The 288,358-nt window shown below is 43.5% G+C and overlaps 9 protein-coding genes, 1 long non-coding RNA gene and 2 pseudogenes across 12 annotated transcripts; 4 read left to right on the top strand and 8 right to left on the bottom strand.

The window, feature by feature from the left end:
* Nucleotides 1-12,202: 12,202 nt before the first annotated feature.
* On the bottom strand, nt 12,203-23,832 carry LOC120064155. Its single transcript, XM_039014529.1, has 7 exons — nt 22,175-23,832; nt 21,324-21,397; nt 20,867-21,101; nt 17,723-19,845; nt 16,045-16,254; nt 14,092-14,212; nt 12,203-13,715 (listed from the first exon to the last, which is right to left on the bottom strand). Exons 1-6 carry the CDS (start codon nt 22,512-22,514, stop codon nt 14,111-14,113), a joined length of 3,084 nt encoding a protein of 1,027 aa, XP_038870457.1. The 5' UTR covers nt 22,515-23,832; the 3' UTR covers nt 12,203-13,715; nt 14,092-14,110.
* Nucleotides 23,833-32,563: 8,731 nt separating this feature from the next.
* LOC120063743 lies at nt 32,564-39,303 on the bottom strand (annotated as a pseudogene).
* Nucleotides 39,304-48,809: 9,506 nt separating this feature from the next.
* On the bottom strand, nt 48,810-51,623 carry LOC120063742. Its single transcript, XR_005478542.1, has 2 exons — nt 50,910-51,623; nt 48,810-48,975 (listed from the first exon to the last, which is right to left on the bottom strand). It is a non-coding gene; the product is annotated as an uncharacterized LOC120063742 (long non-coding RNA).
* Nucleotides 51,624-59,089: 7,466 nt separating this feature from the next.
* Nucleotides 59,090-85,428, bottom strand: LOC120064154 (MORC family CW-type zinc finger protein 3-like). Of its 3 annotated transcripts, none has more exons than XM_039014527.1 (18): nt 85,326-85,428; nt 75,805-75,877; nt 73,983-74,115; nt 73,336-73,574; nt 72,992-73,139; nt 72,588-72,729; nt 68,029-68,157; nt 67,553-67,672; nt 66,364-66,461; nt 66,074-66,181; nt 65,861-65,989; nt 63,601-63,675; nt 62,838-62,880; nt 61,466-61,562; nt 61,022-61,064; nt 60,049-60,856; nt 59,626-59,822; nt 59,090-59,480 (listed from the first exon to the last, which is right to left on the bottom strand). In XM_039014527.1, the coding sequence occupies exons 1-18, from the start codon at nt 85,356-85,358 to the stop codon at nt 59,333-59,335; spliced, it is 2,763 nt and encodes a 920-aa protein (XP_038870455.1). In that variant the 5' UTR covers nt 85,359-85,428; the 3' UTR covers nt 59,090-59,332. The 3 variants fall into 3 exon arrangements, 2 of the variants coding, with proteins under 2 accessions (XP_038870455.1, XP_038870456.1); XR_005478572.1 differs by having other exon boundaries at nt 59,368-59,480; nt 59,569-59,822; XM_039014528.1 differs by lacking the exon at nt 63,601-63,675.
* Nucleotides 85,429-87,993: 2,565 nt separating this feature from the next.
* On the bottom strand, nt 87,994-138,774 carry LOC120064153 (protein dopey-2-like). Its single transcript, XM_039014526.1, is given in 36 exon segments — nt 87,994-88,602; nt 89,623-89,755; nt 89,878-90,018; nt 90,176-90,231; nt 90,381-90,517; nt 98,387-98,515; nt 98,600-98,661; nt 98,798-99,057; nt 99,137-99,219; nt 100,054-100,210; nt 100,442-100,508; nt 102,850-102,954; nt 103,081-103,136; nt 103,255-103,389; nt 104,752-104,877; nt 105,007-105,198; nt 105,646-107,336; nt 107,509-107,699; nt 107,921-108,021; nt 112,139-112,291; nt 112,595-112,866; nt 114,689-115,104; nt 115,840-116,183; nt 116,771-116,974; nt 117,087-117,158; nt 117,268-117,445; nt 121,328-121,448; nt 128,218-128,329; nt 128,542-128,645; nt 130,019-130,142; nt 130,351-130,449; nt 130,809-130,998; nt 131,136-131,306; nt 131,491-131,672; nt 132,786-132,960; nt 138,639-138,774. Coding segments are annotated over 35 exon segments (6,954 nt in total). The 5' UTR covers nt 132,924-132,960; nt 138,639-138,774; the 3' UTR covers nt 87,994-88,350.
* A 5,451-nt stretch (nt 138,775-144,225) lies between these two features.
* Nucleotides 144,226-149,597, bottom strand: LOC120063741 (ATP synthase subunit O, mitochondrial-like). The gene is made up of 7 exons (XM_039014038.1): nt 149,523-149,597; nt 149,010-149,054; nt 148,717-148,827; nt 148,408-148,537; nt 147,630-147,742; nt 145,815-145,901; nt 144,226-144,456 (listed from the first exon to the last, which is right to left on the bottom strand). Exons 1-7 carry the CDS (start codon nt 149,547-149,549, stop codon nt 144,346-144,348), a joined length of 624 nt encoding a protein of 207 aa, XP_038869966.1. The 5' UTR covers nt 149,550-149,597; the 3' UTR covers nt 144,226-144,345.
* Nucleotides 149,598-153,031: 3,434 nt separating this feature from the next.
* LOC120064152 (sodium/myo-inositol cotransporter-like) lies at nt 153,032-159,343 on the top strand. The gene is made up of 2 exons (XM_039014525.1): nt 153,032-153,272; nt 156,045-159,343. Exon 2 carries the CDS (start codon nt 156,100-156,102, stop codon nt 158,254-158,256), a length of 2,157 nt encoding a protein of 718 aa, XP_038870453.1. The 5' UTR covers nt 153,032-153,272; nt 156,045-156,099; the 3' UTR covers nt 158,257-159,343.
* An 8,543-nt stretch (nt 159,344-167,886) lies between these two features.
* Nucleotides 167,887-169,009, top strand: LOC120063740 (potassium voltage-gated channel subfamily E member 2). The gene is made up of 2 exons (XM_039014037.1): nt 167,887-168,071; nt 168,525-169,009. Exon 2 carries the CDS (start codon nt 168,531-168,533, stop codon nt 168,861-168,863), a length of 333 nt encoding a protein of 110 aa, XP_038869965.1. The 5' UTR covers nt 167,887-168,071; nt 168,525-168,530; the 3' UTR covers nt 168,864-169,009.
* Nucleotides 169,010-176,634: 7,625 nt separating this feature from the next.
* On the top strand, nt 176,635-182,082 carry LOC120063739 (calsequestrin-2-like). Its single transcript, XM_039014036.1, has 11 exons — nt 176,635-177,077; nt 179,143-179,227; nt 179,397-179,497; nt 179,584-179,695; nt 180,346-180,419; nt 180,529-180,659; nt 180,983-181,028; nt 181,157-181,211; nt 181,410-181,510; nt 181,623-181,697; nt 181,835-182,082. The coding sequence occupies exons 1-11, from the start codon at nt 176,841-176,843 to the stop codon at nt 182,036-182,038; spliced, it is 1,221 nt and encodes a 406-aa protein (XP_038869964.1). The 5' UTR covers nt 176,635-176,840; the 3' UTR covers nt 182,039-182,082.
* A 5,299-nt stretch (nt 182,083-187,381) lies between these two features.
* On the bottom strand, nt 187,382-221,950 carry LOC120063696 (vang-like protein 1). The gene is made up of 9 exons (XM_039013989.1): nt 221,898-221,950; nt 221,204-221,378; nt 205,167-205,598; nt 201,658-201,833; nt 190,164-190,297; nt 188,437-188,450; nt 188,285-188,403; nt 187,771-188,005; nt 187,382-187,642 (listed from the first exon to the last, which is right to left on the bottom strand). The coding sequence occupies exons 1-9, from the start codon at nt 221,948-221,950 to the stop codon at nt 187,382-187,384; spliced, it is 1,599 nt and encodes a 532-aa protein (XP_038869917.1).
* Nucleotides 221,951-254,840: 32,890 nt separating this feature from the next.
* On the bottom strand, nt 254,841-255,215 carry LOC120063695 (helix-loop-helix protein 2-like). The gene has a single exon (XM_039013988.1). The coding sequence runs from the start codon at nt 255,213-255,215 to the stop codon at nt 254,841-254,843; it is 375 nt and encodes a 124-aa protein (XP_038869916.1).
* Nucleotides 255,216-285,128: 29,913 nt separating this feature from the next.
* Nucleotides 285,129-286,648, top strand: LOC120063694 (annotated as a pseudogene).
* Nucleotides 286,649-288,358: the final 1,710 nt, after the last annotated feature.

Here is a 288,358-nt window from a genome sequence, read left to right as displayed (position 1 = left end):
ATATTGTGATAAATTGCAGGCCACACTACTTGCATAGAGAGTTTTCAGCTATACTTTTCGTGGCTGTTTATTTACCACCACAAACAGATGCTGGCACTAAGTCCGCACTCAGTCAGCTGTATAAGGAAATAAGCAAACAGGAAACCACTCACCCAGAGGCGGCGCTCCTAGTGGCCAGAGACTTAAATGCAGGGAAACTTAAATCAGTTCGACCAAATTTCCATCAACATGTTTAATGTGCAACCAGAGGGAAAAGAATTCTAGATCACCTGTACTCCACACACAGAGACGCGTACAAAGCTCTCCCTCGCCCTCCATTTGGTAAGTTCGACCAAAACTCTATCCTCCTGATTCCTGCTTACAAGCAAAAATTAAAGCAGGAAGCACCAGTGACACGGTCTATAAAAAAGTGGTCAGATGAAGCAGATGCTAAACTACAGGACTGTTTTGCTATCACAGACTGGAACATGTTCCGGGATTCTTCCGATGGCATTGAGGAGTACACCACATCAGTCACCGGCATAATCAATAAGTGCATTGAGGACGTCGTCCCCACAGTGACTACGTACATACCCCAAACAGAAGCCATGGATTACAGGCAACATTCACACTGAGCTTTAGGGTAGAGCTGCCGCTTTCAAGGAGCGGGACTCTAACCCGGAAGTTTACAAGAAATCCTGCTAAGCCCTGCAACAAACCATCAAACAGGCAAAGCCTCAATACAGAGCTAAGATTGAATCATACTACACCGGCTCCGATGCTCGTCTTATGTGGCAGGGCTTGCAAACTATTACAGACTACAAAGGGAAGCACAGCCGCGAGCTGCCCAGTGACACGAGCCTACCAGACGTGCTAAATCACTTCTATGCTCGCTTCGAGGCAAGCAACACTGAGGCATGCATGAGAGCATCAGCTGTCCCGGACGACTGTGTGATCACGCTCTCCATAGTCGACGTGAGTAAGACCTTTAAACAGGTCAACATACACAAGGCTGCGGGGCCAGACGGATAACCAAGACGTGTGTTCCGGGCATGTGCTGACCAACTGGCAGGTGTCTTCACTGACATTTTCAACATGTCCCTGATTGAGTTTGTAATACCAACATGTTTCAAGCAGATCATAATAGTCCCTGTGCCCAAGAACACAAAGGCAACCTGCCTAAATGACTACAGACCTGTAGCACTCACGTCTGTAGCCATGAAGTGCTTTGAAAGGTTGGTAATGGTTCACATCAACACCATTATCCCAGAAACCCTAGACCCACTCCAATTTGCATACCGGCCAAACAGATCCACAGATGATGCAATCTCTATTGCACTCCACACTGCCCTTTCCCACCTGGACAAAATGAACACTTATGTGAGAATGCTATTCATTGACTACAGCTCAGCATTCAACACCATAGTACCCTCAAAGCTCATCACTAAGCTAAGGATCCTGGGACTAAACACCTCCCTCTGCAACTGGATCCCGGACTTCCTGACGGGCCGCCCCCAGGTGGTGAGGGTAGGTAGCAACACATCTGCCATGCTGATCCTCAACCCTGGAGCCCCCCAGGGGTGCGTGCTCAGTCCCCTCCTGTACTCCCTGTTCACCCACGACTGCATGGCCAGGCACGACTCCAACACCATCATTAAGTTTGCAGACGACACAACAGTGGTAGGCCTGATCACCGACAACGACGAGACAGCCTATAGGGAGGAGGTCAGAGACCTGGCCGGGTGGTGCCAGAATAACAACCTATCCCTCAAAGTAACCAAGACTAAAGAGATGATTGTGAACTACAGGAAAAGGAGGACGAGCACGCCCCCATTCTCATCAACGGGGCTGTAGTGGAGCAGGTTGAGAGCTTCAAGTTCCTTGGTGTCCACATCAACAACAAACTAGAATGGTCCAAACACACCAAGACAGTCGTGAAGAGGGCACGACAAAGCCTATTACCCCTAAGGAAACTAAAAAGATTTGGCATGGGTCCTCAGATCCTCAAAAGTTTCTACAGCTGCAACATCGAGAGCATCCTGACTGGTTGCATCACTGCCTGGTACGGCAATTGCTCGGCCTCTGACCGCAAGGCACTACAGAGGGTAGTGTGTACGGCCCAGTACACATCACTGGGGCTAAGCTGCCTGCCATCCAAGACTTCTACACCAGGCGGTGTTAGAGGAAGGCCCTAAAAATTGTCAAAGATCCCAGCCAAAGACTGTTCTCTCTACTACCGCATGGCAAGCGGTACCGGAGTGCCAGGTCTAGGACAAAAAGGCTTCTCAACTGTTTTTACCCCCAATCCATAAGACTCCTGAACAGGTAATCAAATGGCTACCTGGACTATTTGGATTGTGTCCCCCCCCCCAACCAACCCCTCTTTTTACGCTGCTGCTACTCTCTGTTTATCATATATGCATAGTAACTTTAACTATACATTCATGTACATACTACCTCAATTGGGCTGACCAACCAGTGCTCCCGTACATTGGCTAACCGGGCTATCTGCATTGTGTCCCACCGACCACCCGCCAACCCCCTCTTTTACGCTACTGCTACTCTCTGTTCATCATATATGCATAGTCACTTTAACCATATCTACATGTACATACTACCTCAATCAGCCTGACGAACCAGTGTCTGTATGTACAATCTGTACAATCCCTCCATCAGTGCTCAAACTTTCCGCAATAGGCTGAGAGAGGCTGGACTGAGGACTTATAGGCCTGTTGTAAGGCAGATCCTCACCAGACATCACCGGCAACAATGTCGCCTATGGGCACAAACCCACGGTCGCTGGACCAGACAGGACTGGTAAAAAGTGCTCTTCACTAACAAGTCGCGGTTTTGTCTCACCAGGAGTGATGGTCGAATTTGCGTTTATCGTCGAAGGAATGAGTGTTACACAGAGGCCTGTACTCTGGAGCGGTATCGATTTGAGGGGTGGAGGGTCCGTCATGGTCTGGGGCGGTGTGTCACAGCATCATCGGACTGAGCTTGTTGTCATTGCAGGCAATCTCAACTCTGTGCGTTACAGGGAAGACATCCTCCTCCCTCATGTGGTACCCTTCCTGCAGGCTCATCCTGACATGACCCTCCAGCATGACAATGCCACCAGCCATACTGCTCGTTCTGTGCGTGATTTCCTGCAAGACAGGAATGTCAGTGTTCTGCCATGGCCAGCGAAGAGCCCGGATCTCAATTCCAATTGAGCATATATATATATACACACACACACACACACACACACTGGGGTCCAAAATGATTGACACCCTTGATAAAGATGAGCAATATTGACTGTATAAAATGTATTATTCCAATACTGAGCTATATTGTATGCTCCAAAAAAATGGGAAATGATATTCTTTATACAAATACAGTTGCCCAGAGAAAGAGATTTTGTTGTAGTTGTGTGCTAGGAATATGGGACCAAATACTAAACTTTTGACTACTTTATTTTTAAGAATCTTTAGGGGTGTCAATCATTTTGACCCCTACATTTTTGTGAAATAAAATATGACTTGAAAACAAAGTATTTTTCTCGAAGCAATTGTATTAGTCTAAAATAATATACAGTGGGGCAAAAAAGTATTTAGTCAGCCACCAATTGTGCAAGTTCTCCCACTTAAAAAGATGAGAGAGGCCTGTAATTTTCATCATAGGTACACTTCAACTATGACAGACAAAATGAGAAAAAAAAATCCAGAAAATCACATTGTAGGATTTTTAATGAATTTATTTGCAAATTATGGTGGAAAATAAGTATTTGGTCAATAACAAAAGTTTATCTCAATACTTTGTTATATACCCTTTGTTGGCAATGACAGAGGTCAAACGTTTTCTGTAAGTCTTCACAAGGTTTTCACACACTGTTGCTGGTATTTTGGCCCATTCCTCCATGCAGATCTCCTCTAGAGCAGTGATGTTTTGGGGCTGTTGCTGGGCAACACGGACTTTCAACTCCCTCCAAAGATTTTCTATGGGGTTGAGATCTGGAGACTGGCTAGGCCACTCCAGGACCTTGAAATGCTTCTTACGAAGCCACTGCTTCGTTGCCCGGGCGGTGTGTTTGGGATCATTGTCATGCTGAAAGACCCAGCCACGTTTCATCTTCAATGCCCTTGCTGATGGTAGGCTTTGTTACTTTGGTCCCAGCTCTCTGCAGGTCATTCACTAGGTCCCCCCGTGTGGTTCTGGGATTTTTGCTCACCGTTCGTGTGATCATTTTGACCCCACGGGGTGAGATCTTGCGTGGAGCCCCAGATCGAGGGAGATTATCAGTGGTCTTGTATGTCTTCCATTTCCTAATAATTGCTCCCACAGTTGATTTCTTCAAACCAAGCTGCTTACCTATTGCAGATCCAGTCTTCCCAGCCTGGTGCAGGTCTACAATTTTGTTTCTGGTGTCCTTTGACAGCTCTTTGGTCTTGGCCATAGTGGAGTTTGGAGTGTGACTGTTTGAGGTTGTGGACAGGTGTCTTTTATACTGATAACAAGTTCAAACAGGTGCCATTAATACAGGTAACGAGTGGAGGACAGAGGAGCCTCTTAACGTAGAAGTTACAGGTCTGTGAGAGCCAGAAATCTTGCTTGTTTGTAGGTGACCAAATACTTATTTTCCACCATAATTTGCAAATAAATTCATTAAAAATCCTACAATGTGATTTTCTGGATTTTTTTCTCTCATTTTGTCTGTCATAGTTGAAGTGTACCTATGATGGAAATTACAGGCCTCTCTCATCTTTTTAAGTGGGAGAACTTGCACAATTGGTGGCTGACTAAATACTTTTTTGCCCCACTGTATATCTCCCCATTTTTTTAGCATACAATACAGCTCAGGATTTGAATTGTTTATTTTATGCAGTCATTATTGTCAATAATTTCAGACCCAACTGTATATATACCAAATATGTATTTTATTTTTTATTTTATTTAACCAGGCAAGTCAGGTAAGAATTTTTTTTTTTTTACAATGAAGGCCTGGCAAGAGGCAAACGGTATTCTGTGGGGACGGGGCTGAGATCAAAAAATAACTAGACAATATGAATAGACAGCACCGTAGAGATGGTGAGTAATAGACAGCACCGTAGAGATGGTGAGTAATAGACAGCACCGTAGAGATGGTGAGTAATAGACAGCACCGTAGAGATGGTGAGTAATAGACAGCACCGTAGAGATGGTGAGTAATAGACAGCACCGTAGAGATGGTGAGTAATAGACAGCACCGTAGAGATGGTGAGTAATAGACAGCACCGTAGAGATGGTGAGTAATAGACAGCACCGTAGAGATGGTGAGTAATAGACAGCACCGTAGAGATGGTGAGTAGTAGACATCACCGTAGAGATGGTGAGTAGTAGACAGCACCGTAGAGATGGTGAGTAGTAGACAGCACCGTAGAGATGGTGAGTAGTAGACATCACCGTAGAGATGGTGAGTAGTAGACATCACCGTAGAGATGGTGAGTAGTAGACATCACCGTAGAGATGGTGAGTAGTAGACATCACCGTAGAGATGGTGAGTAGTAGACATCACCGTAGAGATGGTGAGGAGTAGACATCACCGTAGAGATGGTGAGTAATAGACAGCACCGTAGAGATGGTGAGTAATAGACAGCACCGTAGAGATGGTGAGTAATAGACAGCACTGTAGAGATGGTGAGTAATAGACAGCACTGTAGAGATGGTGAGTAATAGATAGCACTCTAGAGATGGTGAGTAGTAGACAGCACTGTAGAGATGGTGAGTAGTAGACATCACCGTAGAGATGGTGAGTAGTAGACATCACCGTAGAGATGGTGAGTAATAGACAGAACTGTAGAGATGGTGAGTAATAGACAGCACTGTAGAGATGGTGAGTAATAGATAGCACTCTAGAGATGGTGAGTAGTAGACATCACCGTAGAGATGGTGAGTAATAGACAGCACCGTAGAGATGGTGAGTAATAGACAGCACCGTAGAGATGGTGAGTAATAGACAGCACTGTAGAGATGGTGAGTAATAGACAGCACTGTAGAGATGGTGAGTAATAGATAGCACTCTAGAGATGGTGAGTAGTAGACAGCACCATAGAGATGGTGAGTAGTAGACATCACCGTAGAGATGGTGAGTAATAGACAGCACTGTAGAGATGGTGAGTAATAGACAGCACTGTAGAGATGGTGAGTAATAGACAGCACTGTAGAGATGGTGAGTAATATATAGCACTCTAGAGATGGTGAGTAATAGACAGCACTGTAGAGATGGTGAGTAATAGATGTATCTGATTGGTGACAAAACCAAAGGCTGCAAGATACAGAATCAAGATCCTTCAGTGTAGAGCTTGAGGCTTGCACATAAACCAGGGATGCAAACTGGTAGGGGCCCAAAAAGGTGACACTTTTTTTGCACTGAAACATGCAAAAGAATCCCTTCTTGGGGGAAATGCAGGTTAACTAATAAAACAACAAGGAATATGATCTACATGATCAGTCTGTGTGTAAAATAAAAAGTGGTTCATGTGAACCTAACTCACGGCTAAAACAATGTAAAATAAACAAAGTTATTTGTTGCCTAGACTTTACTGCAAATGACACTCAAGTCTTGAGAAAAAACAATACACTAATATTGTTGTTAGCCATGACAGCCTTTATAATAGAATGCTTGTGACCACACACACACACACATCTAAATATTGCACTTGAGAGAAAAACATCTTAAGTAGAAATAGAACGAAAACAGGCATTCTATTTTTGCTCTATTATAGTGGTCACTATAGTCGACATCGATCAAGCGCGCAAGGCTACAGGTGTGCAAAAATAACGTTCACTGAGTAAAAAAATGCAACAATCCCCCCTCTCACACAAGTGTTACTGTCAAGTTCAACACAACAAAAGCAATATCTTTGGGCTACACTGCACATTATTACATTGTACACTTTCTGCCTGTGGACATCTGTTCTACAATGTGCCAGCAGAGCATGATACCCTTTGTTGGCATAATTGATCTCTTTCAGGCAGAGATCCACTGTATTGAAAAAGTGAGAGAGGGAAAGTGTGTGGTGTTCCTTTCACCTCTACACTTGATTAACAAGCAAAGCCTCATTTTCACCTTATTCTCTCATTCTGAAAATTAACCACATACTGTAGAGGGAAAACATTAGTTCACAGTAGTTAGTTTGTTAGCTAGTTAACATTTCACACAGATTTGCAGGGTTCTTTAAGCAACTAACGCCTTATAACTTGAACGGCAAGGAGTCGTATACCAGTTAATACTATAGCGAATTGGTTAGGTTACTAACGTGAAGGTTAGCTCATCTGATGTTGTAACGTTAGCTAGCTAATGTTAGCAGTCTGACTTTATTAGCCAGCTAATTGTCACGCCATAAACTCAATTATTTGATCAGTTAAGTTGGCTAATGTTGCTCAACATTTCTCTGGCTAGCTAACGGAGAATTCGATCCAGCTAGCAAGATACTTAACAATGCTAACAATACTTGTTCCATCACACTTTCTCCCTCACCTCAAACTTTCCAAATTACAGTTATTTTTCAGTTACAGCTCATGAAGTACGCTTAATCACCTTATCACCCCCGTCTTTGTGGTCAGGCTTCTCACCTACCCCTTCTTGATCGTCCAGGGGACGCGCTGCTGTAACTGACAAACTGCCTTTGCACTCTTTCGCCGAAAGGTGACTAGTTTGCATCCCTGATAAACAGTATCACCATAGTCCAATACAGACAGAAAAGTACAATGAATCAACTCCTTTCTGGCGGCAAAGGAAAAACAAGCTTTGTGCCGGTAATAAAACCCAATAAGCAGCTTGAATTTCCTGATAAGTTCCTCTACATGGGTGGTGATGCTCAACTTCTCATCCACCCAAACTCACAGATATTTCTACACTTTGACTTGCTCTATAGTGCCATACCATGCATTTTGTTTTAGGGGAATTCAGAACAAGCTTAAAATCATACAGATTCTGTTGAAGATGTTAAAATCTGTTTGAGTTTTTTCAAAAACCAAAGTCAAACTGCTGCCACTTGAATACAGAACAGTGTCATCCACATAAAACTGTACATCAGCTGTCGCAATATGTCTCCCAATGTTGTTGATCTAGATCAGGGTTTCCCAAACTAGGTCCTAGGGCCCTCCTGGGTGCACATTTTGGTTTTTGCTCTAGCACTACACAGCTGATTCAAATCACCAACTCATCACCAAGCTTGGAGTATTTGAATCAGCTGTGTAAGTGCTAGAGAAAATACCAAAACCAAGTTTGGGAAACCCTGATATAGATAATAAACAACAGGGTGTCCGACTTACTGCACAATCATATGCCTTAACACACTGGGTTCGATTTCACAGGTAGTTCACAATTAATCACTTGCACTTCTAGAGGCCTTAAAAGCTTCAAAACTTGCAGTGACTACAGGGCAAAACAGATCAAGGACATGGCAAATACTAAACCATTAAAGGTTTGAGGCTTGCTGCCACTCCAATCTGTCCCCTATACACATTTAATTGTTGGGGAACTACTACAGTAACACATATCAGTTAAACTGGTACAGCAATCTCACTCACAAGTGCAACAAATGTAACCTCTTACAAGGCACGCCTCAAAATATGTTTATGAGACAGAAACAACAATACCATGCACCCACTAGTGGTCCAAAACTTTTTTTGCACTCAAAATACAGTAGGGTACTATATTCTGTGGGGTGAAATTACATTACCATTTGAAATACAGTACTTCTTTAAAGTAAGGTACTGTTAGACTAACCATTGGAATGTATGGTATCATTTACCAGTTATGCCTAAAAATCACCCGGAGTGCATTGCGATTGATGGCAATTTATTGTAAATAATATGGTACATTGCTGTTGTTTTTACAGTATAATACAATAAAACTAACACAGGTAATATATATATATATTTTTTTTAACTAGGCAAGTCAGTTAAGAACAAATTCTTATTTACAATGATGGCCTACCCTGGACGACGCTGGGCCAATTGTGTGCCGCCCTATTGGACTCCCAATCACAGCCGGATGTGATACAGCCTGGATTCGAACCAGGGACTGTAGTGACACCTCTTGCACTGAGATGCAGTGCCTTAGACCGCTTAGACTTTTGAACTGTTTGGCCTAGAAACAAGCCGTTTTCTCTGTGAAAACAAGCCATTGCAAACGTAAACAGTCACAAATCTGCATTCCGTTTCTTTACTATGGCACCCAGAGGCTGGGGTACAGCGAAGCCTAATCATTATAACACTTACTATTTGGGTGATTTTTAAAAATTATTTTAAAAAAAACTGAAATATTCTGCATCTCACCCGACAGCATGAGATTGGCGTTTGAAACTGAACATTTTAATCTGCTATTACTGTGAAGAAATATAGCATGTTAGAGTAATTTTTATTGGAGGCTTCCAAGTACAGTTAATAACAGTAATTTCTGCATTTTACCGATAATGCAGTGTAATCTACATCATTCATTCTGTAAAATACATTTAAGGTATTTTACTGTGCATTCTAAGGTGTTTTACTGAAGTCTTACAGTGTACAACAACTAAGATGAATGAATGTATGAGGAATACGTGTGAGGTGGAGTCTCTTCTACATGCCTCGCCCAGAGCAAATGCAGCACTGAGGACAGAAGGATGGTCAACATCCCCATGGTGATATTCCCCTAAAACAAAGAGTAAAACCACTTTTTACCATACTGTAAAGATGATATGTACAGTAGAAATCAGATAGTATAAAATGTCGGTACCATTTCCACAGACAGTAGAAATCAGACAAAGAACAAGTAACAGAAATACTGCCATAATCACCTCAGTGAGTAATTCAGTGTAGATGAGTAGAGGACCTAACTGTTAAAGAATAAATCCCAGTAGATTCTGTAGGTTCTGTTCAGATGGAGAAAGGTAATAGTCATGTAGTTTGAACAGCCCTCCAGACCCAGTATTCCTCACACACATCAGATATTAATCACCAAACTAGAAAGAAACCACAATCAGTCTCTTACCATCAGTAACAAGATGCTGTCTATGCAATGAAGATTTGAGTCCTTGTCTCCAACACCATTTTTTTACTAGATTTAAAGGCCCAGTGCAGTCAAAAACAGGATTTTCCTGTGTGTTATATACATTTCTATACTATGAGGTCGGAATAATACGCTGAAATTGTGAAAACGATGATAAAGCCCTTTTAGTGTAAGAGCTCCTTGAAAAGACCGCCTGAAATGTTAGCCTGTTTTGGTGGGATGGAGTTTTGGCCTGCCTGGTGAAAGAACGAGAGTTCCAAACCTCTCTGCCAATAACAGCTTGTTTTCTCCTACCCACTCAGACCACTCCCAGACAGTCCTATCAAAATTCTACCACTTTAATTGAAAACAATCACAGTAAGGTACTTAATTTTTACCCAGAAGTGATAGACAATGGTAAAGTATGATATGGTATAATGTCGTGCTGTTATCAGGAGGAAATTAATGAATAGTTTTATAAACAGTTTTGCACACTATGCTGTCCATTCTCTGGTACAGTTGCAACATGATGGTGAATGTTTTTCATAAACATGCCATATTTACATAACACCTATACACTACACTACACATGCAATGAGTAAGGGCTGACTATATTACTGATACCCAGTCTGAAATAATCCCCTTGCCTTAGACACTTCATGATGGACCATTGACAAGGGGCATTTTTAGATCTGAAAGAACTGGGTTGGTGCGAGTCTGTTTATTAGGTATGACAATATTATTGACACATACACCTATCCAACGTTCAGATCTACATGGGGCCATTTAGAAGAGTAAAGATGGAAGAAGATTTCATTATTTTGCAGAGGAACCCACAGCCAATTCTCACTACCTAGTATTGGCTGCCATCTTGTGGTAGTATCGGGTACTGCATGGTAATGTCCTTGGGATTACGCGAGTCATGGTTACATATCTGTATCTGAATACACCTGTGACATCACATCATTATGTTTGAATGAGAAGCAGATGCTTTTTATGTGCTGTTTGGGCACAGTAAATGGATTAGTGACCATCGCTGGTAGATTCCTGCCTTCTATCGTTCCTCCTAGCCGTCTGGATGAGCACAGACTGTGGTTTGTAGGACCATGAAGATGTGCCTGAAATATGTAGAATACTACATAGTAATACTACTTTTATGTAACTGGGTGAATCCCTACGGTTTTGAATATATGTCCAAGCTGATGCATTTATCAAACATGCATTTCTCAAGAATGAGAAGAAGTGTTATACACCGTGTACAAAACATTAAGAACACCTTCCTAATATTTAGTTCCAAACCCCCACCACCTCCCCCTCACAAGGATGCTGGCCAATGTTGACACACGGAAACTGTTGTGTGGAAAAACCCAGCAGCTGTGCAGTTCAAAGGCACTTAAATATTTTGTTTTTCCCATTCACAATCCATGTCTCAAGGCTTAAAAATCCTTCTTTAACCTGTCTCCTCTCCATCTAGTGACATCAATAAGGGATCATAGTTCACCTGGTCAATTTATGTCATGGAAAGAGATGGTGTCCTTAATGTTTTGTACACACAGTGTATATAGCTACTCTGTCTATATTCTGCTGAAACTGTACAGTAGACAAGAAACAAATGTGAACAACTATTCTAATTTCAAACAGGAAAGGCAAAAATGTAAAAGGCAAACATTTATTCCATATCATTCTTTTTACAGAACCAAAAGGAGAGTGTCTGAATCGTCAATGTCTCCATAGTATGTGCACGCGTTGCATTCAGTACGAGAGAGGTTCTTAAATATGAGAAAAAAAAGGCCAAACATCCTAGTTTAATTAAAAAAGGAGAAACATATACAGTGCCCTCCATTATTGGGATATTGCAGTATTTTTCTTATTTTGGATCTATACTCCAGAAGTTTGGATTTGAAATCAAACAATGGCTATGAGGTTAAAGTGCAGACTGGAAGCTTAATTTGAGGGTATATCCATCCATATCAGGTGAACTGTTGAGAAATTACAGTACTTTTTGTAAATAGTCCTCCCATTTTAGGGCACCAAAAGTTTAGTATTTGGTCCCATATTCCTAGCACGTAATGATTACACCAAGCTTATGACTCTACAGCAGGGCTGCCAAACCCTCTTCCTGGAGATCTACCATCCTGTGGGTTTTCAGTCCATCCCTAATTTAACACACCTGATTCTACTAATTAGCTGCTCAACAACACCTTAACTAGCTGAATCAGATATGCTAAATTAGGGTTGGACTGAAGATGCATTTGCTGTTTTGGTTGTTTCAAATTATTTTGTGCCCAATAGAAATGAATTGTGTCATTTTGGAGTCACTTCTTTTGTAAATTAAAATGTGTTCCTACCATGATTACGAATAGTCCTGAATGAATCGTGAATAATAATTAGTGAACGTGAGACGCACAAATATCAAGTTTTTAGAGTCACAAACTTGGTGTAATCATTGCATGCTAGGAATACAGGACCAAATACTAAACTTTTCAATACACAAGTGAATTTGTCCCAATATTTTTGGTGCCCTAAAATGGGGGAGACTATGTACAAAAAGTGCTGTAATTTATAAACTGTTCACCTGATATGGATGAAAATACCCTCAAATGAAAGCTGGCCGTATGCACTTTAACCCCATAGTTGTATCATTTTTTTAAAAAACGTTCTGGACTACCGAGACCAAATAAAACTGTATATAATCCAGAAAAAAACTTCAGTATTGAGAAAGTAATTTTAAAGATTCACATTTAGACATGACAGTTTTCCCTTTCATAGACATATAGTAACATTCGAAAAGACAAGGGGAGGAAACAGACCTGCAGTCAAACATGCAGGGATGTCATAGAACCCCCTTACCCCAAACTAGCTAACTCATGGGCCCAATCCCAAATGGACCCCTAGACTATGCACCTATGGAGATCTGAGAGGATATGACATGTGTAAGAAATATGATAATACATCTACCTTTCCATTTGATCTACTATGGGGAAGTTTCTCCATATTGCTTCAATCAATCAAATCTGCTACGATCTCCACAAGTGCATAGGGCATAGTGTTTAGGGGTCATTTTGTGATTGGGCCTATTCCCCCCTCCTAACCCCCTTTCCCAAACCCTAACCCTGGACAAAGGTGAGACTAGAGAACTGATACATGAGGCAATACTAGCCAACTCATACCATCTCTAAAAACCCAACAACCCCCCTCGTCTACAGACTTTAAGAAACACTCTCTAACTCCATCTCCAAATCGACCCGTGAACCTTCAAGTATTTCCACCTGGGACTGCCCTCCGGCTACCCCTCTGTTTTACATCAACTTATTTTAGGTTTACAACAAAGCTATGGTATAGGTGCACTCAGATTCAGTCTATACATACAAAAATATTGATAGCAATAGTAGTAATCATTATCATAATAATTCTCCGTAATTTCCATTCTAATTTACATACTGTGACGTCGTCGACCATTTAAATACAGTGACCTCACAGTTTCCCCACCCCCTGAGTGTAATGTTCAAGTTTAAACCCCTGTAGCTCCCTAAAATGCAAACAAGAAATTAAGTTTGGTTTTTTAAATAACATTACCAATCAAGAATTACCACAATAATCATAATCATCATCGTAATAGTAATTACATTTCTCCTGGTAGCCTTGTGTTTGGATGTGGACTGATGCTTTGTATTTACAAGCTTGCAGTTTAACAATGTGCCTCTCCTCATCCCGTCAGTCAATGTAGACAGCTTCAACCCTAAAACACAAATAGGACAATTAGGGGACTGAAGAGCTAGACTGACAATGCACGACGGACAGGAAATCTGTGATAAAGGCAAACTGTAGAATGATTTACCAAATACTATCATCTTCACTGGCAGGAACAGTGCTGACATATAGACTTGCTTAAAGGACAAAACAGACCGTGCCGTCAAACAGTTTTAAAGCAGCGGGTGGCCGTCCTGTCGCCTCCGACTACAGAACATCAGCCCTATTTTTCTGTTCATTTCCCGACTATTTTACATGTTGAAGCGCCACAGCTAGTCGACACCAGCAGGTGATCTACTGCACACATCCGACATTGGTTATTGCGTCTTGCCCTTAAGTGGGACAGAGGGACAGGGGACACTCACCTCCTTCCCCAGTCAGGTCTCAGGATGCAGCCAAACAGCTGCGACACTTATACAGCCTCTGGTCGTGGGTACGAATGTGGTTCTTCACATTCCTCATCCTGAAGAATGTCTTATTGCACAGCTACAACACAGAGCCACAATATATATATATATCAGTACACAGCTACAACACAGAGCCACAATATATATATATATCAGTACACAGCTACAACACAAAGCCACAGTATATATACACATACAGTTGAAGTCTGAAGTTTACATACACTTAGGTTGGAGTCATTAAAACTAGTTTTTCAACCACTCCACAAATATCTTTTTAACAAACTATAGTTTTGGCAAGTCGGTTAGGACATCTACCTTGTGCATGACACAAGTCATTTTCCCAACAATTGTTAACAGACAGATTATTTCACTGTATCACAATTCCCGTGGGTCAGAAGTTTACATACACTAAGTTGACTGTGCCATTAAACAGCTTGGAAAATTCCAGAAAATGATGTCACGGCTTTAGAAGCTTCTGATAGGCTAATTGACATAATTCGAGTCAATTGGAGGTGGACCTGTGGATGTATTTCAAGGCCTACCTTCAAACTCAGTGCCTCTTTGCTTGACATCATGGGAAAATCAAAAGAAATAACCCAGAAAAAAAATTGTAGACCTCCACAAGTCTGGTTCATCCTTGGGAGCAATTTACAAATGCCTGAAGGTACCACGTTCATCTGTACAAACAATAGTACGCAAGTCTAAACACCATGGGACCACACAGCCGTCATAATGCTCAGGAAGGAGACTCGTTCTGTCTCCTAGAGATGAACGTACGTTGGTGCGAAAAGTACAAATCAATCCCAGAACAACAGCAAAGGACCTTGTGAAGATGCTGGAGGAAACAAGTACAAAAGTATCTGTATCCACAGTAAAATGAGTCCTATATCGACATAACCTGAAAGGTCGCTCAGCAAGGAAGAAGCCACTGCTCCAAAACCGCCATAAAAAAGCCAGACTACAATTTGCAACTGCACATGGGGACAAAGACCGTACTTTTTAGAGAAATGTCCTCTGGTCTGATGAAACAAAAATAGAACTGTTTGGCATAATGACCATCGTTATGTTTGGAGGAAAAAGGGGGAGGCTTGCAAGCCGAAGAACACCATCCCAACCGTGAAGCACGGGGGTGGCAGCATCATGTTGTGGGGTCACAAACTTGGTTTGCTGCAGGAGGGACTGGTGCACTTCACAAAACAGATGGCATCATGAGGGAGAAAAATTATGTGGATATATTGAAGCAACATCTCAAGACATCAGTCAAGAAGTTAAAGCTTGGTCACAAATGGGTCTTCCAAAATGGACAATGACCCCTAGCATACTTCCAAAGGTGTGTCAAAATGGCTTAAGGACAACAGGGTCAAGGTATTGGAGTGGCCATCACAAAGCCCTGACCTCAATCCTATCGAAAATTTGTGGGCAGAACTGAAAAAGCGTGTGCGAGCAAGGTGGCCTACAAACCTGACTCAGTTCCACCAGCTCTGTCAGGAGGAATGGGCCAAAATTCACCCAACTTATTGTGGGAAGCTTGTGGAAGGCTACCTGAAACGTTTGACCCAAGTTAAACAATTTAAAGGCAATGCTACCAAATACTAATTGAGTGTATGTAAACTTCTGACCCACTGGGAATGTGATGAAAGAAATAAAAGCTGAAATAAATCACTCTACTATTATTCTGACATTTCACATTCTTAAAATAAAGTGGTGATCCTAACTGACCTAAGACAGGGAATTTTTACTAGGATTAAATGTCACGAATTGTGAAAAACTGATTTTAAATGTACTTGGCTAAGGTGTATGTAAACTTCCAACTTCAACTGTATATACACACACACATCAGTAAAACACTGAACAAACACACACACACAGAGGGAGGGGGGATGTTCAAAGACTAACAGTTTCAGTACGTACAGGGCAGGGCCAGTGCTTGCCCTCGATGTGCCTGATGCGGTGCATGATGAGGGCGTTACAGTCCTTACAGGATGCCCGGCACTGCAGGCAGACGTGGGATGACTTGGCCTTGGGGGCCTGACTGCGAGGACCTCGCAGCTGCTTTAACCTCGCCCGGCGGAACGAGTCCAAAAGGGCAGGGCCTCGGCTAGGCAGGGGCTTAGCTGGCTTCTGCAGACAAAGAGGGAGAAACAGAATCAAATCGATTCCATTTTGTTAGATGTCTTTCAGGAACACGTATTTCTTAAGATGCTCTAATGCTCTCTTTTTTTCTGGACAAGTACCCAGTTCCATGTTCATGACACCAGTTCCATGTTCATGACACCAGTTCATGACACCAGTTCCATGTTCATGACACCAGTTCATGACACCAGTTCCATGTTCATGACACCAGTTCATGACACCAGTTCCATGTTCATGACACCAGTTCCATGTTCATGACACCAGTTCCATGTTCATGACACCAGTTACATGGTCATGACACCAGCTCCACGTTCATGACACCAGTTACATGGTCATGACACCAGTTACATGGTCATGACACCAGTTCATGACACCAGTTACATGGTCATTACACCAGTTACATGGTCATTACACCAGTTCATGACACCAGTAACATGGTCATTACACCAGTTCCATGGTCATGACACCAGTTCATGACACCAGTTCCATGGTCATGACACCAGTTCATGACACCAGTTACATGGTCATGACACCAGTTCATGACACCAGTTACATGGTCATGACACCAGTTCATGACACCAGTTACATGGTCATGACACCAGTTCATGACACCAGTTACATGGTCATGACACCAGTTCATGACACCAGTAACATGGTCATTACACCAGTTACATGGTCATTACACCAGTAACATGGTCATTACACCAGTTCATGACACCAGTTACATGGTCATTACACCAGTTCATGACAGCAGTTCATGACACCAGTTACATGGTCATTACACCAGTTCATGACACCAGTTCATGACACCAGTTACATGGTCATTACACCAGTTCATGACACCAGTTCCATGGTCATTACATATTTTAGCTTAATGATCTATGCATGTCAACGGAGAGCAATGAACATGGAATGTTATCAAACTCAATTTACAATCTCCAAAAGAAGAACGTAATCTTATCTCAGATCAGACTTTTCTAACGTAATATAAGAGAGTATTAAAGTGTCAACATTTTGCTCCAGTTAGTTCCCAAAGAAAAAGAATGGCTGATGAGTAGAACACCCTCCCCCTCAGACAGGGTTGACATTGGTTCAGCCTGTTTAACCCCTAACGGAATCCTCAGTCTGATGAATGGTGTTATGGAGAGATAACAGTTAACTTCACCCACCCCAGACCTCCCCTCTACTCTACTCTACTCTCCACTGTGGAGGAAAGCAAGGCTGCATCTCAAAAGTTTCATCCTGGCTTCCTTTCCTTAATCTGTACTGGACATGTGAAAAGTCCTTCAGTACACCTATACCATTTCTTTCATCCATCTTGTGTTTTCATGTCAGTACATGTGACAGAGATAAGGTGAGGACTGAGGAGAGCAGCAACCCACTTTTTAAAATATTAAAAGTTGCCCAAATCATAGGAGAACGTGCAAGAAAAACTACACTATTGCCCAGTGTTTACCTTTGGTATGTCCCGAGCAACGCAAGCATCCTTTGACCCTGTGGCTCTATCCAGGTGGGGGGATTTGTGTTGGTGAGAGTTGACAGCCCTTGGTGGCCCCTGCCTCTGGGTTGGACTTTGGCTTACACTCCTTTCTTCCCTCTCCTTCTTCACCCTGTGGAGGGTGGGGAGGCCTCCTCTGGCCCTCAGGACCCTGGCTGGGGCCCCCCCGGAACCAAATCTCTCTACCCTTGAGACCGACCGTGTTAGGCAGATATCCACACTCTCCTCCTCCCTCTTCACCCCCAACATGGGCCCTCCTGCCGGCCGGCAGAAGCTGAAGAGGAAGCCTGGGTCTAGGAGCTTGACAGGGGGCTTGATCTGCCTTTTGCCCAGCTCTGGGGAGGAGGACACGGAGGGTGGCTCGGGGAAGGACCCCGCCACAGGTAGAGGGTCTGCTGGTTCCTCCTTGATGACCCTGTACAGAGGATGGCTGTGGAGGGGAGGAGGAACAGGATCAGGGCTGAGGATGCTGCTCATCTTCCTGCTGCTCATAGCTCCAGGCCCTCTCTCCATGATCCTCCTCACTCCGTGGCTGCTCCCGGTCCTCATGCTCTCCTCTCTGGGCTTACGCTGGGCTCTCCCAGACTTCATGCCACTCCGCTTCAGCTTATCTTTGGCCATCGGACGCCCGCTGTTGTAGCGGAGTGCTCTGACAGTTTCTGTGGTAACCTTGTGCCTGGGGTGGGCCCTGGGAGGGGAGAGGTGTGGGTTTGGGTGTCGGCCATGTGAGGGGAGGGGCGGTGCTGAGATGGCATAGTCGGCAGGTTCGGGTTTGATCCGGACAGTAGAGACGTTCCTCTTGGGATTTGGAACTCTGGTGTTCCCAGAACGGGGTGGGAAAGGTGGAGGGGGGTGGCTGGCCTCAACACCCCTGACAGAGCGCCTGAGATCCCTCCCTCCGTAGACCAGCCTGGACACGGGCTGCAGCAGGTCTGGTAACACTACTTTACTGCGCATGCTCCTGTCACTGGGCGGAAACCGCCGGGGCTGCCTGGGTTTCTTCAGTCTCATGTCCTCCATGCTGATTGGATACTCAGGCTCCGTCTTTATGATCCTGCTCAGGAAGTGAGCTTTGGCAGGGGTACATAGGGGGAGTGACAGGGGCGGCCCCCCAAACGTAAGCCCTCCTGACGCCTGGGGGCGAGGTTTCCTCCTCTTGGTCAACGAATAGTTATTGACCTTCAACTTTCGGAGGCGTTTTTTCTGCCTCCAGCCAATCAGATCCTCTGGTCTGGGGAGGAGGGACGTCCTCTGTAACCCGAGCACGCTCATCAGGCGGTACTTCTCCAGTGCTCGGAAATGATCTTTCTCATCCTCGTCCCCCTCTTCCTCCTGCTTCACCCTCACTATGGGGGCCTCAGAGCCAGCCCTCTGTGTGGAGGAGGTGGAGGCAGGATGGGGGACAGGGTGAGGTTTTCGGCCCCGAGGGCTCTCTGTCCTGGGAAGCAGTCTCTGGACTTCCTGGGCGGCCCCGGGAGTAGAGCGGAGAAGACGCGTGTGGGGCGAGGAGGAGGAAGATTGGGTGTTTCGGGAGCGAGGGATGGAGGATATGTTTTTTGGAGGGGAAGAATATATTTTACAAGACGGAGATTTGAAGTCCATGAGCTTCATCCTGCGGGTGGGGCTGAGGGGGAGACCGTTCTGCCCTAGGGGGAGGGGACTGGGTCCGGGGGGGCGACGGGGTGACCGCCTGGTCGGGCTCTCCTCCCTCGACTCATTGGACTGATCCAGAATCTGTCTGAAGCCATCATCCACCCCCTTTACCCTTCCACCCCCAGCCACCCTCTCCCTGCCCTCTCCAGCCAACCCCCTATTCCTCTTCCTGTCCCTCTGGTGGTGGTGGAGCTCCAGGGGAGATCCAGGGATCTGCGATGAGAAGCCTAGGGCAGGGTGCTCCATGGTGGGGTATTGGGCGGCGTGGTATCCCTGCTCCCTCTGGAGGGCAGAACAGGCCTCCACGGCAGGCCACATGCCCAGGTGACGGGCCATAGTGCTGACCTCTGGAAGGTCCTCCTCAGACACACACAGAATAGAGGAGTAGGAGAAGTCCAGCAGAGACATCAGGCTAGACTCACTGAAACCTACAGGACAGGGAGAGAGAAGGTGGTTAGACAGGCAGACAGAGAGGAACAGCTAGAAAGAGAAAGTCATTGAGTGAGTGGGATAGAAAGTTTGTCTGGATGAGAGAGAGAGAGAGAAAAGGAGAAAGATAAAAGTGACAGTAAATCTCAGCACAACCATCAGTCCTAACCCACAGACAGTTCAATCTAGTACAGGATTAACTGAATGGACAACATAGGAATGCAATATGACATTTTATTAAATAGTTTGGGGAATGGCCTTGTCTGCGAGGTAAAATCCTCGGAGCAAGATCATATGATGGCAGGTCGCCCTATGTGGGACTTCTGGCATCGAAACCCCCCCCCCTGCTGGGAGAAAGGAGTTCCAATGACGGGCCTTAAGGTTATTATAGCTGGTGGGGGGGTGGATGGTTGTCAAACTGTTGCTTAAAAACAGCAAGTGAGAGAACATCGGTAAGTTGACATAAATACATCCCAAGACTTACATCCATTGGTTGAGAGAGAGGAAGGTATTAATTGCCAGAGTGAGCCCATAGGTTAAACAGCAAGCATGAGGAATGAGCATTATTGTGTTGTGCTAATAGGCCACAAGGTAAATAGGTAAATAGCATTCTGCACATGGGAGAAGAGGAGAAGAAACAAGATGCTTGCTGATGATGATACGTTTGTCGTCATTCCCACTATGCCTGTAGAATAGGAAACAAAGTGAATTATGTTATGCTGACTGGATGAAGTTAAACGAGCATTCAGACCAGCCATCCTGATTGAACTTTCGTAAATGACATATGTTGAGAAGACCAGAGGGGGGAAACAGTAGGAGGAGACCAAACATGAGGAAGTGAAAAAGTGGAAAAGAGAGTGAGGTAGAAAGTGCTGTTTAAGTTCCTTTTCAGAGCAGTAGCGGTCATGTCCATGCCAAAACATGGGCATCCACAAAAGGAGAGAGCAGAGTAGATGGAGGAAAAGAGACAGATGGATAAAGAAACAACCCCATTCAGAAGTGTGTGTGTCAATCTCGTACCTGTGAGGTCGATGTCAGACCTGGAGCTAGGGGCGGAGTCCATCTCAGTGAATAATTCCTGAAAGTACTCGCTCACCGCTGCCAGCACCGCCTTGTGGGCGGAGTAAGAGCATCCGTCAGTCCTCAGAGTGATGTCACAGAACAGCCCCGCCTCCCGCTGGCTCCTCAGTTTACTCAGCATGTCACGGCTGTGTGACATCATCGTCTGAGAGAGACGCCTCTCACCCACACGCTTCTGTAGGAGAGAGAGCGAATTAACACGAGCGAGTAGAACAGAGTCACCAATAACGTGAGAACGAGGGTGAGAAAGGGATTGAAGGAAAGAGAATGTGAGAGAAGGAAGTGTGAAAGAGAGCAAACGTGAGTGGCAGAGAGATGGGGGAGAGAACGACATGGTGAAAACATCATTCAGTATCAGTGCCTTCACATCAGGATGCTCTATGGTGCCATCTCTTACCTTGGGTCTCTTGTTCCTCTGCTCCAGGCACGCTGGACATCCCCGGACAAAGTCTCGGATCTGGAAGTACATCCCTGAGGAAGGGTCAATCATGTACGTTATTGCAATGATCATCATAACGGATTTTATATTAACGAAACAAACCATATTACACAGGCAATGTTTTTGACCACCAAAAGGGTCATTGGTTTTTTTAACCGCAAAACAAGACCAGTATTTATTCAACGTAGTTCGACATTATACAGCATCAATCTGACTTATGTTGCAATATAATAACACCTCTGTCGAACGCCTGCAGTTCACTTTCTTTTTTAGGTCTCTCTGGTTGTAAAGAGGGACATCCCTCTTTACAGAATGGATGAATACATCATCTCACCAGAGGATAGGAGGATAGAGAAGTTTGGAAACACTGGCCTATACTAAGCCTCGCAAGAACATTACAATAACAGTCTACAATGTGATGAGATGAGGTGTAATTATTTTGTCTGAAAAGCCACTTTCGGGAACATCCTAAGTGGTTTTAATCATTGTCCTGTGTAAAAAGGGTAGAGGAGTAGGAGAAGTCCAGCAGAGACATCAGGCTAGACTCACTGAAACCTACAGGACAGGGAGAGAGAAGGTGGTTAGACAGGCAGACAGAGAGGAACAGCTAGAAAGAGAAAGTCATTGAGTGAGTGGGATAGAAAGTTTGTCTGAAAGAGAAAGGCAGACAGTGAGAGAAAAGGAGAAAGAGATGAAAGAAAGTGACAGTAAATATCAGCACAACCATCAGTCCGAACCCACAGAGAGCTCAATCGAGTACAGACTTAACTGGATGAGGATCCCACTGGATCCCACCCGACCAGACTCACCCTCCCACCAGTAGTTCTCGGCCACTGATCTGTACGTATCCTCCAGGGAGTGGTGGCACATGCCTGGCCGCCGCCGGTGGAAAGTGGCAATCGCCCCGAGCCGTCGGTCCTCGTCTAGCACCTCCCGGTAGTGGATGAAGCCTCTCTCCAACTTCTTACGGTACAGCAGCCCATCAATCATGTCAAAGTTTGGCGAGCAATAAACAGACCCACGCCCCTGTAGAACACTGGGGGCGTTGGGCTCCCCCGCGGGCACCCGCACTTGGTCCAGTAGAGGTTTGGATGGAGAAAATGTGTCATCATTCACATAATGCATCTTATAGTTGCAGTCGCCGTCCATTTTAGACAGATGTTTTTAATCTGCTGTAGCCTACTTTTTCCTTATTGAGTCAATACCTCTTCCTCTCTGCTGTGTGACAGCAAAAACTAAAAAGCTGTCACCTTTTTGCAGCAGGACTACAGCAGAGGGAGCAGTCTGTGCGTCACGGCTGGAAGTTTCCTCAACCCAAAGTTTTCAAGTATACCTACATGAACTCCACGTGGATGCAGTGACAGGAGTGGATTGTGACCAATGATTACTCACGCGTCAGGAACACATAGGATGCAACGAAACTTTGAAATGAACCCATTTGCAACCTATTTAGATAGGCTATTTATGTTGTATTCCATTGTGTGGTTAAAACAGACCAAGTACTGAGACAGTGGCACAATTACCCACTAAAATCAATACCTAGCCTATCCAATAAGAGTCAGCAGCACAAGACTATGTAAACTATTTGTTAGTTTAGGAGAAATGTCACCAGCATAGTTCAATGAAGTCAGCATCTCTTTGGCGATTATACATACATTCCAGGGTCATGATCATATCCTGAGCAGAGTCGTGTCTGAGTCGATAGGCTATCCTACACAATTTGTGTAATCCAACAGACACTAAACATGTGCACTCCCTTGACAAGTCCAAGAGGTCATTTGATGATGATGGAGTCAATAACAGTACACATGAACTGCCTATATTCCAGATGATTACGATGTAGGCTAGGTCTGGATAGATTAGCCTGTTTCAGTGGCAAATTGTGTTTGAAAAATAATGCCCTTTGGTTTTTCTTTATCCCAAATTCAGCCACTGTGCCCATAATCAAAATATTGGCTAATTACGATCGCACCCACCCAACAAATTAGGAGGAATATCGAGCCAATCCCAGGCATAAACACAAGTGATAGGCTACAATCACTTACTGATCTTCTTAGGTCACATCACCGGGCGCGACAATGTATCACTGAAGTGCCAACAAGCCAAATCAACAGATGTAGCTAATGCATCCCTCTTTTTCTGCTTGCAATTGTCGGGTAGCCTCTGTAGCTAAATGACGACGACTCACTGCCCCCCTGGTGTAACTTGTGATTTCTTTCGCTAACTCGGAAGCAACATGATGATGCAGCGATCTGTCCAGCATCGCGAGTTGAACGACCGCGTGAAGCGAGGTATCTCGTCGATCACCACGAATATAAAAAATGTCAAAATAATGTCTCCAAAAACAACACAAGACTCGCATCTGTGGTATCCGACTCATTCCATATCTCTTCCCTTTACGCAAAACCAGTCAGACGATCAAATAATCATTTTTTTTTTTTTACTCGTAACCTTCTGTTGGTTACTACATGACAACCTAACTCGTTCTAACACTCGCAGCATCTCTGCCTCAATGCCTATTAGTAGACCCTTTAAAGAGCCCCGACCATAGACAATGCGATTGGCCATTGGAACTGCCAGTCAGATGGTGTTTTTTCATGCATCAAGATAGGTTGTTGACGGCAGTTTTGCCTCGCTTGGTGTGATTTTTACAAGTATCAATTCCGCTACTTCTCATATATCAACCAATACCTCTCTAGGGAATTCATATATTCTTAGATAATTCTCCTCATGCATTCAGACCAATAAATGTGATCAGATACCAAGATGTTCAGGTATTCATCTCCTATGGGCTATAAATAACATTTTTTATAAATGCACTTCACCCACAAAGTTTATTCATGTGAATGCATTATATGCAGTAGTTTAGATACTGTATGTGCCCCAAAACTGGAAGGCAGGACTAGCAGTATTTTATTAAATTTTGCATCACCGAATTTAGAACCTTTATTATACAGATTATGGGCTTTACAGTCACATTAATATGCTTCCAGTTGCACATAGCCATGATAAGGCATTTTCCATACTGACTGTGTGACGTAAGACCAGAGTGGACCATACATGAACAAATACACACACCAAGCGCTATGCACCTGACTATATAACAGACTCTGTAGTCCTTAACCTAATCATCATCATTATTATCATCATCATCATCATCATCCTCTTCTTCTTCTAAAGCATGACATGCAGCAAGCAAAAAAAGTGATTGAGGCTAAATATACACCACTACTCTAATGACAGATTCTGCCCTAAATTACTCTTGTGTACGTTCACCTGTGGTTGGAAAGACTAGTGATCAGTTCCAATGGTCAGATGAAGCAGATGCTAAACTACAGGACTGTTTTGCTCGCACAGATTGAAATATCTTCTGGGATTCTTCCGATGGCATTGAGGAGTACACTAGAGGGTAGTGCGTACGGCCCAGTACGTCACTGGGGCCAAGCTTCCTGCCATCCAGGACCTCTATACCAGGCGGTGTCAAAGACTCCAGCCACCCTAGTCATAGACTGTTCTCTCTGCTACCGCACGGCTGGCGGGACCAGAGCGCCAAGTCTAGCTCCAAGAGGCTTCTTAACAGCTTCTACCCCAAAGCCATAAGACTCCTGTACAGCTAATCAAATGGCTACCCAGACTATTTGCATTGCACCCCCCCCCCCCCCCCCCCCCCCCCCCAAGCTGCTGATACTCTCTGTTATTATCTATGCATTGCCACTTAAATAACTCTACCTACATGTACATAATTACCTTAATTACCTCGACACCGGTACCCCCTGTATATAGCCCCGCTATTGTTATTTACTGCTGCTCTTTAATTATTTGTCATTCTTATCTCTTACTTTTTTTTGTATTTTCTTAATTGCATTATTGGTTAAGGGCTTGTAAGTAAGCATTTCACTGTAAGGTCTACACCTTTTGTATTCGGCGCATGCGACAAGTACAATTTGATTTGAGGCTCTAAATGCTCACCTTTAAGGCGTTATGGATCTGCAATTGGGCAAGAGGAGGCGCCTTACTACCTTGCTGCCTTATTATTGCTAATCAGATTCGTAAATTGTTCCCTCACACATATGGTTGTTGCAGGATATACTGACCATGTTGGCTTTCTCAGTGGAGGAGGGTGTGGTGAAGATTTGAGTGGCAGTAGAAGATCAGGCTACGACAGGGGTCAGAGTTATCTGCCTGAAAACAAAAGGTAGAGAGTGGTTTTAAGTTGATCCTGGGTATTTGTCAAAGGGCAACCTCTACCAAGAAACATCCAAGACCAAGTAACCACCCAGTTACAGAAAAACAAGCAAATTGAAAGATGAGGTGTTTAATTGATTCTGTGAACTTCCTATGTGTGAAATGAAACCAATGTCTACAGAAGATGTCTGCTTCTCATACGATTGTCCGTGAGGGTTTGTGAACATTTAAACTATTACTATAAACACATAAACAAGCAGTGTGACTTTCACAAGGACACATCGACCCCTCCTCCTCTCTCAGGCATTATAATCTCACCTCAGTGTCAGACAATGGGTGGGTTTCAAAGGTATATCGGGCTTCCTCTCATTTTCCTTCCTTCATACACTGTTCTGGATAGGCCAATAGGAGACTTGTTTTCACACGTCCAATTGTTTAACATAAATGTCTGCCAGGTGTCAGGTATCCCCAGTACTTTGTTTGATGGATACATTTAGTTAAAAACCTGATGCAACTACCATTTTTAAAGATGTTCATAAATTGTCTTACTTGACATATTTACTTGGCTTCTATAAGGAGCATAGGCCATTGACGAATGTCCTTCATCCCCCTTGGTTTGGGCCGGGGAAAGTTTTTTCAGGTCGCACCAGTTGAGGCCACTCTCGGTCATGAGAGATGGAAAAGGAAGCGAGACATCCCACTCCCTCATTTTTTCTGTTTCAATGGAAGTCAATTAACTAATTAGACCAGACCCAGCTGCTATCACATTGGTGTCTATGGGAGAGACACCCCCTTAAGTAGACAGGAACTGACCATTTCTTTCAATGGTAAACGGCCTGAGTGAACTGTCTTAATTTATCCACCATTTTTGCCGTAATCTCTGCCTGGAAGTCTCTCCTCCAAGTGTTTTGGGTCAACCCCTCTTTCTTTTGCACTGGGGGTTCCATTTCATGGAAGGCAAGTGGTTGGTGGCCAGTTTTCGTATGGTGTGTCCAATCCAACTCCACTTTCTTCTTATTTGTAGTTCAACATACACTATATATACAAAAGTATGTGGACACCCTTTCAAATTTGTGGATTTGGCTATTTCAGCCACATCCGTTGCTGACAGGAGTATAAAATCGAGCACACCGCAATGCAATCTCCATAGACAAACACTGTCAGTAGCACGGCCTTACTGAAGAGCTCATTGACTTTCAACGTGGCACCATCATAGGATGCCACCTTTCCAACAAGTCAGTTCATGTCTGCCCTGCTAGAGCTGTCCCGGTCAACTGTAAGTGTTGTTATTGTGAAATGGAAATGTCTAGGAGCAACGGCTCAGTCGTGAAGTGGTAGGCCACACAAGCTCACAGGACGGGACCGCCAAGTGCTGAAGCACATAGTACGTACATTCTTTTGCCTGTCCTCGGTTGCAATTCACACTACCGAGTTCCAAACTACCTCTGGAAGCAACGTCAGCACAATAGCCGTTTGTTGGGAGTTTCATGAAATGGGTTTCCATGGCCGAGCAGCCATACAACAAGCCTAAGATCAGCATCCGCAATGCCAAGCATCGGCTGGAGTGGTGTAAAGCTCGCCGCCGTTGGACTCTGGAGCAGTGGAAATACATTCTCTGGAGTGATGAATCATGCTTCACCACGGACGAATCTGGGCTTGGCGGATAACCAGGAGAACGCTACCTGCCCCAACACATAGTGCCAACTGTAAAGTTTGGTGGAGGAATAATGGTTCGGGCTAGGCCCCTTAGTTCCAATTAAATGAAATATTAACGCTACAGCGTACAATGACATTCTAGACAATTCTGTGCACGGGGAAGGCCCTTTCCTGTTTCAGCATGACAATGCCCCCATGCACAAAGCGAGGTCCATACAGAAATGGTTTGTCGAGATCGGTGTGGAAGAACTTGACTGGCCTGCAGAGCCCTGACCTCAACCCCATCAAACACCTTTGGGATGAATTGGTACGCCGCCTGCAAGCGAGGCCTATTCACCCAACATCAATACCCAGCCTCACTAATGCTCTTGTGGCTGAATGGAAGCAAGTCCCTGCAGCAATGTTCCAACATCTAGTGCAAAGCCTACCCAGACGAATGAAGGCGGTTATTGCAGCAAAGGGGGGGACCAACTACATATTAATGCCCATGATTTTGGAATGAGATGTTCGACAAGTAGGTGTCCACATACTTTTGACCATGTAGTGTATTTTACATTAGTTATCTTTTTTGTTTGTTTTCAGTCCCACCCTACAGCTACCCTAAACCCCTTCCATCGATCTCCAAAGACCATCATCCAGTTTTAATTTCTAATTGCCATATTGTTTCCCACTGTGCTGTGATGTTTCACAAAAGTTCTGAACCTTTCTATTCTCATTGTTTCTTTAGTGGCTAAATTGTTCAATATAATTGTCCTAATACAATTTCCATTCTAATCCTTCAACAACAATGGAGAGTGGCAAAATGTTAGTCTTGACACATACGAATCCAATGTGCAGTTTGATTCATTTATTTGTCATTCTTCTGGATACAAAAATGTAAAGAAAATTCTCACAAAACGAATTCTGATCATTAAAACTAAAGAAACAAACAGTATGGTAACCATGGTCTGGTATGGTCAAAAGAACGTGTGCTGCCATTACGGTCACTTCCAGTAGGCCTTGGAGCATGTATGCCTTTAACTGTTTTCTCCATTGGCCTGTAACATACTTAACAGGAGATTAGTAGCAAACACACATACAACCGTAATTCATCATGAATTGGAAACATACAAATATACAATATAACCTATTTAGCTCAGATGCTAAATTAATTATAAATATTTCTGCTAAGAGTATTATTATATTATTGATCGATTGACTATAACTTTTCAAATCACCCAGTAGGGCTATTTGCCGAGTTCACTCCGGATAAATTTTGCAATTCATCAGCCATTCCTTAACCTGCGACCATAAACAGGCTACATATGGTCAGTACCAAAACATGCGATCTAATGTTTCTGTCTCTTCGCAGCAAAATCTGCAGAACTGCGATGGAGGTATCCTCCATATACAGTACCAGTCAAAAGTTTGGACACACCTACTCATTCAAGGGTTTTTCTTTATTTTTACTATTTTCTACATTGTAGAATAATAGAAGACATAACAACTATGAAATAACACATATGGAATAATTTTGTAACCAAAAAAAGTGTTAAACAAATCAAAATATATTTTATATTTGAGATTCTTCAAAGTAGCCACCCTTTGCCTTGACAGCTTTGCACACTCTTGGCATTCTCTCAACCAGCTTCATGAGGTAGTCACCTGGAACTGGAATGCATTTCAATTAACAGGTGTGCCTTGTTAAAAGTTCATTTGTGGAATTTCTTTCCTTCTTAATGCGTTTGAGCCAATCAGTTGTGTTATGACAAGGTAGGAGTGGTATACAGAATATAGCCCTATTTGGTAAAAGACCAAGTCCATATTTAGGCAAGAACAGCTCAAATAAGCAAAGAGAAATGACAGTCCACCATTACTTTAAGACATGAAGGTCAGTCAATCTAGAAAATGTCAAGAATTTAGAAAGTTTCTTAAAGCGCAGTCGAAAAAAACATAAAGCGATATGAAACCGGTTCTCATGAGGACAGCCACAGGAAAGGAAGACCCAGAGTTAACTCTGATGCAGAGGATAAGTCCATTAGAGCTACCAGCCTCAGAAATTGCAACCGAAATAAATGCTTCACAGAGTTCAAGTAACAGACACATCTGAACATCAACTGTTCAGAGGTTGGTTTGGGATGAGTTGTACCTCAGAGTGAAGGAAAAGCAGCCAACAAGTGCTCAGCATATGTGGCAACTCCTTCAAGACTGTTGGAAAAGCATTCCAGGTGAAGCTGGTGGAGAGAATGCCAAGAGTGTGCAAAGCTGTCATCAAGGCAAAGGGTGGCTACTTTGAATAATCTCAAATTTAAAATATATTTTGATGTTTAACACTTTTTTAGTTACAACATGATTTCATATGTGTTTTTTCATAGTTTTTATGTCTTCTATTATTCATTGATGTCTTTACTATTACTTTACAATGTAGAAAATAGTAAAAATAAAGAAAAACCCTTTCATGAGTAGGTGTGTCAACTTTTGACTGGTACTATATATATAAATATTCTGTTGGTTGCAAGAATTTTGGATTATAATTTAAATTGAAAACCAAAGTTTTCCTTATCAGTTCATAAACCACGTGCCATGGAATCGTTACATCGAAAACCTCTTCCCAACTATTTTTCAACCTGTATGACTCAACTGCCATTTTTATGGTCCTTTAATTTTACTGGTATACTTTTTTTATTTATCACAATTTCCTTTAACCAATTTTGGTCTTTAATGCAGGGCCAACAGACAAGTTCCTTCTCCTTCCACTTGCCTCCTCCATTTTTGTAGTAATGCTGCAATCATTTGGTTGTAATCTTGGATAGAGCAGACATTTCCATATATTTTTGTTAACTGCATGTGTGACATAACTCCACCAGTCCTATTTATGATATAATTTACAAAGATTATACTGTTTTTAAACATAGTTTTTCCATGAAATTTTTATTTTTATCAATTAGTATATTTGAGTTTAACCATACTATTTGTTGTAATATTTGTTCTTTTCTGGTGGATTAAACAGAAATTGCAACCAGCTTTCTATGGCATGTTTTTTTTTTTTTACAATATTTTGGAGATTATTTTACTTTCAAATAACCAAAAGTGAGAGTTTGTGATCTGAATAAAGGGGGAAAAAGGCCATTATTGAACACGGGGTGAGCCATTCTTACTAATCAGCTAGAGAACCAGTTTGAATTTAAATTTCAGTTTTGTATGACTGAAGCCTGTAGTGAGAGGTCCAATCCTTTAATATTTTCTGCCCTCCAAATTCATATTTACTATATAAATAAGCCCGTTTAATTTTGTCTGGCTTGCGCTTCCAAATAAAGTTGAATATCATTTGCTCATATAATTTAAAAAACAAGTCGTTAGGTGTAGGCATAAGTAAATAGGTAAACTGGGATATGGCTAAAGGGTTATAAGGGTGATTTTTTCACAAATAGATAGGTATTGTCCTTTCCATGGTAGTAAGATTATCTTTTTTGACTAATTTTTAAAAATGTATTGTAGTAAGATAATTTCATTTTTTCAGGATATGAAGAGAGTATGTCCACTTCTCCATCAGACCATTTTATTGGTCAACTACACAGTAATGTAAAATTTGTATTTTTTAGCAATCCAATACATAATATGGTGCATTTATCAATTTGGTTGTAATCCAGCGAGATTAGAAAAATGATCTAGATCCTTTGAGGCTGTGCAGGGATCCACATTACACATTTAAAAGAAAACATGAATTGTCAGCGTACATTGACACCTTTGTTTTTAATCCCTGGATTTCTAGCCCCTTGATATTAATGGTTGGATCTGATTTCAAAGCTAACATTTTGATAGTCATAATAAATAGATATGCCAATAGTGGACAACCTTGTTTTACTCCTCTTGACATTTTAATACTTTATGAGAAGTAGCCATTATTTACTATTTTACACCTGGGGTTACTATACATAACTTTAACCCATTGTATAAGAGATTCTCCAAAATAAAATAGTCCAGGCATTTATAAATTCCAGTCGTACTTTATCAAAGGCCTTTTCAAAGTCAGCTATGAATACCAGACCTGGTTTCCCTGATTTTTCATAGTGTTTTTAGATTTACCACCTAGGTCCTGGGAACATTCATGGGAATGTTTAGAGAGACGTAACAAATACATTTTTTTTTTTTAGACAAGCATTATTGTATTGAAGTGTTACCAAAATCCAAAAAGTACAATATACAAACATTCATATAAAAAGGAGAAACGACCCCAATGTAACATCACTACAGACAACCATTCAGACTAAAGTCAATGACCATTGTACAGTTTCATACATGAGCTAAGCATCATTTGGACTGAGGTAGTTTTATATTATATGAAACTTAATGTTTCTTATCCTATATTTTTAGCCAGGTACATTTATATTTAAGAATTAAGTCATGAGGGGGTGTGGCATATGGCCAATATACTACAGCTGAGGGCTGTTCTTACGCACGACGCATCGCGGAGTGCCTGGACACAGCCCTTAGCCGTGGTATATTGGCCATATACCACAAACCCCAGAGCTGCCTTATTGCTATTATAAACTGGTTAACAGCATAATTAGAGGAGTAAAAATAAATGTTTTGTCATACCCGTGGTATACGGTCTGATATGCCATGGCTGTCAGCCAATCAGGGCTGGAACCACACAGTTTTTAATTTACATTATACAACGGGTGGGTCTAATCCTGAAAGCTGATTGGTTAAAAGCGCATTCTAGCCGGTGTCTATTCCACAAATTACCACTGGCAAAATCTATCTAATCTATGTTAAAATGTACATTTACTCTGTTCCATCTGAATACGCAATCCACTGTCTCATCAGACCAGGCAGGGAAGTTCTAAACTTTAAAAAGCATCTAGACATTCTCACATTTCTTTTAGACTAACATTTAGTTTTCAACAATGGAGATTTGTATGAACATTGCTGTCTGTCTCTCTCCAGCTGTCCCATAGTTATGAACTTGTAGGGGTCGGGACGAGAAAGACAGGCAGCGTTTCTCAGCCAGTCGAAATTATGAATCAACTGGCATCATTTTTATGAATATAAACAAAGAAATGTCAATTGAAAAAAGGTCAAATGAAACAAAGCTAGTTTGCAGTCTTTCCAGTTTCCGTTTGAAGTTATTGTAGCTGTGTTGTTAGCTAGCTCCTCTGAACAACAGTGCCCTGATGAGAGAGCACATTTTCAAAGCCAGGCTAAATTGCGTCTCATTAGCTCATTGTTATGGATGTTTCCAAATAAATGTCACTAGAAAGCAGCTTAAACAAATGCAGCTACTGTTGTTATTCTGTCTGCACTGTTTGACGTGACTGTAAGGTAGCCGTAGTTGGCTAGCTAGCAAGCAGGGGATAAGAACGTTGCCTGCCAGTATGGCATAGATACAGAACAAAAAGACTGAACGAACGACCAGCCGGCTTGGGTAGCAACCCTAGATTTGTGTCTGGACTATATCTTGAGGAATGATGAAATAGTATGAATAAATTCATGAAAATAACCTTATTTGAATATGTTGGTAACCCGCTGTATAAAATTGATACTGCCCTCGAAGACGGTGTTTGGAGGATATATTGGCACGGCTAACAATGCTTCTTGGGCATTATCACTTAAATAACTACCTGGTTATCCAATAAATTAAGCTACAGAAGAATTCAGGATGTGAAATTACAAAAACATACAGAAAGTTGCATTAGGAGGAAACACCAGTCTATGCTCTGTGAACTCTTGTGAGCGTGTAAATTAGGTCACAACACCAGTCTCTAAGCAGTTCTATAGGCTAGACTGTGTGTGACTGTGTGTGTGTGTGTGTGTGACTGTGTGTGTGTGTGTGTGCGTGATGATAATATGCGAGTTGCATGTTGACACCACTCTGTCCTGCAGAGGGTTCTTGGCAATGAGGGGTCCTCAAGGGGCCCTTGAGGCTGGAGCCACCCCTGTCTTGCCTGCCAGGGTGCTGGTCTTGGGCCGCTTGGACTCTGGGGGCTGGCACACAGGGTCGGTGGGGGGAGAGGGTTGTTCTGGGGGGAAAAGGTGAACCAAAATACATGCATCAATCGTAGACAGAACATTGGACTGAATAAATCTTTCTTAGGAATAGGATTTTACATCATTTAGTATACTCAGATGTTAATTTTGTTTCATTGGTTGGGCGCTCAGAGGCAGACCCCATTACAGAGACAGGTAACTATAACACTGTCCATAGCCAATCCCTGGCCTTGTTGTAAAAGTGCTTGGCAAATCCCTGTGTTGGTTGTTGCATGATATGCTGACCATGTTTGGCTTTCTCCGTGGAGGAGGGTGTGGTAAAGGCAGCTGGAGATCTAGAGAGACGACGGGAGTCAGAGATATCAGTCTAAAAACAGAAGGTAGCGAGAGAACAGTGACTTAGAGAGGGATTCTACCCGGCTCTTGAGTAGGTGGCTTAGGAATAAGTTCCAAAATGCGGCTTTTATGTAGGCCTACATAAGAAAAACTTGCACCTAATTTAGGATTCATAAGGAAAAACTAAACCGGCAAATAATAACAATCTAACTGTACTTCTTCCCATCTATGCTCTTTCTCTCCTCATTCAATCTCCTCACAGACTGATAATGACCGGACACACACACACACACACACACACTGCCCATCTTGTCTGCCGGCAGCCTCTCAGGATAATCGGTACTTGATTAACAGTGGGTGGGGTCCAAAGAACCCTGAATACCAGACAGGGTTTTGTTCTGACAGACAGTAGCTAACGACCAATACACGCCGCAAGCTCTGCCATTATTTTGTCTCACACTCAATGTCAACAAATTACTTATCATCCACAATGTGGATTCAGAACCTGCATAGAGATTCTTAGATACTGCACATTTCTAATAAATGGAAACAGTAGGGGAGAAATGGTTCAATGTCCTTCCCTAGACTAGGCATGCTGCCCTGGCTGGTGCTCCCATCAGCCTATCCGTCTAACTGTTCCCTTCCATCCAGTGATCATGTGGCAGTGACGTAGTAGCTGTGTGTAGGTAGGTACCAGGCAGTCACCACCAGCCATTTGAATGGGAGTTCAGGGATTTAGCGTGCAAACGCTACTCACACATGCAGAAACACATTCTCACTAATATACGCACCAATGCACAAACTCTGACTCACAGGTAAGCATTACATTGATTAGACAAACACAGGCATACAAAAATACAGACCAGACACACAATGGTCTATAGATAAAAAAATCCATGACATCTTGTGTCTGTGCTCTTACCTGGGGACAGGTTCTTTAGGGGTGGTGCTAGCTTTAGGGGTGCTGGGGCCAAGAGTGTTTCTTTGGGCCTTTGGGGTGAGGCAGGGCTGGGCTGTAGAGGGGGTGTTGGGGGTGGAGGGGGCGCTGATGCTGGTTGTGGTAGGGATCTTGGGGGCATTAGCAGCAGTGGCTTTGGGGGTGCTGGGCTTGCCCCATCCCTCCAGGGTGTTGAGGGTGATCCTATGGGGCTGTGGCTTGGCCTTGCCAGGGTTGTTCTTCTCCTCACCCCCAGGGACCAGGGGGGTGGCATGGGAGGTGAGGGAGGAGAGGGGGGTGCTGGGGGTCTCTTTAGGAATGGCGTGGACAGTGGCGGTGCTCTCTGTGGTTTTAGGGACGGGGGACACCATGCGAGCCATGGCAGCCTTCTTGCCCTTCTTCTCTGGGCCGTTGCCGGGGGTGACGACCTCCAGGACTGGGGGCTCCTTCAGGGGGGTGCCCAGCTCGCCAGGAGAGAAGGAAAGGAAGGAGCAGTAGCCGTCTGTAGAAGACACCGCCAGGAAAGAATCGTCCCGAGACCTACAACAGCACATCATCACTAAATAGACTGGATGGAACACAGACTGGAATAATACTACAACAACTTATTATCACAAGGAGTAGTTAGAAGTTACCCCAAACACTGATACAGGGTCAGACATTTTTCAGTGCAGTTTGGGATTGGGGGATATGGTCATCAGATCCTAGATCAAGGGCATCTTCTACCTCAAGCTAATCAAAAACAGAGCAATACAAGACATCTGAAGAGCGTGTGTGTACCAGGTGAGGTCGCTGAGTGTGTGATAGTGGATGTTGGACACGTAGCCGAAGGGTAGGGTCTGCTGAGTGTCATAGAGGAAGATGGAGTCCTCTGATGCCACAGCAAACACCAGTTTGTAGGGCAAGCCAAACATGTTGGGCAGGGGCTGGGCACTGCCATCTGTAGGGAAGGGAGAGTGGAGTGGTGAGGAGAGAGGAAGGCATAGAGAGGAGAGGAAGGGAGTTAGCTATACTTTTTTTGCTATTGTGTGTGTCCTTACCATCTCCCTTCTTGGTCCTCAGCTCGAAGTAGACAGGGCAACAGCGTACAGCCAGGGTGGCTTTACCAGGGCAGGGCAGCTGAGCTATGGGCCTAAGATACAGAAAGGCAGATACAGATTATACCCATACTCTGATACAGAAGCAAACTGCAGGCTGTGACAGTCTCAGTTCATTTCACTAAATCTTCATTGTCCCCAGAGGGTTATTGGTTGGCAGCAATGACCTCTTGAGGCTCTTCCTGGAGAAGACGTATGTAGTGCTGGTGACGTTCTCCCCTGCCTCCACACACCCCGCTACACATAGAGAGAGAACGCAGAGGAAGGACAGAGAGAGAGAGAGAAAGGGGGACAGAGAGAGAGGGAGAGACAGAGAGAAAGGAGATGGGCTAAACAGGATGTCACCTATGACCTCCACATCAAAGGATATGACAGCAGCACAGGACACAATTTCTTCCTGTTTCAAGTCACCAGACAAATGCAGAGTAATTGTTTTCGTTTGTGTTTGTGTACCTGGGGCAAGCAGAAAGGATCCGTCCGGTGTGAAGGTGAGTCGCCTGAAGAAAGACTTCATGCTGTCATCATGGAACATTCGGTACTGTTTCACCTGTACAGAAGCAAATAAACACCATTACATCATTGAGTGTTCAGTGTGTGTATGATTGTTTCATGTGTGTATGGGAGATTGTCCATTCAGCTCATACTGACCTCTCCCCCCACAGCTGATCCAGAGCTCATCTTACTGACACTGTAGGCCTTCCTCCTGCTCTGAGTACTGTACACGCATCACCCTGAAAGAGAGAGAGTTGACAGTCAGATTGGCAATCAATCATATTACATTGTTTACCAGTTGATGCTGGTTCATTGTTTATATGTTAGTTCCACTAATCACTGATTAAGGGAGAGACAAAATGGCTTCTCACGCAGAACCAGTGGCTGTGTGCGGTGTGTTCCTACCGGTCACAGCTGAGTGTGGCCACATACTGGCCCAGCGGGTCCCAGGTCACTCCCTGCACATAGCTCTTATGGTCATTAAAGATGCACAGCTTCTGTCCTGAGAAATACAACACAGTTACTACCTGTGTGATAACTAATGAACAGCATGCATTCACCGAGAGTAAACATAATAGAGGTACAACTCAACAGACACATTTAGACACACTTTGTGTACACACATCTTACCCTTTGTGACATCCCACATAATGGCAGTGTTGTCCACAGAACCAGAGACCATGAAGTTCCCATCCCGGGTCCAGCTGATATCATACACATCCTCTATGTGTCCCCTACCAAACAATTTAAACAACAATCACAGCTGTGGTTATGAAGTAAGACATATCAAAATATTACAGGGAGCGGACCATGCATTGTAGATATGGGCATTTATTAGAGGGTCTCACCTCAGGGTCTTGACCACACTCCAGCTCTCCTTGTTGAGCTGACTATCCTCCTCCTCCTCCTGGAACGATTGGGCCTGTTCAGGCTCCTTACTGTCGTTTAGCTTCCACAGCAAGATGGTTGCATCTGTTACACAGTCATTACACTCACATGGAAAAATATACTCTGTGGACTGAATATCTCTTATCATAGCAATTTACAAGTACTTGGGTTTCTTGAAAGATCCCACATCGAAGGTCTTGTGAAAAAGCTCAGGCACAAGCTGGATTTTTTTTTGTCCGTAATAAGTCATGTTTTTATTTTGAAGCGATAAAAGAGGCTTGTTTGCACTATTTTTATGCTTATACTTGATTATGGTGATATCTTGTACATGTACGCCCCTGTGAGGTCATTATTTATGATGACCACTGTACCATGGGGTGCTGAGGTTTGTTACCAACTCCAAAGCTCTCACATCCCTGTACCCTCTATGTGCGAGTGGGCTGGCCTTCCTTAACTCTTCAGGGGATTAAATCATTTGTACATTTTTATTTATAAAGCCATACTGAGACAGTTCCCTTTTTTTACTAGTCTAACTACATTATCAAGCAGTCACATGAAAAACTATTGCCTGACTCAACTGTGTTTTGTTGATTGTGCCTAAAGCCAGTACAGAACTAGGGGGAAAAAGCTTTCCAGTTCTCTGCACCTTCCGCTTCGAACGAGTTTCAAACGGTCCTGAAATTACAGGACCTCGTCCCTTTAAATGAGTTTAAAGCTAGGTTAAACACTATGATGGAAAATTAAGGGGGGGGGGGGGGGGGGGCGTCAATGTTGACCCCTAGTTTCACAACACTCTCAAACCATCTTACTGTTCAATGTGTACATTCATGTTTTTTAAACTGTAGTGCTTCATGCTGTAAATGTGTCTGCAACTTTGTGTGCTGCTATTTAGGCCAGGTCTCTCTTGTAAAGAGATAGTTAATCTCAACGAGATTGGTAAAACACAAAAATAAAAAATAAATAGTATATTATTGTTGTTTTGGCATCAACTGATTACAATACCAGAGGTGCAAAAAGATGGCGGCCTCCATGCACTTACCACAAATGACTTTTGCCAAGTTTTCCGTATTGTACATTGCTCTCTGTTACTCTTTTTTTGTATCATAACCACAGTAAACATGATCCCATTTTTAGCTTCAAGTTTGGAAAATTGAACCATGTCACACCATAGTTTTAAAACGCCATGGATAGTGGTAAAACCATGATGTCATTTTTGAATTCCGACATCTTTATGCACCTTCAGCATTGGAGAAGCTGATCACCCTTGTTCGATTCTATTTGCTATATAAAAGTTTGCTACATAGTGACCCACCATCTCCTCCAGAAGCGAGCATTTCGCTGTTGGGGCAGAAGCGCACCACGTTGACGGCCTTGGTGTGCCACGCCAGGTTTGACAGGAAGTCCACCACTGCCTTCCCATCAGGCCCCATCTCCACACGCCACAGCTGACCACAGCAAGTGACACCACACGTTACAGCATCACACAGAGCCACTACACGCGTTGGGTCATTGTCTCTGAAAGCATAACTACATTGTTCCCTTACCAAGCAGTGTGAGTGAGAGAAAAAGGCCCTCTGCTAATGCATACAAGTGTTCAGTTTGTGTGTAACTATGTAAGTGTGTGTGAGAGAGAGTAAGAGAGACATGGCGCTGCACCTGCCATAACATCTGAAAATCTGTGTACACGACCACTAAACTTCGATTTGGACAATGTGGTTGTTTTAAACAGCTAGCTAGTACTCACCCTGACAGTGGTGTCCACTCCTGCTGTGGCCAGCCTGTGTATGCGGCCCTCTGAGTTGTGCTGGAAGTCCAGACTGTAGACAGGCTCTTTGTTGTGCCACGCAATCTCACATGTTATCACCTTCATCCTGCTACTAAATACAGGGAAAGGAAGAAAGAGTAAGGAGAATGTCAGCTAGAGATACTAGCTATAACTAGCAACTGAACAAACAACAATTGTTGTGTTGTTGACACCAACAGTCACTTGTAAATGAGAAGGCAGTGAAGAAAGTTGGGACATTAGCAACTTTCAAGTGCTCTACTCTCATATATTCATTGTAGCTCAGTACCTACGAGAAATGTTGCTTAGTAAAGCCAACATGTTCGTTAGCTTAGCCAGAGCTAAGTTAGCTCAATCGCTAGCTAGCTTACGTTAGCTAGTTCAGATAGCTAGCTGTGTGATGAAGTAAACCACTTGCGATGACCTAATGAACAGTGTTAAAGTTATTTTACCTATTGAATTACTCAGATATGCATCCAGAACATATGCATAAATAAACATTTATCTCTATCTACCTGTTTTTCCGCTGTTTCGCTTTTCTGCTGAGTCCAGTCTACAAGCAGACTGCACAGACAAAACAACATTGGTTTCCCGCGTAGAGTGCGTCCACAACTTCCGGTAGAGAAGTCAACAGTGATAGGAGGAGAGGGAAAGGGGGCGGGTATGAGAACCTGCAACATCAGAGATGGTTCCGGGTGCTGTAATACCAGAGTAATCCAAATGGCGGCAAAATACACAGACTCTCTTGAGTCTGGGTAATTTCAAGGGGTCAGCAAATTGACATTCAAAATAGATTTCAGATGACATTATAGTAGAATAACAACATACACTGCTCAAAAAAATAAAGGGAACACTTAAACAACACAATGTAACTCCAAGTCAATCACACTTCTGTGAAATCAAACTGTCCACTTAGGAAGCAACACTGATTGACAATAAATTTCACATGCTGTTGTGCAAATGGAATAGACAAAAGGTAGAAATTATAGGCAATTAGCAAGACACCCCCAATAAAGGAGTGGTTCTGCAGGTGGTGACCACAGACCACTTCTCAGTTCCTATGCTTCCTGGCTGATGTTTTGGTCACTTTTGAATGCTGGCGGTGCTTTCACTCTAGTGGTAGCATGAGACGGAGTCTACAACCCACACAAGTGGCTCAGGTAGTGCAGCTCATCCAGGATGGCACATCAATGCGAGCTGTGGCAAGAAGGTTTGCTGTGTCTGTCAGCGTAGTGTCCAGAGCATGGAGGCGCTACCAGGAGACAGGCCAGTACATCAGGAGACGTGGAGGAGGCCGTAGGAGGGCAACAACCCAGCAGCAGGACCACTACCTCCGCCTTTGTGCAAGGAGGAGCAGGAGGAGCACTGCCAGAGCCCTGCAAAATGACCTCCAGCAGGCCACAAATGTGCATGTGTCAGCATATGGTCTCACAAGGGGTCTGAGGATCTCATCTCGGTACCTAATGGCAGTCAGGCTACCTCTGGCGAGCACATGGAGGGCTGTGCGGCCCCACAAAGAAATGCCACCCCACACCATGACGGACCCACTGCCAAACCGGTCATGCTGGAGGATATTGCAGGCAGCAGAACGTTCTCCACAGCGTCTCCAGACTCTGTCACGTCTGTCACATGTGCTCATGTGCTCAGTGTGAACCTGCTTTCATCTGTGAAGAGCACAGGGCGCCAGTGGCGAATTTGCCAATCTTGGTGTTCTCTGGCAAATGCCAAACGTCCTGCACGGTGTTGGGCTATAAGCACAACCCCCACCTGTGGACGTCGGGCCCTCATACCACCCTCATGGAGTCAGACACATGCACATTTGTGGCCTGCTGGAGGTCATTTTGCAGGGCTCTGGCAGTGCTCCTCCTGCTCCTCCTTGCACAAAGGCGGAGGTAGTGGTCCTGCTGCTGGGTTGTTGCCCTCCTACGGCCTCCTCCACGTCTCCTGATGTACTGGCCTGTCTCCTGGTAGCGCCTCCATGCTCTGGACACTACGCTGACAGACACAGCAAACCTTCTTGCCACAGCTCGCATTGATGTGCCATCCTGGATGAGCTGCACTACCTGAGCCACTTGTGTGGGTTGTAGACTCCGTCTCATGCTACCACTAGAGTGAAAGCACCGCCAGCATTCAAAAGTGACCAAAACATCAGCCAGGAAGCATAGGAACTGAGAAGTGGTCTGTGGTCACCACCTGCAGAACCACTCCTTTATTGGGGGTGTCTTGCTAATTGCCTATAATTTCCACCTGTTGTCTATTCCATTTGCACAACAGCATGTGAAATGTATTGTCAATCAGTGTTGCTTCCTAAGTGGACAGTTTGATTTCACAGAAGTGTGATTGACTTGGAGTTACATTGTGTTGTTTAAGTGTTCCCTTTATTTTTTTGAGCAGTGTATATGCTGACATTCAAGGCGTTGTAAGTGCATGAAGTGCATGATGTAATTTAGTTTGAGACTTGGGGTAAATTGGGAATTAGGAGGTGGGGAAGCCCTATTTAAAGTGCTTTCAGAACGTCTTCACACTCTTATTCCACATTGTGTTACCGCCTAAATACACCATAATGACAAAGTGAAAAGATGTTTTTAGAAATTTTAGCTAATTAAAAAAAAAGAAATACAGAAATATCCAATTTACATAAGTATTCACACCCCTGAGTCATTACTTTGTAGAAGCCCCTTTGGCAGCGATTACAGCTGTAAATGTTTCTGGGCAAATCTCTAAGAACTTTCAAAACCTGGATTGGGCAACATTTGCCCATTATTCTTTTCAAAATTCTTCAAGCTCTAACAAATTGGTTGTGAATCATTGCTAGACAACCATTTTCAGGTCTGCCATAGATTTTCAAGTAGATTTAAGTTAAAACTGTAATTTGGCCACTCAGGAACATTCACTGTCTTCTTGGTGAGCAACTCCAGTGTAGATTTGCTTTGTGTTTTAGGTTATTATCCTGCTAAAAGGTGAATTAATTGCCCAGTCTCTAGTGGAAAGCAGAATGAATCATGTTTTCCTCTATGACTTTGCCTGTGCTTAGCTCCATTCCGTTTCTTTTTGTATCCTGAAAAACACCCCAGTCTTTAACAGTTACAAGCATACCCATAACATGATACAGTCACACTATGCTTGAAAATATGGACATTAGCACTCAGTAATGTGTTGTATTGGATTTGCCCTAAACATAACACTTTGTGTTCATGACAACAAGTGGATTGCTTTGCTAAATGTTTTGCAATATTACTTTAGTGCAGGGGTGTCAAACTCAATCAGCGCATGGGCCGTATTGAAAAAACACAACATATTGAACAAACACAACGAATTCACAGGCCAAACATAGCCTATTATGTTTGTTTTTACAAAAATAACATGCATATAACTGCGACCAAAACTGGCCATTGTTTTAATAGAAAAAATATGTCCCTTTATAATGTCCACTTATGTACATAGGATGCTGCATATAGTATTTAACATATTAAAACAAAAGAAGAGATAAATAATATTTGTCCAGCCTTTGCTGCTATGCTTGCAGATGTGCATAATATGCTGCGACCCTAATCAAAAAGTATATAGTAACTCCAAATAACTAAAAAGTAGCTAGGTTGTTGTAACATTGAAACTTAAAACATGTTTTTAGTTTTGTGGCACCGCATGGATCACCAGTGCGGTTGAATGCAGCATTGCTGTATGCTGCACTCAACATGTGTTGTAGTTGAGTAGCCAGCCTGGCTATTGCTCAAATGTTGCTGTAATATACCTTGTTTCTTCTTTGCATGTCGTTTTGTTGCAGGTTTTGTTTTATGGTTATTCATTGTTGTCAAGCTTTAAAAACCGAAGCCATACTGCAACCTTTTAGTAGCCTAGCTAGCAGCGGTGGAAAAAGTACCCAATTGTCATACTTGAGTAAAAGCAGATACCTTAATAGAAAATGACTCAAGTAAAAGTGAAAGTCACCCAGTAAAATCCTACTTGAGTAAAAGTAAAAAAGTATTTGGTTTTAAATATAATTAAGTATCAAAAGTAAATGTAATTGCTAAAATATACAAAAGTATCAAAAGTAAAAGTATAAATCATTGTGTGCAAAGCTGTCATCAAGGCAAAGTGTGGCTACTTAGAAGAATATAAAATTGAAAATATATTTTGATTTGTTTAACACTTTTTTTACTACATGATTCCATATGTGTTATTTCATAGTTTTGATGTCTTCACAATTATTCTACAATGTAGAAAATAGTACAAATAAAGAAAAACCCTTGAATTAGTAGGTGTTCTTAAACTTTTCAGAGGCAGTGTAAATATATATATACATACATATATATATATATATATATACACACACATCTTTAAAAAAATATTTTTTCCTTTATTACTGTCAGAATGTGTGCGTACTTGTCACGTTCTGACCATAGTTCTTTTGGTTATGTCTTTGTTTTAGTGTGGTCAGGGCGTGAGTTGGGTGGGTTATCTATATGTTGTGTTTCTATGTTGGGTTTGTTGTTTGGCCTAATATGGTTCTCAATCAGAGGCAGGTGTTTGTCATTGTCTCTGATTGGGAACCATATTTAGGTAGCTTGTTTTGTGTTGGGGTTTGTGGGTGGTTGTCTTCTGTCTTTGTGTTCATTTGCACCAGATAGGACTGTTTCGGTTTTGCCACATTTGTTATTTTGTATTGTGTTCATGTTCAGTTGTTTTTATTAAAACATGGACACTAACTACGCTGCGTATTGGTCCGATCCCTGCTACACCTCCTCTTCAGACGAAGAGGAGGAAGGCTGTCGTTACAGTACTGGTAGCGAAGTCAGGTGCAGGAGAGCAGAGGTTTGTGAACAGGCCCACACTTTATTTAGGAAAAAGTGCAAAACGCGCAAAACAGTCACAAGAATTATGTTTAACAATAAACATCTTTGTGAAAAAATAACATGGAAAAAACAAGCCAGTCTGGCGCGTCAACAATACACACGTAACACAAACAATCTTACACAAAGACATGAAAGGGAACAGAGGAATAAATACATGTAGATTGATTGGGAAATGAAAACCAGGTGTGCAGGAAACAAGACAACACAAATGGATACATGAAAAATGGAGCGGCGATGGCTAGAAAGCCGGCGGCGTCGACCGCAGAACGCCGCACGAACAAGGAGAGGAGCCGACTTCGGCGGAAGTCGTGACAATTACTTTGTAACCCTACCACCCCTCCCTAATTGGAGTAAACTAGTGAACAACAACGCTTAGGCTTCTACTTCCAGCTTATACATACTATATACTTTTTATGGCACAGTCTATTTTACAATAGTTATATATATATATATTTTTACTCCTGTCCTTCGTCTAACCTCAACCTCAACCTAAACCTCTCCCATCTATTTATTTCACAAAAGTGATGAACCTATATACGTTTTATGGACACAGTATGTTTTACATTAGTTATCTTGTTGTTATTAGTTATTATTATTACCAACCTTCAGCTCCATTCAACCCCTCCCATCTATCTCTTAACACCATCCACATTGGATTTATAATTGCCATATATTTTTCAACTGTGCTGTGATGTTCACAAAAGTTCTGAACCTTTCTATTCTCATAAATTGTACAGATTGTACATTAAAAATAGTTTTTTTTGCTAAAGTATTATTATATTATTGATCGATTGACTATGACTTTTCAGATCACCCAGTAGTGCTATCTGCAGAGTGAGCTTCAGGTAAATGTTGCAATTCTTCAGCCATTCCTGGACCTGTGACCAAAAACAAGCTCCATATGGACAGTGCCAAAACAAATGATCTAATGATTCTGTCTCTGGGAAGGTTGTATCCCCCCATATATATAACAATCTATTGGTTGCAAGAATTTTGTATAATAATTTTAATGAAAAATTCAAAGTTTTGAATCCGTTTTGCGTATCAGTTCATAAACCATGTGCCATGGAATCGGTACTTCGAAAATCTCTTCCCTACTATTTTGCAATCTATATGGCACAGCTGTCACATTTTTTGGTCCTTAAATGAAACTGGTATACTTTTTTATTTGTCAATTTTTTTAACCAATTATGGCATTTAATGCAGGGCTGACAGACAAGTTCCCTACTTTTCCCCCTTCCACTGTCACACCCTGATCTGTTTCATCTGTCCTTGTGCTTGTCTCCACCCCTCCAGGTGTCACCCATCTTCCCCATTATCCCCTGGGTATTTATACCTGTGTTTTTTGTCTCTGTGCCAGTTCGTCTTGTTTTGTCAAGTCAACCAGAGTGTTACTCCGTGCTCCAGCTTGTTCATTTTCAAAAAAAATTGATAGTCATCCCAGTTTTGACCCTTGCCTGGCTTGACTCTGAACCCGCCTGCCTGACCATACTGCCTGCCTGCCACTCTGTACCTTGGAAAAACCTCTCTAGTCTTCGTGGTTGAATTTGTTTGAAATTCACTGCTCAACTGAAGGACCTTACAGATAATTGTATGTGTGGGGTACAGAGATTTTTGTGGGGTGCAGTCATTTTAAAATCATATTAAACACTATTATTGCACAGAGTCCATGCAACTTATGTGACTTAAGCACATTTGTACTCCTGAACTTAGGCTTGCCATAAAAAAGTGGTTGAATACTTATTAACTCAAGACATTTCAGCTTTTCATTTTTTATTAATTTGTAAAAATGACAAAAAACATAATTCCACTTTGACATTATTGGGTATTGTGTGTAGGCCAGTCAAAAAAACTAAATGTAATCCATTTTAAATTCAGTCTAACACAAAACAAATGTGGAAAAAGTCAAAAGTTGTGAATACTTTCTGATGGCACTATATATTGCAGGAGTCAGGGATGAGCATGTGGTTGTGGTTTGATTCTACCCCCCCCCCCCCTAAAGTGCATCAGGCAAAGAGTAGGTATTTTCTATTGCCCTGCCAATCATCAAATATGCACTTGCTTTGATACTATGTGCCCTTCTAATACACTGAATGACATTTCTGCTTCCGTTTTGATTTTGATGCCTTCCCAAACAAAGAAATTATTACTAATTGTGTATGAAATTGTGATAGTGATATATTGAGGATTCCTTAGTCAGTAAATGTTATTGGGTTTTCTACGTCTATTGTATTTTCTGCAGGTTGACATTTATTGTTATGAGTCTTGCCCTGCTGGCAGAACTGAGCAGTTTCCAAAAGATTGGCTATAAAGTCGAAATTGTCCACAGTATATCGCAAAAATTCATGGAAACAACATTTCGCTTTTTGGTCTTAATTTAAGGTTAGGTGTCACGCCATGACCATAGTAAGCTGTTTTTCTCTGTGTTGGTTGGGGCGTGATAGTGACTAGGGTGGGTCATCTAGGTGTTTGTATGTCTATGTTGGCCTGATATGGTTCCCAATCAGAGACAGCTGTTTATCGTTGTCTCTGATTGGGGATCATATTTAGGTAGCCATTTTCCCCATTGCATGTTGTGGGATCTTGTCTACATTAAGTTGCCTTTGTGCACTCCAGTAGCTTCACGTTTTGCTTGTGCTTTTGTTGTTTTGTTTAGTGAGTTTCTCTTTATTAAAATTATGTGGAACTCTATGCATGCTGCGCCTTGGTCTCATCATTAAAACGATCGTGACAGAAGATCCCACCAACAAAGGACCAAGCAGCGTGCCCAGGAGGAGGAAGTATCCTGGACTTGGGAAGAGATCCTGGATGGGAAGGGATCCTGAACTTGGGAGGAAATCCTGGCAGGACAGGATCACCTTCCTTGGCAGGAGTCGAGGGGCACATGGAGCAGTCGGCGAAGTTGAGGGGTGAGTCAGAGACTGTCGAGGAGTTATTGGACAAATTGGAGGAAAGTGAAGAGAGAGAGCTGTTGGTTTGGCGTAGTATGGACGGCATTCGCCCTGAGGAGCGTGTTAGCTGTCCGATGCCACCTGTGCCAGTTCCTCGTACTCATCCTGAAACGTGTGTTAAAGGTCCGGAACAATTGATGCCGGCTATACACACCAGGTCTCCAGTGTACCTTCATAGTCCAGTACGTCCTGTGCCTCCTCTCCGCACTCGCCCTGAGGTGTGTGTCATCAGCCCGGTGCCACCTATACCGATCCCACGCATCAGGTCTCCAGTGCGCATCCACAGTCCAGTACGTCCTGTGCCTCCTCTCCGCACTCGCCCTGAGGTGCGTGTCATCAGCCCGGTGCCACCTGTACCGGTCCCACACATCAGGCCGCCAGTGCACCTCCACAGTCCAGTACGTCCTGTGCCTCCTCTCCGCACTCGCCCTGAGGTGCGTGTCATCAGCCCGGTGCCACCTATACCGGTCCCACGCATCAGATCTCCAGTGCGCATCCACAGTCCAGTACGTCCTGTGCCTCTTCTTCGTACTCGCCCTGAGATGCGTGTCATCAGCCCGGTGGCACCGGTACCGGTCCCACGCATCAGATCTCCAGTGCGCCTCCACAGTCCAGTACATCCTGTGCCTCCTCTCCGCACTCGCCCTGAGGTGCGTGTCATCAGCCCGGTGCCACCTGTACCGGTCCCACGCATCAGATCTCCAGTGCGCATCCACAGTCCAGTACATCCTGTGCCTCTTCCCCGCACTCGCCCTGAGGTGCGTGTCATCAGCCCGGTGCCACCTGTACCGGTCCCATGCATCAGGTCTCCAGTGCGCATCCACAGTCCAGTACATCCTGTGCCTCTTCCCCGCACTCGCCCTGAGATGCGTATCATCAGCCCGGTGCCACCGGTACCGGTCCCACGCATCAGGCCTCCAGTGCGCCTCCACAGTCCAGAGCTTTCGGCGACAGTTCCCAGTCCAGAGCTTTCGGCGACAGTTCCCAGTCCAGAGCTTCCGGCGACAGTTCCCAGTCCAGAGCTTCCGGCGACAGTTCCCAGTCCAGAGCTTCCGGCGACGTTTCACAGTCCGGAACCTCCTGAGACGGGCCACTGTCCGGGAACCTCCTGAGACGGGCCACGGTCCGGGAACCTCCTGAGACGGGCCACGGTCCGGGAACCTCCTGAGACGGGCCACGGTCCGGGAACCTCCTGAGACGGGCCACGGTCCGGGAACCTCCTGAGACGGGCCACGGTCCGGGAACCTCCTGAGACGGGCCACGGTCCGGGAACCTCCTGAGACGGTCTACGGTCCGGAACCTCCTGAGACGGTCTGCGGTCCGGAACCTCCTGAGACGGTCTGCGGTCCGGAGCATCCAGCGACGGTCGGCGGTACGGAGCCTCAAGCGACGGTAGGCGGTAGTCCGGAGCCTCCAGCGACGGTAGGCGGTCCGGAGCCTCCAGCGATGGTCGGCGGTCCGGAGCCTCCAGCGACGGTCGGCGGTCCGGAGTCTTCAGCAGGGGTTCTCAGTCCGGAGCCTCCTGCGACGATCCACGGTCCGGAGCCTCCGGCGACGACCCACGGTCTGGAGCTTCCAGCGACGCGCCCCGCACCGGAGCCGCCCCCGACGCCCTACGTCATCCATCATAGATGCCCACCCGGACCCTTCCCTATTGAGTCAGGTTTTGCGGTTGGAGTCCGCACCTTTGGGGGGGTCTGTCACGCCCTGACCATAGTAAGCTGTTTTTCTCTGTGTTGGTTGGGGCGTGATAGTGACTAGGGTGGGTCATCTAGGTGTTTGTATGTCTATGTTGGCCTGATATGGTTCCCAATCAGAGACAGCTGTTTATCGTTGTCTATAATTGGGGATCATATTTAGGTAGCCATTTCCCCATTGCATGTTGTGGGATCTTGTCTACAGTAAGTTGCCTTTGTGCACTCCAGTAGCTTCGCGTTTCGTTTGTGCTTTTGTTGTTTTGTTTAGTGAGTTTCTCTTTATTAAAATTATGTGGAACTCTATGCATGCTGCGCCTTGGTCTCATCATTACAACGATCGTGACATTGGGCATTAAGGATAGGTTTAAAATCTGATTTTATGACTTTGTGGTTGTGCCAGCTAGTGATCACTATGCAGAGCTGCCTCCAGTACACGAGTCATCTCAATAAAGGACAACCTGCATATTTTCTTCTCATATACTTTAAGAAGCTGTTGGTAATGTATTACAGCATTAATATGTGTATCTTTTGTTGCCAGTGATATATGAAGCAAGGGGTTATTTCTATTAATTGAGAGAGGAAAAAATCACAACACAGAACAGTGATACATTTTTATTTTGAACAAACATACAAAATTCCCAAATAAATAATACGTTCAAAACAGTTGCATTGTAAACAGAGCTGTTAATTGCAGAGATTACATCCCTACACTAATCTGAGAACTCCTGATCCTGACGTCATTCCAGGAAAGTTCACTGTGGTCCCCTGTAATCAAAGAGAAAATCATCATCCCGGGAAAAAAACGAACACGATTCCAGAGCCTCCATCCACATTGGAGTAGTAAGTCTGTGTGAGAACGAGGTGTTGATCTCAGTAGAGAATACAGTAGACGGCACAGGTCAAAAAGTGATTGATGACCTATTTTATGTGTCACGTGGTTATGCCCATATATGTACATCCCGTCCTTCCGTTCTCACGCTATCGAGTGAGTGCTTATGTAACCTGATAGTGCATCTGTTTATGGTAAAACATGTGTTTGCATTAAAGCTGTCAATATGATTGATGTGTACTGACCTTGTTGAACTGTGGAATGTGTTTGAACATTTTAAAGAGTAGAGTAGTGAGTCTCTGCTGTTCAGCAATAATATTTATGAAACAGTCATTTCCGGGGGGGGGGGGGGGGGTAGGGTATTTGTCAGTATAAATAAAGAGCTGTGAACACTACGAGCAACAAGAAACCTCGAGATAAACCACAGAAGACTCTAAATAAATAAAACATGGATTTTTTTGATAACTGACACGCCATGACGACCTTAACATCCGAAGCAGGACCCCGGTTAAACCATAAAGAAAGGGGAGAGTATAAAGCATCAATATACGATGCGCCAAAAAAGCTTTTTCTAAAAATGTATAGAACCCAAATATTGCCCGCAAATGTGTTGATGTCTAATGGGCAACTATGGTGGTATACTGTATGTTTGATTACCCGGCCTGTAGAATGAAACTCTATACCATAGCCGAAGAATATACAGACCAGACCTTAGGAGTGGACTACAGAATTGAAGACTGGAATGTGTTTCACAAGGTGGTGTGTCCCGATCTGAGAGTTATCACAAAGAGGTATAGCTTGTTCACGGGCTACGAGGCCCATTGAGAAGGTGCCCCTAACTCCTCATGAAGAATATTTCATAGGGTGAAAATACAAAGATAGAATGTGTAACGATTTGGACCAATACGCAGCGTGGTAAGTATTCATAATACTTTTAATAAATACGAACACTTGAACAAAAACAACAACGCGACACACGAACAGTTCTGCAAGGTGCAATACACAAAACAGAAAACAACTACCCACCAAGCACAGGTGGGAAAGAGGCTACCTAAGTATGGTTCTCAATCAGAGATGATAGACAGCTGCCTCTGATTGAGAACCACACCAGGCCAAACACCTAGAAATACAAAACATAGAACAAAACATAGAATGCCCACCCCAACTCACGCTCTGACCAAACCAAAATAGAGACATAAACAAGGAACTAAGGTCAGGGCGTGACAGAATGGACTTCCATGTGGGTGCGTGAAGTTCTATATCAGCAACGAGAAAATCCGCAACGGTAACATCCGTGATGGTGGACTGACCGGGGATTTTAGGTTGCGTATGCTTATTCCTTTTAAAAGTTGGGATATAATGGAATTGAAAATGTTAGAGTTAGTGGTTCCTCGGTTCCTCCAGTGAAGGTCCATGCACCAGGGCCGCCACCAAAGCGGAGGGATCTGCGGGCGGAGGGGGGTCTACGTCCCGCACCAGAGCTGCCGCCGTAAAGGGATGCCCACCCGGACCCTCCCCTTTAGAGTCAGGTTTTGCGGCCGGAGTCCGCACCTTTGAGGGGGGGGGGGGGGGGAATACTGTCACGCCCTGGCCATAGAGAGCGTTTTATTCTCTATTTTGGTTAGGCCAGGGTGATACTAGGGTGAGCATTCTAGTTTCTTTATTTCTATGTTGGTGTGGTTCCCAATCAGAGGCAGCTGTCTATCGTTGTCTCTGATTGGGGATCATATATAAGTTGTCCTTTTTCGTTTGGGTTTTGTGGGTAGTTGTTTTCTGTTTAGTGTCTGCACCTGACAAGACTGTTTCCGTTTTCCGTCTTTGTTATTTTGTTAGAGTGTTTTTGATTAATACATTTATCATGAACACTTACCTGGCTGCGCTTTGGTCCACTCATTCCGACAAGAGCTGTGACACTTATAGAGGGTTCCTTTTATAAGAAGGAACTCCAGAAGGTAAAGATGGGTAAAGACAAAGTCTTTCACGTGGCGCAGATTCTGGATCAAAACAGAGAAAGGATAAAAAATGGTTGCTGGTCCGTTGGAAAAACTGGCCACAAAAGTTCAACAGTTGGGTATTAGTGGAGGAGGTGGTGGAGACAGTGGGGGTTAATTTAAACCCTCATGCATGGTAAAAACACCATCATTCGAGTATACACAAGAGTGCATCATGGAGCACAGTGGATTTGATCTGACTCTCCCCAGAAATGCATCTGCAGATATATAGGAATAACAAAAGTTTGAATTATACAACCAATTTTCCAAAGCCTATAGAGTTATCAGAGGCCTGAGAAGTAGGTCTCAGCGAGATTACATACCCCCATAGTTGGTATAATATCAAGGATAAGGACCACGATTTTTATTGTAAAAGGACATCTGAACCCCCAAAGCGTATAAAGGTTAAAAAACAATTCTATTGAACTGTAGAGAGGATCATCTTTGAGTTGAATGGCCTCCTAACCCTGAACAATATGGAAATACTATTGAACTACAATCCTATTCACAAACGTACACAAATCTCAGGGGATGATGAGGGTGGTATAAAGACCGGTGGTAATTTAGCCTACATGTTGGGGATGCATTCCAATAAATGGACGTATGTGAGTGATAAATTATTCCCATTCCCTGCGGATATACATGCAGGGTTTTACAACATGTTTGTGTATACCGACATCATATCCTGTTACGGATACAAGTATTCTGTGTGTATCCTATGTGTATTTCTTTTCTCTCCTTCTCCCCTACTCACAGGTGACAATCATCATTCCCCAATCAGTCATCAATCAGTCGCTAATCGGAAGACACCTGCTCCTTTTCCCTTACCCAATCACAGTCCCTTTCCCTTGGTTTAAAAACCCTATCAGTTGTTTTCTCTGGAGCTCGATCTCTTTGTGTAGCAATCTCTCTGTAAATGCCATATGTTTGTAGATCTCTTGTGTGGTTTAGGATACATGTCACGTTGTCCCCACCTGTGAGTATTGTTTTTGGTTATGGTGTTTGAGTGTTTGTTTGATGGTGGGAAAAGGGGGTAACCAGACAGGTCGCCCATGGGCATACACTACCCGTAGGTAAACTTTGTTAAATACACTAGTTAGAACTGGGCGGACCACCCCCTGTATTTTTGGTTAGTTAGTTGTTGTTGAAATAGGCTAGTCTAGCTTAGGGGTGTTTTTGGATTATTATTCGTTCTTTCCTTGGGTCCAGCTTAGCCCCTTTTCCTGCCCCCCCCCCCCTACCGTGTGTTTAGAAAAAAAACCTGAGTGTGACGGTAATTAAGTTGTCTGTGTTATTTCGTTCTCATCGTTACTTTGTCACTGTTACAATTTGCATGAGTTATGTTACGGGTCTCGTTACCATCCCTGTCGGGCCATCCCTGTCGGGCCAAAGAGATTCGTAACATATCCTATCAAAGGGTAGGAGACAGTTATGTGCCCCTCCTGAGAACAGTTCATATAGATGGAAAGGATGGTGATGTAGTCACTGTTAACTATGACAAGTCACACTATGTACCTGTAAGCAAGAAATATATTGAAAACATTCTGGTTGAGCTTAAAATGGATCAGAACGAAAATATATATATTTTTTTTAGTTCACCTTTATTTAACCAGCTAGGCTAGTTGAGAACAAGTTCTCATTTGCAACTGCGACCTGGCCAAGATAAAGCAAAGCAGTTCGACACATACATAGTTACACATGGAATAAACAAACATACAATCAATAATACAGTAGGAAAGTCTATATGCAGCATGTGCAAATGAGTTAGGATAAGAGAGGTAAGGCAATAAATAGGCTATGGTGGCAAATTAATTACAATATAGCAATTAAACACTGGAATGGTAGGATGTGCAGGTTGAGATACTGGGGTGCAAAGGAGCAAGATAAATAAATACAGTATGGGGATGAGTTAGATTGGATGGACTATTTACAGATGAGCTATGTACAGGTGCAGTGATCTGTGAGCTGCTCTGACAGCTGGTGCTTAAAGCTAGTGAGGGAGGTAAGAGTCTCCAGCTTCAGAGATTTTTGCAGTTCGTTCCATTCATTGGCAGCAGAGAACTGGAAGCAGAGGCGGCCAAAGGAAGAATTGGCTTTGGGGGTGACCAGTGAGCTATACCTGCTGGAGCGTGCACTACGGGTGGGTGCTGCTATGGTGACCAGTGAGCTGAGATAAGGCGGGGCTTTACCTAGCAGAGACTTGTAGATGACCTGGAGCCAGTGGGTTTGGCGACGAGTATGAAACGAGAGCATACAGGTCGCAGTGGTGGGTAGTATATGGGGCTTTGGTGACAAAACGGATGGCACTGTGATAGACTGCATCCAATTTGTTGAGTAGAGTGTTGGAGGCTATCCAATTTGTTGAGTAGAGTGTTGGAGGCTATTTTGTAAATGACATCGCCGAAGTCGAGGATCGGTAGGATGGCCAGTTTTACGAGGGTATGTTTGGCAGCATGAGTGAAGGATGCTTTGTTGCGAAATAGGAAGCCGATTCTAGATTTAATTTTGGATTGGAGATGTTTAATGTGAGTCTGGAAGGAGAGTTTACAGTCTAACCAGACACCTAGGTATTTGTAGTTGTCCACATATTCTAAGTCAGAACCGTCCAGAGTAGTGATGCTGGACGGGCGGGCAGGTGCGGGCAGCGATCGGTTGAAGAGCATGCATTTAGTTTCACTTACATTTAAGAGCAGTTGGAGGCCACGGAAGGAGAGTTGTATGGCATTGAAGCTCATCTGGAGGTTAGTTAACAGTGTCCAAAGAAGGGCCAGAAGTTTACAGAATGGTGTCGTCTGTGTGGAGGTGGATCAAAGAATCCCCAGCAGCGAGAGCGACATCATTGATGTATACAGAGAAGAGTCAGCCCGAGAATTGAACCCTGTGGCACCCCCATAGAAACTGCCAGAGGTCCGGACAACAGGCCCTCCGATTTGACATACTGAACTCTATCGGAGAAGTAGTTGGTGAACCAGGCGAGGCAATCATTTGAGAAACCGAGGCTGTTTAGTCTGCCAATTAGAATGTGGTGATTGACAGAGTCGAAAGCCTTGGCCAGGACGATTAATACGGCTGCACAGTAATGTCTCTTATCGACGGCGGTTATGATATCGTTTAGGACCTTGAGCGTGGCTGAGGTGCACCCATGACCAGCTCTGAAACCAGCTTGCATAGCGGAGAAGGTACGGTGAGATTTGAAATGGTCGGTAATTTGTTAGTTAAATTGGCTTTCAAAGACCTTAGAACGGCAGGGTAGAATAGATATAGGTCTGTAGTAGTTTGGGTCTAGCGGGTCTCCCCCTTTTGAAGAGGGGGATGACCGCAGCAGCTTTCCAATCTATGGGAATCTCAGACAATACGAAAGAGAGGTTGAACAGGCTAGTAATTGGGGTTGCAATAATTCCGGCAAATAATTTTAGAGATGGTCCAGATTGTCTAGCCCGGCTGATTTGTAGGGGTCCAGATTTTGCAACTCTTTCAGAACATCAGCTATCTGGATTTGGGTGAAGGAGAAGTAGGGGAGGTTTGGGCGAGTTGCTGTGGGGAGCGCAGGGCTGTTGACCGAGGTAGGGGTAGCCAGGTGGAAAGCATGGCCAGCCGTAGAAAAATGCTTATAGAAATTCTCAATTATTGTGGATTTATCGGTAGTGACAGTGTTTCCTAGCCTCAGTGCAGTGGGCGGCTGGGAGGTGCTCTTATTCTCCATGGACTTTACAGTGTGTCATGGTAATTTCCTGTATTACTAAATGGAAAGAGTTTACAAACCACACACAAGTCAGAGTTATATTTTAAACTCCATCTTTAATTATATGAGCTTCACCATAGCCCTTTTGACTCTCAGATCAATTCAGTGTCTATAAATGAGTCCTTACAAAAACAATTCTTAGTATCTTTTATAGCCAAGATACACCCCTCTCAACTCACATGACGAACCACAGATCGTAGGAACAGTTCACAAAGAACCTTTTACTTGAAAGAGGAGTATCCCATAGCTAGATAGCATTAGCTATAAATTATCGTTCAGTTTGGTCTCCTAAGACGAGGTTCTAATCTTGTGCTTGGTACTTCTTTAGTACGAAACACCTCATTCAATGGCATATATCAATTGTCAATTCTAGATACTCCCATCTCAAATATACCCCCTCCTGGACAAGCTCAGAAAGGGGAGTGATTCTCTAGGTCAAATATCAGGTCAAGATTCATACAACATCAGAGGGGTAATACAATGATTCCAGACATTGCCATACTCCTCCCCCCAATGGGAAAAGAAGGGAGTGACTAGCGTACAGACATAGTGGAGCCCTTCTCCCTTTCTGATATTCTGCATATTATGAAAATAAATAAAACATCTTATTTATCTATGTTACCTAACTAATTCTGGTTCAGCTACGACAAGTGTCCCAGAACTTTTTTGAGTTTGTACTACAGGATGCAAATTTCTGTTTGAAAAAGATAGCCTTAGCTTTCCTAACTGCCTGTGTATATTTGTTCCTAACTTCCCTGAAAAGGTGCATATCACGGGGGCTATTTGATGCTAATGCAGAATGCCACAGGATGTTTTTGTGCTGGTCAAGGGCAGACAGGTCTGGAGTGAACTAAGGGCTATATCTATTCCTAGTTCTATATTTTTTGAATGGAGCATGCTTATTTAAGATGGTGAGGAAGGCACTTTTAAAGAATAACCATTAAAGAATAACCAGGCATCCTCTACTGACGGGATGAGGTCAATGTCATTCAAGGATACACTGGCCAGGTCAATTAGAAAGGCCTGTTCGCTGAAGTGTTTTAGGGAGCGTTTGACAGTGATGAGGGGTGGTCGTTTGACCGCAGACCCATTACGGATGCAGGCAATGAGGCAGTGATTGCTGAGATCTTGGTTGAAAACAGCAGAGTTGTATTTGGAGGGCCAGTTAGTTAGGATGTTATGAGGGTGCCCGTATTTACGGATTTGGGGTTGTACCTGGTAGGTTCATTGATAATTTGTGTGAGATTGAGGGCATCAAGCTTAGATTGAAGGATGGCCGGGGTGTTAAGCATGTCCCAGTTCACCTAGCAACACGAGCTCAGAAGATAAATGGGGGGGCAATCAATTCACATATGGTGTCCAGGGCACAGCTGTGGGCAGAGGGTGGTCTATAGCAAGCGGCAACAGTGAGAGACTTGTTTCTGGAAAGGTGAATTTTTAGAAGTAGAAGCTCGAATTGTTTCGGTACAGACCTGGATAGTAAGACAGAACTCTGCAGGCTCTCTCTGCAGTAGATTGCAACACCGCCCCCTTTGACAGTTCTATCTTGGTGGAAAATGTTAGGGAAAGGCATGCGTAGCCAAGTGATCGTATGGGTCCAGTGAGTGATTGGGCTGGCTGGGGACACGGCGATTCAGACAGTTAGCAGGCCGGGGCTAGCAAGCTAGCATAAGGGCCTTAGAGGGACGTCGCAATGGGGAAAGTCTGTTTTTGCCTCCTCGTGCGGTGACGTCGATAGAACAGTCGTGGAATTAGTAGGGTTCCAAGTCCAATTGACAAAATGGGTATAGTGGTCCAACAAACTGGCCGATGGATCAGCTAAACAGCTGATAGATAGCTAGCCGGACGAATTTACTTATGGTTAAAAGATTGTAAAACTCCACTTTAGACCCGACAAAGCTTCTCTACATATCTAATTTTTTATTAGTATTATATATATTTTTATAAACATAATACAAATAAATTAAAATGGTTGTTACACAACCACCATCTCGACCCTAACCGATATGTATCACACTATGTTGATCAAGTGGGTAATGGATCCCCTACTATGTATGGTTCGGGGATAGGCGGTATATTTCGTAACCTCTTTAGGATGGTTTTACCGTTTATGAAGAGAGGATAGCCAAACCTCAAACCTTAGCATAGCCAAACCTCATTTAAAATCAGCGGACAAAAATATAGTAAGTGAGGTGGTGGCTAATACTATGACTAGACGGGCGTCATTAGATCCTGAGCATCAAGAAGGCTCGAGTCTTATGCTGTTGTCTCGAAGACCAAAAAAGAGACCTCCGTGTATAAGGTGTATGCTAGCCCTTAGAAAGTGGAGGTTAACCGTTAAAAGAAACTCAGTAAGACAACGTAAAGTGAGGAGGTCTGGACCAAAAACGACAAAAAGAATACTCAGAAGTATTTTCTAAAAGAACAAGCAACATGGCTCTTTTACACCGCATGTCCTCTGAAGCTATAAAGACAGAGCTCGATCTTTTCACGGCCCCCTTAACCCAACATTCAATAGAGAGGTCCAGTTATGTGGAGATAGCCCCACTCTCTGCCATTACAGACAATGGACCTATAGAGTTTTTCATCCCAGGCCATGGTGGCAACTACCTGGACCTCAACAACACATTACATTTACGTCCCAAAGTGACCAAAAGAGATGGTACTAATATTGCAAATGATGCCAGTGAGTCTCATTAATTACCCCTTGGCGACCATCTTCTCCTAAGTGGATGTGACTTTGGGTGAACGACTTATCAGTCAAAGCAGTGCCACCTATCCTTATAGGGCTATCCTGTACTGTTTACTAAACTACTCTGAAGACACAATTCACCACCGGGCTGTTTAGCAAGGATACTGCAGGAACATCTATGGAAGACATTGAACCCAGCACAGGTGAAGACAAAGAACTGGAGGCACGTGCTCGCTACTGTGCTGAATCTTGAGAGTTTCATCTGCTAGGGCCTATACACTCAGACATTTTCTTTCAAGAATGTTTACTCTTAGACAAAAGTATACACCTCATACACATGGTTATGGCCTTATAAAAAGAGAACACCTGTACCGTGTCAGAGTTGAAATGCATTTTACTTTAAGTTTGCATCCCAATATTACACATTAAATACATCACAGAAGACTGAAAAATAACAAAACCTTTTGACAAGAAACACCGGATATCCGGCGGGGTGTTTTAAATAATGTTTATTAATTATGAAAAATATTAATAACATTCCACCCATAAGTCAACCTAAGTCATTTGACTGCAGGCTACGTGCAAAATAGCTTACAGTTTGTTGCATCATTAAGTACCACTGATGGAAATTTTATACATGTGCTGTTCTAATAACCAATTTCTGAAGACCCGCCCAGACCCTTACTTTGCGCTGCCCAGGAGGAGACATCATTCACAAACAATTGAGGGACGGCAACTGTTAAGTCAATTTAAATAAATCAGTATAAAAATAAATGATGAAGAATAAAATCAAAGCGAGTAACACATAAAAAAGGTACCCATAGTCTTATAGAGAGGAGGCTATTTACTAGTCTTATGAGAACTAGGACGAGGGCGTAACGGTACCATGGAAAGCCCCGCTGACAGCTGACTGTAGGCATTTAAAAGAAATGTCTGTGGTCTGCTGCCAATAAAAAATAACAAGGTATTTTTGAATATGGGGTGTTATTTATATGTATAGCAAGTAGTGGCAAGAGAATCGTTGAAGATGCACATGGGTAATAGTACTAAGTGAATGTGGATGTGAAAGTTGTGTGATTGTGAGAAAATACATATTAAACTGAAATTTGGATAATAAGTTTGAAATTTGATATCAAGCTGATAGAAATGTGGTTAAGAAATGGATTGAAATGATTAGTATTAAGATTGAAATCTGGATAATAAGCTGATTGAAATTTGGACAATAAGAGGATTGAAATTGAGCTATTAAGTATTTAGTGAAAGAGCTGTCAGAGGACTAGTAAGTGTGAATATGGAGTGAATGTGAGCTGAGTTTCTGAGCTGAGCTGAGTCACAATGTGAGCTGAGTCACTGACCAAGGCCCTTCTCCCCCGATTGTTCAGTTTGAACGGGCAGGCAGCTCTAGGAAGAGTTTTGGTGGTTCCAAACTTCTTCCATTTAAGAATGATGGAGGCCACTGTGTTCTTGGGGACCTTCAAAGTTGTGTGCCTTTCCAAATCATGTCCAATCAATTTAATTTACTACAGGTGGACTCTAATCAAGGATGATCAATCTCAAGGATGATCAACGGAAACAGGATGCACCTGAGCTCAATTTCGAGTCTCATAACAAAGGGTCTGAATACTTATGTAAATAAGGTATGTTTATTTTTAATAGATTTGCAAAAATTTCAACAAACCTGTTGTTACTTTGTCATTATGGGGTATTATGTGTTCATTTCCTTTTTTTTGTAAAAGAAATCCCTATAAAACAAGTTTAAATAGTGTAAAAAGGGATAGGCAGGAATCATGTGACTATCCCCAAGTTTGCCTCACCTTACAGAGTAAGATGGATGACAACCCCTCCATCCATATCCCGCCCACAGGCCCCTACACAGGCCCCATGGACTCCACGTCAGTAAGAACCTGGTCGAGGATCTCGTCAATGACTGAACAGTCATAGTTTACTTGTTCGAGGTCCAGCGCTGGGACAAATGTGACCAGGAGACGACCAATGCTCCTCCGAAGCTCCCTCAGTCTGAGAGACAGAGACAGAGACAGAGAAACAGATTGTCAACATGTACACTGTCAGAAATGAATACTGAAGGAAACAATCTTATCCTCACGTCTGGGGCGTCTCCGAGGTCGAGCCATTAGCAGCACTAGTGGCCTCTCCGTCTCACCTCTCTGCCTGGTCAGCTGATGTCTGAGCTCCCTCACTCTCCTGTTTCTCTCTCAGCTGTTTCTCTTTCTCTTGTTTATCTCTCTCCTGTTTCTCTCGCTCCCACTCTTGTTTCTCCCTCCTCAGCTCCACCACGTCCTGCTGCAGCGTCTCACAAAGAGACCAGAGGTTGCCCCTCTCCTCCTCTATAATCTCAACCTGTAAATTGGGGAGCAGGCAGGGTCACAGAGGGGATGGATGACAAAAGATTATGGGGAGAGGAAGAAGTTATCAGATAGACACCCTGGCAATGTTCTTTCGCACACTGCATTGTCCATTTAACAAATACTAACTGTACCGACAGCTGCTGGGCAAATCTTACTCATTAAATATTAACAGCATACAAATATATATGAGGCTACAAGATGGCCAGCTGGTGACTGACCTTAATCCTCTCCGACTGCTCTCCTTCTTCCCCTCCTTCTCCAGTCTGACAGGCCTGGTGGCAGTGCTCTCCCTTCACAGTGGCCTGGGAGAGCTCCTGCATGCTGCCCTCCAGGTTATGGAGCTGGGAGGTCAACTTGATGACTTGCTCCTTGAACTGGTCCCTCTCGTGGGCTGCAGCCTGCATGAGCTCCAGCAGCTGGTCCTGCTGCTCCTGGGCCTCTGACAGGTTACGGAAGTCAATCATAGGATGGTCTGATGGGTCTGGGGCGGATGGACCAGAAGAGGATGGGCCTAGTGTGGATGGGCCAGCAGAGGGTGGGTTTGGTGTGGAAGGGCCTGGTTCGGTTCTGTCCCTCCCTTTTTCCTCCTTGTGCTCCTCATCTTCGTCCTTCACTGTGCTCCATATCTTTGTCTGGGTGGTGATGCTCACCTGCTCTGAGGAAGGTGGTGGAGGGGAGTAGCTGGTCGCCGCAGTTCCCGTCTCCACAGAGCTTGTTCCTGTGCAGCTAGTTTTAACGTTGCCAGTGCCAGAAGGTGTCTCCATGGCCCTGCGCTCTGATTTTACCATGGCAAGGTCAAAGGTTGCCTTCTTTTGAATAGGGGTGCTGTTGATCTCCAAGATCATAATGTCCTCATCATCCATGATGTTATCGTCGTCATCGTCAACAGGGATGACGACTAACGTGGATGACATGGTTGTTTCTGCAGCTGGTGATACAGTCTCCATGGGGGTGTTGTTGTGGAAACCATTCAACCTGGGTCTTTTTGTCTCCCTTGCAGGGGTCATGGCCAGGGTTCTCTTCATTCTGTAGAGAGGGTATGGGGGCTTATCACTTGATGCACTATTGAATGAATAATGATGATTATTGACAGAAATTCTCTGTCCCCTGTGGCAATGATATGAACTACAAACACTACGAGAGAGAGCATTCAAGGGAGGAGAGACACTACCACTCAGACAGTGGGCCTACCTTGGGTTTGAAGGGGTTGACGGGGCCGGAGGGGTTGACGGGGCTGGAGGGGTTGACAGAGAGCACACGGTAGCGATTTGGGAAATGTTTTTGGAGGAAGGGCTGGTCAGTCCCTACATCTTGGCCATGTTCTGTTATAATCTCCACCCGGCACAGCCAGAAGAGGACTGGCCACCCCTCATAGCCTGGTTCCTCTCTAGGTTTCTTCCTAGGTTCTGGCCTTTCTAGAGTTTTTCCTAGCCACTTGGCTTCTACACCTGCATTGCTTGCTTGAGGTTTTAGGCTGGGTTTCTGTACAGCACTTTGAGATATCAGCTGATGTAAGAAGGGCTTTATAAATAAATTTGATATGAAGAGAGACCCACATGTATATCAATACCGACATTATTAAAAACATCCCCATCAACACAACACATGCACACACATCTCGTACAGGAGACTTACATGCTTTGGTGAGGCAAGAGATCCTCTGGTGCTTCAGAGTCTTGTTCTGAGCCAGCGCCTTAATCTGCATCTGCTCTGGCTTCTGCTCATCTTCATTCTGACACACACACACACACACACAAGGGTAGTTTGGGTAGGGCACACAACATATTAGGGAGAACAAAACATTTGTGGGAATAACATAATCATGAACCAGGGTGTGACACACCACATGACTAAAAGCATGTGGACACCTGCTCGTCGAACATCTCATTCCAAAGTCATGGGCATTCATATGGAGTTGGTCCCCCCCTTTGCTGCTACAACAGCCTCCGCTCTTCTGGGAAGGCTTTCCACTAGATGTTGGAACATTCCTGCTGGGACTTGCTTCCATTCTAGCCACAAGAGCATTAGTGATGTTGGGCGATTAGGCCTGGTTCGCAGTCAGCTTTCCAATTTATCCCAAAGGTGTTTGATGGGGTTGAGGTCAGGGCTCTGGACCTCACTTTGTGCACAGGGCATTGTCATGTTGAAACAGGAAAGGACCTTCCCCAAACTGTTGCCACAAAGATCGACTAGAATGTCATTGTATGCTGTAGCGTTAAGATTTTCCTTCACTCGAACTAAGGGGCCTAGCCCGAACCATAAAAAAACAGCCCCAGACCATTATTCCTCCTCCACCAAATTTTACAGTTGGCACTATGCATTTAGGAAGGTTGCATTCTCCTGGCATCTGCCGAACCCAGATTCGTCCGTCGGACTACCAGATGGTGAAGCGTGATTCGTCACTCCAGAGAACGTGTTTCCACTGCTCTAGAGTCCAATGGCGGTGAGCTTTACAACACTCCAGACGACGCTTGGCATTGTGCATGGTGATCTTAGGCTTGTATGCCGCTGCTCGGCCATGGAAACCAATTTCATGAAGCTCCCGTAGAACAATTCTTGTGCTGACGTTGCTTCCAGAGACAGTTTGGAACTCGGTAGGGAGTGTTGCAACCGAGGACAGACTTCAGCACTCGACGGTCCCGTTCTGTGAGCTTGTGTGGCCTACCACTTCGCTGCTGAGCCATTGTTGCCCCTAGACATTTCCACTTCACAATAAGAGCAATACAGTTGACCGGGGCAGCTCTAGCAAGGCAGAAATTTGACAAACTTACTTTTTTTGTAAAGGTGGCATCCTATGACAGTGCCACGTTGAAAGTCACTGAGCTCTTCCGTACGAGCAGTTCTACCAATTTTTGTCTATGGAGATTGCATGGCTGTGTGCTCAATTTTATACACCTGTCAACAATGGATGTGGCTGAACACGCCGAATCCACTAACTTGAAGGGGTTTCCACATACTTTTGCATATTTAGTGTATACACTGATGGACAGACACACAGACAGCTAACCTGTTGTCGTTTCTTATCCGGCTTCATTTTGGTGTTCCTTTCACTGTGAAACAGAACACAGATTGACTGACATATTAAAAAACACTGGCACCATCTAGATTTGATTGAACATAAATCAGTAATTGCATTCATCTCACCTGCTGACATCCTATACATTCTATAGAATAGCCTATATACAATGTTAATGCCTTGCCTACTGTGCTGCTAAATGAAGGCAAAATCTCACTTGCATATGAATCTGTCAAGTCAACAGTTTTCTTTGGGTTTTACACTTTTCTAGTCTGAACATCAGCTCATTCGTCCTTATAAATATACAAATGCCATTTGACATGTGACTGCAAGCATGCAGTTGACTATGCCAGCTAGCTATTTTGCGTTTGATAGTAAGCCGGTTATTTGTCTAACATGTCGCACAAAAAAATGTTTCACCTGCGTCTAGTAAAACGTAAACTGTCCAGCTTCTACCAAATGCAAGTATTGTGGTGGGAAAACTCTCAGCATCATGAAAACTTGTGCCACGAGCCAGCATGGTAAACATGTTACGATTACTTTGCCTCCATCAATAAATCATATAAAGCACTTTATTGTCAATCTTAACACATTTTGTGCCTAACGTTGTTTTTTCACTCCATGCATAGACAAAATAACGATGCATGTTTCAGCCTCAAGGATCATTATCTGCAAACAACCTACATGTTCAGTTATGCATTACAAATATATTTAGATGCAGCATCATTGATACAGTATATGGTTGGGTTCTCACTGCTGCTTGTGGGTTTTCTGGTATGAAGGTTGGTCATCATCAGAGTCTTCAGGCTCTTCCTCTACCGTGCAGCTCCTGGAATAGGGGATACTGAATGCCTATATACTGTAGTTGCAACGTCAACACACACACATGCACACCGGTTGGCAAGTAGGCATGCACAGACAATATACACTGAGTATACAAAACATTAAGAACACTTGCTCTTTCCTTGACATAGCTTTCACCCGGTCAGTCTATGACCCCTTACTGTTGTTACTTGTTAAATCCACTTCATCAGTGTAGATGAAGGGGAGAAGACAGGTTAAAGAAGGATTTTTAAGCCTTGAGACATGGATTGTGTATGTGTGCCATTCAGCGGGTGAATGGTCAAGACATACGATTTAGGTGCCTTTGCACAGGGTATGGTAGTAGTTGCCAGGCTCGCCGGTTTGTGTCAAGAACTGTAAAGCTGCTGTTTTTTTTTTACACTCAACAGTTGTCATGACTGTCCTGTGAGGATCCAAATAGGTCAGATCAGCTTTGCAATAAATAACTTCAACCAGACTACCTCTCACCCACAGAGGGGGGAGACTGGTGGGGGTTAACACCTCACACCCTGTTGTAAATCAAGGACAGAACACTCAGACCTTCCCTATCCAAATTCACCCAAGGAATGGGCTTTGTTTAAAGAAGACTTTTCCCACCGAAACTCTAACTCGTTCAAAAGTAACTACTGGAACAATATTTCTAACATAGAACGTTGGGAATGGTCAGAGGCAACCTAACACTAATGTCGTTTTGGGTAGTACTTTTTGTGATGTCATTAAATGTTATAAAGGAAATACTGTAACTTAAAGTATACACACTATGAGGTTTCCATCCTCTGTTGTGCATGCTATATGAAAAATGATGTGTTTTTGTTAAGGGATGTGATTTGAGAAACTATAGGAGGAAATTGTTTCTATAACTGTCCACAGTAAGTAGTCACCGCCCGCTTGAGTGAGGTCAGAGAGCATGTCAAGCTGATGGAATCACCCATTTTGAACAAACTGTATAAAATTAGGGGATAAGAATTAACATACCAGACCAGAGAGATGTAGAGCTGCAGCTTTACGTTTAAAGTGGTTTGAACTCTAAATCTCAACACGAGGTAGAGACAAAGTCACCTCCCGGACAATCACGGGTACGGCTGATTAGCCGTCCTAAGTAAAGTATCTAGAAACGCGAATTGAAGTGGAACCATTCTACTACTCTGCTCAAACCACTGTAGTACACTAGTCTCATCACCCCACTGGGAACCATCGACACAGCTGACTAGCCTATCTTCAAAGAAGCATCTTCCAGAGCGAATGGAAGAAGAATAAACTTGTAGTTCTGTTCAGGACTACACAACAAGTCACCGGAAACCGGACGACTGCAGAGGAGAACAACAGAGAAACCCCTTTTGGACAATCAGAGACTTACAAATGTGCCACGAAAAAGGCCCTGTCCACTGAGAGAAACCAAGGATTTTCACGTAACAAAAATATCTCTCTCTCTCTCAGCAGCCATATTGTTGTCAGTTAATTTATTAAATGTGTATGTTCATCCTGTTACCATTTAGTTAGCTAGTAAATAATTAAACCAATTTGTGCAGTACTGTATCATAAGTAAGGCTCGTGTTTTTGCAGAAGCAAGGAGGTTACAACTGTTCAGAATGATAAGAGGTTATGATTAATGAGTTGACTGTTTATGGATGTGATAGGCAATTCGGGAGATGGTAACTCTAAAGAACCGCTCTCGTGGTGCCTCAGATCCTAATGAGTTAATTGTTACATGATTAATAAAAAATAAACATTTAAAATAAATGTAAAAAAAAAAATTGGGGTAACAATTAAACATAGTTGCTTGATTAGATAAATAACAGTCTTCAGATTAATGAAAGTAAAGTCACAACCGTTTCACGTGTGTATCAAGAATGGTCCACCACCCAAAGAACATCCAGCCAACTTAACACAAATGTGGGAAGCATTGGAGTCAACATGGGTCAGCATCCCTGTGGAATGCTTTCGACACGTAGTCCATACCATGACGAATTGAGGATGTTCTGAGGGCAAAATGGGCGGGTGCAACTCTTAAATCAAATCAAATTGTATTTGTCACATGTGCCAAATACAACAGGTAGACCTTACCGTGAAATGGTAACTTACAAGCCTGTGGTGTTCTTAATGTTTGGCATACTCAGTGTATTTTATAACACCTGTTATAAGTATTATTATTTGATCTAGGTGGGACTCACCTGAACTGGGGGTCAGGGTTCATGTGGCAGAACCACTCCTTTGGGAGCCGTTTGCAATCAATTCCATCTGGCAGCTTCCTCCAGCGCAGGCAGGTGTCACACTGCACCCAGTTCTGGTCTGGACGTTTCCTATGGATGTAGAGATACACAGAAGAACCAGTTAGAGGAGGGATGGAGAGAGGAGAAAGGAAAACAGAGGAGTGTTTTACTTACATGGTGTCTTCCACTGGTGTGGTGCTGCTAGGATCTTCTTTGTTTCTCTTAAAGCGTATCTCTTTCCAGTAGTCCTCCAGCTTTAACCCCAAGTTGTTGATGGTTTTCCTGCACATAGGAAATAAGAAATAAACAGACAGTTCACCTCGTGCTGATTTATTCAACTAGGTTATTGAAAGTACACCATCTTTAAAGTGAGTGTGGGCAGATTGACGATAAATAGTTTTGTTTTATTGAGTGGAAAACAGTTCCTCGGGACATGTTCTTGAATGGAGCACTCTCCTCATTACCTGTATTTGTCAGTATTGTCAAAATCCTGCTTGTTGTGGGTGGGCTCCAGAAAGTTACACTCGATGACCCCAATGACCCCGAGACCTTGGATGTTGGCCTGAGGGGGGGGGGGTAAGAGTGGTTATGGGGTCAGTGATAGGATATACAGTGCATTCGGAAAGTATTCAGACCGCTTCCCTTTTTCCACATTTTGTTACGTTACTGCCTTATTCTGAAATTGATTAAATTGTTCCCCTTAACAATCTACACACAATACCCCATAATGACACAGCGAAAACAGGGTTGTATAATTTTTTGCACGTTTATTAAAATAAAAATATACCTTATTTACATAACTATTCAGACCCTTCGCTATGAGACTCGAAATTGAGCTCAGGTGCATCATGTTTCCATTGATCATCCTTGAGATGTTTCTACAACTTGATTGGACTCCACCTGTGGTAAATTCAATTGATTGGACATGATTTGGTAAGGCACAAAACCAAGCCATGAGGCTGAAGGAATTGTCAGTTGAGGATCGAGGGAAAGATGAACGGAGGAAAGTACAGAGAGATCCTTGATAACTTGCTGCGGAGCCCTCAGGACGTCAGACTGGGGCACCTTCCAACAGGACAACGACTCTAAGCACAAAGCCAAGACAACGCAGGAGTGGCTTCGGGACAAGTCTCTAAATGTCCGTGAGTGGCCCAGCCAGAGCCCGGACTTGAACCCGATCGAACATCTCTGGAGAGACCTGAAAATAGCTGTGCAGTGACGCTCCCCATCCAACCTGACAGAGCTTGAGAGGATCTGCAGAGAAGAATGGGAGAAACTCCCCAAATACAGGGGTGCCAAGCTTGTAGCGTCATACCCAAGAAGACTCAAGAATGTAATCGCTGCCAAAGGTGCTTCAACAAAGTACTAGGTAAAGGGTCTGAATACTTATGTAAATGTGATATTTCAGTATTTCTTTGGAAAAAATAAAAACCTGTGTTTGCTTTGTCATTATGGGGTATTGTGTGTAGATTTATGAGGGGGAAAAACAATTTAATCCATTTTAGAATAAGGCTGTAACATATTTTGGGGGGAAAAAGTCAAGTGGATCTGAATACTTTCCGAATACAAGTCCCACAATAGAAGCATCGGAGTACCACAATGGATGGCAGTCATTTTTCTTATACACATGCACAAGCACATACACTATTCTACCTTGAGTTGAACGCCCACTCGCTCATAGGCTTTGATAAGGCGGTTTTTGTGGTACATCATGATGCCGTATTGGTCCTTGCTCTTGGTGTTGTACCCAAAGGTCACGGGGATGCGTCTGTTCTGGTAGAGGACTTAAGGACAACTCAAACAGAAAGGAGAACAGTGGCATATATATATCATTTTCCCCTTTATGAAAAATACCATATTGTATCACTGTGTTGAACATGAACATCCAACTATGGAATACATTTAACTTATAATTAGCTAAAGATAGGTAACTGATTATTGCAAGCTTATAAAGTATTGCGTCTATAGCAGTGACTGATGGTATGTCTTGTATATAGAGCATACTACCCATATTTTCCTATTTCTAATTTCCCTCCAAATGCAAACAAAAAGTAGTGTCTCGAGGATATGACAACATGCGCACGCACACAGACTAAAGCCATCCAGAGAGGATCCGGGGTGAAGGATACCACAAAGTTGGGCTTGTAATGGTCCTTAGCAATGTAAGCCAGGCTCTTGGAGATGAGCTCAGTCTTCACTTTCTGACCTCGAATTATGATCTGCATCCGGGGCTTCAGGTACAGAATACTGCAGTATGCCTGAGCACACAACAACACTTTGATAAACAATCAAAATATGAAATATTTCACACATACAAAATGAATAAACTAGTCAAAGGACGAGGTTCACACATCATGCATAGTCTTCACATTTTGCTGCCTTAGAATTAAATAAAAAGGGATTAAATTAGATATTTTTTGCTATATCTACACTACATTTTCAAAGTGAAAGAAAAATTATAAAACATTTTCCAAATGAATAATTGATTGCGTATATCTTCACATCCCAGAGTTAATACTTGGTGGAAGCACCTTTAGCAGCCATTACAAGCTGTGAACAATTTTAGATAAGATTCTAAAATTCTTGCGCAACTCTTTGGGCAACATATACAGTGCATTCGAAAGTATTCAGACCCCTTGACTTTTTCCACATTTTGTTACGTTACAGCCTTATTTTAAAATGGAATAAATATATTTTTTCCTCAATCTACACACAATACACCATAATGACAAAGCAAAAACAGGTTGACATTTTAGCAAATAAAAAGCTGAAATATCACATTTACATAGGTATTCAGACCCTTTACTAAGTACTTTGTTAAATCACCTTTGGCCACGATTACAGCCTTGAGTATTCTTGGGTATGACGCTACATGCTTGGCACACCTGTATTTGGGGAGTTTCTCCCATTCTTCTCTGCAGATCCTCTCAAGCTCTGTCAGGTTGGATGGGGAGCGTCGCTGCACAACTATTTTCAGGTCTCTCCAGAGATGTTCGATCGGGTTCAAGTCCTGGCTCTGGCTGGGATACTCAAGGACATTTAGAGACTTGTCCCGAAGCCACTCCTGCGTTGTTTTGGCTGTGTGCTTAGAGTTATTGTCCTGTTGGAAGGAGAACCTTTGCCCCAGTCTAAGAACCTGCTCCAGAGCCCTCAGGACTTCATCAAGGATCTCTCTGTACTTTGCTCCGTTCATCTTTCCTTCGATCCTGATTAGTCTCCAAGTCCCTGCCACTGAAAAACATCACCTCAGAAAGATGCTGCCACCACAATGCTTCACCGTAGGGATGGTGCCAGGTCTCCTCCAGACGTCATGCTTGGCATTCAGGCCAAATAATTCAATCTGGGTTTCATCAGACCAGAGAATCTTGTTTCTCATGGTCTGAGAGTCCTTTGGGTGGCTTTTGGAAAACTCCAAGCAGGCTGTCATGTGCATTTTACTGAGGAGTGGCTTCCGTCTGGCCACTCTACCATAAAGGCCTGATTGGTGGAGTGCTGCAGAGATGGTTGTCCTTCTGGAAGGTTCTCCCATCTCCACAGAGCAACTCTGGAGGTCTGTCGGAGTGACCATCGGGTTCTTGGTCACCTCCCTGACCAAGGCCCCTCTTCCCTGGTTGCAGTTTGGCCGGGTGGCCAGCCCTAAAAAGTCTTGGTGGTTCCAAACTTCATACATTCAAGAATGATGGAGGCCACTGTGTTCTTGGGGACCTTCAATGCTGCCAACATTTTTTGCTACCCTTCCCCAGATCTGTGCCTCGACACAATTCTGTCTCGGAGCTCTACGGACAATTCCTTTGATCTCATGGCTTGGTTTTTGCTCTGACATGCACTGTCAATTATGGGACCTTATTTAAACAGGAGTGTGCCTTTCCAAATCATGTCCAATCAATTGAATTACCACAGGTGGACTCCAATCAAGTTGTAGAAACATCTCAAGGATGCTCAATGAAAACAGGATGCACCTGAACTCAATTTCAAGTCTCATAGCAAAGGGTCTGAATACGTATGTTAATAAGTTATTTCTGGTTTTGACTTGTAATACATTTGCAAAAAAAATCTAAACTTGTTTTCGCTTTGTAATTATGGGATATTGTTTGTAGATTGATAAGGGAAAACATTTATTTAATCAATTTTAGAATAAGGCGGTAACGTAACAAATTGTGGAAAAAATCAAGGTCTGCACTGTATAAGTACATACTGTTGAAATCGGAAGTTTACATACACTTCGGTTGGAGTCATTAAAACTCGTTTTTCAACCACTCCACACATTTCTTGTTAAGACATCTACTTTGTGCATGACACAATTTTTCCAACAATTGTTTACAGACAGATTATTTCATAATTCCCTGTATCACAATTCCAGTTTGTCAGAAGTTTACATACACTAAGTTGACTGTGCCTTTAAACAGATTGGAAAATTCCCGAAAATTATGTCATGGCTTTAGAAGCTTCTGATAGGCTAATTGACATAATTCGAGTCAATTGGAGGTGTACCTGTGGATGTATTCCAAGGCCTACCTTCAAACGCAGTGCCTCTTTGCTTGACATCATGGGAAAATCAAAAGAAATCAGCCAAGACCTCCGAAAAAAAATTGTAGACCTCCACAAGTCTGGTTCATCCTTGGGAGCAATTTCCAAAACACCTGAAGGTACCACGTTCATCTGTACAAACAATAGTATGCAAGTATAAACACCATGGGACCACACAGCCGTCATACCACTCAGGAAGGAAACGCGTTCTGTCTCCTAGAGATGAACGTACTTTGGTGCGACAAGTGCAAAACAATCCCAGAAAAACAGCAAAGGACCTTGTGAATATGCTGGAGGAAACAGGTACAAAAGTATCTATAACCTGAAAGGCCGCTCAGCAATGAAGAAGCCACCGCTCCAAAACCGCCATAAAAAAGCCAGACTACGGTTTGCAAATGCACATGGGGACAAAGATCATACTTTTTTTCATGTTGTGGGGGTGCTTTGCAGCAGGAGGGACTGATGCACTTCACAAAATACATCATGAGGAAGGGAAATTATGTGGATATTGAAGCAACATCTCCAGACATCAGTCAGGAAGTTAAAGCTTGGTCGCTAATGAGTCTTCCAAATGGACAATGACCCCAAGCATGCTTCCAAAGTTGTGGAAAAATGGCTTAAGGACAACACAGTCAAGGTATTGGAGTGGCCATCTCAAAGCATTGACCTAAATCCCATAGAACATTTGTGGGCAGAACTGAAAAAGCGTGTGAGAGCAAGGAGGCCTTCAAACCTGACTCAGTTACACCAGCTCTGTCAGGAGGAATGGGCCACAATTCACCCAACTTATTGTGGGAAGCTTGTGGAAGACTACCCGAAACATTGGACCCAAGTTAAACAATTTACAGGCAATGTTACAAAATACTTACTGAGTGTATGTAAACTTCTGATCCACTGGGAATGTGATGAAAGAAATAAAAGCTGAAATAAATAATTCTCTCTACTAATATTCTGACATTTCACATTCTTAAAATAAAGTGGTGATCCTTAGGTCAGCTAAGACAGGGGATTTTTACTAAGATTAAATGTCAGGAATTGTGAAAAACTGAGTTTAAATGTATTTGGCTAAGGTGTATGTAAACTTTTGACTTCAACTGTATATATATATATATATATATATATATATATAATATAAGTATCTATTGTTTTTGTCCTCTCACTCAAACCCTCCATTTTTTGGGGTGTTTTGCACCTACCTATATTCTTATCATGTTACTAAATGTATCAAGAGTATTTTCTGATTTCGTTTTCAACAAATGCGGCAAAAGGTACAGTAAATGTTAAGTGTATTGATATGATATTAAGTGTCATAAACCTACAGGGCACCAAAGGGGCTTCCAAGACACTACAGAACAAAATAATATTTTAAAATTATATGCATACAATGATCATGGCAAGTACAGCTACCATCTAGCCACACTACAAACAGTACATTTCTCATTCTCCTCCAGGCATTGTTAACAAACACGCCCTGTCTAAAACAAAATTCAAGCCTCTGCTCGTCCCGTAACCAGAATCCTTCAGGGTTATCAACAACTAAAAAACATGGTCTCAGATCGTTATACAGAGGGCAATAGAAACACTAAATGGACTTTGTTTTCGATTTTCCCAAGATCACACAGCAGGCAAAGTCTTTCCTCTTCAGGCACTCTGTTAAATCTACCCATCTCTATAGCCAGAGGGAGGGTGACGGATCGGCACAAACCGACCTTTAGATTTTTGTTAGGTTCAGGCAAACATTTGGTTCAGGGGTGTAGTTCTCTTTGATGAGAGTGTACGTTCTAAGTTTAGGTTTAAAGCGCAATGTTTGGATTCAGTCTTGTGTCAGGTGAAATGGTGTGTCCTCAACTTTGGTCTAATAATTATCCCATAATCTCCTAACCTTTCCCTTTCAATTGCTAGCATGGTTATGCATATAGGGTTAATCTGGGAAAGTTTCTATAATTTTCTTTCACTTTGAAAATTTGGAGTAGGTTGTGAAGATCAGTCAGATTGAATTTTACGGCAGCAAAATGTGAAGACTGTGCAAGGGGTGTGTAGACTCACTAGGCACTGTATTTGAGTCAACCTTAGAAGTTCTAACTCAAGTTATGATCTGTTGTGCAAAATGCTGTATGGTAAATCAATAACATTATAATCAGTATACTCAGTCATCACTTACACGTAGTGAGTAGTAACTCTCTGGTTTTGTGAGCAGCTCTGACTGTCTGTATTGCTCAATGGTGCTCTCCAATACATCCAATGGGATTTTGATGTCGTCGCTGAATGTCGTGAAATCAAATTCTGTCGGACCTGTTATCGTCCTGTGGACAATAACAAACACTTACTGTATAGACTCTTACTCAACAGTTGTACTTACTCCACACTTCAAAAAGGGCCTCTGTCAACCCCTAATGGTGGAATTTTAGGTTTTGATTATGGGGAAAACAGAAGTGAAACCGAAAATTCAACCAAGGGCATTCATAGAGGCAGAGGGAGAAGTGACATTTGAAAGTAAAATTCCACATAGCAAAACCCAATAGATGTGGAGAAGGAAAGGGAAGAGAATGCATGTGTGTGTCTGACCTGCGCAGGTTCCAGACGATAATGCGTGTTCCCGAGGAGCCTGTGGAGCTGATGGCTTTGAGCTCCTCGAGCAGCTCGTTCTCAGTATTAAAGATAGAGTAGCGCAGGATGTCCTGCAGACTAGCCTTGTGCTTCTCATTCACATAGAGTGCACCGGAAGTCAAGGACAACACACAGGGACAACACAAAAGGTAGATAGACAAATAGCTAACAGTATTTAAGGTTGGCACTATAAAATAACACTGTACATGCACATCTATAGAGGGATCTAAATCCAACCTGTTTGGAGGTGATGACAGTTTGGTCACTATGTGTATGTGTATAGTCTCTCTATAAAAGGATATACTTATACTGGCTGTGTGGGACACATTGGAAGGAGATGATGGGCACAATGATCTCGTCTGCTTTGATCTGTGCCAAGTAGCTCTGGGAGAGCATGCCTACTTGCATGGTGTCTCCGTCTTGCGACTTGGAGAACACAATGGCATCTTTCCCCAGACGCATGGACCCGGACTTGAAGCCGTTACCATAGAGACCAATCGGGTATTTGCCATTTATGACCCTCTTATCACTGTAACCGAAACTGAAAGAGAAAAAGAAGGAAACATGCTATTTTTGTGTACATCAATCGTAAACGTGCATTCTTATAGTACAGCATAAGACTTGTCCCTGGTTTGTTCCGGGGACATCCCTTAGGATGTTTTCAGGACGTGCTCTGAACATCTGTATTTCCTTTAAAACATAAAATAATGGTCCTAAGGGGAACATTCTCTAGGGGACTTCCTAGTTCCCTGTAAGTTCCCTGTAAGTTCCCTTGACATTACAGAGGATGTGTCAAGCGTTTTTAGGACATTCTCAGAACATTCATCAATATACCAGTTGTCAGGACGTCTTGTGATGGTCCCAAGGGAGGTCTCTGCAGGACTTTTGTCTAGATCTAACCTGATTTACCCTGCTGAAGTAGTGGCAGTCGTTGAAAAACTGTCCATACCTGAGCATCTTGTGCATCTTTTCATAGTCCAATCCATTTCCATTGTCCATGAAGATGAGGCAGTCTTGGTCTTTGATCTGGGTCTTATCAATCCAGAACTGCTTGGCGTTAACATCAGGATCATAGGCATTGTCTGGTGAAAGATAGATAGAGGATGTAAGCATTGGTGCATACATATAATACTGACAATTACTTTGATACATAAAGAATATTGTTATTACAGTAGGTTGCTGTGCAAATAACCAGTCCCTTTCATAGTGTAGATGATAAAACCCTATACTAGACCACTCATGACACCTTCTTATTGCTTTTCAATGAGAACAAGACTATGGCCAAGCCGGCACATCCAAGCCAAACCCTCCACTTACCAGCTGTGTTGCTACTGCTGTGGAAAATTACCACACCACGAGGGGTTTAGACCCCCCCCAGAAATTCTACATTCAAAATGGTGTATGGTAAAGTGTGATAGATAGAACATGTCCCCCTTTGTTGATTGTGCAATGTGAACCATTAAGGCTTGGACACACTGGTAGCGTTTGCAGACCAAGAGTACATACCTCTGAACAAAGTGACAGCCTTCATTTGCATATTGACTGCAAATCAATTCGTCATCTAGAGACGGCTGCAAATGTTGACGCCTACCGGGGGTTGGTACCGAAATCACAAAAAGCTGAACGAACTGCGAGCGAAAGGCAGACCGTCATTCGGTGCAATGTGTTTTCTCCTTTAGAACAGCCTGTCTGGGACAGCTGTCACGGAGGATGGAACCCCAGCCTCGTATACTGATGCTATATCCTCAAGACACTACTGTAACATCAGGCTAACACAAACATGTGGTCTGGTCTCCCACTCTCCCCAACTATTTTCAAATCAATCTCTCTATTAATCCAGCCATCTCCTTTTCACATTTCCTCCCTACTGCAATTTTTGTACTACTATATGTTATTGCCTAGCCCACCCTCTCTCCATTATTCTGTCTGGAGTAGGCTTGAATCCAAAGGCCTGTCCAAAGCCATACTGGTGGGGGTGGGGGGGTTGGCAATGTGTGTGTGTGTGTGTGTGTGTGTGTACTGAGTAGATGGGAGACACTGGCTGATGAAATATATGAATATATCCTAAGCCTTTATTGCTCCAGGTAGAGGTAAAAAGACAGAAATAGTGTGATGGGTTAAGAATAGTGAGGATATGGAAGGAAATCAAGAGTGTGAGATAAAGGGACACAGAGAAAGATGGAGATAAGAGAAGGAGAGATTGATGGACACATTCATTAATCTCTGCATTTAGCAAAAGAGTGCCATCTGCACTGCTATTTTAGTTATCAATTAATCGGAGTATTCGCTCATTGATTTCATTTTTGCGACCATCAGGTGACATCCCTGAGACAAACCGGAAACTAGTCAAAAACCTCCAGGGGTCCATGACAACGTCCAAATAACATTCGGTGGACCTTCAGGGGATAATGACACAACATCCCAAGAACGTCCTCGGTGACATACTCAGGACCAACCGGGAACTAGACAAATCCACCAGGGGACCATGATACAACGTCCCAAGAACATCCTAAAAAGTTCTTGGAGACATCCCCGGAACCAAGCTAGAAATAGACAAAACCTCCAGGGGACCCGGACACAACATCCTGACGATTTTAGGTGACCATTTCCTAACGACTCATTATTGTTTGCAGGGAGGGTATTACCACTAAATAAACGAATAGGGACATTTTAGGTGTGCCTTAGAATGTTTTATCCCATCAATGTATATCAGGGTTAAAAAAGGTTGGAAAACACTGGTTTTGTGATTGGACAATATGACGATGACTCACCTATTAGTTCAGCGATGGCGCTGAAGGGCCAGGTGTGGCTGGTGGAGTTTGTGTGGAGGAACTTTGGACATAGCTGTAAAGGAAGGGGCAGAGGATTAGAGTTACAATATACAAATGCTGACATGAAATGGGATTTTATTTTTTGCATATTACCACCTCCTGGATTAAGTTAGGCCTACTCTTGCCCTTATTTTTATTATATTATTTATTTAACCTTTATTTAACTAGGCAAGTCAGTTAAGAACAAATTCTTATTTACAATGACGGCCTACCAAAAGGCCTCCTGCGGGGACGGGGGCCTGGGATAAAAAATGTATACAATATAAATATAGGACAAAACACACCACAACAATAGAGACAACATTACATAAAGAGAGACCTAAGACAACATAGCAAGGCAGCAACACATGATAACACAGCATGGTAGCAACACAACAGAACAACATGGTAGCAGCACAAAACATGGTACAAACATTATTGGGAACAGACAACAGCAGAAAGGGCAAGGTAGAGACAACAATACATCACACAAAACAGCCACAACTGTCAGTAAGAGTGTCCATGAGACACGGACATAAAACTGTCCAGTTTGAGTGTTTGTTGCAGCTCGTTCCAGGGATGTGTGCTTTGGGGACCTTTAACAGAATGTGACTGGCAGAACGGGTGTTGTATGTGGAGGATGAGGACTGCAGTAGATATCTCAGATAAGGGGAGTGAGGCCTAAGAGGGTTTTATAAATAAGCATCAACCAGTGGGTCTTGCAACTGGTCTACAGAGATGATCAGTTTACAGAGGAATATAGAGTGCAGTGATGTGTCCTATAAGGAGCATTGGTGGCAAATCTGATGGCCAAATGGTGAAGAACATCTCGAGAGCACCCTTACCTGCCGATCTATAAATTATGTCTCCATAATCTAGCATGGGTAGGATGGTCATCTGAATCAGGGTTAGTTTGGCAGCTGGGTGAAAGAGGAGCGATTACGATAGAGGAAACCAAGTCTATATTTAACCTTAGCCTGCAGATTTGATATGTGTTGAGAGAAGGACAGGGCACTGTCTAGCCATACTCCCAAATATTTGTATGAGGTGACTACCTCAAGCTCTAAACCCTCAGAGCTAGTAATCACACCTGTGGGGAGAGAGGCATTCTTCTTACCAAACCACATAACCTTTGTTTTGGAGGTGTTCAGAACAAGGTTAAGGGTAGAGAAAGCTTGTTGGACACTAAGAAAGCTTTGTTGTAGAGCATTTAACACAAAATCCGGGGAGAGGCCAGCTGAGTATCATCTGCATATAAATGGATGAGAGAGCTTCCTACTGCCTGAGCTATGTTGTTGATGTAAACTGAGAAGAGCGTGGGTCCTACGATCGAGCCTTGGGGTACTCCCTTGGTGACAGGCAGTGGCTGAGACAGCAGATGTTCTGACTTTATACACTGCACTCTGAGAGAGGTAGTTAGCAAACCAGCCCAAAGACCCCTCAGAGAGAGACACCAATACTCCTTAGCCGGTGAATAGTGATCGCTAAGGTCATTACAGAAAACACCAGACTGATACCCATCAGGATTATTTGTGAGGATAACAGAGGAGAGTAGCCTTTTCTGGGTGTTTGGAGTCAAACCCTGTGGGATTGGTAATAATCTGAGAAAGATTTAGGGAGTCCCATTGCTTTAGGACTTGGTCTGGTGGTTTAAGCATGTCCAAGTTTAGGTCACCTAGCAGGACAAATTCAGAGTTAGTGTATGGGGCCAGGAGAGAGCTTAGGGCAGGTAGGGTACAGGCCGGTGCTGATGGAGAACAATAGCACCCAGCAACAGTCAACAAAGAGCTATTTGAAAGTTTAATGCTTAAAACCAGCAAATCAAATTGTTGTTTCGGGACAGACTTGGTGGAGACAACCGAGCACTGAAGGTGTTCCTTGGTAAAGAATGCCACTCCCCCACATTTGGAAGATCCGTCTTGCCGAAAAAGGTTATAACCAGAAAGGTTAACATCAGTGTTCAAAACAGTCTTCCTTAACCATGTCTCAGTAATGACCAACACATCTGGATTGGAGCTGTGAACCCACACTTTCATTTGATCCATTTTAGGTAATAAGCTTCTAGTGTTAACGTGCAGAAAACCCAGGCTTTTATGAGGGCAGAAATCAGATATCAGAGCACAAGTCAGAATTGGGGCTAGCAACAGTAGATGGGCCAGGGTGTACATACACATTTCCAGATATCATCAACAGTAACACAATCAAGGCATGCCATAGGACAGGGAGAGCTCTGCATTGCTGACGTATGTTACGTTCCCCAGTTTCTGTGTTGTGGTTTTGTTTGTATGTGTGTTTTTCAGGATGGCTTCCTGAAATTCCCCCAAGCAGCTGATTGGTTGGCCCCATTGCTAATTGGAGCTGACCCCGCCCTCTCGTCAGAGGATACAGCTGCATCCCATTACAGACTCCTTCTCCAGCTAGAAAAAGTCAGTGTTCCTTTGTTAGAGAGATTATTAGTATGTCCTGTGTTGGTTGTTGCTGAGAGACTAGAGCTGATTGGTATGTCCTATGTTGCTGACAGAGCACTGATTATTATATCTTGTGTTGGTTGTTTCTCAGAGCTTATTGTTATATCCTGTGTTGGTTGTTTCTCAGAGAGCTTATTGTTATATCCTGTGTTGGTTGTTGCGCAGAAGTATAATTTGTTGGCAGTATTTTATAGTCGGTCCTGCTAAGGTACATCTATGACAAAGGGACTGTTTTTGATTATAGTAATTGTTTGTATTCTGTTTCATTTGTTCCCAGGGGGGAAGGGACATATGGAGTGCTTAGGCAAGAGGCCTGCTGGCATACATAACCAGTAGTATTTACTGTCTATACATACTAGGTAAGACCTGGGTGGACCACCCCCTTTATTTTGGTTAGCGCACCAGGTGGTGCTAAGTTAGGTGGGTAGGCAGATAAGGTAGGAGAGGGGGCTTTGCCTTTGACATTTACTTTCTTTGCTTTGGTTCCGTTCAGCCCCTTTTCCCCAAATGTACCGTGTGATGGAATAAATTCCCTGTAAACGGTACCAATCTCTGCCTTTGTCATCCTTACTCGCACCTACAGTCCCATACCTCTTTCACTCCACGGGGAGTTGAGTTGTAGCAGGGTGTTGCGTTCCCTCTTCCTAGAGGCGTACGTAACGTATGATATCTGAATGTGCATCAGATGGCAACAAGATCATATTGTATAGCAATTTCATCAGGCAACATGAATCCAAAGCTGGCAAGAGGTGGTTAGGATGGGAGGCCAAATGTCAGTGTAAACAATAATTTAAAAAAATATATATAACGACTTGTGGCTAGCCATTGTAAGTTCAGAGTCACTCGCCCCAAAAGTGTGAGTGCTGGAAGCGAGCGACAGCTCAGGAGAGAGGGCTGAGTGTGGTGGGGGTACCTGTACCAGACAGGGGGAGACAGGCCAGGGCAGACGGTGAACACATCTCCAAGTGGAATCCAAGCAGCAGGCAACGGGAGTAGGTGTCATACCCACTTGGGAGAAGCTTTAATTTCTGGAGGCAGATTTCTTGTAGAAAATGCCAGTGAATGGTCTTTGAACAGTAGGAGGGGGCTTCAGAGGACGCTTCAAAGACTCCTCCTGTTGGGCCCAAAGGCCTCGACACCATTTACTTCACACCTTAGTGCTAATTGGATTTGTATCTGGTCTGTCCTTGCAAGCCTGGGAGCCTTAACTTAGCATTCAGTTTTGATCTGGAGTGAAGGCCATGCTGTAGAGGGTAGCATCCTGCACATGTACCTGCTGAAAAATCAAGTTTATCTAACTTCAAATCTATCCTTTTGTAAAAAACATGTTGAAAAATGTGAGAGCTCACATGCAGCTGTGTCTCGCTCTCTGATGGGGGTGTGCCAATCATGACTCCAACTGCATTACATTGGGTCATTCCATGTTCCTACATGCCGTCAGACGCAAATGCCCAGACACTTCCCAAACGCTCTACTAATACGCTTGCGATACGGTTTTGGAAATACGAAAGATACACTGCCAATATTCGTGGCCAATCTTTGTGTAAAAATCTATAAATCAAATACAATCATCATACCAATAGTTGCATCTATTATTAGGGAAATGTAAAAATGTATCACTAGCCACTTTAAACAATGCCACTTAATGTTTACATACCCTACATTACTCATCTCATATGTATATGTATATACTGTACTCTCATCTACTGCATCTTTATGTAATACATGTATCACTAGCCACTTTAAACTATGCCAATATACCCTACATTACTCATCTCATATGTATATACTGTACTCTATACCATCTACTGCATCTTGCCTGTGCCGTACCATCACTCATTCATATATCTTTATGTACATATTCTTTATCCCTTTACACTTGTGTGTAGAAGGTAGTAGTTGTGGAATTGTTAGGTTAGATTACTCGTTGGTTATTATTGCATTGTCGGAACTAGAAGCACAAGCATTTCGCTACACTCGCATTAACATCTGCTAACCATGTGTATGTGACAAATAAAATTTGATTTCTATTACACTAGATGTCCTTAAATCAATATTACTCCACAAAAGCTTTAGAGGAAAGGAAACAACTACTTCAAGGTCTCAGAGCCAGTGAAGTCACTGATTGAAATGCTACTAGCATGCACTGCTAACTAGCTAGCCCCCTTTTAACCTCCTAGTTCTCTGCAACAACCAGTAATCCGAGTCAACAACATCAATGTAACAATCTTGCTTCCGTCCCTCTCATCGCCCCAACCTGGGTTCGTACCACAGACTCTCTGAACACAACTGCCTCCGACAAAACATCATTACCTATCGCTCCACAAAAGCTGTGGCCCTTGCAGAGTAAGGGAAATAACCACTTCAAGGTCTCAGGGTGAGTGACGTCACTGATTGAAATACTACTAGTGCCCACCGCTAACTAGCTAGGAATTTCACACCAGTTACACTAAGACATTACATGCATCAACCAATGGTTGTGTGCCACAGACTGTGCCGTCGGGCACCAGATTGCTATAGCATATGTGGTTAGCTGACACATAAAATACCTATCCAGGCATTGTTTAGATCTGGCATGTCAGCAACTCCTGGGCAGAGGAACGCGACCTATGTCTCCATGAGACGCCATCATTGCCGACTCCCTTGGCTTCAAATGCATTCAAAGATGGTGGATAATAGAAGATGTCTTACACTGGCCGTTTACCATTGGAAAAAATGGTCACAGTTCCGGTCTACTAAAAGGGATACTTTGGATTGTCAATTAAGCCATTTTTCTTACTTACCCAAAGTCACAAACTAAATGATACCATTTTTATGTCTCTGTGTGTAGTTTTAGCTGAGCACAATTATTAGAAGTCTGCAGGAACTACTAGCTAGCTCCTTTCAACCACTCCAAAGTTGGGTGGTTGATCCATCGTTCAGAAACATCTCTTTTCCATAGAATATATTTGAATTTTCAAACGAGATAAAGAGTTATCAAAAGCAATCACTTTTGCATGTGAAGAATCCTTAATCCTACTCATTACTCCATGTGCTTAACCTACGTCACTTTTGTTTTGAGCTGATTTCGCAGTAGGCCAGAACGGGGCATCCGGCTCAGCCCTGCATGGCAGCCTGGTTCCAAAATGAATACAATCACTTTTCACCCGGTGCAAACTACGCCTACCCGGCCAGATGAATAGAATCCCCTGTATTTCACTACATTTAACCTGTTCATTGGCCTATATGCATTTGTCAACTGGATCTGGTCTAGTTATAGAGTAAACAGAACAATGTATATTGTCACCCATTTGCTAGTACAACAGAACAGTCATTGTGTGTAAAGTTTTAATGGGTGCATAATGAACAAAAATTGGGATACAGTTGAAGGTGGTGATGAACCCACTTGCAGTCTGAGTCCTCACATAGAAATGAATGGTGTCAAGTGATGATGGCTTTGTCCATTCAGTCATTGGTTTAAGGCAATAGGGTCTGGCTCCAGCAGATACTTTCTCAGGACACAGACTGTGAGACATACCAGCTCAGATAGGTCTACTGATGCCAGAAAGGATGGTGTTTTACCGCCACCATCCCGCACTGGTGGTGAAATTACTTGTAGCATTAGAAGCTAGGTACTATAGCTAGCTAAGTAGTGTGTACTAGCTAGCTAAGTAGTGTGTACTAGCTAGCTAAGTAGTGTGTACTAGCTAGCTAAGTAGTGTGTACTAGCTAGCTAAGTAGTTTGTACTAGCTAGCTAAGTAGTGTGTACTAGCTAGCTGCACAAGCAACAGTGGTTAGCATAACGCCCCGGACCAGAGCTAGTACACCGACTGGTGCCTTGGAACAAAGCTAGCGACTCACGCAATACACACAACCAACAAACATCTACAGGTTGCGTGTGCACATACCATCTGAGAAGCACCTGCATGCACTTAGAGGTTCGCAGACCAAGCAGCGTCAGCATGCATAATCTGTAGCTGGATGCGTCGCCAATCTGGAGGTTTCTCACTATCTGGGCAAGCGGCAAAACTGTAAATACTGCCTATTTCTACAATTTATCTCTTAAAACCTGTTATGGCTGCAAGGGAAAGTATTGAGTAGCCAGATAAAAGATGCCCATTTCAAACGGCCTCGTACTCAATTCTTGCTCGTACAATATGCATATTATTATTACTATTGGATAGAAAACACTCTAGTTTCTAAAACCGTTTGAATTATTTCTCTGAGTGAAACAGAACTCATTATGCAGCACTTTTCCTGACCAGGAAGTGGAATGTCAGAAATATATGCTCTGTTCAACTTCCTGCCTATACATGGTCATGATACGTAAGAGTCTACGTACACTTCTTACGCCTTCCTCTGGGTGTCAAGAGGATGTGAGAGAAGAAATTTTGTGTTTATCTTGGTCTGAGGTGGAATAAAAGCTATTTCTTTGACGTGACCGTCCACTTCCGGTACTCTGAAGCGCGCGACTTGGACATGGATATGCCTTCTGTTTAGCTGTCGTTATGAACGACTAACATCTCCGTCTTAGATTTTATTTGATACGTGACCATATCATAGTAACGTATGTTTTTTCAATATAGTTTAATCAGATTATTGAAATTTTTTCGGGAGTTTTGCCGTGTTCCGTTCTCTGACTTTGTTGACGTTGGAGAGATCCGTACCACTTGGCAAGTGCCCATGCTAAATGAAGAGGGATATTTGCCGTTCCAGATCAAAACAACGACTCTTCTGGACAAAGGACACCTTGTCCAACATTCTGACGGAAGATCACCAAAAGAAAGAAACATTTTATGATGCTATTTCTAATATCTGTCGTGCATGTGAACTGGTCGTGGGCGCCCAAGTGTTTCTGGCTATTGTGGCTACGCTAATATAGCGCTACATTTTGTTTTCGCTGTAAAACATTTAATAAATCGGAAATATTGTCTGGAATCACAAGATGCCTGTCTTTCAATTGCTGTACACTATGTATTTTTCAGAAATGTTTTATGATGAGTAATTAGGTATTTGACGTTGGTGTCTGTAAATATTATGGCTGCTTTCGGTGCAATTTCTGAATGTAGCTGCAATGTAAACTATGATTTATACCTGAAATATGCAAATTTTTCGAACAAAACATATGCTATACAATAAATATGTTATCAGACTGTCATCTGATGAAGTTTTTTCTTGGTTAGTGGCTATTTATTTCTTTATTTGGTCGAATTTGTGATAGCTAGTGATGGAGTAAGAAACTGATGGAGTAAGAAAAGTGGTGTCTTTTGCTAACGTGGTTAGCTAATAGATTTACATATTTTGTCTTCCCTGTAAAACATTTTAAAAATCGGACATGTTGGCTTGATTCACAAGATGTGTACCTTTCATATGCTGTATTGGACTTGTTAATGTGTGAAAGTTAAATATTTAAAAAAAAATATCTTTTGAATTTCGCGCCCTGCACTTTGAGCTGGCTGTTGTCATAAGTGTACCGGTGTCGGGCTTGCAGCCCAAACAGGTTAAAATCCAATTTTAAACCTAACCCTAACCACAATACTAACCTTTACCTTGAATTAAGACCAAAAAGGAACATTTTGTATTCATCAATTTTGACTTTGCCTCTGGAATGTCTAGTAGTGGGAACAAATCTGGCGCTTTGATTTGGAGAAGTGAGTGTTGGAGCTACAACATGTGTATGTGACCAATAACATTTGATTATTCTATATTACGCTCATTTCCCTATAGTAGACAGAACGTGTTACTACTTCACCACACACGAATTAAAGGAAATACACATCCCCTTTACCTCAGATTGGTAATCAAATCAAACTTTAATACAACAAGTGTAGACCTTACTGTGAAATGCTTACTTACAAGCCCTTAACCAACAGTGCTTTCAAGACAACTGGGAACTCGGAAAAAAACGAGGTCGAATCATGATGTCAGTGATCTTCAGTTCGGAAAGATGGAGTTCTAGAAAGAGGCCCGTGTTCCCGAATTGGAATTCAGAGTTTTCAATTTTTTCCCAGTCGGAACTCGTTTTTTCCCCAGACTTCCCAGTTGTCTTGAACGCACTGAATTCGGAAGTCGGAAATTTCCCAGTTCAGAGTTCCCAGTTGTTTTGAATGCGGCATTGGAAATGGAGCTGCCATTTTCAGACCACCGTGGCTAGAAAAAAAAAGTCAGGCGATACTCCCTTAAAAGTCCTGGGCTCACATTAAGTCACGGACTTAAGGGTTTATCATTGAAATGAAAGCCAACCCCTGTCGCTATCTAGAAACCATTATGGAGGTGGTGATTTGTTTAAATTATCCAGTAAAAAACGTGTTTTTTCCTGGCCATCTATCGAAATAACGTTCTTACAGAAATATAAGTGATACATGGCTACGACAGGTTGTCATCTCTTGACAGGCATAAGTAGTAGCCTATACCAAAGTTCTTTGAGTTTGTCTGTAAAATGTGTGCAAACCGTACATGTCCCAGCGGTTATTGTCCCAGTTCTATTGACTTAAACACAATATCGACGTGACTGGTATATTTGCGCGCACTATTGATTACAGTAGAACAAGCGATCAATTCCAGCCTTGAGTGACCGCTTGGTAAATATTGCTGCGTGTGCAGGTTAGAAGGTAGGCTACGAATTTGCCAAATACAAATATTCTAAACACAAGTGTGATACGTGTGTGTAGGCAGTAACTTTTACGTATTCAAAATATCACAACTTATTTCAGCATATTGATTATTAATTTGAACATTTAAAACCGGCGCTTGGACAGTGGGCCATAAATAAAAAAGCCATGATAATAGGAAACAGCAACAGTATAATCTTCTATATGTTTTAGGAATATAAACGGTACTTAAAATACTTATTCAACAGGATTCTACTTTATCAGGTAAAAACTACTGATCGAGACCAAAAACGTGCTATGATTTCGATGATTAGTTTAATCACTATAATCAGAAGCAACTGCATATAATTTACTTCTACATAGCATAATGTCAACAGGTTGTGGCTAGATACTGTAAAAGTAAAATATCATGTTAACGCCTACCTTACTTATAGGGACTCCTCTCTGCGACGCCATCTTCTCCGAAATGCAGAAGGGACAACATGCACAAGTCTAGCGCGAGGGAACCACCCAGCTGGGCCTAGCGGGTGTGTTGAATAATAATGCTGCGTTCAGAACCAAGTGGGAAGGTGGTATTACCAGTTAAATGTATACATGCACAAGCCTAGCGGTGGGGCACCATCCAGCTGGGCTGAGCGGGTGTTTTGAATAATAATGCTGCATTTATAGCCAAGTGGGAAGGTGGTAATTACCAGTTAAATGTATTCACTTTCTTTGAACACGTTGAAAAATGCCAATTCACACAAGCTCCATCAACTGTACTTTTAGTTTATGGTTATCATGAATGTAAACAAAATAGTGTTAAAAACATTTGCTTTTTATAAATAATGTTTTGTTGTATTTAACTGACTAAAATGCTATTATCTAGGTAATTTCTTTAGTAGAGGTCAGCTTGTGGGACAAGTCAGGGGTGCTTTCAGTTCGATGGAACAACTGCTATGTTGCAGAACAGTTTGTACTGAACTACATGTTACCCCAAAATGTTCTGGAACAGACTTTGAGGTACGTTTTCTCCATTTGGTGGGTGTAACAGGGTGAATCAAACTGAACACTCTTTGGAGTGTTGAAGAATAACTTAATTTCTGTTTATTCATGAACCAATTGATTTTAATTTAAAAGAGAGAAGCTGGTATTGACCCAGAACAAACACCTGCCTCCCTAGATTATTATTTTATAAAAGGGGCTGAGCTGGACCCAAGGAAAGAAAAAGCACCCCTAAGCTAGAATAGCCTATTTAAACAACAACTAAAAATACAGTGGGTGGTCCACCCAGTTCTAACTAGTGTATTTAACAAAGTTTACCTACGGGTAGTGTATGCCCATGGGCGACCTGTCTGGTTACCCCCTTTCCCCACCATCAAACACCATAACCAAAAACAATACTCACAGGTGGGGACAAAGTGACATGTATCCTAAACCACACAAGAGATCTACAAACATATGGCATTTACAGAGATTGCTACACAAAGAGATCGAGCTCCAGAGAAAACAACTGACAGGGTTTTTAACCCAAGGGAAAGGGACTGTGATTGGGTAGGAGAAAAGGAGCAGGTGTCTTCTGATTAGCGACTGATTGATGACTGATTGGGGAATGATGATTGTCACCTGTGAGTAGGGGAGAAGGAGAGAAAAGAAATACACACAGGATACACACAGAATACCTGTATCCGTAACATAAATAAATACAGTATGGGGATGGGGTAGTTGGATGGGCTATTTACAGATGGGCTATGTACAAGTCCAGTGATCTGTGAGCTGCTCCGGCAGCTGGTGCTTAAAGCTAGTGAGGGAGATATGAGTCTCCAGCTTCAGTGATTTTTGCAGTTCGTTCCAGTCATTGGCAGCAGAGAACTGAAAGGAAAGGCGGCCAAAGGAAGAATTGGCTTTGATAAACAGTTATAAAACCTGCATACAATATGCTATTGGGATCCTGAGTGGCGCAGCAGTCTAAGGCATTGCATCGTAGTGCTAGAGGCATCACTACAGACCCGGGTTCGATCCTGGGCTGTATCAACCGGCCGTGATTGGGAATCCCATAGGTCGGCGCACAATTGGCCCAGAGTTATCCGTGTTAGGGGATACAGGTTAGTTGAAGTAGTTTGTACTTGTAAGTAGGGGTAAAGTGACTATACATAGATAATAAACAGTGAGTAGCAGTGGTGTAAAATCAAAGGGGGGGTATCAATGTAAATAGTCTGGTGGCCATTTTTAAATGTTTTATTTGCAGACCATGATATATTAATTCGGATATTAACAAGTAATCATTTTCAGGAGGTCAAACATTTACATAGTTTAGTTAAGCATTCACATTTGAAGAATAAAATTGTGTTGAGTGGTAATGGTGTATTCATGACAAGTGGTAAACTGAACCTCTGAGTTAATTTACATTTGTTTGCATAGAGCTTCCTATTGGTTGATTCTAGAAACTTGGGCCTCATCATTCTACAACTAGTTTCCAAGTCAAATTTCAGAGATTCTGAGTTGCTTTGAAAGCACCATATGTCCAAACATTCCACAAAACACCTAAAAATAGACAGACTCCCAATGAACAAATACCACACGTTATTTAACTTATATTAGATATCTAGAGGTATTACTATGCACACAAATCCAATTAAAGAATTTACCCACAAATAAAACTGTGACATGATTGATGACAAGCAGAGCTTTTTAAACATAAAAAAAATCAACCATCCTCTATTAAAAGCCTTAGAGGTCCCATAGTCACTGACCAGCAGGTATACTCATCTACTCCTGTCTCATTGCAATATATTACAACATATGCTAATAGGAGGGAGCAGGTTTATGGAGAGCTTTGTAGAGCAATTAGTAGTCAGTACTGCGGTCTCTCTCTTTGTTACAGTGGTTACAGTGGTGCTTCTTTTATGACCAGTGTCACCTCTAAAAGCTAGCTAGTATCAGTACTACTCTTATTTTAAGTCAGCACATTCAGACTTGTACTCAGAGAGAGCCTAATTTTTAAAATGTATTTCACCTTTATTTAACTAGGCAAGTCAGTTAAGAACAAATTCTTATTTTCAATGACGGCCTAGGAACAGTGGTTTAACTGCCTTGTTCAGGGGCAGAGCGACAGATTTTTACCTTGTCAGCTCGGTGATTCGATCTTGCAACCTTTCGGTTACTAGTCCAACGCTCTAACCACTAGGCTACCTGCCGCCCCAACTGCCATTCCAGTTTGTGTCAGTTAATTCTAGATTATTTTCGAGTATCTCAAATGTAGAATATCCTATATAGACGTGTTAAATCTCAACCAGGTAAGGTAAACAATTCAAAATTCAAAAGAACATCCCAAAAGATGACAATTTAGCTGGTATATACCTACAATACAACATTGCTTTCAGTGGTTGTGCCCATTCTACACATTCCATTTCTATGGTTCCAGTTCTCATTTCCTCTACGTTCTAAGATTTAGATCCTTGGTGGAGTTCTAACTCTCCATGGAGTCTAGGAACTCTTCCTCAGTGATGTGCTCCAGTCTCTTCAGGACTTGGTCGGCGTTGGCTGCAGGGTAGTCTGTCACAGGGTAATCTGGAGGGCTGCTGGGTGAAGTGCCCTGGAAGGAACAGCAGAGTGTATGGAGGAAGGGAGCAAGCTGGATGATGGAGGTGAGAAAGCGACGGGTGAGGAGGGGGAACTCCAGACGCTCCGTAGATGACTCCTCGCTCAGCCCGTTCAGCATCTGGAATGAAAATACATGTGCTCATCAGAAAGGGACGATGGGACTGCATGATTGAGTCAGCTCGTTATCATGGTGTATATAAGGACGTGTTATTTTGCTCGATAACGGTGTGTGTGTTCAAATCAAAATGTATTTGTCACATGCGCCGAATACAATGGGTGTAGACTTATCCATGAAATGCTTGCTTACAAACCCTTCCCAACGATGCATAGTTAAGAAATAATAATAATAAAATAGTAACACGTGAGGAATAAAATACACAAGAATGGAGGTATATCCAGTGAGTACCAGAACCAGATCAATGTGCAGAGGTGAGAGGTACACTACATGACCAAAAGTATGTTGACAACCTGCTCGTTGCTTCCAGACACAGTTTGGAAGTCGGTAGTGAGTGCTGCAACTAAGGGAAAAACTATTTTTACGCGTTTTAGCACCCGGCAGTCCCATTCTGTGAGCTTGTGTGGCCTACCACTTTGCGGCTGAGCTGTTGTTGCTCCTAGACATTTCCACTTCACAATAACAGCAATTAAGAGTTGACTGGGGTCAAATAAAGAAGAGTCAAATAAAGAATAGAGTAGCAGCAGCATATGATGAGTGTAAAAGTGTGTGTGTGTGCGCGTGTGTATGTGCGTTTGTGTTGTGTTGGTATCTGTGTGTATATGTGTTTGCGTTGTCGATATGCATGTGTGTGTGAGTTTTGTGTGAGAGTGTCTGTGTGTGTGTGGACATGTTTAACTATACTTGTGGGGATCAGAACTCCCCACAAGAATAGTAAATTAACAAACAAACATTTTGTTGGTCCCCACAAGGTCAAATGCTATTTCTAGGGGGTTAAGGTTAGAATTAGGTTTAGGGTTAGGAGCTAGGAGGTTGGGGTTAAGGTAAGAGCACTGGTTAAGGTTAGGGGTTAGGGAAAATAGGATTTTGAATGGTACTGAATTGTGTGTCCCCACAAGATTAGTCGTACAAGACTGTGTGTGTGTGTGAGTGTGCATAGTGCAAGGTAGGGTGTTCCCTTACTCCGTAGCGTTGGTGTAGTGCCTCTAGTACTTTGACAATATGGGGTTTGCACTCCTGCTCTCCCTCCAGGAGACTATTCTCTGGGCCACTGTAGCAGCTCATATCCACTTCTGGAACAAAGGCCCAGCGATACCTAGACACACATGCACACACCAGACACACACACAAGAGCAGAGAGAATGGAATGCAATTGTAATCATTCTAAGCACACCCTACATAGATGCGAAGCAGATACTAAGCCGATGAGGCTCTTACATCTGAAAGAGGGGCATCTTCTCTGGGGGGAAGGCCAGGGCGGTGTCCAGGAACTTGCATGCAGACAGGTACATGTCCAACTCTGGCTGGGGGAAAGCCAATGGCCCGTTCCCCATGGCTCCACGTACAACTTTAGTCAACCTGACAGAGAAAGACAGAGTAGAAGGAGAACAGAGAAAAAGCAAGAGACAACACAATAAGTCTGAATGAAACATAGTCAAGATATTCACATGAGATACTGCCTGATACATTGACATTATATATGTAGATAAAATAATGGATGGGTAGACTGACTCACTTTGACACCTCTTTTTCGTCCAACAAGGCTTTTTCCAGTCGAACAAATATTCGGATCTGACAAACGGAGAGAAGAGACACGCCATTAGAAGACAGGACTGGACAAACACTTTATTTTTACATGCCACAACTCTGCTAAAAACAATGCATGTCAGGAAATCAACAGTGACAGGAAGTGATGTCATCAGGGCGGGGTTGTTCCTCACCAGTTCTGTGACCATGATTGGCCAGAGGGAGGTGAGGTGCTGGGGGGAGATCCGCAGCACAAGAACACGGAACGTCAGAAACATCTGAGCAGAGACGGAGGGCGTCTGACCCATACGCAGAGCCTCTGTCAGCCGCTCTGAGTGAGGATGGGAGGAGAGATCATCATTACATTTAGGGATGGGTACGGTTATTTGAATATTCAAATATCTGAACGTACATAGGTATTCGATTACTTAAGAGAGTATTCATTTTTTAAATAGGCTTTTATTTTAAAGGCCTTGTCTGAAATTTAAATAAAATCAGTGGAAGCTACTCAGAGGAGGAAGGGGAGAACCATAAAACATTACAAAATAAATTGTTGAACATTTAAAAAGTTAAAACTATTCACACCACCAAATAATTGATTAAAATACACTATTTTACAATGAAGGTCTACAGTAGCCTCAACATCACTCTGTAGGATAGCACCATGGTGTAACCGGAGTACAGCTAGCTTCCGTCCTCCTCTGGGTACATTGACTTCAATACAAAACCTAGGAGGCTCATGGTTCTCACCCCCTTCCATAGACTTACACAGTAATTATGACAACTTCCAGAGAACGTCCTCCAACCTATCAGAGCTCTTGCAGCATGAACTGACATGTTGTCCACCCAATCAAAGAATCAGAGAATTAATCTAGTACTGAAAGCATAAGGTACAGAGCTAGCACTGCAGAGCATAAAATATGGTGAGTAGTTGACTCAGAGAGAAATAAAATAGTTGAACAGTGTTCCAAAATGAAGGAGAAGCCATAGAGAGATCGAGAGAGATTTCATAAAAAAAAAAAAAAATTAAATTCAGTTTCACTTATTTAGCTAGCAAATGCAGCTAGCTAGTTTAGCCTACTCAAACACCCTGCTCAAACAGAGGGATGCTATGTTAGCTAGCTGGCTATGCAACACAACACTGGAAATCTTCCAAGTCAAGGTAAGGTTTAGGTTTAACAAATTAATTGCCACGGGGCCCGCCGGTGTCAGTGCTAAACTGCTTACTGACTGTACACTAACGTTACTGCATGATTGTATCGGGTTTAATAAATCAAATAACATTTTATTTGTCACATGAGCCGAATACAATAGGTGTAGACCTTACAGTGAAATGCTTACTTACAAGCCCTTAACCAACAATGCAGTTAAGAAAATACCTTAATTTAAAAAAAAAGTAAGAGATAAGAATAACAAATAATTAAAGAGCAGCAGTAAATAACAAGAGTGGGGCTATATAAAGGGGGTACCGGTACAGAGTCAATGTCAATGTACAGGTGCACCGGTGTCGAGGTAATTGAGGTAATATGTACATGTAGGTAATAACAGAGTAGCAGCAGCGTTCCAGAGCGGGGGGCAATGCAAATAGTCTGGGTAGGCATTTGCTTACCTATTCAGGAGTCTTATGGCTTGGGGGTAGAAGCTATTTAGGAGCCTCTTGGACCTAGACTTGGCGCTCCGGTATCGCTTGCTGTGCGGTTGCAGAGAGAACAGTCTATGACTAGCGTGGCTGGAGTCTTTGAAATTTTAGGGCCTTCCTCTGACACCGCCTGGTATAGAAGTTCTGGATGGCAGGAAGCTTGGCCCCGGTGATGTACTGGGCCGTACGCACTACCCTCTGTAGTGCCTTGCGGTTGGATGCCGAGCAATTGCCATACCAGGAAGTGATGCAACCCGTCAGGATGCTCTTGATGGTGCAGCTTTAAAACCTTTTGAGGATCTGAGGACCCATGTCAAATCTTTTCAGTCTCCTGAGGGTGACTGTCTTGATGTGCTTGGTCCATGTTAGTTGGTGATGTGGACGCCAAGGAACTTGAAGCTCTCAACCTGCTCCACTACAGCCCGTCGATGAGAATGGGGGCGTGCTCTGTCCTCCTTTTCCTGTAGTCCACAATCATCTCCTTTGTCTTGATCACGCTGAGGTAGAGGTTGTTGTCCTTGCACCACACGGTCAGGTCTCTGACCTCCTCCCTATAGGCTGTCTCATCGTTGTTGGTGATCAGGCCTACCACTGTTGTGTCATCAGCAAACTTAATGGTGTTGGAGTCGTGCCTGGCCATGCAGTCAAGAGTGAACAGGGAGTACAGGAGGGGGCTGAGCACGCACCCCTGAGGGGCCCCTGTGTTGAGGATCAGAGTGGCGGATGTGTTGTTACCTACCCTTACCACCTGGGGGCGGCCCGTCAGGAAGTCCAGGATCCAGTTGCAGAGGGAGGTGCTTAGTCCCAGGGTACTTAGCATAGTGATGAGCTTTGAGGGCACTATGGTGTTGAATTTTGAGCTGTAGTCAATTAATAGCATTCTCACATACAGTTGAAGTCGGAAGTTTACATACACTTAGGTTGGAGTCATTAAAATTCATTTTTCAACCACTCAACACATTTCTTGTTAACAAACTATAGTTTTGGCAAGTTGGTTAGGACATCAACTTTGTGCATGACAAGTAATTTTTCCAACAATTGTTTACAGACAGATTATTTCACTTATAATTCACTGCATCACAATTCCAGTGGGTCAGAAGTTTACATACACTAAGTTGACTGTTCCTTTAAACAGCTTAGAAAATTACAGAACATGAAGTCATGGCTTTAGAAGCTTCTGATAGGCTGATTTACATCATTTGAGTCAATTGGAGGTGTACCTGTGGATGTATTTCAAGGCCCATCTTCAAACTCAGTACCTCTTTGCTTGACATCATGGGAAAATCAAAGGAAATTAGCCAAGACCTCAGAAAAAAAATTGTAGACCTCCACAAGTATGGTTCATCCTTGAGAGCAATTTCCAAACGCTTGAAGGTACCACGTTCATCTGTACAAACAATAGTACGCAAGTATAAACACCATGGGACCACGCAGCCGTCATACCGCTCAGGAAGGAGACGCATTCTGTCTCCTAGAGATGAACGTACTTTGGTGCGAAAAGAGAAAATCAATCCCAGAACAACAGCAAAGGACCTTGTGAAGATGCTGGAGGAAACAAGTACAAAAGTATCTATATCCACAGTAAAATGAGTCCTATATCGACAACCTGAAAGGCCGCTCAGCAAGGAAGAAGCCACTGCTCCAAAACCACCATAAAAAAGCCAGACTATGGTTTGTAACTGCACATGGGGACAAAGATCGTACTTTTTGAGAAATATCCTCTGGTCTAATGACAAAAATAGAACTGTTTGGCCATAATGACCATCCTTATGTTTGGAGGAAAAAGGGGGAGGCTTGCAAGCCGAAGAACACCATCCCAACCGTGAAGCACGGGGGTGGCAGTATCATGTTGTGGGGGTGCTTTGCTGCAGGAGGGACTGGTGCACTAAACAAAATAGATGGTATCTTGAGAAAGTAAAATTATGTGGATATATTGAAGCAACATCTTAAGACATCAGTCAGGAAGTTAAAGCTTGGTCACAAATGGGTCTTCCAAATGGACAATGACCCCAAGCATACTTCCACAGCTGTGGCAAAATGGCTTAAGGACAACACAGTCAAGGTATTGGAGTGGCCATCACAAAGCCCTGACCTCAATCCTATAGAAAATGTGTGGGCAGAACTGAAAAAGCATGTGTGATGAAGAAGGCCTACAAACCTGACTCAGTTACACCCGCGCTGTCAGGAGGAATGGGCCAAAATTCACCCAACTTATTGTGGGAAGCTTGTGGAAGGCTACCTGAAACGTTTGACCCAAGTTAAACAATTTAAAAGGCAATGCTACCAAATACTAATTGAGTGTATGTAAACTTCTGACTCACTGGGAATGTGATGAAAGAAATAAAAGCTGAAATAAATCATTCTCTCTACTAATATTCTGACATTTCACATTCTTAAAATAAAGTGGTGATCCTAACTGACCTAAGACAGGGGATTTTTTACTAGGATTAAATGTCAAGAATTGTGAAAAACTGAGTTTAAATGTTGTGTTAATTGTGTTAATGTAAACTTCCGACTTCAACTGTAGGTGTTCCTTTTGTCCAGGTGTGAAAAGGGCAGTGTGGAGTGCAATAGAGATGGCATCATCTGTGGATCTGTTGGTGCGGTATGCAAATTGGAGTGGGTCTAGGGTTTCTGGGATAATGATATTGATGTGAGCCATGACCAGCCATTCAAAGCATTTCATGGCTACAGACGTGAGTTCTACAGGTCGGTAGTCATTTAGGCAGGTTATTTTAGTGTTCTTGGGCACAGGGACTATGGTGGTCTGCTTGAAACATGTTGGTTTTAGACTCAAACAGGGAGGGGTTGAAAATGTCAGTGAAGACACTTGCCAGTTGGTCAGCGCATGCTCGCAGTACACGTCCTGGTAATCCGTCTGGCCCTGCGGCCTTGTGAATGTTGACCTGTTTGAATGTCTTACTCACATTGGCTGCGGAGAGCGTGATCACACAGTTGTCCAGAACAGCTGATGCTCTATTGCATGTTTCAGTGTTCCCTATCTCGAAGTGAGCATAGAATTTATTTAGCTCGTCTGGTAGGCTCGTGTCACTGGGCAGCTCTCGACTGTGCTTCCCTTTGTAGTCTGTAATAGTTTGCATGCCCTGCCACATCCTACAAGCGCCGGAGTCATTGTAGTATGATTCGAACTTAGTTCTGTATTGACGCTTTGTCTGTTTGATGGTTCGTCGGAAGGCATAGCAGGATTTCTTATAAGCTTCCGGGTTAGAGTCCCGCTCCTTGAAAGCGGCAGCTTTCCATGGCTTCTGGTTGGGGTATGTACGTACAGTCACTGTGGGGACGACAGCCTTGATGCACTTATTGATAAAGCCAGTGACTGATGTGGTGTACTCCTCAATGCCATCGGAAGAATTCCGGAACATATTCCAGTCTGTGCTAGCAAACATGTTAGTTCTATTAGCTATAGTATGTTGACTATGACGTTACTTTAGCTAATATGGTGACAATGATGTAGACTGTGTGTAGCAGTTATGATATGGTTTGGCTTGGAAAGGTTTTTTCGCCTGGTCACATACAGTGTTGTCCATTGAAGTACACGAGCGAAGGGAAAAGGTGAGAGGAGGCGAGCGCTGGATGCGAGAAGGAATACAACATGGCTGCTATGAAAGTAAACTGTGTTTACGCGTGATCAGGGGTGTATTCATTCCTGCCGATTATGTTGAAAAACGTTTCTTTCGGAACGGGGATAAACATACCCTAATTTGTCCAATAGAAACTCTAGCTTGCAACTGTTGGACTAATGATTACACCTAGATAAGCTCGATGCAGGCAAGAGTGTGCAAGGCGGTATTGAATGTGTCACTGTCTGTCCATGTGTCACTGTCTGCCTAAAATGTTTCTCTCGACCTGTGTGCACCTACATTGTAAACTATCACTCATAGGCTAGGTTGTAGCAACCTCATGATAGGTATAGGGAAAATATGAGCATCGTGTTGTAGCCAAAACCTATGGCTGTTACAGTACATTGAACTAGGTGAATGGAATATACATGACAGTCATCCAATATGCTGTAATAGAAATAAGGCCATGCTCATAAAAAAAAACACATCTTAAACGGCACTAACCGCCACTGAAATATATGTATCTGTGACATTGCTACATAGCCTACAAGGATAGACTATTACATTCTACAGTTTTTATGAGTGTGTCCCATAAAAAGGAAACATTGGATGGGAAGCGCAGAAAAATAGCCTCAATTAGCCTTGCTACTTTAGCTAGCTAGATGACTTACACTACATGCTCGTCGAACATCTCATTCCAAAATCATGGGCATTAATATGGAGTTGGTCCTCCCTTCGCTGCTATAACAGCATCCACTCTTCTGGGAAGGCTTTCCACTAGCTGTTGGAACATTGCTGCGGGTACTTTCTGCCATTCAGCCACAAGAGTATTAGTGAGGACTGGCACTGATGTTTTGGCCGATTAGGCCAGGCTCGCAGTCGGAGTTCCAATTCATCCCAAAGGTGTTCGATGGGGTGGAGGTCAGGGCTCTGTGCAGGCCAGTCAAGTTCTTCCTCACCGATCTTGACAAACCATTTCTCTATGGACCGCGCTTTGTGCATGAGGGCATTGTCAAGCTGAAACAGGAAAGGGCCTTCCCCAAACTGTTGCCACAAAGTTGGAAGCACAGAATCGCCTAGAATGTCATTGTATGCTGCAGTGTTCAGGTTTCCCTTCACTGGAACTAAGGTGCCTAGCCCGAACCATTATTCCTCCTCCACCAAACTTTACATTTGGCACTATGCATTGGGGCAGGTAGCGTTCTCCTGGCATCCTCCAAACACAGATTTGTCTGTCGGACTGCCAGATGGTGAAGCGTGATTCATCACTCCAGAGAACACGTTTCCACTGCTCCAGAATCCAATGGCGGCAAGCTTTTCACCACTCCCGCCGATGCTTGGCATTGCGCATGGTGATCTTAGGCTTGTGTGCGGCTGCTCGGCCATGGAAACCCATTTAATGAAGCTCCCGATGAACAGTTATTGTGCTAATGTTGCTTCCAGAGGCAGTTTGGAACTCTGTAGTGAATGTTAAAACCGAGGACAGACAATTGTTACGAGTGACGCGCTTCAGCGGTCCTGTTTTGTGAGCTTGTGTGGCCTACAACTTCGAGGCTGAGCCGTGGTTGCTCCTAGATGTTTCCACTTCACAATAACAGCACTTATTGTTGACCGGGGCAGCTCTAGCAGGGTAGAAATTTGATAAACTGATTTGTTGGAAAGGTTGCATCCTATGACGGTGCCACGTTGAAAGTCACTGAGCTCTTCAGTAAGGCCATTCTATTGCCAATGCTTGTCTATGGAGATTGCATGGCTGTGTGTTGATTTTATACACTTGTCAGCAACGGGTGGCTGAAATAGCCGAATCCGGGGCCTCCCGGGTGGCGCAGTGGTCTAGGGCACTGCATCGCAGCGCTAGCTGCGCCACCTGAGTCTCTGGGTTCGCGCCCAGGCTCTGTCGCAGCCGGCCGCGACCGGGAGGTCCGTGGGGCGACGCACAATTGGCCTAGCGTCGTCCGGGTTAGGGAGGGTTTGGCCGGTAGGGATATGCTTGTCTCATCGCGCTCCAGCGACTCCTGTGGCGGGCCGGGCGCAGTGCGCGCTAACCAAGGGGGTCAGGTGCACGGTGTTTCCTCCGACACATTGGTGCGGCTGGCTTCCGGGTTGGAGGCGCGCTGTGTTAAGAAGCAGTGCGGCTTGGTTGGGTTGTGCTTCGGAGGACGCATGGCTTTCGACCTTCGTCTCTCCCGAGCCCGTACGGGAGTTGTAGCGATGAGACAAGATAGTAATTACTAGTGATTGGATACCACGAAAATTGGGGAGAAAAGGGGGTAAAAAAAAATAAAAATAAAAAAATAAAAGAAATAGCCGAATCCATTAATTTGAAGTGTATATATAGTGTAGCTGGCTAATGTAGCTAGCTTCTTTACAACGATTTGATGTAGTCAAGACAAGCACTACCAGCTGGTATGATAGATAACATATGGCAGCAACAAGTTTGTCTAACTAGTGCAAGTTGGTTTGGGACACAAACCCACACACCCGCTGAAATCTGTCCAAAATAAGCCCAATGCGTTTCTATGGGCTTATTTTGGATCTAAGCTTGTCGCCCATCTTTGGGACAACGAGCATGAGCATCTCGTCATTATATACAGATCACTGGCCCCTGCTCCTCTCTCGCCCCACCCCCACCCTTCTGCTGACACAAGCAGAGCACAGCAAACCGGCTCTATCGAGTTGCACGAGCATTGATTTATTTTTGTAAAGTTAACAAAATTGTACATGTATTTGGACTGTCCGGAAATCTGAAAAAATATAATGATATCATTAGAATACTGAAATCATTTCAAATGCCCATTCCTAATTACATTATACTGTAAATTAAGGACTCATATTGACCTTATAACATTTCACACACACACACTCACATTCTCTATCGCATTTCATTGTCTACATACTCAGACACACAGCAGCAATGTTCATGCAAAGCATTCAGTCACACACACAAAGAAATGCCTAAATACACAAAAAGCACACCCACCTTGGATGAGGGGCAGGTAGAGGTGGTACTGGTCTAACTCTCCACTGAACATGGCAAAGGCCTGACGCTTCAGTAACATGGGCTTCTGCTCTGCACTGGGAAACAGCTTCAGAGAACTGCTCTGCATGCCTGCAATACACACACAGAGTTAACACGCACGTGCGTACAAACACATGCATGAACACACAAACAGGGTTGGGTGGCTCTACTTACTCATGAGGTCTTTGAACATGGTCTTCTCATGGGTCAGCAGGTGGTCGATGATAGACCTCCAGCTATAGAAAACAAATGAGGAGGTCAAACAGACCATTTCTTTTGACATTTTATCTGATGATAATAATGTCAATATTTACATGTAATGTACATGTGATGTACACACGCACCCACACACACACACAAATCCAATCTTACTGGGGGGTGCAGGAGACATCCATGGTGAAGAAGAGGGGGTCCATGTAGAGTTCGAAGGCCTCTTTCCTCCAGGCCCTCTTGGTGTAGGCGTACCCACTCAGATTGCTCAGAAGCTGGGCACCCGCACCGAAACTGGGCATGTTGTAAGCACTGTGGTTCTTCAGGTAAGGGAAGACGTAGTACATGAGGCGAGAGATGAGAGGGACGGCTTTCTCCTTCTCATCACTGCGATACACCATGTCCAGGAGAGGGGCTAGAACCTGCAGAGGAGGAGGGTCTGTCATATACAGAAACACATACATAGGCGTGAAAACCATAGTTGCACACAAACACACTTACCTCTGCCAATAGCACTAGGGCTTGCACACTGTACACAGAAGGGGCTGAGGAAGAGACCATGGTGCTGGCCTGAGCCTCAGAGTCTGGAGAAGAGAAGACAATTGAGGAGAAAGGGAAAGAAGGAGATGGGGACAGAAGTGTTGTTACTCATAAATATTTATGACTTTCTTCTTTAGTGCGTGCCCTGAGGACAGACCCAAGGCTTAACCTTCTCAGGGTATCAGGAAGGAACTCTATCTCATACTTCAGACCACATCCTGAGTCTACCCATGAAGTACCAATGCCAGTGAAGCTGCAGTGCTCTTACGTCACTGGAGGAACTAGTCTGGTTGCCATGGTAACAGCAGAGGAGAGAAGCATTTCTCCCAATGCACTTTTGAGAGAAGTGTCCTTCTTCCTCCCTCGATCACTACACTGGGGGACTAAGAGGGGAAGTGCTGTATTTCCATGGTTACAGTATGGGTCTGTGGACTCTCTCAGTCCACTCTAATGTAGACCTGAAGAGAGATGAGTAGAGAATAAAGGTTAAATGGTTAAATTAAAAATAAATGAGAAGAGAGGAAAGGAGACTGTTGGTTGAGGTGGGCCCTTTCTCAGCTAATGTGGAACGTGCATAAGGGGGTCAGGGTTTGGTTGCCATGGTTACAGAGGAGAGTCATGTCCTGAGGGTTTAGGATGTGAGCAGCTCTGAGCCAGTTTGAAGCCTAACCTACTGCTTCAATCGAATGTCAATTGAACATCCGCTCCAGTCCGCACCTGGAAAAGTGTGGACATATAGAGACAGGAGTGGACATTTGATATGGCATCATTTCTTTAGAGCGGACCTATCAGACCAAGGTGTAAACTAGGCTTGAGTCTGTACCTGATAGAAACCAGGGATGTCTACAGGTGAGTGTGTGTGTGGTATCCATGGTTACCATAGAGGTCCAGGTCCAGCTCATCGGATGGCTCCTCTGTCTCAGGACACACCTGAGGCTGGTTCTTGACCTCCAGGTTACGGCTGAGCCAGCTGGTCTGCTCCAGAGACGACCCCGCCACCCCGCCCACAGCCTCCAGGATCTTCTGGGTCACCTCCTACATGGCATCACCATCATTACCACCATCATCATGCATCTCACACTGTACCCTTTCAATCTCACACTAAAGCCTAATTTACACCTTTCACTTCAATCAAATGTCCGCTCCCTTTCGCACAGTTCTGCAAAGTGGGGTTTCTGAATCCGTGAGGACAGACCTAGCGGATGGTGCGGAAGAGAAAGGTGTAAATTAGGCTGAAGGATGGTGACACTGTGACCCATGTCTTACCTGCATATCCCTAGTGTCCTTCTTATTGTCCAGGTTGGGGAGCCGGTTTACAAAGTCATTGAGGATCCTGTGGTAGGAGAGAATTAAAATAACAGTACAATTATGGATTGGTAGACCAGAGTGCAATAATATCTTATTGATTATGATACAGTATCAAACCAAAGCACATCTGAGAGATGTGTGACATTCTACTTATGTTTGGTAAAAACATATAGGAGAAACATTGTTTCAAACAGAGAGTGTTATGCTAGGAACAATATCTATAGTAATAAATCGGTATGACCAGAGATTAATGACTGATAACCAGTGGTGTAAAGTACTTCGGTAAAAATAATTTTAATTACTACTTAAGTAGTTTGTATGGGTATCTGTACTTTACTATTTACTTTAACTTCACTACATTCCTAAAGAAAATCATGTACTTTTTACTCCATACATTTTCCCTGACACTCAAAAGTACTCGTTACATTTTTAATGCTTATTAGCAGGACAGGAAAATGGTAAAATTCACGCATGTACGAAAATAATATCACTGGTCATCCCTACTGCCTCTGATCTGGCAGACTCACTAAACACACATACTTAGTTTGTAAATTATGTCTGAGTGTTTGAGTGTGCCCCTGGCTATCTGTAAAAAAATAACAACAATAAAATAGTGCCTTCTGGTTTGCTTATTATAAGGAATTTGAAATGATTTATACTTTTGATACTTAAGTATATTTTAGCAATTACTTTTCCATTTGATACTTAAGTATAAACTCAGCAAAAAAAGAAACGTCCTCTCACTGTCAACTGCGTTTATTTTCAGCAAACTTTGTATTTGTATGAACATAACAAGATTCAACAACTGAGACATAAACTGAACAAGTTCCACAGACATGTGACTAACAGAAATGGAATAATGTGTCCCTGAACAAAGGGGGGGTCAAAATCAAAAGTAACAGTCAGTATCTGGTGTGGCCACCAGCTGCATTAAGTACTGCAGTGCACCTCCTTCTCATGGACTGCACCAGATTTGCCAGTTCATGCTGTGAGATTTTACCCCACTCGTCCACCAAGGCACCTGCAAGTTCCCGGACACTTCTGGGGGGAATGGCCCTAGCCATCACCCTCCGATCCAACAGGTCTCAGATGTGCTCAATGGGATTAAGATATGGGCTCTTCGCTGGCCATGGCAGAACACTGGAGGAAATCATGCACAGAACGAGCAGTTCGGCTGGTGGCATTGTCATGCTGGAGGGTCATGTCAGGATGAACCTACAGGAAGGGTACCACATGAGGGAGGATGATGTCTTCCCTGTAATGCACAGCGTTGAGATTGCCTGCAATGACAACAAGCTCAGTCCGATGATGCTGTGACACACCGCCCCAGACCATGATGGACCCTCCACCTCCAAATCGATCCCGCTCCAGAGTACAGGCCTCGGTGTAACACTCATTCCTTCGACGATAAACGAGAATCCGACCATCACCCCATGTGAGACAAAACCGCAACTCGTCAGTGAAGAGCACTTTTTGCCAGTCCTGTCTGGTCCAGCAATGGTGGGTTTGTGCCCATAGGCGACGTTGTTGCCGGTGATGTCTTACAACAGGCCTACAAGCCCTCAGTCCAGCCACTCTCAGCCTATTGCGGACAGTCTGAGCACTGATGGAGGGATTGTGCGTTCCCGTTGTAACTCGGGCAGATGTTGTTGCCATCCTGTACCTGTCCCGCAGGTGTGATGTTTCGATGTACCGATCCTGTGCAGTTGTTGTTACACATGGTCTGCCACTGCAAGGACAATCAGCTGTCCGTCCTTTCTCCCTGTAGTCCTGTCTTAGGCGTCTCACAGTACAGACATTGCAATTTATTGCCCTGGCCACATCTGCAGTCCTCATGCCTCCTTGCAGCATGCCTAAGGCACGTTCACGCAGATGAGCAGGGACCCTGGGCATCTTTCTTTTGGTGTTTTTCAGAGTCAGTAGAAAGGCCTCTTTAGTGTCCTAAATTTTCATAACTGTGACCTTAATTGCCTACCGTCTGTAAGCTGTTAGTGTCTTAACGACCGTTCCATAGGTGCATGTTCATTAATTGTTTATGGTTCATTGAACAAGCATGGGAAACAGTGTTTAAACCCTTTACAATGAAGATCTGTGAAGTTACTTGGATTTTTATGAATTATCTTTGAAAGACAGGGTCCTGAAAAAGGGACATTTCTTTTTTTGCTGAGTTTATTTAACCAAATACTTTTAGACTTTTACTCAAGTAATATTTTACTGAGTGACTTTCACTTTTACTTGAAGGTATCTTTACTTTTACTCAAGTATGACAGTTGGGTACTTTTTCCACCACTGCTGATAATGGTTTATGGGCATTGGACAACAAATGACAGTACATGTGTCAGACAGAAAGGAAGTTGCTGACTCACCCCAGCAGCAGGAAGTGTCCGGGCGGGGCCAGGTTGAGCTGCACAGACTCTCTGAGAAGAGTGAGGAGGGGCGCCATGTTCTCCTGGAGTGCCTGTGCCGGAATACTACCACACACAGAGAGAGGAGGAAGGTGAAACACTTTTAAATGCTATCACATATAGGCAAGAACTGAAGTGTATTACTAACTACATGACACTGTGAATCTCTGTGTTGTTGTTGTAGTTTGTTACCTCTGAATGTAGGCATAGCTGAACTGTAGCATTGGGATGTCTACCAGGGTGGACTTCTGCCACACAGAGGAAGGAAACAAAAAAAGGACTTGCATCAACTATGACCTTCAGATTACCACCGTGTCATTTATCTCTGGGTTAAACAGTCAAATGTTTAGGTGTATGTGTGTGTACCTGGTCTCGTTTGATCTGGTGGGGTTTTTTCACCACCTCTTTGACCATCTGCAGGATATTTTCTGTACTGAGCGTGCCCAAGGACTTCACCAGATCCACGATGGTCAGACGAGACTCACTGGCCACAGGTAAGATCTAGATTGAGATAGAGGGGGGGGGGGGGGGGGGGGAGAGTGAGGGGGAGAGAGAGAGGGATTACTTTGTGTGTCACCTTCTTGTTGTCATGTAAACAGGGGTGTGTGATGAAGGTACACTATATATACAAAAATATGTGGACACCCCTTCAAATTAGTGGATTCTGACATTTCAAATCGAGCACACAGCCATGCAATCTCCAAATAGAAACATTGTCAGTAGAACGGCCATACTGAAAAGCTCAGTGACTTTCAATGTAACGCTGTCATAGGATGCAACCTTTCCAACAAGTCAGTTCGTTCAATTTCTGCCCTGCTAGAGCTGACCTGGTCAACTGTAAGTATTGTTATTGTGAAGTGGAAATGTCTTTGAGCAACAACGGCTCTGCCGAGAAGTCGTAGTCCACACAAGCTCACAGAACGGGACCGCCGAGTGCTGAAGCGGGTAAAAATTGTCTGTCCTCAGTTGCAACACTCACTACCAAGTTCCAAACTGCCACTGGAAGCAACGTCAGCACAGGAACTGTTCGGTGGGAGCTTAATTAAATGGGTTTCCGTGGCCGAGCAGCCGCGCACAAGCCTAAGATCATCATGTGATGCAATGCCAAGAGTCAGCTGGAGTGGTGTAAAGCTTGCCGCCATTGGACACTGGAGCAAGGGAAAAGCATTCTCTCAGTGATGAATCACGCTTCACCGTGTGGCAGTCCAACGGACGAATGTGGGTATGGCGGATCCAGGAGAACGCTCCCTTCCTGAATGCATAGTGCCAACTGTAAAGTTTAGTGGAGGAATAATGGTCTAGGGCTGTTTTTCTTGGTTCAGGCTAGACCCCTTAGTTCCAGTGAAGGGAAATCTTAACGCTACAAAATCCAATTACATACTTCCAACTTTGTGGCAAAAGTTTGGGGAAGGCCCTTTCCTGTTTCAGCATGACAATGCCCCTGTGCACAAAGCGAAGTCCATACAGAAATGGTTTGTCGAGATCGATGTGGAAGAACTTGACTGGCCTGCACAGAGCCCTGACATCAACCCTATCGACCACCTTTGGGATGAATTGGAACGCCGACTGCGAGCCAGGCCTAATCGCCCAACATCAGTGACCGACCTCACCAATGCTCGTGGCTGAATTGAAGCAAGCCCCTGCAGCAATGTTCCAACATCTGGGAAGGCTTTCCACTAGAAGAGGGGAGGCTGTTATTGCGGCAAAGAGGGGACCAACTCCATATTAATGCCCATGATTTTGGAATGAGATGTTTGACGAGCAGGTGTCCACTTACTTTTGTAGTGTAGTGTATGTGTGTGTGTAGCCTACATGTCCCACCCGCTTATTGCTAAATAAATAATGATGTTTTAAAGCACTCACTTTGTTTTTGGTGTGTCTCCTCCTGCTCCTCCGGCTGCTCCACACAGCTCCCACTGAGGCCATTAGCTGCACCCCGTACTGCCCCGTCAGAGGAGTCAGGAACTCCAACACACGCTGTCTCAGGGTCTACACACACACACACACAATGAGTAGTACCATCAGAGAGTGACACACAAATGCACATGCAAAACATATCACAGCACTACTGTCCATAAGAATGCACACACACACACCAACACACACATACATACATACCTTGGAGCTCCTGAAGTAGACAGAAGTAGAGGTGTGTCTGGCGGTCTGGGAATAGTCTGAGCCCCTACTCTGGGACTCCTCCCTCTTGACCACACCCCACAGCAGAGCCATGCTACTGAGCATGTGCGGCAGCTCCTCAATCACAGCGTTGCGGGCGTTCCGGACGTCTGCAGGGTCACAAGCCACCAGGGACTGAGAAGGTGGGAGAGAAACATTTAAAAGTTTTCTGCATTCAACTCTGTGTGTCTAAGTGTGTGGCACAGTGATCCACCTACATGTAGCCATGTACATCGAGACCTCCCGGGTGGCGCAGTGGTCTAGGGCACTGCATCGCAGTGCTAGCTGCGCCACCAGAGTCTCTGGGTTCGCGCCCAGGCTGGGCTGGGTTCGCGCCCAGGCTCTGTCGCAGCCGGCCGCAACCGGGAGGTCCGTGGGGCGACGCACAATTGGCATAGCGTCGTCCGGGTTAGGGAGGGTTTGGCCGGTAGGGATATCCTTGTCTCAGTATGTAAAAAATGTAATAAAATGTATGCACTCTACTGTAAGTCGCTCTGGATAAGAGCGTCTGCTAAATGACTAAAATGTAAATGTAAATGTAGCCAAATCAGCAGACTGCATGGATGTGTGTGTGTGCCTCACCTTCTTGTTGTCCAGTAGACAGTGGTGAGTGAGTGTGGTCAGTCCCTCCAGTAGGGTGAGAGGATAATCAGGAGCGATGTTCTCCTTCCTGCCAATCAGACTCTGTGTAGCCTTCCCCCCGTCGTGATCGTACTGTTTGACCAGCTCGTCCAGGTTCCTGCACATCTGAGTGATGAGAGGAGCCACAATGATGCCCAGCGAGCGCCGCAGGTATGGCAGAGACGAGCAAAGCAGCGCCACCCAGTGGGGGTGCATGGCATAGCCGTACTGCGGCTGCAGAGCCCGGGCTGCAGCAGACACAAACATCCCCTGGGCTGTGATGGGCTGGGTTTGGACGTACTGAGTTGCCTTGATGGACTGTTGGAACAGAACCGCTGTCTGCCATTCCCGTGCTAGTGCTGAGGAGGCATGGGAGTCACGGGGCTCATCGGAGTGCAGGGTCAAACCAGAATCCCCTGGCCACACATGGTACTCCAGGACGATGAGGGCCTGTAGGAGCTTGAGCAGCTCCATCTGTAAGGGGTACTGCTCTTGTCCCCCTCCCCCTCCCAGATTCACCAGGCTCTCCTCAGACAGACCCACCTGTTCATCTAACAGATCTACACCCCCCATGGCAGAGCCCTTCTCCGTTCCTCTCTGGCTGATGTACATGGAGGCTGAGAGGGTGAGGAGGGCGTACTGCTGCACCTTACACCTGGCCAGCAGCTTACAGATGGGCTCTGGGCTGACCCCAGCCTCCCCCTGGGTGGAGGTGTCTCCCTGGCCCCGCGCCACGATCCCCAGCTGTGTCACCAGGCGGGTCAGCACCCCCACGCTCTTCACCTGGACCTCCCTGTTCCCCTGCAGCTCCCCGGGGTCCAGAGTGAGGTAGGACGGGTAGTGGGAGCGCAGGAACTTCAGGCACAGGGACACCATCAGCTCGATGAGCAGGGAGAGGGGACTGGAGGGCGAAGCGTTGGGCAAGAGCAGGCGTCCGTAGAAGCCTCTTCCGTCCTGGGCCTGCTGGTGGCGCTGGAGCAGGTTGGAGACCAAATTGAGGTGTGCAGCTGAGCTGGTGTCCAGGGAGGTGGAGGAGAGGGCATTCACTAGAGGCTGCTGGGCACTGCTCCTCAACAGGCTGTCCAGCAGGGCCAGGCCGTGGAGCAGACGGGGCCAGCCGCCAGCCACAGAGTACAGCAGAACATGGCGGAACATAGAGTCAATGGCTTCCCGCTTCTCACGCTCCTGTTTGAGGAGACGTGACCGAGCCATGGCTTCAAGCTCCAAGTCCTCCTCCTCCTCGCTCGACAGCGAATCGGACGCCTGCGTGTGTTCCGATTCCACCCTCCTCAGGCCGTTGACCATGCTTCCTTCTTCTACACTACTACCATAAGGGGCGGAGCCAGAGCTAGAGTTCTCCGTGGAGACCTGGACGCCGCTCGACTCGGTGTGTACACTCTCATCCTCCTCCTCCTCTTCCTCCGGTTCGTTTTCTTCCTCGGTCGCTTCGCTATCGCTGCGAGACACCCCCGTGGAGTCGGCCGGTGGTTTGGTTGTCTCCGGGTCATGCTCTAGCTCCCCCCACAGGGCCTCCCGGTCCACCAGGATCATGTGACCCAGTGTACCTTCATCTGTTTGGGTGCTGGTTGTCATGGCGTTCGTGTAACCATTGGTAGTGCTTCGACTTCTGCTCTTTAAATCTTTCGGAATACCTACAGAGAGAAAGATATTTCTGAGCGTATCAACACACACACACACACACACACACACACACACACACACACACACACACACACACACACACACACACACACACACACTAGGAGAGCAACATCCCTAAACACTCCAACAATCACCACTTCACACACCAAAACACACCCATACCTGCGGTGAGGTTCTGTTTGACACTCTGGATGGTGCAGCGCTGGGTGGAAGGGTGGAGCAGCAGCAGCAGAACAGGCTCCAGGATGCGGACAACGTCCTGCAGGGAGAGAGCCCTGACCAGCCAGCACTGGGCTGCAGCACTCACAGAACCATCTGGGCTGTTCAGACAGTCCACCACCACACACAGAGATCTGGGACAGAGATACACAGTCAGTCATAGAGAGCTGAGAGAGACACACACATAATCTTAAATGGTGACCAGAGAGAGAGAGAGAGAGAGGAGCGAGAGAGATAAGGAGAAGGAGATACACATCCCATCTCCGCAATCTGAGGAAAAGGAGAACAGGTTCACCATGGTAGTAAAGAGTGATGTTGTAGGAAACCACTGACCGCACTCCAGCTCTGTACTCACCGGTCAAATGAGCGGTTCAGAGACATGGTCCGGTTTGACTGGATGTCCCTGGTCAGGTGCCACAGCACTGAGAACCTGTGTAGGGCCTCCAACCGTACAGCCTGAGGAACACACACACGTCATTTACATGTTAGTTAAACACACAGGATAACTTAGTCTTAGTCATATCACATGAGCATGGCTTCATGTATTTGTTCCTCGTCAATGTAAGGTGGATATGTGTAAAACTGGGTTTCTTAGTTACAGGGCCTTGTTTAAATGTGTTATGGATGCTGTAGGGCAGGGGTAGGCAACTAGATTTCTGTCGGAGTGGATGGTTGGGGGGCCGGAACAAAATTATAAATGATACACTACAAATTGACCACAACAAAGCCCCAAATGAGATTGTATTTGAAAATCTATTCAACCCGAGTTCCCAAAATGAGATTGTATTTCATACCTTGATTACATTGATCATGTCTCTCTTTTTGGGGGGAGGGGGGATGCTTGGGAACTAGGGTTGAATAGCGGGAACCGGGTTACCTTTTCAAAGAATAAATAACTGCGAGAAACCGGTAAATTATAAGAAATTACTTAAATGAACAGCATGACGTGAAATATATCTGTTAAGTTATATGCAATGTCTAAATCTGACTTATCTATGGACTTCTCTCTGCTATTCTTTTAATACTTTCAGTGGTATTGTTAACAAATGCCCCCCGTAAAGAAAATTAGAATTCAAAACAGGTTCAGCCCCTGGGTCGACCGCGATCTTGCAGTTACTCCACCTAAAGAATTGCATTTGGCGAGAGGCTCGGCACACGCATACTCAGGCTGACTGGCTCTCGTTCAGGCAAATGAGAAATAAGTGCACTCAGGCTATCCGTAAGGCCAAAGTTAGTTACTTTAAGGAGCAGTTCTCTCTCTGTGGGTCTAACCCCAAGAAGTTCTGGAAAATGGTTAAAGACCTAGAGAATAAACCCTCTTCCTCACAGCTGCCCATGTCCCTTAAAGTTGATGTGGTTGTTACTGACAAGAAGCACATGGCTGAGCTCCTTAATCACCACTTCATTAAGTCAGGATTCCTATTTGACTCAGCCATGCCTCCTTGCCCGTCCAACATTTCCTTATCTCCCACACCTTCTAATGCAACTATCCCCATTGCTCTACCCTCTTTTCTCCTGCCCCGCTACAAAGTTTCTCCCTGCAGGCAGTCACTGAGTCCGAGGTGCTAAAGGAGCTCCTTAAATGTGAGCCCAAAAAACCATCTGGGTCAGATGGTTTAGACCCTTTCTTCTTTAAGGTTGCTGCCCCTATTATCGCCAAGCACATCTCTGACCTTTTTAATCTGTCTCTCCTCTCTGGGGAGGTTCCCATTGCTTGGAAGGCAGCCATTGTGCGTCCTTTATTTAAAGGGGGAGATCAAGCTGATTCTAACCGTTATAGACTAATTTCTATTTTGCCCTGTTTATCAAAAGTGTTGGAAAAACTTGTCAATAATCAACTGACTGGCTTTCTTGATGTCTATAGTATTTTCTCTGGTATTCAATCTGCTTTCCTCTCAGGTTATGGATGTGTCACTGCAACCTTAAAGGTCCTCAATGATGTCACCATTGCCCTTGATTCTAAGCATGTTGTGCTACTATTTTTATTGACTTGGCCAAAGCTTTTGATACGGTAGACCATTCCATTCTTGTGGGCCGGCTAAGGAGTATTGGTGTTTCTGAGGGGTCTTTGGCCTGGTTTGCTAACTACCTCTCTCAAAGAGTGCAGTGTATAAAGTTAGAACATCTGCTGTCTCAGCCACTGCCTGTCACCAAGGGAGGCCCCCACGCTCTTCTCAATTTACATCAACAACACAGCTCAGGCAGTAGGAAGCTCTCTCATCCACTTATATGCAGATGATAGTCTTACACTCAGCTGGGCCCTCCCCGGATTTTGTGTTAAATGCTCTATAACAAAGCTTTCTTAGTGTCCAACAATCTTTCCCTGCCCTTATCCTTGTTCCGAACACCTCCAAAACAAAGGTCATGTGGTTTGGTAAGAAAAATGCCCCTCTCCCCACAGTTGTGATTACTACCTCTGAGGGTTTAGAGCTTGAGGTAGTCACCTCATACAAGTACTTGGGAGTATGGCTAGACAGTGCCCTGTCCTTCTCTCAGCACATATTAAAGCTGCAGGCTAAGGTTAAATATAGACTTGGTTTCCTCTATCGTAATCGCTCCTCTTTCACCCCAGCTACCATCCTACCCATGCTAGATTACGGAGACGTAATTTATAGATCGGCAGGTAAGGGTGCTCTCGAGCGGCTAGATGTTCTTCACCATTCAGCCATCAGATTTGCCACCAATGCCCCTTATAGGACACATCACTGCACTCTATATTCCTCTGTAAACGGATCATATCTGTATACCTGTTGCAAGACCCACTGGTTGATGCTTATTTATAAAACACTCGTAGGCCTCACTCCCCCCATCTGAGATACCTACTGCAGCCCTCATCCTCCACATACAACACCCGTTCTGCCAGTCACATTCTGTTAAAGGTCCCCAAAGCACACACATCCCTGGGTCGCTCCTCGTTTCAGTTTGCTGCAGCTAGTGACTGGAACGAGCTGCAACAAACACTCAAACTGGACAGTTTCTCCATCTCTTCATTCAAATACTCAATCATGGACACTCTTACTGACAGTTGTGGCTGCTTCACATGAAGTATTGTTGTCTCTACCTTCTTGCCCTTTGTGCTGTTGTCTGTGCCTAATAATGTTTGTACCATCTTTCGTGCTGCTACGATGTTGTGCTGCTGCCATGTTGTTGTCGTGTTGCTACCATGTTGTTGCCATGTGTTACTACCATGTTGTTGCCATGTTGTGTTGCTACCATGTTGTTGTCATGTTGTGTTGCTGCCATGCTATGTTGTTGTCTTAGGTCTCTCGTTATGTAGTGTTGTGGTGTCTCTCGTCGTGATGTGTGTTTATGTTCTTTATTTTTATTTTTTATTTTTAATCCCCTGTCCCCGCAGGAGGCCTTTTGGTAGGCTGTCATTGGAACTAAGAATTTGTTCTTAACTGACTTAAATAAAGTTAAATAAAGAAAAATAATAATCTGCATTATCAATCATCAACGCTCAGGGTGGGGACAGACAGTGCATCTCATTAAGCTATGGAGCGCAGTTCACAATACATGAATCATCTTATCATAGTAACTTATTTTCTTGTGACAAGCCTACATTTGCTACAGCAAAGCCTATGTTACAGTATATAATATAAGGACTAATTTACACATCACCAAGGGGCCACCTTACTTTTTAATTGTAGCCTAAAGATACTTTTGTGATATTTGCATCTGCAGAGTTTTAAAAAACAGCCTAACACTCGAATATAATTGCTTTAAATCAGTGCGCACTTGAGCACTCACTGTCATTTTGTCTCTTCATCAATTCCAATCAAAATACAAAATAGATATTCCTGTTCACGATAGATAGATATATAGATGTTCTAGCCTACCTCTTTCAGGTAATAAATTCAATGCAGTATAGCCTTTAGCTCATGAATGAAAGGTTATGCATACAGTTCTAATTTATAGCCTCTTGCTCAATACGCAGCTGCGCTCTGCTGGCCTCTCTCCTTAAAAAAACACTCCTTAGCTCTTGGAGTCTCGGGAAAAGCTAGACTAAGCAGGGAGTCACCATAGGCTATGTATTGGATGACGGCACAATAATTTGGGCTTGGGCTCATAAAATGTCTTTAATGTAGGGTACATAAAATGTCTGTAGTGTATGACTCATCAGGCTCAGGTAGCATCAGGCTTGAATTTTCATGCTGATCATAGCTTGAATGAAATCCAGACATATTTATATGCTTTATAATGACACTTCCGGTTTTGGCGGGAAATACCGGATTATCTAGGAGAAAACTGATTTATTCTCGGGATGGAACATTTGTAAAACACCGGGAAAACTCTATTGGGAACAGATTTCCTAAATTAAACACATTTTTAGATGAATTCCAGGAGATTTTACAGTATTTTACCAAAAACCAACATATATATTATTTGTTTAACAAAAAACTTTGGGGGCCTAAACAATTCACTTGTGGGCCGGTTTTGGCCCGTGGGCTGCATTTTGCCGAACCCTGCTATAGTGGTATAGGATGGATCTTTGCAGTAGGCGTGTAGTGCACAATTTGTTTGATAGTACGGTAAACTCTTGTTAGTGTGTGTATATGTGTGTGTTCTGTACCTTGTCTCTGTGCAATAAAGCCTGGCAGACGATGTCCTCACAGATGGATGCGGAGGGGGCCAAGCAGTGGAGCCGATAGAAGAGCTCCACACAGGAGGTGTGCTGCTCTCGACGCTCCACGTCCAGCTGACCCCATAGCACCTGGGCCACCCGCTGCATGGGGTCACAGAGGTCTAAGGTTAGAGGTGAGGTTGATTGGTGTTCATTTGGATCAACTGAAGGCAGCATCATCATATGACAAACATTCTTGATCTGGTGAGGTAATAGGCAGCGGACATAAAAGGTGATGATGCTGTTGTACAAGTGAGTTTTACAGACGACATCTTCAGTAAGGAAATTGACATATTTCATCATATTATACAGTAACACATCGGACCAGCTAGGCCCCCTTATATGTTCCCTCTTCATGTGGCAGTAATACAAGCCAACTGCCATGGCAGACAATTGTTTCCTGACCTGGTAGAAGTCTGTGCCCTGCTCGATGGTGCTTAGCAGGCCTGGGTAGATGGGGGGAATAGTGACCATCTGCAGCCGCCCACTGAGGGGGTTAGCATCGCTGGCCTGGTAGCGCCTGGTCTTGTCCTGAATGACCAGGGCCAGGGACTGGGAGTGGTTGATGAGCTCCAGCAGAGACGACATGGCCGTGTGCTGCACGTGGTAGTCCCTCGACAGGCAACACAGAGTCATCAAGGACCTCAGCCACACAGGCAGGCTGTCTACATCACTGCCTGAAGAGAAACACATTCAGTTGAAGTCGGAAGTTTACATACACTTAGGTTGGAATCATTAAAACTCGTTTTTCAACCACTCTTCAACCACTTAACAAACTATAGTTTTGGCAAGTCGGTTAGGACATCTACTTTGTGCATGACACACAAAATTTTTCCAACAATTGTTTACAGACAGATTACTTCATATAATTCACTGTATCACAATTCCAGTGGGTCAGAAGTTTACATACACTAAGTTGACTGTGCCTTTAAACAGCTTGGAAAATTCCAGAAAATGATGTCATGTCTTTAGAAGCTTCTGATAGGCTAATTTACATAATTCGAGTCAATTGGAGGTGTACCTGTGGATGTATTTCAAGGCCTAACTTCAAACTCAGTGCCTCTTTGCTTGACATCATGGGAAAATCAAAAGAAATCAGCCAAGACAGAGAAAAAAATTGTAGACCTCCACAAGTCTGGTTCATCCTTGAGAGCAATTTCCAAACGCCTGAAGGGACCACATTCATCTGTACAAACAATAGTACGCAAGTCTAAACACCATGGGACCACGCAGCCGTCATACCGCTCAGGAAGGAGACGCGTTCTGTCTCCTAGAGATGAATGTACTTTGGTGCGAAAAGTGCAAATCAATCCCAGAACAACAGCAAAGGACCTTGTGAAGATGCTGGAGGAAACAGGTTCAAAAGTATCTATATCCACAGTAAAACGCGTCCTATATCGACATAACCTGAAAGGCCGCTCAGCAAGGAAGAAGCCAATGCTCCAAAACCACCATAAAAAAGCCAGACTACGGTTTGCAACTGCACATGGGGACAAAGATCGTACTTTTTGGAGAAATGTCCTCTGGTCTGATGAAACAAAAATAGAACTGTTTGGCCATAGTGACCATTGTTATGTTCGAAGGAAAAAAGGGGGAAGCTTGCAAGCCGAAGAACACCATCCCAACCGTGAAGCACGGGGGTGGCAGCATCATGTTGTGGGTGTGCTTTGCTGCAGGAGGGTCTGGTGCGCTAAACAAAATAGATGGCATCATCAGAAAGTAAAATTATGTGGATATTGAAGCAACATCTCAAGACATCAGTCAGGAAGTTAAAGCTTGGTCGCAAATGGGTCTTCCAAATGGACAATGACCCCAAGCATACTTCCAAAGTTGGGGCAAAATGAATTAAGGACAACAAAGTCAGGGTATTGGAGTGGCCATCACAAAGACCTGACCACAATCCTATAGGAAATGTGTGGGCAGAATTGAAAAAGCATGTGCGAGCAAGGAGGCCTACAAACCTGACTCAGTTACACAAGCTCTGTCAGGAGGAATGGGCCACAATTCACCCAACTTATTGTAGGAAGGTTATGGAAGGCTACCCGAAACATTTGACCCAAGTTAAACAATTTAAAGGCAATGCTACCAAATAGTAATTGAGTGTATGTAAACTTCTGACCCACTGGGAATGTGATGAAAGAAATAAAAGCTTAAATAAATCACTCTCTACTATTCTTCTGACATTTCACATTCTTAAAATAAAGTGGTGATCCTAACTGACCTAAGACAGGCAATTTTTACTAGGATTAAATGTCAGGAATTGTGAAAAACTGATTTTAAATGTATTTGGCTCAGGTGTATGTAAACTTCCGATTTCAACTGTAAGATAAAAAAAAAACATGTTGGTGACTTCACATTCAATATGTTCAACGATTAGGAAAGTATATCAGGGTGCTGACTTTAAGCATCATAAAGTAGTCAAATCAACCCTGTTAGTAAGCCGTATTAGGGTATGGGTAAACAACTATTATTGGGTAAAAGTTCATACAGTGACATCACCTGTATGGTTGAACATGTCGTTATAGAGCCCATGGCTCTCCCCCTCACTCAGGTACAGGGGGAAGGTGGTAGACTCCAACAGAAGGTGGCACGCTGCCGTGAACGCCTGTCGACACTCCTCCGAAATCTCCACCCTGCTCCGGGGCATGTACCCTGCCCCCCAGTCCACCCCTCCTCCTGCACACCTTCGCCCCTTCTTCCTCTCTGTAGGGGGGTCTGGGACAGGGGGGTCTGAGGTGGCACGTGGTTTGTGTTTGTTGGGGGTGAAGAGCTCGGCTAGCTTGTCTTTGATCTGGGTGGTGGTGATCTGAGGGCCCTCTCGGAACGAGGACTTCAGACCAGGGGAGAGGGCAGCGGGGTCAGGTTGTACAGCCTCCTCCTGCCCCCTGACATCCTCCACCTGAACAAGCAGGTACCTGGGAGGGGAGAGAAGGAAGGAGAGGGGAGAGAGAAAGAGAGAGTTGGAGAGAGAGCGAGGTAGACAGAGACATAGAGAGTGAGTTTTCTAGACCTGTTAGTTGTTTAGAACCCCCTAGTGGCAGTTTAAGTTCAGCAGTCTAGAATTGACCTGTTTGTGTCATGTGACAGGAAGCAGTTTCAGAAGTGAAGCAATGTTTTTATTTTAGAAGTGAAGCAATGTGTAAGATGTGCAAGTGTGAGTAGTTACAATCCTTCAACATCCTTCTTTATAAGCTTGTCTGACACAATGTCTGTAAGTACATTTGTTTATTAACACAAGGTAAATGTTTATCACACCATTTTCATGTTTCTGTAAAAGATGAATAATTGAGTTCGCGGTTAGTTACTTTGCATTAGCTTCAATGCTATTTCTCCCTAGGGATACCTAGCTGAGTAATATTAAGCATACAATTGCATTGTAGTAACTTTATTTTATATTTGGCTCTAGATTGAGTACTCTTATTCCTTATTTCATACATTTAGTGCAGTTATTGTGGAAGATATTCTGTGCTCTATACTACTGTAACTGACAACATGCACTTTTGTGTTTGTTGCAGTTAGTGTTTAGCTAACTGGATAGCTGGATAAGGGCTACTGTACATTTAGCGAATCCAGTATAGTGAGAGAAAGAGACAGATAAAGTTTGTTAAGAGTTGATGATTATGTTTCCCTGATGTGATAGTGTTCTCTACCTGCTGGTGATGAAGGCCAGGATATCCTGCAGATACTGGGTTATGGTCTCCACACTGCCCCCCTTCCTCCACACGCCCTCGCCCTCTTTCACAATCCCTGCCTCCTCAGGGCCCAGGCCCGCCCCTGGTAGGAAGTGCAGCTCTGACGGCGAGGCGCTGATGCCCAATCCGCTGTCTTCAGACCGAAGGGGCAGGAAGGGGCTTTCTCCCTCTCCTGGACCAGTCTCGTGCTCCATGTCCCCATTCAGTTTAGGTTCTTCCTCTGGTTCTGTGTTGTCATGGTTACCGTTGACCTTACCACCATCTTCATCATTATCCTCCTCATCCCTTTCCTTGTCCACGTCCTGTAGGGTAGAAAATGTATGATCCAACCAGATTATCACCATTGAGGGAGAGTGTAATATGACCTAAAAGGACTGTTAAAGAACCATCTCCTTGTCCTTAAACTTCTCAAATATCCATTAATTTTCAAGGAGAAATCCCATCACGGTCCAGTCAGTGACTGAACAAAGCTAGAGATCAGTGGGAGCTGTGTCTATGTGACAGACAGACAGGTCAATGTTACAGCTGGACTCCAGACCTTGGCAAAAAAAACTATTACATCTGAATGGACAGTGAAATGTTAAGCATGTGATTGGCCGGCCTGTGTACAGTCAGGATCTAAGATCAAGACAAGAGTAGTATAGTACCCTACCAGAAATGTTATCCCTCGGTCAGACAGATCACCTCCCAGACAGTATCCTGACCTAAAGGCATGTCCTTTCTGAAGTACCTCTGTAATGCTGCATCCTTAACTCCCATTTTTCTTCTACTCTCAATACATGTCATAGCTTATCTGAACCACTGCACACACACACACACACACACACACACACACACACACACACACACACACACACACACACACACACACACACACACACTCTCTGACCTGAACATATTCAAAGCTCTCCTCCTGTGCCTCCACGTCCATATGAGCCACGGGCATCTGGATCTTACTGAGCACCTTGAAGCAGGCGTGCAGGCCTTGCGTGAGCTCCAATAAGTCCAGGGAAGTCATGTGGGTGCAGAGCGCATTCAGCATGCGACACAACATCTGGGGCAGGAACTGAGACTGGATGTCAGCATGGAGCTCCTATTGGACCAGACACAGAGAAACGGACCAATCAAAGAGAGAGACACAGAGAAACGGACCAATCAAAGAGAGAGACACAGAGAAACCGACCAATGAGAGAGAGAGAGAGTACCAGAGGGATAACATCCATTAGAAATATGATGAGTGTGGAGATCTCTGTGACAGAGGGAGCAGGAGAGGCACTCTGATACTGCAGAGTGGGTAGCGGCAGGTCAGCTAGGTCACTATGGAGACAGAGACAGGAAGAGAGAGAGAGAGCAGTTAAACAATGTTTGAGAAATATGCTTTATAACATTAAAGCTACTATGACTATTCCAGAGGAGGTACAGTAAGGGTTAGTAGAGGTGTTACCTGAGGCAGGTGCAGAAGTGGCAGGTCATGTAATCCCACAGGAAATCACTGTTCATGGAGCTCACCAGCATGTTCACTGTCTTTATGATCTCTGACGCGTTCTTGTTTTCTTTTATTTTACTGCACAGACAACACAATACAAATACATCCTCGAAGTCACTATCATGTCACTCTCTTTTTAGAAAAATGTTAGGATATAAGGACAACCATTCCCAATAAATAACACTCATTTAGATATCAGTTTATTCTCCACTCACAGTGCCTTCAGAAAGTATTCACAACCCTTGATTTTTTCCAAATGTTGTTGTGTTACAGCCTGAATTTAAAATTGATTAAATTGAGATTGCGTCACTGGCCTCCACAATACCCCCAAAATGTCAGTGGAAAGATGTTTTTTGAATTTTTTACAAATTATACTGAACAAAAATGTAAACGGAACAATGTCTAATAGTTTACTGAGTTACAGTTCATATAAAGAAGTCAGTCAATTGAAATAAAATCATTAGGCCCTAATCTGTGGATTCCACTTGTCTGGGCAGGGGTGCATTAATGGGTGGGCCTATGACTGGGGAGCCAGGTAGAGCCAATCAGAATGAGTTTTACCTCACAAAAGGGCTTTATTACAGACAGTCATACTCCTAGTCCATCAGTTGAAGAAGCCGGATGTGGAGGATCTGGGCTGGCATGGTTACACGTGATCTGCGGTTGTGAGGCCGGAAGTTCTGCCATATTCTCTTAAACGACGTTGGAGGCAGTTTATGGTAGAGAAATGAACATCCAATTCTCTGGCAACAGCTCTGGTGGACATTCCTGCAGTCAGCATGCCAATTGCAAACTCCCTCAAAACATCTGTGGCATTGTGCTGTGTGACAGAAATGCACATTTTAAAGTGGCCGTTTATTGTCCCCAGCACAAGGTGCACCTGTGTAATGATCATGCTGTTTAATCGGCTTCTGGATATTCCACACCTGTCAGGTGGATGGATTATCTTGGCAAAGGAGAAATGCTTACTAACCGGGATGTAAACAAATTTGTGCACAAAATTTTAGCAAAATAAGCATCACTACACACTGTCCACCAAATAAGCTTTTTGTGCATACTATATGGAAAAGTTCTGTTATTTTTTTATTTCAGCTCATGAAACCAACACTTTACATGTTGAGTTTATATTTTTGTTCAGTGTAATTCAAATCAAAGTTTATTTGTCACGTGCGCCGAATACAGCAGGTGAAATGCTTACTTAACGAACAGTGCAATTTTTAAGTAAAAAATAGGTATTAGGTAAACAATAGATAAGTAAAGAAACAGTAAAAGGACAGTGAAAATAACAGTAGCGAGGCTATATACAGTGGGGCAAAAAAGTATTTAGTCAGCCACCAATTGTGCAAGTTCTCCCACTTAAAAAGATGAGAGAGGCCTGTAATGTAAAGGTACACTTCAACTATGACAGAAAAAATGAGGGGGAGAAAATCCAGAAAACCACATTGTAGGATTTTTAATGAATTTATTTGCAAATTATGGTGGAAAATAAGTATATGGTCAATAACAAAAGTTTATCTCAATACTTTGTTATATACCCTTTGTTAGCAATGACAGAGGTCAAACGTTTTCTGTAAGTCTTCACAAGGTTTTCACACACTGTTGCTGGTATTTTGGCCCATTCCTCCATGCAGATCTCCTCTAGAGCAGTGATGTTTTGGGGCTGTTGCTGGGCAACACGGACTTTCAACTCCCTCCAAAGATTTTCTATGGGAATGAGATCTGGAGACTGGCTAGGCCACTCCAGGACCTTGAAATGCTTCTTACGAAGCCACTCCTTCGGGCGGTGTGTTTGGGATCATTGTCATGCTGAAAGACCCAGCCACATTTCATCTTCAATGCCCTTGCTGATGGAAGGAGGTTTTCACTCAAAATCTCACGATACATGGCCCCATTCATTCTTTCCTTTACACGGATCAGTCGTCCTGGTCCCTTTGCAGAGTCCCTGGCGGCGTAGTGTGTTACTGATGGTAGGCTTTGTTACTTTGGTCCCAGCTCTCTGCAGGTCATTCACTAGGTCCCCCTGTGTGGTTCTGGGATTTTTGCTCACCGTTCTTGTGATCATTTTGACCCCACGGGGTGAGATCTTGCGTGGAGCCCCAGATCGAGGGAGATTATCAGTGGTCTTGTATGTCTTCCATTTCCTAATAATTGCTCCCACAGTTGATTTCTTCAAACCAAGCTGCTTACCTATTGCAGATTCAGTCTTCCCAACCTGGTGCAGGTCTACAATTTTGTTTCTGGTGTCCTTTGACAGCTCTTTGGTCTTGGCCATAGTGGAGTTTGGAGTGTGACTGTTTGAAGTTGTGGACAGGTGTCTTTTATACTGATAACAAGTTCAAACAGGTGCCATTAATACAGGTAACGAGTGGAGGACAGAGGAGCCTCTTAAAGAAGAAGTTACAGGTCTGTGAGAGCCAGAAATCTTGCTTGTTTGTAGGTGACCAAATACTTATTTTCCACCATAATTTGCAAATAAATTCATTAAAAATCCTACAATGTGATTTTCTGGAATTCTTTTTCTAATTTTGTCTGTCATAGTTGAAGTGTACCTATGATGAAAATTACAGGCCTCTCTCATCTTTTTAAGTGGGAGAACTTGCACAATTGGTGGCTGACTAAATACTTTTTTGCCCCACTGTACAGGTGGTACCGGTACAGAGTCAACGTGCAGGGGCACCGGTTAGTCGGGCTAATTAATTGTGAAAAGCTGAAATGTCTTGAGAAAATAAGTTTTCAAACCCTTTGTTATGAGAAGCCTAAATAAGTTCACTTTGGATGGTGTATCAATACACGTAGTCACTACAAAGATGCAGGCGTCCTTACTAATTCAGTTGCCAGAGAGGAAGGAAAACGCTCAGATTTCACCATGAGGCCAATGGTGACTTTCAAACAGTTACAAAGTTTAATGGCTGTGATAGGAGAAAATTGAGGATGGATCAACAACATTGTAGTTACTCCACAATACTAACCTAATTGACAGAGTGAAAAGAAGGAAGCCTGTAAAGAATAACAAATATTCCAAAACATGCATCCTGTTTGCAACAAGGCACTAAAATAATACTGCAAAAAATGTGGCAAAGCAATTCATTTTTTGACCTGAATACAAAGTGTTTTGGATTTGCCCCAAACATTACAACACATTACTGAGTACCACTTTCCATATTTCCAAGCATAGTGGTGGCAGCAGCATCATGTTATAGGTATGCTTGTAATCGTTAATTAATCAAATGTATTTATAAAGCCCTTTTTACATCAGCAGATGTCACAAAGTGCTTATACAGAAACCCATCCTAAAACCCAAAACAGGAAGCAATACAGATGTAGAAGCAAGGGGAGTTTTTTCAGGGTAAAAATAAATGGAATGGAGCCAAGCACAGGCAAAATCCTAGAGGAAAACCTAGTTCAGTCTGCTTTCCACAAGACACTGGGAGATGAATTCACCTTTCAGCAGGACAATAACTTAAAACACAAGGTCAAATATACACTGGAGTTGCTTACCAAGAAAGTGAATGTTCCTGAGTGGCCGAGTTACAGTTCTGACATAAATTTGCTTGAAAATCTATGGTAAGACCGGAAAATGGTTGTCTAGCCATGATCAAGAACAAATTTGACAGAGCTTAAAGAATTCTGAAAAGAATAATAGGCAAATGTTGCACAATTCAGGTGTGGAAAGCTCTTAGAGAGTTACCCATAAAAACACATTTTTGCTGCCGAAGGTACTGACTCAGGGGTTTGAATACTTCTCTAATCAAGACATTAGTGTTTTATTTTTCATAAATGTTTTACCAATGTTATAATTTTTCTTCCACTTTGACATTAGAGTACTGTGTAGATCGTTTACAAAAAATGACAATTAAATACATTTTAATCCCACTTTGTAACACAACAAAATGTGGAAAAAGTCAAGGTGTGTGAATACTTTCTGAAGGCACAGTATCTCTTCCGCACCGGTCTTCTCACCTGGTTAGTTGGTTGCCCGTCAGGCCAGTGCTGGTGATAGACTCCTCTCCCAGCATCTCTCTGCAGTAGCTGTAGAACGCTCTCACTGCCTCCAATAACACACTGCCCACCACCAGAGGACCTGTTAGAGACCACCATCATCACTACACACTGTCCACCACCAGAGGACCTGATAGAGACCACCATCATCATCATCATCACTACACACTGTCCACCACCAGAGGACCTGATAGAAACCATCACCATCATCATCACTACACCATACCAGAGGGCCTTAGAGAGACTACCATCATTATCATCACTACCAGAGGTCCTGAGAGAGACTACCATCATCATCTTCTTCATCACCACTACACTATCTACGAGCAGAGGGATTGAGACAGATGAAGAGAGATAGAAGGGAAGGGGTGGGGGGGAGAGATAAGGCCTGAGGGAGGGGAGATGTGTGTATTTAGGCCTGAAGGTGTCTGCATGCTTCCCATCCGAAACAGTTTGTGCATACAGTGCATTCGGAAAGTATTCAGACCCCTTCCCTTTTCCCACATATTCTTACGTTACAACCTTATTCTAAAACAGATTAAATATTTGTTTTTCCCTCATCAATCTACACACAAAACCCCATATTGACAAAGCAAAAACAAGTTTAGACAATTTTGCAAATGTATTAAAAACTAAAAACAGATACCTTATTTACATAAGTATTCAGACCTTTTGCTATGAGACTCGAAATTGAGCTCAGGTGCATCCTGTTTCCATTGATCATCCTTGAGATGTTTCTACAACTTGATTAGAGTCCATCTGTGGTAAATTCAATTGATTGGACATGATTTGGAAAGGCACACACCTGTCTATATAAGGTCCCACAGTTGACAGTGCATGTCAGAGCAAAAACCAAGCCATGAGGTCGAAGGAATTGTCCGTAGAGCTCCGAGAAAGGATTGTGTCGAGGCACTGATCTGGGGAAGGGTAACAAAACAATTATGCAGGAATGAAGGTCCCCAAGAACACAGTGGCCTCCATCATTCTTAAATGGAAGAAGTTTAGACCCACAAAGACTCTTCAAAGAGCTGGCCGCCGGGCCAAACTGAGCAATCGGGGGAGTAGGGCCTTGGTCAGGGAGGTGACCAAGAACCTGATGGTCACTTTGACAGCCCTCCACAGTTCCTCTGTGGAGATGGGAGAACTTTCCAGAAGGACAACCATTTCTGCAGCACTCCACCAATCAGGCCTTTATGGTAGAGTGGCCAGACGGAAGCCACTCCTTAGTAAAAGGCACATGACAGCCCGCTTGGAGTTTGCCAAAAGGCACCTAAAGACTCTCATACCATGAGAAACAAGATTGAACTCCTTGGCCTGAATGCCAAGCGTCACGTCTGGAGGAAACTTGGCACCATCCCTATGGTGAAGCATGGTGGTGGCAGCATCATGCTGTGGGGATGTTTTTCAGTGGCAGGGACTGGGAGACTAGTCAGGATTGAGGGGAAGATGAACGGAGCAAAGTACAGAGAGATCCTTGATGAAAACCTGCTCAGGACCTCAGACTGGGGTGAAGGTTCACCTCCCAACAGAACAACGCCCCTAAGCACACAGCCAAGACAGAGCCCGGACTTGAACCCGATCGAACATCTCTGGAGAGATCTAAGAGTAGCTGTGCAGCGACGCTCCCCACACAACCTGACAGAGCTTGAGGATCTGCAGAGAAGAATGAGAGAAACACCCCAAATACAGGTGTGCCAAGCTTATAGCATCATACCCAAGAAGACTCGCGGGTGTAATGCCAAAGGTTCTTCAACAAAGTACTCAGTAAAGGGTCTGAATACTTATGTAAATACGATATTTATATTATTTTATAAATTTGCAAAAATGTATAAAAACCTGTTTTTGCTTTGTCATTATGGGGTATTGTGTGAGGATTCATGAGGGAAAAAAACGATTTAATCCATTTTAGAATAAGGCTTTAACGTCAAGGGATCTGAATACATTCGGAATGCACTGTATATTATGATGACGTTTTTTTGTTCGTTTTGGTCTTCGGAAAGTGTTTTTTCGGCTGTTCGTGCACACATTTTTTTTTTTTTTAGGTAAGCCGAAGTCTACTCGCCTTCGTCGGTGGTTGGTCAATAGTAGGAATTCTTCAATTCTTCAATGTTGTCATTCAACGAGAGACAAATATTTTTCATGCAAATCTTTCACTTGTACTGCAACAAACATCTTAGTTAGATGTAAGATCTCCTCAGCAAAAACTTTAATGACATTTCTTGAGTTATCTATTTTTAGTAAATACTATTGACACTTTTTTCTCGTTTTTCAAGCAGTCTTTTAAGGGAGTATGCGAGCAGACTCGTTCGACTAGGCACCAGCCGAACCGAAGCATTCGGAAGACTTAAGGGAGGTGAGGTATGTGTGTTTGGGCCTGTGGGAGGGGAGGTGTGTGTGTTTGGGCCTAAGGGTGTGCTTCATTCTATAGCTAGAGGACTCCTGATATCTCCAGGAGTGATGAGTATAATATTTTTCTTTATCTGTTGTTGTCTAGTACTGTCTTTTTGCTAGCTAGGGCCATCTACTTTAAGTGCTGCCTGTCTTCCCAGTAGCTTACTTGGTGTGTGAACTGCTGACTGCTCATAACTTGCAGATGATTGTTGACACATAAACCAGGATTAAGGGGCAAGGCAATTTGTGACTCTTGTTGTTTTCATAATCAGTGGCTGTATTGGAGGGGGAGTGGTTTTTCCTCTCCTCAGCAGTCAGAAATTAGTACCAGGATGTGTGCTCTTCACCTTTGCAAGCAATTAGTATTAGTACTTCAGACTCCCCTGATTTCTAAGCGGCGGTCTAGTCGCAAAACGAAGATTGTCACCGAAACAAAAACGGTTCTGCTGAGTTGTTCGAGGAAGGAAAGAGAGGAAGGCTCCATCCACACCACTATCTCACTTAAGTATCTTATTTGGTTATTTTCAGATCTCATTTTGCTCTTTTGTAGCTTTGACAACTACAATATGTGTGTGTGTGTTTTCTATACCTGTTCGCTCCTCTTCCTGGAGGCTTTACAGATGCTCCCCACCCCTTGGCTACAACCCATCTAATTTGGTGTACCCTGCACGCACAACCCTGGTCTCTGGCAGCGTTTGGAACTACCAGAGCCTATGCTGCCCTTCAGTCCTTTTACTTTTTGGCCCTGACAGAGACATGGATACCCCCAGAGAACACTGCTACTCCAGCTCCTCTCTCTTCATAGTTCGAGAGCATCTGGTCATCACACAGGACTACTAATAACTCCTAAGTGGAGACTTTCTATCATTTAAATTCCATGCGGTCACTGTCACTTGTCCACTCAAGCTTAACAATGATGTCACCTATTGCCCACCAGGTGTCCTTAAATAGTTCCTCAATGAGCTTGACACCTTGATTAAGCTAATTTCCTGACGATGGCTCACCGCTCTTCGTACTTGGCGACTTCAACCTCATTTCTTTCCAACTCTCTCTTTCCCCTCCTTGCCTCTTTTGACCTCACCCTTTCCCAGTCCCCTCCCACTCACAAGGCAGGCAATATGCTTGACCTTATCTTTACTTGAGGCTGTTTGCCTACTTATCTCACTGCAATCCCCCTCCAGGTCTCTGATCCCTACTTAGTTTCCTTTTCTGTCTCCCTTTCCTCCAACCATAGCTACACAGCCCCTACCCAGATGATCATGTGCCATCGCAATCTTTGCACTCTCTCTCCCACTACTCTCTCATCTTTCCCTTCTGCTAAATCCTTCTCCCTCCTGTCTCCTGATTCTACCTCTTCAACCCAACTCTCCTCCCTTTCCGCATCCTATGACTTGCACTAGAGGTCGACCGATTTATCGGCATGCCCGATTAATTAGGGCCGATTTCAAGTTTTCATAACAATCGGTAATCGGCCTTTTTGGATGCCGATTATGGCCGATTACATTGCACTCCACGAGGAGACTGCATGGCAGGCTGACCACCTGTTACGCGAGTGCAGCATCAAAACGACCTGTGGCTGCAAGGAGCCAAGGTAAGTTGCTTGCTAGCATTAACTTATAAAAAACAATCAATCTTAACATAATCACTAGTTAACTACACATAGTTGATGATATTACTAGGTTAATTAGCTTGTTCTGCGTTGCATATAATAAATGCGGTGCCTGTTAATTTATCATCGAATCACAGCCTACTTCAATTTCGCCAAACGGGTGGTGATTTAACAAAAGCTCAAATGTACCTAACCATAAACATCAATACACTGAAGTATATATTTTTTTAAACCTGCATATTTAGTAAAACGAAATGCATGTTAGCAAGCAGTATTAACTAGAGAAATTGTCACTTCTCTTGCGTTCAGTGCAAGCAGAGTCAGGGTATATGCAGCAGTTTGGGCCGCCTGGCTCGTTGCGAACTGTGTGAAGAGCATTTCTTCCTAACATAGACTGTAATTAATTTGCCAGAATTTGCCATAATTATGACATAACATTGAAGGTTGTGCAATGTAACAGCAATATTTAGACTTAGGGTTGCCACACGTTCGACCAAATACGTAACGGTTCCGTATTTCACTGAAAAAATAAACGTTTTGTTTTCGAAATGATAGTTTTCGGATTTGACCATATTAATGACCTAAGGCTCGTATTTCTGTGTGTTTATTATATTATAATTAAGTATATGATTTGATATTTGATAGAGCAGTCTGACTGAGCGCTGGTAAGCAGCAGCAGGCTCGTAAGAATTCATTCAAACAGCACTTTACTGCGTTTGCCAGCAGCTCTTAGCAATGCTTGATGCACAGTGCTGTTTATGACTTCAAGCCTATCAACTCCCAAGATTAGGCTGGCAATACTAAAGTGCCTATAAGAACATCCAATGGTCAAAGGTATATGAAATACAAATGGTATAGAGAGAAATAGTCGGCGAGTCATAATTACTATAATAACGACAACCTAAAACTTCTTAACTGGGAATATTGAAGACTCATGTTAAAACGAACCATGTTAAAAGGAAGCTTTCATATGTTCTCATGTTCTGAGCAAGGAACTTAAACGTTAGCTTTTTTTACATGGCACCTACTTTCTTCTCCAACACTGTGTTTGTGCATTATTAAAACCAAATTGAACTTGTTTCATTATTTATTTGAGACTAAATTGATTTTATTTATGTATTTTATTAAGTTAAAATAAAAGTGTTGATTGTTCATTGTTCAATAATTGTCATTATTACACACATACATATTATAAAATCGGCCGATTAATCGGTATGGGCTTTTTTGGGTCCTCCAATAATCGGTATCGGTCAACCTCTAACCCTTTCCTCCCGGTCGGCTTGGGAGGAAAGGGGACTAAACTTCCGGACGACCTATCAGCCTTTCACTCCCTCCTCTCTACCTTTGCTTCCTCTGTATCCACTGCTAACTCCACTTTCAATCACTCTAAATGTCAAGCTTCTGCCTCTAACCCTAGGAAACTCTTTTCAACCTTCTCCCTCCCTAATCCTCCACACCCTCCCCCTACGTGGATGACTTTGTCAACCACTTTAAAAAGAAGGTTGACGACATCCGCTCCTCATTCACTCAGCATATTGAGTCCACTGGTCCCACTCACACATAGTTACCCTACGCCTTGACCACTTTATCCCCTCTCTCTCCCGATGAAATCCTGCGACTAGTGAGATCCGGCCGCCAGACAACTTGCCCACTCAACCCCATCCCCTCTCCATATCTCTTGAGACCTTCTCCCATTCCTCATCAACTTATCCCTGACCACTGGCTGCGTCCCACCTGAGTCGCTCCCCTGCTCAAAGCAACACTCATGACTCCTCTGATGTCAAAAACTACAGACCGGTATTCTTTATTTTATTTTCAAAACATTGAGTGTGCGGTCGGTCTCTGACCAACTCTCTTGCCATCTCTCTCAGAATGATCTTCTTGACCTTAACCAGTCAGGCTTCAAGATGGGTAACTCAACCGAGACTGCTCCTCTGTGTCACAGAGGCTCTCTGCACTGCCAAAGCTGACTCTCCTCTCTCATCCTCCTAGATCTATCCACTGCCTTTGACACCATGAACCATCAGACCTCCTCTCCACTTTCTCAGGCTAGGCGTCTCAGGCTCTGCACACTCTTGGATTGCATCCTACCTGGCAGGCTGCTTCTACCAGGTGACGTGGAGAGGATCTGTGTCTGCACCAGGTGGTGACACACATCTCTGCATGCCTGGCAGATACACCCCCCCTTTGACAACTCCATGGTGTCCCCCTATCAGAGTGCAAAGAACCTTGGCGTGACCCTGGACAACATCAAAGCAGTGACTCGCATCCTGCAGGTTCATGCTCTACAACCATCCATAGAGTATGAGCCTATCACACATAGGAAGCGCCGCAAGTCCTTTTCCAGGCACTTGTCATCTCCCGTTTGGACTACTGTAACTTGCTGTTGGCTGGGCTCCTCACTTGTGCCATCAAACCCCTGCAAATGATCCAGAACGCTGCTGCCCACCTGGTGTTCAACCTTCCAAAGTTCTCCCATGTCACCCCGCTCTTCCGCACAATCCACTGGCTTCCAGTCGAAGCTCGCATCCACTACAAGACCATGGTACTTGCCTACGAAGCAGCAACAGGAACTGCCCCTCCATACCTTTAGGCTATGCTCAAACCCTACACCCCAACCCGAGCACTCTTCTGCCACCTCTGGTCTCTTGGCCCTCCAAACTATGACTGTGATATGTGGTTGTCTCACCTAGCTATCTGCAGATGAATGCACTAAATGTAAGTCGCTTTTGATAAGAGGGTCTGCTAAATTACTAAAAAGTAAAATGTAAGGAAGGGGAGGTGTGTGTGTGTGTGTGTGTGTGTGTGTGTGTGTGTTTAGGCCTGAAGGAGGGGAGGTGTGTGTGACTACCTATCTCTGGCTTATCCATGAGGCTGATGATGATGCGGAAGGGTCGGAGATAACCAATCACGCTCTCCGGGTCTGCCTCCACATCCTTCTGATTCAGGATGTTGATCAAAGCCTAAGTACAGAGAAACAGAGTACATACATACACAAGGTTACACCACCAGGTATTGACTGAATCCAAGGTCACATTGTTTCTATGTTTTCGTATTTGAATGAGTGACTTGCATTTAAAGGGCAGGTGTTTTTCGAGAAGTCCTTTGTGAGGTTTAATCCTCTGTAACAGTATGATTTATATAACTGCTCAACAGTAGTGTTAGTGTGTCTGACCTGCACTAGGAGTTCTCTGGAGTGGGTGTTGAAGTAGAAGGCTGTGTGTTCCTCCATGGAGATGTCAGGGTCTGCTGCAATCATACCCCCCTTAATGTCTGTGCCTGGCGAACAGCAACACACACACACACACTGACAGATAGTAATTTACAGTGCCTTCAGAAAGTATTCACACCCCTTGACTTTTTCAACATTTTGTTGTTACAGCCTAAAAAGAAAATTGCTTAAAAAAAAAAAAAAAAAAACACACAACACCCCATAAAGTGGAATTATGCTTTTCAAAATGTTTACTAATGAACTACTAATAACACTGGATGGTGTATAAATACATCAAGTCACTACAAAGATACAGGCTTCCTTCCTAATTCAGTTGCCAGAGAGGAAGGAAACCGCTCAGGTATTTCGCCATGATGCCAAGGGTGAGGATGGATCAACAACATTGTAGTTACTCCACAATACTAAACTAATTGACTAAACTAATTCCAAAACATGTATCCTGTTTGTAACAAGGCACATTTTTTTGTCCTTAATACAAAGTGTTATGTTTGGGGCAAATCCAATACAACACATTACTGAGTACAATTCTCCATATTTTCAAGCAAAGTGGTGGCTGTATCATGTTATGGGTATGCTTGCAACCGTCATGGACTGGGGAGTTTTTCAGGATAAAAAATACATTGAATGGAGCTAAGCACAGGCAAAATCCTAGCAGAAAACCTGGTTCAGTCTGCTTTCCACCAGACACTGGGAGATGAATCCACCTTTCAGAAGGATAATAACCTAAAACACAAGGTCAAATCTACACTAGTTGCTTACCAAGAAGACAGTGAATGTTCTGGAGTGGCCGAGTTACAGTTTTGACTTAAATCTACTTGAAAATCTATGGCAAGATCTGAAAATGTTTATCTAGCAATGATCAACAACCAATTTGAAAGAGCTTGAAGAATTTTGAAAAGAATAATGAGCAAATGTTGCCCAATCCAGGTGTGGAAAGCTCTAAGAGACTTACCCAGAAAGACAGCTGTAATCGCTGCCAAAGGTGCTTCTACAAAGTATTGACTCAGGGGTGTGAATACTTATGTAAATGAGATCTCTATTTCATTTTCAATACATTTGTAAACATTTCTAAAAACATGTTTTGTGTGTAGAAAATAAATACTTTTTTAATACATTTTGAATTCTGGCTGTAACACAACAAAATATTGAATAAGTCAAGGGGTATGAATACTTTTTGAAGACACTGTATAATAACAAGGCATACATTTTTGTCTCTTTAATGCAAGGGGAAAATAATTGAAGCTATATGGATAAATGTATTACCTAGACCTTAACGACATTAGCTACTAAAGCAACTAAAGCTATTATTAGCTACACGGTGAACTATATTCAGGCCTATTGCTAGACTAGGACTCAAAGCCATAACTTCATTGCATGTGGGTGTGTGTGTGTGTGGTGCATGTCTATCCACAGTAGCTACCTAGCAGCCAGCCGTAGAGGCGTCTGTTGAGGGACATGTCTCTGCGGAGAAGCGTGAGGGAAGCAGCAGACACCACTGTGATCGTGTCCTCCCTGGTCATAGGAATACTGCCTTCTGTTGGGTCCTGAGAGAACAACAGGTACAGAGGGGGCACCGGGAGGAGGAAGAAGGAGTTAATGAAGAGGGAGAAGGAAACAGTAGCGGATGAAGATAGAGAGGCAGAGAAGGAAGAGTTGGAGGAGGAGCGAGGGGAAGTGGAGGAGCAGGACAGGGTGGATAAGCTGAAAAAGGTGAGGTGGTGAAGGAGGTGAGGAGGAGGAAAAGTTACTCACCAGGCAGGTGGCCAAGGAGAAGAAGTATAGCAGGATCTCCAACATGTTCCTCTGCACCAGAACATTAGAGTCCTGCAGAGACAGACACAACGCCTTCATCTGGAAGAGAGAGGAAAGTAAAGGGAGATACCTAGTCAGTTGTACAACTGAATGCCTTCAACTGAAATGTGTCTTCCGCATTTAACCCAACCCCTCTGAATCTGAGAGGTGTGGGGAGCTGCCTTAATCGACATCCACGTCTTCGGCGCCCGGGGAACAGTGGGTTAACTGCCTTGCTCAGGGGCAGAATGACAGATTTTTACCTTGTCAGCTCGGGGATTCGATCCAGCAACCTTTCGGTTACTGGCCCAACGCTCTAACCACTAGAGGGAGAGAGAGGTTCTACAACATATCCAACATGGCAGACACATCCCGACACTCATACTCATATTAACATGTGGAAACACACATCAACTCACCACCAAGCGGTTGTTATAGCCCAGCATGCATCTCTGCTGGCGCGGTGGGGTGAAGCGGTCGAAGTGTGTGACGATGAAGAGAGAGGCGGGTAGCCGGACCAGAGGGCTGACCAACACACTGCCCCACAGAGCACCATAGAACACTTGCTGGCCCACTAACAGAGACAGCCTCAGTAGCAACGCATCCGTCCTGGACAGAGAAGGGAGAGAGATCAAAGTTTAAGATAGTGGGAAAAGGAAGAGGATATGTTATATTATGCAAATATTTATGGGAGCTATTTTTAGCTCTGTTTAGATACACAGGTACATGTGTGCGTGTGTGTGTACCTGTCGTAGACATCAGCTCCCTCCTCCAGGCCAGGCAGTAGTCCAGTGATGAAGGCCTGTAGGCTGGGCAGTAAGGCCCTCTGTAGAGGGAGGTAGTAGCGCTCATACAGCGTCAACAGGGCTGGCTTCACCGCCATCGCAGCATGGCCCAGCAACGGGAACAGTCCTGAGCTAAAACACACACGACAGAGATCAATACAACACACTAACTCATACAGTACAGGTGAACAACACACAAATCCCCCCAAAACACACTAACATTGTTCAATAGGCCTTCAAACAAATCAGGACAATAGAGAGGCATGTACATGCACACACACAAAATGGGTTAGACTGGTTCGCACGAGTCCCACACCTGTAGATGAAGAGGTCCTTGGCCAGCCATTTGGTGCCGATGATCTTGAAGATGATCTCATAGGTCTCTAAGGCCTTGAGGTGCACTCCACTGGGCAGGGCCGGGTGCAGACACTGGGCCAGACGCTTCCCAATGATCAGCCTCTGGGGCAGCAGAGAGTAGCGCAGGTTACTTTGCAGGGCCTAGGGGGACAGACAGTGAAAGATATGCCAGTGGTGCGTGTTAGTGGTATGTGTTTTAATGAATATCAATGAAGTTCGTAATTCATTGGTAATTATTGTATAATTACCATGCTACTTTGTAATTTGCTTTGTTTACTTGACAGATTAATGCTAAAGTGGCCTGAAATAATTCTCATTCATTCACACATACCACCTAGACACACACAGATCAACACACGGCCATTCTACCATAACACTCCTTAGCAAACATCCTTCTTCCTAAAGCAGGGACCTACTAGTGTCCAAAGTCCCACTTGGGTGGAGCAGGGGACAGAGAGTCAGGCCATGTATTCTGGGCTATTGAAGTAGAACAATTTACGAGAAACTTGAAACAGAGTGCCTGCAAAAGCAATCTATACACACTATATGATAGGTCAATAAGAGTTTGAATAATGTGTTTGGTAAATACATTATTCAGTGAAAGGGATAGTCTATCAGCCTCTCCATTGAATGATTGGGGGATAAGTGAATGAACACTGATGTAGGATAATTTTTAGAAACTCAATTGATAGATTGGGAATGATTTCCATCTCCCAGTCCACTGATCCTGGAGCCAGATCCAGATAGAACCAGATGCAACCATGGCAATGCCAGCAAGGCCAGATAAGTGACTGCAGGTAGTGACTGGGCTCAGAGCCAGAGAGTCACTCACACACAGACATACGCCCATCAACTCTTACACACATATAATATGCATGTTGTTGAGTTTAAAATTGCCGAAAGTAGCAAAAACTATTCCTGCTTTGTTTACAGAACTGTTAAACTGACACTACCACATGCAAATACTCTCAATGCAAACCAACATACACAAAATAACTAATAAAACACTAATGGCAATACACTGATCAAGAGACCAATGGCCTGTCTAACTCATCAATGCAAAAGAATAAGCAGTGCTCTTCTACTCTGACAGGACACGAACACACTGAGGAAATGCAAACCAGGATGGAAATACAACTGAATGCACCACTGAGTAATTTCATCTGTCACACCATGGGTGCAACTCAATAGTATAGAGTGTCTGGATGTCTGACCTCCAGACTCAATATATTGTACCAGCCTTGCCATCCATACCTTGTTGAGTTTGCCCAGAGAGGAGATGAGGTCAGCCCACTCGCTGGACGACTCAAAGTTCCGCAGGGCTTTCTCGATGACCGCTGCGTAGCTACGGTAACGGTAGTCATTCTGCAGCTCCTGCTCCTCGGGATCCATGATGCCTCACTCACACCCCAGCATGCTCAGCCTGTGTCTGGGGAAAGGGGGAGGAAGGGGAGCAGAGGAGGATAGGGAGAGAGGGGGAGACAGAACAGAGAATTGTTGTCAGACATTAATCCCTACACCAAAATCATGTCCAATAGGCTACATGTACTTGAAATGTTTTGATACGGTGTAACCTAATGAACACAACCCTGAACCCAGATCTCTGTTTGTAGCATGTTGCAGAGGGATTTCTCTTGCAAACGTGGTTTGATATGCTTACAGTCATACGTGCACACACACACATGCAGGAATCACAATGTGCTCAATCATGATTGGGTCTGCTCTGTGCTGGTCTGCCTGGCCTGTCTTGAATTCTGAGAACGATGGGAGAGGGAGGAGTGTGTACAACAGACAACTGGTATTTAGGACACAAGGCGAAGAATTCCTGTTTACCACATTTACACGTGCTCCCAGAGGAATAAACATCAGGGCCCATATTCACAAAGTCTCCAGATAGAAGTGCTGATCTAGGAGTAATTTAGCCTTTTAAATCATGATGAATAAGATGGGAGCACTCTTACTCTTGAGATGATTTGTGAATACTGGAGCAAGTAACGCCCACAGACGCTTGCTATGACAACCAGTGGGATAGCGAGTCCTTTGAAAGATCTCAAATGGAAACCTCATCCTCGATATGCAATAAACAGGCTTAAAGTCAATAAAACCATTTATTCAGCTAGCAAAAATATTTGGTTGAACTGTATTATGATCAGATGGCTCTTCTGCAGTGGCATAGTTGTTTTGTGTGTGTGTGTGTGTACTATGCCAATGTAATAGAGCAGAGAGAGGGACTAACATACAGGACAGGATTAGAGCAACAGAGACATCTGGACTCACTTTGGGAGAGAGAGAGAGGCTTTAACATGGGCAAGCCTGCCCAACACGTGCCTGACAACACACACACGCACACACAATATTATGCTTATAAAAACACAATATCATGAGTTCCCTGGTTGTTTCGTTAAAGACACGAGCACTGCCACATGGGAGGAGTCTCATTCTGGTCACTCCATGTCAGTACAGTAGCAGGTCAGCTTACCTCTGGAAATAATTCCTCCATTAACAGAATAACAGTGAGGAAGCACTATAAAACTCAATGCCTTGAGCCATGGAAACAGTAGAGAACATGGTGCTGCTGAGCAACAATAACATGGCAGCCAGTAACCAAGTCAGAGTAAATGTCAACGACAAAGTGGTCTACCAATACATGCTCTACCCTAATCACTCTGTCTGGGGTATACCGGCGCACACCTCAAGCTCAGAACCCATATCCCTCCCCTCTATATGTGTAACAACCTAGCTCTCTGTGTCTGTGTCTTAGAGGCTGTGTGTGGATAGTGAGATCACAGGCACACTCAGTCGGTTGATTAAATTAGGGCCATCTCAGGTCAACATCTCTAGTCTGGGTTCTAATGGACAGGAGGGGCTGCTTTTGTTTGTTTGCCAGCCTTAGCATTCTTTATCTGTCTGTCTCCTCCACAACATTGATCTTCAAAGTGTTTCCTGGAAACAAAATGAGCAGACACGCCGACACACACATGGATTGACTTGATAATTGACTAGGACTATCTCCTTTAAATCTAGGCCTATTTCTGTCTCTGTTTCTCTCTAAACCTTTATCTCAGACAAGCTTAGGGTTTTGTAGACAGAAAGGTTGACAAAGAGACAGACGGGAAAGTTTGCCGATGGCACGACGGTGGTAGGCCTGATCACCGACGATGATGAAACAGCATATAGGGAGGTCAGAGACCTGGCAGTGTGGTGCCAGGACAACAACCTGTCCCTCAACGTCAGCACGACAAAGGAGCTGATGGTGGACTACGTGACCCGAAGGGCCGAGCACGCCCCCATTCACATGGACGGGGCTGTAGTGGAGCAGGTCGAGAGCATCAAGTTCCTGTGTCCACATCACTAAGGATCTATTGTGGTCCAAACACACCAACACAGTCATGAAAAGGGCATGACAATGCCTCTTCCACCACAACAACACCTTAAGATCCTCAAAATGTTCTGCAGCTGCGCCATTGAGAGAATCTTGACTGGTCTAGTCCATTACTGGGGCCGAACTCCCTGCCATCCAGGACCTCTATACCAGGCGGTGTCAGAGGAAGGCCCTTAAAAATTGTCAAAGACTCCAGCCACCCAAGTCATACTGTTCTCTCTGCTACCACAAGGCAAGCGGTAACGATACACCAAGTTTGGAACCAACAGGACCCTGAATAGCTTCTACCCACAAGCTATAAAACTGCTAAATAGTTAGTTAAATAGTTCAAGTTGCACTATGCAGACATCGCGCTGCCATTTTGTGGTTGCTAAAACTCTAATAGTTTGCCTAATTTCAGTTTATGTGACAAAAATAGCTAGTATAGTGTAGAGAATCATTGTACCATTTAAACCACTGTGAAATATATTTTCCATAACCAAAAATATTGTTGTTTCATCTGGTGTACAAAACCAAAAGACACAAAAACAAAACTTAAGGGGAAGCACAGTAACAGTGCACATAGAACAGGTCTACCGCTTCTTAGACTTGCTTTCAAGTGGAATTATAGATCTATAACTCACATTTCTATGTCAATTTGGTCGGGTCACCCAAAAAGTTACATATTGCCACTTTGACCAACTAGCTACCAGGACTATCCGCATAGACCCTTTTTGCACTAACCTTTTTTGACTCATCACATACACTGCTGCTACTTTTTCACTATCTGTCACTTCATTCCTAGTTATATGTAGATATCTATTACTTCGTACCCCTGCACATCGACTCGGTACTGGTACCCCTAGTATATAGCCAAGATCATCATTACTCATTGTCTATCGATTATTACTTTTATTATGGGTTTTACTTTTCTATTATTATTCCTCTATTTTCTTTCTCTCTGCATTGTTGGGAAGGGCTCGTAAGTAAGCATCTCACTGTTAGTACACACCTGTTGTTTACAAAGCATGTGACAAATAAAATTAGATTTAATTTGAATTGGAGTAAGAGAGTAAGAGAGAGAGAGAGCGAGAAAGAGGACAAGAGCTATAAGGAGGAGTATTTAATCACTGAGAGGGGAATCCTGGCTTATGAGTAGGCAGAAGTGACGTTGACAGCAACTTACACATCATGTCCTCATCTCCTGACCGACCTTGAATAACACACCCTCACCCACTAAATCCTGCAAATCACTCCCAAACTCAACGCATTACAAAGATTAACTGACTTACTACTTTGGTACATACACCTACACACACACACACACACAGTATGACTTTAGCCTGTACGTGAACTGACTGACTATAGTCTGTCTAGCTCTGGTCAGATAACAGAACAGATAAGATGTGAATTGACCATTCTCTATCACAGCTGTGGCCATTGGACTAGAGCCGACCCCAATTAGTCGACTGGTTGATTGGTTGAGCTCCACTTTAATACATATTCTGGATCAGAACCTCTCCTTTAAGAGGCTGGGTCAGTACTATCCCCAAACTTAGTGAAAAGGCCAGTCTCATTACAGCTGCTGACGCATCCACACATCTTCAGTCAGGTTCATTTTTCCCCCCTTTCCTTTCTGTCTCACTCTCGCAACTTCTGCTAATGTGGTATGTTCTCTCCTGACAGAGAAGTAAAGAAGAAAAGGGGATACCTAGTCAGTCATACAATTGAATGCATTCAATTGAAATGTGTCTTCCGCATTTAACCTAACCCCTCTGAATGAGAGGTGCGTGGGGCTGCCTTAATCAACATTGGCGCCTGGGGAACAGTGGGTTAACTGCCTTGCTCAGGTGCATAACTACAGATTTTTACCTTGTCAGCTCTGGGATTTGATCCACTGGCCCAACACTCCTACCTGCCAGGCTACCTGATTTTTATGCCATGTGAACACGTCAGGTGCAGAAATACAGGCTGCCCTGCATAGCACAACCCCAAGCCTGTCAAGTGACCTACTAAAACCTTCTGCAAACACATTACCCTGTGGATACAAATATCTTTCACAAAACTGATTTTATTAGCTTCCTGGAATATTTATCTAGTCATAAACTAATGTTTGAATTCAAACAAGGAAATGTAGATATTTAGGCCTACATCGTGTAAATACTCAAACACATTGCTGTGTAGCCCAAAGTTGCACTTCAACACACAATAATACCTGCAGCGGCCTATCAGACACTCATTCTCCATCTCATGAACATGCTGATAGGGAGCTGGGAGTGCTCGTGGTAGGCCTGCAACGTTTGCTCCTGAAGGGGAAAGGAGACTGTGTGTTTAGAGGGTGGACTCACTACCAGCTGATTTAGGGACACAAACCCAATAGGAAATGCAAAGAGATATCAGTCACCTGATTGTGACACCAGGAAACTGACTACCATATAGCATATGACTACCGTATGCCTTGTGAGACAAGGCCTATAAAATGAATAGAACAGGCTAGAACTTCTAGGATGGGACAGACACTGCTGTTAAAGATTGAGTCATGGCAGCGCTATGGCTCTGAATGTGACTCTATAGACCTGACTGCATTATGTAAGATGGCCTCATCAAAGAGCAAATCAGGGATTTCCATCTGTCTGTGTGTGAGAAAGAGAATGAGAAGGAGAAACGATTTCATCCAATTAGATGTTGTTGGCAATGTATACTGAACAAAAATATAAATGCAACGTGTAAAGTGTTGGTCCCATGTTTCATGAGCTGAATAAAAGATCCCAGAAATGTTCCATACACACAAAAAGCATATTTTTTGCACACATTTCTTTACATTCCTATTAGTGAGCATTTCTCCTTTGCCAAGATAATCCACCTGACCGGTGTGGCATATCAAGAAGCTGATTAAACAAAGCATGATTAAGCATGATCATTACACAGGTGCACCTTATACTGGTTACAATAAAAGGCCACTCTAAAATGTCATACAACACAATTCCACAGGTCTTAAGTTAAAAGGGGAGTGTGCAATTGGCATGCTGACTGCAGGAATGTCCATGAGAGCTGTTGCCAGATAAGTGAATGTTCATTTCTCTACCATAAGCTGCCGCCAACGTCATTTTAGAGAAATTTGCAGTGCATCCAACAGGCCTCACAACCGCAGATCACGTGTAACAATGCCAGCCCAGGACCTCCACATCCTGCTTCTTCACCTGCAGGATGGCCACCCGGACAGCTGATGATACTGACGAGTATTTATACCTGTAATAAAGCCCTTTTGTGGGGAAAAACGAATTCTGATTGGCTGGGTCTGGCTCCCCAGTGGGTGGGCCTATGCCCTCCCAGGCCCAACCAAAATTCTGCTGCTTCTTCATCTTTCCAATGTTGTTTATAAAGCTCCAGACTCAGTGCAACAATGTTACAATAACTGAGATTGAATGGTTGTTGATGTTGCAGAGAAATAATTAAAATAGCGTGAACGCGGCACTGCATCATGTCCCCGTTGTCCACCGAGTCAAAGGAATTAGGGTAGCACTATATTTAGATAATATTGATTCACAACAGGAAAACGTGAACTGGGGAGAAAACACAAGCCAATTAAAATGGAAACATGGTGATTTCAATGTGCTATATCCAGTGATTTATAGGCCTATATTATTGGCTACACCCCGTCAATTTTTAGTCTCACCAAACCGGCACCTAATGTTGCGGTAAACAAAAAACACGAGGTGCATCATATGGGTGCATCAATGACTCACCAACTGCAAAACAAGCTCGGGTTTGAGCTGACCATTCGCGTGCGTCCAACAAATTTCACAAAATCCGGGGAAACCGGCGAATGTTAACGGTTCTGGGTGTAGCGTCCGTTCTGTAACTGAAGCTTTGAGAAACCGTCAACCAACCGTTAGGGGGGGGGGGGGGAGGGGGGGGTGCGTTTCCAATTTCTCTCGTGCAGATCATGCTAAACGCAACAGTGTGGAAAGCCCAAACTCAGCTGATTCACAGAGAGCGATTGGAGCACGGAGAGCGCACTTCCTGATCTTCGGAGGGGTGGGGCGTGGAGCTCCTTGACAGTTTAGGTGCAGTATTTATCTTCACAAGCTAAAATCCCCTCACAATGTCAGTTAAAAGTATTCACAATTAATGAATAAGCGATTCAGCCGTGTTAGGTAAACCTGTTTCTTGAGTTCGGCGTTCAAATCAGAAATTATGTATCTTTTCTCACTGGCACCCCCGGTGTTGGTACATTCCAGGATATGCGACGTTTACAAACCTCTCACTTCACTGTCAGATATTTGGTCAAAGCTGGGGTAAAGAGCATTAAAAAAAATAACTGCAAACATACTGTATCTGTTTATTTGTTATTTAATAATCATGTATTACATTGAACAGTCCTTTTTGAGACAATGAAGTGACTTGTTTAATCAAAGATAAGACTATGTTATAATACTAGCTATTCAGTGCACAACCTAGCCTCTGGCCCTGTAAACAAATGAGACACATTAACATGGTTGTTTAATGTAGGGTGGGAAGGAACCTAATGGTTAGAGCGTTGGCCCAGTAAGTAAGGTCACTGGTTTGAATACTTGAGCCAACAAGGTGAAAAATATATAATTTGCGCCGTACTACTATGGCTGTCCCAGTAAAACAACATATTTCACTGCACCTGTAATAAGGTGTACAGGTGTGTCCAACCCCTCCGCGGGCGTCCTAGTCCCGTTGGTATAGGTAATGTCAGACTTCACCCAGCCCGGGCAGCAGGGGTTTAGCTGGATCCTCTCTGGGGTGTCTCTAAGAGCCATCAGGCCTATTTTGGACAACCCATAGCCAGAATTTGGCCAGCCCTTGCTGACGTGGCAACAAAGCACTTCATCAGAGCCACTAGCTCCTCCTCTGCGATGTCATTTCTGGAGGTCCGGAGAACACACATGGAGAGGAAGAAGCTCATTGCACATGTCACTGGTGGCGAAGAATTTGGTTTAGAGAATGTGTTCTACTTGGCTGCCGAAGGATGCAGGGTCACCTTCTGGACATAGAGGGAGCTATTCGTTTACTTTAAATGTCACTGTATCCCAGGCCAGCTAACACACAATAACTATTGCACAATGGCTGCATTTAGACAGGCAACTCAACTCTGTTCTTTTTTTACTAATTGTATTTTGACCAATCAAATTAGCTCTGACAAAAATCTGATGTGGGAATTTATTTTTAAATTGGGCTGCCTGTGTGAAAGCAGCCAGTGTGTCAGACTGTGTGAGTGAATGTTAAGGCATTAATAATGTGCAGTTACGTCTTGGGGTGATGCGTGCGTTGTTGATTAGCACATCCAGACCCCCGTACTCCTTCATGAAATGCTGCCATGCCGCAAGGATGTTGGCCGGGTCTGTAATGTCCAGTCGGAGGAGTCTGGGCTTGAGTCCCTCCCTCTGCAGATCCTCCACAACCACCCTCTGGACGTCCCAGGCGCTCAGATACACATCCCATTTAAAGCCCTGGCACAGTGCCTGCACTATGGCTAACCCCAGGCCCCACGTGGAACCAGTGACCAGAGCCACCTGTGGGCCAGACATCACCTCAAAAAGAGAGAGAGAAATCAAAAGCTATAGATTCTGAAAGCTACAGAGCAGGGGTATTCAGATCTTTCCCTATGAGGTTCAGACTTCTGTTATACCTGATAATTAATTGCACACACCTTGGTGTCCCAGTTCTAAACCCTTCCCTGATTAGAAAAAAAATAAAAATGGAACTGGCTTCAAGGTCCAGATTTGAATTTGAGGGCCATAGATTCTGAGCTACCGGTAAACACATTTCCCGAGTTAAACGTTTATGTCCTCAATAACAATTAATAGGTATGAAACACTTTATAGCAGCGATTTTTTTTTTAAATGTAAAATTTAACGAGGCGAGTCAGTTAAGAACAAATTCTTATTTACAATGACAGCCTATGAACAGTGGGTTAACTGCCTTGTTTAGGGGCAGAACCTTTCGGTTACTTGCTCAACGCTCTAACCACTAGGCTACCTGCCGCTCCACAAATCCAGAGAGCTAGTTTGTCAGCTGTTGCTCTGACCCAGCGCTACATACCTTATTCAACTCCAGCCACCCAATACATGGACTGTTCTACATGCTACCGTCCGGCAGGCCGTACTGGTGCATCAAGGCTCAGACAGACTCCTAAACAGCGCCTATCCCCTGGCCATAAAACTGTTAATGGCTAACTACTAACTCTGAAAAAAATATCCCTCTCAGAGTATCCACACTGACTCTATGCCCATCCATAGGTCTCAACCTACTCAGACACAACCTATGCTGCTGCTAAAATTACTATTGATTACATGTATTACTCCATTACACTGCTGTCCATTGATTGCCATTCGTATTTGTTTATCCCAACTGGTCACTATTACTCCTGTTTACATGTTCAGTATATATTACCACTAGTATATTACCATAAGTATTTACTGTATATAATCCTAACACCAGTCACTTTTCAGCTGTTTTACAAGTATATCCTACTACCATTAACCTTTTATGTATAAACCTACCTCAACCACACCAGTTGCCCTGCATATTGAATAAGGTACTGGCACTGACCTGTATATACTTGCATACTGGTGTTTCTAACTCACATAATAGTTCTTGTAGTTTTAATATAATAAATATTTATATGACCTTTTCTATTATCATCACTGCATTGTTGGAAAAAAGCTCTCAAGGTAGGAATTTAACTATTGTTTTACACCGGTTGTATCCTGTGCACGTTGTGAATAAACGTTGAAACTTTAATCAAGGTTCATGGTAGTTTAATCAGTTGTTTTAGTGATGGCCTATAACATTAGCCGGCACGCCCTGAAACTCGACAGGACTTGTTGGGGTATGCTGCTATGCAGTAAAAAATGAATCATCTAACACATCCACATAATCTAAACATACATTAAAACGGAATTACCAGAGGAATTTAAGCAGTAGGCTATATTGTAGGAGTATGGTGACCCCTAAAGTCTACAGTCACATGACCTTGTGGTCACCAGTGAATAAAGAATATTTTTCATTCAGATGTACATTGCATCCGGAAAATATTCAGAAACCTTAACTTTTTTGGCATTCTGTTACATTACAGTCTTATTCCCCCCCAACCCAACCCACACACAATACCCCATAATGACAAAGCGAAAACAGAAGGACAACCATCTCTACTGCACTCCACCAATCAGGCCTTTATGGTAGAGTGGCCAGACGGAAGCACATGACAGCCTGCTTGGAGAAACCAAGATTGAACTCTTAGGCCTGAATGCCAAGCGTCTTGTCTGGAGGAAACTGGCACCATCCCTACGGTGAAGCATGGTGGGAGCATCATGCAGTTGGGATGTTTTTCAGCGGCAGGGACTGGGAGACTAGTCAGGATTGAGGGAAAGATGAACAGAGCAAAGTACAAAGAGACCCTTGATGAAAACCTGCTCCAGATCGCTCAGGATCTCAGACTGGGGCGAAGGTTCACCTTCCAACAGGACAATGACCCTAAGCCACAGCCAAAACAACGCAGAAGTGGCATCGGGACAAGTCTCTGAAAGTCCTTGAGTGGCCCGGACTTGAACCTGATCGAACAACTTGACAGAACTTGAGAGGATCTGCAGACAAATGGAAGAAACTCCCCAAACAGGTGTGTCATACTCAAGACTCGGGGCTGTAATCGCTGCCAAAGGTACTTCAAAGTACTGCATAAAGGGTCAGAACACTTATGTAAATGTGATATGTTTATTTTTAATACATTTGCAAGAATTTCTAAAAAACTGTTTTTGCTTTGTCATTATGGGGTGTGTAGATTGAAAGGGGAAAAAACAATTTAAATCAATTTTAGAATAAGGCTGTAACGTAACAAAATGTGGATAAAGGGGTCTGAATACTTTCCGAAATCACTGCATCACCAGTGTGGATGTAAAATTGTTAAAGTAGTATGGAGCACACCCCCGACTATGCAGAGAGCATAGTATGAACGGATATACCAAGAAGTGGCAGAGCATATTCCCATGAATGAGAGGAAACACTAATTGCTACATTCTGATATTAATATCTGTTGAAGTCAAAGGAGAGAATACATTTAAGCAATAAGGCCGAGGGGTTATACCAAAGCTAAGGGCTGTTCTCGCAACACGGAGTGCCTGGATACCACCCTTAGCTGTGATACTGTATATTGGCCATTTACCACAAACCCCCCAGGGTGCCTTGCTATTATAAACTGGTTACCATCATAATTAAAAAACGTAAACAAATACATTTGCATCATATCAGCATCCAGGAGTCAAACTAGTTTGTAATTTTATAATTAAGCTATAGGACCTGAGGTGGTGCGGTATATGGGAAATATACCACGACTAAGGGCTGTTCTTATGTAAGACGCAACACGGTGTGGCTTTGCTACACGGACCCACCCCGAGGAGCCTTATTGCTATTATAAACGGATTAGCACCGTAAGCAGTAAAAATAAATATTTGGTCATACCCATGGTATAGTCGGATATACCATGGCTTTCAGACAAATCAGAATTCAGGGCTCGAACCACCCAGTTTATAATTGAGATTATAGCACTAGTCTGGTACATCAAGTGCATCATAAATGATCCAAGCTGATAAACAGGCATTTTATATTCCCTCCACCAGCAACAACCAGTCTGCATGGAAACAGAAATAAAAGTCTTTGCTAGGTAAAACTCCGTCTTATCTCAGCTCACTGGTCACCATAGCAACACCCACCCTTAGCATGCGCTCCAGCAGTTATATTTCACTAGTCATCCCCAAAGCCAACACCTCCTTTGGCCGCCTTTCCTTCCAGTTCTCTGCTACCAATGACTGGAACAAATGCAAAAATCACTGAAGTTGAAGACATATCTCCCTCACTAACTTCAAGCATCGGCTGTCAGAGCAGCTCACAGATCGCTGCAGCTGTACACAGCCCATCTGTAAATAGCCCATCCAACTACCTACGTCATCCCCATACTTGTTTTGTTTTTTTCTGCTCTTTTGCACACCAGTATTTCTACTTGCACATCTTCATCTGCACATTATCACTCCAGTGTTAATTGCTAAATTGTAATTACTTTGCCACTATGGCCAATTTATTGCCTTACCTCCTTACTTCATTTGCACACACTGTATACAGATATTTATATTGTGTTATTGACTGTACGTTTGTTTATCCCATGTGTAACTCTGTGTTGTTTGTGTCGCACTGCTTTGCTCTATCTTGGCCAAGTCGCAGTTGTAAATGAGAACTTGTTCTCAACTGGCCTACCTGGTTAAATAAAAGGTGAAATAAAAAATAAAAATAAAATACATTACAAATACAAAGTGTATGTTACAGAATATTTTATTACGATAACAACTAGACAGGATTTTAGCGGACAAAGCGCTGTATAGGTGGCAGGAAGCAGAGAAACATTCCCATGCTTCTCTGGACGGGGCAATGGACTTAACTATCTCTGATGATCTTGGTCAGTTTGTGGATCTTTGTCTTGGTGGACATGTCCACATACTTATCTCCTATGCTGACAATCATACCACCCAGGATGGATGCGTCAGACTGGAGGAAAGAGAAAAGTAATACAAGTTAAAGCACCATTCAAACCATAGGCATATCAGCATGTTCCAGATTAGTGCTAGCCTGACAGTCCTAAGCCTTTGCATACACCAGGTGTTAGGTAGGGCTGGGCAATATCGACATAATATATCAAAGTATTTTTCTCATTTGACGGTATTTAATGTTTCTGAATAATAATAATATTCCTGGCAGTCCCTGAAGTGCATCCTGTTGCCTTTGCTGATATTAGTCTACAGCTGGTTTCACTCCAAAAAGGTAACCAACCTTGTCCATCGGTATCTACCATTGGGGGTCCAAAATGTGGTGAGGTAACTTTTCCCTTCATCCAAACAGCATACCTGCCAGTACTAATTTTTTTGCATCCATTCACAAAAATATTTGTTTTTTCCAGGCTAGGAAGTACCTCTTCAATAGTATGTATTTGGTCATGTACCCCACATAAGGCTTTGTTCAGGGCACTTGGATCAAGGCAGACTTATTTTGCCTGGCTTTTCCACCACAATCATGTTGCTTATCCACTTAGTAGGTTTGGTGACCTTCGTATTGACACCCTGTTACTCCATTGAATCAACAGCCTTTATTATCGTTTCCTTCAGTGGAGTGGGGATTTGGCGGGGAAGTTGTTGAACTGGTCTGACAGACTCATCCACCACTAGGTGGAGCTCACCTCACAGATATTCCAACCCTTCAAAAATGTCCTCAAACTGTTTCAGTATTGCCTCTGAGGTGTTCAAGTATGATGGGACATTTAGTTTTTCTTTAGTGCTGACATGATGAACAACATGTTGGTGGTTGAGCTGTATTAACTTAAGCTTTTCACATGTTTCTGCTGAAAGGAGAGGCTTTTGCAAAGTTTTCACCATTTGGAACTTTAGCACATAGGTTTCCGCATCATGATTGGCTTGTAGTTCACACTCCCCTACTGGTGAAATAACCAAGCCATTGTACAGCCTTAGCCTTGCTTGGTTGTGGCTGGAGAGCATGTGCCAAGACCAAATCGGGCACTTTCGCTATATAACTAAAAATGCGTGTATGGCAAAACCATCAGTAGAGTTTAAAATGCGATGGAAACCCATTTAACTTCTATTTTCTATTCACTACATGAGAATTTAACTGCAAGTTATTTATGTGCACTACGTCATCACGCACAGCCTTTTAGCCACAACTAATCAATTTGATTTAAACACATCTCTGGTGGGGGGGGGGGGGGGGGGGGGGACTGTGTGAATGAATACCAGTATATATATATTTTTAACAGTTTTCCGCCCTGCCCTACCAGGAGTTGACAGCAGATAAATCCTTATTGTGCCACCGAGGACACGAATTGAGTATGGTCTCACCTTGGTCTCTAGTATGAGAGTCTCTCCCTTTGCCAGGAAGCCGTTCAGAGCCACCTTCAGCTCTGCCAGGTTAGCTTCATCCAGGGGCTGTGTCATACACACAAAGATCAAATCAAACACTATAATAACTAATATGGAACTTGGTTTGACAACTATATACAGTTGAAGTCGGAAGTTTACATACACTTAGGTTGGAGTCATTAAAACTCGTTTTTCAACCACTCCACAAATTTCTTGTCAACAAACTATAGTTTTGGCAAATCAGTTAGGACATCTACATTGTGCATGACAAGTAATTTTTCCAACAATCGTTTAGAGATTATTTCACTGTATCACAATTCCAGTGGGTCAAAAGTTTAAAAACACTAAGTTGACTGTGCCTTTAAACAGCTTGTAAAATTCCAGATAATGATGTCATGCATTAGAAGCTTCTGATAAATGATGTCAATTAGCCTGTCAATTGGAGGAGTACATGTAGGTGTATTTCAAGGCCTACCTTCAAAATCAGTGCCTCTTTGCTTGACATCATGGGAAAATCAAAAGAAATCCGCCAAGACCGCAGAAAGAAAATTGTTGACCTCCACAAGTCTGGTTCATCCTTGGTAGCAATTTCCAAACGCCTGAAGGTACCACATTCATCTGTACAAACAATAGTACGCAAGTATAAACACCATGGGACCACGCAGCCATCACATCGCTCAGGAAGGAGGCGTGTTCTGTCTCCGATAGATGAACGTACTTTGGTGCGAAAAGTGCAACTCAATCCCAGAACAACAGCAAAGGACCTTGTGAAGATGCTGGAGGAAACAGGCACAAAAGTATATATATCCACAGTAAAACGCGTCCTATATCGACATAACCTGAGAGGCTGCTCCGCAAGGAAGCCACTGCTCCAAAACCACCAAAAAAAAGCCAGACTAGTTTGCAACTGCACATGGGGCCAGATATCGTACTTTGAGAAATGTCCTCTGGTCTGATGAAACAAAAATAGAACTGTTTGGCCATAATGACCATCATTATGTTTGGAGGAAAAAGGAGGAGGCTTGCAAGTCAAAGAACACCATCCCAACCGTGAAGCACGGGGGTGGCAGCATCATGTTGTGGGGGTGCTTTGCTGCAGGAGGGACTGGTGCACTAAACAAAATAGATGGCTTCATGAGAAAGTCAAATTATGTGGATATTGAAGCAACATCTCAAGACATCAGTCAGGAAGTTAAAGCTTGGTCGCAAATGGGTCTTCCAAATGGACAATGACCCCAAGCATGCTTCCAAAGTTGTGGGAAAATGGCTTAAGGACAACAAAGTCAAGGTATTGGAGTGGCCATCACAAAGCCCTGACCTCAATCCTATAGAGAATTTGAGGGCAGAACTGAAAAAGCGTGTGCGAGCAAGGAGGCCTACAAACCTGACTCAGTTACACCAGCTCTGTCAGGAGGAATGGGCCAAAATTCACCCAACTTATTGTGGGAAGCTTGTGGAAGGCTACCCGAAACGTTTGACCCAAGTTAAACAATTTAAAGGCAATGCTACCAAATACTAATTGAGTGCAGGTAAACTTCTGACCCACTGGGAATGTGATGAAAGAAATAAAACATTAAATAAATCATTCTCTCTACTATTATTCTGACAATTCACATTCTTAAAAAAAAGTGGTGATCCTAACTGACCTAAAACAGGGATTTTTTTTTACTAGGATTCAATTTCAGGAATTGTGAAAAACCGAGTTTAAATGTATTTGGCTAAGGTGTATGTAAACTTCTGACTTCAACTGTACAACCACAGTGTGTATGTGTGTATGGTGGTGGGTCACCGTACATGTGCGGTGGTGACAGTGCAGATGACCTCGCCACGGTGAGCGCTCATCATTTTCGCAAAGGCGCCAACGACATCTGCGGTCAGGGTCAGGCGACCATTATCTGCCAACACAGCTGAGGAGAGAGGGGAACAATGAAACATCAGTGGCTTAGCCAGTAGCCACAAATAACATTTGCACAAACTGCATTTGCATTCAGTAACATTAGTAAGGGTGACGATGTTCTCATAACAAAAGCAAAAATACTCAACTATTTCTCCTAATCTCTCCTTTGTATCACTAGTTAATTAAGATCATTAGTGAGCAGTAAACAGTACTCTTAGCTGACATTTACTTTATATTCCGGTATCAACTAGCCAACCAAAAAGGTAGGTTGTCACTACTTACCACAGCCAAAGTCATTACTACAATTTCTCTTAAAATTTGATTTTAAACCTAAAATGTAACCACATTGCTTACCTCATGCCTAACTCCAACCTTAAATATAGACCAAAAAGCACATTTTTGTTTTCATGAATTTACACAACTTTGACTGCGTCTGTGGTAACTAGTGGAGACAAAAAAAAGGTATGGAGTAACATCCATATCGCTTTTTCCAGTTCAGATGGTCAAGAGAGTCAGAAGACAAGGAAATTAAACAGTTTGGTAGATGAGGCTCTTGACAGCAGAAAAACAATGTCATCCTCCCCAAACCAGCCCCATTTATTTGTCTTACACAACAGCAGTTTCCAGAACAAGAGTGCACTGTGGAGTATGACTTAGTTAGGCTGGGCGACTCACTGATGAGGTTAACTGTTATTGGGGAGAGATTCGCCTTAGTCATGGCAGCACCAAAGAACTTCAGCTTGAGGCTGCGCTTGACATGAGGGTTCATCACAATACTGGACAGCTTGGGGTCCTTGATCAGAACCTGGTTGAGAGAATGAAAAGACAGAGAGAAAGAGAGCTGGTCAAAAATGATAGTGGCCGCAGTCAGTGCCTAACAAACTAATGTATGTTTCCCTAGTTAATAGAGAGTGTATATACACATTACACACAAGTGGACAGAGAGTACTAAGACAGGAGAGAGAGGTGCAGTGGATAACTCACCGACAACGTCCTCATCTCCTTCTCGACTTGTTCCAGTTTCTTCTGCTTGCTGGCAGCAGAGAACAGGGCTGTGGCATAGCGGCCTCCGACCCCATACACGTCGATGGGGGGCTAAAATAGAAAACGGACACAAACATAAGCAATAACCAACCACGTACTTGAACCACAGACATTGCTCAAGCTGTAGCGTGCGTGATAATCATATTACCAAAGGACATGATCAGTCATAGAACAGAATATTGCACTGATCAGATGACAAGGGTAATTTGAAGTTGAACTTCATAATTACTTACCCTGATCAAAGCTTGTCGGAGAACCGACGTGCTGAATTGACGCACCTGAAGAAGGATAGAGATGATAAAGGAAATGATTAATACATAACAGTGACGTCTGGAGTGCAGTAGCTGTTAGTTTGCTAATGAAGATAGCTTGCTAACTATCAAAATCGTTTTGAACTAGCAAAAAATCTTGACCACATTTTCTACAATGTCATGCGCCTGTCTTATGGACAACAGTAAACAGTAATGTCATTGCTCCGTAGCAAAATGACAAATAAGCATAACTAGGTAGCTAGCTATATTCAACAAGCTAGCGGGCTGTCATTAACATTAGCTAGTTAACGGTAGCGGAGCGGGCTTGTCAAGTTCACAGAAGGCCTCGCGTGTTGTGCGTTGATAACTATTTCTGCACGACATCAAAACAATGCACATTGATCCATTTTGTGCCAATTAATAATATACATACATTCTCAAATTAACAACCCAGCCATGAATCGCATAACATTCACGTTCATCCGAAAGTCATACCTGCAGCCCCAGTCCTAATGCTGCCATTTTCTTCAGACTGTAGGTCAACTTCTGCGCATGAAAGCTGGTCGCAAAAGAAACACGTATATTCTGAAGCGAGAAGCATTATGGGAAACGTAGTTCGTATGTCGATATAGTGGAAATGTACTTCCTAAAAGTGTGGCATATGGATAAGCAGCTCAGACAAGCCCTAAGAATATGTTGTGGAGCACTCAGGACCTCCTCGGTGGCAGCAATGCAGGTACAGTTGGGAGAGATGCCGTTAAAGTTAAGATAGACAGCAACAAACCATGACATATGGGTAAATCTAAAAGGACATAAGATTGCATATCCTACAAAAAAAGGTACTCCTAGAGTAATGGGAAAGTGAACAAAATTTGAGTACAAGTTTTGGGTGGATAGGCAATGGCACGGCGAGAGAGATGGGGTTGATTGGGAAGGAGTTTAGCCCCTCTGTGTGTCTTCCTGCTATCCCACTGGTTGCACAGGGGGTTGGTGGCACCTTAATTGGCTTGTGGTAATGGCTGGAGCGGAGTAAGTGTGATGGTATCAAATACATCAAACACATGGTTTCCAAGTGTTTGCCATTCGATTTGTTACATTCCAGCGATTATTGTGAACCGTCATGCCCTCAGCAGCCTCCACTGCTTGGTTGCTCCCTCAGCCAGGGATAGAGCTAGGTTGCTTGAGAGGGTAAGTTGTTAAGGAAGGAGTAGATTCTGTTGTAAGTGAACATTTAAAAACACAATACTATGCTTTCTTGAATATATTCACAGATGGATCTATAGACCCTAAAACTGGGAGGACAGGTGCAGCTTTTAGTGTTCCTGAGTCTAAGGTGGCAGTGACAAAATGAACAAAGGATAATTTATCTGTTTACACAATGGAGTTGCTGGCCATACTCTTGGTTGCAGAGTCGGTGGAGGAGGTGAGGCCAGACAGGGTAGTCATCTACTCTGACTCCTGTGCAGCACTGATAAGATTAAATTAATTTGTGTCTCAGAGCAGACAGGATGTGTTGTATGAGGTTTTGCAGTGCTTGTATAGGGTGAGACAGATTGTGGTATTTGTGATGTTCCTGTGTGCACCAGCTCATGTGGGAGTAGAGGGGAATGAGGAGGTGGATGTTATCGCCAAGCAGGCTCTTAAACATCCTAATGTTGAGATGGAATTGTCAATCAGTAAAGAAGAAGCCAAGGGGTTGATAAAAACAGTAGTTAAAAAGAAATGGCAAGAGTTGTGGAAAAGGAAGAGAAAGGGAAGACACCTGTATAAGATACAGGAAAAGGTGGGAGCAGGGAGGTCCTCAGGTCGAGAGAGAAGGGAGGAGTGTGTAATCAGAGACTGGGACACACAAGGCTCAATAGTGTGTCCTACCTTTGAAATTGGTAGAACAACTGCAGACTGGGAGGTGTGATCATTGTCAGGAGGAGATGGAGACAGTGGAACACGTTCTATTTCAGTACCAGCAATATGGGAGGGAAATTAAGTGATTGTTAAGGAGTTTAAGGAGTAATGGGGTTGAAGAGCCAACATTAAGTGAACTGCTGGGGAAATCTTCAGGGGATGTAGTATTTAATTATGTATTTCGTTTCCTTAGGGAGATGAGAATATTAGGTAGGATTTAGACCTTCCCTGTCTCTGGTCCACACTCCAGTCCAGTTGGTGGCGGTAATGGCACCTTAAAGTTGGTTGCCAACCGCCATAAAAAATACAGAGAAGAAGAATTTACTTCCTAGACCTAAAAAAATAGTAAGTGGAAATTCACTGTCCTTGTCAGATACACTTTGGCAGAAAAGCAACCAATTTAATTTGTTTAAGCTATGTGGCTCAGTTGGTAGTGCATGGCGTTTGGAACGTCAGGGTTGTGGGTTTGATCCCTACGGGGGACCAGTACAAAAATGTATGAAGTCGGTCTGGATAAAAGCGTTTGCTAAATGACTAAAATGTAAATGTGTGGGACAATACTATTTTCTCATCAAGGCCATATAGTTGGCTACTTATCAGGTTCTCAGAAAGTGTTAAAAATTAGGCCTATGTAATTAAAATAGGAGCTCTGTTTTATATAAAGCTTATAAGTGCATTCTTGCTGATATCACCTCATGTATGTATTGACACAGGCCTAGTTGTCCCAACATAACCTGTATGAAGATACTGTCAGACTGTGTCAGTATGTAGTTTAGGGGCCGAGTGTAGATGGATCCACATTGTTTAAGCATTATGTATTTCATACTCACAGATGCGCAGTGACACAGCCAAAGTGGCTTCTCCAGACATCTTACGCACCTTTCACCATGATAAAACATGCCACTTATGTGTGCGCTGAACTGAAGGGTTTATCATTGCATACAGGTCAACATATCTTGACTAAGGTATAATTTTAATAGTCTTAAATTTGTCAAGTCCTACATCAGACAGAGTCTATTTATTTATCAGAGAGAATGGCAGGAGCTAGTAACTAATCAAAAGGCGTAAGGTTACCTGTGTGGTTCCTACGCCTGTGCCCAACGATTGAATACCCTTACACTGTAAATTGACGTAAATGATGGACGCATTGAATGGGAGACCCAGCTGTCACTGTATTGTGTTATTGAGACAGCAAATAACTTTAATAACTTATCAAATGCATCCCGTTTATCTCCCCCATATGCTATGACATTACATTTTAGATAGATGCATGAGTTGTATGTAGCCTGTTAATAGGTCAGATTAGGCTATATGCCGATATACATTTCTGGAAAGTTGAACACTTTGAAGGAAGAGTACAAGGGTTTTACAAGTTAATATATCCAAAAGTGCCAGTTTCTAGATTGTTCAGTTATTACCATTCCACTGTTAAAGCTCATTATCAACCAGGATATGTAAACTAGTCGGTTAATTAGGCAAAGTAGGGTTTAAGGCAATTTCGACCTAAGTAGCCTAACAGGTTCACTTACAGTAAGTAGCATGCATTCTGAGTCGGTTGTTATCCGAAAAATTCAATTGCGCCTCAAAACAATACGGTATTTCAATTCCAGGCTACTAGAATTAGAAGAATAACCAATGGGCGTGTTGCATTTGAAACGTCACATGTGTTTTACCAAAGATTATGGATAAACTAACAAGATACTACATGTCTCCTCGCCCTAACAATGGGAGTCGTCCACAAAGCGGACGACTGTCTAGCGCCCGCCAATACGTTCTTTGGATTGCTGTATAAATCTCATTATTGTAGTTAAAAAAATATTCGACGAGGGTTGTTGACGTCAACCGGCTGTATGGAGAGAGATGCTATGCTACTAGCCTCATGTCATGAATATGCATATACATCTCGAGGCAACTCAAATGTGTTTTTCTCAAAGTAGCCGGGATGTCACGTGTCCAAAGCAGTACATCAGTAACAACTTAAGCATTACGAAACTTCTATTTAATCAAATTCGACACTCTCATTGAGCTACATACAAAACCTAATGATTTTCCGCCGAGTTGGGCCTCTCTCTTCCGCTTCCTCTCTGGTATTACACATGAAGGGCGTGGCAATGGGGAAGAAGCAGAGTCGATGCTTATAAAGTGCAGCTAGCTACCTTGTGTGTTAAAACTAATTGCTCCGAAACAGAGGACACGAACTATCGCTACATCGGAAGAACTGACGCAGGAAGAGACACATACATACTGTTGCCAGAAAAGCAGGCTCAGACAGTCGCATCCTGAACTTGTGGTTTGATGTAGCCTACATTAGCTACAATATAGCGGAGTATTGTAATTGCAATGGTGAGTGTGTATTTTTGTGATGGCCGCCCGTTTTAATTTGTAGCCTAGATAATGTAACTGACGCTAGAAAAGCAGAAGGGACAAAAGATGGTGATGGAGAAAGTTTAGCGCTTAATTTACTATTGTGCATTGAATATAGGCTACTAGGTCAGGGTCCTATTCTATTTGACGAATTCAACCACACTTGTTTTACTCAAACTACGACGAGACTACATATATGGCCTACCTCAATTAGATATACCCTCCTTGGCAATGCGGAAGATGCGCGTAGTCTTTTTCTAGAATATTCCGCCGCTGTTGTGTAGCGTGCCACATGTCGTGATAATACTTTGACTATATTGCACTGATCCTCATATCTCTCTTACAAGTATCATGTTGATACCATTTCTTCAAAGTAGATAAGGCCAACTTTCACGAGCTGTCTTTGTCCCTCGTAGTTGTGCATATTCCTCTCTCATGCGGTCTGTGTATTTAGCGTAGATTTGTATATAATGACAAGATGCTCATGTCTATGCCTTGACAATGGGAGCCGTCCCAAAGGCGGGAAGACAAGTTGCGTCCAAAATAAGGCCATAGAAATGCATTGTGATTATTTTGGAAAGATATTGACAAGAGTAGGAACCTCTTTCTCTCTGAGCTGGGACGAAAACTAGCGCAATGGATTATGGTCATTGTAGTTAATTACCACGTTTCTGCGCTGAACTAGGTAGAATATTTGCTTAATGAAAACTACATTTCTCGTTTATTATTTGATTTCTTTCTAGAGGAACGGCACGTTCGGCTCAAAATAAATAAAATGTATTTCAAGTATTTGAATCGACGTTGGTCAATTAGCTGTTTTAAAAACAACAAACAATATTGCGGCAACAAAACCAAAAATTGGTTAATCGGTCAGCACTAGCTGTAGACGATGATGCTGAAGGTGACCAGAAATATTAATCTAAAATATCGTATTGTCTATTAAATAATTAGCAATGCTTGCCTCTGGGATAATGACTTGGTTGGGGGCTGATGTAATCATAATGCGTCTGTCATGATTGAAAATTATTGTGTAATACATGAATGAGTGATTTTATTTGTATTTTTTATATATATTTTAAAAATATAATTACTCCTTATTTAAACACTAGGCTATGTAGGCATTTTTGATCTCTTCACATGGACTGAGCTGCTAGACTTTTTGGTTTGAAGCTCTGAGATGGACATGGCTCTTTCTCTTTTAGGTTTAGCCACTATTTAAGAGATTGGAGTGAGGGCTAGAGAAAGTTACTGTAAATATGGTTTTTAAATCTGTTACCATGCCCAGTTTGAGTGTGACCTAAAGTCATCTGATCAAGCTCTGTTTTGATGACCTGTTTCTCAGAAATGTTGCGTGTGTCCCTTTCGGAAAGTATTCAGACCCCTTTTTCCACATTTTGTTACATTACAGCCTTATTCTAAAATGTAACTAAATTGTTATATTTCCTCGTCAATCGACAAACAATACCCCATAATGACAGTAAAACAGATTTTTTTTCAATGTTTGCAAATGTATTAAAAATTAACTGAAATATCACATTTACATAAGTATTCAGACCCTTTGCTATGAGACTCAAAATTGAGCCCAGGTGCATCCTGTTACCATTGATCATCCTTGAGATGTTTATACAACTTGATTGGAGTACACCTGTGGTAAATTCAATTGATTGGACATGGTTTGGAAAGGCACAACTGTCTATCGAAGGTCCAAATCAATGTGTAAATAGCTGTGCATCGACGCTCCCCATCCAACCTAACGGAGCTTGAGGATCTCCAGAGAAGAATGGGAGAAACTCCCCAAATACAGGTGTGCCAAGCTTAGTGTCATACCCAAGACTTGAGGCTGTAATCACTGCCAAAGATGATACAACAAAGTACTGAGTAAAGTATCTTAATACTTATGTAAATGTGATTAAGTTTATTTTTAATACATTTGCAAAAATGTCTAAACCTGTTTTTGCTATGTCATTATGGGGTATTGTATGTAGATTGAGAGGGGGGGACAATATTTTTTTTATCCCCTTTTCTCCCCAATTTTCGTGGTATCCAATCACTAGTAATTACTATCTTGTCTCATCGCTACAACCCCCGTACGGGCTCGGGAGAGACGAAGGTCGAAAGCCATGCGTCCTCCGAAGCACAACCCAACCAAGCCGCACTGCTTAACACAGCGCGCCTCCAACCCGGAAGCCAGCCGCACCAATGTGTCGGAGGAAACACCGTGCACCCGCCCCCCTCGGTTAGCGCGCACTGCGCCCGGCCCGCCACAGGAGTCGCTGGAGCGCGATGAGACAAGGATATCCCTACCGGCCAAACCCTCCCTAACCCGGACGACGCTAAGCCAATTGTGCGTCGCCCCACGGACCTCCCGGTCGCGGCCGGCTGCGACAGAGCCTGGGCGCGAACCCAGAGACTCTGGTGGCGCAGCTAGCAGGGGGGGACAATTTAATCAATTTTAGAATGTGTGTCACCTTTCTTGGTTCCCATCTGACACAGGCTCTAATCAGGTGTTTGTCTTTGTCTTTGCTGTCTTGCAGGAATGTAAACTCTAGGCTATACTAGACCAGAGGCCTGCTGCATCCTCCCTTAAAACTAGTGTTCTCAGTGCAGGTGGATTGCACCCCCAAATGCAGACACCCCTAGTGAATTTGACCTGACGGTGGATACTACAGCTTCCGTCCAGACAGCAAACCAAAGGATAGAGAATTTTTATTGCCCTTCTGTTACGCTAAAACTTGGCTTTGACTTTTGCAGGGTTCAAGGGAGTTTTTCAGCCGTTTTGAACCAGTGGTTCCGTTTAGCACTCACAATGAAGATGGGTACGGCTGTCATGGAGGCAGCAGACATTGCTGTGGTGGTGCTGTACTTCATCCTGGTGCTGAGCATCGGGTTCTTCGCCATGTGGAAGGCCAACCGGAGCACGGTGAGCGGATACTTCCTTGCGGGACGCTCCATGACGTGGTGGGTGATCGGAGCGTCCCTGTTTGTCAGCAACATCGGCAGTGAACACTTCATAGGCCTGGCTGGGTCGGGAGCAGCCAGCGGCTTTGCTGTGGGAGCATGGGAGTTTAACGCTCTTCTCCTGCTGCAGCTGCTGGGCTGGGTCTTCATACCTGTGTATATCCACTCTGGTGTGTACACCATGCCGGAGTACCTGTCCAAACGTTATGGGGGCAATAGGCTAAAGGTGTACTTTGCTTCCCTTTCTGTGCTGCTCTACATCTTCACCAAGATCTCTGTGGACTTGTATGCCGGGGCGCTTTTCATCCAGGAGTCACTGGGCTGGAATCTCTACCTGTCCATCATTCTGCTCATTAGTATGACCGCACTGCTTACGGTCACCGGCGGCCTGGTTGCGGTCATGTACACAGACACCCTCCAGGCAGTGCTGATGATTGGTGGAGCTCTCAGCCTGACCATCATCAGCCTGATCAAGGTCGGTGGTCTTGAAGGGGTTCGGACCAAGTACATGCTAGCTGTCCCAAATGTAACGGCTATCCTGGCCAGTGGGAACTTCACCCACTCACCCTCCTGCCGCATCGAGCCCAAGCCAGACTCCCTGAGGATCCTCCGGGGCCCGCTGGATGAGGACATCCCCTGGCCTGGCTTCCTCTTAGGTCAAACTCCAGCTTCCATCTGGTACTGGTGTGCTGACCAGGTCATCGTCCAGAGGGTGCTGGCTGCTAAGAACCTCGCCCACGCCAAGGGCTCCACGCTGATGGCTGGCTTCCTGAAGGTCCTGCCCATGTTTATTATCGTTATCCCCGGGATGATATCCCGGATCTTGTTTGCAGACGAGATAGCCTGCATTGGGCCAGAGCACTGCCTGGCTGTGTGTGGCTCTAAGGCGGGGTGCTCCAATATCGCCTACCCGCGGCTGGTCATGGCAGTGATGCCTGTGGGACTGCGAGGGCTGATGATGGCTGTGATGATTGCGGCTCTCATGAGTGATCTGGACTCCATCTTTAACAGTGCTAGCACCATCTTCACCCTGGACATCTACCAGAGTGCTAGGCGTGGCGCGTCCCATAAAGAGCTGTTGTTGGTGGGCCGGCTGTTCGTGGTGTTCATGGTGGTTATCAGCATCGCCTGGGTCCCTGTCATCATCGAGATGCAGGGCGGCCAGATGTACTTGTACATACAGGAAGTAGCCGGATACCTAACCCCGCCCATTGCCGCCCTCTTCCTGCTGGGTGTGTTCTGGAAGCGCTGCAACGAAAGGGGTGCATTCTGGGGCGGTATGACCGGGTTTGCGCTGGGTACCACCCGGCTGATCTTGGCGTTTATTTACCGAGAGCCTCCCTGTGACCAGCCAGACGACAGGCCTTTCTTCATCACACATGTCCACTACATGTATGTGGCTGCTGGGCTGTTCTGGGTGTCTGGACTGGTGGCTGTGGTCGTCAGTCTCTGCAACCCTCCTCCAGATAAGGAGCAGATCCGCACCACCACATTATGGGGCCTGCGTAACATGGGAAAGCTTCTCCTCAAAGACTGTGAGGAGATGTACAAGCTGACGGATAAGAGCCCTTTGCAGTTGAATGGGAATGGAGGCCTCTATAAGGATCTGCCCCCAGACATCTGCAATGCTAGGTGTCTAGATGGGGAGGACGTCAAGCTGCTAGCTCCGCCTTCTGACTTTGACCCCGCGACTCCCAGCGGCGAGACAACCCCGGAAATGACACTAGCAACGCCCACCACCCAGTTTGATAACGGGCACCCAGGGCTAGTGCATGCAGAGGAAGGTTGTGGGGATGAGGAGGGTGGGAGGTGCATGCAGCTGTTGGAGTGGTTCTGTGGGTTTAAGGAAGCGGCATATGATGCCCATCCCAAAAGGACAGTGGAGGACGAGAGAGCCGTTATGGAGATGCTGTACGAGCCACCCAGAACCAAACTGCTGCTCAACTGTGGCCTGTTTCTCGTCTGCTCATTGGGAATATTCCTATTTGTCTACTTTTCTCTATAGACTGGGCCAAAGGAGGGGTTGTTGGGGATTGTTTCAAGGGAAGTTACAATTTTCTAATATTTTATGAATCTGAAGTTTAATATTTACAGTGCAGCTTCCTAACAAGGATTCACTAAGCTTTTTGAAATCATTCTTTTGAAACAATTGAATCTTCTGTCTTGTCTCAAAACTCCGAACCTCTTCAACTCTATCCTGTACTTGTCATTTTTGTAAAGTGCTTGTTGTTAATGTGACTGACATATCTATTGTGATTTATAGAACTGTGGTATTCTATTTGAATGTGTGACATTAGCATTATTTATATTCACTTTTTATATTTCCTTGAACAGTTGTTTCTGTGCTAAAAGTGTTATTGGGACCATTGACTTTGTAGTGATGTTAGCTATAGCACACCCATATATCTGAATGTCTATGTACTTTGAAAATGTACTGTATGTGGTATACGAATAGTGTGTTCAGACTTTCCATGTACTACTATGTTACTATATCCTTATCAGCACAATTGGTTAAGATGGGTGAATTCCTTGTTTATTACAGCTTAATAGTGTGCTGCTGTGTTATTCCACCAGCTCTTCTATCGAGAAAGTTTAAGAAACCATTTTAAGGCCTTTTTGTTATGCAGAGATTACCTCAAAGCCACCACCCTCTACCACAGATGGAGAATAAAACTCATAAGTGTTTTCCCTTCCTAATAGCATTATATATGGTGATTGCAAATGCTTAGAATTTTTACCAAATTATTTAGTTAATGTTTGTCCTATTACTTTTTATTTTCTGATGTTTCCAATTCCTAAGAATACCCAGGTGAGTTGCTGTAGAATGTGTAAAAATGATTTTCTTAAGTATAAAGATGAAAGTTTGTCAACATGAAAAACTCTACTTTTTATTATAGACTTATTGTAGCATTGCAAGGAATGGAACATACAGTATCAATGCTCGTAGTTTGTCATGTGTTTATGATTAGGTTAATATTTGCAATTTCTTACTGTTTGTCTGAATGTTGTATCTTCCACAGTTAATGTCATGACATTTGTTCAGTAAGCTATTTTGGTAACTTAGTGGCAGAACACTAAAACCAAGCCCTGTTTTTTGTGTCTTTTGTTTGACCTTTATTTATACTGAACAAAAATATAAGCTGACAAGGTAAAAATCTGTCGTTCTGACCCTGAAGAAGGCAGTTAACCCACTGTTCCTAGGCCGTCATTGAAGATAAGAATTTGTTCTAAACTGACGTGCCTAGTTAAATAAAGGTAAAATAAACACAACATGCATTTGAGTGAAACCTCTTACCAAATGTGTCTTAGTGTTCAATGCTGAAGAAAATGTTTTTGTTTTACAAGAAGACAAAACAATGCTAATTTGAGCAGTGAATGCTATGGTTATTATTAAGCCTTGCTATTAATTGGCTAATGTTTTGTAGTGAAATAGTGGCAACTCTTCAATAGCGTACCCAATGGAGATTCATTTGCAACGTAGACATGCTATTTCAGACCTGTACTTGTTTTGCTGAAAATTAAAGCTTCGCTAACCATCCCTGTTCCGAGTCTGATAAAAGGAGGATTACAGGCGGACTACACCGCTCGCGTCGCAAAATACATTTTGAAATCTATATTATTGCACCCACACTGCTCACGCGCGCCAACGAGCGTCTGCGTTGCTAAGGGCTAAAATAGAAGTCAGTTCTATTTCTGACGCAGATCCCGCTGCAAGTCCTGCTTCTCCCATCTCCTCATTGGTTTATAGAAGCAGGTACCCACATGCCATCTCCTTATTGGTTATACCCACGTGGGTGACTGGAGACGAACAAGGTCAGTGGCGGTAATGCACCTAATTTATGAAAGTTGCCAATCGCATTATAAAGTCAAGAGAAGAAAAGGCCCGGAAGGATGAGAGATGACTAGAAATGATTCGGTTGACCGTTTTATGTATTAATTGGTGAAGTAGAGGACATGGTAAATAAGACAAATTAGCTAGCAAGTGCAAGCTAGTTAGCTAAATTGCCAAAAATGTTAAATGCTTTTCGGCATGTCCCCAAATTAATAAAATTGGTTCAGAGTTTGATATTTTAAGTTGCGTGTCGTGATCGCGTTTGGTGTTGGGGGCACAAAATACATTTATGCACGATGGCGCACACGCGCAGCCAGTTTGGGTTCCGTGTTATCATATATATATATATAGGCTTAAATTGATTGAACAGGAGTTACCAATCTAGGCAACTATTTGTCCGTTCTATTTCTATGTATTTAATCTTTTGAAAAACTGGATTGAGACGAAAGCTTTAAACGTTTTCTTTTTCCGATAAATTTTAGTTTTAGAAGTCTACAAATAAAGTTCCTGTGGAAAATAAGTAAATGTATTTATTTTAAATGTAAAGGGTATAAAAATAACATGGTTGTCATATGACAAGTTCATAAATCACTGTCTACACTTAGACACACCCTCGTCCACTTATCTTTGCCTTATGCCCTGGGGGGAATCCCCGTCGCTATCTTGGCGGGTGGTCCAAATGATAAGCCGAGCAAGGGATGTTTGCAACGTAAGCCCCTCAGCCCTCGTTTGTAGTCGGCTTTGCGTGTACAATTATGTTCACTCTGGGCCTGAAACTCCCCATAATTAAATTCGCGACGATTGTACATCCGCAAAGAAAAGTCAGCGAAAACTTAACATCAATGGATAAGTCAACATACATGTGTAAGTAAAAACGAAAGCAAATAAGTTCAATTGTGCTACTAATGCACATGATGGCACAAACACTTATCGTAAATGTGTTGTCTTTTGGAAATTGTAGGGGGAAAAAATAATTCTTCAGAAGTTCCAGCTAGACGGGCAAACGTTAGTTATCTAATTAATTTGCTAGCTATCATACAGTAGGCATATATTAAATATATAAATTGTTAATATAAGTGGACATGCGCTCATAATTGACTGTAGCGTATAAAGCACCCACAAGGTGGCTGAAAACAATCATCGCGGGATGAACGATTGACGAATTTCTGGCCAAGGGTGGTCCATTTAAAAACAATAATTCATTCCTCCCTTGCCCTGCAAGTGTATACTCGTCAAATGTCATGATACGTCATCAAATGTGTCCACTTAATTTGAGGGCTGAGGGGATAGGTTGTGTCTTTTAAGTGTTTCCCATGAATCCCTTGGGCTTAGTACCTCTGTGGCACCTGACTGACGGGTTATGTAACGCTATTATTAATTTTTTCCAAGGCTGGAGGGGATTGGATGATTCAAGGCTTCTTTGCAGATGATCATTTTCTCAGGAATGTCTCACATCAGCTCTCCAGTTTCAAGTTGTATCTTTCACAAGTACAGTTAAATGGTTAACTTGCAAGCCCTAACCAACAGTGCAGTATTCAATATCAAAATAGTATAACACACCAAAAAACACAAGAAATAAGACCGGAAGCTAAACTCGGGGAAAAAAGAAACGTCCTCTCACTGACAACTGGGTTTATTTTCAGCAAACTTAACGTGTGTAAATATTTGTATTAACATAAGATTCAACAACTGAGACATAAACTGAACAAGTTCCACAGACATGTGACTAACAGAAATGAAATAATGTTTCCCTGAACAAAGGGGGGTTCAAAATCAAAAGTAACAGTCAGTATCTGGTGTGGCCACCAGGTGCATTAAGTACTGCAGTGCATCTTCTCCTCATGGACTGCACCAGATTTGCCAGTTATTGCTGTAAGATGTTACCCCACTCTTCCACCAAGGCACCTGCAAGTTCCCGGACACTTCTGGGGGGAATGGCCCTAGCCCTCACCCTCCGATCCAACAGGTCCCAGATGTGCTCAATGGGATTGAGATCCGGGCTCTTCGCTGGCCATGGCAGAACACTGACATTCCTGTCTTGCAGGAAATGACGCATAGAACGAGCAGTATGGCTGGTGGCATTGTCATGCTTGAGGGTCATGTCAGGATGAGCCTGCAGGAAGGGTACCACATGAGGGAGGAGGATGTCTTGCCTGTAACGGACAGCGTTGAGATTGCCTGCAATGACAACAAGCTCAGTCCGATGATGCTGTGTCACCGCCCCAGACCATGACGGACCCTCCACCTCCAAATCGATCCCGCTCCAGAGTACAGGCCTCGGGGTAACGCTCATTCCTTCGACGATAAACGTGACTCGTCAGTAAAGAGCACTTTTTGCCAGTCCTGTCTTGTCAAGCGACGGTGGGTTTGTGCCCATAGGTGACATTGTTGCCGGTGAGGACCTGCCTTACAACAGGCCTACAAGCCTCTCTCAGCCTATTGCGGACAGTCTGAGCACTGATGGAGGGATTGTGCATTCCTGGTGTAACTCGGGCAGTTGTTGTTGCCATCCTGTACCTGTCCCACAGGTGTGATGTTCAGATGTACCGATCCTGTGCAGGTGTTGTTACACGTGGTCTGCCACTGCGAGGACGATCCACTGTCCGTCCTGTCTCCCTTTAGTGCTGTCTTAGGCGTCTCACAGTACGGACATTGCAATTTATTGCCCTGGCCACATCTGCAGTCCTCATGCCTCCTTGCAGCATGCCTAAGGCACGTTCACGCAGATGAGTAGGGACCCTGGGCATCTTTCTTTTGGTGTATTTCAGAGTCAGAAGAAAGGCCTCTTTAGTGTCCTACGTTTTAATAACTGTGACCTTAATTGCCTACCGTCTGTAAGCTTTTAGTGTCTTAACGACCATTCCACAGGTGCATGTTCATGAATTGTTTATGGTTCATTGAACAAGCATGGTAAACAGTGTTTAAACCCTTTACAATGAAGATCTGTGAAGTTATTTGGATTTTTATGAATTATCTTTGAAAGACAGGGTCCTGGTTACTGAGTTTATATACAGGGACAGTGCCAGCTTTCTCCCTGCCTCCTCCATATCTTTATCATCCTCCACTGTTTCTTCTCCCTCTCCCTCTGTACTTTTCCACAGTAGAGTGACATTCCTGACGTTTGCAGTAAAACACTGCTTTTAAGTCAAACAAATGACTTCATACTTTGTAACCATGATTATAGAATACACAGTCAATGGAAGGCCTGATGAGTGAGTCCTACGGTATGAGTGATGTTCCATGGCTCAATGAATGAACCAGAGGAGACTGCTGAGGGGAGGACAGCTTATAATAATGTCTGGAACGGAGTTGTTGGAATTGCATCAAACACATAGAAACCACCATGCATATGATCAACACCTTTGTACCACACTCATATGCGTTTCAAGCCTATTTCATTTCTATGGAAGCCACACAGGAAATTGCGACGGGGATGATACACATGAACACTGCCTCGCTAATAAAAGTAAAGCTCCAGGGATTCTGAAAGGGGACAGGTGACAACGTAACAGAAGCTCATTGTCATCATGGTGTTGACCAAACCAAGCCACAACCTCACCTATTGGACTATTCACAAAAATATGATTTTCAAATGGTTGTGTGATATTCCTACAAGTATCTATATTTAGCTGGCCATGCTTCAACACCGCTGTTAATATTCTCAGCTAGCCTAATGAATGCCTGTTCTTGGTTGACTAAGCTCCCTGTTTCATCTGAGTGTGTACATGCTGCCTGCAGGGTGGTATTTGACCCTCTGCTGCTGCTGTGTCAATGGTGTCTCAGTCTCCCGGGTGGCGCAGTGGTCTAGGGCACTGCATCGCAGTGCTAGCTGCGCCACCAGAGTCTCTGGGTTCGCGCCCAGGCTGGGCTGGGTTCGCGCCCAGGCTCTGTCGCAGCCGGCCGCAACCGGGAGGTCCGTGGGGCGACGCACAATTGGCATAGCGTCGTCTGGGTTAGGGAGGGTTAGGGAGGGTTTGGCCGGTAGGGATATCCTTGTCTCAGTATGTAAAAAAGGTAATGAAATGTAAAATGTAATGAAATGTAAAATGTAATAAAATGTATGCACTCTACTGTAAGTCGCTCTGGATAAGAGCGTCTGCTAAATGACTAAAATGTAAAAAATGTAAAAATGTCTCACATTCTCAAAGTGAGTGAAATCCACAGGATGTAACTGTTTCTCTTATTGGTTGGGATCAGTCATCTGCCCCTCCCCAGCAGAAACCAATGATATCGTCATCCTCGGTGGAAAATTACTGGCAATCAGGCCACTCTTTGTTTATTGTTGTTTATTACATTAGTGTTCGTTCTTTTTCCTGTTACTCTTGTTGGTAAAAATGTAGGTAGGCAATATTACAAGTATATTAAATATAAATACACAATATTTTAAGAAATCATTATAGTATGTTAAAGTCAATTACACCACTTATCAGTCTAGCTCCGGAGTTCTGTTCTGCCTCCACGAAGACGCTCATGACAGGGTTGAGAAGAATCGCCTCAAGGTCTGGTTCTGACAACAATACACCAATCATGTCACAGCAGGGCCAGACGTGGATAAGAGAGAGCTCCTCTGAACTTGTCTAAATCTCTTGCGTGAAGGTTAACTTTTTTACACAGTAGTCACTTTCCATGATGTGTTAGAGACGACAAAGCTGGATGGATGTTGGTGATCTACCTGCTGCCTGTCACTCAGCAGAGGTTCAACTGCAGAGCCATCAGAGCCCACTCCCCACCAAGCTTAGAGAGAAATTCACTGGGAACATCACATCATCCTAACAATACATGTGTGTGTCAAAGCCCATCAGAGCCCACTCCCCACCAAACTGAGAAGGAAATTCACTGGGAACATCACACCAACAGTGTTCCCTGGTTAGTCAGTGACTTGAATGCTACATTTTTTTTAAATTAATTTGATATGCAGTACTCTGTACAGTAAACTTCCTTATGTGATTGAGAATGTCCTACAACAGTGAGTGAGTCATTGACCAATGGTTATTAGAACATAAACACGTCACAGGTATTCCCACTCATGGGGGTGACAGTCCGGAATCAACCATGGCGGGAATGTGGTTTGAGCACTAACTAACGCTGTGGAATATACCGCAAACACACAACCAACGCATTCCATTCATACCACACACTCCTGACCAAACTATGGGCGGCGTGTCTGGGATTCAGCAGATCCAAAAATTAATCCACAGAAAAAAGACCTCAATGGCAAAAGGAAATATTTACCTCTCTTTGGAATCTGTGTTGGAATGAGCAGTCTATTAGGGACATCGGAATCAGTGGACAGTCATTGAGGCTTATCATAAGCTCAGCTCACTTAGCTAGTAATTTTCCTCTTCATGTATCTTTTGATTTAACATTCCACAGCCAATGATGTTTTGACAATGTACATAGTTCCTCCTGTGTGCATAACATTGGTGGTGTGTGTGGTGAGGCAATGACGTTGTGAAATAGGGACACGGGACAGAGACACAGGAAAAATTGGGTTTGGTAAATGGAGGTTAGGTCTCAACACGCACACAGACACACACAGACATATGTACACAGATACAGGACATGCATAATTCCATGTGGGATTGTATAATTGGTACCTTTGACTCACAGACACTCAACCCTCAAAGCTGTTTACTGTTTATGCGAGCACAATAATAGCATAATCCAGGCATGACTTCATATATACACAAACACCATACTTAGGGCTCTATTCAATCCGTATTGCTGAAGTTCAGCGTTACAGCGTGATTGAAATTTAAAGGCAATGTTCCTGCGTTAGAGGAGACTGCATTCACGGTAAATGCTGCATATGTCGGCTCAGTTGTCAAAATCGGAAATGTACGTTTCTGTCGCGCAATCTGTAACTCTTCAGCGATACAGATTGAATAGAGCCCTTACACATGCATGCACGCACATGCGTGGCACAGACCCATACACAAACCAAGCACATTTAAAAAGGTCTACTACGCATAATCACTATGGCAGCCATGTGGTTAACTGCGTGTTTGTGGGCATGCGGAGCATCCATTTCTCTGATTATGTAACATGAGTCTCTAATAGGAGGTCCATGACACATTGGTTCCTGTGTTGCTGCTCTCATAACATAGTCCTTCCTCCAGCTCTCCTCTGTTATTCCGGTCAACCTCTGACCCTGCCTGTGCGTGTTACGTTTTTAATTGTCCTTCCAGTCATCTTGGGGTAAGACGTATCAAATGACCTTCCAGTGTTGTTATACCTCTCAATTCCCAACAACAGATTGTTGGACACACCGATATTAGACACCTGACCCTTTGAGATGAGAGAATAGAGCACACTGTGAATGCATGTATTGTACTGAACATTAGCATATCTGTAGATATATTTCACTTGCGCAAAAAAGATAGTGGTGGTGGTGCAGGGTGAGAGGGCTAACCCTTCCATGTAGTGGAGCTACTATACAGTGGTGCTCTCTGATCCCTCCCCTGATTACACAGACTAAGCTGATGGTAAACCTGTGTCATCGATCACATAAAAGGCCTCAAACTCATACCAGAGTGTGCTTGTGTGCGCGTTTGCTGGCTCTCAGCCACATCAAACAGTACCTCAGATTTATTAGTGCTGTACCGGTCATGTTTCATGTCCTCCACCCAAGAAGAGTGGCAGGGGTGTGACCATGGGAACAGGTTCAGCAACTTTCCTCTACTCTTTTCCCTGGACAACACCGAGTCCTGTCTGGTTATGTACAGTAATACACTATAACCATCCTCAGGTGAACAGCTTAAGGCCTAATACAAATCTGTGAGGAACTGGTGAGGTACAGCCGGTTCCGAGCTCTTGCACCTTGGGTCAAAGAGAGAGCTAGGTGAAGCCAAGCTCCAGAACCTTAAGGGTCCAAAGAGAGAGCCAGGTGAAGCCGAGATCCAGCACCTTAAAAGAGGAGTAGGATAGAAAGTAGGATAAAAGTCCTAATCCTTGCTTCATTTCCACGCCCCAATTCAACACTAACCCTAACCCTAACACTAACCCTAACCCTAGCTTCATTTCCACGCCCCAATTCAACACTAACCCTAACCCTAGCTTCATGTCCACACCCCAATTCAACACTAACCCTAACCCTAACCCTAACCCTAGCTTCATGTCCACACCCCAATTCAGTCCTAGCCATAATATGAACTCTTATGTTCAACCTTAATGTATGTTTAACCCTGGCTCAACCCTAAACCCTCCGAATGCCCAATTTAATCCCTGAGGTACACGTGGTGACAGTACACCAGGAGAAGTTGTCTGCCATCTAGTAGCAAATGTGGGTACTGCTATGGAATTTCACAAGCAGGAACATTGTAAGTACTAGGTGAATTTCAAAAGGCAGACTTTGCAGCAGGCTATAGAACAGCTCCACTACTAGCGCCAAACTTTACCTAAACATGTTTGCAAAGACTATTACACTTAACACTATTGTCTTGAATGCTAGCATGTTTGAGATCCTTTTTGAGTACATGACTTCAAGTATTACAACTTATTCCACAATTGATAGTATTGCCACTGTTTAGGAATCCAATATAGGCTACAGTGTGTGTTTGTGTGGCAGGGTGAGAGTGACCCTCAACACTCTACTCCCCTTTCCATATCAGCTGAGCTTGATGCTTTTCTCAAGGTCATCAGAAACACTTGCGCACACACACACACACACACACACACACACACACACACACACACACACACACACACACACACACACACGCAAACACACACACGCAAACACACACACGCAAACACACACAAGCAAACACACACACACAAGCAAACACTGTAGATCAAATATGAGTAGTGTTTCTTTTTGTACCTGTCTGTCTGTCCTAGGCTGAGGTTGGCTGGTTAGTTGGTCGATTGTGTGGTATTTCTCTCTTTCTCGTCCTACTTCCCCCCTCCAGGACCCAGCCTCTATTTCGACGCCTGTGATTGTAACATCTTCTCAACCTCTCTGGAGCGATACAGGAAACCCTGAACAGGTCAGATGTTTTCTTGTTTAAGTCACAACTGGGCGGTATGAAGGTTCACTGTCTGATTCTGTATGTACAGTATGAAGGTTCGCTGTCTGATTCTGTATGTACAGTATGAAGGTTCGCTGTCTGATTCTGTATGTACAGTATGAACGTTCATTGTCTGCTTCTGTAAATACAGTATGAAGGTTCGCTGTCTGATTCTGTATGTACAGTATGAAGGTTCGCTGTCTGATTCTGTATGCGCTGTCTGATTCTGTATGTACAGTATGAAGGTTCACTGTCTGATTCTGTAAATACAATATGAAGGTTCATTGTCTGATTCTGTATAAACGGTATTGTCTGTGTATGTGCTTGTTAGTGTATTCTTATATGCAGATTCAGTGCACAGAAAGACAGTACAATGTCAATGTCTTCACCTCTGTCACTGATCAAATTCACTCTCTTTACCCCGCCCACCAGGTGATCATGCTGCCTAATTGGTCAAACATGACCCTCCACCTGGAGGACTCTCTGACCCGTGCCCTGGGCCATTATCTTGACAACTGGAGCCGGAATTCCTCGAAGGCAGAACAGGCTCTGGACAACACTCTGGCAGAGGAGAACTTCAGGAACGTCATATGGTATCTGATAGTGATGATCGGAATGTTTGCCTTCATCGTTGTGGCGATCCTGGTGAGCACGGTGAAGTCGAAGCGGCGTGAGCATTCTAACGACCCCTACCATAAATACATCGAGGAAGACTGGACCGCCCAGCTCCAACAGCAGAGCTTCGTCATCAACAACCCCACGGCCAACTAACCCAATGTATATTCACATGCCATATACAAACACCAGTGATGGAAAAGTACCTAATTGTCATACTTGAGTAAAAGTAAGGATATCTTAATAGAGAATGACTCAAGTAAAAATGAAAGTAACCCAGTAAAATACTACTTGAGTAAAAGTCTAAAAGTATTTGGTTTTAAATATACTTAAGTATCAAAACAAATGTAATTTCTAAAATATACTTAAGTATCAAAAGTAAAAGTATAAATCATTTCAAATTCCTTATACTAATAAACAAGACTGCACCATTAAAAAAAATATATATTTACAGATAGCCAGGGGCACACTCCAACACTCAGATATAATTTATAAACGAAGCACATGTGTTTAGTGAGTCTGCCAGATCAGAGGCTAAGTGTGTGAATTTGACAATTTTTCTGTTCTGCTAAGCATTCAAAAGGAAAATGTATGGAGTAAAAAGTACATTGTTTTCTTTAGGAATGTAGTGAACTAAAAGTAGTCAAAAATATAAATAGTAAAGTACAGATACCCCAAAAATCTACTTAAGTTGTACTTTAAAGTATATTTACTTAAGCACTTTAACCACTGACAGACACACAGGCACACACACATGCACATAGAGAGGAATATGAATACTGTCTTTTTGTATTGGACAAAGCCTATGGGAAAATAAATGGAGTTTTTGTAGGGTTTTTAGATAAATGCCAAAAATAAGGTAAACACAGGCTTAGGAGATTTTATATGTTTTGTTCTATGAGATAATCTTCATTAGTTAACATCATTTTTTGTGAATTTTGAAGCATTTAGGTAAAAAAATATGATCTCATAGAACAAAACATATAAAATCTCCTAAGCCTGTTAACCTCAGACCTTATATTTCAGCATTTATCCCAAAACTCAATTCTTTCCCCCTTAATTTTCCCCATAGGAATGTCTGAACGAACCAGAGGGAACTAATTTCCGGGTTTTAGGACTAAAAACTGGTGAGCTCTATGGTCCGAAAGTCAAATAATCTTGTGGTATCCATTAGTAACAAATGTGTTGTATTGAATGTATAACTAATATGTTAATCATGGATTGTATTAAAAAAGTGGATCTATCAATACTGATGTGGTTATCTGGCTTCTGACTAGGAGTATGTCTGCGCTAATGAAGTAGGGACAAGTAATAGGGCTGTCAAACCACGAGTGCCCTGTAGAGAGCAACACACACACAACAAAAATATATTTACAAAGACAAACTGAGAGCAAAGAGAGAGGGAGACTGAGGTAGACTGGAGAGAGACGGGAAAGGGGTGACAGACAGAAGTAGAGAGAGGGAACGAGAGAAAGATAAATAATAAGAGCAGTATAAAATAGAGGTGCAGCTGCTACCCTACAACACTGCCTGCTCTGACTGCCCTCATGGATGTGTGTGTGTGTGTTTTGAGAGAGAGAGAGATTTACTTACAGAATACTGATGCAGGTATTAGCAATTTAGCATATCACAGCATAGTTAATGCAACCTGTATAGTCAAAAGGGTGTGAATACATTCTGAAGGCACTGTAGCTACTTAGCAACTAAGCATGAACTCTTGGAAGATTAGTCCAAATGACAACCAAAAGAGATCCTAATAAAATCAAAGCATGTTAGCTAACCCTAACCTTAACCACTAGCATAGCTAACGTTAGTCACCTAGTCACCTAGCTAACGTTAGCCACAACAAATTGGAATTCTTAACATATCATATGTATTGCAAATTCCTAACATATTGTACGAAACATGAAAATGGTGCCGATAGATAGGGTAGCCGTGATTCTAGCCCCTAGTCAACATTATTAGCCCAGAATTGTTTTGTGTTATTACATACAGCGGGGAAGAACTTTTGGATATCAGAGCGGCGGTAACTCACCAGCATTACCAGCATTATGACCAGGAATATGACATTCCCGAATTGGATCCTTTGTTTGTACCCCCCAGGGTAATTTAAATGATTCCAGAGGCTGATCCATAACACAGCCGGTGGAGAAGAGGTATTCTGAGTGGACCTCTAGTCCGACTCAGGAGGTGCGCACACCAGCCACTACTTCCGAGTATGTTACTTGCTAATGTTCAGTCTCTGGATGATAAAGTTGATGAGCTCAGGGCGAGGATTTCCTTCCAGAGAGACATCAGGGATTGTAACATGCTCTGTTTCACGGAAACATGGCTCTCTCTGGATATACTCTCTGAGCCCATACAGCCAGTTGGGTTCTCAGTTCATCGCGCAGACAGGAATAAATATCTCTCCGGGAAGAAGAAGGGCAGTGGTGTATGTTTCATGATTAACTACTCATGGTGTGATTGTGATAACATACAGGAACTCAAGTCCTTTTGTTCACTCGACCTAGAATACCTCACAATCAAATGCCGATCGTATTACCTCCCAGGAGAATTCTCTTCGGTTATAGTCACAGCCATGTATATTCCCCCTCAAGCCGATACCGTGATTGCCCTCATAGAACTTCACTGGACTTTATGCAAACTAAGGCCACATTTATTGTAGCTGGGGATTTTAACAAAGCAAATTTGACGAAAAACCTACCGAAGTTCTATCAACACATTGACAGTAGTACTCGCGCTGCTAAAACACTTGACCACTGCTACTCCAACTTCCGGGATGCCTACAAGGCCCTCCCCCGCCCTCCCTTCGGAAAATCTGATCACGACTCCATTTTGCTCCTCCCTTCCTATAAGCAGAAACTCCAACAGGAAGTACCCGTGCTAAGGGCTATTCAACGCAGGACTGACCAATTGGAATCCACCCTTCAAGATTCTTTTGATCACGTGGACTGGGACATGTTCTGGGTAGTCTCCGAGAATAACATAAACTAATACACTGATACGGTGACTGAGTTTATCAGGAAGTGTATTGGAGATGTTGTACCCACTCTGACTATTAAAACCTACCCTAACCGGAAACCGTGGATAGATGGCAGCATTCACGTAAAACTGAAAGCACGAACCACTGCATTTAACCATGGCAAGGTGGCTGGGAATATGGCCGAATACAAACAGTGTAGTTATTCCCTCCATAAGGTAATCAAACAGGGAAAACGTCAGTATAGAGACAAAGTGGAGTCGCAATTCAACAGTTCAGACACGAGACGTGTGTGGCAGGGTGTACAGACAATTATGGACTACAAAGGGAAAACCAGCCACGTCGCTGACAGTGTTGTTGTGTCTCTCTTGTCGTGATGTTTGTTTTGTCCTATATTTTTATTTTTAATCCCAGCCCCCGTCATCGGAGGAGGCCTTTGGCCTTCTGGAAGACCATCATTGTGAATAATTAACTGACTTGCCTAGTTAAATAAAGGTGAAATAAAAAAAATAGTTACAAAAAACACCTTCTTCGCCTGCTTTGACACAGTGCCACCCGATGCGGCCTCCATCTCTGTGGCCGACATGAGTAAGACATTTAAGCGTGTTAACCCTCACAAGGCTGCCGGCCCAGACGGCATCCCTAGACACGTCCTCAGAGCATGCGCAGACCAACTGGCTGGAGTGTTTACGGACATATTCAATATCTCCCTATCCCAGTCTGCTGTCCTCACATGCTTCAAGATGGCCACCATTGTTCCTGTACCCAAGAAAGCAAAGGTAACTGAACTAAATGACTATCGCCCCGTAGCACTCACCTCTGTCATCATGAAGTGCTTTAAAATACTAGTCAAGGATCATATCACCTCTACCTTACCTGACACCCTAGACCCACTTCAATTTGCTTACCACCACAATAGATCCACAGACGATGCAATCACCATCGCACTGCACACTGCCCTATCCCTTTCCTTTCCATCTGGACAAGAGGAATACCTATGTAAGAATGCTGTTCATTGACTATAGCTCAGCATTCAACACCATAGTATTCTCCAAGCTCATCATTAAGCTTGAGGCCCTGGGTCTGAACCCCGCCCTGTGCAACTGGGTCCTGGACTTCCTGACAAGCCGCCCCCAGGTGGTGAAGGTAGGAAACAACACATCCACTTCGCTGAACCAAAACACTGGGACTACCTGCCCTCCAGGACACCTACAGCACCAGATGTCACAGGAAGGCCAAAAAGATCATCAAGGACAACAACCACCCGAGCCACTACCTGTTCACCCCGCTATCATCCAGAAGTTGAGGTCAGTACAGGTGCGTCAAAGCTGGGACCGAGAGACTGAAAAACAGCTTCTATCTCAAGACCATCATACTGTTAAATAGCCATCACTAGCACATTCGAGGCTGCTGCTCTATATACATAGACTTGAAGTCACTGGCCGCTTTAATAATGGAACACTAGTCACTTTAATAATGTTTAAATATTTTGTATGTATATACTGTATTATATTCTACTGTATCTTAGTCTATGCCGCTCTGAGATTGCTCGTCCAAATATTCTTAATTCCATTCCTTTACTTAGATTTGTGTGTATTGTTGTGAAATTGTTAGATATTACTTGTTAGATATTACTGCACTGTTGGAGCTAGAAACACAAGCATTTCGCTACACCCGCATTAACATCTGCTAAACATGTGTCTGTGACCAATAAAATGTGATTTGATTTGAATTGCAATTCGTAATACAGTTGAAGTCGGAAGTTTACATACACCTTAGCCAAATACATTTAAACTCAGTTTTTCACAATTCCTGACATTTAGTCCTAGTAAAGATTCCCTGTCTTAGGTCAGTTAGGATCACCACTTTATTTTAAGAATGTGAAATGTCAGAATAATAGTATAGAGAATGATTTATTTCTCAAAGACCCATTTGCGACCAATTTTTAACTTCCTGACTGATGTCTTGAGATGATACTTCCACATAATTTTCCTGATGCCATCTATTTTGTGAAGTGCACCAGTCCCTCCTGCAGCAAAGCACCCCCACAACATGATGCTGCCACCCTCATGCTTCACGGATTGGATGGTGTTCTTCGGCTTGCAAGCCTCCGCCTTTTTCCTCCAAACATAACGATGGTCATTATTGCCAAACAGTTCTATTTTTGTTTCATCAGACCAGAGGACGTTTCTCCAAAAAGTACAATCTTTGTCCCGATGTGCAGTTGCAAACCGTAGTCTGGCTTTTTTATGGCGGTTTTGTAGCAGTGGCTTCTTCCTTGCTGAGTGGCCTCTCAGGTTATGTCGATATAGGACTTGTTTTACTGTGGATAAAGATACTTTTGTACCTGTTTCCTCCAGCATCTTCACAAGGTCCTTTGCTGTTGTTCTGGGATTGATTTGCACTTATCGCACCAAAGTACGTTCATCTCTAGGAGACAGAATGCGTCTCATTCCTGAGCGGTATGACGGCTGCGTGGTCCCATAGTGTTTAGACTTGCGTACTATTATTTGTACAGATGAACGTGGTACCTTCTTGCTTTGGAAATTGCTTGTGGCTTTGGAATTTTTTTTCTGCGGTCTTGGCTGATTTCTTTTGATTTTCCCATAATGTCAAGCAATGAGGCACTGAGTTTGAAGGTAGGCCCTGATATACATCCACAGGTATACCTGTACATCCACAGGTATACCTAGACTCAAATGATGTCAATTAGCCTATCTAAAGCCATGACATAGTTTTCTGGAATTTCCCAAGCTATTTCAAGGCCCAGTCAACTTAGTGTATGTAAACTTCTGACCCACTGGAATTGTGATACAGGGAATTCTAAGTGAAAAAATCTGTCTGTGAACAATTGTTGGAAAAATTACTTGTGTCATGCACAAAGTAGATGCCCTAACCAACTTGCCATAACTATAGTTTGTTAACAAGAAATTTGTGGAGTGGTTGAAAAACGAGTTGTAATGACTCCAACCTAAGTATATGTAAACTTCCGACTTCAACTGTATACCATGCGAATTGTAATTCATAACATATCATACGAAATGGATGCTGGACATCCACAAATCACATACCATACCAAACGTAACATATCATACTAATTTGAGTCTCATAGATTTACTTTAACTATGTTATATCTACCTCTGAGTCCAGGTTGCAGAAGTATGAAGACAAGCTGCAATTCTCCTCTTCCTACAGCAGGGATGGTAAAGTATGGAGTTGACTGTGATATTTCCCGCAAGTGAACTCAACAAACACACAACCTTCCTTCTTTGCCAGTATAAAACTTAGCAATAGTAATCACTAACCATTTACAGTACATTGAAGTTGTGATAACACCAAGCACGGCCTGCTAGCAGGTTACTTCTTCATCAGAGACTCTGAGCCATACAATGTACTGTAAGCCCAGGCTGTTCCATTTTAGCCCCAGTGACAATGAGAAAGCAGAGAGATCAGGTTACTGTCTCTGCAAGGCTGAAAACAAACCTTGACAAAAAAGACTCAGTGCCAGAGATGGCATCTTTCACCATGTTACTGTCCTCATCAGTTAGACTACCCAGAGACACACATAGTCACACAGGCAGTGTACTCAAAGAAAATGGTGCCTGGTTCACACGTTTTATATTTTGCTGAGATCAAGCCTTTGTTTTGCTTTGCATATAGTCGTTGGCAACAGGTAAACTACATGCTCACACATGCATACCACAGGAGGCTGCTGAAGGGAGGACAGCTCATAATAATGGCTGGAATGGAGCAAATGGACTGGTATCAAACGCATGAAACCATGTGTTTGATGTATTTGATACCATTTCACTTATTCCACTCCAGCCATTACCACGAGCCTGTCCTCCCCAATTAAGGTGCCACCCACCCCCTGTGATATATGCACACATACTAACAAACATGCATGCATACACACACATGTATACACAGCTGTTTCAGTGATTGTCAGCACATCCCTGGGGTCAAGGGTCAGGGGAAAAGTTTCAGTGTCATAGCATTTGGGGGATACTTTTGAAAAACTAGATGATTACTTATGGATTACTTTTAAATTCAGAAAGGATGTTTGTGAAAAAAGACATTATATGACACCTTTCTGTTTTCTCAATGGCATTAAAATCAGCATTGAAGTCTAACCACAAGTCAGAAACCACTAATGATGCTTCTTATGGGGAAAGTAATTAATTACCATTTTGGACAGGTAACTAGAAACTGTAATGGATTACATTTAGAAAGTAACCTACCCAACCCTGCCTAATATCCCAGTTAAGCCTACCCTCTCAAAGGAGAGTATATTTACCTTCCCTCCAACTGGCCTTCAGGCGCTGTCCATTAGCCTGTCACTGCATGCATCTATCAACATACACTCGACCTTGTGGTGTGGGACACTGTTAGCATAACGCTAACCTGTTGGGAATACCCGTTTCACGGTGTTGGGCACTGTTCAGGAGTCTCTTTTTATGCTCATGGTTACAAACCCAATCTATAGTGACTGTTAGAACTGTAGATATGCAGACCCCAGATTGCTATCATCCCAAAATCTCTACACCCCTAAATCTCCTCAGCACACCTCTCTCTCATTCCTCCCAACATGCCAAGTAGAAACGCCATGGTGTGAGAGTGTGAGCAGAGAGCGGAGGCCTGTTAAAACCCACTATCTCCTCTCTGCTCTCGTGCTCTTTCTATCTATCTCTCTCACTCACCTATTTATTTTTAGCACCTAAACAACTGGTCTCCTAAAAATGGGCCTGTGTGTGGTGGCCAGGGGGAGAGGGGCGCTGCTATGTACGGTATCTAGCCCCCCAGCGCTCCAGGGCTGTCAGGTCTGTTCTTTCCCTTTGTCTCGGCTGGAGAGAGGGAGTAAGGGAGTGAAACAGGGAGAGAGAGGATCGCTGGTTCCTAAACAAGCCTTGGGCATTGGACTATAGAGGACGGCTTGGAAGGAGACTCAAGGAGATGTATACTATAATTTAAGGGCAACCTGCTATTCTACACCTCTCTATCTATTGTTTAAAAAAAAAAGAGTATTTTTCAATTTTGGGGAGTTTATTGACCTTCCTCAGCCTAAGTACTCTTGTGGAGGCCGTATCTAGTGATTAAAGGTTACTCTGTGATTCTCGGGTGTGTGGTCGTTCATAACACGTCCCTAGACCATGCTTGCCTTGTGGCTGCTCCTGCTCCCGTGCCTGTCTCTGTCGCCGCTCGTTCAGACCGAGAAGGGCCTGGAGTTCCCTCGCTATGACGGGAAAGACCGAGTCATCGACATCAATAACAAGAACTACCAGAAGGCCATGAAGAAGTACACCATGATGTGTCTGCTGTACCACAAACCCATCCCTGACGGGAAGGAGCTGCAGAAACAACACCAGATGACTGAGATGGTGCTGGAGGTAAGCCTGAGGAGGAGGAAGGGAGAAGGTGAGGGAGGTAGGGGAAGAGAGATAAAGGGAGGTGGAAGAGGAGGGAGAAGTGGGGATGAAGGAGTCTAGGAACGAGATGGCGAAGAAAAGATGAAGGAGGAAAAGGCAGAGAGAGAGAGATAAGAGGAGAGTCACTAGGGAGGGGGAGCACCTGGGCTAGACTGAGGTGATTTAACAATCTGGGGTCACTGGGTCAGCTAGACCCACTCCATAAATAATTTACAGTACCTAGACATTAGAGTGTCCCAATGGGCACGGAACCCACAAGAGTTAGAATGAGAGACTATCATGAAACTTTGTCATAAAATGGCTGTCATTCAATTAAACAGTGATTCTTATGACTTTGAGATACTAATGTTTATGTGCAGTGTGTTGCTTGCTCTCAAGGAGAGAGAGAGAGAGAGAGAGAGAGAATGAGTGTGTGTGTGTGAGAGAGACTCCCCAGTTCTGTCCAGTCAGTTAAGGTTATTTCTGTTAATTCACTTCCCATAGTAATGTATGTCATTCCCCCGAGCTCTCTGCCACAGGCACAAATAGGACCGGCACTCATGCCCTTTATGTTATTGAGCTATACATGTGAAGGGCATTGCAGTAGGTCTGTCTCTCTCCCTGTTTTGCTTTTACACTTAGATTGAGTCGGTCTTAAAATACTATGTCAATGACATGTATATTTATTAACTAGAGGGTTAGCTAACTGATTATAACATTCGCTAATGTTCTATGACGGCATCTATATTATAACGTGCTATGAATATGTTTATAAGGTAATGAATACTTCATTAGAAGCTACTTCAAGTAAAGTGTCAGTTAGTATCCCACTTCAGCAGAGCTGTGACAGTGGGCTACTATGGCCTAATCTCCTCTCCCTAGCTGTCCTGTGTTCATCATGGCTTGTGTGATGTGCAGCAGATAACCTGAGCACAGTCTCTCACTCCTAATAGCCACAGATATTTAACTCACCACAGGTGGACCGGACTAGGGTTAGGGCCCTGGGTCATCATAATTAACATAATTACTTGCTCTATTGCTTCGCTACAGGTTATCTGTGTAGGATTGCATCCATGTTCCATTATTTTATAAGGAGCCAAAAGAGTGAGATTTGTTTGAAGAGACCACATCTGGTCTTTCTTCATCACTCTGTCAATGTTTCATCAACATACAGTATCTCCTGCTTTGATAATGGCTACTTGTTGCATGTGGTAATGTATGTTGTGTTGTATTCTGTCTAGGCCTATGTGTTCTTTGTTTGGGTTTGCTAAAGGTTGAAAAATGTACCGCTTTGCTGAGTTGTCAAAAGTATGACAAAGACTTTCTTCTTGTCTACAACCAATGGAGAGTCCATGCTTCTAAATGTTAACACCGATAACTGTATTCATAAAGTGCCTTTCAAACATGATGTTCAAAGCCCTAAATTATCACCTGTCAACGTATTACCTGGATGAAGACAGACAAATCACTCTGTTCCCCTCCTGATATTTCGGTCAGTCAGGTATTCTTAGCAATCAATATGCCTTGGGATCTATCAGAGCTCAAGGCCTTGGCTGGCAGACCCTCCCCTATTGAGACCACAATGGCTGCAGGATTCTGGCCTGGATATGGAGCATGGCACTTTTAGTCATCATATGACTGTCTCTGTCTCCCTCTGTTTGTGTGTGTGCGTGTGCGTGTGCGTGCGCGTGCGTGTGCGTGCGCGTGTGTGTGTGTGTGTGTGTGTGTGTGTGTGTGTGTGTGCGCGTGTGCGTGCGTGTGTGTGTGTGTGTGTGTGCGTGTGTGTGTGTTTGTGAGTGTGTGTGTTGCCTTGGGGCTGTTCTGCTCTCTGGACCATTATCTACTCAATAACGTCACTCCAACTAAGCCTCATCTCGGCCCTGTCTGTTTGTCTGTCTGTTTGTCTGTCCCCCTGCCAAACATGCTTCAAACTGGATCATAGTTCCTGCGTGTAGAACAACAAGGGCTATATTTGACACTGTTCCAATTTAAGTGTTATGATGACGTTGAAAGAATGTCACTAACTGACTTTTGTCTTCATCCCCAGCTGGCTGCTCAGGTTATGGAGGAAAAGGAGATTGGGTTTGGAATGGTAGACTCCCACAAAGACACCAAGGTTGCCAAGAAGCTGGGTAAGGAAACACATTAACACTTCAGTGCGAACTATAGTTGCTCATCATTATTATTATACTGCATGACTATGAAGCATACTACATGAAAGCACCAAAAGGTTTTTGTAAAGCATTCAGTGAATGGCTGTAAATAATGGTCTGTACTTGACCCCCTGACCTCTGACCCCAGGCCTGGTGGAAGAGGGCAGTGTGTATGTGTTCAAGGCAGACCGTGTGATTGAGTTTGACGGCATGCTCTCTGCCGACACCCTGGTGGAGTTCCTTCTAGACGTGAGTGGACTGGGGGTGCCCTCATTGATACTACACACAGATCTAGGATCAGCTTACTGTTATGTTATGTTATTTTCTCTCTCTAGCTTTTGGAGGAGCCTGTGGAGGTGATAGGAAATGCTCTGGAGCTGAGGGCCTTCGACAGGATGGAGGAAGACATCCGCCTCATTGGATATTTTAAGAACGAGGACTCAGAACGTGAGTGTGTGTGTGTGTGTCTGTCTTTCTGACTTTCTGACAATCTGTCTGTGTGTGTCTCTGTGTGTATGTGTTAAGGTTGTTTAAATGTGCTCCCTGTCATGCTAGTGTGATGGCCAGGGTTGGGTGGCTATTGGCTGATCCCCTGGCCTTGATAATAACCGGGGAATTTTAAACTCACCATCCCCATGGATTTACATGTCCAATTTTACCCTCCCTCCACACACAGCTGCGAGGGCCAAATATGTTTCCATTTATCGTAAGACACCGCATCGCGCTCATGATAAGCAAGGCGGCTGTCTCACCCCTGACCGACTGTGGGAGCCTAGAACTAGGGGTCAACGGATCTCAGTTATTTCAGTACACGAATGTGTCAATGGCATCTCCCTAAAGACCAATCCTAGTCTAGCTAGCACACACAAGCTAGTAGATGCTCGCTGACAGCTATGCTAAATGATAACAGCAGAAGGGGAATTATTCTAAATGCTGAAGGTCTACCTCTGTTCAACGGATAAGAAATGGTGAGGTTATAGAGTAGTGGTTATACAGTAGTACACCATCTTCAAAAGAAGTCAAATGCCCTCTCCTCTCCTCCCTCCCTCCTCCCATCCACTCCTTTCTCTTCTTCATAAACCGCTCCTTTCCTCCAGACTACAGTGCGTTCAAGGAGGCTGCAGAGCAGTTCCAACCCTACATCAAATTCTTTGCCACCTTTGAGAAAGCTGTGAGTATACAGACATCCATGCCTTGACATCCTATATCCTTGGTCTGTGAGAAGGGGTCCTGTCAATGCAAGAAGTTGGGTGCTGATTCTGGTGTCTGTGGTGTTTAAGGTGGCCAAGGAGCTGACCCTGAAAATGAACGAGGTGGATTTCTACGAGCCCTTCATGGAGGAGCCTGTCACCCTCCCTGACAGACCCAACTCTGAGGAGGAGATCGTGGCTTTCGTCACTGAACACAGAAGGTATGGAAGTGTAATATTTTTTGGGGGTGGGTGCTTATATTTGTCCTGTGTTTTCTGCATATCCCATTTCCCCCTGAGAGTCGGGTCATGGCCAGGTCAGCGGCGACCCTGGAGCAATTAGGGTTACGTGCCTTGCTCAACGGCACATCAACATATTTTCACCTTGTCAGCTCAGGATTCTAACTAGCGACATTTCGGTTACTGGTCCAACACTCTAATCGCTAGGCTACCTGCAGCCCTACTGCGGCTGTCAGAACAGAATCACTTCATTCTGATGATCTGATCAGTGGTCTGTGACTGATAGCGTTGTGTAATGTTTTCAGGCCAACACTGCGAAAGCTGCGTGCTGAGGACATGTTTGAGACATGGGTGAGGTTTTTTGTCAGTTCATTTACCTTATGCAAGTTCAAGGGTTAGTGCAAGAAAGGCAAATACAACAGTAAGTGTGTTCATTTCTGTCAAACCTTGGACAGCGTCTCATGATGTCTCATTTTCAGGAGGACGTTGTGGAGGGGAGCCATATAGTGGCCTTCGCAGAGGAGGAGGACCCTGGTAAAAAATACATCAATATTACAGTAACATCAGCTTTGATCAGGGCCAACATCAGCTTTGCAACATAAGTTCTTATCAGTCTTATCTGAAACTGAGAATCACTGAAATGGTTCATAGCTTTCAGGAAATCAAACAAACTTCTCCTGGCATGATAAAGCACAGACTAACCTTCTTGATGTGTTGTTTGGTGATGTTCAGATGGTTATGAGTTCCTGGAGCTGCTGAAGGAGGTGGCTAGAGACAACACCCACCACCCTGGTCTCAGCATAATCTGGATCGACCCTGATGACTTCCCCCTGGTGAGACACAGACAAACAGATGGATGGACGGACAGACGGACGGACAGGACTAAGTGAACTCAAGTCCCTACAGTTTCAGATCTCACAGTGTGTTCTCTCTCACTCTCCTCAGCTTATCCCCTACTGGGAGAAGACCTTCCAGGTGGACCTGTTCAAACCTCAGATTGGCGTTGTCAACGTAACTGATGTGAGTCCCCGAACAGCTCCAATACAGCATGAGGAATTGGTGGAAACCAGTCAGAAATTGTGAAACTTAGATCTAACTCATGATGGTCCATGACCTTTGGCCCCTGACCTTTGACCTCTCTCTCTTCCTCTGAACAGGCTGACAGCATCTGGCTGGAGATGGAAGAACAAGATCTGCCCACAGCCCAGAAGCTGGCGGACTGGATAGAGAACGTCCTGTCTGGCAAGGTCAACACAGAGGATGATGATGACGACGACGACGACTCTGATGATGACTCTGATGATGACTCTGATGACGATGATGACTCTGATGATGAAGAAGACGACAACGATGATGAATAATTCAAAAACTGTGAATTTGTCATCTAGAATTCATAATCCCCGAGCTGGCAAGGTAAAAATCTGTCGTTCTGCCCCTGAACAAGGCAGTTAACCCACTGTTCCTAGGCCGTCATTGTAAATAAGAATTTGTTCTTAACTAACTTGCCTAGTTAATTTTAAAAACTGTGAACTGCTGCTGTACACTATCCTAAACCTCAATAAAGTGTGGTATCTTTGTGTATTTTGCGGTCTCCAAACCATGCCCTCTAATACATGCTTTGTGTGTAGATAATTGCATTTTAGGTTTGACTTTCTGGATTTCAGTGCACACACTCCCTTCTCTCCATGCCACAGTGGCTATATCTTTGTTATTACTATTGGGTCCCGTGTGGCTCAGTTGGAAGAGCATGGTGTTTGGAATGCCAGGGTTGTGGGTTTGTTTCCCACGGGGGGGCCTGTGTGAAAATGTAAGACGCTCTGGATAAGAGTCTGCTAAATCAGTTAAATGTAAAAAAATAAAAATAATTCACACCTTGCAATTTCCACAACTCTTTTATTTAAATATATATACTACAGTTCAAAAGTTTGGAGTCACTTTGAAATTCACATTGTCCATTAAAATGTCCATTAAAATAACATAAAATGTATCAGAAATACAGTGTAGACATGGTTAATGTTGTAAATGACTATTGTAGCTGGAAACAGCTGATTTTTATTGGAATATCTACATAGGCGTTCAGAGGCCCATTATCAGCAACCATCACTCCTGTGTTCCAATGGCACGTTGTGTTAGCTAATCCATAGTTAACTAATTTATCATTTTAAAAGGCTAATTGATCATTAGAAAACCCTTTTGCAATTATGTTAGCACAGCTGAAAACTGTTGTGCTACAATAGTCATTTACAACATTAACAATGTCTACACTGTATTTCTGATAAATGTTATATTATTTTAATGGACAAAAAATTTGCTTTTCTTTCAAAAACAAGGACATTTCTAAGTGACCCCAAACTTTTGAACAGTAGTGTATATATTTTTTATCTTTATTTAACTAGGCAAGTCAGTTGGCCCGGACGACGCGGCTGGGCCAATTGTGCGCCGCCCTATGGGACTCCCAATCACAGCCGAACGTGATACAGCCTGGATTCTTTTCCCCTCTCCATCTGACAAAATGTATTAATATTTATCCAAATATGCAGCAGCTGCAAAGTGAGATCATCATTACACACCCAGATAGGAAAAGCTGCCAATTCCTCAAGTCTCAATTTGTCTCATGTATTCTCACTCCATGTTTCACTCTCTCTTAATCTTTGTCTCTTTCCCTCCTTGACTTATACCTCGTTCTCTCTCTCCCTCAGTGGGCAATTAGAAGAGAGAATACGTGAAGTGGCAGGAGAGAGATCTCTGTGTTCTGTAAGCCCAGGATGCAGTAGTGTGAAGGGGCTTCAGATATGAACTCACAGTCTCTACTCAACCTTCATATTACAAACACTAACTCTCTCTCTCTTGTCTTCAACTGGACAGTGCAGACAGACACTCACCCAATAGTCTCACTTACATACTTTCTAGTGCACAGACAAATACAAAGCACCACACACACCAACAATAAAGTAATATGAGAATATGTTGAAAATGTTCATACAAATATTTATTTTACAAATTTGAATCTTTATACAGTTATTGTAATTCCATATATGTAAATCTTTAAAAAAACAACCAGTGAATACTTGAGACCGAATTGGTCAGAACAACATTTAGGATGGCAATTGTGCACGCGCACACACACCATACATTATTGGACGAACATACTTGCATACAACAACAAACACATTGAGCATACATCATATGTGTTTTAAAACAGAGGCACCTTTGTAATGAAGGAGACATACAAGGAGACAAATGCCCTGGTCGAATACTTTAAAAATACATCCTTTCTCCCTTCCTTGAAGTAGTCACATATCGGAATTGGTTAGATTAGGGAAAGCAATTGGTTGGCAACCTTGCTTTGACCTATCCAACACTTATAACATGTGGTCACCTCAAGATAAAAACTAATAAAAGGGTAAATCCGAACAGGCCAATATTCACAGCCATAATTTAATCACTATAAAATCCTCAAAAACATGTAAACTTTTGGTGACAATGATTGTACAATTACAATAACAAACTATTTCATTCTAATATAGTCTTGAATAATATGCACATGTAATAGGGAAGATTTGGCTAAAACAATACAATATTAAAACAAACAAATACTGTATATTGAATCCACAGAGATTAGCATAAAAATCCCATAGCTGTGTCAGTTGTACTAGTTGTGGCTAGATGGCACTACAGCCTCTTTTGTGACTGTAGACTTCCCTCACTATAAGGAGACTGTTGTCTGCACTCTGAACATCAATACTGAGGAATATACCATATCAAACAATGTAAAAAAAGACATACGAAATGTATACTTTTGGCCTATTTGAATCACTTTCAGTACATGAAGATACGTGTATGCAAACTTGGAGACAGTAGAGGACGGTATCAGATTAGTCAGTCATGTCTGGAATAAAATGCATTACGAGAACCACTTCTCTTTGTGTGTATTCTCCACACTTCTCAAACACTCATAAAATGGGGACTAAAAGAGAGAATATTGTGCCATCCTTCTTTAATCTTTTGTCTTCTCTCATATCTGAAGACAAAAAACTTGAGCCTCAATCTGATTCTCTTAGCTTACAGGGTTAGGTTCTGTAGAAATGTAATAGCTCTCTTTCATCTGGAGATCAGACACACATATAATGCATGTCTTGTCATTAGACGCCAAATCAGAAAAGTACAGAAAATCTCTCAAAATTATGAATACATTTTTTCCTGTCTTACTAGCTTCTTTGTTTGCTCAACTGTAGTATTCCGCAATAGTCCGCTTTGGGTTTGCGCCCAACAGGTTCTGACAACCTCTTACAGATGTCTAGGAATCTTGGGGAGTACAATAATAGAACCTTTTTCATTCATATAATTCAATAACTGGACAGCCAAACTGTACAGCCAGGTAGAAAAGCATCAATCAAATAAAACTTTTAAATAAAAACACAATACATTATATACAGTTGAAGTCGGAAGTTTACATACACCTTGGCCAAATACATTTAAACTCAGTTTTTCCACAATTCCTGACATTTAATCCAAGTAAAAATCCCCTGTCTTAGGTCAGTTATGATCACCACTTTATGTCAGAATAATAGTAGAGAGAATAATTTATTTAAGCTTTGATTTCTTTCATCACATTCCCAGTGGGTCAGAAGTTTACATACACTCAATTAGTATTTGGTAGCATTGCCTTTAAATTGTTTAACTTGGGTCAAACGTTTCAGGAAGTGTTCCACAAGCTTCCACAATAAGTTGGGTGAATTTTGGCCCATTCCTCCTGACAGAGCTGGTGTAACTGAGTCAGGTTTGAAGGCCTCCTTGCTCGCACACATTTTTTCAGTTCTGCCCACAAATTCTCTATAGGATTGTGGTCAGGGCTTTGTGATGGCCACTCCAATACCTTGACTTTGTTGTCCTTAAGCCATTTTGCCACAACTTTGGAACCATGCTTGGGGTCATTGTCCATTTGGAAGACCCATTTGCGACCAAGCTTTAACTTCCTGACTGATGTCTTGAGATGTTGCTTCAATAGATCCGTGTAATTTTCCTCCCCATGATGCCATTGTGAAGTGCACCAGTCCCTCCTGCAGCAAAGCACCCCCACAACATGATGCTGCCACCCCCGTGCTTCACAGTTGGGATGGTGTTCTTCAGCTTGCAAGCCTCCCCCTTTTCCCTCCAAACATAACGATGGTCATTATGACCAAACAGTTCTATTTTTGTTTCATCAGACCAAAGGACATTTCTCAAAAAAGTACGATATCTGGCCCCATGTGCAGTTGCAAACCGTAGTCTGGCTTTTTTGTGGTGGTTTGGAGCTGTGGCTTCTTCCTTGCTGAGTGGCCTCTCAGGTAATGTCGATATAGGACTCGTTTTACTGTGGATATAGATACTTTTGTACCCGTTTCCTCCAACATCTTCACAGGGTCCTTTGCTGTTGTTCTGGGATTGATTTGCACTTTTCGCACCAAAGTACGTTCATCTCTAGTAGACAGAACGCATCTCCTTCCTGAGCGGTATGACGGCTGCGTGGTCCCATAGCGTTTATACTTGCATACTATTGTTTATACAGATGAACGTGGTACCTTTCAGGCTTTTTGAAATTGCTCCCAAAGATGAACCAGACTTGTGGAGGTCTACAATTTTCTTTCTGAGGTCTTGGCGGATTTCTTTTGATTTTCCCATGATGTCAAGCAAAGAGGCACTGAGTTTGAAGGTAGGCCTTGAAATACATCCACAGGTATACCTCCAATTGACTCAAATTATGTCAATTAGCCTATCAGAAGCTTCTAAAGCCATAACATTTCCTGGAATTTTCCAAGCTGTTTAAAGGCACAGTCAACTTAGTGTATGTAAACTTCTGACCCAGTGGAATTGTGATACAGTGAATTATTAGTGAAATAATCTGTCTGTAAACAATTGTTGGAAAAATGACTTGTGTCATGCACAAAGTTGATGTCCTAACCGACTTGCCAAAACTATAGTTTGTTAACAATACATTTGTGGAGTGGTTGAAAAATGTGTTTTAATGACTCCAACCTAAGTGTATGTAAACTTCCGACTTTAACCGTATATAAAAACACACACGTACAATCAATTAACTGTAAAGAAAAGCAATTCTTAGTTTTAAAAAAATGAACCTGAAATATGATTATTAGGTAGTATTTCATTCAAATTAGCAGGGCAGACAATATGAAAATACGCCCCCACATACACACACACAGTCACGCAAACACATGCGTGCACACACAAACACACACACAGTCACGCAAACACATGGGTGCACACACAAACACGCGTGCAAACAAACAGAGGAAGAACAAAATGGGGGAGGGTCATCTACAGTGTATTGAAAACCCCCTGACACCCCCCTTCTATTGTCCAGTGTGCCTCAGGACAATAGAAATCAGAGCATGTTCCCTAACTCTCTCCATCGGTCATCTTCACTCCAAAAGAGCCATAGGGCTGGGGATCCCTACCGTTTATTAACTACTATATGGCCAGCTAACACTTCATCTTGTTACAATATCCCATATGCATCTGTTCATATCAATTACGTACAATAACAAATCTAAAAGTAGCCAAAATAATCTTTATAAACACCGGTAACAGAAATAGAAGAGAAAGGCAAAATAGCACAACAAGAGCATATCAAAGTAAGAGGGTTTAAGAAACTGAACACAAAAAAGATAAGTCTAGAATTCCCACAGTTCTTCTACATGTGTCTGTTAGACTGATGTTTCAGATTGGAGACTCAGGGTAAACTTGTGTGACTTAGGATCGACGTACTCCTCGGTCATTTGAATGTAGGGGATGGACTTGACTGTTACCGCTAGGCTGAAGTCTAGACACCTCAGTGAGAAGGCTGTGTGCTCCTTTAGACCGCTGGTGACCGCAGCCTCGCTGACCAGAGTCCACTGACCGGCCATCCAGCGCTCTCGACCGTACTGTAGCGTAGGACCAGGGGACAGGTAGGCCTCCAGGAATGCCTGAAGAGACACAGACAACCACAATCATATTGCTATAGAGATTGTTATGTTGTGCCAAGGCCAAGAGGTGTCTAGTAGTGATACTGGCCAGGGGATGATCTGGAACCAAGAAGTTGAAGCTTGCCTACCTTGGGGCTCATGTTGTGTGTGAGGCAGAAGGCCAAGTGTCTCTGGATGCTCTCCATGCTGTGGCAGTGCTGCCTCCTGGTGGTTCGGAGGTATTTCTGCAGGGCACGGGCCATGGAGGGGAAGATGGCCAGGGCCGCCTCCCGTACGTCCATCACATCCCCAGGGGATGCTTTCTGCTCCTCCTGCTGCATCCGCCTCACATGCATGAAGGCCTCCTCCACAGCCACCACCAGCCTAACGTTACAGCAATGTACAGAAAACATTCAGTATACTGTACACTCATCTGTTCTTGCATCCTACAAGTTATAAAAACACACAGGCCAACATTTAGCCTACTCAATTCTTATGTCCATCTATCTAAACCCTCATCTATATTTGAATCCTTACATTAAGCAGCATACTTATGCATCTTTCATCCCTCTTTCTTCCTTTCCTTTCACCCCACCTTTTTGTTTTTAAGTCACTCAGAGTCCCCCATCCCTCCCTCTCTCCTCCCCTCTCTTTCTCTTTCACCTGGCTCTGCGTTTGCGGACCCGTCGGTCATGGTCGGCCTCTTCGTAGTATAGTTCGTTGTGAGTGGCGTCTCTGCGCCTGGCTGCTGCAGAGATCATGGCACGCGACTGACCCCCCACCTGCGATCCCCCCGATCCCCCTGCTGGCCCCACCGGGTTCACTGGGCCTACAAACAGGAAGCACAGAGGCATGATGGGAAGATCACTGTGTGGCCCAGTCAGCATATTGACAGTAACCCGGGGAAAACACAGATCTTAGTGCAGATTCTGTGTAACATCTAAATATCTCATTAGGCAGTTTCACAGTTCAGATCCTTTCACTGTGAGAGTGATTCAATATTTATCCTGGTAGTCAGACCCGATTATGGTTTAGACAACTGCCAAATGACAACAGAGTTGGCTAAAGCAGAAACGAACACATCTGGCTACCAGAGAGTAAATAATCATATAATTAAAAAAACAAGAACGATCTTCAAACACAATAATACCAGTTGATCATAGAATTAATTTCTCTCTATGATGAATACCAATAACTAACCCAGAAGTAGTTAAAGCATAAATTAGGGTTCCTGTGGGATATGAATATGGAGGAGTGGAATCTGGTCCATATTTATGAGGGATATGTGTGTATGAGGGTTCAGTACAGTAACCCCGGCAGATACAGGCCAAGAGAGATGAATCATTAACACCAAGGTGTGTGAGTGTGTATATGTGTGTGTGTGTGTGTGTGTGTGTGTGTGTGTGTGTGTGTGTGTGTGTGTGTGTGTGTGTGTGTGAGAGGCTGAACGAAGCACAGGCTTGGTAGCACAGCCTTTTTCCGATTGAGAAATAAATGTTTTATGTAATTTCATTGCAATCCAATTTTTTCTAAATCCCCCAAAATAAATACGGGTGAGTTCCATTAGAGCACATCTGGGCTGGTTAAAAACACTAGAAACATAAAGACCCACTCTGCTAGCCTACAGAAACACTGCTGACTTAACTGGAGAACACACTGACAAAAGGAGGATGAAATACAGAGAGAGAGAGAGATGGAGAGAGAGTGAACGTGAGAACGAGGGGTAGAGAGAGAAAGAGGAGAGAGAGACAGAGACAAAGAGATAGCATGGGAATGTGCAGAAGGAGCTAGTGTGATGAATTATTAAAAGGCTGAAATGCAAATGTCTGTGAGGACAATGTACCAGCATACTCCTCTATCAAACTCTGCTACAAAGAACATAGAGAAGAACCATAAAAGCTGTCTCGCACTGAGCTGGTAAGTTGAGCAGGGAAGTTGGTGCCTGTGCGTGTGTGTGTGTGTGTAAAGCATATCTCACGAATGAAAGTGGGGGTTAGATTGGTGTGTATCTGTGTGTGCATGCTTAGAAGCAGTGTAAACATTGGGGGTGGGGGAAGGGAAGTGAGGTGTGAGGTTAGTAGTGTACACTAGTGAAAAGTGAGAGGGCACGCAGAGATCATTACCCATCTTTACTTACTGTCATTGTCCAAAAGGTAAGCTCTCACTTTAGCTTTAAACGCTGCTTAGGGTGGCATGGGAGAGTAGATGAAGAGAGAGCGTCACAACGAAGCAACAAATACGGTAGACAGAGAGCTGAGAGAATGGAGAGACAGAGAGCTGAGAGAATGGAGAGACAGAGAGCTGAGAGAATGGAGAGACAGAGAGCTGAGAGAATGGAGAGACAGAGAGCTGAGAGACAGAGAGCTGAGAGAATGGAGAGACAGAGAGCTGAGAGAATGGAGAGACAGAGCGACAAAGAATGAAAGAGACCGTGCTGCACATTAAGATGAGGAAAAGAGAGATGATAGGAAGTCAGACGACACAGTGACACAAACCAAATGTAAGCACTGAGGAACCATAGAAAAAACGTAGGTGTACTAACCGTCCACGGTGTAGACCTTGAGGCCGGCCAGGTGCTTGGCGGCACGGTGCTTGGAGGCGGAGAGAAGGGCAGGGTTATGGACAGGGAAGTCCCTGTAGTAGAACTCCAGCAGAGACAGAGCTGCCCTCTGAATACTGACACAGACAAAGAGAAAGAGAGAGGGGAGGGAGAGAGGTATATAGAGAGAGAGGGGGATAGAGAGAGATAGAGAGAGAGAGGTCATGATCAGATGAGCTTCTGCATTTTTCAGCATGTTCTTAAAAAAAATATATGTTTAGAGTTAGATAAACTTGGATTTTTTGTCAGGAACATATACAGGATGCTACCGTCTACAACATAACCTTCACTCCAAATCAAAACTCAAAACCTACAACCTGATTTTGGACGGAATTACAGAATCACCTAGAAGGCTTACAACTACCAAAGATTATTATTCCAACGCTATACAGTAAATGCTCTAGAAAACAATAGAAACCTGAAAACACCATCCAACCTGGAACTGAGTGAGTAATGTTTAGTCTGAAGCTATATTTTATCTCCAAAAGCCAAGAAGAAAAACACATTACTTTATAAAGACTGAATGCTAAATTAAGGCTGCCAAGCTTGATACAACTTCAATTAGCACAGACGTGTCAAGTGAGAGGTGTCAAAGCCCTTTAGCCCAACAATGGCAGGAGAGTCGCACAGTCTACTCCAACCAAATGGAGAGGCCTTAGAAGCTGCCTCTTGCTGTTCAGAGGTAATTAACATACAGTACCCTGTGTATGTAAAGAATGATAAGGCAAGAAAAGACAACAAAATGAAGCTCCTTATTGAAAATCAAGTGACACTTTTTGCTGACTATTATAAAAATGGAAACATCAGCAACCTCATCTTCCACACAGACCATCCCCTGGCATGGCACAGTGCTACATTAGCTCACTACCTCTCTGTTAAGAGGGGGGGGGGGGTGTTTACGAGGGGTGGACACTCAGGATACTAAACAACGAGGACTCAGAGTCTGCTAATATAAGTCTCTATAAGTCTGAAACAGTATTTGTACAGGGCAACCCCAAATAGTTTCAGCTGTACTTTCACCTAATCAAAGAATTATCCCAGTAGGAGAAGCGCTCCCTTAAGATACCCCCACCCCGAGCGGGTCAGACCAGACCTCTTCATTATATAACCCCATAGACGAGCAACCCCAAGCGGAAAGTCAACCTCCCAGCACAGAGTACTACCCCCTCATTGAAATGAAGGATACATTTACCCAGCTGGAGGTAAGGCAGGTGGAGCTGGAACAGCAGGTGATTACACTCCAATCAGCACAGACATCAGTCCAGCACAACACCACCCCCTTAACCAGACCCGGAGAGCTGGAGGTGGAGAGAGACAAATCTGCACTCTGGACTGTGGTGAGACAACTTCAACAAAATAAAAAGCAAGAGCAGGAGATGAAAAGAGCACTAGAGGAGAGGATCAGACTGCTGGAGGAGAGGGTGAGGGGGATGGCGTGTGACAGAGAACAACCCACTAGAGAGGTGGCCACCCCCGCAGAGAAGCCAGCAGAACAGCCCACCTCAGCACCCAACAAAAGTCTCGACACCACAGCAGAACAGTCCACACCAGACCATAGCGTAGACATCACAGCAGAACAGACAAATGAGAAACCCCAAGCCCAGGGGATCTCACCCCCTCTGAGCCCCCCGTCAGCCACCCTGATAGCTCTCCTGACAACCCCCCCACACCCACTGAGGACATACACAAGACACAGATTGTACTCCTTATGGACTCAAATGGGAAATATATAGAAAAAATTAACTTTTTCCCAAACACAGTGTGTCTAAACTCGTGTCCAAACACCCAGCGTGCCCTAGACCTTCTGTCTGAGGACCAACTAGGTTCACCTAGCCACATAATACACACAGGCACAAACCACCTGAGAGCACAGCAGGAAAGGGTGGCCACAGCACTGAAGGGAGTGATTGAAAAAGCTTCTTCTACTTTCCCCAATGCACAAGTGCTTATCTCCACTCTGCTACCACGAAAATACTTCCACCCTGCTACCATACAGCGGGTAAACGCTGTATGGTAGTATTAGTATTGCCCGTGACTGTGCCTCAAAACCAAATGTTTTCCTGGCCCACCACTCCACCCTGGACTTGAACAGCCTCTATGACCAGGTCCACCTATACAAGGCAGCAGTGCCCACCTTCGCCCGGACTCTAAAGGACATCGCTCTCAAACGCAGCCCCAACACTTCACACAGGAGCTGGACTTCACCCAAACCTGGACTTCCTCAAAGAAATCGGAAATACAGACATTGTCATCCTACAAGAAACCTGGTATAGAGGAGACGGACCCGCTGGTTGCCCTCTAGGTTACAGAGAGCTGGTAGTCCCATCCACCAAACTATCAGGTGTGAAACAGGGAAGGGACTCAGGCGGTATGCTAATTTGGTATAGAGCAGACCTAACTCACTCCATTAAATTAATCAAAACAGGAACATTTTACATTTGTCTAGAAATTCAAAAGGAAATGATCTCAACAGAGAAAAATGTCCTGTGTGCTACCTATATCACCCCACTAGAATCCCCATACTTTAATGAAGACAGCTTCTCCATCCTAGAGGGGGGAAATCAATAATTTCCAGGCCCAGGGACATGTACTAGTCTGTGGAGACCTAAATGCCAGAACTGGACAAGAACCTGACACCCTCAGCACACAGGGGGACAAACACCTGCCTGGAGGTGACAGCATTCCCTCCACCATATGCCCCCCTAGGCACTATCACAACATAACAAACAAAAACAGGTCACAACTGCAGCTCTGTCACACGCTAGGTATGTCCATAGACTCTAAACACTTCTGGGAAAATTGGAAAACACTAAACAAACAACACAAAGAACGATCTATCCAAAATGGAGATGTATGGGTAAACTAGAGGTCGACCGATTATGATTTTTCAACGCCGATTAATCGATTTTTTATTTATTTATTTGTAATAATGACAATTACAACAATACTGAATGAACACTTATTTTAACTTAATATAATACATCAATCACATTTTTTTACTCTCAAATAAATAATGAAACATGTTCAATTTGGTTTAAATAATGCAAAAACAAAGTGTTGGAGAAGAAAGTAAAAGTGCAATATGTGCCATGTAAAAAAGCTAACGTTTAAGTTCCTTGCTCAAAACATGAGAACATATGAAAGCTGGTGGTTCCTTTTAACATGAGTCTTCAATATTCCCAGGTAAGAAGTTTTAGGTTATTATAGGAATTATAGGACTATTTCTCTCTATACCATTTGTATTTCATATACCTTTGACTATTGGATGTTCTTATAGGCACTTTAGTATTGCCAGTGTAACAGTATAGCTTCCGTCCCTCTCCTCGCACCTACCTGGGCTCAAACCAGGAACACATCGACAACAGCCACCCTCGAAGCATCGTTACCCATCACTCCACAAAAGCCACGGCCCTTGCAGAGCAAGGGGAACAACTACTCCAAGTCTCAGAGCGAGTGACGTTTGAAACACTATTAGCGCGCACCCCGCTAACTAGCTAGCCATTTCACATCGGTTACACCAGCCTAATCTCGGGAGTTGATGGGCTTGAAGTCATAAACAGCTCAATGCTTGAAGCATTGCGAAGAGCTGCTGGCAAACGCACTAAAGTGCTGTTTGAATGAATGCTTACGAGCCTGCTGCCTACCACCGCTCAGTCAGACTGCTCTATCAAATATCAAATCATAGACTTAATTATAACATAATAACACACAGAAATACGAGCCTTAGGTCATTAATATGGTCAAATCCGGAAACTATCATTTCAAAAATAAAATGTTTACTCTTTCAGTGAAATACGGAACCGTTACGTATATTTTATCTAACGGGTGGCATCCATAAGTCTAAATATTCCTGTTACATTGCACAACCTTCAATGTTATGTCATAATTACGTAAAATTCTGGCAAATTAGCTCGCAACGAGCCAGGCGGCCCAAACTGTTGCATATACCCTGATTCTGCGTGCAATAAACACAAGAGAAGTGACACAATTTCCCTCGTTTAATATTGCCTGCCATCATGAATTTCTTTTAACTAAATATGCAGGTTTAAAAATATATACTTCTGTGTATTGATTTTAAGAAAGGCATTGATGTTTATGGTTAGGTACATTCGTGCAACGATGATGCTTTTTTCGCAAATGCGCTTTTGTTAAATCATCCCCCGTTTGGCGAAGTTGGCTGTCTTTGTTAGGAAGAAATAGTTTTCACACAGTTCGCAACGAGCCAGGCGGACCAAACTGCTGCACATACCCTCACTCTGTTGCACAGAAACGCATTTCCCTAGTTAAAATAAATTAATGTTAGCAGGCAATATTAACTAAATATGCAGGTTTAAAAATATATACTTGTGTATTGATTTTAAGAAAGTCGTTGATGTTTATGGTTAGGTACATTGGTGCAACGACAGTACTTTTTTAGCGAATGCGCTTGTTAAATCACCTGTTTGACAAAGTAGGCTATGATTCAATGATAAATTAACAGGCACCGCATCGATTATATGCAACGCAGGACAAGCTAGATAAACTAGTAATATCATCAACCATGTGTAGTTAACTAGTGATTATGTTAAGATTGATTGTTTTTTCTAAGATGCGTTTAATGCTAGCTAGCACCATACCGTAGCTCCTTGCTGCACTCGCATAACAGGTAGTCAGCTTGCCACGCAGTCTTCTCATGGAGTGCAATGTAATCGGCCATGATCGGTGTCCAAAAATGCCGATTACCCGATTGTTATGAAAACTTGAAATCGGCCATTCCAATTAAATCAGTCGACCTCTAGGGTAAACCACCAAAAACATACGACTTTATAAAATCCATGTACACAAACAACAAGTGTGCGGCTAAAATAGGCAAAAAACACACACATTTCTTCCCACAGGGCAGTGGGGTGAGACAGGGATGCAGCTTAAGCCCCACCCTCTTCAAAACATATCAACGGATTGGCGAGGGCACTAGAAAAGTCTGCAACACCCGGACTCACCCTACTAGAATCTGAAGTCAAATGTCTACTGTTTGCTGATGATCTGGTGCTACGGTCACCAACCAAGGAGGGCCTACAGCAGCATCTAGATCTTCTGCACAGATTCTGCCAGACCTGGGCCCTGACAGTAAATCTCAGTAAGACCAAATTAATGGTCTTCCAAAAAAGGTCCAGTCGCCAGGACCACGAATACAAATTCCATCTAGACACACTATACATACCTTGGCCTAAACATCAGCACCACAGGTAACTTCCACAAAGCTGTAAACGATCTGAGAGACAAGGCAAGAAGGGCATTCTATGCCATCAAAAGGAACATAAAAATTGACATACCAATTAGGATCTGGCTAAAAATACTTGAATCAGTTATAGAACCCATTGCCCTTTATGGTTGTGAGATCTGGGGTCCGCTCACCAACCAAGAACTCACAAAATGGGACAAAGATCAAATTGTGACTCTGCATGCAGAAAATATCCTCCGTGTACAACGTAGAACACCAAATAATGCATGCAAAGCAGAATTAGGCCGATACCCGCTAATTATCAAAATCCATAAAAGAGCTGTTAAATTCTACAACCACCTAAAAGGAAGCGATTCCCAAACCTTCCATAACAAAGGCATCACCTACAGAGAGATGAACCTAGAGAAGAGTCCCCTAAGCAAGCTGGTCCTGGGGCTCTGTTCACAAACACACCCCACAGAGCCCCAGGACAGCAACACAATTAGACCCAACCAAACCATGAGAAAACAAAAAGATAATTACTTGACACATTGGAAAGAATTAACAAAAAAACAGAGAAAACTAGAATGCTATTTGGCCCTAAACAGAGAGTACACAGTGGCAGAATACCTGACCACTGTGACTGACCCAAACTGAAGGAAAGCTTTGACTATGTACAGACTCAGTGAGCATAGCCTTGCTATTGAGAAAGGCTGCCGTAGGCAGACCTGGCTCTCAAGAGAAGACCGTCTATGTGCACACTGCCCACAAAATAAGGTGGAAACTGAGCTGCACTTCCTAACCTCCTGCCCAATGTATGACCATATTAGAGACACACACAGTTGAAGTCAGAAGTTTACATACACCTTAGCCAAATACATTTAAACTCAGTTTTTCACAATTCATGACATTTAATCCTAGAAAGAATTCCCTGTCTTAGGTCAGTTAGGATCACCACTTTATTTTTCAAGAATGTGAAATGTCAGAATAATAGGAGAGAGAATGATTTATTTCAGCATTTATTTATTTCATCACATTCCCAGTGGGTCAGAAGTTTACATACAATCAATTAGTATTTGGTAGCATTGCCTTTAAATTGTTTAACTTGGGTCAAACGTTTCAGGTAGCCTTCCACAAGCTTCCCATAATACGTTGGGTGAATTTTGGCCCATTCCTCCTGACAGAGCTGGTGTAACTGAGTCAGGTTTGTAGGCCTCCTTGCTCGCACATGCTTTTTCAGTTCTGCCCACAAATTTTCTGCAGGTTTGAGGTCAGGGCTTTGTGATGGCCACTCCATTACCTTGACTTTGTTGTCCTTAAGCCATTTTGCCACAACATTGGAAGTATGCTTGGGGTCATTGTCCATTTGGAAGACCCACTTGCGACAAAGCTTTAACTTCTTGACTGATGTCTTGAGATGTTGCTTCAATATATCCACATAATTTTCCTGACGCATGAGGCCATTCTATTTTGTGAAGTGCACCAGTCCCTCCTGCAGCAAAGCACGCCCACAACATGATGCTGCCACCCCCGTGCTTCACAGTTGGGATGGTGTTCTTCAGCTTGCAAGGCTCCCCCTTTTTCCTCCAAACATAACAATGGTCATTATGGCCAAACAGTTCTATTTTTGTTTCATCAGACCAGAGGACATTTCTCCAAAGAATACGATCTTTGTCCCCATGTGCAGTTTCAAACCTTAGTCTGGCTTTTTTAATGGCGGTTTTGGAGCAGTGGCTTCTTCCTTGCTGAGCGGCCTCTCAGGTTATGTCGATATATGACTCGTTTTACTGTGGATATAGATACTTTTCTACCTGTTTCCTCCAGCATCTTCACAAGGTCCTTTGCTGTTGTTCTGGGATTGATTTGCACTTTTCGCACCAAAGTACGTTGACCTCTAGGAAACAGAACGCGTCTCCTTCCTGAGCGGTATGACGGCTGCGTGGTCCCATGGTGTTTAGACTTGCGTACTATTGTTTGTACAGAACGTGGTACCTTCAGGTATTGGGAAATTGCTGAAAAGGATGAACCAGACATGTGGAGGTCTACAATTTTCTTTCTCTGAGGTCTTGGCTGATTGCTTTTGATTTTCCCATGATGTCAAGCAAAGAGGCACTGAGTTTGAAGGTAGGCCTTGAAATACATCCACAGGTACACCTCCAATTGACTCAAATTATGTCAATTAGCCTATCAGAAGCTTCTAAAGCCATGACATCATTTTCTGGAATTTTCCAAGCTGTTTAAAGGCACAGTCAACTTAGTGTATGTAAACTTCTGACCCACTGAAATTGTGATATGGTGAATTATAAGTGAAATAATCTGTCTGTAAACAATTGTTGGAAAAATGACTTGTGTCATGCACAAAGTAGATGTCCTAACAAACTTGCCAAAACTATAGTTTGTTAAGAAGAAATTTGTGGAGTGGTTGAAAAACTAGTTTTAATGACTCCAACCTAAGTGTTTGTAAACTTCTGACTTCAACTGTATTTCCCTCAGATTAGACAGAACCACAAAGAATTCGAAAACAAACCCAAATTTGATAAACTCCCATATCTACTGGGTGAAATACCACAGTGTGACATCACAGCAGAAAGATTTGTGACCTGTTGCCACAAGAAAAGGTCAACCAGTGAAGATCAAACACCATTGTAAATACAACCCATATTTATTTTCCCTTTTGTACTTTAACCATTTGCACATTGTTACAACACTGTATATATATATACATAATATGACATTTGTAATGTCTTTATTCTTTTTGAACTTCTGCGAGTGTAATGTTTACTGTTCATTTGTATTGTTTATTATCTACTTGACTTGCTTTGGCAATGTTAACATATGTTTCCCATGCCAATAAAGCCCCTTGAAAGAGAGAGAGAGAAGAGAGGAGAGAGGCATAAGAGGAGGGCAGAGAGAACAGATGGATTATAAGAAAAGGTCAGAAAATAAGTAGATAGTCCATTACAGCATGCCTCATATCTACACTACTCCCCCAGACCAGACTACTGCAGACCAGGGCTATGTCATACAGTGCTCCCTACATTCATTTCACATTTCCACAAACTTCAAAGTGTTTCCTTTCAAATGCTATCAAGAATATGCATATCCTTGCTTCAGGTCCTGAGCTACAGGCAGTTAGATTTGGGTATGTGATTTTAGGCAAAAATTGAAAAAAAGGATTCGATCCTTAAGAGGTTTTAAGACTCCATAATGGTTCATCTGTTGGTGCCACAAGTAAAAGTTGGTGTCGTTTAAAGCTTTGCTTCTTGCTCTGTAATATGAGTATAATCTTGATTTCAATAACAACTTTCTTCTATTAAATGTATGAACATTGTCAAATATAAACTTGAACCAAAAAAATATTTGGCAAAATGTTCTATATATTGTTGAACATAATATAATCTAAGTGCATATCAACATTCCAGAGTGGGATCTCCACTACTTTTAGAGTTATGATCCAATTTGTCAGCATTACCAACAGAGTGAATGTGAAAATGGATTCAAAATGGTCACCCTTTCTTTGTGATTTGCAGGATGTGCAATGATACAATTAAAAGTAGGGCTGTGATTGGTTACATTGCCTACTATGCCAATGTACAGTACCGTTCAAAAGTTTGAGGTCACTTAGAAATGTCCTTGTTGTCCATTAAAATAACATCAAATTGGTCATAAATGCAGTGTAGACATTGTTAATGTTGTAAATGTGTCACGTTCTGACCATAGTTCTTGTGTGTTTTGCATGTTTTAGTGTTGGTCAGGACGTGAGCTGGGTGGGCATTCTATGTTGTGTGTCTAGTTTGTCTGTTTCTATGTTTGGCCTAATATGGTTCTCAATCAGAGGCAGGTGTTTTGTGTTGTCTCTGATTGGGAATCATATATAGGTGGCTTGTTGTGTGTTGGGATTTTGTGGGTGGTTGTTTCCTGTCTCTGTGTTTCCTCTGCATCAGTTAGGGATGTTTCGGTTTGCCACGTTTGTTATTTTGTTAGTTGTAAGTGTTCACAGTTTCGTCTTGTTTATTAAAGTCATGTTGAACACGAGCTACGCTGCGTCTTGGTCCGATCCCTGTTACACCCTCTCTTCACGTGAAGAGAGGGAAGGCTGCCGTTACAAAATGACTATTGTAGCTGGAGACGGCAGATTTTTTATGGAATATCTACATAGGCGTACAGAGGCCCATTATCAGCAACCATCACTCCTGTGTTCCAATGGCACGTTGTGTTAGCTAATCCAAGTTTATCATTTTAAAAGGCTAATTGATCATTATTATGTTAGCACAGCTGAAAACTGTTGTGGTGATTAAAGAAGCAATAAAACTGGCCTTCTTTAGATTAGTTGAGTATCTGGAGCATCAGCATTTGTGGGTTCGATTACAGGCTCAAAATGGCTAGAAACAAAGAACTTGCTTCTGAAACTCGTCAGTCTATTCTTGTTCTGAGAAATGAAGGCTATTCCATGTGAGAAATTGCCAAGAAACTGAAGATCTCGTGCAACGCTGTGTACTACTCCCTTCACAGAACAGCACAAACTGTCTCTAATCAGAATAGAAAGAGGAGTTGGAGGCCCCGGTGAACAACTGAGCAAGAGGACAAGTACATTCGAGTGTCTAGTTTGAGAAACAGACGCCTCACAAGTCCTCAACTGGCAGCTTCATTAAATAGCACCCACAAAACACCAGTCTCAACATCAACAGTGAAGAGGCGACTCCAGGATGCTGGCCTTCCAGGCAGTTGCAAAGAAAAAGCAATTTCTCAGACTGGCCAATAAAAATAAAAGATTAAGATGGGCAAAAGAACACAGACACTGGACAGAGGAACTCGGCCTAGAAGGCCAGCATTCCGGAGTCGCCTCTTCACTGTTGATTTTAAAACTAGCAGAAATCCCACTCTAGAACATTGATATGTCAGTAATAATAAAATATATTTTCAAGATTCATGTTGACATTATTCAATATTCATTACAAAAAAAATATTGAAATCAAAATACTACTCATAAAGTCCAAGCCGTAAGGCTTCATATGACACCAACTATTGAATTGTGCACCTACAGATTAAACATTATGGAGACTTAAAGGAGGCCTGGGTAAGGCCTAAATGTCACAAATACTCCAACTTCAATTAATTGTCTCAATTACGCTTTAAGATACAAATGACAAATATATGTCAACAATCCATGGAGTGGGTTTTATTTTGGGTTGCACTGACAAGGCATTTATCATTTGTTCACTGCTGTGTATTCTGCCTATTGATTGAACAAATAATAAAAACATTAAGAAAAGGATCCTTCTATGGATTACATTTTGTGAAAATCCCCAAAATCATGATGTTGTTTGTTCTAGTTTTGTGAGGAATCACCCAGCACAGCTCTGGGTAGAAGTTGTCCTAAGGCACAGATCTAGGATGAGTTTGTCTTCCACAAACCCTAACCATTAAAGGGAAAAACACAAAGCTGACCTTAGATCAGTTACTAGAGGGAATTCATCATAATCAATCAAAGCGGCCCGCTTTTCTCAGGCCCCCGCCCCAATTCCCAGAACAGCCCCCCAGAGTTAAAGGACTGGACTGGAACATTCTGGGTGATTGAGTAACTAAATTACTGCCACTCTTCCCCTTGGACTTAAGTCTCCAATTACTCACAGTTCAACAGTGTGTGTGTGTGTGTGTGTGTGTGTGTGTGTGTGTGTGTGTGTGTGTGTGTGTATACAGTGTACACACACACACACACACACACACACACACACACACACACACACACACACACACACACACACACACACACACACACACACACACACACACACACACACACACACACACACACACACACACACACACACACACACACACACACACGTGTATGGGTGGGGGCATTCTAAAGCCATTCTCTAATAGTCTGATTATCTGTAGATGTTTATGCTAGCTGATTGATCAGCTGACTGGCTTCTGCTAAGTGGCAATAGTGGACACAACAGGGTTACTCAGATCATCAGGGCCACAATAAGTACACCAGCCAGATCCCCGAGGCTCCACTGTTGTATACAGACAGAGTTCATATTGCTGGAAGATCAGTGACTTTGCTACAGTCAGCTGCACCATTTTAGCAAGAGATTGTAGCAGCATGGATTTGCTTGGTTAATATGTTAAGATGCTTATGAAATGATTGAATTTCTCTACATCATATTTCAGTCAGTTTTGAGTGTGTCTGTGTGGATGTGAGTGTGTTTCTGTGTGTGTGTGTATTACCTGAGCTGTCCCAGGTTGTAGTAGCGTGTCTCTCCGTCAGTGGAGCGTATAACACACAGGCTGTAGCAGGGCTGGAGCTGTCTGAGCTCCAGCAGAACAATGGCCAGGTAGTGGACAAACAGCAGAGAGTCCACCAGAGACACAGCAAACTGGACGATACCCTGGTAGTCCTCATCCTGGAAACACAGAGTTAACACACACACGTGTTTGCAAGTTGCATGAAAAAGCTCATCCAGGAGGTGGCGCTCCTAGTGGCCGGGGACTTTAATGCAGGGAAACTTATATCCGTTTGACCTCATTTCTACCAGCATGTTACATGTGCAACTAGAGGTAAAAAAAATAAAAATAAATCTAGACCACCTTTACTCCACACACAGAGATGCGTACAAAGCTCTCACTTGCCATCCATTTGACAAATCTGACCATAATTCTATCCTCCTGATTCCTGCTTACAAGCAAAAACTAAAGCAGGAAGTACCAGTGACTAGATCAATACATAAGTGGTCAGATGACGTAGATGCTAAGGTACATCACTGTTTTGCTAGCACAGACTGGAATATGTTCCGGGATTCTTCCGATGGTATTGAGGAGTACACCACATTGGTCACTGGCTTCATCAATAAGTGCATCAATGACAGTCCCCACGGTGACCGTACATACATACCCCAACCAGAAGCCATGGATTACAGGCAGCATCCGCACTGAGCTAAAGGGTAGAGCTGCCGCTTTCAAGGAGCGGGACTCTAACCCGGGAAGCTTATAAGAAATCCTGCTATGCCCTCTGACGAACCATCAAACAGACAAAGCGTCAATACAGGACTAAGATTGAATCGTACTACTCCAGCTCTGACGCTCATCGGACGTGGCAAGGCTTGCAAATTATTACGGACTACAAAAGGGAAGCACAGCCATGAGCTGCCAGTGACACGAGTCTACCAGACGAGCTAAATGACTTCTATGCTCGCTTGAAGGCAAGCAACACTGAAACATGCATTTGAGCACCAGCTGTTCCGGACAACTGTGTGATTTAATTGAATTTATTTAACCTTTATTTAACTAGGCGTGTGATCACGCTCTCCATAGATTATGTAAGTAAGACCTTTAAACAGGTCTAAGTTCACAAGGCCGCAGGGCCAGACGGATTACCAGGTAGTGTACTCTGAGCATGCGTTAACCAACTGGCATTGAGAGCATCCTGTCGGGCTGTATCACCACCTGGTACGGCAACTGCACCGCCCACAACCGCAGGGCTCTACAGAGGGTGGTGCGGGGGCAAACTACCTGCCCTCCAGGACATCTACAGCACCCGATGTCACAGGAAGGCCAAAGAGTTCACCCAAGCCAACAACCACCCAAGCCACTGCTTGTCACCCCGCTACCATCCAGAAGGCGAGGTCAGTACAGGGCATCAAAGCTGGGACCGAGAGACCGAAGCTGTTTTTCAATCTCAAGGCCATCAGACTGTTAAACAGCCATCACTAAAACAGAGAGGCTGCTGCCTACATACAGACTTGAAATCATCAGTCACTTTAATAAATGGATCACTAGTCACTTTAATAATGCCACTTTAACTTTAATCATCTCATACGTATATACTGTATTTTATACCATCTATTGCATCTTGCCTATGCCACTCGGTCATCCATATATGTACATATTCTTATTCCATCCATTTAGATTGTGTGTATTAGGTAGTTGTGGAATTGTTAGATTACTTGTTAGATATTACTGCACTGTCAGAACTAGAAGCACAAGCATTTCGCTACACTCACATTAACATCTGCTAACCATGTGTATAAGACCAAATAAAATGGCATTTGAAGTGTCTTCACTGACATTTTCAACCTGTCCCTGACTGAGTCTGTAATACCAACATGTTTCAAGCAGACCACCATAGTCCCTGTGCCCAAGTACACCAAGGTAACCTGTCTAAATGACTACCGACCTGCAGCACTCACGTCTGTAGCCATGAAGTGCTTTGAAAGGTCATGGCTCACATCAATAACATTATCCCAGAAACCCTATACCCACTCCAATTTGCATACCGCCCCAACAGATCCACAGATGATGCAATCTCTATTGCATTCCACACTGACCTTTCCCACCTGAACAAAAGGAACACCTACGTAAGAATGCCGTTCATTGACTACAGCTCAGCGTTCAACACCATAGTGCCCTCAAAGCTCATCACTAAGCTAAGGACCCTGGGACTAAACACCTCCCTCTGCAACTGGATCCTGGACTTCCTGAAGGGCTGCCCCAGGTGGTAAGGGTAAGTAACAACACATCTGCCATGCTGATTCTCAACACAGGGGCCCCTCAGGGGTGCATGCACAGTCCCCTCCTGTACTCCATGTTCACCCAGGACTGCATGGCCAGGCATGATTCCAACACCATCATTAAGTTTGCAGACGACAACAGTGGTAGGCCTGATCACCGACAACGATGAGACAGCCTATACGGAGGAGGTCAGAGACCTGGAAGTGTGGTGCCAGGACAACAATCTGTCCCTCAACGTGATCAAGACAAAGGAGATGATCGTGGACTACAGGAAAAGGAGGGCCGAGAACGCCCCCATTCTCATCGACGGGGCTGTAGTAGAGCAGGTTGAGAGCTTCAAATTCCTTGGTGTCCACATCACCAATGAACTATCATGGTCCAAACACACCAAGACAGTCATGAAGAGGGCATGACAACGCCTATTCCCCCTCAGGAGACTGAAAAGATTTGGCATGGGTCTTCAGATTCTCAAAAAGTTGTACCATCGAGAGCATCCTGACTGGTTGCATCACTGCCTGGTATGGCAACTGCTCGGCCTCTGACCGCAAGGCACTACAGAGGGTAGTGCGTACGGCCCAGTACATCACTGGGGCTAAGCTTCCTGCCATCCAGGACCTCTATACCAGGCGGTGTCAGAGGAAGGCCCTAAAAATTGCCAAAGACTCCAGCCACCCTAGTCATAGACCGTTCTCTCTGCTACCGCACGGCAAGCGGTACCGGAGCGCCAAGTCTAGGTCCAAAAGGCTTATTAACAGCTTCTACCCCCATGCCATTAGACTCCTGAACAGCTAATCAAATGGCTACCTGGACTATTTGCATTGACCCCCCCATTTTTACGCTGCTGCTACTCTCTGTTTATTATCCATGCACAGTCACTTTACCTCTACCTACATGTACATATTACTTCAATTACCTCGACTAACCAGTGCACCCACACATTGACTCTGTACCGACATCCCCTGTATATAGCGTCGCTACCATTATTTGATTGTGCTCTTTAATTATTTGTTATTTTTCTATTTTCTTCTTATTGTTTTTTTTTTTAGTTCATTTTATTTTAGTAAATGCATTAACACTTATTTTTCTTAAAACTGCATTGTTGGTTAAGGGCTTGTAAGTAAGCATTTCACTGTACGTCTACACCTGTTGTATTTGGTGCATGTGACAAATACAATTTGATGTACACACACACACACACACACACACACACGATTATGAAACATACACACCTGTGAGTCGAGGATGCGGACCCCATAGAACAGCCAGTAGGAGATTGTGAGCAGCAGTGTGAGAATGGCCAGGAGGGCTCGGTACACACACACCCTGGGCAGGCTGGCACGGGCCTGGCGCAGGAAGATCGCCCACACAGCTAGCAGAAGGATGAGAAGTTTACAGGACACAGAGAGGAAGAGGCCCTCGCAGGCTGAGCCACAGGCCTGCAGCCTGGCCGGCCACAGCACCGCCGGGAGGACCAGGAAGGCCAGGGGGGTGGCCAGGACCAGTAGCCCCACACAGAGGCCCAGAGCTAGGGAAGCGTAGTGCCGACAGCCCTGCCCCAGGCCGTCCTCCGACCTCTTCCCCAGACCAACCACCTCCTCCTGGGATAGACTAAGCTCTGAGGTGCCAGTCACCGCCGTGGTGGTTTCCCCCCAGTTATCATCCTAAAAGAGAGAGGAGAGGGAGATAAAGAGAGGGAAAGGACAGAGAGAAGGAGAGAGAAGAGATTAAAACGTAGCATATGGTTGATAGCACAGACACTTCCAGAGAAGAGAGGTGGAGGAAGAGTGAGAGAGGAAGAGAGTGAAAACAGAAGATAGAAAAGGACAGGAATAGTCTCTGTGGAGGGATATGAGAGACAAACCAAAGTAACAAATACACACTGGTAGATAGATACACATAAATGCTGGTTTTATTCCATTCTCTGTCTCTGCTACACACAAAGACAGACAGACTAGAGATACACTGACTAAATCCCTTGAGGTTTACCGCAAACATCCCATCCGTCATTCTATTTAAAGAAGCCTTCGGCTTTCCTGGGGTTCTGTGTTATTGTGACAGGCTTTCAGCTCCTCACTGATCCACATAGAGGAGGACAGTACACATTCAGACTGCTCATCATGACCAGGTAGGGATGACAGAGATGCGCACACACACAAACACACACAAGCATCTGAATCACAATAAGGATGATGTTTTGCAGGTCTAGCATTGCAAATTAAGAGTCAAATCTGCTCTTCCTGCTCAGGATGGAGATGAACATAAATGTGCCGTAAGAGGAAGGAGCACAGCGAGAGACTGATTAAAGGCCTGTCTGCCGAAGAGAGCATTTCTCTTACTGCCAGTTATTCAGCTATTTATTATCTTGCTCTCTCTCTCTCCCTGGTAAGGAGCTGGGAACAGTGTGTGTGTGTATTCCATTCCATGAGAAGTAGATTGGAATACTGTAGCCACCTTCTTCTGTCAGATCACATACACTTACCCACATGACACCCCTAAAGCTTCACAAGAGAGGGGGTGAGAAACACACAAAATGTTAGAAAAAGAGAGAAGGGGAGAACGATGGAGAGAACGACAGAGAATGGAGATAAACATTCATCTGGTGACCCCTATTTGAGAGAGTGATGGGTCAGTTCTTTTAAAATAATCTTAACACTAGAACTGCCAAGACGGTCAATCTGACTGTTTTCAATTTTGTAATTTAATAACTTAATTTCACTAAAAACCTTGAACCCACCTGTCCCTGACTTTTCCTAAATATGTGTACTTTAAACTTGATCAGTACTTTCAGACAAATATCACAAAAGACAAAAACTTTCAGCATTTTATCCTCAAAGCGCCATGATGGTCATTTGACCGTATGCATATTTAACAGGAGAATAGCTGGGCCTTGAGGAGCACCAATAGCCACCAGTCTAATAAATCCATTTAACTAGAAAAGTCAGGCCTCATTGGACCCCTTTTTGTGCCAATGTCTTTTTGGTTGTGTTTATGGTAACATTAGTATACCAAAATATAATTATTTGAAAGAACATACACATTTGTTCATGTTACTGTGCAGGCTATATGTAAAAACGAAAAAGCAACAAAAACTGAATTTAAAGTGGAAAATCTATTTTATTGGTGGAGTGCCTTTGTTACAACTATGACACAAAAGAATGTGCATTGAAACACAGTAAAATGTCATTTTTATAAACTACAAAACAAATAAATACCCAAACTGCAAGACACCCGGTCAATGAAGAAAATATCAGTGTAGGCGCCAAGCATGCTTGTGAATAGTGAAAATCAGCACAAAAGCAATAATTGCATTATAATGAACATAAGTGTTGATATGACAGCTGTTAAAAAGTCTATTATTGTCAGTTATTGGACACTGTGGCCTCACTCATGTTTACAGTATGGTGTGAGTCTTCACGCAACAGTTGGATGTCATGTAGCTGTTATCCCTTCTTCTAATAGTCACCACAAGTCTTTGTCACTTTCACTTGATTGCAACAATTCGCTTGCCGCTTGAAACCGGTGTCGTGGGTTCTGTTCGAGCTTCCCGCTGAGCTTCCCGCTCAGCCCAGTCAAAACTGTTCGCTGCTCTGGCACCCCAATGGTGGAACAAACTCCCTCACGACGCCAGGTCAGCGGAGTCAATCACCACCTTCCGGAGACACCTGAAACCCCACCTCTTTAAGGAATACCTAGGATAGGATAAAGTAATCCTTCTAACCCCCCCCCCCCCCCTTAAAAGATTTAGATGCACTATTGTAAAGTGGCTGTTCCACTGGATATCATAAGGTGAATGCACCAATTTGTAAGTCGCTCTGGATAAGAGCGTCTGCTAAATGACTTAAATGTAAATGTTCGAGTGCATCTGCCCACCTTGCAGTTTTTCCTCCATGGGAGCTGTGCGCAATTCGGCTTACGCAATGGCTCACGTAGAATCTTTTCTGCTGCCTTGGCCCTCTCTCACGTAGCCCGTGTGCCAGACTCATGATGAAAGGCCACAGAGGGTCCTCATGAATGGGGCCCTCTCTGATGAACTGACCCTGAACACAGGGGTGTGTCCTTTCACCTTTGTGGTTCTTCATCTACACTAATGAGATGAAGATCCAAGGAAACAATGTGAGCCTTTTCAAGTACGCGGACGACATGGCTCTGGTGGGACTCTTTTTCTAAAGATGCTAACGTCATTTTAAACAGACCAACAACCTTCAAGAATGATGCCGGTCAAGTGCCCTCCACATCAACGTGAGACAAAAACTAAGGAGCTGATCATCAATGGCAACAACTTGCCAATGTCCCAACTACTATCTCTGAACAACCAATCAGTGGAGGTGGTTGAGCATTTCAAATACCTAGGGACACAAATTTATAACATGCTGAGTTTCACAGAGAATGCAGACTGTATTTTTTTTAAAAGCAAGTCAGCACCTGTTTTTAATCAGGAAATTGAAGGGGTTTGTGGTCAGTCAGGATGTTCTGGAGAGGGTGTACAGCAGCTTGGTGTAGAACATCCTCACGTTCAATATGACAGTCTGGTATGGTAGTCTGAGCGTGGGGAGCAAAAGCAAAACTGACCAGAATAGTAAACACAGCCAGCAAAGTAATTGGTCGACCACAGACACAGTTGACCAGTCTGTTCCACAAGGCAACCATAAAGAAGGCACTGGCTGTCGTTGGCAGCCCCTCCCACCCTCTACACCCTCAGTTTGAGAGGCTTCCCTCTTGCCGGCGCTTCAGAATGCCCATGGCCAAGAAGAACGTGTTCAAACATTGTGTTCCTTGTGCTGTTGAACTACTAAATGCAATGTACATTGTATCAGTATATGATATATTTATCTATCCAGTGCAGTTGGGACTGCGGTCATTTGTGAGTAAATGTATCAATGTCCTCTATGTTTTTAGTGTATGCAATATGATGGACTAGTATGTGATCCTTTCAATGAAAGGTGACGCCAAAGAAAAATGTCTGTTCTGGATGGACAATAAAGTTTTATTTTATTCGATTCCCTCCTGCTCATGGGTGTTGTTCATGTACTGATTGAACAACACGTGTGCGTTGATAGCAGCCAAGTCAAGAATGTTGTAGCGGCGAGTTCATCCTTTCACCAAGTACACCCATGCCATCTGATCCAAAACATTATCCGACACTCGCTCACTTGCTGCCTGATATGGATCCATTCCCAGATATGGAAAGCCAATCAGCATGAATCAGAATAATAATCCTCAGCGATGTCACAATCCACTCTTCCCCGCCATCTGAGTCGTTTTCATCTTGTAGCAACTCTAACACAGCATGCACATCCATTCTTCTTGGTCTTGCCATTGTAAATTACACACACTCTCACTGTGTAGCCTACTCCAAGTAGGCCTAGAATAGACTAATAAGACTGCTTGGATTCGGTGGACTGATATAGGGTACACTGTTTTGAGATTATACATTGATTATACACTGGTGTTAAAATGGCACCGGACAAGGCGGCAGACATTTTACATGTCCCCAACCGATTGTGTTATTTGTTCGTTTATTGGCAACTTATATTTTTTACAAATTTTGTACATAATGTTGCCGCTACCGTCTCTTATGACCGAAAATAACTTCTGGACATCAGGACTGCAATTACTCACCACGGACTGGCAGAATCCTTTTAATGAGTCTGACAAGCACGACGCGAACGATATACTGCTTTCTCTGGAACAGGCCCAGATCCCCATGATCTGCGTGAAGAGAAGGCGGAGAAAAATGGGCCGGAGGGCGGGCCGCCTTCTGAGAATTCGTAGGCGATCGAATCAAACCCCACTTCCTTCCATTCTGCTAGCAAATGTGCAATCTTTGGACAATAAAATAGATAACCTACGTGGAAGATTAAACTACCAACGGGACATTCAAAACTGTAATATCTTACGCTTCACGGAGTTGTGGCTGAACGACGACACTATCAACATATAGCTTGGCTGGTTATATGCTGCACCGGCAGGATAGAACAGCGGCGTCTGTTAAGACAAGGGGCGGCGGACTATATATTTTTGTATTATAGTATAAAAATACTATGTATTTTTGTAAATAACAGCTGGTGCACGATATCTAAGGATGTCTCGAGCTATTGCTGACCTGAGGTAGAGTATCTCATGATAAACTGTAGACCACACTACCTACCTCGAGATTTTTCATCTGTTTTTTTCGTAGCTGTTTACATACCACCACAGTTAGAGGCTGGCACTAAGACAGCATTGAATGAGCTGTGTTCTGCCATAAGCAAACAAGAAAACACTCACCCAGAGGCGGCGCTCCTAGTAGCCGGCGACCTTAATGCAGGGAAACTTAAATCCATTTGACCAAATGTCTATCTGCATGTTAAATGTACAGCCAGAGGAAAAAATAAATAAACAAATAGACCAGCTTTACTCAACACACAGAGACGCATACAAAGCTCTCCCTCGCCCTCCATTTGGCAAATCTGACCATAATTCTATCCTCCCGATTCCTGCTTACAAGCAAAAAATTAAAGCAGGAAGCACCAGTGACTAGATCAATAAAAAAGTGGTCAGATGAAGCAGATGCTGAGCTACAGGACTGTTTTGCTAGCACAGACTGGAATATGTTCCGGGATTCCTCCGATGGCATTGAGGAGTACACCACATCAGTCATTGGCTTCATCAATAAGTGCATCGATGACGTCGTCCCCACAGTGACCGCACGTACATACCCCAACCAGAAGACATGGATTACAGGCAACATCTGCACTGAGCTAAAGGGTAGAGCTGCCGCTTTCAAGGAGTGGGACTCTAACCCGGAAGCTTATAAGAAATCTTGCTATGCCCTCCGACGAATCATCAAACAGGCCAAGCATCAATACAGGACTAAGATCGAATCGTACTACACCGGCTCTGACGCTCGTCGAATGTGGCAAGGCTTAAAAACCATTACAGACTACAAAGGGAAGCACAGCCGAGAGCTGCCCAGTGACACGAGCCTACCAGACGAGCTAAATTACTTTATGCTCACTTGGAGGCAAATAACACTGAAACATGCATGAGAGCACCAGCTGTTCCGGAAGACTGTGTGATCACTCTCTCCGCAGCCGATGTGAGTAAGACCTTTAAACAGGCCAACATTCACAAGGCAAGACAGGTTACCAGAATGTGTACTGCGAGCATACGCTGACATTTTCAACCTCTCCCTGTCCGAGTCTGTAATACCAACATGTTTAAAGCAGACCACCGTAGTGCCTGTGCACAAGAACACGAAGGTAACCTGCCTAAATGACTACCGACCCATAGCACTCACGTCTGTAGCCATGAAGTGCTTTGAAAGGCTGGTCAAGGCTCACATCATCAACATTATCCCAGAAACCCAAGACCCACTCCAACTTGAATACCGCCCCAATAGATCCACAGATGATATAATCTCTATTGCACTCCACACTGCCCTTTCCCACCTAGACAAAAGGAACACCTATGTGTGAATGCTATTCATTGACTACAGCTCAGGATTCAACACCATAATGCCCTCAAATCTCATCAATAAGCTAAGGACCCTGGGACTAAACACCTCCCTCTGCAACTGGATCCTGGACTTCCTGACCGGCCGCCCACCAGGAGGTAAGGGTAGGTACAGCTGAAGTCGGAAGTTTACATAGACTTAGGTTGGAGTCATTTAAAACTCGTTTTTCAACCACTCCACAAATTTCTTGTTAACAAACTATAGTTTTGGCAAGTTGGTTAGAACATCTACTTTGTGCATGACACAAGAAATGTTTCCAACAACTGTTTACAGACAGATTATTTCACTTACATTTCACTGTATCACAATTCCAGTTGGTCAGAAGTTTACATACACTAAGTTGACTGTGCCTTTAAACAGCTTGGAAAATTCCAGAAAATGTCATGGCTTTAGAAGCTTATGATAGGCTAATTGACATCATTTGAGTCAATTGGAGGTGTACCTGTGGATGTATTTCAAGGCCAACCTTCAGTACCTCTTTGCTTGACATCATGGGAAAATCAAAAGCAATCAGCCAAGACCTCAGAGAAAGAAAATTGTAGACCTCCACATGTCTGGTTCATCCTTGGGAGCAATTTCCCAATGCCTGAAGGTACCACGTTCTGTACAAACAATAGTACGCAAGTCTAAACACCATGGGACCACGCAGCCGTCATACCGCTCAGGAAGGAGACGCGTTCTGTTTCCTAGAGGTGAACGTACTTTGGTGCGAAAAGTGCAAATCAATCCCAGACAACAGCAAAGGACCTTGTGAAGATGCTGGAGGAAACAGGTACAAAAGTATCTATATCCACAGTAAAACGAGTCATATATCGACATAACCTGAGAGGCCGCTCAGCAAGGAAGAAGCCACTACTCCAAAACCGCCATTAAAAAAGCCAGACTAAGGTTTGAAACTGCACATGGGGACAAAGATCGTATTCTTTGGAGAAATTTCCTCTGGTCTGATGAAACAAAAATAAAACTGTTTGGCCATAATGACCATCATTATGTTTGGCGGAAAAAGGGGGAGCCTTGCAAGCTGAAGAACACCATCCCAACTGTGAAGCACGGGGGTGGCAGCATCATGTTGTGGGCGTGCTTTGCTGCAGGAGGGACCGGTGCACTTCACAAAATAGAATGGCCTCATGCGGCAGGAAAATTATGTGGATATATTGAAGCAACATCTCAAGACATCAGTCAAGAAGTTAAAGCTTGGTCGCAAGTGGGTCTTCCAAATGGACAATGACCCCAAGCATACTTCCAATGTTGTGGCAAAATGGCTTAAGGACAACAAAGTCAAGGTATTGGAGTGGCCATCACAAAGCCCTGACCACAATCCTATAGAAAATATGTGGGCAGAACTGAAAAAGCGTGTGCGAGCAAGAAGGCCTACAAACCTGACTCAGTTACACCAGCTCTGTCAGGAGGAATGGGCCAAAATTCAACCAACTTATTGTGGGAAGCTTGTGGAAGGCTCCCCGAAACGTTTGACCCAAGTTAAACAATTTAAAGGTAATGCTACCAAATACTAATTGAGTGCATGTAAACTTCTGACACACTGGGAATGTGATGAAAGAAATAAGAGCTGAAATAAATCACTCTACTATTATTCTGACATTTCACATTCTTAAAATAAAGTGGTGATCCTAACTGACCTAAGATAGGAACATTTTACTAGGATTAAATGTCAGGAATTGTGAAAAACTGAGTTTAAATGTATTTGGCTATGGTGTATGTAAACTTCCGACTTCAACTGTAACAACTGATCCTCAACACAGGGGCCCCTCAGGGGTGCGTGTTTAGTCCCATTCGGTACTCCCTGTTCAATCATGACTGCACGGCCAGGCACGACTCCAACACCATCATTAAGTTTGCCGATGACACAACAGTGGTAGGCATGATCACCGACAATGACAAGACAGCCTATAGGGAGGAGGTAAGAGACCTGACCGTGTGGTGCAAGGATAACAACCTCTCCCTCAACATGATCAAGACAAAGGAGATGATTGTGGGCTACAGGAAAAAGAGGACTGTGCAGCCCCCATTCTCATCGACGGGGCTGCAGTGGAGCAGGTTGAGAGCTTCAAGTTCCTTGGTGTCCACATCACCAACAAACTAACATGGTCCAAGCACACCAAGACAGTCATGAAGAGGGCACGACAAAAACTATTCCCCCGCAGGAGACTGAAAAGATTTGGCATGGGTCCTCAGATCCTCAAAATGTTCTACAGCTGCACCCTCGAGAGCATCCTGACTGGTTGCATCACTGCCTGGTATGGCAACTGCTTGGCCTCCGACCGCAGGCACTACAGAGGGTAGTGCGAACGGCCCAGTATATCACTGGGGCCAAGCTTCCTGCCATCCAGGACCTCTATACCAGGCGGTGTCAGAGGAAGGCCCTAAAAATTGCCAAAGACTCCAGCCACCCTAGTCATAGACTGTTCTCTCTGCTACCGCACGGCAAGAGGTACCGGAACGCCAAGTCTAGGTCCAAGAGGCTTCTAAACAGCTTCTACCTCCAAGCCATAAGACTCCTGAACACCTAATCAAATGGCTACCCAGACTATTTGCATTGCCCCCCACCCCCCTCTTTTACACCGCTGCTACTCTCTGTTGTTATCATCTATGCATAATCACTTTAATAACAACTCTACCTTCATGTACATATTTCCTCAACTAACCGGTGGCCCTGCACATTGACTCTGTACCGGTATCACCCCTGTATATAGTCTCACTATTGTTATTTTACTGCGGCTCTTTAACTACTTGTTACTTTTATTTCTTATCCGTATATATTTTTAAACTGCATTGTTGGTTAGGGGCTCGTAAGTAAGCATTTCACTGTAAGGTCTACACCTGTTGTATTCGGCGAGTGTGACAAATAACATTTGATCTGAACAAAAATATAAACATGCAACAATTTCAAAGATTTGACTGAGTTACAGTTCATATAAAGGAAATCAGTCAATTGAAATATATTCATTAAGCCCTAATCTATGGATTTCACATGACTGGGAATACAGATATGCATCTGTTGGTCACAGATACCTTTAAAAAAAAGTAAAGGTGTGGATCAGTAATCTAGTCAGTATCTGGTGTCCACCATTTGCCTAATTTAAGTGGTCCCATGTGGCTCAGTTGATAGAGCATGGTACTTGCAATGCCAGGTTTGTAGGTTCGATTCCCACGGGGGACCAGTACGAATGAAAATGTGTGCACTCTCTACTGTAAGTCACTCTGGATAAGAGCGTCTGCTAAATGACTCAAATGTATTGCAACATCTCCTTCGCATAGAGTTGATCAAGCTGTTGATTTTGGCTTGTGGAATGTTGTCCCACTCCTCTTGAATGGCTGTGCGAAGTTGCTGGATATTAGCGGGAACTGGAACACGCTGTCGTACATGTCAATCCAGAGCACCCCAAACATGCTCAAAAGGGTGACATGTCTGGTAAGTATGCAGGCCATGGAAGAACTGGGACATTTTCAGATTCCAGGAATTGTGTACAGATCCATTAAGACATGGTGCTGTGCATCATCATGCTGAAACATGAGGTGATGGCGGTGGAAGAATGTCACAACTCAGGATCTCGTCACGGTATCTCTGTGCATTCAAATTGCCATTGATAAAATGCAATTGTGTTTGTTGCCCGTAGCTTATGCCTGCCCATACCATATCCCCATCACCACCATGGGGCACTCTGTTCTCAACGTTCTGAACTGCAGTCAGTTCAAGATCCTGGTGAGGATGAAGAGCACACAGATGAGCTTCCCTGAGACAGTTTCTGTCAGTTTGTGAAGAAATTCTTCAGCTGTCCCGGGGGCTGGTCTCAGACGATCCGGCAGGTGAAGAGCCGGATGTGGTGGTCCTGGGCTGGCGTGGTTACACGTGGTTTGTGGTTCATTTTGTTTTGTTTTAGGCCACATCTAATATTATTATGTGTGAAATTAGTTTCAATACAGTTTAGGTGTAGTTTGGACGGGCCAGTAACTGTTGTTTTGCAGTCATAAAATACATTATCTTATTATTTTAGTATTTACAGTCCATGTACTTCTGGATCAATCAAGACATTTTCTAATTTGTATTTGGTGTCCTGAGGAATCTTAGAACCTATTTTAACATAATACATGCATTCATTTAGCAATTTATTATTTATTATGGAATATTTATACAATTGAAATATCAACGGTCAGAATGACCATCATTGCCATTCTAGTAGTTATGGAATTCTGGGGCTCTGAGTGTTAATCACACCTACAACCTATTAGATCATATAACTCTGTCCCGTCTGATGTCTCCCATTTTTACATACATCATCTTAATGTGCTCTCACTCTTCTCCATGTTAAAGATCAGTGAACACAGCCTATATATTATCTAACATCTCTTAAAGCATGGTACATATAACTAATGAGCCTGTGTAGCAATGGTAGAGCAAATGCAGGCTAAAAGCTCTTCATTTACACTCTGTGGCTTAATCCCACAAATGAACTCAAAACTAAAAATCAGAATGTACCATGTTATACAGACCGAAAGGCAGAGAAGGAGAGAAGAGGGGGCAGAGAAGGACAGAGACACAGAATAAGTGAGACAGACACGGTATAGATAGACACAGTTAGAGAAACAGACACACAGAGAAAGAAAGAAAGTAGAGAGAAGAGAGAATGAGAGAGGGAGAGGGAATTAAAGCAAAAGAGGGAAAGAGAAAGAGAGAGGGAAAGAGAAAGAGAGAGATGGGTGGTGTTTGATGCTTGGCAGCCCTCTCCTCTGGTGGAGAGTGAATATAGATCATATTCAGAGCCCTGGTTAGGCCTGTTACACACTATAATATGACACTAAACACAACAACACACACTAACACTGACTGACTAACAGGCTTCGCTCACAGACACATACAGTAACCTACTAACCCAACACACAAAAGAGCTTTACTGGTATGACTGGAGGTTATTCTGACGTGTGTGTGTGTGTGTTTCACATTGGTATACTGGGCAAAAGAACAATGACATTCAGTGGCACACAAAGGAACCTCACTGGTATTTCTAGAGGTTTATCTGACATTTGTACTGTATTTGTGTGTGTATGTTTGCGAGGACAAAAGGACAAAAGAGCAAAGACATTCCCAATTCTATTTGCTTCCACTACTTCCAAAAGCCTCAGCCCTGCATCATGTGACACACTGCCAGGTGAAGTAGAATAGCAGGCGTGTTAGAGAGGCCAATGCCAACCCCATAGCCTTCAGGCACAACACAACAGTACCATGACACAGAACACAGCCTTATGACATTCTTTTCACCCGTCCGACATTCACTGTTGGCAACCTCTCTATGAATCACACACAGAGACACTGACAGTACACACTACTCACAGACACAGGCAAGTGCACACAAACACACACACACATCCTTACATCATAGGCATGTATGGATTATCCATATCAGCTTTCCTTAGAGTGGTGTTTGGCTGCATGCTAAGGCTAATCTCAGCCTACAGTATGTGAATTCCTCTGTGCCAGATTATATTAGCATTAGCCGTATCCATTTGAAAGAGCAGTGCTCTTAAAGCAGTGGCAGGGATGGGTGGGTGCCATTTGGAAGCACTGCACTGTAATGGTAATGTAATATGATTACAGATGACCTTTTACACTAGTTGGTAGACAGTGGCTGAACAACATTACAGACAATGGGTCTATAAGCCACAAGCTTACAATGACACCACAATGTGGAATGTTTGCAGCACGTTAGGCTGAGTCAAACATCCAAGTACAAAGAGACATGGAATGAGACAGACAGACAGACGGCTAGACAGACAGACACTGTTTGTAGCTGTATAAATGTAAGCAGTGCTTCGGTAATGCAGCTGAGATGTAGCTGGTACTGCACTACTTGCTGCATAGACCATTCATGCACGTGCAGGCTCATAAATGCTTTATGCATCCACACACACACACTTCATGCAGGACCTTCCACTTACAAAGTCAAGTAGGTCAGAGAGTATGTGAATGGAACCCAGGGCACGAGAGAGTATACTCCTCCTAACATAACTATCACCATTTCCCTCTTTATCTATCCCTCTCCCTCCCTCTGCAGCAGTCTCATTCACTTGATCCATCTCCCTCTATAGCCAGTCTCTAGCCTTCTGACCCTAGCTTCAATAGCCCAGAGCTAAATCTCAACCCCATTGTCAGAGCATCTAAATCATAGGCTTGCTTCCAGAGATAACCATATGTGGATTTAAAATCACCACTTGGATTTAAATCAAGACACATTCTGACCCACATACAGAATGATTACACATAGAACCACAATACTACACACACACACACACACACACACACAAAGCACAGAAACATACACACACACATACAGCACAGAAACACACACAGCACAGAAACACACACACACAGCACAGAAACACAGCACAGAAAACACACACACAGCACAGAAACACACACACACAGCACAGAAACACACACACACAGCACAGAAACACACACACGCAATAACAAAGACTGGGAAGTATAGTTCGCACAGGCCAAGGGGAGATTTGCAAATCACAGAAACACACATAATCATACAGCACAGAAACACACATACACACACACAGCACAGAAATGCACACACACACAAACACAGCACAGAAACGCGCACACACACACACACACACACAGCACAGAAACGCACACACACACACACACACACACACACACACACACAGCACAGAAACACGCACACAGCACAGAAACACACACACAGCACAGAAACACACACACACATACAGCACAGAAACACACACACACAGAAACACACACACACAGCACAGAAACACACAGCACAGAAACACACACACACACACACACACACACACACACACACACACACACACACACACACACAGCACAGAAACACACACACAGCACAGAAACATACACACGCACACAGCACAGAAACACACACACGCACACACACAGCACAGAAACACACACACACATACAGCACAGAAACACACACACACATACAGCACAGAAACACACACACACATACAGCACAGAAACACACACAGCACAGAAACACACAGAGCACAGAAACACACACACACAGAGCACAGAAACACACACACACACAGCACAGAAACACACATACACACACAGCACAGAAACGCACACACACACACAGCACAGAAACACACACACACACACACAGCACAGAAACACACATACAGCACAGAAACACACATACAGCACAGAAACACACACACACAGCACAGAAACACACACACACACACAGCAACACACATACAGCACAGAAACGCACACACAGACACACACACAGCACAGAAACGCACACACACACACACAGCACAGAAACACACATACAGCACAGAAACACACACACACACACACAGCATAGCAACACACACACACACAGCACAGAAATGCACACACACACAGCACAGAAATGCACACACAGCAGAGAAACGCACACACAGCACAGAAACACACACAGCACAGAAACGCACACACACAGCACAGAAACACACAGCACAGAAACACACATACACACACACACACATACAGCACAGAAACACACATACACACACACACACACACACACACACAGCACAGAAACACACACACACACAGCACAGAAACACAGCACAGAAACACACACACACACAGCACAGAAACACAAACACACACACACACACACACACACACACACACACACATACAGCACAGAAACACAGCACAGAAACACACACACACACACACACATACAGCACAGAAACACAGCACAGAAACACACACACACACAGCACAGAAACACAAACACACATACACACACACACACACATACAGCACAGAAACACACATACACACACACACACACACACACACACACACACACAGCACAGAAACACAAACACACACACACACACACAGCACAGAAACAAACACACACACACACACAGCACAGAAACACACACACACACACACAGCACAGAAACACACACACACACACACAGCACAGAAACACACACACACACAGCACAGAAACACACACACACACACACACACACACACACACACACACACACACACACACACACACACACACACACACACACACACACACACACACACACACAGCACAGAAACACACATACACACACAGCACAGAAACGCACACACACACACAGCACAGAAACACACACACACACACACAGCACAGAAACACACATACACACACAGCACAGAAACGCACACACACACACAGCACAGAAACACACACACACACAGCACAGAAACACACATACAGCACAGAAACACACATACAGCACAGAAACACACACACACACAGCACAGAAACACACACACACACAGCACAGAAACACAAACAAACACACACACACAGCACAGAAACACAAACACACACACACAGCACAGAAACACACACACACACACAGCAACACACATACAGCACAGAAACGCACACACAAACACACACACAGCACAGAAACGCACACACACACACACAGCACAGAAACACACATACAGCACAGAAACACACACACACACACACAGCACAGCAACACACACACACACAGCACAGAAATGCACACACACACAGCACAGGAATGCACACACAGCAGAGAAACGCACACACAGCACAGAAACACACACAGCACAGAAACACACATACACACACACACACATACAGCACAGAAACACACATACACACACACACACACACACACACAGCACAGAAACACAAACACACACACACAGCACAGAAACACAAACACACACACACAGCACAGAAACACAAACACACACACACAGCACAGAAACAAACAAACACACACACACACAGCACAGAAACACACACACACACACACAGCACAGAAACACACACACACACACACAGCACAGAAACACATACACACACACACACACACAGCACAGAAACACATACACACACACACACACACAGCACAGAAACAAACACACACACACACAGCACAGAAACACACACACACACAGCACAGAAACACACACACACACACACACACACACACACACACACACACACACACACACACACACACACACAGCACAGAAACACACACACACACACACACACAGCACAGAAACACACACACACACACAGCACAGAAACACACACACACACACACACACACACCACACACACACACACACACACACACACACACCACACACACACACACACACACACACACACACACACACACACACACACACAGCACAGAAACACACACAGCACAGAAACACACACAGCACAGAAACACACACACACACACACACACACACACACACACACACACACACACACACACACACAGCACAGAAACACACAGAACAGAAACACAGCACAGAAACACAGAAGCACAGCACAGAAACACAGAAACACAGCACAGAAACACACACGCAATAACAAAGAATGGGAAGTATAGTTCGCACAGGCCAAGGGGAGATTTTTAAATCCTCTGACCTATTTTGGCCCCTAGTCACCATGGTGATTATGACCCTGTCACTATGCTGATTATGATGTGCCCAGCTGTTTGAGTTTAAAACGGCATGGTGCGCGACTCAGCTGGTTCCCAGCTTGACTCTGTGAGAAAGAGATTGGTTGGGAGATGGCTTCTGTACAGGGTTCCTGTAAGTGCTGCACTGTACAGTATAGTTATGTAGGGCTTTTTGAATCTCAGGCATGGTTTGTGTGAGTTTTGATTTGTTGGGTTGGAGCTTACCTGGAGGCTTGGAGCCTCGTCTCCAGCCACGGAGGTGGGGACTTCTAGCAGGGGCTCGCTGTTGTGGTTGGGGGAGGCCTGAGTGGGCCCGTAGGGGCTGTTGATGATTACAGACCTCTCTGACCGGCTGCTGTCCTTACTGCTGAGCTTACGCCGCTCACGCCGCCTCTGCTCCCTACACACACACACACACACACACACACACACACACACACACACACACAGAGACAGTAACAGCAACGAACAGCAACGAACAAGTGGATGAGGGAGGAGAGGAAAGCCCAATCCCTCCTAATTAGTCTCTCACACTCCCCATCTCATTTACAGAACAAGTCAGAGTGAGTCAGTGAAATAGGTTAAAGGCAGTCAGCTGTGACAGCCCTACTCCATGAGCTTTATCCATCACTCATCTCTCTCTCCCCCTCTTTTTGAAAAACTTTTTCCCAACAACTGACATGAGGCTTAAATTAAAAAGTAATACACAGTGGAAACAAACAGCATTCAGTTACTCTGCGGCAGATATAGACATAAGCATCCCTCTGATGGTACAGACAGGCCTGCATCTGAACACACTCATTGGCAACTTGACCTTACATCGGCTTGGGTGTGTGTGTGTGTGTGTGCGCGTGAGTGAGGTGTAAGAGCGGACAGAGAGAGCGAGAAGACAGAGAGAGGAAGTCAGCTGAGCTCTTACCCATGTCTGTTGGATCTGTTGGAGTAGCCAGAGTGGGTGGACTCGGTGTCCATGGTAACGCTGTTCAGAACCAGCGATTGGCCAGGTGTCTGAGGAGGGTGCCTGGGTGTGATGCAGGAGGGTGATGGTGGTCTGATCCAGGAAGAGATGGGTTAACTAACTAAACAGACTGGCAGCAGACTGAAGACGTCAGGTACCTACATTGACAACAACCCTGTAGAGGTCCTTTAGTCGACACATTGACCTGTGATAGAGAGAGTGGGAGAGAGCAGAGAGAGGAGAGAGAGAGAGAGAGAGAGAGAGAGGTCTGTCATCAATAAATAAAAAATACAACTAAATTCTGTGCTTGCTATCAGAGGCCTATTCACAAAATTCACCACGTTTAAAGCTTAAAGAGGCAAATGTAGGAGTTAAGTGCCAGCCTGTATCTGTTGAAACTTAGAGGCTAGCGTGTTACAGTGATAGGCAGCCTCGGAGACAGAATATTAAGAGAAGTATTCTCCATTTCATTGTTATTAAATCTATAATAGGTGATGTGAGGAGTACGGTAAAGGATGACAGACAGGATGATTTGTAACCCAATCCCATCATCATTGGGGATGGTATTTAACAACACAGTGGCCCCCATCATTCTTAAATGGAAGAAGTTTGGAACGCCAAGACTCTTTCTAGAGCTGGCCGCCCGGCCAAACTGAGCAATCAGGGGAGAAGGACCTTGTTCAGGGAGGTGACCAAGAACCTGATGGTCACTATGACCGAGTGGAGATGGGAGAACCTTCCAGAAGGACAACCATCTCTGCAGCACTCCATCAATCAGGCCTTTATGGTAGAGTGGCCAGATGGAAGCTACTCCTCAGTAAAAGGCACATGACAGCCTGCTTGGAGTTTGCCAAAAGGCACCTAAAGGACTCTCAGACCATGAGAAACAAGATCCTCTGGTCTGATGAAACCAAGATTTAACTCTTTGGCCTGAATGCCAAGCATCACGTCTGGAGGAAACCTGGCACCATCCCTATGGTGAAGCATGGTGGTGGCAGCATCATGCTGTGGGGGGAGGAGGGGGGGGGGTTCAGCGGCAGGGACTGGGAGACTAGTCAGGATCGAGGGAAAGATAAACAGAGCAAAGTACAGTGTAACAGTATAGCTTCCGTCCCTCTCCTCGCCCCTACCTGGGCTTGAACCAGGAACACATCGACAACAGCCACCCTCGAAGCATCCTTACCCATCGCTCCACAAAAGCCGCGGCCCTTGCAGAGCAAGGGGAACAACTACTCCAAGTCTCAGAGCGAGTGACGTCACCGATTGAAACGCTATTAGCGCGCACCCTGCTAACTAGCTAGCCATTTCACAACGGTTACACCAGCCTAATCTCGGGAGTTGATAGGCTTGAAGTCATAAACAGCTCAATGCTTGAAGCATTGCGAAGAGCTGCTGGCAAAACGCACAAAAGTGCTGTTTGAATGAATGTGTACGAGCCTGCTGCTGCCTACCACCGCTCAGACTGCTCTATCAAATATCAAATCATAGACAATTATAACACACAGAAATACGAGCCTTTGGTCATTAATATGGTCGAATCCAGAAACTATCATTTCGAAAACAAAACGTTTATTCTTTCAGTGAAATACGGAACCATTCCGTATTTTATCTAACGGGTGGCATCCCTAAGTCTAAATATTGCTGTTACATTGTACAACCTTCAATGTTATGTCATAATTATGTACAAATCTGGCAAATTAATTACGATCTTTGTTAGGAATAAATGGACTTCACACAGTTCGCAACGAGCCAGGCGGCCCAAACGGCTGCATATACCCTGACGGCTTGCACAGAACGCAAGAGAAGTGACACAATTTCCCTAATTATAAGAAATTCATGTTAGCAGGCAATATTAACTAAATATGCAGGTTTAAAAATATATACTTGTGTATTGATTTTAAAGAAAGGCATTGATATTTATGGATAGGTTTGGTGCAACGACAGTGCTAAATCATCACCCGTTTGGCGAAGTAGGCTGTGATTCGATGAGAAATTAACAGGCACCGCATCGATTATATGCAACGCAGGACACGCTAGATAAACTAGTAATATCATCAACCATGTGTAGTTAACTAGTGATTATGTGAAGATTGATTGTTTTTTATAAGTTTAATGCTAGCTAGCAACTTACCTTGGCTTCTTGCTGCCCTCGCCTAACAGGTAGTCAGCCTGCCACGCAGGCTCCTCGTGGAGTGCAATGTAAGGCAGGTGGTTAGAGCGTTGGACTAGTAACCGGAAGGTTGCAAAAACGAATCCCCGAGCTGACAAGGTAAAAATCTGTCGTTCTGCCCCTGAACAAGGCAGTTAACCCACCGTTCCTAGGCCGTCATACAACGCTGTGTACAACTCATTCAAAAATAAGGACATTTCTAAGTGACCCCAAGCTTTTGAACGGTAGTGTACATATCACAAACACACAGACAGTGCATGAGAACATGGTTGCGGGCAGGATATAGAACGGTCAACAGGCTCAGCATACTGCAGACATACTGTAACTGTCTATGCATATGTGTTTGAGTGTGAGTCACTGAGCACGTCTTGCCCCTTCTTTCTCACTCCTCAAAACTGGAGGCAGCAGCCACTTACTATAACCCTCCAACCCCCTTCCCCCAGCTCTGGCGTGATTCATGCTCCAGACAGGGGTCTTTAGTCTTTACACCCCATCATGTGTGACTCTTCTTCTCTACTGGAACTATCTGTCCCCATGCAGCTGCCCTGACAACTCCCTGCCAATCACCTCCACTCGTCTCAGAAATATGCAAATATCACTATGCTTATAAATTATCTCCCTGACCAATTGTACACATTATCACCCAAATAGCACACTCAGCAAATTAGCATGCAAACCCACAGTGTTTATGGTGATTCCTCTATGTGTGGATATCTGTTCTCGGTTCCTTGAGTAACACAGTGAATATGATATCATGACTACTGTATGAGATGCAATGCCAAGCCCACTGTCCAGCTCAATAAATCATATTGAAGAATGAAGTGTTACCCATGTTTTGTGTTACCCATGTCAGCTGAAAGCATCTGCAGTATATGTCTGTAACCTACAAATAATGAGGGTTTCTACTTTCTAAATAAAAACACAAGCACACCAGAAATTCTCTGGGAAATGCATGAATGAGTCAAAAAGGTGAGGGGCGACTCACACGCACACATAAACACCCCCTCTGGGGCTAACTTTAATCCAGTATCAAATTCTAACCCCGGTGTGAAGGAGAGAGAACACCCAGAATGGAAGTGTCTACTGTTGCCTTGGTAACAATGGAAGCATAAGGCTCCCTGTGGTTGCAATAATCATGATGTGCAATTGACATTAACATGCAGCATTCAATCCTGTCATACACCACATCATGGTTTCATAAATTGTTTGTTTATCCAAACGTTTGGTAATTGTAACAGACATAATGCTGGCTGTACAATTTAGCTAGCTAGCAAGCTAATCAAGCTAGCGATTCATGTTGGACATTTGCAGTTGAAACCAGAGTATGTGAGTGGAGCGTGCCCAATTTGACTGGAGCGCGGAGCGAGTTTCCCAAAGGCTGGAGCGTCGGCCTTCTCGTCCACTCCAAATCAAGGTGACTTACAAAGATGAAGAGGAGCAAGAGAAGGTGTGCGGTGATGTAGTGTCCACAACTAAGGAATCATTGTGGAATCTGAAAAGACATGTATCCCAAAAGCATGATGGTGTACTACGTGCAAATGCTAACAGAAAGGAACAAGGTGGGTAGCTAAATAAGCGTGTCATTGTAGCAAAGTATTTATAAACAGAAAATATGATCTCTTAAAATGTGTTAATTTTCGTTCTATTATTTATACAATAGGCTATCACTGATTTTGGCCCAATAGGCCTGACATATGACCTATTTCAAGGAGATTTCCGTTTTGATAGGGTTATTGTGCCTAATAACCTTTAGTCCTACCTATAGAAAAAAAAATAACTCTGCATCCCCGCCCAGCCTGGCAAAAGTGGCCCGGAGGATGTTTAGCATCCCCAGAAGCGCTGCAAGCTCGGAGAGGGTACTGAATTCTCCGCTGCTGGCCTGCTCTCCAGGCACCATCACATGAGTCTGAAGCCACAGAATCTGGCCAAATTCTAAAAGTGAATTCAAAATGGCACTGTAGACTGAGTCTAATAAGGCATTTTTATTTAATTAGAAGTAAGTCACAGCCTACAGTTGAAGTCAGAAGTTTACATACACTAACTTAGGTTGGAGTCATTAAAACAAATTTTTCAACCACTCCACAAATTTCTTGTTAACAAACTATAGTTTTGGCAAGTCGGTTAGGACATCTACTTTGTGCATGACACAAGTAATTTTTCCAACAATTGTTTACAGACAGATTATTTCACTTATAATTCACCATATCACAATTTCAGTGGGTCAGAAGTTTACATACACTAAGTTGACTGTGCCTTTAAACAGCTTGGAAAATTCCAGAAAATGTTGTGGCTTTAGAAGCTTCTGATAGGCTAATTGACATCATTTGAGTCAATCAATCAGAGGTGTACCTGTGGATGTATTTCAAGGCCTACCTTCAAACTCAGTGCCTCTTTGCTTGACATCATGGGAAAATCAAAAGAAAACCGCCAAGACCTCAGAAAATATATTGTAGACCTCCACAAGTCTGGTTCATCCTTGGGAGCAATTTTCAAATGCCTGAAGGTACCACCTTCATCTGTACAAACAATAGTACGCAAGTATAAACACCATGGAACGACGCAGCCATCATACCACTCAGGAAGGAGACGCGTTCTGTTTCCTAGAGGTGAACGTACTTTGGTGCGAAAAGTGCAAATCAATCCCAGAACAACAGCAAAAGGACCTTGTGAAGATGCTGGAGGAAACAGGTACAAAAGTATATTTATCCACAGTAAAAACGAGTCCTATATCGACATAACCTGAAAGGCCGCTCAGCAAGGAAGAAGCCACTGCTCCAAAACCCCCATAAAAAAGCCAGACTACGGTTTGCAACTGCACAAAGATCGTATTTTTTGAGAAATGTCCTCTGGTCTGATAAAACAAAAATATAACTGTTTGGCCATAATGACCATCATTATGTTTGGAGGAAAAAGGGGGATGCTTGCAAGCCGAAGAACACCATCCCAACCGTGAAGCACAGGGGTGGCAGCATCATGTTGTGGGGGTGCTTTGCTGTAGGAGGGACTGGTGCACTTCACATAATAGATGGCATCATGAGGTAGGAAAATTATGTGGATATATTGAAGCAACATCTCAAGACATCAGTCAGGAAGTTAAAGCTTGGTCACAAATGGGTCTTCCAAATGGACAATGACCCCAAGCGTGCTTCCAAATTTGTGGCAAAATGGCTTAAGAACAACAAAGTCAAGGTATTGGAGTGGCAATCACAAAGCCCTAACCTCAATCCTATAGAAAATGTGTGGGCAGAACTGAAAAAGCATGTGTGAGCAAGAAGGCCCACAAACCTGACTCAGTTACACCCGCGCTGTCAGGAGGAATGGGCCAAAATTCACCCAACTTATTGTGGGAAGCTTGTGGAAGGCTACCCGAAACGTTTGACCCAAGTAAAACAATTTAAAGGCAATGCTACCAAATACTAATTGAGTGTATGTAAACTTCTGACCCACTGGGAATGTGATGAAATAAATCATTGTCGCTACTATTATTCTGACATTTCACATTCTTAAAATAAAGTGGTGATCCTAACTGACCTAAAACAGGGCATTTTTACTGGGATTAAATGTCAGGAATTGTGAAAAACTGAGTTTAAATGTATTTGGCTCAGGTGTATGTCAACTTCCGACTTCAAATGTATATGCGCAACTTATACCATAATGATTTAATACAACAAAATGCTGTTTAAATGCTGAGCGCTTAATGTTCCTGCCAGCCTAGTGTGTCACAATTTACAGTATTTCTTTTTAGGCTATAGCCTTGAAATAATTCAAATAATATAGCCTAAATAAATAATTTCCGTTCCATCTCTGGCTCCTGACCTATTTAGAGAGTGTTTATTTGCTGTTTAATACAACATGTAGTTTATTTGAAATGATGAGCGCTTCTTACAGTCACCTTTTCATGTTTTTTACTAAAATACTTTTCATTAAAATCATGTGGTTGAGTTTCAATACTTCAAAACCAAATGGTAGGTCCAGGTAGTCACAAAAATATGGGTGTTGGTTAAATGGTGATTTTAATGAATAACTAGCTAACCAACAACTGTAACTACGTATTTGAGAGACAAGTACTCATTGTGCACCTTTATTTATGTATGGCATCACGAGTGGCGCAGCTATCTAAGGCACTAATACAGACCCGGGTTCAATCTCAGGCTGTGTCACAGCCGGCCGTGCTCGGGAGACCCATGAGGCGGCACACTATCAGCCCAGCGTCGTCCGGGTTAGAGGAGGGTTTGGACGGCCGCGATTTCCTTGTCCCATCGCACTCTAGCGACTCCTTGTGTTGGGCAGGGCGCCTGCAAGCTGACTTCGGTTGCCAGTTTCCTCCGACACATTGGTGCGGCTAGCTTCCGGGTTAAGTGAGCAGGGTCAAGAAGCAGTGCGGTTTGGCAGGGTCCTGTTTCGGAGGATGCATGGCTCTCGACCTTCACCTCTCCTGAGTCCGTAGGGAAGTTGCAGCAATGGGACAAGACTAACTACCAATTGGATATCACAAAATTGGGGAGAAAAGGAGTAAAAAGTACCAAAAAATATAAATAATAAACAAAAAATAAAACAAAAATATATACTTGATTTATGTATTAAATATATATGGTAGACTAAATATAGTTGTAGTTACAATCTATAGTTGTGCACGTGTCTGTACAAAAAAAGTATGAATGTATGTACTTGTAAGTCGCTCTGGATAAGAGCGTCTGCTAAATGACTTAAATGTAATGTAAATGTGTCAGTTTTGTTGCCAAACAACCAATCCGTCTTTTCTACTCACTGATTGGACATTGCATACAGTCAGTTGCTTGAAATCGGGTTGAATTCCATCTTGTGCGATGAAATGCAACTAGGTTGCAGGCAAGTTTTTGGGGGTGACACGGAGCAACATAGATTGCGTCCAGATTGTCTCTCTGACAACGTCACACGAAGCAAAGAGAGAAAGAGCAGAGGAAGGCACATTGAGTGCAATGAATCATAGGCTTAAGAGTACCTTCTCATATTCATCACTCACATCATCCCCTTTGTCTCTCTCTCACACACACACCACAAATATGAGGCTTTAACCCCTGGAGTGCTGATGTCCCCACGTGTGTGTGTGCAGCGGTATGTGCGGCAGCCCTCTCCCTCGGAGCAGTCATCCGAGTTGCAAACATAGAGACATAGCCAACCAGGTCATGTGGAAAATCACAGCCTATGGGCAAGACAAACTATCAGTTACAAACCAACACATTAAACACTGAACATGAATACAGCCTACTGAAATAACAATGTGTGTGACTACTGCCGGGGGGAGGACTGGTCTAACTGGAGGTGTCATAAAACAAATTCACCCCACTACCCAACATAAAACACATTTTTACATGAATCAGGCAAACCCTCCCCCCTCATAGAATAAAAAGATAACAACCACAAATAACAATAACTGTAGCAACCCTGTCTTTATAAATGTGGATCTTGACTTGACCACTTCAGCATGGTTTTGTGGCACAGTCGATGCCACACAAGGCTACGGGCCAGGAGGTTGAGGGTTCACCGACCACAACAGACTAGCTCACTCTCCCTGTCTGTCTCATTACCTCACAATCAGAGCCAGTTGCAGACAATGATCACCTAGGGGAATCACATTTTGATGTCATATTTATAATTATATAAAATATATGACATTATTTTCCCCTAACAGTTTTTGTGCCAATGCACCACAAACAACCAATAAGCAATGCATTACTGCATACCGATTACCGACTTCAAGCGCTTTCATCATGGTTTGAGTTTTCAACATCACAATCAAATAGAGTATGTCAATCTCGACAAACAGAAATACATCCACTCCCTACTCAGTATCAAAAGCTTGGCAATCTCCTGAATGTCATTAACCTTTTTGGTGTTTTGTAACAGATGTCTCTTTCCATTCATCGAATGGCCGTTGTGCAGTTTGTATGCTGGAATTACAGTGCCTTCAGAAAGTATTCATACCCCTTGACTTATTCCACATTTTGTTGTGTTAGAAACGGAATTCATCTACACACAATACCCCATAATTACAAAGTCAAAACATGTTTTTAGAAATGTTTGAAAATGTGTTGAAAATTAAATACAGATATCTAATTTACATAAGTATTCACACCCGACTCAATACTTTGTAGAAGCACCTTTGGCAGCGATTACAGCTGTCTTTCTGGGCAAGTCTCTAAGAGCATTCCACACCTGGATCATGCAACATTTTCCCATTATTCTTTTCCAAATTCTTTAAGCTCTGTCAAAGTGGTTGTTGATCATTCCTAGACAACCATTTTCAGGTCTTGCCATAGATTTTCAAGTAGATTCAAGTCAAAACTAACTCGGCCACTCAGGAACATTCACAGTCTTCTTGGTAAGAAACTAGAAACTAGTGTAGATTTGGCCTTGTGTTTTACCTTATTGTCCTGCTGAAAGGTGAATTCGTCTCCCAGTGTCTGGTGGAAAGCAGACTGAACCAGGTTTTGAGCGTTCAGCAGCCATCAAGTGCTCAGCATGTGGGAACTCCTTAAAGACTGTTGGAAAAGCCTTCCAGGTGAAGCTGGTTCAGGGAATGCCAAGTGTGTGCAAAGCTGTCATCAAGGCAAACTTTTAAGAATTTCTTTAACACTTTTTTGGTTACTACATGATTCCATATGTGTTATTTCATAGTTTTGATGTCTTCACTATTATTCTACAACGTAGAAAATCGTAAAAATAAAGAAAAACCCTGGAATGAGTAGGTGTGTCCAAACTTTTGACTGGTACTGTATACTAAATAATATATGTGTGTGAAATTTGCTTTGATTTAGAATGGACCATTATCATGGGAAAAATACACATCATCTATGCACTTAAATAGCGAATGGAGGACGCGTTTCCCGTGGTTCATTTTCATGCCAGCCAAGTAAGCTATACTCCTGTTTTAAAGATAAACAATGTGATTAAGTTGTGACACCAACATTCCATGTTTTATTCTGTCAATTCAGCAAGTTAAATTACATTTGATTCATGAATCGTATCCACATAGAAAATAATGTGCCATTTTCTACTTAAGTGATAATGCCCGAGAAGCTGGGTGTTGTTCGTCGAGGGCAGGCAAACCGTGCCAGTATATCCTCCAACCACTGACTTCGAGGGCATTATCACTTTTATACAACGGGTTACCAACATATTCAAATAACGATTGACATGTTTTCATTAAAATCGTTATTTTGATTAATTTATTCATACTATTTCATCCTTCCACAAGATATTGTCCCGAAACAAATCTAGGGTTGCAACCAAAGCCGGCTGGTCATTCGTTCTATTGGTTCGGTTGCCAGAGACGCGACCCAGTCATCCACTTTTTTTGTTCTGTATCTATGGACGCGACCCAGTCGTTTGTTCTAAATGTTTCATTGCCATACTGGCTGGCAACGTTCTTATCCCCTGCTTGCTAGCTAGCCAACAACGGCTAACTTACAGTCACGTCAAACGGTGCAGATAGAACAACAACACTAGCTGCATTTGTTTAAGTTATCTAGTGACATTTATTTGGATACATCCATAACAATGAGCTAACGAGGCACGATTTTTCGCCTGGCATAGAAAATGTGCTCTCTAGTTAATAAGACACTGTTGTTCAGAGGAGCTAGCCAACAACACAGCGAACACAATAACTTCAAACTGAAGCTGGAAAGACTGCAAACTAGCTGCACTTCGTTTCGTTCAACCTTTTTTTCAATTGACATTTCTTTGTTATATCCATAAAAATGATGCCAGCTGATTCATGATTTCGACTGGCTGAGAAACGCTGCCTGTGTCTCTAGTCCCGACTCCCGAACCCTACACGTTCATAACTAAGGGACAGTTTTAGATCGAATTTGAATATTGAAACAATGCTCCCGACAAATGTCGGAGAGGCAGACAGTATGGTTTATACAAATCTCCGCTGTTGAAAACTAAATGTTAGTCTAAAAGAAATGTGAGATAATGGCAGGACAAGGAAGTGAAACTGGGTCACTGGCGTGAAAGGCAAACACACTATGCATTGTGCCAATAGGGTTAACACACTTGGTAGGAATAGTATCATTACATTTTGGTAATCTAGCAGACGCAATTATCCAGAGCGATTTACAGGAACAATATTGGGGTTAACTTGCTCAAGGGCAAATCTATAGATTTTTCACCTAGTCGGCTCAGGGTTTCGAACCAGCGACTTTAGGTTACTGGCCCAACACTCTTAACTGCTAGGCTATCTGCCACCCTCATCCTGGCTCATATAGCGAGGATTATGACATTATAATGGTTTTGGAATTACAGTCACCAGGATTTGAGTCCCAGTCAGGGTACCTCGCTAACCTACTGTATTGGTGTCAGGTGTTGGAGATCACCATTGAAAACATGTGCCAGCCAAGTTTTAGTCACAGTACATTTGTGTTAGGCTAGCGGTGTTTCAGTAAGGTTTCTGTACTGCACATGTGAAGGCAGAGCATGCAATACAAATGTGCACCCAAGTGAAACAAATCATCATAATATCATTCAGCCAGGTAGGCCTACTTTGCAGTCAACATTTAATTGGGAAGGTTTATGAGGAAAAACTTTGAAAATGACTTGTTTCAGCATGCATCAAGGATTTTAGAGCCGATAGGCTTTATAATGTATATAAGTGTTTACTTCAGGTTGATTAATAGCATATATTGAGTTGCAATGTCCCATAAATTAAATCCAAATCAACTTAAAGTACCTACAAAATGAGTTGTGCAGCAGAAGTAAATAATAAATTTTTCCCTTTTACTGTTTGCGATTCACAAATGATTATTTTGATTCACCGCGATTTAACAAAACACCATCTACTACAATGGCGAAGCATACCATTCAATTTGTCAATTTTTTTATATTTTTTAAATAACTAGATGTTGGAACATTGAATGGAAGCAAGTCCCCGCAGCAGCGACAAGAGCATTAGTGAGGTCGGGCACTGATGTTAGGTGATTAGGCTTGGCTCACAGTCGGTGTTCCAATTCATCCCAAAGGTGTTGGATGGGGTTGAGGTCAGGGCTTTATGCAGGCCAGTCAAGTTCTTCCACACCAATCTCGACAAACCATTTCTGTATGGACTTCTTTGTGCATGGGGGCATTGTCAGGCTGAAACAAGAAAGGGCCTTCCCCAAACTGTTGATTCTGTGCTTCTAACTTTGAGGCGTCTAGAATGTCATTGAGCTGCCCCCGGAAGGGGCCTAGCCCAAACCATGAAAAACAGCCCCAGACCATTATTCCTCCTCCACCAAACTTTACAGTTTGCACTATGCATTGGGGCAGGTAGCGTTCTCCTGGCATCCGCCAAACCTAGATTCGTCCGACGGACGTGATTCATCACTCCAGAGAACGCGCTTCCACTGCTCCAGAGTCCAATGGCGGAGAGCTTTACACCACTCCAGCCGACGCTTTGCGTTGCGCATGATGATCTTAAGTTTGTGTGTGGCTGCTCGGCCATGGAAACCCATTTCACGAAGCTCCCGACGAACAGTGCTTGTGCTGACGTTGCTTCCAGAGGCAGTTTGGAACTCGATACTGAGTGTTGCATCTAAGGACAGAAGATTTGTACGTGCTATGCGCTTAAGCACTTGGTGGTCCAGTTCTGTGAGTTTGTGTGGCCTACCACTTCACGGCTGAGCCGTTGTTACTCCTAGACGTTTCCAATTCACAGTAACAGCACTTACAGTTGACCAGGGCAGCTCTATCAGGGCAGAAATTTGACGAACTGACTTGTTGAAAAGGTAGCATCCTATGATGGTGCCACGTTGAAAGTCACTGAGCTCTTCAGTAAGGCTTTCAGGGCTCCTGAGTGGCACAGCGGTCTAAGGCACTGCATCTCAGTGCTAGAGGCGTCACTACAAACCCTGGTTCGATTCCAGGCTGTATCACAATCGGCCGTGATTGGGAGTCCCATAGGGCGGCGCACAATTGGCCCAGCGCAGTCCTGGTTAGGGTTTGGCCGGGGTAGGCCGTCATTGTAAATAAGAATTTGTTCTTAACTGACTTGCCTAGTTAAATAAAGATTAAATAAATTAAACAAACCAAAAAGGCCATTCTACTGCCAATGTTTCCCTATGGAGATTGCATGGCTGTGCGCTTGATTTTTTACACCTGTCAGCAACGGGTGTGGCTGAAATAGCCGAATCCACTAATTTGTAGGGGTGTCAACATACATTTGTATGTATTGTGTATTTGCTATAATTACATTTCTGTATGTGGTTATGGTTCAGTGGACTGGGCAGACATATTCATGAGAGCAGAAAGTGAAATGAATGTAATATAAACACTCATTAAGCTGTTTATCTAGGATTTGCATTGAGACTCAGGGTCAGGGAGCCAGGGAAGCAAGGTCAGGAGTATAGGCATGTTTATAGCTTCCTCAGAGATCCATTCACCCATACTAATAACAGTAATAGCGTGTGTCTTTAAAACTTCTTCAGGATTGGTGGGTCCTCTGCGGGACTTTTGAGCTAACGTAGGCTAATGCGAATAGCATGAGGTTTTAAGTAACAAGAACATTTCCCAGGACATAGACATATCTGATATTGGCAGAAAGCTTAAATTCTTGTTAATCTAACTGCACTGTCCAATTTACAGTAGCTATTACAGTGAAAGAATACCATGCTATTGTTTGAGGAGAGTGCACAATTTTGAACATGAAAAGTTATTAATAAACAAATTAGGCACATTTGGGCCTAGCAGATGCACTTATCCATAGTGACTTACAGGAACAATATTAGGGTTAACTGCCTTGCTCAAGGGCAAATCTACAAATTATTCATCTAGTCGGCTCAGGGATTCGAGCTGAGAAAAAGAAAGAAATAGAAGACGAGATATGTGCGGTGGTGGCATTCTCACTGCGACGTCACCAATTCCACTTAGGTGGCCATTCATCCATATTGCTTTTGAGGTTGGCATTGACTGCTCCCTTTTCGCGCTGCCATTTTGAACAGAAATGCAATGGTTCATTTTATCAGTCTAAAACTTTGCACATGCACTGCTGGATTCTCGCGGCCAAATCTATATTGCACCTAGGCTGGAATAATACATTATGGCCTTTCTCTTGCATTTCTAAGATGATGGTACAAAAAAAATACAAAACAGTGTTTTTTTTCTTTGTATTATCTTTTACCAGATCTAATGTGTTATATTATCCTACATTCCTACAAGCTTCAAAGTGTTTCCTTTCAAATGGTACTTAGAATATGCATATCCTTGCTTCAGGGCCTGAGCTACAAGCAGTTAGATTTGGGTATGTCATTTTAGGCAAAATTTGAAAAAAAGGTGCCGATCCTTAAGAGAAGTCAAAGAAAAAAATGGCACTCATGAGAGAGACATATACAGTGTAAAAGGTCAGTTAGGTCTAGGACTGTGGTGGTCATGACATGTTGTCAGCTAGTGATTGGCAGTTATTTGCTTGACAGTCTCACGGTAACTGACCGTTAATTATCATAAACACATTTAGCATCTCCTAGCTTCCAAACATAGCCTACAAGCCACAGATGCAGACTTTTGGATTTATTAGACTTTAAAAAAAAAATGTAGACGTTCCATCATTATGTATTTTAGACAGGTCTAAAGAAACATGATATAAAGAAAATGTAGTCTATTTCAGAAGAACAGAATAGCATACTCCTTGTCCTTATGTTAGGCCCTGATCTGGCTATACCATATGGCTGTGGGCTACATTAGTTAATTTAGCAGACAAGATTTTCTTAGACTTCCGTGGCATTATATTTTAGTATGAAAAATACAATAATTATTGAACATAACTGAATAAAATAGAATGTTTTCTCCAAAAGATTTGAGGGAGTGCACACATGCAACTACTCTGTGTTGAGCCGTTAACAAAGAAACAGGTCTTCCTATTCCTATTCCTAATATAATAATTATAATTCCCTCTCCCAGCTGTGTGCTCCAAAGCACCTCTCACTCACATGGCTCAATTCTTATTAGCCAGTGCCCGTCACGTGATCGAGGCTTTCTCACAGGATACAATTTTTCATTCGATTTTTGAATACATTTGCATTGATGTCAGAGTGACAAGAGTGCTGAGTACCAGGCAGTTAAGCAAGTTTGGTAGGCTACTAATGACCATCAGCAGCATCAGAGCTTGGAGAAGTCTAATTACCGTGACTAAACGGTCATGTGGAATTTGACTGCCGTCACAACTTGTGACCGCCGGAGTGGCGGTATTACAGTCACCGTAACAGCCATAGTTAGGTCACTCTTTAACCTTTTTCCTACAGATCACTCTCATCTTATGTCATCAGTTACAAGGCCAGGGAATGATGTGATATATGTGTGCGTGTCTGTGTGGACTTAAAAATGGGTTTGTATGTGTGTGTATAATATATATATATCTTTGTACTCATTTGCCCCAGTTGTACAGTCATTTGGCCCATAGACAGGGTAGAGGAGAAAGGAGTGTGATCAGAGATGCCAACACATTCAGCTGTATGCAGCCTGCCAGCATGGCATCAGCTTGTGTGGCACACATTAACCTAGCCTGCATGGATCACTGGTTACCATGGCATCCACACTGTGCCCTCCCTCCCCCACCCCTATTAGCCCCCCCCCCTCCGAATGCCCTGCCCTGATGGTGGCAAAGTGCCAGGCATTTAGCGTGTGTTTGTTTGTTTAGCAGTCAAACATATGCCCACCACCCCATCCTAAACACAAACATATGTACTGTATTCACATGTACAACAAACAAGGTAGATGAAAGAAGACAAACACAAAAACACACTTCGTAATAAACAACAAATAACACACAAACTCCAAGGTAGATATAGGAACACAGGAAGACATACATGCAAGCACGTGATGAGGTTTAAGTCTGTTGGAAATTAAGTAAATGGTGACAGAGAATCTTTGCAGGGCTATTTATAGAGAAAGCAATCTGGCCATGGACTATAGATAAGCCTATAACAGCTATTGACTAACAATACTGCAGTGTACAAACACACACACACACAGGGGGGGCCTTTAGGGCAGTGTGGGGACCCGAGAAAGAGTTCACACCATGAAGCCAGACATGTCTGACAGTGTGGGTTAACAGTGAGAGTCAAATAAAGCCAGAAGCATAGAATATAACCTTTAAAACATATACAGCTCAGGATACATATGGTTAAATGTAATGCATGTAAACTCAGAAAAAAAAGAAAACGTCCTCTCACTGTCATCTGCGTTTATTTTCAGCAAACTTAACATGTGTAAACATTTGTATGAACAAAAGATTCAACAACTGAGACAAACTGAACAGGTTCCACAGACATGTGACTAATAGAAATTGAATAATGTGTCCCTGAACAAAGGGGACGGGTCAAAATCAAAAGTTACAGTCAGTATCTGGTGTGGCCACCAGCTGCATTAAGTACTGCAGTGCATCTCCTTCTCATGGACTACACCAGATTTGCCAGTTCTTGCTGTGAGATGTTACCCCACTCTTCCACCAAGGCACCTGCAAGTTCCCAGATATTTCTGGGGGGAATGGCCCTAGCCCTCACCCTCCAATCCAACAGGTCCCAGACGTGCTCAATGGGATTGAGATCCGGGCTCTTCGCTGGCCATGGCAGAACACTGACATTCCTGTCTTGCAGGAAATCACGCACAGAACGAGCAGTATAGCTGGTGGCATTGTCATGCTGGAGGGTCATGTCAAGATGAGCCTGCAAGAAGGGTACCACATGAGGGAGGAGGATGTCTTCCCTGTAACGCACAGTGTTGAGATTGCCTGCAATGACAACAAGCTCAGTCCGATGATGCTGTGACACACCGCCCCAGACCATGACGGACTCTCCACATCCAAATTGATCCCGCTCCAGAGTACAGGCCTCTGTGTAACGCTCATTCCTTCGATGATAAATGTGAATCCGGTCATCACACCTGGTGAGACAAAACCGCGACTCGTCAGGGAAGAGCACTTTTTGCCAGTCCTGTCTGGTCCAGTGACGGTGGGTTTGTGCCCATAGGCGACGTTGTTGCCGGTGATGTCTGGTGAGGACCTGCCTTACAACAGGTCTACAAGCCCTCAGTCCAGCCTCTCTCAGCCTATTGCGGACAGTCTGAGCACTGATGGAGGGATTGTGCGTTCCTGGTGTAACTCGGGCAGTTGTTGTTGTCATCCTGTACCTGTCCCGCAGGTGTGATGTTCGGATGTACCGATCCTGTGCAGGTGTTGTTACACGTGGTCTGCCACTGCGAGGACGACCAGCTGTCTGTCCTGTTTCCATGTAGTGCTGTCTTAGGCGTCTCACAGTACGGACATTGAAATGTATTGCCCTGGCCACATCTGCAGTCCTCATGCGTCCTTGCAGCATGTCTAAGGCACATTCACGCAGATGAGCAGGGACCCTGGGAATTTTCTGTTTGTGTTTTTCAGAGTCAGTAGAAAGGCCTCTTTAGTGTCCTAAGTTTTCATAACTGTGACCTTAATTGCCTACCGTCTGTAAGCTGTTAGTGTCTTAACGACCGTTCCATAGGTGCATGTTCATTAATTGTTTATGGTTCATTGAACAAGCATGGGAAACAGTGTTTAAACCCTTTACAATGAATAGCTGACGTTATTTGGATTTTTACAAATGATCTTTGAACGACAGGGTCCTGAAAAAGGGACAATTCTTTTTTTTGCTGAATTTGTGTGTGTGTGTGTGTGTGTGCGTGTACTAGTGTTAATCCAGTAAGTCTTTTCATTGAGCTGGTTAAGATACCATACTACATGATGACTCATGAATCATCATACCGGTGTGTTCAAGAACAAACAAAAAAACTGCATTCACTTTAGATATCATCCAAGGTCAGAAAGCGGGAGGGAGAAAGAACATTTGTGACTAAGACATATAGCCTACAAACACACACAGGTCCTACACATACAGTTGAAGTCGGAGGTTTACATAGACCTCAGCCAAATACATTTAAACTCAGTTTTTCACAATTCCTTACATTTAATCCTAGGAAAAATCCCCTCTCCTCTCTTAGGTCAGTTAGGATCACCACTTTATTTTAAGAATGTAAAATGTCAGAATAATAGTAGAGACAATGATTTATTTCAGCTTTTCTTTCTTTCATCACATTCCCAGTGGGTCAGAAGTTTACATACACTCAATTAGTGTTTGGTAGCATTGCCCATAAATTGTTTAACTTGGGTCAAACATTTTGGGTAGCTACCCACAATAAGTTGGGTGAATTTTGGCCCATTCCTCTTGACAGAGCTGGTGTAACTGAGTCAGGTTTGTAGGCCTCCTTCCTCGCACACGCTTTTTCAGTTCTAACCACAAATTCTCTATAGGATTGAGGTCAGGGCTTTGTGATGGCCACTCCAAAACGACTTTGTTGTCCTTAAGCCATTTTGCCACAACTTTGGAAGTATGCCTTGGGTCATTGTCCATTTGGAAGACCCATTTGAGATGTTGCTTCAATATATCCACATAATTTTCCTTCCTCATAATGCCATATATTTTGTGAAGTGCACCAGTCCCTCCTGCAGCAAAGCACCCCCACAACATGATGCTGCCACCCCCGTGCTTCACGGTTGGGATGGTGTTCTTCGGCTTGCAAGCCTCCCCCTTTCTCCTCCAAACATAATGATGGTCATTATGGCCAAACAGTTCTATTTTTGTTTCATCAGACCAGAGGACATTTCTCCAAAAAGTACGATCTTTGTCCCCATGTGCAGTTGCAAACTGTAGTCTGGCTTTTTTTAATGATGGTTTTGGAGCAGTGGCTTCTTCCTTGCTGAGCGGCCTTTCAGGTTATGTCGATATAGGACGTGTTTTACTGTGGATATAGATACTTTTGTGCCTGTTTCCTCAGGCATCTTCACACGGTCCTTTGCTGTTGTTCTGGGATAGAATCGCACTTTTCACACCTAAGTACGTTCATCTCTAGGAAACAGAACGCGTCTCCTTCCTGAGCGGTATGATGGCTGCGTGGTCCCATGGTGTTTATACTTGCGTACTATTGTTTGTACAGATGAACGTGGTACCTTCAGGCGTTTGGAAATTACTCAGAAGGATGAATCCGACTTGTGGAGGTCTACAATTTTTTTTCTGAGTTCTTGGCTGATTACTTTTGATTTACCCATGATGTCAAGCAAAGAGGCACTGAGTTTGAAGGTAGGCCTTGATATACATCCACAGGTACACCTCCAATTGACTTAAATGATGTCAATTAGCCTATCAGAAGCTTCTAAAGCCATGACATCATTTTCTGGAATTTTCCAAGCTGTTGAAAGGCATATTCAACTTAATGTATGTAAACTTCTGACCCAGTGGAATTGTGATACAGTTCATTATAAGTGAAATAATATGTCTGTAAACAATTGCTGGAAAAATTACTTGTGTCATGCACAAAGTAGATGTCCTAACCGACTTGCCAAAACTATAGTTTGTTAACAATAAATTTGTGGAGTGGTTGAAAAACGAGTTTTAAATGACTCCAACCTAAGTGTATATAAACTTCTGACTTCAACTGTACACACACACAAGAGAAGAGAGAGTTTATAATGGTCACAAACACCCAGAACCTCAAATGTAAAGAGAGAGAAGCAAGCCGACACACTTTTCTGGTACGCAATCCAACCTCCGTGGTTCCAAACCCCTTCATGCGAAATGAAATAGTCACCCAAGTACAGTGCATCATGACTCAGGATGAGAGAAGGAAGGCTTGTGAGGCTTGAGAACTAACACTTGTCTGATTGAATGGCTGACTGGATGTTTCTTAACAGGTAACAGGCTCAGGACATGCCTTTGCTCAACGCCGTTCTGCCGTAGAGTACGGCAGTTAACCCCCACAACAACTGCTCCCCGGGTGACGATGACGTCGATTAATGCAGCACCCGCACCCATCTGATTCAGAGGGGTTGGGTTAAATGCAGAAGACACATTTTTGTTAAATGACTAGGTACCCCCCTTCCCTTCTCTTTCCCCAACTGGTGTAGACTTTACCGTGAAACGCATGCTTAATTAAAAATATATATATATATATAGTGTGTTTGTAAAGTGTATGAATGTATGTTTGTGTTGTGTCGGTATGCGTGTGTGTGTTGTCTGTATGGGTTTTGTGTGGTAGTGTTAATGTAGTGTGTGAGTGTGCATATGGTGTGTATATATAGTCTAGTGAGTGTTCTTAGGGTCAGTGCATATAGTTTAGGTACCATTAATTGACTATTTAGCAATCTGGCTATTTAGCAGTATTATGGCTTGGGGGTAGAAGCTGTCTCGGAGCCTGGTTGTCTGAGAGTGGATGCTCCGGTACCATTTGCCGGACAGTAGCAGAGAGAACAGTCTATGGCTTGGGTGACTGGAATCTTTGGCAATTTTCAAATCAAATCGTGCCTTCCTCTGACACCGCCTGACATAGAGGTTCTGGATGGCAGGGAGCTCGGCCCCAGTTATGCCTCCCAAAAGAACACACAGTGTAGTAGGCTACCTCATCCATTATGAGTGCATGGCAGGTGACAGGCAGCCACAAACTCTCCTGAATTGCCAGTGGGCAATAAGGGTCTAGAAAAATATATGGGCAAGATAAGGTCTCCAGCAACCTTATTCAATAAACTCAATAATGATACAAACACCTTGTGTGTTTATCACAGTGAGAATAATGATAGGAAAGGGCAGGTCCCTTCCAGTGGAGGCTGCTGCGGGCAGGAAGGTTCATAATAATGGCTTGAATGGCGTTTAAGGAACGGTATCAAACACGTGGTCATGTGTTTGATACCATTCCATTCCAGCCATAATACTCCGTTTCAGCCATTATTATGAACCGATCTCTCAACAGAGAGCCTCCACTGGTCAGCCTCCAGCCTCCACTGGTCCCTTCAGTATGCAGCATGGCTATACAGGATGGATAAGCATTAGCCAACAACAGTGTAAACCGTGATCATCAACTAGATTCAGCCCTTGGAACGATTTTTCTTGAGCATCAGGGGGCCGGAACATAAAATAATTTGTAGATTGCAAATTGACCGCAAGAAGCCCAACCATGTGTGGTATTTGACTAAAACCTAATCATTTCCCAACCTTGCTTACGTTTGAATACGATCACATGTCTCTCTATTATGCGTGGGAATACTTGATTTGATACAGATTTCCCAAATGTAAATCACTTGGAGCTGCTTTCATGGTGTTTTTAGTATTTTATGTCCAACAATAAAAATATAACAACAATTGTTCCTCAGACAACTGGGGGGCTAAATAAAACCACGGGCCGCCAGTTGCGGAACCCTGGTGTAAATAGACCTCCTTCAAAAGGGACTATAGCAGGCTCTTCCAGCTGTCCAATACTACTACCACCACCAATAGTCTGTAGTGATGAACGGTAAATCTAACTCAATGAACCCGCATCCGATCGATCCACCCACGAGTTCAAATAAAATAGACGACTCTTTAGATATAATGACCACGGTTAACGACCCAAGAAAGCCGAATATCTGTTACACCGGGTAGGCTACAGTTTCAGACAGTCACATGCACCGTCTCTGGTTTCGAGTGTTTCAAAAATTACATGCCAGCCCCCATGTCACCGAGGAGTCGGCGAATTTCAAAGGTTACACAGTTAGGCCTACATTGTGACAAATAACTGCATGCATGAATGTACGGCGTTACATTGTAGCATGTTACATGAAAAGCAACCATTTATCATAGCAGTGAGAAATATCAACCGCGTCAATGTAAAGTGTACTCAACTCGCAGCAGCGGCACTGAACTTCCCTCTGATCCGGGTTTCGTGCTTCAAGCTCCCGTTGTCGAGCCACCGAATACCGCTGAATTCCGATGCAAAGCATAAATTAAATGGTTACATGCCATCTACAATGCGCACATGCATCGCTAATAACTCACCTTTTATTGTTGGTGACATTCCTTCACTTGCGTTTTGGCGTGAAATACAACCTGCTATGCTTACATCTGGGCACACCTAGGCTGCAAATCCAACTGATCCAGAGGCGGTGTTGCTGCTTCTCCAGCAGATAGCTAGCAGATCCGACCCACTTGCTTACAGCTACACTAGGGTCCAAAGGGCTTCCTTTCAGCTGCACTAAGGTCCAACAGGCTTCCTGTTTAGATCAAGGCAGAGCTGGAGTGAGTAACTGCTCGGGAAACGTACCTCAATCAAGGTATGAGAAATGTGTTGTACTCCGAATTGTTCCATTATCCAATCTGAGAAGTTTGAACTACTGCTAGTGTTTCAGTTAATTTAATTTGTATTTATTTAACCTTTATTTAACTAGGCAAGTCAGTTAAGAACACATTTTTATTTACAATGATGGCCTACCAAAAGGCAAAAGACCTCCTGCGGGGACGGGGCTGGGATAAAAAAAAAATATATATATATATATATATATATATATATATATATATATATATATATATATAACATATAAATATAGGACAAAACACACATCATGACAAGAGAGACAACACTACATAAAGAGACCTAAGACAACAACATAGCAAGGCAGCAGCATATAACAACAACATGGTAGCAGCACAAAACATGGTACAAACATTATTGGGCACAGACAACAGCACAAAGGGCAGGAAGTTAGAGACAACAATACATCACGCAAAGCAGCCACAACTGTCAGTAAGAGTGTCCATGATTGAGTCTTTGAATGAAGAGATAAAGATAAAACTGTCCAGTTTGAGTGTTTGTTGCAGCTCGTTCCAGTCGCTAGTTGCAGAGAACTGAAAAGACGAGCGACACAGGGATGTGTGCTTTGGGGACCTTTAACAGAATGTGACTGACAGAACGGGTGTTGTATGTGGAGGATGAGGGCTGCAGTAGATATCTCAGATAGGGGGGAGTGAGTGTTTTATAAATAAGCATAAACCAGTGGGTCTTGCAACGGGTGTACAGAGATGACCAGTTTACAGAGCAGTATAGAGTGCAGTGATGTGTCCGATAAGGAGCATTGCTGGCAAATCTGATGGCCGAATGGTAAAGAACATCTAGCCGCTCCAGTGCACCCTTACCTGCTGATCTATAAATGATGTCTCCATAATCTAGCATGGGTAGGATGTAAACTGCAGTTTTCATCCTTATCAGAGAGGAAGAGGCAAAGTGAGAGGGATAACTGGGACCAAAGTCTGTCTTCTCCAGCAGTGGTGTTTTTTTGTTTTTTTTCGATCACCAAGTGAATAGTTTTTGTATTGAGGTTAATGAAAGTTGAATTTGTTTAACAAAAAATGTAATTGCTTATTTACTACTTGTGGCTTATTTGATCAAATCTTAGTTTTGTAATGATTAGGTTGTTACGACTGTACTGATATAAATAGGACATGTGACATCCCGGTAAAACACTTTATATCGGAGTTGTGCCTGTCATCACTAATTGCCACAAACCCAGCCCATTTCTACAACTTATCGTCTTAATTTTATTTTAAACTTAACCTTAACCACACTGCTAACCTTATGCCTAACCCTAACCTTCAATTAAAACCAATAACCAAATGTTTGTTTTCATTAATTTTTTACGATTTAGCCAATTTTGACTTTGTGCTTGTGGAAACCGTTGGGCCTGTTATTCACACCTCTCATTGGCAAGAATGGTCCCACCTGATCTTGCCTTCTCCCGACTGCCTTCCATTTTTGAAGACATTTATTTTCATTGTTAGAGCGGCCACTAGAGTATCTAGTCAATATATTGGACAATCTGTGTCCTTAAGCCAGGTAGCATTTTAGAATGGCAGCGTCAGCCAATCAGCTCCTTTGTTGTTCAACGCGACGTGGACGTGCCATTCCATAATGGCTGCTGTGGCTACTGCTAGCAACGGCCACACCTTGGCAATGTTCCTTGGGTGGTAAAAAGCTGTTTTGGTCACATTCCAAATGTGGGATTCTAAATTGAATTCAGAATCTAAAATGACACCTAGGTTTTTTACCTAGTGTTTTATCATTATTGCCCGTGAATTAAAATGTGCGACAAGATTCTTTCTCTGTGCTAACAATAACTACCTCGGTCTTGTCTTGATTTAGCTGGAGGAAGTTGTGAGTCATGCAAGTATTTAAATCAATAACACAGTGTAATAATTTATCCGTGGAGCTAAAATCCTCTGGTGACACAGAAATGTAAAGTTGTGTATCGTCTGCTGTGCTTTCTGATAACGCTGCCAAGGGGTAACATAAAAACTGAACAGTACCGGACTCAAAATCGAACCTTGTGGAACGCCACACGTGATATGTATTTTCTCTGAGTTAAGTTCACCAAGGGTGACAAAAAACTCTTGACCGGTTAAATAGGTCCTAAACCAATTTAGATCTGGACCGGAGAGGCCAACCCACCTCTCCAGTCTGTTCAAAAGGACATCATGGTCAACAGTGTCGAATGTAGCACTTAAATCCAAGAGTACAAGGACAGAGAGCTGTTTGGCATCTGTGTTGGCTCTAAGATCATTTATCACTTTAACTAAGGCTGTCATTTAGTTGTTTGAAAAACAATTTCTCCAGAATTTGACTTAAGAATGGAAAGTGGGAGATTGGCCGAAAATTGCTAAAAGCTGAATAATCTAGAATACTTTTCTTCAGAAGGGGTTTCACCATAGCAGTTTTTAGTGCAGTGGGGAAATTCAATCAATCAATCAATCAAATGTATTTATAAAGCCCTTTTTACATCAGCCGATGTCACAAAGTGCTGTACAGAAACCCAGCCTAAAACCCCCAACAGCAAGCAATGCAGGTGTAGAAGCACGGTGGCTAGGAAAACCTCCCTAGAAAGGCTAGAACCTAGGAAGAAACCTAGAGAGGAACCAGGCTCTGAGGGGTGGTCCTCTTCTGGCTGTGCCGGGTGGAGATTATAAGAGAACATGGCCAAGATGTTCAAACGTTCATAGATGACCAGCAGGGTCAGATAATAATAATCACAGTGGTTGTAGAGGGTGCAACAGGTCAGAACCTCAGGAGTAAATGTCAGTTGGCTTTTCATAGCCGATCATTCATAGTTAGAAACAGCAGGTGCAGTAGAGAGAGAGTCCAAAACAGCAGTTCCGGGACAAGGTAGCACGTCCAGTGAACAGGTCAGGGTTCCATAGCCACAGGCAGAACAGTTGCAACTGGAGCAGCAGCATGACCAGGTGGACTGGGGACAGCAAGGAGTCATCAGGCCAGGTAGTCCTGAGGCATGGTCCCAGGGCTTAGGTCCTCCGAGAGAAGAGAGAGAGAAATAGAGAAAAGGAGATGGAGAATTAGAGGGAACATACTTAAATTCACACAGGACACCGGATAAGACAGGAGGAATACTTCAGATATAACATACTGACACTAGCCCCCCGACACATAAACTATTGCAGCATAAATACTGGAGGCTGAGACAGGAGGGGTCGGGAGACACTGTGGCCCTGTGCCTGTGAACAGGGAGTGATTAACAATAGCTTGCACTTCAGATCTGCAATTAAAAACTGTTTTGAAGGAGGTGGTGAGTATAGGATGGAGAAGGAAGGTAGAATGCTTAATTTGTGATATCACATTCCTGAGCATGGCTGTGCCAACCAGGGAAAATAAATCCATAGTGCCTTTGTGTGTTAGGCTATCATCAAACTTCTCATCAGGTCTTGCTTGACTGAGCCTAATGTTTATTATCTTATCTCTGAAATTTACTGCAAACTCATCACATTTAGATGTGGATGAAAATTCACATTTAGGATTTATCAGGCCATCAATGGCTGAGAAGAGCACTCTCGAATGATTCTTATTATTAGTGATCAAGTTAGAAAAATGAGCCCATCTGGCATTTCTAATTGCCTTATATATGCCAAGTTGCTCTCTCAGAATATCATAATGGACCTGCAAATTTGACTTTCTACACTTCCGTTCTCCCTTTCTGGAATTTCTCTTGAATTGATTCATTTCCTCACTCATCCAACTCATCTGTTTGGATGTGTCTTTTTTCAACCTTACTGGAGCTATGGTATCAATGGTTGACCTTAATTTGCTATTAAAGTTATCAACTAAATCATCACAAGAGGAAGACAGAATAGGTGAATGAGTATTGTTCATACACTCAATGCAATCTGTAGCAACTTCAGAGGTAAGATAGCATTTCTTAATAATGTGTTCAGTATTATCCTGTGCTGTGGGCTACAAGCTAGTAAAAAACACACAGTGGTGATCAGATAAAGCAACATCAACAATAGAGGATATGTCAATAGAAAGTCCCTTGGTAATAACCAGGTCCAGATTATGGCTGCGGTTATGGGTGGGCCCAGTAACATGTTGGATGAAGTCCATAGAGCTCAAAAGATTCATAAATTGAATGACCTTGGAGTAAGTCTCTTTGTCAACATGAATATTAAAATCACCCAACACAATGATTTTATCATAGTTCTCAAGGATAGTAGTGTAACGTTCGTCGTTAAGGGTAGACCAAGGCGCAGCGTGATTTGGGTTCATCATACTTTATTTTAAATGTGAACCAGCGGGAAAAGACCCCCACAACGAACGAAAAGCTTCGTCGTGCAAAATACATGCAACCAAACAAAGACAAGATCCCACAACTGAAGGTGGGAAAAAGGGCTGCCTAAGTATGATCCCCAATCAGAGACAACGATAGATTGGGAACCATACTAGGCCAACAAAGAAAAAGAAAACATAGATATACAAAAACTAGAGTACCCACCCTAGTCACACCCTGACCTAACCAAAATATAGAGAATAAACAGGGATCTCTAAGGTCAGGGCGTGACAAGTAGACAATAGTTCTGAGAAATCAGTAAAGAAAGTGGGGCAGTGCTTTGGTGGCCTATACAAGGTTATGGCCAGCACTGATGGCTGACATTTAAACAGTATAGCGTGATACTCAGAAGACCCAAAGTTGCTTCAATAAGAGCGATACTACAGTCTGAAGACAGCCATGTTTCAGTGAGAAACATGCCATCAACTTTGAGCTCAGTAATGAGGTCATTCACAAGAAAGATTTTATTCGTGATTGTTCTAACATTTAAAAGTGCCATATTCAATGAGTGTGGGCCACTCTGCCCATGGAGCATCTGCCTCGTGGTAACCAATGGAATAACAACCAAATGATTACCGTTACAGCCATGTTTTCAGACAGTCTCCAATCTATCAGAATGGTAGGAGATTACAGTTTGTGTAAACTCACTAGAAGGCAGAGTAAAAGGAACATACATACTCACAATAACCATAGTGCCACTTCTACAGGAGTTTAAATGGTTTCCAATTCCTCTGTTGCTTATTCTGACAGGGAGGACTGGAGCACTACCAGACCCTGTCCCACAGTCTGACAGGAAGGACTGGAGCACTACAAGACCATGTCCCTCAGTCTGACAGGAAGGACTGGAGCACTACCAGACCCTGTCCCTCAGTCTGACAGGGAGGACTGGAGCACTACAAGACCATGTCCCTCAGTCTGACAGGGAGGACTAGAGCACTACCAGACCCTGTCCCTCAGTCTGACAGGGAGGACTGGAGCACTACAAGACCATGTCCCTCAGTCTGACAGGGAGGACTGGAGCACTACCAGACCCTGTCCCACAGTCTGACAGGGAGGACTGGAGCACTACAAGACCATGTCCCACAGTCTGACAGGGAGGACTGGAGCACTACCAGACCCTGTCCCACAGTCTGACAGGGAGGACTGGAGCACTACAAGACCATGTCCCTCAGTCTGACAGGGAGGACTAGAGCACTACCAGACCCTGTCCCTCAGTCTGACAGGGAGGACTGGAGCACTACCAGACCCTGTCCCACAGTCTGACAGGGAGGACTGGAGCACTACCAGACCCTGTCCCTCAGTCTGACAGGGAGGACTGGAGCACTACAAGACCATGTCCATCAGTCTGACAGGGAGGACTGGAGCACTACCAGACCCTGTCCCTCAGTCTGACAGGGAGGACTGGAGCACTACCAGACCCTGTCCCACAGTCTGACAGGGAGGACTGGAGCACTACAAGACCATGTCCCTCAGTCTGACAGGGAGGACTAGAGCACTACCAGACTCTGTCCTTCAGTCTCTTAAACAGTTTGCAATGTTGCTGGAAATAATCCTGGAACCCCTGTAGTTGTGTTAGCCTGCACACACACACAAACACAAGTCAAAGGCAGTCAGCTGTGTAGCCCATGACACTGTAGTCTGGGCTACACTCTGCTGTACAATAGATAAGAACCCCCAGAAGCGTTGTACCATTACTGTTTCTAGCCACTCGTCTTATTAAACTAAATCCTTACTGTGTTTGCAGATGTGAAGGGATAAACTGTTTTTACCTGTCCAATTCTTTCAGATCTGTGAATATTAAAGGGGTAGTTGTGGCTAAATATCTACATTGAGAATGGCCAGACACTCCTTCCTCAGTTTGTTTGTGTGAATTCCCATCTTTTTAATGCACTCACATTTGAAGGGCTGCTGATCATTGACATGCTTATTTCTACAATAGTCTATAGTATTATCGACCAACAGAGGGCAGCCTTGCACCACAGAACTCTTTCACACCCATTGGCATTGATTCTGTGTGTGTGTGTGTTTCTATATTTTTTAGGTTGGTACTTTTGTCCTATTTCACACATGTACTCATTTTTATTATACGCATGTGAATTGGAAATGTGTTTTTTGCATATGCCAACTCCCCCTGAGACATCCTTGGAGAGTGGGGTCACAACCAGGGATCAGCCATTATTGACATTGACCCTGTAGCAATTATACCCTTACTCGGCTACCTATTTATGTGTGTGTGGATGTGTGGTTTTGCATCCTATACCAGAGTCAAATAGAGATTTTTCTTCACTCTCCGTCCCCCCACCTCGAGGCTTGTGGGATTCTTACGGCCCATCTGTGTGTAGAGACAAAGGGCCTATAGGCCAGCTCAGGCCCAGCTCTCGCCCAAGCCCCTGCTGCTGGAGTGGCCACAGACAATACCCCATCCCCCCCTAGGGACGAGTGAGAGAGATTTTTTTTGTCGCTGGCCTACACACAATACCCAATAATGTCAAAGTGGAATAATGTTTTTAATTATTATTTTTTTCTTTTCTACAAATGTATTAAAAATGAAAACCTGAAATGTCTTAAGTCAATAAGTATTCAACCTCTGTTATAGCAAGTTCAGGGGTAAAAATGTGCTTAACAAGTAATATAATAAGTTGCATGGACTCACTCTGTGTGCGATAATAGTGTTAAACATTATTTTTGAATGACTACCTCATCTCTGTACCTCACACATACAGATAATTGGAAGGTCCCTCAGTCGAGCAGGGAACTTCAAATAAAGATCAGGAAGGGTTTCCAATTCCTCGCAAAGTAGGGCACCTGTTGGTCGATGGGTAAAAATAAAAAAGCAGACATTGAATATCCCTTTTAGCATGGTGAAGTTATTAATTGCACTTTGGTTGGTATATCAATACACCCAGTAACTACAGAGATACAGGTGTCCTTCCTAACTCAGTTGACGGAGAGGAAGGAAACCGCTCAGGGATTTCACCATGAGGCCAACAGTGACTTTAAAACAGTTACAGAGGTTAATGGCTATGATAGGAGAAAACTGAAGGATAACGGCATTGTAGTTACTCCACAATACTAACCTAATTGACAGAGTGAAAAGTAAACATGTACAGAATAAAAATATTCCAAAACATGTATCCTGTTTGCAACAAGTCACTAAAGTAATTCTGCAAACTATTTGGCAAATCAATTAACTTTTTGTCCTGAATACAAAGTGTTATGTTTGGGCAAATGTAATGAAATACATTACTGAGTACAACTCTCCATATTACCAAGAATGGTGGTGGCTGCATCATTGTTATGGTTATGCTTGTAGTCGTTAAGGACTGGTGTTACGTCCGTCGTCAGACATCCCACAAACTAGGGTGGAAAAACAGGCTGCCTAAGTATGATTCCCAATCAGAGATAACAATAGACAGCTGCCTCTGATTGGGAACCATACCCGGCCAACAAAGAAATAGAAAACTAGAATGCCCACCCAAATCACACCCTGACCTAACCAAGTAGAGAAATAAAAAGGCTCTCTAAGGTCAGGGCGTGACAACTGGGGAGTTTTTAAGGATAAAAAATAAATGGAAGGGAGATGAGCACAGGCAAAATCCAAGAAGAAAACCTGGTTCAGTCTGCTTTCCACTAGACACTGGGAGATTAATTTGCCTTTCAGCAGAACAATAACCTAAAACACAAGGCCAAATCTTCACTGGAGTTTCTTACCAAGAAGACAGTATATGTTCCTGAGTGCCTGAGTTATATGTATATAATCTATGGCAAGATCTGAAAATGGTTGTCTAGCAATGATCAACAACTAATTTGACAAAGCTTGAAGAATTTTGAAAAGAATAATGGACAAATATTGTACAATCCAGGTGTGCAAAACTCTTAGACTTACACAGAAAACTCATAGCTGTAATCTCTGCCAAAGGTGATTCTAACACGTATTGACTCAGTGGTGTGAATACTTATGTAAATTTGCAAAAATGTATAAAAACATGTTTTCCCTTGATCATTATAGGGTATTGTGTGTAGATGGGTGAGAAAGAAATATGTTTAATCCATTTTGAATTCAGGCTGTAGCACAACAAAATGTTGGGGTATGGGGTATGAATACTTTCTGAAGGCACTGTACATATATTTCAGGATGTTGTGTATCCCTGGAAATATTCAGAATTCATGTGTCACGCCCTGGCGAGTTTGCTTTGTATGTTTTATGTTTTGGTTGGTCAGGGTGTGATCTGTGTGGGCATTCTATGTTGTATGTCTGGTTTGTATATTTCTATGTGTTTGGCCTGATATGGTTCTCAATCAGAGACAGGTGTTTTGCGTTGTCTCTGATTGGGAACCATATTTAGGTAGTCTGTTTTGTATTGTGGGTTGTGGGTTATTGTCTATGTTATGTTGCATGTTAGCACATTGTTTATATAGCGGTCACGGTCGTCTTATTCATTTTGTAAGTTTGTTTAAGTGTTCTTCATTAAAGATAGAAGAATGTATTCAAACCACGCTGCGCTTTGGTCCACTTCTTACGACGATCGTGACATCATGTAAACATAACAGTTTGAAAACATAGCTTATACAAAAGAAAGTGGTTTCTTGGCACAATTTACCCCAGGTTTAAGGTAGATGAACATAGGGACAGGGTAAGCATATAGGGACACATTTCTAACATGTTGGGAAGAAAACATTTCAATTGTGTCCTAGAGGGAGGCAAACCCAACTGAGGAAGGCATTTACATTTTTTGTACCCCCTTTTTCTCCCCAATTTCCATCTTGTCTCATCACTGCAACTCCTCAACGGGCTTGGGAGGTGAAGGTCGAGTCATGCATCCTCCAAAACATGACCCGCCAAACCGCGCTTCTTAACACCCACCGGCTTAACCCGAAAGCCAGCCGCACCAATGTGTCGGAGGAAACACTGTTCAACTGATGACAAGGCCAGCCTGCATGCGCCCGTCCCGCCACAAGGAGTCGCTAGAGTGCGATGACCCAAGTAAAGCCCCTCAACCAAACCCTCCCCTAAACCGGACAACGCTGGGCCAATTGTGTGCCGCCCTATGGGACTCCAGATCACAGTCGGTTGGAGTACAGCCTGGGGTCAAACCTGGGTCTGTAGTGAAGCCTCTAGCACTGCGTTGGAGTGCCTTAGACCGCTGTGCCACTCAGGAGACCCAGGGAGGCATTTGTCATCATTTGAACTTGACTAAGCACACAAATGTGAGGTGTCTTCAAAGTACTGTGCATAAAACTGACAAAGTGTCATCATTATGGGGTATATTGATTAACCATTTCCTCAACTTGCACCTGGCCAAATGGCACAATTTACACCAAAGCCACCATTTTGACTATATTAGCCCACACAGCTACAAGGCTGCACTTTCGTGCTAGGTTTAGGACCTCATATTGTAGTTTATAGAGACTCCAATTGATGTATAACCTTTGTAACGGCTCAACTAACCTTTTGGCACGACTTACCCCACTTTCCCCTATGTGACATTTCCTTCATTTTCTCCTTCTTATAATTTTGCTTTGTGGCTTTAGTTGATGCAAGCTTTTAGCTATCCGAATTTACTTGAGGAATATTTTTATAGATTATTTCGTTGTAAATAATTACCTTGAACAAAGTATTAGCCTAGTTTGTTTCAATAGGTTTTGTTTTGACGAATTAGACCCACAACATGCTTCTTCTGTATTCACAAAACTGACATGAATTTCCACGTAGAAAATCTTGTTTGTTTATAAATATTTAAAGTTTTTCATGTAGCATTTGCTGGGCTGCTTTATGTTGCATTATTTATCAATGGGCTATCCAAATAATATTAGGCCTACAGCCTACAATTATTGTCCTTATTATTTATCCATCGAATAAGCTCTCTTTGTCCAGCCAATATGATGCTTTTTCCGTTTGTCCATGATTCCCATGTCACCTCTCCCTAAATGTATGTGTGTGTGTGTGTGTGTGTGCGCTCGCACCCGCGCCCGTCCCGGGGGATTTGGCAGACGGATGGGCTGTAATGCGGTTGTCTCTGCTCGTCTGCAGGAACACCTGCCCCTTCCGTGGGGAGAGCGTCTGTCCTCCCGCTGCAGAGCGAATCCCCAGCTCAGACACTGGCACAGACCTCGCCTCTCCAATCTGGGGAAATGATGAAATAGCCTGGCGTCACAGATATCTTTAGTGTAGAAATGTTTTAGTCGAATTTCCACCTGAACGTTTGCCAGAATGTCCATACAACAACAAACATTTAAGATAAAAAAATGTATTAACAATTTATAAATTTATTAACAAAAGCTTTTTAGGTGTGTTATATATATATATATATGGCCTACTACAAAAGGACACCCTGTTAAGCAATCTTTGGAAAGCAGGTATTGGCTAAAGTAAACTATGGAGATTGTCACAGAAAATAATGTTATTGTCCTTAAAAGCTGAACATGAAACCAACAAACTTCTGGAGAATCGAAAAATCTAATAATGAAATTGTTGGCCTAAAGCTGAAACTGGGTCTCACCCTACCAAACAAAACACTGCAATCTCACTTGCAACCTCTGCATTTAACAGGGATTTCAAAAACATTTTGGGAAATTTTTAATAGATAAAATCCGATAAAAAGTGCAATAAAGAGCAAAATTCTTCGTTCTGTTGTCAGAGTATAAATAATAACTGTTATATATATTACAAATAAATATGCATGTGCAAACACCAGACATAAGAAATTACAATGTAAACATGAATTCATAAATACATAATTTACTAAGCCTAATCCAAAAACAAATAACGAATATAATATACAACATATCATATCTGTAAATAAGTGGCACTTATATTCTACTTTGATCTTCATCACTGATTTCAGCAAATCTCTACAGCTATAGGTCCTTTAAATCAGCCCTGTCCGGAGAGAAGTTTCGCCATGGCAAATATTGTCTAACAGGACAGCTTTTCAATACTAGGCTAATAAACCTAGAAGAAGTAGGATCACCCGACATTATTGCTGACACTTTTCTGACACTGCAAATTTGGATTCGATTGGGTAAGTCTGTGGGGCAGCAGTTTCTCTCCGTCACAACACTGAGAAAGAGAAAGACATTAGGTCCTGTTTTACTGTGTGACTCTGGCCTAGAGTGGCAGCACATAGGGCACTTTGGCACACACTACAGGCACAGCAGTGCTCCCAGGCCAGATATGTGTCAACAACGTCTATCAGGCATTCGTATGCAGTCCACCCTACCCAGTCTCCATCTTCTGTCTTCTTCTCTCCTTCACTGACGGTGTCCATCCTTGACTGATGACCTACGCATCCAGCACATGGTTGAGGTAGGTGATGTAGCAGATTGCGAGCCGAAGGATCTCAATCTTGGACAGCTTCTTGTCTGGCGGAAGTGTCGGGAGAAGCTTCCTCAGCTCGGCGAACCCAACGTTGAAAGCTTCGACGCGGATGCGCTCTCTTGTTGCGTGCGCGGAACGGTACTTGGCTGTAGCGCGCCTCCGCCTCCTCTTCTCCTCCCTGCTGAGGGAAGGAATGGACAGAGAGCGCGCCTTGCCTTCGCCCTCTGCGGGCTCCGCGGGCAGGGGTGCGCACTCCATCTTGATGCTGTTCAGCAGGGTCTCTGTATCGGGCTGCCCCCAGGGCAGGTCAACGTCTGGCTGGTCAGGACTCAGCATCATCTTCAGGCCGTCTGTTTTGTGGTCTGTTTTCAGATCAAAGGTTCAACCCCTGTGGGAAAAATAGGATTTAGTCTTATAACAAAGTATATGTGAGAGAATATGTTAAGTTTCTATGGACAATTCGATTTTCGATTTTCGAGAGAATATTTTATGCAAGATGCGCATGTTCGCAAACCTGTTGTGCGCTGTCCTTGGTGCTGATTCTAACAAATCACTTTCGTCTAGGCTTGTTATTGTCTGATTTAGGTGCTGATTTAGGTTTCCCTGTTGATACAATGTGGAGTATCTGGATTATTAAAAAGCCCTTAAAAAGATCTATCGAAAATAGCTTATTACTATTCATAAAGTTTTGCAATTCTGTCTAGTCTTGACCCTTTTAAAACTGTCTCATCTGCCCATTTTATCGAATCAAATTTCCACAGGCTGCATTTCATTAAATCGTATAGCTGCGAACAGAGACCACCTAACACAGCAGACATTAAATCATCATCTGACCTAATTGAAATTAATTATTGTGAGAGCTCTGGATTCACGTGAAACAGCTGGCCATCTGTCTTGCAGACGATTCACCCGCTGTATGGTTGAATGACGCGCGTTTGAAATATGCAGAGACACACACGGGATATCCTTTATATGTTGGGTCATATAAAGGAACCATGATTCATTAAAAAAACGTTTTTTTTACATTTATTTAACTAGGCAAGCCAGTTAAAAACACATTCTTATTTACAATGACGGCCTACCGATTTTTGTTTTAAAATATCAGTTCGGGGATTCGATCCAGCAACCTTTCGTGCACTGGCCCAACGCTCTAACCACTAGGTTACCTGCCGCCTCATCATGTAACGTTTAGAGTTTAGAGGGGATAACGTAAATTATCATACACCACTAACTATTTCTATAATAAAAGGCCACTTATAAAAAGGAAAAAGATATGCTTTAAAACCAGCCAGCATAAATCAGTTATTAGTTTCACTTTGAGGAATGTTACAACTCACCAATTTAAATTTGCTCAACTTTATCCAAGAAGGGTACACCCCTGAGGAGTTATTTCCACTGTAAAAACTCTCGTTGGTGTCACTCACGGTCACACATCTCCAACCCTTCTCATCAACATTTATTTTATTATAGGTGATGCCAACTTCAAATTAGATGTTAGTCTATTCAAAACGATTTTACGTGTCCATTAACTATAAGCAGACGACAGGTGTTTCTGTTGTCGTTCTTTCGTTCTTTTCATTTGAGCATCACTTGATTGTTTGAGGACAGATTTTCTTAAGTGTTGTCTCGACTTCCGCTGTAGAAAACACATGAGGTTGTTGTGAGGAGAGGGTGCGCTCGTGGAGAGAGTGACTCCTGTAGTCCGCCTTGTTTTCCCGTGATATTATGATGCGCTTTAGTAAACTGCATGCCAGGGACCATTCTTCTGTGAGGGGACCGATTACAGGGAATCCTTCCGCCTGCTCGTGTCTCACCTTCGCCCGTGCTGACTCTCTTGTGCGTGCCAGATTGTGTGAGAGATAAGAAGAGCCGAACCCCTAATAACGCCTCGCGGGGAGTGACTGCAGCATGAGGAATACATGAGGAATGGTATTGTCTGCCTCGTTGTTCTTTCACCCTCCCTCCTCCTCCTCCTCCTCCTCCTCCTCCTCTCCCCTGCGATAGTATATAGACACCAATGGTGACATATCGTATTGGGTAAAGGTGCTAGTGAGATGATCACGATGTTCATCAGTGACACCACACATAACATATATCTTAATCAATTGATTGATGCAATGATTACCAATTGTTCCGGTAATGGTTTTTGTGTGTATATGTCATCTCCAAAACACAAATAACCTCCATCACTGAATCTAACTGAAACACATGCTATCTTGTTCCGCCATCCAATCACACACAAAGATGACCACGACAGCAGCCTGCTTCAGAAGCACCTTTACTATTGAGTAAATAACAAAGTCTACGGTTCCCAGGCAACCCAGCACCTTGTGGACCTAGTCATGGTGATGAGGAATTGATGTTTAACAGTTCAATACGCTTATAGACGATCTGGGAGCAGTAAAAGGGGAGAGAATATAGGGCTTTATCACTGTAAAACTACAGTATAACACCTGCTTAGCTATCACTGTCACTGTAATTGGCCTGGGGAGCTAATAAAGCTACTCTACAAGGTTGGGAGGGTGAGGCAGAGAAGAGATGGAGGTTATTTTGGAAGTCACATGTTATACTGTATAACCAATGAGAGACATAAACAGATCAACAGCAAGCTCAATAAAGGTTACTCTATTACTTGGACCAATTACCCAAATATCATGATATTAAGCTAATGCTACCATATTACATGTAAAATATGCCCCTTCTTACACAGAGAAACGAACAGACTAATAAATGAAGGAAACAGCATAGCTGAAAAAGGGACATATGAAACCATGGTGTGGCCCCATCCCAATCAGATTGTGTAGGGGAGTCATGGGAAGAGGGTGGCCATAGGGCCAGCAGCCATACTGTCAGACCTAACACACACTGTTATGCTGTCACAGGGGAAGGGTATGTGTGTGCATGGGTGTAGGTAAGGAAAAGTATAGACAGTGTGTGTGTGTGTGTGTGTGTGTGTGTGTGTGTGTGTGTGTGTGTGTGTGTGTGTGTGTGTGTGACCCAAGGTGAGGGGTACAGCAGTCTATGGACCAATTACTGTAGACAGCTGCTTTATTGTGGAACACACACACACACACACACACACACACACACACACACACAGTTTCCCTGTTACTCTACATGATACGACAGCACCACATGAACGTTAATTTGTAATATACTTTTGGGAATGATTGTACTTTTGTAGTATTTTGTAAATACTATGCAGATTAAGAAAAATGCCTGCATTACGAAGACCACTAGATTTGTGTGGGAAGTAATTTTGAGTACTATGAAAAGGAAGTGTCTCAGTTCCATGTCGTCCTCATGGTGTGGTGCTGTAATTGTGCAACAGCATATTCAGTTGCCGATCACCCAGACAGGAAGGATAGATCACACCTATTGATTTTCTGTGGTTCCTTTTGACAGGATGACAAATTGGGAATCCTTTCAACAGCTTAATTCGCCTTAAACACTGAATCAATGGAGATCAATTGTACCAAGCTGTGCTCAGTCCAGAATAACCGTACCCACTGGGCAAAAGCTGGTTGAATCAACATTGTTTTCACGTAATTTCAACCCCAAAAATCTATTGGATGGCGTTGAATCAACATGGAAAACTAATTGGATTTGCAAAAAGTAATCAACGTAAGGCCAGGTCGTATTTTTTTTACCCAACTTTTAACCTAAATCCAATGACATGGTGATCATTTCACGTTGAATTCACGTTAATTGACAACTCAACCAAATGTAAATCAAAACTAGACGTTGGACTGACATCTGTGCCCAGTGGGTAGCCTATACCAACCAGCTAGCCACCCAAACAACTGACCCTTATGGGAAGCACCCATGCTAATTGTATAGTACAAGAGAAATAATATGTCAACTTTGTTGTCAAGATCATTTCTGTGTGGCTGAATCAAAGTAAGACTCTCCTCCTTCTCTTTTTCCTTCTCTCCTCGCTCTCTCATTCTCCCCCTCTCTCTCCTGTGTGTACCCCTGGTCTGCTCTAGCCTGGACACCATCTGTTCCATCATGTAAAAGGAACGAGGGAGCCTCAAACCTCTAACCATCACCTCCTCTCTCATCTGTCTCTGTGTGAGTGAAACCAAGTCAATCTGGGCCCCTTAAAATATAGATCCTTCCTTTGTAGGCTCAATGTTCCATTGTGGATTCCAATAAAATGTATGTGTAATTCTGTGTGTTTGTGCCTGTCAGTGCGTGTGCGCACTCCCTGTCTCCCTTGAGTCCAGGATGCATTTGAGGAACGTCTGCTTCTCTATATTAAGCTTTCTTTTTCCTTCCTTTCACAATTCCCTCTCTCTCATTCGTCTCTTCCTCCCTATAGTGTTTTCTATCCAACGTTTATATCACAAATGTTTTAATTGCCAAGGTTTTGAAGCTGTCCCATTTCTCTCACTCACCCATGTTCTGACTGTTTGCTTGTCTCTGTATCTTCAATTGTTTTAATGGTGAATCTTATCCACAGTAGATTGTGAAGCACCGTAATTGACCAACATGCAGAGTGAAACTCAGTTCATTTATCTGTTTTCTCTCTTTCCGTCTGGTTGCCATCTGTTGTCATCTTTTGTTTCTGCTGGTCTGGAATCAGATGGCATCTAATCGATAGGCTTTGTAACCATGGCTACTGGACCAACAGGAGATGAGGAGTAAGGGAGGGAATAAAGGAACTCAAAGGAGGGATGGAGTGAGTGAGAACTCAATTGCAGGACCACTCACATTCCCCATAATGTTAAATAAATTCCCCTGTGCTCCATGTGCGCTGAAAATAATTGGGGTAATAATTAATCCCCTGCTTTTAGGTTCATGCTAAGAGAGTCTGAGCTCAGGAAAAGTGTCTGCAGAAGTCAAGAAAAATTATTCAAAAAAATCATTAACAATTATTCCAAGGTTTTCCATGCCAACAGATCCACAGATGATGCAATCTCTATTGCACTCCACACTGCCCTTTCCCACCTGGACAAAAGGAAGAATGCTATTCATTGACTACAGTTCAGCGTTCAACACCATAGTACCCTCAAAGCTCATCACTAAGCTAAGGACCCTGGGACTAAACACCTCCCTCTGCAACTGGATCCTGGACTTCCTGACGGGCTGCCCCCAGGTGGTAAGGGTAGGAAACAACACATCCGCCACACTGATCCTCAACACGGGCACCACTCAGGGGTGCATGCTCAGTCCCCTCCTTTACTCCCTGTTCACTCATGACTGCATGGCCAGGCACAACTCCAACACCATCATTAAGTTTGCTGATGACACAACAGTGGTAGGCCTGATCACAACGATGAGACAGCCTATAGGGAGGTCAGACATCTGACCGTGTGGTGCAAGGACAACAACTTCTCCCTCAGAGTGATCAAGACAAAGGAGATGATTGTGGGCTACAGGAAAAGGAGGACCGAGCATGCCCCCATTCTCATCGACGGGGCTGTAGTGGAGCAGGTTGAGAGCTTCAAGTTCTTTGGTGTCCACATCACCAACAAATTAACATGGTCCAAGCACACCAAGACAGTCGTGAAGAGGGCATGACAAAACCTATTCCCCCTCAGGAGACTGAAAAGATTTGGCATGGGTCCTCAGATCCTCAAAATGTTTTACAGCTGCACCATCGAGAGCATCCTGATGGGTTGCATCATTGCCTGGTATGGTAACTGCTCGGGGTCCGACCGCAAGGCACTACAGAGGGTAGTGCGTACAGCCCAGTACATCACCGGGGTCAAGCTTCCGTGACCCCGGTGAAGACTCCAGCCACCCTAGTCATAGACTGTTCTCTCTGCTACCACACGGCAAGCGGTACCGGAGCGGCAAGTCTAGGTCCAAGAGGCTTTTAAACAACTTCTACCCCCAAGCCATAAGACTCATGAACACCTAATAAAAAGGCTACCCAGACTATTTGCAGCCCCATATGCTGCTGCTACTCTCTGTTATTATCTATGCATAGCCACTTTAATAACCCTACCTACATGTACATAATTACCTCAATTACCGGTGCCCCCGCACATTGACACATTGACTCTGTACCGGTACCCCCTGTATATAGCCCCACTATTGTAAATTACTGCTGCTCTTTAATTATTTGTTTTTGTTATATCTAACTTTTTTGGGGGGGGCCCCTTAAAACTGCATTGTTGGTTAAGGGCTTGTAAGTAAACATTTCACTGCAAGGTCTACACTGCAAGGTCTACACGCCAGTTGTATTCGGCGCATGTGACAAATAACATTTGATATGATATTGATCTGAATATGATTTTACAGACAGAGATATTTTAATAATAATACTAGCCCACCTGTCTGGCTGCTAGATCTCAGAGACATACAGACATTGTGCGTGTGTGTGCGTGTACACACACACTTCCCTTCATTCATCTCCTCTCTCCTGGAACAACATTTCCCACCCTCTCTAATGAGACTGTCAGGATTATAATATAGAAGAATACAATACAATAGTCTATTCATTCCAAGTTAGCTTTTAATCCACTCCAGTTTTTCACCCAAGCTTCCACATACAGTTGAAGTCGGAAGTTTACATACACCTTAACCAAATATATTTAAACTCAGTTTTTCACAATTCCTGACATTTAATCCTAGTAAAAATTCACTGTCTTAAGTCAATTAGGATCACCACTTTATTTTAAGAATTTGAAATGTCAGAATAATAGTAGAGAGAATTATTTCTTTCAGCTTTTATTTCTTTCATCACATTCCCAGTGGGTCAGAGGTTTACATACACACAATTAGTATTTGGTAGCATTGCCCATAAATTGTTTAACTTGGGTCAAACGTTTCAGATAGCCTTCCACAAGCTTCCCACAATAAGTTGGGTGAATTTTGGCCCATTCCTCCTGACAGAGCTGGTGTAAGTGAGTCAGGTTTGTAGGCCACCTTGTTCGCGCACGCTTTTTCAGTTCTGGCCACAAATGTTCTATAGGATTGAGGTTAGGGCTTTGTGATGGCCACTCCAATACCTTGACTTTGTTGTCCTTAAGCCATTTTGCCACAACTTTGGAAGTATGCTTGGGGTCATTGTCCATTTGGAAGACCCATTTGCGACCAAGCTTTAACTTCCTGACTGATGTCTTGAGATGCTGCTTCAATATATCCACATAATTTTCCTTCCTCACGATGTCATCTATTTTGTGAAGTGCACTAGTCCCTCCTGCAGCAAAGCACCCTCACAACATGATGCTGCCTCACAGTGCTTCACAGTTGGGATGGTGTTCTTCGGCTTGCAAGGCTCCCCCTTTTTCCTCCAAACATAACGATGGTCATTATGGCCAAACAGTTCTATTTTTGTTTCATCAGACCAGAGGACATTTCTCCAAAGAGTACAATCTTTGTCCCCATGTGCAGTTGCAAACCGTAGTCTGGCTTTGTTATGGTGGTTTTGGAGCAGTGGCTTCTTCCTTGCTGAGCGGCCTTTCAGGTTATGTCGATATAGGACGCGTTTTACTGTGGATAAATATACGTTTTTTACCCGTTTCCTCCAGCATCTTCACAAGGTCCTTTGCTGTTGTTCTGGGATTGATTTGCACTTTTCGCACCAAAGTACGTTCATCTCTAGGAGACAGAACGTGTCTCCTTCCTGAGCGGTATGACGGCTGCGTGGTCCATGGTGTTTATACTTGCGTACTATTGTTTGTACAGATGAACGTGGTACCTTCAGTCGTTTGGAAATTGCTCCCAAGGATGAACCAGACTTGTGGAGGTCTGCAAAATTTTTTCTGAGGTCTTGGCTGATTTCTTTTGATTTTCCCATGATGTCAAGCAAAGAGGCACTGCGTTTGAAGGTAGGCCTTGGAATACATCCACAGGTACACCTCCAATTGACTCAAATTATGTCCATTTTCCTATCAGAAGCTTCTAAAGCCATGACATCATTTTCTGGAATTTTCCAAGCTGCTTAAAGGCACAATCAACTTAATGTATGTAAACTTCTGACCCACTGGAATTGTGATACAGTGAATTATAAGTGAAATTGTTGGAAACATTTCTTGTGTCATGCACAAAGTAGATGTCCTAACCAACTTGCCAAAACTATAGTTTGTTAACAAGAAATGTGTGGAGTGGTTGAAAAACGAGTTTTAATGACTCCAACCTAAGTGTATGTAAACTTCCGACTTCAACTGTAATTCCCACACTGAACAGTAATTAAAATACAAGCAAGAAGAAAAAAAACAAATCAGCAGAAAAACAAACTCTTAGCAAATGTGTAATTGGTTCAGAGAAGCGTGAATGGAAAATCAGAGGAGATGCATTCGCTGTGGGCCGAGCACACACCTGAGACTGAGAGCATCACTTCTGGGAATCCCCATGTGTGTATGACTGTTGGTGAAACACTAAAGTTAGCTTCCACATAAAAAAACATCCACTTCAACTAGTGACACACGCTAAGCAGCTAAATGCCATGAGAATCTCAGTGATGTACTGAAATAAGCATCTGACAGGACACCTGTTTCTGCTTTACAGTGACCGAGAGGCCACTGGATGGGTATGTCAGTCTGACAGGGGTCCCTATGAAAAATTCACAAAAAACAAGTAATACCTGTAATCCACAGAAATGGGGAGAGAGAAAGACAGACAGAGTGAGAAAAAGAGAGATTACCACTTGCCTCTACCCTACCATAGACCCATGGTGTCCCAAGGAGTGATTCTGAACAATATCTGTTAGGATCAATGAACTAGTGTACGATTGATCTGTAACATGCTACAGTAATGTACAGACCCATGCAAGAGACTTCCAACAGAACATCTATTATACAGTACACACCCTCTACGTTTGGTGGGGCTCTCTCTGTTATGGATGAGTGAACATCACTTCAGCCCCCTTGCCCTGAGGGAGTAGAGGTAAAGAAAACAAAAATATCCCAAAATGGGTGCCCAATGATCCTGGTGAGAGGAGGAGGAGAGAGGAGAGGAGAAAAAGGAGATGAGAGGAGAGAAAAGGAGAAGAGAAGAAAAGATAACACACACCCTTGGAGAATGTGACCTTTCCACTATATGACCATGCAGTATATATATATAGGCCTGACTGTGACACACTGTGCTCTGAAGGTCTTCACCCAGCACAGTGCAATCTATACAGGCTGGATATAATTTATGTTGGCTTCTCCAAGACATGCAGAACGTGTATGCGTGTGTGTGTGTGTGTGTGTGTGTGTGTGTGTGTGTGTGTGTGTGTGTGTGTGTGTGTGTGTGTGTGTGTGTGTGTGTGTGTGTGTGTGTGTGTGGGTGTGTGTGTGTGTGTATATGCATCTGTGTGCGTGATAAGACAACCTCATCTTGCTTGTTTGCTCACTTCCACAGATGTGTGTTTGCCTGTAGGCCCAGAGTCAGTCTAATAACAGTATGTTATGTCTCTCCCTCTCTAAGGGATCTATCCAATTTCGCATACACATATTAAGCCTAGTTCAGGACTAAAAGCATTCTCAATGGAGATTCCCCATTAATGGAGCTTTTTAGTCCAGAACTATCTTCATACACTACATGGCCAAAAGTATGTGGACACCTGCTTATCGAACATCTCATTCCAAAATCATGAGCATTAACATGGAGTTGGTCCCCCCTTGGATGCTATAACAGCCTCCACTTTTCTGGAAAGGCTTTCCACGAGATGTTGGAATATTGCTGCGGGGACTTGCTTCCATTCAGCGACAAGAGCATTAGTGAGGGCTGGCACTGATGTTGGGTGATTAGGCCTGGCTCACAATCGACGTTCCAATTCATCCCAAAGGAGTTCAATGAGGTGGAGGTCAGGGCTCTGTGCAGGCCAGTCAAGTTCTTCACACACAGATCTCGACAAAGCATTTCTGCATGAACCTCTTTGTGCACAGGGGCATTGTCATGCTGAAACATGAAAGGGCCTTCCTCAAAATGTTGCCACAAAGTTGGAAGCACAGAATTGTCTAGAATGTCATTGTATGCTGTAGCATTAAGATTTCCCTTCACTGGAACTAAAGGAGCCTGAACCATAAAAAACAACCCCACAGCATTTTCCCTCCTCCACCAAACTTTACAGTTGGCATTATGCATTAGGGAAGGTAATGTTCTCCTGGCATCCGCCAAAACCAGATTTGTCCATTGGACTGCCAGATGGTGAGGAGTGATTCATCACTCCAGAGAACGCATTTCCACTGCTCTAGAGTCCAATGGCGGTAAGCTTTACACCGCTCCAGCCGACGCTTGGCATTGGGCATGCTGCTCGTAGGCTTGTGTGTGGCTTCTCGGCCATGGAAACCCATTTCATGAAGCTCCCGACGAACAGTTCTTGTGCTGATGTTGCTTCCAGAGGCAGTTTTGAACTCGGTACTGAGTGTTGCAACCGAGGACAGACAATGTTTACACGCTACACGCTTCAGTACTTGGCGGTCCTGTTCGGTGTGCTTGTGTGGCCTACCGCTTCACGGCTGAGCTGTTGTTGCTCCTAGACCTTTCTACTTCACAATAACAGCACTTACAGTTGACTGGGGCAGCTCTAACAGGGCAGAAATTTGACAAACTGACTTGTTGGATATGTGGCATCCTATGACGGTGCCACGTTGAAAGTTACTGAGCTTTTCAGTAAGGCCATTCTACTGCCAATGTTTGTCTATGGAGATTGCATGGCTGTGTGCTCGATTTTATACACCTGTCAGCAACGGGTGTGGGTGAAATAGCCGAATCCACTAATTTGAAGGGGTGTCCACATACGTTTGTATATATAGTGTATGTGTCTGGGAAACCGACCCGTAGACTTATAACTACTCAGACACAATCTCTTCTCTGTATGGGTGTCTCGCTCGCTCTTCTGTCTCCATCTCTCTCAGACGTGCATGAGGTATCTCTCTACCTACCCTATGCACTATTTTCTGGGCCCAACCTGTTGCTAGGTAACCCTGGGCCACAGCTGTTGGTTAAGTCAGACTCTTATTCTGCTGTTATGGTGGAGCTGGGACTAATTTATTAGTCTGATACAGGCAGGATGAGGGGCTTGTACAGGAGTAGGGCCTTGCAAAATTCTATCGCACAACTCAGTGCCATATGCAATTTCCGTTGCATTTCTCTATTTCATACAGACTATTTCTGTAGGTAAATTGGACCTGCTACCTTACTGATGAGGTATATCTGCATATCAAATTCAGACTTTTTTTTCACTAACTGGTCTTTTGACCAATCAGATCAGCTCTGAAAAAGATCTGATGTGAAAACATCTGATGTAATTGGTAGAAAGACCAATTAGTCAAAATGCTTTAGCCTAGCGCCCATGGTAATGTTGTTAGCATGGTTAGGTGTTTGTGCCATGAGGACACACCCCAGGTATGTAGTAAGTTCGTTTTTTAGAGGGATGATGAAACAATGATTTAATTAAGCTTAGGAGTGCATTGGGGGTAATACGGAACATCCCCCACATAGGAAGTCAGGGACAGCTCAGGGCTTCGTGCCCTCTTTCATCCCTTTTCTCAGTGTATTTACACACACAGACCTACCACAGGCTGATTTAGTAGGGGAGAGGCCGCAAGTAAGATTATTATGTCTCAATAACCCACAGGAGCCCCAAATAATTCAGCACCGTGGACAGCACACTGCAATTGGTGCTTGGAAGAGTGGCGAAAATTGAGTGCAGAGTCAGCACCACGGCTGTGGAATCCACAAAGCTGTCCATGGAGCTGAATATCAGACAGCTCCTAAAAGTGTCATTCTGTGACATCCATCTATTTTTGGAGATTTGGAAATGTGTATGGCCTACTAAAGATGAATTTAGGCCTACACTATAGAGTACCATAGTATGAGTCATAATACCTAAAACCCAGCGGTCAAACAGTGAAATGGTTTCAATCGTTTTTCCACCATTCATTTTTCCTTTTTATTTATTTTTAGAAACACTTAAAATAAGGGCTGTGTTCCATGTAGGCTTACCATGGCATGCCGTTTTGATAACCATGTAAATCTCTCTAGGACAAGGTGACTTTTATCAATGTGTTCACCTGTATTTACCCCCCCAAAATGAAATGCTACTTAGCTGCTAATGTGGCTATCATAAAGAACTCCAAATGCTACCTATTTCAAGACTTGTATGTTGCAAGTCACTACTTCAAAGGACAGTCAGTTTATTTGATTAGATTTATTAAATCTGAATGTGTTTTTTTGGCAGAAATGCCATCTGGAACTTGTGAACTTTCATGTGCCTTAATAACAAACATGTATGCCATCTGTAAAAACGAATAAAATTGTTACATTACGAGCCTAGTTGGTTTAGCCACAGAAAAAGGGAGGAACCTTCCCGGTAGCTATGATTGGCTGAGATAATGGATGGGCTGGACTTGCCGAGAGATGAGTTTGGATTTGTCTGCCATGTAGCACGCTTCTGTTGATAAAAAAAAAGCTGCTCAGTATGTGTAGATAATCCTTGCTACTGCAGCTTTTTTGAAAGATATAACGTTAGCCATGGAGAACTACAAAAGTGTTGCTACTGCTCTCAACAACATTGCAGCCCTGAATTTAGGAGGCACTATCGACAAACACCAGTGGGAAAAGTTGTAATGGATTACTTTCTGCACACGGTCAGTGTGAACCGGAGTGACTTGACACCACGGGCCAAACAAGCTGTAGCTAGCTACAAACAATGGAAAAGATAGCTGACGTGAAGCACTTATCCATGTATATGGGTAAGAGTCTAGCTAGCCACATTTTCATAAATTATACGTTTCTAATTTTGTCAGAAAGTCATTTTCATTGCAAGTTAAAGCGTACTGTTAGCTAGCGAACGTTAGCTTGCTGGCTCGATAGCTAATGTTACGTGTATGATCTGTGTGGTAATATTATTAGTATCTCAGAAATCCATTTGCATTGCTAGTTATATCTTAATGTTAGCTAGCTAGCTACATGTCTAAACAAAAGACTCCACTTCGCCAGATGATTACATGGCCCATCAATTTAGCCAGGTGTGTCTGGGGGTGATTACGGCCATCTATTGTATTTCAGGAACATGTGTACATGTCTAGACAAAAGTGACCCATCCACTTCGCTAGATGTGGCTGGGGGGTGTTTATAGCATTTATTTCACATGACCCAGCAATTTAGGCTTTGAGGATAAAACAGTGTCAACGATGCAGCCCGCTACCAGACTGTGGGCTCTCCTTCTCCGTGGCCGACGTGAGTAAGACATTTAAACGTGTTAACCCTCGCAAGACTGCCGGCCCAGATTGCATCCCTAGCCGCTTCCTCAGTGCATGCGCAGACCAGCTGGCTGGTGTGTTTACGGACATATTCAATCTCTCCCTATCCCAGTCTACTGTCCCCACATGCTTCAAGATGGCCACCATTCGTCCTGTACCCAAGAATGCAAAGTTAACTGAACTAAATGACTACCGCCCCGTAGCACTCAATTCTGTCATCTTGAAGTGCTTTGAGAGACTAGTCAAGGATCATATCACCTCCACCTTACCTGTCATCCTAGACCCACTTCAATTTGCTTACCGGTCCAATAGGTCAACAGACGATGCAATCGCCATCACACTGCACACTGCCCTATCCCATCTGGACAAGAGGAATACCTATGTAAGAATGTCATTCATTGACTACAGCTCAGCATTCAACACCATAGTACGTGGCCATGCACACCTCCAACTCAATCATCAAGTTTGCAGATAACACAAGAGTAGTAGGCTTGATTACCAACAACAACAAGACAGCCTACAGGGAGGAGGTGAGGGCCCTGGGAGTGTGGTGTCAGGAAAATAACCTCTCACTCAACAAAACAAAAGAGATGATCGTGGACTTCAGGAAACAGCAGCACCCCCCTATCCACATCGACGGGACAGCAGTGGAGAAGGTGGAAAGTTTTAAGTTCCTCGGCGTACATATCACTGACAAACTGAAATGGTCCACCAGCACAGACAGTGTGGCTTGTCACCTAAAACCTTCAAACTTTTACAGATGCACAATTGAGAGCATCCTGTCGGGCTGTATGACCGCCTGGTACGGCAACTGCACCGCCCACAACCGCAGGGCTCTCCAGAGGGTAGTGCGGTCTGCACAACACATCACCGGGGGCAAACTACCTGCCCTCCAGGACACCTACACCGATGTCACAGGAAGGCCAAAAAGATCATCAAGGACAACAATCACCTGAGCCACTGCCTGTTCACCCTGCTACCATCTAGAAGGCAAGGTCAGCACAGGTGAATCAAAGCAGGGACCAAGAGACTGAAAAACAGCTTCTAGCTCAAGGCCATCAGACTGTAAACAGCCATCACTAGCACAGAGAGGCTGCTGCCTACATACAGACTTGAAATCATTGGTCACTTTAATAAATGGAACGCTAGTCACTTGAATAATGTTTACATATCTTGCATTACTCATCTCATATGTATATACTGTATTCAATACTATCTATTGCATCTTAGCCTATGCAGCTCTAACATTGCTCATCCATATACTTATATATTATTATTCCATTCTTTACTTAGATTTGTGTGTATTAGGTATTTGTTGTGGAATTGTTAGATATTACTTGTTAGATATTTCTGCACTGTCGGAACTAGAAGCACAAACATTTCACTACTCGCAATAACATCTGCTAACCATGTGTATGTGACCAATGCTACTTTCTGTTTATTATCTATGCATAGTCACTTTACCTCTACCTACATGTACATATTACCTCAATTACCTCGACTAACCTGTGGGCCCGCACATTGACTCTGTACTGGTACCCCCTGTATATAGCCCTTTATTGTTGCTCCTTAATTATTTGTTATTTTTCTTATTTTCTATTTATTTACTTTTTGCTTTAGTTTATTTTAGTAAAAACGTTACACTTTTTTTCTCAAAACTGCATTGTTGGTTAAGGGCTTGTAAGTAAGTATTCCTCTGTCGTATTCAGCGCATGTGATACATTGTTTTGATTTGATATAATTGAATGTAGGCTACTACTTTCACCACTTTTAGTCTTGACATCTTTGGTTGTTTACTACACTACCTTACTCACCCTGTTTAGCACATGGCCTCACATGTGAATCTTTAAAGAGATGGGTGGGGATAAGGCTTAAGAGGGTGTGAATGATGCTGAATAGGTGTAGACAAAGAAGAGATCTGCAGTTGGTGTACCAAAACATTCAAGGGACATTTTCTCAAAAGTGGGGTAGAAGTTTATCAACTTTCAAAGCTTAATTTCGAGGTAAAGGTAAGAATTTCTGGATTAACTATCAAATGTTAGCTAAATGTAGTTATGAATAAATTAGACAAAAAAATGTAATGGACCATTCTATGAACTGTCCTGTTCAAGTTTTAAATGGACACAATACCTGTTAGCAAAGGTATGGACACAATACCTGTTAGCAAAGGTGTCAGCTAGAGATGACGTGCAGGAGCTTGCAGGGATTTATAGTCTTTTCGAATCCGACAGTAAATAGAGCCGAATATATTGATAAAAGTCACCTTGTCCGAGAGACACTTACGTAGTTATCAAAAAGTCATGCCAGGGTAAGCCTACATGAAACACAGCCCTTATTTTAAGGGTTTCCCTATGAGAAAAATTAATGGTGGAAAAACGATTGGAACTATTTCCCTGTTTGACTGCTAGGCTTTATGGTATTATGACGCCTCCACTGTTGGGCTCTATAAAGCGGTGGAACCAACCAATCCCCTTGTTGTTTCAACTCCATGGACTTAATTGGAGAGTCCAGGTGCACCCTGTCTTCTCTAATTTAGTGAAAGTGCTTTTGAGAAGTTTCTCCTCTGAAGAGAGGATCGTTTTGATGCTTTAAATCTCGGACACTTCCTCGGGCCATTTAAAAAAATCAAAACTCAATGCACCTGCACTTTTTGAAACGTTCTTTCCCTCGAGACCCGCAAGCGTAGACTCCCCTGGCTTGCGCCGCGAGCCAATTACGCGCCATCTGCCCAACTCCTCTCCATCCCTCGCCGTGGCTGATTGTTGTTATAATATTATACGGTGCTAATGGATGCAACCGGGGGTCAGGGAATGAAGAGTGACGGAACGGGAATTAATAGATTCTAGCGGCAGAACTGAAGCATTCCATTCGAGGGTGGACGGACCCAAACCTGCCCCAAAACCAGTCATGCCATTTATAAACCCACAGCTGTAGACAAAGATGGAAAAGTAAGATTGTTTGGGACATTTTTATTGCGAAGTCCCACACACTGTGGTGTAACATATCCAAATTGATTGCTCAATTTGTTCAGTGCGATTAAGTCTTTAGCCAGATCTAATGAATTAACTATTTTATTTTTTTACAGTTTCAAGTTAAAGTTCAGTTTAGGACAGGAAAAACTAAAATGATGGTTCCTCACAATGCCTTACTCCAATATAGGCCTCGTATTGCATTGATATGTTTTTCAATAATATTTCTCTCATCAATGTTTCCTTCAGGAGGGCGTGTTGTCTGCAAGCAGGTCGATATTATTGGACAGTGGTGCGAAACGATAAGGATTTATATGTGTAGCCTGAAAGCCGCGCCAATAATGTTGGAATCTGTCTCGAATAAAACCGATAATTTAACACTGTTTGACAGCATTGCAAGGGAACGAGACATAACATTTAACGTCTCTATTGGAAGTCCCATCTGTTTCATCAAACATATCTCATAATGTAGCTTGTGTATGTTCCCAATACACAAGCCTATATTGTGTATAGTATTATCCCTTAGTGCCATATTGCCAGCATCAGAAAAATTACAAATGATCAATGGATGATGGCTCAAAACAGCATAAATGCTTATAAAATACAAATTAACAATTTGGCTAACATTAATCTACGCTGCACCTGCTACCATCACAAGCCATGTTAATAAAGCATTTGGGATCAGATAGACCTACTATAATCTATCTTGGGTCCCAGATGCTCCCGTTATATTAGTCTTTGGGGGTGGGTGGTCTGAGCATGGGCCCTGAGTGCATGCAGAATTCTTCCTCCTGGTGGTGAAATGGTGAAATGACACCTCAGTGCAGCTGAGAATTGCAGCACAGGAGTCAGTTCAACAGGGGTGTAATCATTAGTGCACAATGCACACCTTGGCAACAGTTCCAAACTGAAAACTTTTTGTAACGAAAACAAGAGATCCTATTGGACGAATTCAGGTAGGTCCCTCCTCGTTATGTTCCGTTTTATTCTGTTTGGTTCCTAGTGAATACACCGCTGTGTGAGAGAGCTGATTGACAGTACGGCAACCTAAATAACTTTCTCTTTAAGTTGTGGACTCAAAAGCAAGGCTTCTACATCTGAAGGTAGCCTATGGTTCAGTCTCGGGTCATCAATGAATGACATAAAGAAACATGGTGAAAAACATACCCATCACACCCATAGACATGCATTTACCAATAGGTCATTTTAATCTGTCTGCCACACAATTAGCAATGTTGTGCCAGTGCCAAAGACTTAACAGTAAATCCTGACAGTGTTTACTTGTGGTCGTTACAGTGATTAGATCAGTGACATTAATCTGTTTATGGTTGGAGTTTGCGTCACTGGCTTAGAGGCACCGTGTACTTCCAAAATACAGCCACAATTCATGTTCCACCATTTGGGATGCTCATTATTAACTTTGGACTTAACCTCAATGAGATATGGCAGACAATCTGAAACCCAATGATTAAACCATAAACTCTAAGATGAAAGTCCCAAATCACTCATGACTGGCATTTGAGGCTGTGGTATGAGAGGCTAACATTGGTCTCCATCTAGTGGTGAAATAGAGAGACTGGCTATGACATGCATCATGCTGGCAATCTGAAAATGTGTTCAGTGACTCAATATTAGCTTTACGCCTTTTTCAAACACAAAAGAAGAAAATGTACTACTTTCAATGGCACCTTCCGTGCTGTCTGAGACGGCATAATGGCACAGATACAAATATGAGTCCTCTATCTCTATGGGTCAACCACAGGAGCAGGTAGTGGGCTAGTTTTTCCTGTATAGGACTGTTACCAGGATGACCACACATGCTCAATACCATCACACACATACATACATACACAGTACCAGTCAAAAGTTTGAATACACCTAATCATTCAAGAGGTTTTCTTTATTTGTACTATTTTCTACATTGTACAATAATAGTGAAGACATGAAAATTATGAAATAACACATATGGAATTATGTAGTAACCAAAAAAGTGTTAAACAAAATATATTTTAGATTTTAGATTCTTCAAAGTAGCTACCTCTGGGCCCCTGAATGGCGCAACGGTCTAAGGAACTGCATCTCAGTGCTTGAGGTGTCACTACAGACCCTGGTTTGATTCCAGGCTGTATCACAACCAACTGTGATTGGGAGTCCCATAAGGTGGCACACAATTGGCCCAGTGTTGTTAGGGTTTGGCCGGGGTAGGCTGTTATTGCAAATAAGAATTTGTTCTTAACTGACTTGTCTAGTAATTTTTTTTTGCCTTGATACAGCTTTGCACACGCTTGGCATTCTCTCAACAAGCTTCATGAGGTAGTCACCTGGAATGCATTTCAATAAACAGGTGTGCCTTGTTAAGTTTATTTGTGGAATTTCTTTCCTTAAAAACTTCTTATGGCTGCAATCCCGGTAACGGGATCGATATGACAACAGCCAGTGAAAGTGCAGGGCGCCAAATTCAAAAAACAGAAATCTCATAATTAAAATTCCTCAGACATACATGTATCTTATACCATTTTAAAGGTAATCTTGTTGTTAATCCCACCAAAGTGTCCGATTTCAAATATGCTTTTCAGCGAAAGCACCACAAACGATTATGTTAGGTCACACCAAACCACAATAAGCAACGCCATTTTTCCAGCCACAGATAGGAGTCACAAAAAGCACAAATAGAGATGAAATGAATCACTAACCTTTGATGATCTTCATCAGATGACACTCATAGGACTTCATGTTACACAATACATGTATGTTTTGTTTGATAAAGTTAATATTTATATAAAAAAATCTGAGTTTACATTGGCGCGTTACATTCACTAGTTCCAAAAACATCCAGTGATTTTGCATAGCCACATCGTTTCAACAGAAATACTCATCATAAATGGAGATGATAATACAAGTTATAGACATGGAATTATAGATATACCTCTCCTTAATGCAGCCGCTGTGTCAGATTTAAAAAAAACTTTACGGAAAAAGCAAACCATGCAATAATCTGAGACGGCACTCAAAACAATAGTCAAATTAGCTGCCATGTTGGAGTCAACAGAAACCAGAAATTACATGATAAATATTCCCTTACCTTTGATGATCTTCATCAGAATGCACTCCCAGGAATCCCAGGTCCACAATAAATGCTTGATTTGTTCGATAATGTCCGTTATTTATGTCCAATTAGCTACTTTGGTTAGCGCGTTTGGTAAACAATTCCAAAGTCACGAAGCGCGTTCACTAAAACCTGACGAAATGTCCAAAAGTTCCGTAACAGTCAGTAGAAACATGTCAAACGATGTATTGAATCAATCTTTAGAATGTTGTTAACATAAATCTTGAATAACGTTCCAACCAGAGAATTACTTTGACTTCAGATGAGCGATGGAACGGAGCTCCCTCTCATGTGAACGCGCATGGTCAAAGAATGGTCACCTCATGGCAGTGGTGACTAATTCTCCTCTCATTCGCCCCCCCCTTCACAGTAGAGTCATCAGACAAAATTCTACAGACTGTTGACATCTAGTGAAAGCCGTAGGAAGTGAATACTCATTCATATCTCGCTGTGATTTCAATGGGATCTTGGTTGAAACTCGACCAGCATCAGAATTTCCACTTCCGGTTTGGATTTTCTCTCAGGTTTTTGCCTGTCATATGAGTTCTGTTATACTCACAGACATAATTCAAACAGTTTTAGAAACTTCAGAGTGTTTTCTATCCAATACTAATAATAATATGCATATATTAGCAACTATGACTGAGGAGCAGGTCGTTTACTCTGGGCACCTCTGTGCACCTTTCATCCAAGCTACTCAATACTGCCCCTGCAGCCATAAGAAGTTAATGTGTTTGAGCCAATCAGTTATGTTGTGACAAGGTAGGGGTGGTACAGAGAATATAGCCCTATTTGATAAAAGACCAAGTCCATGTTATGGCAAGCAGCTCAAATAAGCAAGGCAAAATAACAGACCAATTAGTGGAAAAAAGTGCTGCCTGTGTAAATGCAGCCAAAGATCCTGTCCATGACTCCTCCCTGTTTCTCATTTAGTGAATTGCCCACCAGCTTGGATTATTACACACACCTGTCAGCATTGTTTGAACACACTGATTGGCCCTGTTCCAACACATAGAAAAATAATTCCTCCCTCCATTCCTTGAAGTTATCACTGAAATTACACACTATACAGTACGATGGCTGAAAACAAGGGTTCCACTACTAGCTTTTACCAATTCAGTCCTGTCAGATCAGTGATTACTACAAATACTCCAATATGTTTACGCAGGCAGCCCATTTCTGTTATTTGTTTCATTAACTGGCCTCTTTTGACCTATCAGATCAGCTCTTTTGCCAATATGTGGGCAAAATATCAGAATTGGGCCGTTTGTTTAAATGCAGCCGTTTATCTGCATTTCTGTTTCTGCAAATGGATTTTAAATTAAAAGAGTGAACCTTGAAATACTCATCATTCTAGATGTCTTTATCTTGATTTACATTTGTTTCACTTATCTGCAGTTCATCAAACGTAAACCCATTTATTTAATTTTCATAAAGTGCACTGTAACACTATACAATGACCACAAGATGGCGATAATACCTCCCTATTACCATTCTTGAGCATTATTGGTGTCATCAGAATGAATATGTGTATACTTTAAAGTTTTTTCATGTGAGTTCGTGTGGTCTGTTCACTCTGTAAACTGCATGGTCTTAATTATACAAGGGGACCTCTTTAAAGGTGGGCTGCAGATGTTTCCTTTGTGTGCCCCAGTCTGACACCTAACCGTACTCAACAGGATACACCCTCACAACAGAGCGAGACAAATACCACTCCAGTACAACACATGATATAAGCAAGACTCACAAGAAACATATCCCCAAGCAAAACATATGACATACCTTACCTTCAGAACATATTGAGCATAACACATACATTGAGTGTACAAAACATTACGAACACCTGCTCTTTCCATGACATAGACTGACCAGGTGAATCCAGGTAAAAGCTATGATCCCTTATGGATGTCACTTGTTAAATCTATGTTAATCAGTGCAGATGAAGGGGATGAGACAGGTTATAAAGAAGGATTTTTAAGCCTTGAGACAATTGAGACATGGATTGTGTATCTGTGCCATTCAGAGGGTGAATGGGCAAGACAAATTGAACTGCCTTTGAACTGGGTATGGTAGTACTATTGGTGCCAGGTGCACCGGTTTGAGTGTGTCAAGAACTGAAATGCTGCTGGGTTTTTGAGGCTCAACCGTTTCCTATGTGTATCAAGAATGCTCCACTACCCAAAGGACATCCAGCCAACTTGACACAACTGTGGGAAGCATTGGGCCATCATGGGCCAGCATCCCTGTGGAATGCTTTCAACACCTTGTAGAGTCCATGTCCTGGTGAATTGAGGCTGTTCTGAGGGCAAAAGGGGGTGCAACTCAATATTAGGAAGTGGTTCCTAATGTTTTGTACACTCAGTGTATGCCTTTACAGTGGACTGTGAAAAATTCAGTGTGAGCAACACATGATACACCATCACGCAACAGCCTGAAAACATACCAGCATTGGTCAAAAATATACAGTATATCTTCACACTGGACTGCTAACATCTGGCAATGTCCTGTACAAGTCCATACACACTCCATACATACCAAATACCAAAAGATTGACAAGACTCCCCAAAAAGCAGGTCTGTGTTGATGTACAGTGCTTTTTCACTGTATATATTCGCCACAGCAGCATCCCTCCCTCTGCTTACATACAGTGCATTCAGAAAGTGTTCAAACCCTTTGACTTTTTCCACATTTTGTTATGTTACAGCCTTATTATAAAATGGATTAAACAAAATGATTTCCTCATCAATCTACACACAATACCCCATAATGACAAAGTGAAAACATTTATTTAGAAATGTTTTGCACATCTATTAAAATTTAAAAACAGAAAAACCTTATTTAAATAAGTATTCAGACCCTTTGCTATGAAACTCGAAATAGAGCTCAGGTGCATCCTGTTTCCATTGATCACCTGTAAGACGTTTCTACAACTTCATTGGAGACCACCTGTGGTAAATTCAATTGATTGGATATGATTTGGAAAGGCACAAACCTGTCTATATAAGGTCCCACAGTTCAGAGTGCATGTCAGAGCAAAAACCAAGACATGAGGTCGAAGGAATTGTCCGTCGCGCTCCGAGACAGGATTGTGTCGAGGCACAGATCTGGTTAAGGGTACCAACAATTTTTTACAAAATATTTGCATATAAGCAATTATTTATTTTATGTAATGCTAATTTCTCACTAATCACATTAGGCTACAGCCCTATGACACTAGGCCTATGTGTCAGTCTCATTGTAGAGTTATGTTTTCCTATCACTCTGTTTTACTAAATTTGAAAACATTTGCTGGAGCAAGGAAATAAATATCTATACATAGCAAGTCACCTGGCAACAATGGGCCACTCTTCCCTTTTATTCACCTGTCATTCTCCTCTCATGTCTCTGATATGAATCCCTGGGACTTTGGTTATTTTCTTAGCTGCATAACCAAGTCCATGTTCGTGGGCTAGAAGAACCATCCTCACGTTTATATCAAATGCCACATCTCCCCTGGAGCACTCCTGCAGCCTGGATGAAGTGTAAACACTCCTCCTAAATGCATCACGATCACCTTTACAGTCTGCACATTTTATCTGGTTGGTGAAGTCTATGGTGATTTTCAGTCGAGTGTTTAGTAGACACTTAGGGCAAATCAAATCATGTACAAGTTGGTTTATTGTGGAATTTACATGTGGAATAAAAGCCACTGTTGACTGGCTGCTGTCTGGTTGATCGCTGCTAGTTGTCATCTTCATCTCAACTAATTTGTCATCTTCATCTCAACTAGTTGCGTCTTAACGCTCTGCTGCGGGATACCTCCTTTCCCTCCTCTACCTGTACTGCCAATGCCTCGATCGGCGGATCAGGCAAAATGTTTCTTTCATTCACTGCTTTTCTCGCATTGGCTAACTGAGATCGCCTATTTTTATTCACATACTGTAGGTATATTCTTCGAGATTTTCTCATTTTGTCTCTCTTTACGTCGATTCTTCCTGGGAGATATTTTCAAACAAAGAAGTGCTGCACGGCACGTGAGGCATTTTAGCCAATCAGGTTGCCTGAAAGGGCCTTTAATTGCCAGTAACCAATCGGATGTCAGGAAATTACTAATCTTTCAGCAGGAAGCACTACGTCTACAAAGGATATAGCCATGTATGGACTAGCTAACGATATCAGAATAGATGTTTGGCTAATATCCAAATGTATTGATAGTGAGTGTGTTACTACAAATATTTGTACTACTCCCCTCACAACCATAGGGCCATTTACATTGATATCAAAATATTTACCCCTGATACTAACCTTGGTAGCGCATCGTACTGGAAGATAAATAGCTTGTTAATAAATAATGATATAGTTAAGTTCGAGATTAAAGCTCTGCTCTCACACTTTTGGGAAAGGGCTTGTGAAGAAAAATCTTATTGCAAGAACTGGGAGCTCTTTAAATTTGAGGTGTCCAAATACCTTAGAAAATATGGTAGTAATCTTGACCAGAAGAGCTGAGGAGGAAAAGGTGATCATTAAGATAACTTCCCTTTCTCAGAGGTTCCCAGCCGGCCTCTCAGGGGAGGAGAAGATGGAACTGATTGAGTTACAAAATAAACTGGATAATATATATAGATTAAAAGCAGAAGGAGCCTTTATTACATCTAGGAAAAATAGCTTGAGGAGGGAGAAGAGAATTCATCCTATTTCTTTAGACTTCAGAAATTTTACTCTACAAATAACACTATCCATAAGTTAAACATGGATGGTGTTAATACCGATGACCAAAAATGAATTGGCAAATACTGTAGCAATTTTTACAGGAAACTGTTTTGCTCTACTGTCACTACTTCCGCAGTCGGTCCCTCTCCTTGTTCGGTTGGTGTTCAGCGGTCGACGTCACCGACCTAGCCATCACTGTCAAGTTCTGACCTTAGTTCTTTTGTTATTTCTTTGTTTTAGTATGGTCAGGGCGTGAGTTGGGTGGGTCATCTATGTTCGTTTTTCTATGTTGGTTTTTGCGTTTGGCCTGGTATGATTCTCAATCAGAGGCTGTTGTCGTTAGTTGTCTCTGATTGAGAATCATACTTAGGTAGCCTTTTTCCACCTGTGTTTCGTGGGTGTTTATTTTCTGTGTCTGTGTGTTCCACACGGAACTGTTTCGGTTGGTTATTTCACGTGTCGTTTATTGTTTTGTTTCAGTGTTCGATTGTTTTAATAAAGAGCATAAACACGTACCACGCTGCGCATTGGTCCTCCGATCCTTACTACTCCTCCTCGTCAGAGGAGGAGGAAGACAGCCGTTACAGAATCACCCACCACCAAAGGACCAAGCAGTGTGGTAAGGAGCAGCGCTATCTGGAGGAGGTGACAACATGGGACGAGATATAAAGGTGGTCGGTCGACCCAGGGAGAGTGCCGGAGCCCGCCTGGGATTCTCTGGAGCAGTGCGAGGAGGGATACCGGCGAATGGAGTTGGCACGGCGATCAAGGAAGTCCGAGAGGCAGCCCCAAAAATTTCTTGGGGGGGGGGGGGGCCACACGGGGAGTGTGGCTAAGTCAGGTAGGAGACCTGAGCCAACTCCCCGTGCTTACCGTGGAGAGAGAGGGTCCGGGCAGGCACCGTGTTATGCGGAGATGCGCATGGTGTCTCCAGTACGTGTGCATAGCCCGGTGCGGTACATAGCAGCGCCTCGTATCGGCCGGGCTAGAGTGGGCATCGAGCCAGGTGCCATGAAGCCGGCTCTACGCATCTGGTCTCCAGTGCGTCTCCTCGGGCCAGGGTACATGGCACCAGCCCTACGCATGGTGTCCTCGGTTCGCCAGCACAGCCCAGTGCGGCCTATTCCACCTCGCCGCACTGGCATGGCTACGGGGAGCATTCAGCCAGGTAGGGTTGGGCAGGCTCGGTGCTCGAGACCTGCAGTGCGCCTCCACGGTCCGGTCTATCCGGTGCCTCCTCCACGTACCAGGCCTCCAGTTCCAGCACCACACACCAGGCCTACAGTGCGCCTCCAGGGTCCAGTATGCCCTGTTCCTCCTCCCCGCACTCGCCCTGAGGTGCGTGTTCCCAGCCCGGTACCACCAGTTCCGGCACCACGCACCAGGCCTACAGTGCGCCTCCAGGGTCCAGTATGCCCTGTTCCTCCTCCCCGCACTCGCCCTGAGGTGCGTGTCCCCAGCCCGGTACCACCAGTTCTGGCACCACGCACCAGGCCTACAGTGCGCCTCGGCAGGCCTGAGCCACCCTCCTGTCTAGCGCCGCCTGAGCCGCCCTCCTGTCCAGCGCCGCCTGAGCCGTCCGTCTGTCCTGAGCCGCCTGAGCCGCCCGTCTGTCCTGAGCCGCCTGAGCCGCCCATCTGTCCTGAGCCGCCTGAGCCGCCCATCTGTCCTGAGCCGCCTGAGCCACCCTTCAGTCAGGAGCCGCCGAGCCGCCCTTCAGTCAGGAGCCGCCTGAGCCGCCCTTCAGTCAGGAGCCGCCTGAGCCGCCCTTCAGTCAGGAGCCGCCTGAGCCGCCCTTCAGTCAGGAGCCGCCTGAGCCGCCCTTCAGTCCGGAGGCGCCTGAGCCGCCCTTCAGTCCAGAGGCGCCTGAGCCGCCCTTCAGTCCAGAGGCGCCTGAGCCGCCCTTCAGTCCAGAGGCGCCTGAGCCGCCCGTCAGTCCAGAGGCGCCTGGGCCGCCGGAGCTGCCCTTCAGTCCGGAGCTGCCCTTCAGTCCGGAGCTGTCCTTCAGTCCGGAGCTGCCCTTCAATCCGGAGGCGCCTGAGCCGCCCGTCAGTCCAGAGGCGCCTGAGCCGCCGGAACTGCCCTTCAGTCCGGAGCTGCCCTTCAGTCCGGAGCTGCCCTTCAGTCCGGAGCTGCCCTTCAGTCCGGAGCTGCCCCTCAGTCCGGAGCTGCCCCTCAGTCCGGAGCTGCCCCTCAGTCCGGAGCTGCCCCTCAGTCCGGAGCTGCCTTTCAGTCCGGAGCAGCCCCTCAGTCCGGAGCTGCCCTTCAGTCCGGAGCTGCCCCTCAGTCCGGAGCTGCCCCTCAGTCCAGAGGCGATCCTCAGTCCAGAGGCGCTCCTCAGTTCAGTGGGGCCCTTTATTAGGGTTCCCAGTCCAAGGTCGGCGGCGAGGGTCGCCGCTCTAAAGAGGCCACTGAAGCGGGCAATGACTATGGTGGAGTGGGGTCCACGTCCCACGCCAGAGCCGCCACCGCGGACAGATGCCCACCCAGACCCTCCCCTCCGCACCTTGGGGGGGGGGGGGGGGGTACTGTCACGCCCTGACCATAGTTTGCGTTGTATGTTTCTATGTTTTGTTTGGTCAGGGTGTGATATGAGTGGGCATTCTATAGTGTATGTCTAGTTTGTCTGTTTCTATGTGTTTGGCCTGATATGGTTCTCAATCAGAGGCAGGTGTTAGTCGTTGTCTCTGATTGGGAGCCGTATTTAGGTAGCCTGTTTTGTCTTTGTGGGTTGTGGGTGATTGTTCCTGTTTCCTGTGTCTCTGTGTATGTCACCAGACAGGACTGTTTCGTTTTGTGTTATTCTCGTTTATCGTTACTTTGTTGTTTTGTTCGAGTATTCGGTTTTCATTAAAAGGAATATGACTACTCACTACGCTGCATCTTGGTCCTCCTCTCTTTCTCCTAACGACGAGCGTTACAATCACTGATCAATTTTTAATTTTCCATTGGTTTTGTCTTGTCTTCATTCACACCTGGTTCCAATCCCATCAATTACATGTTGTGTATTTAACCCTCTGTTTCCCCTCATGTCCTTGTCGGAGATTGTTTTATTGTATGTTATGTGCAAGTCATGTGTCGGTGTGCGACGGGTTTTGTACCCACTTTTATTATTTTTTGTATATTTTGGTTTTTTGGAGTTTTATGAGCACTTATTAAACGACTCTGTTTATACCAAGTTCGTTTTCCTGCGCCTGACTTCCCTGCCACCGACACACACCCATTACATCTACGTTCCATCAGGAATCCACAGATATGTTTTTTGACTCACGGAATAATGTTCACTCTATCAGTGATACAGAATCTAAACTGTGTGATGAACCCATCAAAATTGAAGAGATTATAGATACTATCAAACATCTAAAGAACAGTAAATCCCAGGGTGTTGATGGAATTACGTCAGAATTTTACAAATTATTTTCTGAACAAGTTGCTCCCTTCCTACTTGAAGTATTTTTTAGAGACTATTAAAAACAATGTTCTCCCTCTTACAATGAGTCATAACACTGACACCTAAGCCTAAAAAATAAGTGCTGCTCATCGATAACTGGCATCCAATTTGTCTTCTTAATAATGTCTATAAGGTATTAGCCTTACTACTTGCAAAAATAATTTAAAAAGTCCTGGATGCAATCATTGATGAAACACAGTCTGGCTATATGAGGAACAGATACATTTATAACAATATCAGACTAGTATTAGACATTATTGACTACTCAGACCTAATAACCGAGGATAGCTTCATATTATTCTTAGATTTCTATAAAGCATTTGACACAGTAGAGCATCAGTTCCTCTTCCACTCCCTTGAGAAATGTGGCTTTGGGGATTTTTTCTGTAAGGCTATTAAGACTCTCTATACAAATGGTAACAGCTCTATCAAACTGAAACATGGCACCTCCCCTAGATTTGAGTTAAAGAGAGGATTTAGGCAAGGTTGTCCTATCTCTCCGTATATGTTTATATTAATCACTCAACTTCTTCCAAATTATTTAAATAATAGTCCTGTACAAGGTATTTCCATAGCTGGTAAATAAATGATTATAAGCCAGCTGGCTGACGATACTACACTTTTTCTGAAAGACGCAAACCACATTCCCATATCGATCAATGTGATACAATCCTTTTCCAAAGCATCTGGTCTATATCTTAACATTAATAAATGTGAACTCATGGCTGTCAAAGATCATGGGCTATGCAGACGCCCATGAGCAGTTTTGGATTCAATTATTAAATAACATGTACAGTACCAGTCAAAAGTTTGGACACACCTACTAATTCAAGGGTTTTACTTTATTTTTAAAAATTATTTTCTACATTGTAGAATAACTATGAAATAACACATATGGAATCATGTAGTAACCAAAAAAGTGTCAAACAAATCTAAATCTATTTTATATTTGAGATTCTTCAAAGTAGCCACCCTTTGCCTTGATGACAGCTTTGCACACTCTTGGCTTTCTCTCAACCAGCATCATAAGGTAGTCACCTGGAATGCATTTCAATTAACAGGCGTGCCTTGTTAATTTGTTAAATTTGTGGAATTTCTTTCCTTCTTAATGCGTTTGAGCCAATCAGTTGTGTTGTGACAAGGTAGGGGTGGTATACAGAATATAGCCCTATTTGGTAAAAGACCAAGTCCATATTATAGCAAGAAGAGCTCAAATAAGTTGAGAAATGACAGTCCATCATTACTTTAAGACATGAAGGTCAGTCAATACGGAAAATTTCAAGAACTTTGAACGTTTCTTCAAGTGCAGTCAAATAAATGCTTCACAGAGTTCAAGCAACAGACACATCTCAACATCAACTGTTCAGAGGAGACTGCGTGAATCAGACCTTCATGGTCGATTTGCTGCAAAGAAGCCACTACTAAAGGACACCAATAAAAAGAAGAGACTTTCTTGGGCCAAGAAACCCGAGCAATAAACATTAGACCGGTGGAAATCTGTCCTTTGGTCTGATGAGTTCAAATTGGAGATTTTGGAGAGCCAGTTTCGTCATAGTGCTTGATGGTTTTTGCAACTGCATCCGGAAGAAACGTTAAAAGTTATTGACATTTTCCGGACTGACTGACCTTCATGTCGTTATGTTTATTTGAGCTGTTCTAGCCATAATATGGACTTGGCATTTTACCAAATAGGGCTATCTTCTGTATACCCCTCCTACCATGTCACAACACAACTGATTGGCTCAAGCGCATTAAGAAGGAAAGCACACCTGTTAATTGAAATGCATTGCAGGTGACTACCTCATGAAGCTGGTTGAGAGAATGCCAACAGTGTGCAAAACTGTCATCAAGGCAAAGGGTGACTACTTAACTTTTTTGGTTACTACATGATTCTATATGTGTTATTTCATAGTTTTGATGTCTTCGCTATTATTCTACAATGTAGAAAATAGTAAAAGTAAAGAAAATCCCTTGAATGAGTAGGTGTGTCCAAACTTTTGATTGATACTGCATATATATATTTTTAAATGTAGTGGGGTAAAAGTTATAAGTAGTAAAGTACAGATACCCCCAAAAATGACTTAAGTAGAACTTTAAAGATTTTTTCTTAGATTCTTTACACCACTGTATCTGCATGATGTCTATGTGGACTTACTTAGTACCCCTGTGGGGACCGGGTTGGTGTGTGTGTGTGTGTACGTGTACGTGTGTGTTTCCGAGGCTGGCTTTGATGCCCGTTTGGACAGGGTTCCTTTTCATGAGACCCCAACCCGTGAGTCAGTTCAACGACAGAGACACCAGTGCCTGGAGAGGGGAAGTCTAACAGAACTACAGCACAGAGCTACTCAACCGCATCTGCACAGTGCCTATAGCCATGTTATACGCAACACACGCAAACACACATTGACGCCAGCATGCAAGTAATGTAAGCTCACACACACCTGTACACGTACACATGCACGTACACACGCTTGGTTGGGCTTGGACAGGGGTCCCACATTGGCCTGCACCACAGGATACAAATATTGTCCAGAATAGCTTCAACACTACTTGGCATGTTTCACCAGCAATAAGAAACACTGTCCAAAACTGGGATTAGTTTCACTTGTGTTCATCACAATAGTACATTGGCTAAGCAGTTGGCAGGTTGACTATATAATAGTGTGTGAACGTGAGAGAGGGGGAGAAGGAGAGAGAGAGACGACAGACTGATTGATTGATTGATTGACATACAGATGATTAGCTTGATTTCTGATTGACAGGCAGCTGTGTGAGATGATATGTTTGGTGCAGGAGAGCAGTATAAAAGCAGCCATCTCAGCCCTCTGTTAGTATGTGCTAGTTTCCATCCAAACCAGCTTTACCCTTAACACAGCAGACAGCACTAAAATGGGTGTGAGTTTGTGAACAGTCTTAAATTATTTTGTGTGTTCCAGACTGGGTCCCATTTTGACTTTGTCTTTATGCTAGAGAAACTACTGTAGTTCTCATTTGAGTAAGAAAAGCATTGTCTGACTACAATACTTTGCTTGTTGAAGTGTTTGTGTGGCTTATCTGTGGTGTTGCAGCTGAGAAGATACTGATCGTGTACGCCCACCACAGTGCTGGGTCGTTTAATGCTGCAGCCAAAGAAGTGGCTGTGAAAGTTCTGACATCGCAGGGCTGTAAGGTGGAGGTGTCTGACCTCTATGCCATGAAGTTCAAAGCCTCTGCTACTGCTGATGTCACTGGTAAGTCTGACCCCTAAGTTTCTTAATTACAGTAGTGAATGATCATGTGTTAATATTTTTTTTACCTTGACTGGTTCTGTCACTCTTTCCCAGGGGAGGTGAAGGATGCTGAACACTTCCAGTACGGAGAGGAGACTCTCTGCTGACATCACTGAGGAACACCGCAAACTCTCTGAAGCGACGGTTGTCATATTCCAGGTAAGCTCTCCAGCAGTACTGTTAAATGTCGTAAGAAAATTGGCTTTGGCCTATTAATAGTGTAGAACCTTCAGCTCTTACAATGACTGCTTTACTTTTTGGCTGGTGGTTGAAATGCACCCATTCCAGGTTGACTAGTGTCTGCCATTTTCTGTCCCAGTTCCCCATGTACTGGTTCACTGTTCCTGCCATCATGAAGGGCTGGATGGACCGGGTCCTCACACTGGGGTTTGCATACACCTCAGAAGCGGTACAGCCAGGGCATCTTCAAGGTAAGGGAGACGATCGCACATAGTCGCTGTTAAACTTCAAATAGTTGCTCCTATTCTTTGGTCCCTCTATCATTCACCTGGTTGTTTCCCTGTCTTCCTCCAGGACAAGAAAGCCATGCTGTCTTTCACCACTGGATCTCATGAGTCCATGTTCAGTGCCAATGGCATCAATGAAGACATGAATGTCATCCTGTGGCCACTGCAGGTATGTTAGGCTTGGCTGACACTACCGGCATGTTGACTGCTGTAGCATAATGTTATCCCCACTTGACGTCTGCTTTTATTACAAGCATTTCAATTCCAGATTGGCAAGTGATCATTTCAATGATGGGAGGATTGCTTCATTGAACAATTCATGTTTATTCACCTTGAGCATGTTTACTAACCAGTTAATTATCTTCCCCTGTAGAATGGCATCCTGCACTACTGTGGCTTCCAGGTTCTGGCTCCTCAGATCTTCTGGGCTCCACCCCACATCCCATCTGAGGCTTGCTGCAGTATGTTGGAGGCATGGCGCACACGGCTGGAAGGGCTTCTGGGAGAAACTCCGCTCTCCTTCACCCCCTCAGACAGCTTTGATGGTGGGCGGGGCTTCCAGCTTAAAGAGGATATCCAGGAGAAGCATGCAGCCAAAAAGTTCAGCCTGACTGTTGGAACCCACCTGGGCAAGCCCCTCCCACCCAACAGCCAGATCAAAGCTGGGGTGTGAAGGATTCTGGGATAATGTCCTGCTCTTCTGTACCTGGGTAGTTGACTTAACAACCTTTCTCATGATGGCAAATTAATAACTTAAATTGGGTAGCTTGTGATATTGCTAAAAGCTTCAATCATGAGTGAAGTCATGCATGATTTTGTTGTCTTAATGTTGAACCTGATGTTACAACTGTCCACTGGTGTGACTGTTCTCATTAAGGTTGTGAAGGCACCTAATTAATAAAATTCCCTTCACCTGCTCTTGTAGTTCTTACAGTTTATTTCAAGGAACAATAGTCCCAAGTCTACTCAAATTTCCAAATAGTTGCGATTTTGTTCACTACAGTAATGTCCACTTGGTGTGACACAATTCTGTTTGAATTACTCAAGCATTTGGGCACTATTGCGCAGGGGAGGGTTCTCTTGCAATGATGTACAGAAGACATTGCTGGTGCACAGCCTGGTAAGCTTTATTAGAAACATATTTAGCAAAGTATTGCACTCTGTCAGTGAAAAAGGGTCAGTTTCTTAGCCCTTAGAGTAAACTATTACTTTTTAAATTACCATGTAGCCTGAGATTTCCAACAGGGACAATGAGATGTATAAATACTTATTGGTATGCTGTACCAGAGCAAATGGCTGTCACTCTGGGGAATGGAAACCATTAACTTATGAGGCCCTTTTAGACTTCAAATTGTGGGGGTTGCATACACATTTAGCAGGTGTAGCGAAATGCTTGTTCCTGGCAGTACAGTATCTCACAATGCACACCTGAAAAGCTAAAATGGAATGTCATTCTTGGAATACTTTTTATACATTGTAAAAACAAAAACCCTTGAATGAGTAGGTAACACTTGACTGGTATTGTATGTGTACATTTATTTTTATGCAATGTGACCGGTCTAGTCAGCTTGTAAGAAACACCTACCTCATCCATTGAAGCAGCAGGCATGTCATTTTCCACTCCCTACTCTGGGAGGTAGTGAAATAACAATACGGGTCCCTTTAATTGTAATGTGTGAACTTTAAATCTGTTAATGAGGATCCATTACTGATATTTAGAACTGATTGGAAGCATTTTTTCAGTTGTCAAACATAAAGCAGCATCAATGATTGCAAGTGTTTTGTCCATCGGGGTGATAATGTCCTATGTGTGACGCTGATAAAAAGAAAAATGCGTTGTCTTGGACAAAATGCTGAAATTGTTATGCAGGTGACATAAGTAAGCGCATTGCTTTTTTTTCTAGGTTTACAGAAATGACATTCTTACACAACTTAAAACTTCTCTAGGGTAGGGGGCAGCATTCAACATTTTGGATGAAAAGCATGCCCAAATTAAACTGCCTGCTTCTTGGGCCCAGAAGATGTAATATGCATATAACTGGTAGATATGGATAGAAAACACTCTAAAGTTTCCAAAACTGTTAAGATAGTGTCTGTGAGTATAACAGAACTGATTTGGCAGGTGAAAACCTGAATAAAATCCATTTGGGAAGTTTTTTTGTTTGTGGTTTTGTAGTTTTCTATTCAATGCCATTACAGTATCCATTGACAGTATCAAATTACAGTTCCTATGCCTTCCACTAGATGTCATCAGTCTTTAGAAATTGTTTCAGGCTTGTATTCTGATAAATGAGGAAGTAAGTCTGAATGAGTGGACCCTAAAGTGTCACAGAGCTTTTTCATGCGTGCGTGCCTTTCTTGTTTACCTTTCATATTGATGACG

Source organism: Salvelinus namaycush, chromosome 19 (genome assembly GCF_016432855.1).
Source record: "Salvelinus namaycush isolate Seneca chromosome 19, SaNama_1.0, whole genome shotgun sequence".
NCBI classification, from domain to species: domain Eukaryota; kingdom Metazoa; phylum Chordata; class Actinopteri; order Salmoniformes; family Salmonidae; genus Salvelinus; species Salvelinus namaycush.
The sequence above is the reverse complement of the archived record's forward strand: the minus strand, read 5'-3'. Positions and strand labels throughout refer to the sequence as shown.

Coding starts and splice junctions, on each gene's coding strand:
- LOC120064152 (XM_039014525.1), top strand. CDS start 156,100: ATGAAGATGGGTACGGCTGTCATGGAGGCAGCAGACATTGCTGTGGTG.
- LOC120063740 (XM_039014037.1), top strand. CDS start 168,531: ATGCTGCCTAATTGGTCAAACATGACCCTCCACCTGGAGGACTCTCTG.
- LOC120063741 (XM_039014038.1), bottom strand. CDS start 149,549: ATGGCAGCATTAGGACTGGGGCTGCAG. Junction 145,902..147,629: donor GCACTGTCACCACCGCACAT/GTACGGTGACCC, acceptor TGTATGACACAG/CCCCTGGATGAAGCTAACCT. Junction 144,457..145,814: donor CTCTCATACTAGAGACCAAG/GTGAGACCATAC, acceptor TCTTTCCTCCAG/TCTGACGCATCCATCCTGGG.
- LOC120063739 (XM_039014036.1), top strand. CDS start 176,841: ATGCTTGCCTTGTGGCTGCTCCTGCTCCCGTGCCTGTCTCTGTCGCCG. Junction 179,498..179,583: donor TGGTGGAGTTCCTTCTAGAC/GTGAGTGGACTG, acceptor TTCTCTCTCTAG/CTTTTGGAGGAGCCTGTGGA. Junction 181,212..181,409: donor CGCAGAGGAGGAGGACCCTG/GTAAAAAATACA, acceptor GGTGATGTTCAG/ATGGTTATGAGTTCCTGGAG.
- LOC120063695 (XM_039013988.1), bottom strand. CDS start 255,215: ATGATGCTGAGTCCTGACCAGCCAGACGTTGACCTGCCCTGGGGGCAG.
- LOC120063696 (XM_039013989.1), bottom strand. CDS start 221,950: ATGGACACCGAGTCCACCCACTCTGGCTACTCCAACAGATCCAACAGA. Junction 205,599..221,203: donor ACGAGGCTCCAAGCCTCCAG/GTAAGCTCCAAC, acceptor TCTCTCTTTTAG/GATGATAACTGGGGGGAAAC. Junction 188,006..188,284: donor GTCCGCAAACGCAGAGCCAG/GTGAAAGAGAAA, acceptor CTGTAACGTTAG/GCTGGTGGTGGCTGTGGAGG.
- LOC120064154 (XM_039014527.1), bottom strand. CDS start 85,358: ATGGCGTCGCAGAGAGGAGTCCCTATAAGTAAG. Junction 73,575..73,982: donor AAGATGCACAAGATGCTCAG/GTATGGACAGTT, acceptor TTTCTCTTTCAG/TTTCGGTTACAGTGATAAGA. Junction 66,462..67,552: donor GAGTGGGCGTTCAACTCAAG/GTAGAATAGTGT, acceptor CCCCCCCCTCAG/GCCAACATCCAAGGTCTCGG.
- LOC120064155 (XM_039014529.1), bottom strand. CDS start 22,514: ATGGACGGCGACTGCAACTATAAGATGCATTATGTGAATGATGACACA. Junction 21,398..22,174: donor CGAGAACTACTGGTGGGAGG/GTGAGTCTGGTC, acceptor ACCCTTCCTCAG/GGATGTACTTCCAGATCCGA. Junction 14,213..16,044: donor GCAAGCACTGGCCCTGCCCT/GTACGTACTGAA, acceptor TCTGTGTTGTAG/CTGTGCAATAAGACATTCTT.